The sequence below is a fragment of the Pipistrellus hanaki genome (assembly GCF_964339955.1).
Source record: "Pipistrellus hanaki genome assembly, chromosome: 16".
Classification (NCBI taxonomy): domain Eukaryota; kingdom Metazoa; phylum Chordata; class Mammalia; order Chiroptera; family Vespertilionidae; genus Pipistrellus; species Pipistrellus hanaki.
In genome coordinates this window covers 6,485,783-6,704,691 of record NC_140518.1, presented here as the reverse complement: position 1 = coordinate 6,704,691, position 218,909 = coordinate 6,485,783, and the positions used below count along the sequence as shown (strand labels likewise).

Sequence of the window (218,909 nt, the reverse complement as noted above, 5' to 3'; positions counted from 1 at the left end):
AACAACAAGGGGCTGAGGACCAAACTTTGGAAAACTCCCCAGCCAGAGAGCAGGCTGAAGTGGAGAACTGGTGAGAGACCATGAAGAGAGCTGGTTCACAGCATGACAGAAGGTTAAGGAGGAGAGAGAGCATCAAAGTGGAGTTGAAGGTCAAAACTCTTAGTGCAGCCAAGGGGCCCGGTAAGATCAGAACCATGGAGAGGGTCTTGAGTAAATTGACCAGGAAGTTGCCAGGACTTTTCCAGAGTCACCCAGGTATACACCACACCTGTGCTCTTCAGAATAACACCGCATGGAACTTTGGTAAACTGAGACTTTAAACACCCTGAGCTGAGATGTTCATGGTTTAGAGAAGTCCTGCCACAGTCAGTTTGTACACCTGATTATAAAGCTTGTGAGCTTTGCTCTTACCCATACAGACTTTCTTACCATAATTAGTGTGCTTTAAGCAGCTTCAAGTTGTCGGTCTTGTTTGGATCTGACGGTTTATAATAGTTGGTGATGTAGGAACAATTAGCCAAGAAACAGAAGCGCTTGGAACTGTCCATGCCTGTAACTTCTGTTTTGTTGCCAGGCATAAGGGGAGATGTACTTAATATCCTAAAGAGAGGTGATGAGGAAGGAACTCAGTTGTGTGCCTGGGCGTACTGCCCAGGGAGAGGAGGGGCTCCTCACCATCGTCCTAGCAGGGGACACAGCAGAACTCAAAGGTGCTCAGAGCAGAGCCCAAGCCCCTCAGCTACTGCTGCAGATCAGCAACCAGTCTGCTTTGCTCTTCCTTTCCTTCTCCACCTGTAAGGTAGAGCTCAAATGCCAAAATTATCATGAGAGAGGGAAAATCTTGGAACAAGTGTGATGCTAAGTCTCTCATTGTACAAATGAGGAAACTGAGGCATGGGATGGAGGAATGGCTGGCTTAGGGTCTTATCACTTGAATCCACATCTGCTAACCTCTTGAATTCCCAGTCCTCATCACCATGCTTCAGAAGTGTTCAATAATTTCACAACCAATATGATCTGCTATTACCTAGGTCCTAGGGAGAGAAATTAAAGGCAGTGAGGGGGGGATGGAGAAAATCTTGTTGTCCATAGATATGCTTAGTTGAAGAAGAATGAAGGGTGAATGGGGAGATGATAGAATTCAGCAATATTGAAGTACCTTATGGCCTGATTTTAATTTTAATTTTTACATTGATGATACAATTATATCCCATCAGATACAGAATTATATCACACCATTTGGAGAAACTTAGAATCACAACTGTTCAAATGATGACCCTACTCAAGAGCAATACACTTACCCAAAATAAGGTGGACAAATAATTATAATAAAATTAAAATGATTGTAACAATTGAGAGATAAAACAGAACCTCACTACAATGATAACACTGCATAATTTTGAATGGTAGGATTATAAATGCTTTTTTTTTTTTTCTTTTCTACTCTTTTTTTTTTTTTTTTTTTTTGGTCACCTCCAATTTTTTTTAAAACACATATATTACTTCTGTACAAGAAAAACACATACAATTGACATTAAAAATTCCAAAAGGAAATTCTTACAGGTCTTCTAAAGCAATAAAGAATTGTAAAGGGATCCAGGTGAGGCTCCTATTCCAACATAATCATTAAGTTGCCCTTGAGCTTGTTATTCTGGAAATAAAGTCTTTGTCACGATTGGCATTCACACTCTTGTGGTAACTGCTGAGTTTGCCAGTTTCAAAAGGGAGCTATTAGGAAGTGATGAAGGGAAACTAAGCTTCTTATGGGATCAAAGGACCTGTTGCTCATGAATTGGCTGATGTGTAGGTCAGAGCTGCAGGTGAATAGAATGCCAACAGGACCCAACGTTGGAGAAATGTTCTCTCAATGGATTGTCAGCCCACAGCCCAAGACAACTGGGTATTTCACGATTACTTCACCGGCTGACATGCTTAGAATGGATTTCCCACACAGGTGATGATAAAATGTATTTTCTGAAAATAGTGTCTGTCATATGAAGTCTAGAATTTTAGAATGTTGGCACTGCCAAGGAGGACCTATGCAGCCATCTCATCCAACTCTTTCATTTTTCAAATAGGAAGGCATTGACCCAGAGGGGGAAGAAGCTTGCTGAGACTCACGTGGAGAGTTTGTGGAAAAGTCTAAAATGGGGAAAGGTGCATTAGACTAGATCAAAAAGGGACAGGAGACAAGGTCTTTGATCTTTGTGAGTGTTGAAACTCAAACCATTGAAAAAAGTTACATCTCTCAAAAGACTGCACCCTTCATGAAAAGTTGAACTTTAAAAAAAATGTATGCTTATTGTTACAGGAAGATTTAACAAAGAAAAAAATTGAACTTGCTCTTATTTTTCTAAGTTTAAACTAGTATGCTATATTTTAAAAAGCCAGTCATAAAGTACCACATATTGTATGATTCCATTCATAGGCAATATCCAGAATGGGCAAATTTATAGAGACAATAGGGGTTGCCTAGGCTGGAGGGTGGGGGGCAATGGGAGTGACTACTAATTGGGTAAAAGATTTCTTTTTGGGGATGATTATATATTCTGAAATTGTGGTAAAAGTTAAATTATTCTATCAATATATTTAAAATCATTGAACTATATACTTCATATAGGTGAATTTTATGGTATATGAATTATATATTATGGTATGAGTTATATTTCAATAAGGCTATTTTTAAAATAATAATTCAGAAGGAGAAAACAGAATAGGACAGAAGCCATATTTAAAATTGATAGTGGTTGAGAATTTTACGCAGGTGTTGAAAAGCATGAATCAATTCTAGAAGCTCCTTGCTCCTAAGTAGGAAAACAAAACCAGCCCCAGCCTTAGACATAATGCAGTGAAGCTACACAGCACTAGAATCAAAAAGACAATCTTAGAAACAGTCCAAGAGAGAGAAAAACGGATTATCAGCAATAGAACCACCATTATATTGGCAATAGGCTTTTCAGCAATGACAACAAAACACAAAAGACAATGGTGTTTGGGAAGCACCTGTCCCTGATAAAGGCAGCTTCAGGCAACTATTGGTGGACAGTGGTCCCAGGGCTTACAGATAACTGATGAGAAGGATTGGACAGGGGTACTTGTACAAGGCATGGAGGTGGTTCCTGGGATTGAATTCGCCCTGAAGGAAGGGAGAGTGGAATGCACCCACCGGGTCTGGGACATTCTGGACACAGCATGGAGTGTCACTCAGTTGTCTTCCAGGGTCTCATGCTTTAATTCAGGACAAGGGAGATCCAACAACATCAACGACAATGGAGTAAACATCCAAAGAACTGGAATATGAACTGAAGACCAAGATTAAAGCAGACATCATCACAGCAGGGGGAGATAGTGTCGGCTTCATCTGAAGGAAAGAAGACATAGCTAGCAGTTTGGCCAATGACTGGGACAGTGTCATTGCACAGACCCCAACACCATAGCCATGGGAGCCACTAGCCTACGCCAACATCAATGGGCACCAGTAGGAGCAGGGCCCCACAAAGCTGTCAGTTTTCACACTGGCAAAGATTCGGTGTCCTAGTTTGATGCTAAAGTATTTTTTTATGGGGGAACAGTCCCAAAATCCAAATTTAATCTCAGTGATTAAAACATTCAAATGAGAAGTAAAACACTTGAAAAATCTATTGGGTATTACTCACATATAAGGTTTCCACTATTATGAGTTTTTTGCCCAAAGGAGTTTCAAGAGATGTTTCTGGTGCTAATAGCATCATCTTTCCCCAGGAGACAACTCTGAATGATGCATAAACTTTGTGTGCTTGTTTGAAATCAGTTTTATTCTCTCATAGTCACACCTCACATGTAACTGACATTCAGAGCGTGAGCTCTGGGTTCAGTCCCACGGTTGTTACTATGGCGAGCAGGAGAGAAAATCAGCCATGCAGTTCCTGGTACTTGGTTGCTGTTCCTCTTCTTGTAGGCACTTGGAAAGGAAACAGTGGGACTTTCTAGAAATGGTAACCGTTGTATTTTACTAAGTAAGATCCCATAATGAATGTGTTTATCATATTTAGATGAGACCTCTTGCTCTCGTGGCTCCACCAGTTTCCTGCTGGCCTGAGTGCATGCTGAGGCTCCTTGTGCTTAATGAATGTTAATTAATGATGACGAAGACCTTTTAGGAGAGGATTCAACTGCACAGTCCACCTAAGCTTTCAAGTGGGTTTATAAGAAGCACATAACATAGAGTGAACACTTGGAAAAGCATGAATACACATCATCTCTGCTTTGCAAGAGGAAAGTTTATTAGGAGATGTGCAAAGGGACTGGGGAAGTGCGAGAGAAGGTCAAAGCAACAGAGAGAACCACAAAACATCTCAGATGGCACCATCATGGCCCAGACCTGTCTGATTCTCAGGTCAGACAGTAACTACAGGAGAGCAGCCTTGAATGAAGAGGATCAGAGCCAGCCACACGCTGGGCATATGTTCTTCTTCTAGATCCCGATCGATGGTGATGCCTGCGGGGAATTCCTGTGGTGATGGTTGTCAGAGAAACAGGGCTGGTCCATCTGTGGTCTTCTGTCTTTGTGCGATCCTCCTGCTGGCACCAGGATGTCTAGCACCCAAAGTTTCCGCAGGGCCCACAGCGGGTTCGGGGGCCACAAGGAGCGCAGGGATTGGTGACGCAGGGCCCGATGGGCTTGTCACATGCGTTGGTCGTGGCGCAGGGGTTGCAGGGCAGGCTGGAACACAGAAGCACTAGCTTGTTAGCATGAGAGGGGTAATTTCTTCTTTTAAAAAAAGGAGGCAACTCAACCCAAGAAGACATGGGGACAAGAGGAATCCATTCTCTGACACCTTAAGAAGCCAAGCTTCTTCTGATTACCCCTTCTAAAAGTCAAACAGAGGTGGCAAAAAAGAGCCAAGCCTTGTGTTGTAATCCCAGCCTTCGCTCTGTAACCCTAGAGTCGTGGACAAGTCACTTCCTCCCTCTAAGCCTTTACCTCCCCCGTAAAACAGGATTAGTATGACCTACCATACAGAATTGTGAAAAGTCCACAAGACTATTCATAAAAATTCTATGTTAGGGGACAAATGCTGAACCCTGAGTTACTGAGTTATCCTCCCTTTTGATGTTCAAATGCTCATCTCAATATGGTTATATGATCCCCACTCTGCCTGCCTCAGATAGGATCCACAAAACAATGGACTTGAGTGCTTGGGTTAAATCCCACCCTGAAGGTACAAAGCTTTATTTACCCATCGGCATCCAAGTCAAGTCTCTCAAGTATCTTTAGGACCAGAAAATACCTTTAGCTCAGGTTACAGTAGCAAAAATACCATACATCTGGTCTCCAAAGACAGGTTGGCTTCTGAAACTTGACTTGCAAAATCCTTAATGTATCCCTTCAGTAGAACTGGGCGTGTGCTGCCTGTAGGTACTCACTTGCAGTCCTCACTCTCCAGAAGGTTCCTGTATGTGGCGATCTCACACTCCAGCCGGGCTTTGACATCCAGCAGCACCTGGTACTCCTGGTTCTGCCGCTCCAGGTCTCCCCTGATCTCAGCCAGCTGGGACTCCACGTTGGTGATCATGCACTGCACCTGGGACAGCTGGGAGCTGTAGCGGGCCTCTGTCTCCGTCAGCGTGTTCTCCAGGGAGTCCCTCTGTGCGGGGGAGAGGAAGACTGTCACAGAGCTGCTCCTTTAGCATGTCTCCCAGAGGCCTCCATAGACGTCACAAGCTTCCAGAGTTAAAGAAACTATGACCCAAAGGGCTGCCCTGGGAGACTGATTCCCGACCTCACTTTCTCACGAGCAGGTCTGAACAATACCCACCAGGTTGTGCTGGGCCTGCAGCTCGATCTCCAGGGCATTGACCGTGCGTCTCAGCTCAATGATCTCCGCCTGGCAGGTCTGCAGCTGCTCTGAGCTGGACACCACCTGCTTGTTCAGCTCCTGGGTCTGAAACAACAGAGGTAAGAGACAGGATCAGACCCTGCCTTAAGGGTCCCAAGGTCCTGGGTGGCCTCGTGACAAGATGCCCACCTGGTTGGTGTACCATTCCTCCACGTCCCTGCGGTTGGTCTCCACCAGGGCCTCATACTGACACCTGGTCTCATTGAGCACGCGGTTGAGGTCCACGGTGGGGGCAGCGTCCACCTCCACGTTGAGGCGGTCTCCAATCTGGCAACGCAGGGTGTTGACTTCCTGGTGGAGGAAGGAGAAGGAGTGAACCCCCAGAAAAAGTCTAAAATAAACTCTCTTTGAGGGAGTTTGGTGTGGTTGGAAGATGTTTGCACTGAAATTTAGGATTTATGGGTTGAATTTCAGTAGATGGAAAACCCAGCTAAATTATGTTTTGTGATTTGGTCCTCCTGTCTGAGCCTCTCCTCATATGTATCATGTGGTTACTTGGTTAAATGACTGCTAGTGTTTCTGCCCACTCCAAGATTCTATTATTTTCTTTCGATTTTCTCTTTTCTCAGTGATAAGCCTAGCATGATAACTGGTTTATAATTGTTGCTACTTAGATATGGAGAAATGAGCTTTACCAACTCCCATTTCATGTCTCCTACCATCCTACACTATCTGTTAAGGATTGTATCCTCATCATCACAACATCTAATGTTTGAGACGCGCATCTGATTTCCTAGTATTGCATTCAACCATCAGGTCAGAATCAACCATTATTTGAATCAACATTCATTTCTCCCACTTTCCTCATCCATCCATCGATCTATCCATCCATCCAACCAACCATCCAATCATCCATCCATCCACCCACCCAACCACCCATCTTGGTTTCTAACATCTAGGATGACACCTAATACAAAGAGTTTGCTATCTAGTTCCAGTCTTACTCATTCATTTGGCATCTTATTCCAGTCTCAGTCATTCATTTGGCATGTTATTCAGAAGATAACAGATCTTATCGAAAGTATTTTAAACATCTTTGACTGGACTATTCACTACAGGTCTGGCCCTAAGTAGAAACAGGTCAACTGACTGCACTCTTTCAGATTTAAAAACAAAAAAAAGAAAGGAGGCCTATGACTCATTCCCTAACAATCCCCCAAATATGTTTCGAGCAACCAGCAAAATGCTGTGTTAGCTCTAGGATGCTCAGCAAAGCCCCACCTTCTCCAGCTCAGGGGAGTTGTGGGTCTCACTATTGGGATGTTGGGCCTGGGTCTCCCTCACCTGCTCGTGGTTCTGCTTGAGGCAGAGAAGCTCCTCCTTCAGGGACTCCACCTGGGCCTCCAGGTCAGACTTGCACAGGGTCAGCTCGTCCAGGATCCTGCGCAGGCTGGTTATGTCCGACTCCACCAGCTGCCGTAAGCCCAGCTCCGTCTCGTACCTGCACACACAGCCAAAGGTCCAAGGAGGCCAAAGAGGAAGAATTCCTCCCAGGCTTTCCTTGGCTGACCTAGATTTTGCAATTTTTTTCAAAGTTTATGAAAGGAGAAAATACACCATGCTGACTAAAAGGACCTATTTCTTCCCTGAGACTCAGAGAGAAGGTCTAATCTAATAGTAACTGCATTTGTTCTAAGAGTCCATTCACAGGTTGGTGACAGCTACGTCCTGTCATCTTGCCTTTGTCAATGAGTCTAAACTTCGTAAGCCTGACATACAGACTGCTTCGCCCTCCTTTCCAACTACTCTGAGAAGCCATCTGGCATTGTGAATAGAAGTCAGTTAGATTCAACCTTGACACTGTGGCTGTGGATAAATTCCTTAATCTCTCTGAGCCTTGACTTCCTCATCTGTAAAAGGGGGACTACACTAGCCCTTCATCAGGTGGGCCTGAAGATGGAGAAAGGACATCGGTAAAATTACTTTGTCAACTGTAGGGTCCCGTCAAAATGCAAAGGATTTTATGATTGTGATGCTCAGACTTAGAAAAATTGATCGATTCTCTGACATGGATTTTGCCTCCTGCATTTTCATGGGCTGAGAGTGACTAACCTATACTAAGAAATCGGTGTGAAATTCACTTTTCAAACTTGGTCCAGACATGAAGTTGAAAGAGAGAAAGAATGGGTGGTTTCTTGAGCTCCTTCAAGCTAAACCTAAAATACAGAATCTTAGGTTCAATGTGAGGAGATCTGGACACATTGGACCTAACTAAGCCGGTGTAAGAATCCTCCCACGGCATCCAGACAGCTTCCGCTCACGTGCTCCCTGGACAGAGTCCGTCACTTTGCCCTTCAGCCTGCCCCGCACCAGACTCCTCTGGTCATTAGAGAATTCTCACTTGGTCCTGAAGTCGTCCGCGGCCAGCTTGGCGTTGTCGATCTGTACCACCAGCCGGGCGTTCTCCGCCTTGCTGCACAGGATCTGGAGCCAGAATTAATTATACCAAGTGAGTTACACTAAGCAAGAATGGCTTGTGTCTTCACATGAACAGCTATTTTAATCCAGCCACATAGATTCGAGTCTTCTTGGATGTACAGTGTGGGGATAAAAGCGGGATTGATCGAACTGATCATTTAAAAACTAAAACAGTGGAGGGGAAACGTGCCTGCAGTCAGGAATTCTCTTCTTGGTCTGCTGCTGGCTTCTTGTAGGCATTGAGCGGCCTGGGTACCAGGCCTCACAAAGTGGGACCAGTGCCCCAGTTTGCTTAGGATTAGGGGGTTCCTGAGATGCTAAAGCCAGGAAGATCCCAGGCAAACCGGGACAAGTTGGTTATCCTACTCCCAGACCCACGTATTTGCCCTGCTGACCTCTCTCCACTCTCCCCTCAAGTTACCCTGGCCAAGGCTTTTGCGCACAAAGATTCTCCCTCTACCTGGAGTGCCCGGGAATGCCCTCACCCACCTAGCAAGACCCCTTGCCTAACTCACATTCCCCTCCTTCCTCAGCTCTTACAGGGGTCACTTCCACCGTGGTGAGCTCTCACAGTACTTTGCCCTTAGCTAGTTACACTTCATACCGCCTTCACCATGGTCATTCATTTTCACATCTCTCTCTCCTGTTGGATCATCTTAGTACTTCACCCCTCACTCCAGCACTGAGCCTAGTACTAAGTACATGCTCTTCAGATTGCAAGCTCTTCTGGCATTCACTCTGTCAGAACTACAGAACTGTGGGCAGTAGATCCCCTCTGAAAATCAAGAGCTCATGCAATTGGCATAGCGCTCATCCTTCAAACTCTGCTCAGATGCTGTCTCTTCCAGGGAGCCCTCCCTGATTTGCACTATGTAGTAAGTCCCACTCTGAGCTGACTCTTTACTTATTCCCACTTCTGTTTCTGCACTTCTGGCTCTGAATTCTCATTTTCATGCATACCTGCATTAGAAGGTGGCACAGTGTCTGTGCCCTTCTGCTGTTTTTAGTCCATTGCTACAGTTTTGAAAGCTTTGACTATTTGAGAATTCACTAACAAAATTCCTATTTCTGAAAAATAATTTGGTTGCATGTTTTGTTTTGTTTTTAATGGTATAGGCTCTGAAAACAAGACCAGGATAATAGGATATCATAATAGAATTAAAGCATCTGATATTCTGGTTTTAGGTAGGAAACAGAATAAGTTTGCTATGACTGATTTCAGCCTAATGCCTTGCCCTCTCCCTAGTCTGTACATTTCCCTTGTGGGGCTTCCCACTCAGATGTTCTAAGACTGCTGGATGGGCTACACCTGCATTGATGAAGTCTGTGTCTTCATCATGCTCCACGTTAGTTTGCACACAGTGTTACATCCATTCAGAAGCGGGGATGTTGGATTTGGATAAATAGGTCACTATACCCCTCACCTTCTGCTGCAGCTCCTCGATGGTCCGGAAGTAGGACTGGTAGCTAGGGCACATCAGGGGCTCCTGGGGCTGGCAGCGCTCCTGGATGAGGCTCTCCAGCTCCGCGTTCTCCCGCTCCAGCTGCCGCACCTTCTCCAGGTAGCTGGCCAGGCGGTCATTCAGGAACTGCATGGTCTCCTTCTCGCTGCCATTGAAGGAGCCCTCGCAGAACCAGCCGCAGTTGCTCACATTGGCGGGGATGTTGCAGGCCCCGGGCAGGGGGGTGCTGTGGCAGCTGGGGGCCACGCAGGGCCGGGCGGGGCAGCTGGAGCGGCAGCTCAGGTTGGACAGGCAGCAGCTGTAAGGCATGGCGCTGGGAGGGAGCCGAGCTCTGAAGGTCAGTGTCAAAGCCGGATTCCTTTTCTCTGGTGTAAGCCCTGGTGCTCTCCTCGGCCTTTATAATCGTCACCTGTGGGTGTGGCAACCACGTACAGCATTGCCCCCCTTTACCCTGATTACCCACTTTTCCATTCATTTTTTAGCCGCCTCACACGAGTCCTTCACCTCATAAAATGTTTTACTCTGGCTTCTTGCTAAGTCAGGACTCCTCACCCATCTTGCTGGTTGGTTCAGTAAGAGCTTCAAAGTGACCAGCCTATTACCTTGTCCACAGGAGTGCTTATTCACAGGGTTTCGAGGTAGATTGACAGCTGTACCCTGTCCCTCTCCTCCTCCCCTCGAGTTGGGGGCCTATCTGTGCCTCTTTGTCCTACCCAAGGAGTGGCCTGCGCCTCATCCAGCTCCTGCTCCATAAGGACTCGGTGAGAAAAACCATCGGTGGAAGCCCATCTGGAAACCAGACTCCTGGGGTAGGGAGTCCTGGAAGCTGAGGCCAGAAAGGACTTAGGAGGCCATCCAGCTCAATGTCCCTTAGCCATGCCATCCAGGGCAGGGGGAGGCATGGCAGCCTCTTCCTAATGGGAGGGAGGGGAGAGAAGAGGTTACAGGACACCCCCAGGCTCCATTTCTGCTCTTCCTCAGTGTTCACAGAACATGAAGAAAACTAACATCTTGGGACCTACTGAAGATTGTACCATGTGCTTACACACAGTGTGACTATTATTAGAATGGCTCCTGCTTCCTGAGCACCCACTGCGCTAAGCACCTCAGATGCATCATCTGTTGCAGTCCTCCCCAAACCCTGCAGGGTTTGTAGATGAGGACAGCAAGCTCCTCCGTGGTGGAGCTAGTATTCAAACTCTGAACTCTCTGCATCCAAAGGTCGAGCTCTCTTCATCCCTAAGAGTCTCTCTTCCGATCTTCTCACTACTGAGATGCAACAGTACACAAAAGGATTGAATTCAATGGGACTCAACCACTCCTAGGCCATCCCCCCTCCCATGTTAGAATGGATCAGAAAATGAAAGCCTGGACTCTACCAAAGAAAAAAAGGATGTTTCATTCTAACAGAAGGAAGTCTGCTTGGCGGGGAAGTGTAATGCCCACCAAAAGCTAGGAAAAAGGAAGTCCTCGGTGGCTTTGATACCTGAGCCCAGGTCTCCAAAAGATGTGACTGTGAAAAGCCACCGCATTGTTACATGTTTAGTGGCATCTTATGACCATCAATATGTTTTGGCAAACAGATATTCTGCCCTCATGCTATTCCAGACGGATGTAGGAACTATGAAAATTTTATGTTTAATCGACCAGTGCTCAAAATATGAAAATGACTCCTTAAAATACTTTCTATTGGAAGCTCCTGCTGATTCCACCCCGACTGCCCATACTCAAATCACCCCTTCTTCAAGCTGGTCCTCACAGCCTGGGACATTTCTTTCGCTCATCCTTATTTAAAGGCAAATCTTCACCTTCTGAGGGTGTGTTTATTTTTGGAATCAGTCAGATATCATTTGGAACCAACTCTAGTGAGTGGGATAAATAACCAAACTAAAGAGCGTCTTAGATGGGTAAGAAACCTGTTGTCACTATAAAATAATAGGGTGTGTTTTCTTAGGTGATTCTAAAAGTCATTTCCAAGATGGAGTTTCAAATACACTTTTAGTCCATCTGGTGTGGCACAGTGGTTGAGCGTTGAACTATGAATCAGGAGGTCATGGCTCAATTCCCAGTCAGGGCACATGCCTCCTGCATGCCTGCTCAATCCCCATTGTGGGGCGTGCAGGAGGCAGTCAATCAATGGTTTTTTCTCATCATTGATGTTTCTTTCTGTTTTTTTTTTCTTTGAAATCAATAAAAATGTATATTTTAAAAAATACACGTTCATAAAAGACAGCACCTTTGGAGGAAAGGTGTGCTCTCCCAGAGTGTGTGCTCTGAAGGTGCTGGCATCTTCACCCATGTTCACGATCCACACCTCTCTGTCCCTCCTGCCTGAGTCTCTCTACCTTTCGCGAGAAGTGGAATGGATGTGTGGGTTTCAAGTAAGTGCCAGACTGACTGAAGTCCTATACTGGCTGAGATCAAATAACATAAACTGAGTAGCTGGATTCATAGGCTTTTCTCTGTCTTTCTCCCATTCTTCTATTCTCCAAGCTTCAGAAAAGGAAAATCTAGACAATGGTACATTTTAAAGAATAGGCATACGGTGTACATATGCCCATGGGAATCCCTATAACCATTACTATAGCTTCTATGTGAGTCAGAATGGAATAATCCAGAGGGGAGTATCCTTTTATATTCAATAGTGGAAGGCACAGTTTAGAAAACACGACTATTTCCACTTTTGAGTAGAAGTAACCATGATGGCTGCATAACTACATGGTTGTTAGGTAATGATGGTTGAGAGGACTTGGGTCTATGGAGAAAAGAGCCAGGTTTCAAGTAGTTTCAAGACAATTGCTCTTTATTTATTCCACTTACTGTGTATTGAGAATTCTTGCCTTTGCATAAGCAATGGCATTGCCTCTAGTCAATGACCTTTCAATAAACATGATGAGCAAATCAAATCCTAACAAACAGAAAGGTTTTACACCTGCCCATGTAATTGTGGCAGACGCTGTGGTAAGGCTTTTGGATTCCAGATGTGAGCAAATTGCAGTTGAGATTTAAGGATACTATTTATGATGGAAGCTGAGGCTATTTTCGTGGGAAAGATCACACGCAAACTCATCAGTGGTAGTTAACCATGGAGTGGAGTCAGGGAAGACCTTCTGCCAAGGCCATCCTCCCTGTGGCAGGACTTTAAAGTCATTAGGATCCTCTCCACCCCCCAAAACCATCTTCCCGTGTGGCCAGGTCCTGGCACTTGAAAGTCTCACCATGATAAATGGAGACTTGAGTTAGGGTGGTGAACACAAAACAGTATACAGACGATGCATTATAGAATTATACACATGAAACCTATATCATGTTATTAACCAATGTTACTCCAATAAATTCAGTAAAGAAACATATTGGACCACTTGTCAATTAATTGTATTTTAATGTGTACACATGGCAAGGAGAGGCGAAACAATAGTATCGATAGGCACACACCGAGCAGGGGGAATGACTTATGCCAAAGACAGATGAAAAGTCACCCACTGGGAATTAGAGAAGCACACACTGTCAGTACCAACACTCCTAGCCCATTATGTTGAGCCAGCCCCAGTGAGAGCTGCTCATGAGATCAGCATATAAGACTTCCATAGACTGCTTTATAAAAGGGACTGTTGCCAGGTTATCAACTTCCCAGCCTCACAACATTGAGGGGAGGAATTGTGATGGTAACCCAAGAATTAAGCCCATAGCTTTGGCTCTGAGAAGATGCTCAAACAGGGTTTCCAAGGAGAGACGTGCAGAAAATGTGCCAGGTCAGTAGCAAGATGCCCTGAGCAAAGAGAGGAAAAGACCTCAAGATGGGATTCTGGGATCATTCCGCAAACCCTCCCCAAGGCCACCTTTGCTTCTCTTATGCTCATTCTTGGAGTCACAATGGAAATGGAGTCCCAACGGCGGCCATAAGGGACAAACCACGTAAGAAAAATAATGCAAGGTTCCTCATTATGTTTTTAATTCTGCACAGTTTAGAACAGAGAAGTCAAAAAGAACATGAAGTAACCTAAAGCAATGGGACTTAATTGTCCTCGTCTCCTGGGAAAGCTGGACTCAGACAGAATGAGAACCTGTTATGGGACTGCTCTGCAGATCCAAGGGGCCAGCAGATGTGAAAAAGTTTTTAGTGGCCCACAGAGAATAGAGCAAAGTAAGCTTCGTGTTTAGTGTGAATGTGTTGCTTTGAACTTCTTCGATAAGGTCACTATCAAGTTGATGATTTGAGACAGATTGAAAGAGCCGCTGAAATACGGCTCCTTTTCCCAGCATCTCACACACCTTTACATCCCCCACTTATATTCCCATTGCTGTTTCCAGTGGATTTGTCTGAATTCTCATCTCTGACTTCGGCCCAACTGGCATGGCACAGTGGTTGGAGTTGACCTTTGAAGCAAGAGGTCACAGTTCAATTTCCGGTCAGGGCACATGCCTGGGTTGTGGCTCAATCCCCAATAAAAGGTATACAGAAGGTAGCCAATCAATGATTCTCTCTCATTATTGATGTTCCTATCTCTCTCTTCCTCTCTGAAATCAATAAAAATATGTATTAAAAACCAACAACTGTGAGTTCTTTTTACTTCTGTGTCACTTTAGCTGTTCTTCCACTTCTTTCTCCAACTACTTTTACCCAAATGCCATCTCTATCTTCAAGGACCAAGTTACCCAAGGCAGAACCTCATGCCAAGGCTTTAGAGAGCTTCAGGCCTGCTCTATCATTTCTATCAGTGGTCCCCAAGGTCCCTCCATACTCTAAAACCTTCCCCTTGACAATGTTAACAACTCCTGCAGCTCTAACTATAGTCAGGTAACTCCAATGTCTCTCCCAAGTGTAGTCTCTTTTTTTCCAGTTCTTTCCACTCGAGATCCACTGTTGTTTCATTTTCTAAGGCTCAAAAACTTCACACATGTTGACCCATCGTAGGTATCCAATCAGTATTATAGTTACCTTTCACCTCACTCCATTGTTCTACCTCCAATCAGCTTCCTTATCTGAAGCCGAGCCTCTGAAATCCACCCCACTCTTGCCCTGCTCACTCTCCCACCTCCACCCATCTCAGTCCTTGTTTTTTACCAGCCTCCTGATCTTCCTTCTTTCTCACCTAATCCCACCATCTTCTAGGACCCACCACAAACCAGCCTATACATAACTGCCTGATATATCATCTGCCAACCTCCATTGCAAGCAAATCTCACAGATAACCACTCAGTGCACTGCCAGATGTGATTTTACCTAACTACTTTGCAGTTGCATCTTCGACTGACAAATGTATCCTCTGTTCCAGGCTACAAATTGGTCTGTCAGGCTCTAGACACACCTCCTGCTTCATCTCCTTACCAGGCAAAGTTCATGCTTGGTAAAACTTTCCCTCTTCCCAGACCTACACACATTCATGTGTCCAAACATATCCCATCAAACTGTATTTCAGAATTATGCTAATGCCATGCAGTTGTAGTTGATTGAGGTTGGAAGTATATAAAGTTTTAATGTCCTTCTCATGAATCCTCACCAGTAATACTATTCCCTGTTTGTTCCACCGATAGTATTTCATGGTTTGCACTAGATTTTGATCAGATGAAAACAATGTAGTCAATGAGACAGGCAGACAAAATTTATATAAACAGATTTGGTTTTCAAATCCTGATTGAGTGCTACCTCCTTTTTAGAGCCTCTTCTTATCACTTCCTCAGACCTTGGAAATTCATCATTCTTTAGTTACAACTTTCTTGAGACATTGATTAGTGTGTGGCAGTTATCTCTTTGTCTTATCTACCCTGGACTCTAAATGTGCTGTGGGCCAGGATTGGGGTTCACTTATTTCTGTGTTCTCAGCACCCCTCATTGTACTGGCACACATACCAGATAAATGATTGTGATTGTGTTGGTGAGATAGCACTAAGTTAAATGGATAATCTATAAAGTGATGGATAGACTTGAGAGTTTAAATAACTCAGAAATGAGGCAACTGGGAGGTAAGGTAGAATCAATGTTTGTTGGAGGAGATTTAATGAACATTGGCCTTTTTTGGAATTATAGGAAATAAAAGATAAAGAGGTCACGGAAGAACATTATAATATGAGCAAAGACCTTGAGATAAAAAGTAAATTTGAAGAGAGGGAAACAGGCCTGCCTCCATTTAAAGGATCTTTTGATTAAAAAAATATTGGGCATAATAAGTGAGTACAAGATGAACCAGTTTGGCAAAGATAAGTTTTAGTTCCATTAAATGAGCTGTGATGGCCTAATACCAAGTGAAACTGTCCTACGGCAAGCAAAGCTGTAGCTGAGGTGAGAGTGAGATTTCGGCATCATCTGCATAGAGGTGCTAGCTCTTCCTGAATAGGGATGTGGAAAGAGAAAAACAAAGGATATGGTCATATCTTCTATTTGGGACAAAACGTGGAAGTTGGCTAATTGAGAGTCCGTGGATGGGTTGTTAGAGATAGAAGAAGAGGACCCAGAGTGTTCAGGAAATCATTGAAGGTACATTTTGGAGGAAGGACAGGTATGCATATAGGTCATACAGGTGCAGCCAAGATGTTGAGAGGATAAGGTAGCTGTTTTTGAGCAGTTTCTATAGAAGCTGGTCTTCACAGTGTAGGAGAAAGGGAAGCAGAGAATTTCACAGTGATGAAGGGGCAGTGGGAAAGAGCAGTGAAGTTGGAGACGAGTCTCAGAATTGTCCAGGGCCCTGCAGCCAAAGCAAGATGGGCATCAAGTGTTGAAGGCCAGGTTTGCTTCATGGTCTTCCCTTGGTGGGAGCCTCCCAGGGGACAGCCTTCCCTCACTGGAAGACGGTGGCTGGCTTCAGTCATTCAACTCACGCCAACATCCTAATGAAGGGGTATTTTTTATGGAGCAGCCATGAGATGTACTTTACAATGCATGAATATGAATGAGAAACACATTTACAATGCCAGAGAAATAAAGTTTATTGGGAAGTAAATGAAGTAGCCTCCTTGCATTCCAGAGAATGCCAAAGAAGCCAGGAAAGCAGGAAATGTAATATGTATGGGAAACGCCCTAAAATAATACCTGGAGCTCAGATTACAGGGAGTTGGACATCCTCAGATACAGAGACTCAACCTTCAATGGAAGGGAGTTTCCCAGACATTGGAACTTGATGATGTGTCCTTGCTTGTTGGATCTGGAAAGCATTTCCATGTCTAGAAATATCACAGTTGGCATGGCAAGGTGTCTAAAGGCACCTGAGCTCTAGCGAAGTAGTACCTAGGAACCTTTTCCAGGTTTGATGTAAATGGCTTCATTGTCATCTTCAAAGAGGATGTCAGTATTTAAGTAAATAGCAACCTTTTAACAGGGTCCACAGGAGTTTCCGCAAGCATTGGTGGTGGCGCACGGGTTGCAGGGGAGGCTGGGAGAAAACAGTTTTAGAATGCATTAGGGAGAGGATAGAGAAAAGACCAACGTAAATGAAACAACCTATGAATTTATAGTGGTGGAGTTAGTTGGAATCAAATGTGATTATTACCAAATCCTTTTCCCTTCCCCAGAATGACATGGGTAGAAGTGGAAACTTGTCCTTTTGAAAATATTACCTGTATTGTTAGCTCTCTGAGGCAGGGGATATATACACTTTACCTTTGACCTTACATATATGTTTAACTGTCACATGGTAGACACTTGATTAATGTTATTGGGTGAGTTGAAAATATGGCCGACATGTGAGTCTACAGTGTCATTAGTCCCACATATACTTCCCCAGAAATATTTTGCCTCATACTCACTTGCAGTCCTCACTCTCCAGAAGGTTCCGGTACGTGTTGATCTCACACTCCAGCCGGGTCTTGACATCCAGCAGCACCTGGTACTCCTGGTTCTGCCGCTCCAGGTCGCATCTGATCTCACCGAGCTGCTCCTCCACGTTGGTGATCATGCACTGCACCTGGGACAGCTGGGAGCTGTAGCGGGCCTCCGTCTCCGTCAGTGTGTTCTCCAGGGAGTCCCTCTGTGCGGGGGAGAGGAAGAATGTCACAGAGCTGCTCCTTTAGCATGTCCCTCCTTAAGGTTCCATAGAAGTCACAAGATTCCAGAGTTAAAGAAACTGTGACCCAAAGGCCTACCAGTGACTCTGCTTTCCCAACTTTCTCACCAGCAGGTCTGAACAATACCCACCAGGTTGTGCTGGGCCTGCAGCTCGATCTCCAGGGCATTGACCGTGCGTCTCAGCTCAATGATCTCCGCCTGGCAGGTCTGCAGCTGCTCTGAGCTGGACACCACCTGCTTGTTCAGCTCCTGGGTCTGAAACAACAAAGATAAGAGACAGGATCAGACCCTGCCTTAAGGGTCCCGAGGTCCTGGGTGGCCATGTGCCAAGATGCCCACCTGGTTGGTGTACCATTCCTCCACGTCCCTGCGGTTGGTCTCCACCAGGGCCTCGTACTGACACCGGGTCTCATTGAGCACGCGGTTGAGGTCCACGGTGGGGGCAGCATCCACCTCCACGTTGAGGCGGTCTCCAATCTGGCAACGCAGGGTGTTGACTTCCTGGTGGAGGAAGGGGAAGGTGTGAACCCACAGAAATAGATCTGCTATCTTCCTGCGATAGCCAAAAAGTTCACTGAAAAGAATATCCTGACTTTTCCAAAGACTGACACAGATATTATATAAAAATAAACCCAAATAAGGATCACATCTATTCCTTTCTGGGAAAACTGAAATAGACCTACATCTCCTATAAGACAAAGTCCCAACTCCTGGCCATGCGCAGATCCTTTGTCATTTCCTGTCACATCCCTTCAGGTACCACATGCCCAGCCATACCCATTCATGGGCCATTCTCAAATATACCTCCCTCTGCCACTTCGTGTCTTTGCTCAGCTCCCTCTCTCAGATTACAACACCCAAGTACTGAAGTTTTCCCACTCTCCATAACATGCCTCTGAGAAGAGTTACTTTCAAGCAGACTGGATTGTTCTCAGGGCTGCTCATACTAGTACATTTCATCTAGCACTTATTTCCCTCTGCTGGGATTATATGATGTTTTTACATTGTTGTCTCCCCAGACTAGAGACAAGACTGTGGAGCCTTTGAAGAGAGGGGCTATGTCTTATGTCTTTTTTTTCTTTTTTCTTTTTTCAATCTCTACCACCAAATTAGGGACCCAACAGTGGCCAACAGAGAACCTGGATTTCCTTCCTCGGCACCTTGTTGTACACTATGGACATAGCATCCTTATTCCCTGAACTGACCCTGAGTTCTTCAGAGAAGGTACCAACCAGGGGTCCTAATGGCAAGTGCCTCCTCATACCTGATGCTGAAGGGTTAACTCTGAAGCCTATTGTTGTTGGTTTTTTTCCCCCCTCTCACCTCCTCATGGTTCTTCTTGAGGCAGAGCAGCTCCTCCTTCAGGGACTCCACCTGGGCCTCCAGGTCGGCCTTGCACAGGGTAAGCTCATCCAGGATCCTGCGCAGGCTGTTTATGTCTGACTCCACCAGCTGCCGGGAGGAGCGCTCCATCTCGTACCTGCACACACAGGTTGGAGTGGGAGGAGGAGCCAGGAAGGAAGCCCATCTCCCTGCCCCATGTCCTGTTGGAATGGCATTGCCTCGCTGTCTTTGAACTGACCCAGTGTTCCATCCCTTCTTTTCCATGTGTCCCTTGAGCTCTGCATGGATAGTCTGAAGGGGACTGGACTCATCCTAACACCCAAAGGTGCCCATGGGGTCTCCTGGAATGGAGTCTCTCACTCTCCTCTCAATGTTGTTGGTTAATATACCACCAAACCAATCCATTCTCCAATAGTTAACTTCAATTTCTGAATTCTGGAGTTTAAGAAGGACCAATAGGGACTGAAGAGCAGATAGCATATGAATCTGGGCTCCAGCCATCAGAGGAGAAATATAAAGGGGGCAATGGCTTCCTCTCCGCCTCCAGGCAACATTAGGCCCACTGGGCCAGGAAGGAGCCCTAGGGACATTGGCGGTTATGTGGCTCAAAAGCTTCAACATACTTGGTTCTGAAGTCATCAGAGGCCAACTTGGCATTGTCGATCTGTATCACCAGCCTGGCGTTCTCAGACTTGGCACACAGAATCTGAAAACAAGGTTCCACTGTGAGGACCACATGAACTTGAGAACTTCTTATTGTTCAAAGACATCCAGCTGTGCTGTGCCCCCACATACCCCACCCCTCACCTTCTGCTGCAGCTCCTCGATGGTCCGGAAGTAGGACTGGTAGCTGGGGCACATCAGGGGCTCCTGCTGCTGGCACCGCTCCTGGATGCGGCACTCCAGCTCCGCGTTCTCCCGCTCCAGCTGCCGCACCTTCTCCAGGTAGCTGGCCAGGCGGTCATTCAGGAACTGCATGGTCTCCTTCTCACTGCCATTGAAGGAGCCCTCACAGAACCAGCCACAGTTGCCCACATTGGCAGGGATGTTGCAGGCCCCAGGTAGAGGGATGTCATGGCAGCTGGGGGCCACACAGGGCCGGGAGGGGCAGCTAGAGCCGCAGCTCAGGTTGGACAGACAACAGTTGTAAGGCATGGTACTGGGAGAGGTGATGGAACAGCAGACGAGCTGATGGAGGTGGATATGGGTGAGGTTTGAGTCTCTCCTTCCTCTATGGGCCTTTTATACCCTTTATTATGGCTGGGGGTTTGGCGTGTTGCATAGTTTTCTTTCCTAATGCTTCAGGTAATTTTTTCTCCAAAATATGCTTGTTAGATGCCTCCACAGAGTCTTCCTTCATCCCATAAAATTATTCCATTCATCTTGTGTCACACGGGCTTCTCCTGGGTACTGATGGTTGGTAAAAACAGAGTTTCATCAGGTGGCTTCAAAGGAGACAGAATCATTACAACTCCAAATGGTCCTCCCCATTACTCAGAGGGGAGGATAGCCAGGGACATGGGGTGGAGTTGTTTGGGACTCCTCACCCATGAGGACCTGCCACTGGAATTCCTTGAGAGAGAGTTTGGAGTAAACAGTCTACTGGTGGCCATCTTCTCCCAAGTGTACTCACATTTCAGTGTTCAGTACAACTTGTCTTTCAGCAAAAATTCATCCTGTATCAGCTGCAAGGATCCTGAGCCTTACTCTATGAGAATATTAGTTGGGGGCTTAGAGAATTTGTCAGTAATGAAGAGACTGAAAATAATTGAGTATTTATGGTTGGGCAACGAAACCAGTGGAATGGGCAGGCATAGTCCTAAAGCAGAGTTTAGCCTCTTGCCCTTTTTTGTAAATAAAGTTTTATCCGCACATAGTCATGTTCACTCATTTCGACATTATCTGTGGTGCTTTCATTCTACAGTGGCAGAGTTGAGTAGTTGCAACAGAGACCATATGGCCTGAAAAGCCTAAAATATTTACTATCAGTCCTTTTCAGAAAAAATCTACCAATCTTCATTTCAGCAGTGAGTTTCATGGCCTAGAATCAAAGAATTTTATAGCTAAAAGGATTTGAATTCATGGAAGAGAAAACGGAGGCACAGTGAGGAAGGAAGAAAATGAATCCCAATAGATCACTTTCTAGTCAGGTAGCCTATCGGACCCTTCACACACAGTGTTCCTGTCTCACTCAAAGAGTTTGGATTCTATTGCTGTCATCAATGTCAGAGGTGAAGAATCTGAGACACTGGGAAGAAATTTAACTTGTCCAATGACACATATAGGTAGGTTCAAGTCTGCCTGGGCCATCCTACCTCATTGTGAATTAGAAGAGCAGTTGCCAACCTTTCAGACCTCAAGGACCACCAGTGATCCGTGGACCATCAGTTGCCAACCACTGAACTGGAGATATGAGACAAGGACAAGGTCATGGAGTGTCCAAGCACAAGAACTGGAAGAAGACACAGAAATGAGATCACGAATTTTGATACCAGCTCCAAAGACAGACATATTGCTTTGCTCCTCAGTAGAATGGGGGTTAAAAAGTGACAAATAACCATAAGCTTGTGATGAGGCGTGACTCCTGGAAGTAATGAAATAGGCTTTTATAGAGGAAAATGCTGAGACTCCTGGGCAGTGCTCTCCCACCTGTAGATGCTGACAGCAGTCTCAGGCCTCAAAGGGCTCCAACAATGACTTTGGTCCCAGGTACGAGGATGAAAAAGGTGCTTTATCTCTATTCCATAATAACTATAAAATTTTCAGGGAAACAGAAAGGAAAAGAATCAGCAAAAATATTTAGCTTGTAAGCCTGGGGAAAAGTTAAACATCGGAGAGTGATATGGAGAGTGATATGCCCAGTGGGCTTAGAGTTCAGACCAAGAAAGCTCAGGAGCCAATAAACCAGATCACCAAAGAGCACTCACTGGACATTCCAACTGAGAGGGGACCTGGGGCCCTCATCAGAAGATGGTCCTGGGGCCATAGAGTATCAAATAGAGCTGAGTAGAAGATACACTCCTGGCTCTCGGAGTTGAGTGGGGATTTAGAAAAGAGAGTATTTGGAATAGTCCAACTCGGACAGACAGGAAGTTGAATCAAGGTTGTTCCAGGGGCTCAGGGCAGGTGGGATTGGGAGGTTTAATGAGTAGAGTTTCAGTTTGGGATGATGAAGTTCTGGAAATGGATAGTGGTGATGGCTGCACACAACAGTGTGAATGCATGTAATGGCCCTGAAACATACACTAAAAATGGTTAAAGTGGTACATTCTCTGTTATATATATTTTGTCATAATTTAAAAAACGTAATGAAGATGTGGGTGGGCCTGTGCTCCTTTCTGCAGGCTCCAGGGAAGAATCCATTTCCCTGCCTTTTTCAATACCTGGAGGCTACCTGCATTCCTTGGATTGGAGGCCCCTCTTCAAATCCTGCAGTGATGGGTCAAGTGCTTCTCCTGTCACATTGCTCTGACCTGTGTCCACAGTCACATCTCCCTCTGTCTCTCTTGTCCCTCCCTCTTCCACTTTTAAGAACCATTATGATTACATTGGGCCCACCAGCTAATCCAAAATAATCCCCCACTGTAAAGGCAGCTGGTTTGCAATTTTAATTCCATCTGAGACCTTAATTTTCCTCTGTGTGTAAATTAATATATTCCACGTTCCTAGAATTGGGACATGGACACCTTTGCAGGGGAAGAGAGCAGGTATTCTGCCTACCACATGAGCTTTTAGAATTACTTCAGCATTATTGTAAAATACTAATATATGTAAGCAGGATATGTAATCAATGAACAAGCAAAATTAGGCAGGACCTCTGAACCGAACTTGACCTTGGATTTGGAGGAAATCACAGACTTGGTGGTGAACCACATGAGAGAAGGAAGTTCAGGTCAGAGGCTTCTCACAAACCAAGTAGCCAAACATGCAAATCTGAATCCATCCCGAAATTCAAGCTTTGAAAATAAGGATTAAAAAAAAAGAAATGAAGGGGAAAGTTATAGTAGAAAGAATAAATAGTTGCTTTATTTAAAAATATTTTTTAATCCATTTTATTATTTTAGTACACAGACTGTGTTTCACTAATGTGGGGTCTGATACCAGCCTCAGGAAGCCTGGTGTGATGGGCAAATTAATGGGGAAAATTAGACCCTCTGTGGTCTCTGATCCCTTCCTCTGAGAAATGATGTGGAAAGGTGAATTGAGGGATCAATTCAATTCAATTCAATTCAATTTCATCTATTTTAGCAAATAGATGCTTATCACTTTCGTGGCTCTTCATTAGAATTAAAGAAAGATCCCCATTCTCGATGAATGCTACTATCCCCTTCAGTATCCCATGATCTGCTTGCCTCTCCAGCCTTTGGTCACAAGGCCAGGGACCATGGCTTATAACAGCACTCCCTGGGGATGAGTTTTAAGCCTTTTAACAAATTGTAAATAACTTGCAGCCTGGACTGTTTTTATGTGTCTCCCCTCCCTGCAGCCTAGGGTCTGCATGGGGCAGGTATTCATCAGGTACTGGTTGGACCACATTGAGAAAGGCAGGGATATCAAGTGAGGAGTTGAGGAGTCTAAGCCTCAGAGCCCAGAGGGGAAACAAGCAGCCGAAGCCCAGGCTGGTAATGACCCACCTACACTACACAGGGCATACACATCAGAGGGTCCCTTCACTAGGTGTTCCTGAGGCTGTGGGACCCCCCGTCACCCAGGTGATACAGTGCCGGGCCCTATAACTTCCTGCCTAGAGAAGATGAGCTTTCCAGAGCCTCTCTCTCTCTCTGGCCTCCAGCTCATGCCTTTGAGTACAGTCAGCTTTAGGAGATGTCCAGGTCAAGAGAAGAGGGTGGGGAGAATCTAGGAATGGTCAGGGAGAGAGAGGAGCCATAGCTCAGCAGCTGCCCTGCCCTCCCTCCTGCCACCCAGCCTCACCCATGGGTGCCAGGCCAGCCCTCTGCCCGCTGGGCATAAAACGGCTCTGTATGCAAGAGTCAGTCATTATATGGCCTGACTTTCAAGTGGCTTTTTATAGAGTTCTCCAGGGGTGGGTGTGGCGAAACGAATGAATACCAATGAGAAAGGCATCTGCTTTGCCAGGGAAGTCAAGTTTATTAGGAGGTTCCAAGGAAGGCTGCTGGTGCTTGGGAGGGTTCTCTGGACAAGCAACAAAGGAACAGATCCTGGTGAAGGCAAGGCTGGGCAGGGAATGAATTATCTAGAGTAGGTTGGGTGAGTCTCCAGCCACGCAAATTGTGTCTTCAGCCCATGTGTTGAATGAACCAGGGCCAGGCCAGGTCAAAGCTCCGGAGCCCTGGGCCTGCCTCCTGGCTGCTCTGGCAGCCCTTAGTGCACAAAGGGGCTGCAGGGTCCACAGCGGGGGCGGGGGATGCATGGCGTGCAGGGGGCAGGGGGAGCGCAGGGGGTGCAGGGATTGGAGACACAGGGCCCAATGGGCTTGCTGCAGGCGTTGGTTGTGGCGCAGGGGTTGCAGGGCAGCCTGGCGAAAAGAATGATGTGGAAAGGTGAATTGAGGGAGGCTTATAATATGTACCAGAGAGACCCCAAGAATGGAATGCCCATCTAGACTTGGCCTGACCAATAACAGAAAGGCTAGAGGCTCGGTGGCTACAAAGCTCAGGGTCAAATTTCACATGGTCTCCCTACCATATAACACCAAAATTCTAGACAGAAACTCTGCAACTCTGGCTTTGACTCCCAACACTATCTATTCCCAGTGGGTGACCTTGAGAAAGTCCCTGAACTTTCTCAGCCCAGTTTCTTCCCCTATAGACTGGGGTAAACACTGATCCAGCCTGCCAGCTCTTAACTGTATGTAAGGCCAGATGAGGTAGTGAGTGGAAATGTACCGTCTACAAAACACAGTATTATAAGACGTATGAAATATCATCAATATTATCACATTAGAATACAAAGACTTGGCTGTACAATTTCAGTTTGTACATTAAACAATTCTTTCCATTTTATGTTTTCAATGATGACCATATTGTGTTTTCTGAGTTCTGCTTCAGCCTGTCTGGTGTGAAGTCATAATTCCCTTTCCAAGGCATGCAATTTTTCCCTGGAATCCATGTGTGTGTGTGTGTGTGTGTGTGTGTGTGTGTGTGTGTGTGTGTTCGTTCATCAAACCCCCAGCCAGGTACTCACTTGCAATCCTCACTCTCCAGCAGGCCCTGGTACGTGTTGATCTCACACTCCAGCCGGGCCTTGACGTCCAGCAGCACCTGGTACTCCTGGTTCTGTCGCTCCAGGTCACCCCTGATCTCAGCCAGCTGAGACTCCACGTTGGTGATCATGCACTGTACCTGGGACAGCTGGGAGCTGTAGCGGGCCTCTGTCTCCGTCAGCGCGTTCTCCAGTGAGTCCCTCTGTGCGGGGGAGAGGAAGAATGTCACAGAGCTGCTCCTTTAGCATGTCCCTCCGTAGGGTTCCATGCACGTCATAAGCTTCCAGAGTTAAAGAGACTGTGACCAAAAGATCTACCAGTGACTCTGATTTCCCTACTTTCTCACCAGCAGGTCTGAACAGTACCCACCAGGTTGTGCTGGGCCTGCAGCTCGATCTCCAGGGCATTGACCGTGCGTCTCAGCTCAATGATCTCCGCCTGGCAGGTCTGCAGCTGCTCCGAGCTGGACACCACCTGCTTGTTCAGCTCCTGGGTCTGAAACAACAAAGGTAAGAGACAGGATCAGACCCTGCCTTAAGGGTCCCGAGGTCCTGGGTGGCCATGTGCCTAGATGCCCACCTGGTTGGTGTACCATTCCTCCACGTCCCTGCGGTTGGTCTCTACCATGGCCTCATACTGACACCGGGTCTCATTGAGCACGCGGTTGAGGTCCACGGTGGGGGCAGCATCCACCTCCACGTTGAGGCGGTCTCCAATCTGGCAACGCAGGGTGTTGACTTCCTGTGGATTCAGAAAAAGCAAGAGTGACTATCCTCAATGAAGAATAGACTCAAAGGAATGGCATTGTTTGTTGAAGCCTGTTAGTCTATTTCCTCAGGAAAGAAACAGTGGAGCACTCTATGATGGTTCAAGGCAAAGTGATCTGTGCTCTATATGGCCCAGCTCTCTCCTCACCATGACTGTGCCATCCCACCAGGATTGAAAGTACAAAATATGACCATAGGTGTGGACACATGGAGCAGACTGACACTTCTCAGAGGGGAGAGGAGTGGAGGGACTGGAAGAGATTAGCCACATAACATATATATATGTATGCATAGAACCATGGACACAGACAACATTGTGGAAAAGGTCAGGGGGGTCGTGCAGTTGGGTGTAGGGGAGCAAAGGGGGAGGAAATAGGGGACATCTATAATAGTGTCAACAATTTTTTAAAAAAATACATATTTTCAAGGTCCTGCTTGGATGCCACTGAAGGTCCACTTTCCCAGTTTGCATCAAATAATTCTTGCTATCAAGTAAGAGAATAATTTAATCCCAGGAGAAAGAAAAAGGAGCCCCAGATTATTCTCCACCAAGCCTTTGAAAGAGTAGGCTCTTTTGGCTCTTTGTGGTGAGAAATGACTTCGCATAGCATGAATACAACAATAGACCCTGGAACATCCCTGCCAACGTGGGCATTCTACGACACGGTAACCAATCACAAGCTGGTGGAAAGAGACAACTTTCTGGGACCATGTATAGGTTCCATCTCTTCATTTTTCCTGTCATTATGAAGTGTGGGTGTTTTAAAAGGAAATCACTAAAGCCACGTCAGCAAGAGACTAAATCAAGTTTTTTCATTTCTCATTTCTGGCCTCACCTCTTCATGGTTCCTCTTGAGGCAGAGCAGCTCCTCCTTCAGGGACTCCACCTGGGCCTCCAGGTCGGCCTTGCACAGGGTCAGCTCGTCCAGGATCCTGCGCAGCCCATTCATGTCCGACTCCACCAGCTGACGCAGGCCCAGCTCTGTCTCATACCTGCACAAGGATAAGATCAGAACAGTAAATGGCAGACCTCCAAGACTCCCAGGGATGATCTTTGATAACTCCATTCCTCTTGTCTTTCCACTTTCTGCAATGAGTGAAACCAGGAGATAGAGGGTTCTGGAGGCTTTCAAGACCCAATATGGATCCAAAAAGCAATAGACTGATTTGAGCCCTCATCTCTTTTGGTGATTACTTTGCCGTGCTCCCCTCAATCCCCGCAGAATCCTTTGTGACCAATGGATCAAACCGTTGTTCAACAAAGCTCAGGGAGTCCCTTTTCTTTTGGAGATTAAACAAAAGAAGTGAGACCCAGTGCACACTCTGAAAGAACTCACTTGGTCCTGAAGTCGTCTGCGGCCAGCTTGGCGTTGTCAATCTGCACCACCAGCCGGGCGTTCTCAGACTTGGTGCACAGGATCTGGAGAATGAGAGGGCGCTTAGTGAGAATGAGAGGGCGCTTAGTGAGGAGAAGCTAGAGTCAAGATGACTCAGAAGCAAGAACCACACTTCTCTACCACAGATTGAAAACCAAGGCCCCTCACCTTCTGCTGGAATTCCTCAATGGTCCGGAAGTAGGACTGGTAGCTGGGGCACATCAGGGGCTCCTGCTGCTGGCACCGCTCCTGGATGCGGCACTCCAGCTCCGCGTTCTCCCGCTCCAGCTGCCGCACCTTCTCCAGGTAGCTGGCCAGGCGGTCATTCAGGAACTGCATGGTCTCCTTCTCGCTGCCATTGAAGGAGCCCTCGCAGAACCAGCCGCAGTTGCCCACATTGGCAGGGATGTTCCAGGCCCCAGGCAGGGGGGTGCTGTGGCAGCTGGGGGCCACACAGGGCCTGGAGGAGCAGCTGGAGCGGCAGCTCAGGTTGGGCAGGTAGCAGGTGTAAGGCATGGTGCTGGGAGGGAGCAAGTCACCCAGCTGAAAACAGAGTCCCAGCTCCCCAAGGAGCTTGTAGGACTTCTTCTTCTAGGACCATTTATACCCTCTCTACAGAGGGTGTGGACATCTTCACCACATTTCAAATGCCCTTCCCTTCAGTCTGTTATTTGTCTTCCTCATAAGAGTCTCTTGTCCCATAAAATTCTTGTCTCATAAAATTCTTTACTTGAACTTCTTGCTAAGTCAGGACTTCTTCTTCTAGGACTATTTATGCCCTCTCTACAGAGGGTGTGGATATCTTGACCACTTTTCAAATGCCCTTCCCTTCAGTCTGTTATTTGTCTTCCTCATAAGAGTCTCTTGTCCCATAAAATTCTTTACTTGAGCTTCTTGCTAAGTCAGGACTCCTCTCAGTACACCCATGAAATCAGACTTTTGTGGTAGACCTTCAAAGAGGCCACACAGTCTAGCCCAAGTAACTGCCCTTGTTAATTGGGAGTTGGTCTATCCAGTGTCATTTCTTTTGTGTCATGTGATCCTGTAAACCCATAATCAGTCCCACCTCATAGCCCACCTGGCATCTGTAGGGAGGGACTGGGATTGAGTCAATGAAGAAATTGTATGAAGTGGCAGCAATGGGCACCCTTTCCATCTACTTTAAGAGTCGACTCCTTCAGCGCTGTAGAACCCCAAGCCTTGGAAACCAGGAGGTGGATAGGAATGGCTGAGAAGGTGGGCGGGTGTTTGTGTAATACCTCTTGTATATCCCTTAAAGGGATGGTAGAGAGATTTCAAAGGTAAAGGCTTTGATAATTAGTTGGGGATCAGGGGGGTTTCTGGAGGAAGAGATCATTTCAAAAAAGAGTTGAAAAAATTCAAGCTGAGAGATCCATACAAATGCATTTCAATTACCTGGGAGAAGTATCTGGAGACAGGTAAGAAAGGAACAAGAAGGTGACGGTGGACTTTTCCACAGGCGTTCATAGCATTGGGACAGAGTAAGCGGGTAGCTGGAAAAGTCTAGAGACAGCCTGGGGGGTGGCTTCCACAAGCATGAAAACCTTTGAGGCTGATCCTAAAGCATCATGTGGGTTGATTTCACATGCCATCAGGTTCCCATTTTGGCTTTAAGATAAAAAAATCATTCCAAAGTTTCCAGTGAAACTCCCTAACGTTTTGCCCAGTTTGCTAAGTGAAACTGATACGCCAGGGAGATGTACCGATTCTGTCCTGGGCTTCCCATCCTCAGCCTTTCTCGATTACACGTAACCTGGTTTAAGAACCAAAAGTTAAAAGGTACCAGGAACGGCTCTGTGGTCATGTCACTGAATCCAAGGACCTGTTCACAGGGAGAAAAAATGCTGAGATGCCGCATAAGCAGGGGAGGGGAGGTAGCAAAGCAAGCCTGGAGGACTTGGGGTTGATCTGAGGGATGAAGAAAGGCACCAGCAGGTCTGAAGGCAGGCATCAGGAGGTCTGAGGAAGAGGTGGCCAAAGTTCGGAGTATATATATCAGTTGCATAATTATAGGCATCACCGGGTACCCCTTGCATCTTGGGTAGTAGCACCCCAACCTCCACTGTGGCTTTGGCTGCCAGCCAGAGTGGCAGCTTTATTGACAACTTATTGGAGTCCTCCTCCCCATCAAGCTTTCATGCAGTATTCTTACGGCTGTCTGCTTGAATCTCAGATAAAAGGTCCTCCATCTACCTTCTCTAAGGTCATTATCGCCACTTCCTATAATGCCATTAAGATGCCCCACTGCACTACAAAGAAGCCCCAGGCTTCTAATAAAATCAAATTTTCTTTGTTTTCCTCAAAGGCAATTAAAGGAGAAGAAATAGATGGGTGCTGGGGCAAGCATCACCGAGACTCTCCAGAGCAAAGGCACAAGGTTGGGCCGTAGGAAGCTCCTGTCTCACTTCATCTGGGCTCGGGACAAATGGAAAGGCCTGTGAATCAGCCTCGTGAGCATTTGCTTGCAGAGAACAGCACGGAGCCTCCTGCTTCCCAACTTGTCAGCGTGCAAGGAGCTGTTTCCTCCATCCCGCCTTCCTCGCCACCCAGGGCGGGTTCCCCTGAGCACAGACTCAATGCCAGCAGCATCCTTCAAGCTCTTTGGCCTGACCTACTGACTGGCCAGTGTAGCGTTGAGGAGGCCTTAGTCAAAGGAGAATGTGCAGGTTGTAAATATGAAAAGATTGGAGGATTGGATTGACAAGTAATGGCACCGAGTTTGTGCACAACGCCGAGGCCAGAGAAATGGAGAGAGATGGAACAGGGAGAGGTGTGTTTAATGAGAGATGTAAGAACACGAAGAAGAGAGAAGGAAGAGACCTTGAAGGAATCCCCAGAATCACGTGGGGCCACGCATATCAGACAGAGATACCCCGTCCCTGAGAAGTAACCAAGGCAACCTGCATCGGTGGATGGAAGAGTGGCCCACCTGCTGAGTGTCCTGCGAGATGTAAGTGGCTATGACTCAGGAAAGATCTATAGACACGAGACCACAGCTTCTGAGGCCTCTGAAAGAAGCGGCAGTCTTCTAAGGCGTCCAGACCAGAGAATCACCTCCTTGATCCACACCGAGATGTGTCTGTGGCTGAGAAGGACACCATTGTCTGCATGCAGGCAGCACTAGTCAAAAGGGGGACAAAGCTACTATTCCTGAATGAGTAAGGAGTGTGCAGAGGAGCAAGGAGCAGTGGGAGTCAGACCTGCATGGGCTCCAGTTCACAGCTAATCAACAGCCACATAGAAGATGCGGGAAGGAACAGGTTACCCGTGTGACGTGGAGATTCCTTTTTCCCTGCAGAAGGGGAAATGGCACAAGAATTCTGGATGGAGCAACAGATGGGCTGGCTGGTGAGTAAACATAATGCTGCCATCCGTTGGAAATCTAGCCTCTTTCTTGCAGTATTTCCAAAATATCGATAGGCTTGGGGGAATGTGTTGCTCGGATTCATAGGGGAAGTGGGACTCCGGTGCTGGTGAGGCTCAGACTTCACGTGCTCTCTCATTTCCTAATTAAAATAGTGGCAGATTTTATTCATTCAGAGAGAAATTGAGCAGTCAATGGACTATCAGACCCACTTTCTTCATTTAGTTCAATTTTATTCCAAGTGCATTTATTGAGCAGCTCTGCAGTGCTGGGCGTGGGACCACAATGAGACAGAAGGCTCATAGTTCTGGTAGAGGTTTATCATTACATGAGCAATTCAGGCTACTATGGGCCCCAAAATATTTGAGAAATAACAAAACTGTAAGGAGGTGAGAAATTTTAAAGGTGTGAGATGGACATTTGGAGATAGGTCTGTGTTTATGTAATTCGAAGGTTGTATGTGCGACATTAAGGAAAGCAGGCATTTGTTGAATGTCTACATAGCACGCGGCTTAGTCCCTGGGCTGGGGATGGGAGGACAGGGAGACGGGAGGGAGGTGGCATGCCTCTGCCTTCCGAGAGCTCTCAGTCCTGTTGAGCAGACAGACAGGTTCACAACTAACTCTAATGTGAGGTAATATAATTGGGCCTTTCACCCCAACCCCCTCAAAAAATAGTTTCTTCCTTCCCATTTCTTCCCACACCTATTCCTGCCCCAAACCCTAGTCAGAGCTTTTCAACCCAGTTCATGGTTCTCAGCTCGGGGCTGAGGGCTGAGGGATGAGGACTGAGGCCATTTCAGATGATGCACCTGTATTCCGAAGGTGTATTGGTGACCCGCTATCTAGGTGGCGGCAGGTCGAATTCAAACAACTGATCTTGTTAGAATCCATATCTTTTTAAGAATCTTTGCTTCAACCAGACCTGGTAATTTGTGTTTGTTTTTTTAAGTATATTTTTATTGATTTCATAGAGGAAGGATGAAGGAGAGAGAGAGAAACATCATTGATGAGTGAGAATCATTGATTGGTGCCTCATGCATGCCCTACCCTGGGGATCGAGCCCACAACTTGGGCATGTACCCTGACCAGGAATGGAACCGTGACCTCCTGGTACATAGGTCGCTGCTCAACCACTGAAAAAATAATACATTATTTTGATATTTGGTTCTTGTTGTCTTTGATACCACAAATGGTTCAGCCCTGCAGCATCCCCCTAGGCACTGAGTTTCAAAGCAGGTGAAGGAGGCAGGTAAGGGGCAGAAGAAAGAAAAGTGCTAAACCAAAGAGTGAATGAGAAAATAGAAAGAGGAATTTGATCAATGGAGAGAAATGGAGGTGATACTTGCTAGTGAGCAGACACAGTTGTGCCACCCTTGGGACCAGAGCCCTCCTGCGGGTGCAGACGTGTGGCGGAGGGCCAGGGAGCCCAGCATGAATGGCTGGACACATGCGGAGGATGTCTTACAACCAGGGAGGGAGAAGGGAGAAGGGAGCCAGAGGAGATTTGGGTACAAAAACCAGGTCAAGGGGGATCCCTGCTGAGAGAGGCCAGGACCTGGCCACAGTCCAGGAGCTCAGTCTGAACGTGGCTGGGTGAGGAGGACAGCGCAGTAAGACTATCCTTGGGGAGAAGCCCAGGCCCTGCAGTACCTTTGCTGTGTAAATCCATCTCAGCCACCCCTCCCAGCACTGAGATGGGTCTGAATGTGAAGTGTTGTCCAGACGTGCTTCCAGGAAAGCCCTTAGAGTTCAGTGCAGAGAAGGCAATGGCCTGGGAATGAGGAGGTCTGGGCTTGAGTGAGACCAGCCTGGAGAACTTAGGGGGTCATTTCCCCTCCCTGACTCTGAACTTCTCCCACTGCAAATGCGCATGGTGATGCCTGTCGTGTCTCTCTCAGGGTTCGGCAAACTGAATAACACATATGAAAGTGCTTTGTAAATGGTAAAATGATGGACATATATATATGGGAATCTGTTTTTCTTCTCTTCCTCAATAGATAGAGTGGTTTTAGTAATGGCAGAGGGTTAAGGAAGGGATGACCTTCTTTGGTGATTTCCAGGCACTAAAATGGCCAAGGTCCTCAAGCTATCTTGAGATGCTATAGGAATTTCATTCCTTGTATCACCTTTTGTGACATAAAGCCTCAGAAATGGTTCCTCTGGCATAAACACTCTCTCATTTCCTTCAAGGAAAAGCATTGTGGGTAGTTAAGGTTCTGCTGAGACAATGAGACTTAGCCTCTGTCAAGCACAGAAGTTAAGAGCAGTTGCTGGAGACAGACTTCCTGAATCTAAATTCTGGCTTCACTACCTAGTAGCTGTGTGATTTGGGGTGTGTTACCTAACCTCTCTGAGCCTCAGTTCCTCATCTGCAAAATGGGGATAGCAAAAGCATTGGCTTCATAGGATTGTGGTAAGGGTTAAATGAGTTTATATATAAACTTATCTGTAATTGAGAGCTCAATGAATGTGATCTTTGAATACAATGTGAAGAAGATGATGATGATGATGATGATAATGAAGAAAATGAATATTGTGGTGGTGATGATGATAGGATGATGGTAATGATAGGCTGCTTGGTTTCCATGGAAGCTCTTCACACCTCCCCAAGTATAATTGACCCATCTACCCAGCAATTCTTCACAGGAACCCAAGCCATTTCACACACGCACACATACACAAACAATGTCTCATCAAAGCTAATCTTATAATTATAAATGACAGGTCATTGGATGTGAACTTAAGAAATACAGGTCAATCACCCTGGGGCCCCATTGACTCATTTCTTGTCACCAGAAGAATCCTTCAACCTCTAAATGACTCACCTTCTCTCCCTCTCCTTCAATGGGAAGAATAATGCTTGCCTACTCTGTCATGTGCACGAATAAGTGGGTTTGTTTTGTTAGGCAGCTTTGAACTAGTTGGATGAAAGGAGCTATTTAAGTACAAAGGAGGAGGTGAAGGTGTTTGATTCAGATGCTAAAATAAGACTAATCAAAATTGCTCTTCCTTATTGGGACCCACTCTTAGGTAGTGCCTCAGGGGTGTGTCACCTGTGTGCAAACACCTCTACCACGTGGGGAGGGGGGAAGCAGAGGCACTGTGGGGTGGGAGAGGAGGGTGTGACAGCCTCTGACCCTCCCAAAGCTTCCTAGGATCGGAGTCCTGACACCTCCTAAGCAAATCAGTCTACACAGACAGTGGCCGACAGATAAGAGTCTGGGCTTGAGAGCAGCTGAAGGCAGAGAGCCCCAGAGCTCTCTCCGCCTCTGGAGCTGGAGACTGTGGTCACTCCTGCACAGAATGGGCTGGATTCAACAGCCATCAGCTGGGCTTTGTAAATGTCTCAGCAAGTGACTTCGATTCAGAGGGATCACAGAGCAGAGAGGGCTTCACTTTAGCACTTAACAACACAAATAAGACCTCGAAAGCAGAGTCATAGAATCTGGGGACTAGAAGACCCTCTGCATTCATCTTGTCCAGCCCCATCAGATACCCGAGTCCCCGCCTCAGCATCCCCACCAGGTGGCTGCAAAGGCCTTGCATGAGCATCTCCTGTGATGGGGACTCCCTGCCTCCCACCTTTGGCAGGTGCAATGCTGCTTTCTGGAGATGTGCTGTTCTCCGCCTAAACATGGAGCCTCCGGTCCATGTGTCTTTTGCCTGCAAGTTTCAAGCCCAGCAGCTGCCGGAAGGACTGGCTAGTGGAGCCTGTTGAGGAGCGGGGAAGTTTGATGGATAGACTGATAGTCTGACAGGCCCAGCAGCCACCAGGGTTAATATGTCCAGAGTTTTGTAATGTGCAGGGGAAATGCTCTAGCTCAGCAATCTGAGGGATTCCTCCCCCCTGGGACTGGCCAGGAGAGCAAGGCCAGCCCCTTCCACAGAGTCTGGCCAGGCCGGGGCTCACTCCCCAAATAAAGCCCCTAACCCAGTGGTTCTCAAACATGAGAGTGCATAGAATCATCCGGAAGTCTGATTCAGAAAGTCTCGGGTGGGGCTGAAGAATGTAAATTTTCCACAAGTTTCCAGGTAGTGCTGGTGCTACCGGTTGGAGGACCACACTTAACTACCACCCTGGCCCTTCTCATGTTGGGTTGTTTTCCCCTTCAAAGCTCCCAGAGGATGGACTTCGGATCTAGTTCAAAGGGACTGCTGTCAAGCCTTGATTCAGCCACCAGCTGAGAATCATAACAGCTGCTCCCCGCTTGCGGGTTTCAGTAGCACCCTAGTCACAATGTCTGTAACACCCAGCATGAGCACGGGGCCTTGCTGGTCAGGAGCATAAGGTCCCGAAAGCTGACTTTATGCAGAGACCCGGCAGGACCTCTGGATGGAGCTTTTCCTCCGCACAAGAACCGCGATGCTTCAGCCAGATAGAGGGACAGGTTTTTTTTTTAGCGTCTGTATCTTAAAAGCTCTGTGAATCCGGGTCTGAATAGGCTTGGTCAGGTCCAGAGCCAGGCATCTCTCCTCTGTGCCATTTGCTGAGGTCCCAGTTCAACCCCAGTCGTCTGCCATCTCCCAGAGCCACAGGCTCTGCTTCTGCGGGAACGGTTGGTTCAAAGAGCTCCCAGCATCGCTCTCTGCGTGGGATGGAGACGCTGAGACCACCGGCTCTGGCCTCCTTATGCTGCAGAAGGTGACGTTTATTAGTAAAATAAAAACAAGGTTGCCTGCCACATCTTAGAGAGACCAGGAGGCAATGGAAGAGAGAAAAGGAAGCACAGGTCCAGGGCCCAGTGCTGGGCTGCAGGACTGGAATCCCCCCAAGGAGAAGCACCGCCTGCCTGGCTCCAGGCTCCAGGGCTGGCTGAGGCTCGATGGAGCTGGAGGATCATGTTCTGTTTTCTGGCTCCTCAAGCTGAGGAATATGTCAGCTCTGAGGCGATGAGCAGGGCCAACGGGAGGCCTGAAGAGGCCTGGAAGGGCAGGGAGGGCAGGGGGTGCAGGCTACAGAGGCTGGACAGGGGGTGCTGGAGGCCGGGGTTGTGCATGGGTTACAGGGAAGCCTGCAAAGAAAAAATCGCTGTTTGTAACATTGGCATCAGAAGTTCATGAAAGACAGAAGTATACCAGTTCTTTAGAACTGGAGGAGCAAACAAGGTTTTAGACCTTGGGTAACAAGTTTGCCTTCAAAGACTGCATCTGCAATGCCACCACTAGGGCATTGCCAATAAGAGGTCTCTGCTCTTACACGTGACATTGACACAGACATCAGAGGACCTACGTGCAGTCCTCGCTCTCCAGAAGGTTCCGGTACGTGGCGATCTCACACTCCAGCCGGGCCTTGACGTCCAGCAGCACCTGGTACTCCTGGTTCTGCCGCTCCAGGTCAGCCCGGATCTCGGCCAGCTGCTCCTCCACGGTGCTGATCAGGCACTGCATCTGGGCCAGCTCGGTGCCAAAGCGGGCCTCAGCCTCACACAGGGAGTTCTGCAGACAGTCCTTCTGTGATGCCAAAGAAAACAATAAGCAGGTTAGAAGCATGGATTCCTGCCCAGGTTAAAAAGCATGTCTGCAGACAGACAATGACACCCCCAAGAGGTCCAGCTCCTGTTAGCAGTCTCCAGCTGGAGGAATGGACTACGAGCTATGGCTCTTCATCAGAGACCTTAGGTTGGGTTTGCAGAACCTCCCTCATCTGGGTTAATGTTCATCCCCTCAGCATTCACATCATGAGAATGTTCAATACTAAGGAGATGAGACCAAGGTGCAGGCTGTGCCCTGGGCTCTATTTAAGGGGGGCATGTACTGAACCGGGAACTGCTCCTGGGTGTGGGAGCCAAGCCCAGTCTTCCATGCACGCACAGGAGCTCACCAGGTTGTGCTGAGCCTGAAGCTCCACCTCCAGGGCGTTCACTGTGTGTCTCAGCTCCAGGATCTCCGACTGGCAGCACTGCAGCTCCTCGGAGCAGGACGTGGCCTGCAGGCTGATGCCTTCAGACTGGAACACAGTGGGTCCAACAACACAGGTCAGCTCGCTGGCCCACAGGGAAGCTGGGCTCCCCCTGTTCCCTACCCCCTGCAGCACAGCACCGCCTCACCTGAGCTTCGAACCACTGTTCCACATCACGCCGGTTGGTCTCCACCATGGTCTCGTACTGGCACCGCATCTCCTCCAGCACCCTGCTCAGGTCCACGGTGGGCTCCGTGTCCAGCTCAATCCGGAGCCTGTCTCCCAACTGGCATGTCAGAATGTGGACTTCCTGTGAGCACAGGAGGAGGACGTCCTATTCACTGAGCCCCCACTGCCCTCCACCCAAAGCCTCAATGATCTCACACTGCCCATCATCCCAATGTTTCTTCACCCTCTGCCAATGAAGAGCATGCTCCCACCGAATACCAGAGCTTCTCTTCATAGCTTCTGAGGCTTAACCACAGGCAGGGCCTGCAGAGCTGCCATCCTGAGCCAGAGGAAGAACCTCATTTCTTCCTTCAACTGAGCCTGAATTCACTCCCTCTTCCTCCTCCCACCCCTCCCAGATGTCTACACGATCACACAGAGGACCCACCTGTTCATGATTCTTCTTGAGGCAGAGCAGCTCCTCCTTCAGGGACTCCACCTGGGCCTCCAGGTCACACTTGGCAAGTGTGAGATCGTCCAGCGCCCTGCGCAGGCCGCAAATGTCGTCTTCCACCAGCTGGTGGAGTGAGTGCTCCGTCTGGTACCTTTACCACGTCAGGTATAGGAGTTGGGGTTCAAGGGTAGAAGGGACTCCAGGACCCAACTTACAGACATAACATCACTGGCTTCTCTCTGCAGTCTCATTGTGAGTTGGCGTTTGCTGTGCTCATAGAAAACAATAGGATATTCCCCATTCATTCAACACTAAGCACCTAAGATGAACCAGCAAAGTGGGCGGTACTGAGGACACCGGGATGGACAGGTGGCTGATGGCCAGAGGGGAGGCAGCAGAGTAATGAGGTAATTACGATGCAGTGTGATCACTGCAGAACCCCCTCTTCCATTTTCCCTCTGAGATGGACCCCGGAATCTCTATCAGATTAAAAGCCAACAGTGAGAATGGAAGGAAGGAAATGTCTTTCTTCAGCTCTAGAGGAGTGAGGCTTCCATGTGCCCTGAAGAAAGATGATGAAAGGTAAGGCCCCTTCCTGCTCCCAGGAGGGACCTTCTCAGGAGGTATGAACCCTTTGACCTCCACATGCCTCCACGGCATCATGAATTACTAGAGCTCACAAAGTAGTCAGGCTGCAGTGTGGAACCATGTCCTCACCGGGGCAGCAAAGTTCATAGGAAATGGCCTCAGGGTAGGAAATCAGGGGCCAAGTTCCAGTTCTACCTCTCAGTAGCCACGTGACTTCTGGAAAGCACTTAGTCTCCGCATTCTCATGAAGGAGAGACCATCACTGCCCTGCATGCTTCACAAGGCTCTTCTTACAATGCAATCAAGTGGCCAGTGGTTCTAAACTCTAAAGGCTAAACGATTATGGGGGAGAGGGAATTGTTATTCCAAGATCTTGGGCTTCATTGCCCTTTGTTTTCTCTTGCTGGGACTGTTGGTTTGGTCCTGGTTGATTACATCTCTGATGCCAACTGCATCACAGGAGAGAAGCCAGGAGAGGCATCTGGCTCTGCTCCCTCCCATCTGACCCCAACTCACTTGGTCCTGAAGTCATCTGCAGCCATCTTGGCATTGTCGACTTGGATGACCAGCCTGTTGTTCTCAGATTTGATGCTCAGGATCTGAGGAAAGAAAGTTGGCTCAGTGATTTACTGTTCTCAGACCATCTGTGGCCTCAAGTCAAAAGAAGTGCTGTTGGCTGGGCTCAAACTACAACATCCCCTTGGACAAACACAAACTCCCAAACATGTAAGAGATGCTTGTGTAGTGCAGGGCCAGAGGTGGGGGTGCAAACTGAACACATAAAAAATATCATTTTATTTTGCCAGATGAGATGCTTAGCCAGATCTAAACAAAAACATCTGGAGTCTAGACCAGAGAACAATGGCTGGTTATGAAAGTTTTAAGATGGGATCCATTCCTAATAAGAAATCCTTTGCGCTAGTTGGTCAACCTCCCCAAAGGTCTTCTCTGAAACTAGCCAGATTTCTGTGGGGGGCCATTCTTACATTCTTTGTCTTCCTGTCTTCAGAACTAAGGTGTAGGCTCTTAAGCAGCATTGACTTGATCATCAGAGGGGACAGATGATGTGCATAAGAGGCGAGTGCCACTGAATGGATATACTCTGGCTTATGCGGGACATTGGAGCATACTCTTCTGACCCCTTTTACTGCACCAGAAATTAGTTGCAGTTTTTGCAACTCCAGTATAGGAATTGTAAGTACTGAACCTAAGTAAGCATAAACTCAGAATCCTGGGGAGTCAAATCCTATGTCTCATCCTTTACACGTCCCCATTTACCTCCACTCAAGAGTTTCTCTTCCCACATCTAAAAAACATTTTGGCTGTTGCTGCTTCCACTTCCAGTCTAGGCCCTGGGCAAGGGTCAGTAATCTTTGTAAAGAGCCAGATAGTAAATATTTTAGGCTTTGCAGACCATGAGTCTCAGTCATGACTACTCAACTCTGCCACTGTAGCACAAAGACAGCCAAAGACCATACCTCAATGAAATAGCACAGCTGTACCAATAAAACTTTATTTACAAAATCAGGCAGCAAGCCAGATTTGGCCCACGGACCATAGTTTGCCAACCCATGACCTGAAGAACCCTAAACCTCACCTTCTGCTGGAGCTCCTCAAGGGTCCGGAAGTAGCCCTGATAGTTGGGGCACATAGTGGTCTCATGGCATTTGCTCCACTCCCGGATCTTGGTCTCCAGCTCCGCGTTCTCCTGTTCCAGCTGCCGCACCTTCTGCAGGTAGTTGGCCAGGCGGTCGTTCAGGAACTGCATGGTTACCTTCTCATGGCCGTTCAGGGTGCCTTCACCATAGGCCCCACAGCTTCCGATGTTGGCAGGAATATGGTGGATCGCTGGCAAGGGGCAAACGTTGTGGCAGCTGTTGGGCAGGCAGAGGTTGGGTCGGCCCAGAGAGGTGGTCCCCACACGAACTCGATTGGCATGTGCCTGGCTGGCCAGGAGGCCCTGGCAGGCAGTTTTGGCCTCTGAAACCTGCCCCCTGAGGGGAGAACTCCAGTGGTCGGAAGTCATGGCGCTCAAAGGCTGGACTCCAGCTTAGTTCACAGTTGCATTTGCTGGAGCCTAAAACCTCCCTTCTCTAGATCTTATATAAGCCTGTAGTGGGAGTTGGTGCAAGAAAACTGGCATTTTGCTCATTAATATGTATATCGAATGTTATACGATCTCTCGGTTAGTCAGAGATTTTGTCTCCTATGAAGAGTTAATGAGTTCATAAAAGAGGCCTACCCCACACAGGATGCTGCTCATCCATGCAGAGCCCTCGCACACAGGGGGAAAGCTCTTCGTTGAGCCGCCCACACTCTGGACCTGTGGATTCTTTCCCCGCTGTCAGCTTGTGTCTGTGAGATAATTAAGGCCCCGGGACTCCTAAAATGTCCTCAAAACCTCTGTCTTTTTCTACCTTAGTATGTTGAAATCATGGCAAAATCTAAGATGCTAGTCCATCAGGTTGAGGAAAGAGAAAAATCACCATTTCCCCCAGCAGATATGTATGGAGTGCTGGGGGAACGGGCACTGCGTGGCCTGTTTGGAGGGAGCGGTGTTCGATTTTAATAAGAGAGAGAAGAAAGGTAATAGCCTTGATATTATAAAGGCAGTAGGAGGAGTGTTAAACATATTTTTAAATAAAAGAGCTGTGAAGATTTTAAGAAGAGAGCACCTGGAGAGATCAGAAAAAGACTTCACAGACTAGGGAGCGTCTAAAACGTGTTTTGAATGACGGCTTCCATGAGGGATTGGGGAAGAGAGTAGCTCTCACAGAGAACAGAATCAAACATTCTTGGGAAGTGAGAAAGAATCTAACTGTGTGGGCACTTATTATGAAGACATACATGCACCTCCTGGAAAGTTGTGTTTAGTCCAGATTGTGAGAACCTCTGGGCCATCCCATGTATAGTCTTCAGGTAAAGGCCAATCAAAGAAAAGATCTGCCCCTGGTAGCTGACTTTCCTCAACTCTGAGGGAAAATAGCCAAAATCCTTGTGAAGGAAAGTAACAGAAAGGAGAAGGAAGTTTGTGAGACAGAGCAATGAAAGAAGAACCCAAATTCTAAGTTGATTTTGGTGTTTGAAAACTATATAACACACTTGAATAACCCAAAGGACATAGGCGAAATCAAATGAGAAACGAAAGTATTTTGAGCTGAATTAAAATGAAAATACAACGAATCAAACTGACTTTGGCAATTAAGACTTTCCATGTGCCAGTGTTAAGCCGATGAGCAGTTTTGGAAGTGGGGAAGACACTTGGGAATGAAACTGGGTGATTTGTGATTCCCAGGAAGTAAAATTATGTCCCAGATGGAGTCTGCCGTCTAATTAAGGCAGGCAGTGATTTCTACTTTAGGGTGTCTGTTCTCAGGCACCTCTCCATCCTTTCTGGGCATTTTCCCTCGTCAGACACTCTCACCCACTGACTCCCTCCTCACCTTATTTTAAAAGATACCCACTCAAGAACTTTGATGTTTCACCTTTGAAACTTCTTGCATTTCTTTGAAACGCACCTACCTTGATTGCCCATTACTTAGGAGAGTCTAGGACAAAATTTAAATTTCCTTAATCTTCAGACACATTCAGCGCATCAGAAGTTTGCGGCCAGTCGTTTAATAAGCCCTGGGAAAGGGCAGCCAGCCAGCTTCAAGACTATGCTAAGGAAGACGCTACTTTGACCCTATTCTTAAGATGAATGAATGCACCTGCCCTGGGAGTGCCCTGGAGGCAGCAGTACATGTCATAGTTGGCTCAAAAACATCAAATATCCAGCCAAAAGGGATCTCAAAGTCCACTAGTCTTGGACCCTTTGGCATTGAATCCCTTCTGATAATCACCCCCTCTAACTAGTTGCCCAGACCACCATTTTCCAAGATGACTCATCCCTGGCCAACTTGGCCCCTGTGGCTCCCAGTAGGCCAGGCTTTGTACAAGACACTGGAATCAAGAGATAAATAACAGCTAGCTTTGCTTTAGAAGACTTTCCACATCAGGATTATTAGAAAGTTCTGTATGCAGAGGCAGATCTACCTCCCTGCTAGTTCTACCTATTGTTTCCATTTGTTCTTTTATTCATGCATTCAGCAAATATTTATTGAGTTCCTACCTGTGCAGGCAGGCACAGGCGTTGAGTGCAAGTGATACATTAGCAAGTAAGCCAGAGTTTGCTCTTTAGTTTGTTTCCTTTCTCATTCTACCCATGGGGTCCCAGAGAGGAATAATCCAGTCATTCTGCCCTATAGCAGACCTTCAGCTCTTTAAGACTGCTATGTGATTTCTCATTCTTGGGTCTTTATTTAGCATGGTTCTAAGTCCCCTTGCCTGCCAACCTGAGTATATCCCTCTGTATACATTACCCATAGTTCCTATCACTCTTAAGTGGAGGCATTAGAAGTGAATTTCTGATGAGTTTGGATTAAGAGGCTGCCAGTAGATGTGGGCAATATAAGCAAGGCAGGGTTTACCACCATCAGTGACATTGTCCCACTGACCCACTCCAATATTCATGAGCTCCTGCCCTAGCAATGCCCTCTCAAGGCACTAAGGGGCCCACAGAGGTGAATCAGAGAAACCCCGTTTCTCAAAAAAAACTGAGAGCAGTAGAGCTAGACCATGTAACTCAAAAGAAGGAGAGGCCACAGAGCCTTAGAGATGTAGAGTATCAAAGAGATGGTCTGGGGCTTGGAAGATGGACAGGAGGAGGCTCTTACCAGAGTCCAGGTAGCACATGATGGAAACCCACTCTAGCCACTAGCAGTGTCAATAGTAAGGGAGGGATGGAGGACAGAGATGTTTCAAAAGGACTCTCTAAAGCTGAGTGATTGGCTGTATATGTGGGGGTAGGGAGACACCAAAATGTTCTTGAGGTCACCCTGGGAGTATAATGTGATTAGAAGGGAAGCTGGGAAGTCAAGGCAAAGAGCTGGCTAAAGGGAGAGAATCTGGAATTAACTGTGGAGAGTGTGACATGTAGTGAAAGAGACTGGCCACCAGGGGGTCAGAGATAAGTCTCTGGAGCCTGGGCTGTTTGGACCTACTGAGAAGCCCCTCCTGAGCTGCTAAGGTTTCTAATGCTTGAAGGCAGTTAGGGAGGATGAGGCAGCCCAAAGCTCAAACCTGACCGCGAGCCCTGCTTCTCAATGGGAGAATGACCCTAGAGGGGAGTGGCATTTGGAATCTCTAAAACAGTGGCGGGGGAGATATTTTGGATGGAAGGAGTGTTGTCTGAAAGCAAGCAAAACCTGGACTCTAAATGAGCTGTCTTTTAGTCATAAAATGAGTTTGGTATTTATATTTTTGAAAGTAAAAAGAACATTAAATGAGGTGAGGTTTTGAAAAAATATATATTCATTAAATGAAAAGCCATAGATGAGGAAAAGGTCAGGAAACACTGAATTGATGAAAAAAGACAAAAATGATTTAACAAGATGTGCTTGAGAAAGTGATTGTAAGTGGTCATGAGAAGGGACGCATTGATTCTGTTCTTGGGAAGAGCAAAGGAATATGGGTAGAGGATGAGGCAGGACCTTGGGTCACACAGGGTGGACCACAGAAAACCTAGTATCTACATTTCAAATGCTCTGGTTCTGGAGAGCCCAGAATTCCACCTTGATTTTCTTGGCTTCCTGGTGTGGGTAGTGGGCGCAGAAGTGTGGACCCCTTCCCAAAGCTCCTTGATCCATGGCCAGCCACCACCTCCTTCCCACTGGACTTGAGAAAATGGCATTTGGAGTTGGAAAAAAGATGGTGGGTGGAAGCGCCTGAAGAGACCCCACTGGAAAGAAATATTCCCAACCAGCACATCAGAAGTGCAGGGCTGGTTGACTGAAGATTAGTGAGATTAGTGGTAGGTGGCTCCAAACTGGCTCTGGTCTCATGCCAAGGCAGCCAGAGTCTCAGGGGGAGGAAAATAATCAATCTGGCTGAAATTATTGTGACCAAAGCAAAAGCAGATACACATCCAGGGCCAATCAGTGAGGGGATCAAGATGCAACCAGGCCACAGAGGGGAAGATGACATGTAGACAGAGAATCACCCCTAGGAAGAGGAGTGCTTGGATTTGGTACCAGAGGGAGCCCCGAGCCCTCAGGCTGCAGTAATGACTGAGCAAGACCTTTGTCCAAGTGCCCAGGGCCAGCCATCCTCCCTAACCTGCAGTCCCTTCCAGGTCTGAGTAGCCTTTCCTGCAGGCCTAGTAGCCATGGGGGTCCCACAATTAGAGTACATTCAGGGTGTGACCTGACCAAGAGATGGGAGACCGACCGGATGTCCATGGTCCTAATACAGGAAGTGATTCTGACCACTGTTTAAAACATATGATTCTTGGGGGGTCACTTAATAGAAGGAAGCCCAAAAGAGCCCAATGGAATTCTTGTCCTCTGACAGCCCAAAGAATGCTTCTTAAAAAATTTTGTTAGGTCACTTGGCGTTGGAAATTGAACTCCAATAACAACTGTTGATGGTTTTCATGATTGTTATAAGTGGATGGGAGTATGGATAAATCTTTGGGAAACCAGCATGGGAAAATGTGGCTCCTGGTGCTGCTGACAGGTCTGCTACCACCACATTACCTCCTATTTCTATCAATGAAGAAAAGACTGTCCCTGCTGGTTCCCGGGAAGCCCCATAAACCAGTATTCATTGAGTACCTTCTCCTAGTATATGCTGGAAACATTTCCTGGATTATCCCTTCACAGTGGTGAGAGGGAGGTACATTATTCTAATTTTACAAATAGGTCTCAAGAGAGTGTAGTGACCTGGCCAACTTCACTCAGCTGGTGTTGCGGAGGTGGGATTGAAGCCCAGGTCTGCCAGAATCTGGAACATGTGCTCTAGCCACCATACTATGCTGACATAACATGTCCAGTGTAAGCCAAGGACCTTCATCTTGAGGCTCAGACCCAACTTTGCATTGGTCTTTGGACAAGGCTACATGGGTGAGCTGAGATCTGGGCACACTCGGTGGCTGCCAAAAATGAAATTAACTCCTCAGCATGGAAGGGGAACAGCCTCTCCACTGCTGCTACCCAAATGCTCTCCCACCAGGCCTGGCTGTGGACCACCTGGGCCTGTATCAGAGCCCCAGCTAGGAGGCCGGCAGGCATTCGGAGCACTTGTGGCAACCGCAGGCCCCACACCAGCACGTGAAAGGTGGCAGCAGAGGAGACAAGCATATCGGTGGCAGCGTCTCTAGAGAAAACCACGTCCCAGAAGTGGGCCAGGACCCAGACAACTGTCCCCAGGGCCCAAGCTGGGCCTCCGTGTCTGACAGCAGGAGGAAATGCCATGCCTCCATGAAGGGGCCAGTTCGAATGAGAGAAAAACTTGGCAACTTGGCCAGGGCAGTTCTCAACATGACCTCCCTTTGACTGAGTTGGAACTCGAATTTGTGTGATTTTGCTCTGGATCAAGATACCAAGAGGCTGAAGATGCCAAAAAGCACAGTAGGGACATGTTAGTTCTGAGCTGTTCTGAAGGAATTCAAACTTGGCAAGCAATGCTGCTTCCTTTCACCAATCTGTAGGGATCTACGGGCAAGGTAGAGACATGTCCAGTGTTAGCCAAGGACCTTCATCCCTGGGCTCAGATCCCAGTGGCGCAGAGAGGTCCTGGAAGCGACATGTCAGGGCCAGTGACCACGCAAGGGCTTGAGGGCCCAGGCTTTTCAGCACACCACATATACTGCCAAACCCAGGAAAGAGACCACAAGACCACATGATACAGGAAGGATGTTTATTGACCTTTTAATACAGGAACCCAATTACATTTTTAGAAGATTCTGAAGCACTGGAGTAGAATGAAAATCCCAGAAGAGAGAATGGGGGGAAAACAATAGTTCCAGTGGAAGAGAATGCAATGTTGTCAGCCTAAGGCACAAATAGGAAGCCACTACTTAGAAGTCGTCTGCTGCTCTTTGATTCGGTGAAAATGCCTCCAGTGGGTTTGGTATTTCTAGAGGAAGACTAAGCAAGGTGAGGGCGATCCTAGCCCCAGGACAGGTGGCTGTGACCTCCTGCGTTGGAATTCAGACCTTCTCAGTCGGTTCTCATGAAGATCCACAGGCTGGCGGGGGACAGCTTGGACGAAGGGTACAGGAGGCCGGTGTAGAGCAGGGATTGCAGGGAAGTCTGCAAGGAGAGAGAGAAGGGAGAGTTAGACATGGGAAATAAAAAGATATCTCAGTGCTGGAGACAGAAAAGATCAGACCATGTAGGGAGAGTTTGCCACACACAAATCACACAACCTAACAGAACCTCTTCCGTCAGACCCACGTCTATACTCAGCTGTATCTTTCCATATCCAGGTGACCCTGGGGCTCTGCTTAGGGACCTGGCTGCTGTTTGTGATCCATTCTATCAACAGCACAATGTGTACACACCAGCAATGATAAATGTCACTAAGCGAGGCAGATTCTTTAGGATGAGATCTCTTTCACCAGTATGTGAGTTATCTCAGCAGAATCTGACAGTCAGGTATGTGGCCTGGCCAGGAATTGCCTAGATGACACGTACTTGCAGTCCTCGCTCTCCAGAAGGTTCCGGTACGTGGCGATCTCACACTCCAGCCGGGCCTTGACATCCAGCAGCACCTGGTACTCCTGGTTCTGCCGCTCCAGGTCAGCCCGGATCTCGGCCAGCTGCTCCTCCACGGTGCTGATCAGGCACTGCATCTGGGCCAGCTCGGTGCCAAAGCGGGCCTCGGCCTCACACAGGGAGTTCTGCAGACAGTCTTTCTATAATGGAAACAATGGGGGGAAAGTCCCAGGGGATGAAAAATTCAGCAGTGAATTTGCTGAATTCACCAGGCAGGTGGCAAATTCCAAGAAGTCTCAGGGCATTTCTAGAGCTCTGAAGAAATTACCATCAATATGACCATGACTTTTTGCACGCGCACATGCGCGCGCGCGTGCACACACACACACACACACACACACACACACACACACCTAACTTGAACTGTGTCATGTTTCCCCTAATGCCTCCAATATATGACATGAAGGAGACACCCCACAAAACCTTGTGGAATGAGTGCCTGCACCTCCACACCTCATTCTGAAGGCAGTGGAGTTCACTTGTAACAGGAACCATTTTTTTTTCTGGGTCAAACTAGCCTTAAAAGCAAGCCTTCTCCACCCAGGAGAGAGCAACCCAGTTCAAGCTCAAACTCAGTGTACAGAACTGAGTAGGAAGACTTCTCAGATATGCTGTGACCAGGCCGTGACAGTGGCATTGGCAGTGCCGTGAGGGTGCAGAAGGACCCGTACCAGGTGGTGCTGGGCTTGGCGCTCCACCTCCAGGGCGTTCACCGTGCATCTCAGCTCCAGGATCTCCGACTGGCAGCACTGCAGCTCCTCAGAGCAGGACGAGGCCTGCAGGCTGATGCCCTCAGACTGAAGCACAGTGCACAGAGACATGATCAGCGCCTGCCCAGATGGCAGCCAGGCTTCCCCTACCCCCGGCTGCACAGTATCGCCTCACCTGAGCTTCGAACCACTGCTCCACATCACGCCGGTTGGTCTCCACCATGGTCTCGTACTGACACCGCATCTCCTCCAGCACCCTGCTCAGGTCCACTGTGGGCTCCGTGTCCAGCTCAATCCGGAGCCTGTCTCCCAGCTGGCACTTCAGAATGTTCACTTCCTGCAGGGCCAGAAGAACCAACAGAAGAACCCCAAGTGAGAAAAGGGCTTTGGACAGCGCAGACAGTACCTGAATTGCTCTTCTTGCCGGGTCCAATGGGAAGATCCCATCTGGAGACCTTCCTAAACTCATGAGGCAAGTCTTTAGAAAAGAAGCTTCCATCTGCCACATCCCACAGGGTCAGTTTGACTCAGACCCTGATCAGCCCATTATCTTGATGCCACTGAACCCAGGTTCCAATCCTTGAGCCACAGGGGGTAGGTTCTCCCTTTCCTGCCCACCACCCACCACCACCACCACCACCACCACCACCACCACCACCATGAGTCTGCAGCAACAGGGCCAGACCTTCTCGTGGTTGCTCTTGAGGGAGAGCTGCTCCTCCTTCAGGGACTCCTGCTGGGCCTCCAGGTCGGCCTTGGCCAGGCTCAGGTCATCCAGGAGCTTGTGCATCCCACACATGTCTGCCTCCACCAGCAGGCGCAGGGAGTGCTCACTCTCGTGCCTTCCATCACAGGAGATGCAAGGTCAATAAGATGTCAAGGAGACTCTCTCTCAGCTGACCCTGGTTCCCACCTTGGATCCCCATTTGCTCACCAAATGGGGTCTTAGACTCTGTAGCTACAGAGCCCATGGTCATTGACTAGATGGAAACTGAGTCTCAGAAAGAATAGTAGATGTCTAGGATTATATACTTTGATTAATAGTAAATAGTGGACTCAACCTAAGTATTCAAACTTCAAATGCAGTATTCATTCTGCCATAGGAAAAAATAATGGCTTAAATATAAGCCTTCTGGACCTACAGTTTGCTACTTCACCCACTGGATTAATTATTTCTCATTGTTTTTCTCATTCATTCCATTGCAACTCTTAATACAAGAAGCTACAATGACAATTATTTCCATTAATGGAGTGAATCTGTCTATGACCTATGCACTGAAAGTTTATTCTTAGAATGACTTGATTTTGCTTCAGGTTATAACACAAAACCCTCTTTTCTTCTAGATATGGGGAGAATATGACATAGAATCTAACCCATCTAGACCCTACCTCCTTTCTTATTTTAATGTTTTTTGTTCTTTCACCCCACATAATGACCATTTCTAGTAACAGGTTAAATTGTGGTTTGGAGAGGAAGGAAGAGGATATTTATTCATTGATTCATTCATTATTCTCATCAGCAACTATTTTGAACACCTACTGTGGACCAAGTACCCTGGTGGCCACTTAGAAATAAAACAGAAGAGTCACTCTTAGCCTGCATATGGCCTTACTTACTTGATCCTAAAGTCATCAGCAGCCAGTTTGGCATTGTCAATTTGGCTAACCAGCCTGGCATTCTCAGCTTTGCTGCACAGGATCTAAGAAAAAACAGAAAGACCATTCACACACTAACATCACACTTGGCTCCAGCCCTACGTGTGCTGTCTACACTCCTATTCAAGGAAACCCAAGAACCCTAATCCCTTTGAGCCTTCAGTGGTTTTGCCTGCCATGCCCTCTGCCTCCCTCAGACCCAGCACACCCCAGGCTACTCCAGACCCCACCTTCTGCTGGAGCTCCTCAATGGTCTGGAAGTAGCACTGGTAGTTGGGGCACATGGTGGTCTCATGGCATTTGCTCCACTCCCGGATCTTGGTCTCCAGATCCGCGTTCTCCTGCTCCAGCTGCCGCACCTTCTGCAGGTAGTTGGCCAGGCGGTCGTTCAGGAACTGCATGGTTACCTTCTCATGGCCATTCAGGGTGCCTTCACCATAGGCTCCACAGCTTCCGATGTTGGCAGGAATGTTGCGGGTTCCCGGCAAGGGGCAAGCATTGTGGCAGCTGTTGGGCAGGCAGAGGTTGGGTCGGCCCAGAGGGGTGGTCCCCACTCGAGCTCGGTTGACATGTGCCAGGCTGGCCAGGAGGCCCTGGCAGGCAACCTTTTCCTCTAAGCCAGGGTGGTACCCAATATCAATGGAGGAGGGGCAGACACTTCTTTCTCCAGGGTTCTGGGTGCTGCCCAGAGGCTGGCTTGAGGTCATGTAGAAGGAAGTCATGGTGAGGGCTGATGCTACAACAGGAGGTTCAGAGCAGCTGGAAAGTCCAAGACACGAGTCTGAGAACCCCCTTTCTTCCTGGGCCTTTTATACCTGTATCCCAGGTGGGTGTTGGCTCAGTGCTTTGACCTCACTGCCTTAATTCTTGACCTGTTGTTGTACCGCCATCCTGTTACTCAGCTGTTGAGTTTACCACCATGAGTTCCTCACCTCATTAAAGAAATGCTGATGATCTGAGGTGCCTCTTTGATATCAGATTGTCATTCATGGAAGATCAGAGTTTTATATTCCTCCTCAACTACCACCAACAGTTAATGCAGCCTCAGATGTCCTCACTCTGGGCTGGACGGTCTCCCTGTGGATGTGGCCACACTGAAGGATCAAATCTTTCAGTCAATGATTTGTGTAGCAAAAGAGACAGCAAATCTATAAGATCCAGTGTCTCTCCCACCTGTTGGACTCAACCGAGCTTTTCTTTCAAGAGAAATGCCACTTTATAAAACTAGCAAGTCTACTGATGTTTGAATATTGAGTGGTTCCCATTTCTTCTTTTTTCTTTTCTCTTTTAAATTGCATTCTCCCCTGGAGGAGCAACAAAGCATCAATGCACTACGAAACATTGCTGCTAATTCAGTTTTGGTTGACTAGTCCACATCAGCATTCATTCATTCGTTCATTCACTTGTTCAGCATGTTTCCTGAACACCCCCATAGCTCAGGTGATGTGCTGGGTCCAGGACACACAGTGGTCCCTGTTCTTCAGGAGAAAACAGTGTCACTAAAATCATGCGTTCTTAAACAAACTTGAATGAGAACCATACATCAGTGAGAATTAGTGAAAGACAGAAAATTCATCATCCTGACCACAGGTGTGTCTAGAGAGAAACTACTAACAAAAACAACAACAATCTTATTTAATCCAGAAAATGGAAATTGAGCTACAAAGCCCAAAGGATTTGGAGACAAAAGTTCCAGAACTAACATAGAGGATACAGCTAAGCTAGCTCTGCTACTGTATTCTTTCCTATTGAGTCCTTCCCACCTGTGAGGTGACTGTTTTTTAGCCTGGATGAGCAGATGAGGAAAATAGAATAATGTTCATTTTCTGATTCACAGAGCTGATAAACTGGCAAGGGCTAGATTCCATCTCATATCTGTAGAGCCGATTCTCTCTCCACTTTACCATAACTTCCAGGGGGAACAACCCGTACTGCTTCCCAGGAAAGTGTACAAGGCTTAGTTATTGGACAGGAAGTTGGAGTGAAAAAGAATGTTATTGAGGGTCCTTGTGTTCCGGCACAGAGATACTGAGGCAGGGAGGACAATAAAATGCACATAGAAAAAAATTATGCTTAAATATGAGAATCAGTAGCATATCTCGGATCCCAAAGAGTTTCTTCAGAGTTTCAACAGGGCTATTGCGACCAACTTCTGTGGGGCCAGTCATTCCCCCTCCAAAGTGGTCGAGGAAAAGTAGAGGGACCTAAAGACTAAGGAAGATCCAATGGGATAAGACCCTAAAAGAGTATAAAAAGAGCTAAGTTCAGGAACAAGGATCCTCATGGGTCCCAAATGGGAGGCAGTGGGTGTGAGGATGGGTGAGACCTAGGTTCTTAGATTTCTCTCAAGAAGAAATAAAATAAAGAGAACTGGAATTCTTCCCCAGAGGAAAACTTCTCTGGGTCAGCTGTGCCTCTCCCAGCTACCCTGAGGTCATTGATGAATAATTCTTTGCTGACGCAATCCTTAGAAGACCTCTCCCAGCCAGGTTGTCCTTCAGAGGCCTCCGAGCATAATCTGCATATGTTCATCTTCAAACACCTTTTTGTTTCTCTCTTCCGTCTCATCATGGCATCACTGTAATCCAGAGAATTGGGCCATTAAAATGGTTTCCTTTGATTTGCTAAATAGGCTCCATCTTTTGACCCTATCCCCAGGCAGGATTTGTCCCGTTGATGAACATCATGGTTCCTTCCATCTCAAAACACACTTCTAGGCATCAGAGCTGAAGTTTCTATCCCTGGATGATACCCCTCTCTAAAGCTGGATTTTGTGTCCATCTTCCCCCCCATGTGGGCTCTGTAAGGTCTGTGTTGCTTAGTGGCATTGATGCTGCTTGCTCCTCGATAAGTAGACAGCATGAGGCAGGTGTTTGAGATACACTCAGCTGTGTAGGTGAGGAGAATCCCACCCTGGACACTGTAGACTGCTCCTGTTCACTCTTCTGTGAAAACGGGTCCCTGAGAACAACATATGAACCAGGTAATACGAAGGGAGGTGCTGGCAATGAAGAGCCAAGAGAATGGTAGTCCTGCAGCCCTCCTTCATCCACAGGGGCCACCTCTGCCTTCTCTCTTCAGGGGTAAAGTCCTTTGAGCTGCCATCTATCTTCAGGGGGCGGTGAGCCACTGGGTACAGAATAGCATCATTCAATGCCATGGCAAATGTTGGGGCAATTCTGATGCATCTCTGAGTGAGAGCAAAAGCAGTGGAGTTGGAGCAGCCCACGGGGCTTGGGTCTAACCTGCAGCCACCTTATCTATTGCAGGGGGAGATTCTGAAGATACATAAGCAAACGCGTGCTGTCCACAGTCAGTACCCACTGTGTGTCCACCAGAAATAAATTTGCTTCTGGTAAAGATCAGAGTTTGAGGAAGGACTCCTGAGGGATCTCTGACTTCAAAAGTCCATCTTGAGAGGCTTTAAAACAGAGGAAAAATCACCATTTTCTTTTCTCTTCCATGGGATTTATTTTTTAATGGACAGGCCTGTGTTTTCATTGCAACTAGTGTCATAGTTCATGACTTTGTTTTCTTTATTGATTAAGGTATTATATATGTGTCCTTATACCCCTTATCTGTGTCTCCCCCCCCCCCAGCTCATGCCCTCACCCCCCCTAATGTCTGTGTCTATTGGTTATGCTTATATGCATGCATACAGGTCCTTTGGTTGATCTCTCCCCTTTGCCCGCACCCTTCCCTTCCTTCTCTCTGAGGTTTGATGGTCTGATCGATGCTTCTCTGTCTCTGGATGGGATTCTATACCTTGAGGATCTTTAATTTGATTTTAAGGGGTTTTTAACATTATTATTCTGCTTTGTTCTTGTCCCAGGTCTTCAGTTCATTAGAGACCAATCAATATGAAAATAATTCTCTTCACTTACCCTCCCCCCCCCTTCCCAGGTTCCTTTATCTGCATTCTAGTGCAGGACACTTGTTTTAATATCTCTCTGCTACTGGAACCCATTATACAGAATTTTAAGGCAGCAGAGCAGAGTGGTTAAGGCCAGGAACTCTGGAGCCAGCCTGCATGAGTTCAAATTCTGGTTCTTCCATGTACTAGCTGTAGGAACATGGCCTGGTGACTTGACCTCTCTATGCTGTGGTTTCTGCATGTGAAAAATGGAAGTGGCAGTAGCACCCAGGTCATCGATCTGTTTAGGTATTAAAGAAGTTGATATCCATAAATCATTTAAAATAATGTCTGGCAGGAAGCACTAAACAAGTGTTAGCTGTTGCTTTTTTTCAGATGGCCTTTAATCATGGTTTAGGTGTTCACTTCATTTATAATTCAAAAATGCTCATTAAATTACCATTTTGTACCTATTTAAATTAGCAAAGACCAAAAAGGGGGAAATAGGGGACATCTGTAATAGTGTCAACCATAAATTTTTAAAAAGGTTAATGTCACAATGTTGCCTCAGTGCTTTGACCTCACTGCCTTGATTCTCGACCTGTTGTACCGCCATCCTGTTATTCAGCTGTTGAGTTTACCACCAAGAGATCCTCAGCTCATTAAAAGGAATGCTGATAATCCGAGGAGCCCCTTGGCTCTGATATCAGGTTGTCTGTTGGTGAGAGGGCAGGGAAGCTTTTATTATTTTTCAAAGAACAAAAGTGCTCTTAGCCATTGGATGTGTATACCTTGACAGGGGGTGGTCTCCTTGTTGATTTGCCCACTCTAAGGCATGACTGTTACTGTGGGTCATTGGAGTCGCAGGAGAGACAAGCCCCTGTGACTGCAGTGGCACTCTCTGGGTTTACAATCAACCAGCCTTCCCTATACTGGTTCTTAGTAGATGTTATGGTATGGGTTACTAATAAGTTCTACATTTCTTTCTTTCTTCAGTTGTTTGCCTTTCCAACTCACTCAAGGGGCAAAAATCTTCAGTAAGTCTATTTATTCAGCATACACCTCCCAGCCCATCCTACATGCAGGGCACCATGCCACACACCTGATGTAAAGTCCGCCGGGAAACAACTACAACTCAGATAGCCATAGGTGTCTGAGAGGCTCGTCAGTATAAGAGTGACGCTGAAAACCATGTCAATATGAACCAAGAAAAGTGAGCTCAAGAAGCCAGAAACAAATAAAAAATGAGCATAATCTTTTTCATCCCAAATAAGAATTGGCCATGAAACTCAAAGGACATTGAATTATCAGAGTCATGATGGGTCTTCTTCCTGCCTTACTTGGGATTGACCAATGGTATTATTTAATCCTTCTTACCATCCTGTGAGATGTGTATTATTATTTTATTTTATTATTTTTTTTACATTTTTTATTAAATTATTATCTGTGTACATATTTTAACATTGCCCCCCCATACATACCCTCCCTTCCCAGAGTTTTGTGTCCATTGGTTGTACTTATATGCATGTATACAAGTCTTTCGGTTGATCTATTATCTCCCTACCCTCCCTGCTGTAATTTGACAGTCTGCTTGTTGCTTTACTGTCTCTATATCTATCTTTTGGTTCATCAGTTTATAATGTTCTTTATTATTCATAAATGAGGTCATGTGGTGTTTCTCTTTCATTGACTGGCTTATTTCACTCAGCATGATGTTCTCCAATTCCATCCAGGTTGCTGCAAATGATGAGAATTGTATTATTATTTTAATTTTATAAAAGAAAGAAATAGGCACTAAGGACCAGGGATGTGAAGTCTTTTTTCTAAGGTCAACTCCATTATGAAATGACAAAGCCTGATCTCAATATCAGTGTCTTTTCACTCCAGAGCCTATCCTTGTTCTCTTCAACTTGACCACCAGACCATCCCCCACACTCCCACCACCACCCCAACAGGACAACTGTGTCATTGCCAGAAACTAAAGGATTAAAAGGATTAAAAGGCCTACAAACTGGGTAAGAAGTTGAAGTTAAGAGATAAGACAAGAATCTGACATTCTATGTTATTCCTCTTTGTGTCCCAGAAAATACAGATATTGGGATATTAAAGCAATATGGCAGGGTTTCTCCAAGGACCATGCCAGAAGATGCCCAGGAGAAAGTTCTAGCACATCCTACTGACTCTTGGCACTGGTGAACCAAGATAGCTGACTGCTGAGGTCCAGAAAGTCTTCTCTCAAAATTTGTGGCAGGAGGTAGATAGAGCCCTAAGACTGAACAACACCTAATGTCGAGTAAGACCCGCCCACAAAGTGGTTATAACAAGATCTTTGGGGGTTGGGAGGAATTGAATATTTTCCAGTGCTTTGAGCATTGAGCAAAACTGAACAGACATCTCTGTATGGATGAGCTATATACAATATATGTGAAACATAGGCTATCGGAGTTCTATCAAGAAGAAATAAAGAATTTGAGAATTCTGTTCAATTAGGTTTTCAAGGAAAGGCCTAGGGTTACTTGGAGCTCATCAGTGAATAGCCCTTTACAGATACCATAATTAGAAGTCATTGCCAGACTAGGCCATCCCTTCCTTCAGAGGCTTCTGCATGCAATCTGCATAGGTTACATCTTCAAAAACCCCTTTACTGCTCTCCTCCACCTATCACATAGCAACAATCTTCTCTGTGAGCTGGAGAACTTGACTTTTAAAGTCATTTCTTTTGATTTGCTGAGCAGAATTCATCTTTTGACTTTATTCTCTGGCAGGATTTATTCATTGGCTAAAGTCCACGATTTCTTCCATCTTTACAACATCAATCACTTGTTGAAGCTTTATGTGTTTGGATGATGCTTCTTTCCATTTAAGCTCATTATGGTTCTGGCTTGGGCTTGTAGTGAGTATGCTGTTTTGCATAATGACACTGGTGTTGCATGTCCCTTAGTAAAATTGCTTGTTTCTGCTGATTTGCATTTTTCTGAAAGGAGGTGAATGCGGGGTGAGGACCCTTGCCCTCGTACCTAAAACTGCCTTCCTGCTGAAGCCGGTTTGGCTCAGTGGTAGAGCGTCGGTCTGCGGACTGAAAGGTCCCAGGTTCGATTCTGGGCAAGGGCATGTATGTTGGTTGCGGGCACATCCCCGGTAGGGGGTGTGCAAGAGGCAGCTGGTCGATGTTTCTCTCTCATCGACGTTTCTAGCTCTCTATCTCTCTCCCTTCCTCTCTGTAAAAAAAAATCAATAAAATATATTTTTAAAAAAATAAAAAATAAAAGAATAAAACTGCCTTCCTTCCTAACTCTGGGCCCTTGGTGAACATATATGAACCAGGTTCTGTGACAAGAAGTGGTGAGGCAGAGGGAGAAATGGAGGGGACTCTTTAGCCCTCCTTTATTCACTTGTATGCACAAAGTTCTTTGGGCTGATTCTGACTTTAGAAACACTGGTCTCCAGAGGCAGGACGTCTACTGCAAATAGAAGTAGGGAGCGGTGGTCTTGAGATGCTATTTTCAAACATGGTGTCTTACCTATGGTTGTATCTCAACCAGGAGGAGAGGAAGGTGTGGAGTTGTAGGCTGGCAGCTGAAAATTGTGCCTGACCCACAGCCTTCCTGCAGGACGATGCGTGGGAGCACCTAGGGGTTTGTGCCCTGTGTGGGAACGCCACCCATCACACAATGCAGTGGGTGCAAAGACTGAAGACAACTGCTGTGTGTAGAGCCTCCTGTTGCAATGTCTCCTAGGTGTTAGGAAATGGTGCCAAAGAAAATCAGAGGTCAAGAAAAACATAGACTCTTAAGAGGTTGAGCATATCATTTTATTATTCTAGTTATGCAACTCTTGAAGCTTTGATGAATGGAAAAGGCACATTTTCTTGCAAATTAGATGGGATTTACCATCTGAATCTTAGTCCAGCCCCAGGATCCATAAAGTTTATTCACTATGAGTGTTATTTTTCCACCTACCATGACATATTCTAGACACTAGGGGTGCATCTAGGAAAGACAAAGTTCCTGCCTTAGCACGGGTGAGACACTTGTGACAAAGCTCCACACTGGGCCTGGGTGGGTGGTGTCACCCTCACCCTGAGGTCTTTAGACTGGTCACCATCTTCCTTCCCATTACTCTGTTGATGGCCCAAGAGCAGATCATAGTTTAAGCTAGTCTTCCTTTGCAACTATCTAGAAAAAGCACTCTTGTATTTTTTCTTTCCTCTTATACTCATGATACTCTTATACTCATGATACTCCTGACACTAGATGTATGGGCTGTCCATACACAAAGCAATTCTCTGTGACACCATCTGAATGTCCCATAATTCTAGCATTATATGCCTGGAGCTAGTGTCAGATTCTACAAGGTAAGAGCTCAGTCCCACAAAACTGTCCAGGCTGGAGTAGCCATGAGCCACAGGCTCTGGGAAGATGGCTACTACAATAGATTGGCAGCTTCCTTGTAAGTGGGCCCCAGTGTGGCTGGAGCCTTGGCAGCCCCTGGGCACGGAGTTCCTGGGGCAGCTGCTTGCCACAGCCCGCCCGGAGCTAGGAGCCTTCACACAGACTTCCCAAAGCTTGAAGAGCAGCAGTTCTTGCTGCAGCTACAAGCCATGGTCCTAGAAAGCTGAGTCGCAGGGTTGTTGCCAGGGCCAAACACCCAAATATGAGAGTGCTTCCCTGCCCAGACCTTTCATATCCCCCCTGGGGTGCAGGTGCACCCTGCAAGTGTCCCCCAGGATGTCCTCATGTCCACTCCCATCGGAACAGCCATCAGTCCGCTATTCGGTCTCCATAAGTAGTTCCCCGCCTCATACAAGGGAAAGGTAACTGCCTTGGACTCCTTATCACTGCCCTCTGCTGCTAACAGGGATCTTTCATGTTACCTCTTTTAAGACACCCCATTAGGAAGTTCTGCTCACCTGGCGTCTCTCTGGAGTGGTGCTCTCGAAGAGGTAGAGTTCACTGAGCGTGGAGTCCTCTAGTCTCAGGGCAGGAGCCCCAGAGAGACTGGCACAGAATGGAAGGATGCCAAGGTGTTAGAACTAAACTTTGAGAGCTAATTCCGCTGGAGAGGGGAGAGGGGCTGTGAGTGCCTCTGGGCACAGAGCAAGCTCAGGACTGGGTCAGGACTGGGACCTGGGGGTTCCAACCCCCAGCACATCCTCTCTCCTCTGCATGGAACCTTGCCTATGAAAAGGCCAAGTGGTAAACATCTTAGGCTTTGCAGGCCAGACAGTCTCTTTGCTCTACAGCTGCTCAACTCCACCCTGTGGCCCCGAGCAAGCATATACAGTATGGAAGCAATGGGTGTGTCCGTTTGCCAGTAAAATATTATTTCCCAAGTCAGGCAGCAGCTGGACTGGACCTGCGAGCAGTGGTTTACTGACCATCACTCTACACAGCACAATGAACGAGGCTTAAAAGTTGGATCCTTCAGAGCACGGAGGGCCAGAGAGAGGGCAGCATTTAGGTGGACTCCAGTACTGGACTCTGGGTCTCAGATACCGGACCCTCCACTTTACTGAGGCATTTAGACCAAGACTGGGGGTCTATCCAGATGTTCAATGATTTTGCACCACAGAAAAGCTGTCTGTGTGTTGTTGCTGCTGCTGTTATTTCTGAAACTTGAGCTTCGAAAGGCTCAGAAAAGTGACTTAGCTGCCAGAGACATTGGGGAAACTCAGAAGACAGGGACATTTGTTGCAAAGCAGATCTTCCTCAACCAAGCTGGTATCGAGTGTTTATAATATATTGGCATTGTGCTAGGCATTTCAAATGCATTCATCCCAACGCCTCTGGGAAGAAGGTGAATTACCCCCATTTCTGAAGGGGAGAAGGAGACGGAGATACCTAGAGGTTGGGGGAATCTGTCCAAATCACAGCATGTTTGTAGTAGCATTAGGACGCCAGCCCAGGATCCCTGAGCCAGCGGCACTGATGGTTTCCGTTATGGCAAGATGCTCATCAGTGTGCTTTGCTACGGGAGAGGACTATGTAGAAGTAAACCTATCTCAACCAGTGGTTCAACAAGATAAGCCATCAAATGATCTTTCAAAGGAACTTGCTGTTTAGCAAAATTGAGATCATTGTATTCGAATGCTAAAATGTATGAAACCCCCAAAGAGAATATTTTATTGCTGATGATTTTTTTCAGTTATCTCCTAGCATATCCTTTTTTGTAAATCTGCTTTTATTGATTTCAGAGAGGAAGGAGAGAGAGAATCATTGATTGGTTACTTCCTGCCTGCCCCCTACTGGTGATAGAGCTTGTGACCCAGGCATGTGCCCTGATCAGGAATTGAACCATGACTTCCTGGTTCATTGTCGATGCTCAACCACTGAGCCACACGGGCCGGGCCTGGCATATCCTTTTTGGATCATGCTGTGAAAGTGTTCCTAGTATAGTAGGGGGGAGATGGATTCAGTGCATTTCAGTCCACACTTCACCCATCCCCCAGTCACTGTGTCCAACTCCTGGACCTTTCTCTCTGGGAGCCATCGCCCTCTGGCCAGGCTTCCTGGAGGCAGCTTTGCCTGCGGGTCTTCACTCCTGCCTCAGAAGGGGTCCTCTCACCCGGACAGTGAGGGGCAGGTCCGAGTCCCAGACTCTTTAATGGCCTCAGGGAGAGTTGCACCTTTGAAACCCAAGTTCTTTCTTTTTCATTCCCACCTGGAAAGGATCCTGCTACCTGTGGGAGTTTCTCTCAAACATCAAATACGCCAGAGGTTTTATTACTTTGCCATGGCTCTGCCTAAGTCTTCCTATAAACCAGAGTTAATTAAAGGCAAATGCTTTGATTATGAGGACACGGTTCCTTTGAGAATCCCCTATGTGGGCAGCACTGGGTCCAGGAGGTCCTAGTGCTGGTGGACATGTTTCCCAAAGTTTATGCCCCCAGCTCCCTCATCCATCAAATAAGAGAGATGGGCTAGGCAGGAGGATAGCTCAAGAGGTCTCTAACTTGGAAGTACCATCCAAACACTGGAGGTGGTGGCCATCTGTGCCCAGCAGGGGGCGGCACTCCTGGCCTTGGGCTGTGGAGCTTGGTTTCACATAAAAAGCTTTAACGGGCATTTGGGTGGTCAAACAGGTCTTGGCAAGTCAGAGGACACACAGGTGTGGGAACAAGGGCCAGGTTGGACTGGACAGTATGTGCTGGGGTGGGGGAGGAGCCTGCAGAAGTCTCCATGAAGTCTAGGTGCATGGACGCCTGGGTCACAACTCTGGGGTGATTGTTCCCATGGCAACTCTGGCCACAGCCTGAAGTCTGTGCTCTTACTGAGCCAGATGCTCAAAGGATGAGGGGATGCTGAGTTCGGAGGTTGCTAGTTGTTATTTAAAGGGGAACTATATTCCCAGGAGAGAGTTTCAGCATCTCAGAGAAAGTACCTCTGTCCTTAGGGGCATTAAAGAAGGGGAAAGGGGAAGAATTTATTAGCCTGAAAGAATAACAAACCTTGGTGCTTGGAGGAAGCATAACAAGCGTGGAGAGACCCACTGGCTGGCGTCAGAACACTTGGCTCCGGGCCCCATCTGTTAGCTGTGTGTCTGTGAGCACATCTTTCCATCAGCCTGGGCCTGTAGACTCCTCGTCTGTGAGTGAGAGGCTGGGCCAGGCCAACTGCAGGGCTGCTTTTGATTCTGATAGTCAGGGGAACAGTCCCTATCTGTACACACCAGTGTGGTGCCACCAGCCACGCAAAAGCCTTGAGCACTTGAAATGTGGCTAGTGTGACTGAAGAACCTAAATTTTCTTTCTTTAAATTTATCTTTATTTTGAAAGTATTTAAAATGTCCCATTCCCCCATTAATACCTTGCACCCGCACTCCCTCAGGCCTATTGCACCATTGTCTGTGCCCATGGGTTATGCATATCTACATACATAAAAGCCTAAGCATCCATTATTACCAGTCAACTGGTCACTATGATGCGCACTGATCATCAGGGGACAGACACTCAATGCAGGAGCTGTTCCCTGGTGGTCAGTGTACTCCCACAGCCAACCTCCTGCATTGGCCAACCTCCCATGATCCCTCCCCCTGGCTAGCCTTGATTGGCCCTAATTACTGGCCAGGCTGAGGGACCCCACTCATGCACAAATTCGTGCACCGGGCCTCTAGTGTGCATATAAGCTCTTGGTTAATCTCTTCCCATCCCCCTCTTCCCTGAGATTCATTAGTCTGTTCCATGCTCCCATGCCTCAGGATCTATTTTATTTAATTATAAATTAAACAGCCTGATGTAGGTAGTGGCTACCGTATTGGACAGAATGGGCCTAAGATTCTAGAGCCAAAGAGTTGGTTCTGTTTAGGCTGTCATGTTAATCAAGCTGAGCACATTCTGGACAAATTTTGCACAGGGACTGAAAGTAAGGACTGCCTGTTTGTGCTCAGTTATTAGAAGCCCCCTTCCGTGGCATTCAAGCTCACTGAAATCTCTCTCTCTCTCTCTCTCTCTCTCTCTCTCTCTCTCTCTCTCTCTCACACACACACACACACACACACACACACACACACACACGACCGGGAACCACAGCGGGCTGAGCAGTGTGTTTGTGTGTCTCCAGTCATCATGGCCCCGTCTGCCAGGCATGTGGAATCATGTCCTAACAGCCTCGGGCAGTGTCAGGAGCCACTCCATCTCTCATAATTTCTTGGCAGGTCCAGAGGGCAGATCCTTAATAGAAACATCATCTCAGCTCATTAAGAAGAGCTACATATTTGGAGGGTGAGGTGCAAAAAGGTGTTCGAGATTCCTGCTTCCAGCTTTCTCCTCTTGATCTGCCATTGCCAAGTTGGGCCCTTCCCTGACTCCCTCCAGTCAACCCCTTACTATCCCATTTCCCACTGTCATTGCCTTAGGCGAGACCCCTTCAGCTTCTGGCACACTATTCCGCAGCTCTCTCCCTGCCTCTCAGCTGTCCTCTCAGCTGTGAAACTTGCTACAATACCCCCCACGCCAATCATGTCATCCCTAGGCTCAAGGCCTGCAACCCTCCCACTGCCTTTAGGATGGAGTCCAGGCTCTTTGTGGGGTAACCAAGGCCCCCCACAGTCTGACCTTCCTACCATTTCAGCTTTATTTCCACTAGTTTGTCACAGGAACCTGCTGCTCTCACCGGGAGGGCCACTTACACGCTTTTACCACCTCTCCCCCACCGCTGACATAACTTCTGCTTTCCTACAGACCCCACACCTATACCTCTCTTTTGCTCCATAGACATCCTATTCCACCTTCCAGGTCAATCTCAGATGCCACCAGCTACATCAAGCGTGTCAAACTCAAAGGCTAACGCGGGCCAAATAAACAAGGCATGTGGCCTGCAGGCTGCGAGTTTGACATGCTTGAGCTACGCTTGAGCTACTTGAAGCCTTCTCTGCTCTCCCCAAGCCAGGACTTTCTCCCGGTCTTTGTCGTGTGTATTCTCTGGAATTTGGCAGTGAGGCAGAGTGGTTAAAATAATGCTGCAGTGGAAGCAGCTAGAACTGGGTCCAAATCTTTGTCCTTGCACGTAGCTTTGGGCAACTGACTAAACCATTCTCTGCACCTCAGTTTCTCATCTCTAAGAGGGGTGGTCATGAAAACTGCATACGTTAATTTATGTAATGTGCACAATACAATATAAGGTGTATCAGAAGTGCTTAGTAAGTGGCAGAAATTGTTATTATTATGTTATTACTAGGCCCTTATTGAGGCATGAGTGAGGCATTACATATACTGGTTCTAGCTCCTTCTCTAATTATTGTAGAAGTGCCCGGATGATGGGGATCTCTTGCACTTTTGGTATCCCCTGGCCCCCAGCAGTCGTTTGCAAATAGTGAGGACTACTTGAGAATATGAATTGGTTGAGCATCTCTGGAGCCTGAAGGACTGTGTTTGGGTCCTGGGCCCGTCACTTACTATATTGTGTGATCTTGAGCAAGATTCTTAACCTCTCTGGGCCTCAGTTTCCTCATTTGTAAAGTGGAGGAAAATAACGATGCCTTTTTCATAGATTGCTGCAAGGATTTAATGGGGTGTTAACAAGGTGTCTGGGGGGTGAGAGCACTACCCCCTGGGTTAACCAGCCCCTGAAGTAGAACCTTCACCTCCCAAGCAATCAGTCAGGATATTATGAATGTATGACCACATTGTACCAGCTGGCATGAGGTTTGGGGTGGGATCATCACAAGAATATTCTCATTTAGAGTATTTTGGCATAAGTTTCCGGCATAATTATCTCCCTCCCCTTTTCATGTTTTTATTACTTGGCTCTGAACCAGTAGCCTGGTTTTAACTGGTTTCTTGCCTGTGGGCCTTTCTGGAAGCCTCTGTGGAAGCAGAGGGGCATCCAACAAATACAGAATGTGTCCACGTTCCTCTTGATGCCCAATGAGCAGCAGTACCGGCTGCTGGACACAGCATCGTAAATGACCAATAAAGAAAGACGTTTGCAGGGCCACTGAGTGCGGCTTTATTTGCCAGTTGACTAAGGACACAGGCTCTTGAGGCAGCAGAGAACTAGAGAACATCAGCAGATTCACCTATGGAGAAGCTGTTCCTAAGCGATGGGGGCCAGGGCGCCCCCTGCAGTATCAGAGCTCCTTGCGGGCAGATGGCCCACCTGGCACTGCTCAGTCTTCCTTGCTGGCTTCGCTCTCTTGGTGGCCGCTGAACCCAGGTCAGGCTTGACCTGCAGAGGCACCAGCTTCCCAGCTCCGGTCCCTCCAGGATCCATCCACCAGCACCGAGGGGCTTCAGAAGCGGCCCGGGGGGCAGGGCACACAAGGCACACAGACAGTATGGGGCACACAGACCGTGTGGGGCACACAGACAGTGCGGGGCACACTGGGCGAGGGCGCACAGGGGGGACACGAGGGAGTGGAGCATGGGTTACAGGGCAACCTGGGGGAGAAAGGCACATGAAGGGGTTAAAAGAGCCGGAGTGGGCAGCAGGTTTTGCCACCAATGCCTCCCAAATCACCCACTGCTCACCTTCTCACTTCCCTGGTCCCACCCTTCATTGGCTTCAGCTATGTGACCCCGTGGGCCTCCTAACTGGTTTCCCGGCCCCACTCTTGCCCCTTCTAACTACTGTCAACTTGGTGGCCAGAGTGATCCTCCATAAACACAAATCTAATCTCTCCCTCCTTAGGACCCTCAGAGGCTCTCATGTGAACTCAGGACAAAGAGCAACTTCCTTCAGTTTAATTGTCACCTCCTCCTTGAAGTCTCACCCTCTCCCCTGGATCTCTCCGCGTCAAATCCCCCTACGGTACCATGAACCTCCTTCTAGAGCAATGTGTGATTATTGTAGTATGATCTCTCTCCCACCTGCATACCTGGCCTAGAGCAGATTCTTAATAATTGATTAAGTGAATTAATCAATATAGAAGAAACGCACGGCAAAGGGGAAAAGAGAGAATAGTCTCAGAGACTGACAGGTGTTGGCTCAGAACCAGAAAGGACATGCTGGATGTTGGATGGACACTGAGTAGCCCAGAGACCAGACAGGCAGCCCCAGACCACATCCAGCTGGAAACGCTGGCACTGTGCTGTCTTTTAATTTGTTGAAATATTTAAAATTAAGAGAATTTCACATTTAGAGAAACCCAGACTCCCGGCTTCCCTTGTACAGTCAGATGATCCAGCAATGCTGCCACTCTCCTGTGATAGAAATGGCGCCGAGGGGTGGTGCCACCCACACTGGACAAGGCCTAGCTCCCTAGTGGTCCACAGTCCTATATGAGCCACGCCACTCAGGTCCGCTAACAGCCTGGTCCTAGGAAAACATTTGACTTTGCGGCTCTTGCCTTGGAGGCTAGATGATGGAAAAGCAAGGGTGAATGTAGAATCAGAAATTACCTGGAACAGTAATCAGCCCCCAGGGGTCCACAGCGTAGCGGTGTCCTGAACACAGACCACCACCCAGCCCCATGATTCTGCCTGCACTGCGGCTGGGGGCGGATGCCACACTGACCTGATTCACACCCCCTCCCCCCACCCTGTTGCTTATTCCTCTGGCCTAGACCATAGCCAGGGCCTCCTGAACAGCGTCCCTGCCCCGTCTCTCCCCCCTCTACTCAGCCCTTCCTCTGCCTGCCATCCGTGGCCTCTTCCTGAGGAGCAGCTGTGAGCACTCACTGACTTGGTCAAGAAATGTTTACTGAGCAACTACTATGTGCCAGGTGCAGGGGGTAAAAATATTTTATATTGTCTCTCAGGTCCAGGTATTTATTTATCCTCTAATGAGGGAGATCCGCGGTTAAGTAAATTCTATCATTTCGTCCTTGAAAGATAGAAAGAAAGAAAGAAAGAAAGAAAGAAAGAAAGAAAGAAAGAAAGAAAGAAAGAAAGAAAGAAAGCCTCCCGTTGCCTATAAAATAAAACCCTCCTTCTCCAGCATGGTCTATATGGCTCTCTATGAACGGTCCCCAACTGACCTTTCCTGTCTGCCTCCCACCCCAGATCATCACATGAAGCTACTTACTGCCCTCCCAGTGCTGAAACCATCCCCCTCCACCCAGAATCATCTCCAGTTGCCTCTCTTCCTGGCTCTCTAAACAGATGGGAACAACTTGAGAGCAGATGCCTTATCATCATCCATCTGGGTCTTTCCCTGGTGCCTGGCACACGCTGGGCCCTTGGAAGGTGTTTGTTGTCTTGGGACGGAGCAGGATCCTCAAGGGGCCAGGATTAGGGAGGGCGGCAGGAACGCCTGCCTGACTTTCTTCAGATCCTATCAGCTTCCTAATCCCTTCTTAATGACACCAGGGTTCTCCCTGACGAGAAGACCCAGTTGCTTCCTATGGCTTCCCCAGCCCTCCCATGCGCCTCCCGGGGCAGCCCCAGCCGGGCCCACGTACTTGCAGTCCTCGCTCTCCAGCAGGCCCCGGTACGTGTTGATCTCACCCTCCAGCCGGGCCCGGACGTCCAGCAGCACCTGGTACTCCTGGTTCTGCCGCTCCAGGTCGCAGCGGATCTCGGCCAGCTGGGCTTCCACGTTGGTGATGAGACACTGTATCTGGGCCAGCTGCGAGCTGTAGCGGGCCTCCGTCTCCGTCAGCATGTTCTCCAGGGAGTCCCTCTGAGCAAAGGAGAAGATTACATAATTATGAGGAACAGATCTATTTGCCATGGCCCGACTCAGGAAGAGCCAAGCCTCTCTTTGGGGTTGAGAATGACCCCTCTCAACCTAAGTCACTGTGGAAACTAAAGCCCAGAACAGGAAAGGGACTTGTTCAAGGTTAAGCAGCTGGTAAGTGAGAGACCAGGGTTTGAACACAGGTCCGTGTGACCCTAAATCCCTATTCCTTCTCCAGCCTTAGTTTGCCTTCTGGCTTTGGGGCTCAGGTCCACCGGGCTCCTTTCCTAAGGCCGTGGTTGGCAAACTGCGGCTCGAGAGCCACATGTGGCTTTTTGGCCCCTTGAGTGTGGCTCTTCCACAAAATGACACAGCCTGGGCGAGTCTATTTTGAAGTAGTGTTAGAAGAAGTTTAAGTTTAAAAAATGTGGCTCTTCAAAGAAATTTCAATTGTTGTCCTGTTGGTGTTCGGCTCTGTGGACGAATGAGTTTGCCGACCACTGTCCTAAGGCATCAACTGGGAATAGTGCTCTTTTACCCTGGCTGCATGTTAGAGTCAGCCAGGCCCAGGAACTCTGATTTCATTCTTCTGGGGAGGAACCTGGGACTTTGGTTCTTTAAACCTTCATAGGTAGGGTGGGAAAGCACGGGTTTGGAAGGGCAGGCTGAACAGAGAACAACATTCTTGAGGAGCCATTTTGACCACAGCCATCTCACTCCTGTCAGATCTGGGACACCCGTTTTATCTCTGAGCTGGGTCCTGGGAGAAACCTCCCTCCAAGGAAGGTCAGCTGGGCAAGCAGCCCTGGTAGCTGAATATGGGCCTCCTCCTCCTCCTCCTTCCAGGATGCTCCGTGCCACCCACACTCGGTGCCACCTGGGAGCCAGAGCTGCGGGAGAGGTGCCCCCTCCCCGCAGGGGCACTCACCAGGCTGTGCTGGGCCTGCAGCTCGATCTCCAGGGTGTTGACTGTTCGTCTCAGATCAATGATGTCCGACTGGTACGTCTGAAGCTGCTCAGAGCTGGTGGCCACCTGCTGGTTAAGCTCCTCCATCTGCAGGGGGGGAGACAGAAGAGGTTGGCAGAGCCTTCGTGGGGGACACTGGGGCAGCCGCCCACTGGCGAGAGGCCCACCTGCGTGTTGAACCATTCCTCCACGTCCCTGCGGTTGGTCTCCACCACCGTCTCATACTGACACCGCATCTCCTCCAGCATCCTGGTCAGGTCCACAGGGGGCGCAGCGTCCACCTCGATGTTAAGGCGGTCCCCAAGCTGGCACCGGAGGGTGCCAACTTCCTGAAAAGGAGCAAGAGCCCCAGGCAAGTGTGAAGATGTGGGATTCGGGGCTCACCTCCCAGGCGATATGGAAAGACAGAACAAGAGGTGCTAAAGATCTCTACATTGGAGGGCCCCCGGAGGACTGCCATCTGCTCTGGAGTATCCTGAGGGTCTCTGGCTCCAACCGGATGCCCTCGTGATGGGGGAAGCACTCCAGCTAACCACCTCCTTTCACACATGAGCATCAGGGTTCATTCCATGCCTTTAAGCTAAGATGGGAGCTCGTGGGCCTGCATCCCCGGCCACCCTTCCCGCGTGTCCATCTGGAGAGCGGGGCAGCAAAAGCCTGGCCTCACTTGGTTCAAGGCCAAGTCAGAGCAGGCGCCCCCGCCAAGGAGAGAAAGTTGTCAGGAGTGCATAGCACCTCATTAGCGGCTTCTCGGTTCAGGTCCCGGTTCCCTGATTAGGTGGGGTGAGTCAGGTGCCTTAGGGCACTTGGCAAGGCATGGTGACAAGCTGTTGCTTTACACTTAAGCCTAAGGAACCCGGCCAGGATTCAGAGACACTTGTTCTTTCCAGTGCCAAGTCAAGAGGTTGAGAGTCAACACAGGGAAGGAGGGAAAAGCACCAGAGCTCAGTGGGCGTTCAGCACGCAGGCGCCCTGGGGGGAAGAGGGGGGAGGTGTTAGGGGATTCCCACCAGGACCTGCAGGAGAGGAGCAAGAGCCACAAAAGGCTGACCTGAGGCTCATGGATTAAGTCTATTCAATGCAAACAGAAGAGAGGAAGGAAGAGGAGGATGGGGACAGAAGGAAGGAAACCACTGCGGTTCAATCCCCCTGAGAAGACATGGGGGCACCCAGCAGTCCAGCCTCGCAGACACGGGCAGGTGAGGGTTCCAGAACACAACCCCCATGGTTCCAGTGCACCCCCCACCCCCACTGGAACTTGGCTTTCGAGAGAAAAACAAATGCAGTGGAAAGGCACCTGGCAGTCACGCAAGCCCAGGGAATGCAGAGAAGATAGTCCTTCTGAGCACCGACCAAGGGACAGGTGTTTCAAGCCCCAGATATCACTGAATTCTCAAACAACCCTGTCTGGTCATGTTGCTCCCAGGTATAGATAAGGAGGCTCAGAAAGGTTAAACATCGGGCAAAGTCACAGAAACAATACGGGGCAGGCCTGGGACTTCCAACTCACATTGTTCCGACCCAAAGCCCCACGTACTTCCCACGTTCTGCGTCTGCCTGACTTCTGGGCTCACCTCCTCGTGGTTCTTCTTGAGGCAGAGCAGCTCCTCCTTCAGGGACTCCACCTGGGCCTCCAGGTTGGCCTTGCACAGGGTCAGCTCGTCCAGGATCCTGCGCAGCCCGTTGGTGTCAGCCTCCACCAGCTGCCGCAGGGCCAGCTCCGTCTCATACCTGCACAAGGACAGGGTTGGCAGTGAGGGGTGGGTACAGAAATCAGGGGAATCTTTCAACGGCTGGCACTTTTCCAGCTCTCTGTGAAGGTAATGGAAAGCTGCCCCCACGCATGTGCAGGGGGGAGAGGGCGCCCATCCCCAGGGCCAAACTCACTTGGTCCTGAAGTCGTCGGCAGCCAGCTTGGCATTGTCGATGTGCACCACCATCCTGGCATTGTCTGCCTTGGTGCACAGAACCTGCAGGCCAAAGCCCACAGAGGGGGTCAGTCCAGGGTAAGAACCCAGCGAGGAGAGGACGGTAGCTGAGGGGCTCAGCAGCCTAGCAGTCATCCCTACAGAAGCCCCTCCTCCCGGGAGCTCTGGGGGGTACTCAGTGAACTGCTCGTCCATAGAGACATGAGATTTATTCCTTAAGCCCCTGGGTCTGCATAAATCCAAACACCCCATTTTGGATACAATGAGCAATACGGAAGGAAAGGCTCTCATTAAGTCTGAGGTCATTCATGTGACAGAAGGGTCCTTCATCAGCACTAACATTTACCGATCCACCCACCCCCACCCCGTTCCAGGGGCTGTGCTAAGCACTTGACCTGCATCCACTCAGGAAATCTTCTTGGCAGCTCCATTAGGTAGGACCATTCTACAGATGGGGAAACCGAGGCCCAGGGAAGGGAAGGGACCTCCTAAAGTCGTGCAATGAAGACTGCATCCCAGGCCCCTTTCCACGTTAAGGGCTCTGGCTGAGTGCTCCAATTATGAGACAATCCCATGCCCTGGGGAAGTCTCTTCTCCCTGAACATAGCTGGTAAATGACGAGATTCAAATCTAGAATGCCCGCTGTCCCGGTTTCCTCCCCAGGGAGACTGTTTGCCGCTTGCCCTCACCTTCTGCTGGAGTTCCTCAATGGTCCTGAAATACGACTGGTAGTCAGGACACATGGTGGGCACTTGCGACTGGCAGGCCTCCTGGATCTTGCTCTCCAGGCTGGCGTTCTCCTGCTCCAGCTGCCGCACCTTCTCCAGGTAGTTGGCCAGCCGGTCGTTGAGGAACTGCATGGTCTCCTTCTCGCTGCCGTTGAAGGTCCCTTCACAGAACCAGCTGCAGGTCCCCATGGTGCTGGAGATGCCAGCGGGTGGCCGGCTGCCGCTGGGTCGGCAGGAGCTGGATAGGTAGGTCTTGGAGAGGCAGCTGGCCGGCCGGTGGGTGGTGGGCATGCATACGGAAGGCACACAAGGCATGGGCTGGCAGACATAGCCCATGCACAGCTCGGGCCGGCAGCTCATGCTGCTGGAGCAGACAGAGGCCTGGGGGCAGCTCTTGGTGGAGATGGGTGGGCAGTTGGGTGCCGTGTTGGGGAGGCCCCTTCTCTCAGCTGCAGCTACCTGGATCGTCTACATCTACAGACCCCCTCTGGGGCCTTTTATCCCCTTGGAGTGAGGGGGCTCGCCCTAGAAAGAGGTGTTGATGTGTACACTCGGCCTCCTAGGAAGCTGCTAATTAATTTGTAATTTGGTTTCCAATAAGCAGTTCCTTTCCTCATAAAAGAGGCCAAGCTTGTCATTTGGCTAAAGCAGGCCTCCTGTCATTGATCACCAGGGGAGAGTTTCCGGACACATCTTCAAAGGATCGACTCTGTGCTGGGCCCTCATTACCAGGGCGGAGTCGCCAGGAGACCACGGCGGCCTGGCCCTGTGCCACCCACGGCCTGGCCCCCCGCACCCCTGCCTGCTCCAGCCCTGAGAAAGGCCCCTTCTGTGGGCCGGCGGGCGCTCCTAGTAATGAGAGCATTCCCTGTGGCTGAGGCCTGGCCCCTGAAGGAGGAAGTGTGTGGGTGACAGAAGCTGCATCGATACTGGCAGCGGTAGAAATCCAGGGAGGTGGGGAAGAGAACCTCTGAGGCTTCAGAGCACCGATCATCTTCAAAGAAATAATATCTGGGGCAAGAGAACAAACTCAAGTCAAAAAGCCTTAAGAGCCAGGGACAGCCTTTCAGCTGGACACTGCTGAGAAAGATGAGGGAACACCGCTCTCGGAGAAAACCTTCAATGTCATGGACATCTCCGTGAGGCGGATGCTCAGTCTTGGTCATCTCTGGATCCACCCTTTCATTGCTCACTGCCCCACGCACAGAGTTGTCCAGTTCGATTCTCGTTTGCTGAGACGGAGGTGTTCAGCTGGCACCAGCTCTGCTCTCACTTTCTGCAATGGTGGGCAGGGAGGGCTCGTCAGGGCCTCCGAGTCGGGGGCAGGGGGCATCAGCTCCCTTGAGAAGTGACACTTGGCAGCCCTGGGATGAGCTACACCAGGAGATGGGGAGCAGGTATCTCCAATCCTAGGAGCCTGGGACATTCCTTAAGAATGCAACAGGGGAGACCCGTGGTTTCAGTCCTTGCGTGTAATACCCGCCAGCTCGAACACGTCACGTGTAATGTGTGCATGTGATATAGCCACGTCTTATTTCTTCATCTTCTCAACGTAACATTGGAGTATAAGCACTTGCCTTGTTTTTCACAAATTTCTAGAAGTATTGGTGAAGAAGCAGGGGAGAGAAAACCCCACCTAGCTCTATTCCCAGAATTCATTGCCTAAGAAAAGTCAAGATAGAGATTATTACCTTCTAATTTGCTGTGTGATCTTGGGAAAGTCACTTTACCTCTCTGGGCCTCTGTTTCCTCATGCAAATAGAAAAGGTTAGGTTAGCCCAGCCACGTGGCTCAGTGGTTGAGCGTCAACCTATGAACCAGAAGGTCACAGTTCAATTCCAGGTCGGGGCACTCGATTCCCAGTGTGGGGTGTGCAGGAGGCAGCCTAACAATGATTCTCTCTCATCATTGATGTTCTTATCTCTCTCTCCCTCTCCCCCTTCCTCTCTGAGGTCAATAATTTTTTTTTTAAGTACACCATGGGTATCAGACAGCACTAAGGTTGGCATCAGAGGCATCCTGAGCCCCTCAACTCCCAGGGGCCTTGCCAGCAGGGCTCCCACTGGCTGCTCACTGGAATCACGTGCAGAGCTTTCATAAACCCCAACACCAGGCCTGTTCCAGGATTTCAGGATTTCAGACCTGGCATCCATGTGTTTTAAAAGCATCAGCCTTGGCCAAGGCTGAGGACCTCTGGCCAAGTGGAAACAGCTTTACAATGGAAAATCACAAGCTAATAAAGTAGACAGTAATGCTTTCTGCACAGGGCCACACAGGATCTGGTGCGCTCCATCTTGGAGGGAGTTAGGGTAGGTTTGGAAGAGGCTTGTACCACAAAGAATGAAGTAAGAGTGTGGGTTGTGCGAAACAGTCAACCCAAGCTGTGCGGTCGAGGGAGGGTGCATGTACCGCTTCCTGACTGTGGATTCTCCCACTAACTTTGCTCCGAGTGGCTAATAAGTCATCTCCCTACTTACCCACTTTGGCTGGCCTGGTTTGCCCTGGGCATTGCTGCTTGGAAGGAAAACTCAGAAGTGAAACCATGGGCAGGAAAAAGGTGGGTGCCCACATTCAGAGCAACCCAGGCATCCAGCTAGAATAGAGTCCACAATAATTACTAGCCAGTTTTCAAATGCTAGCATTAGGGACCTTCCTGCATAGTCAATGTCATATTCTCTTTTATTGATGATGTAACTGAGACCTACACCTGCGAAAGCTCCCACAGGCAGTAAGTGGGGCCGGGATTTGAACTCAAGTTAGTCTGGCTTGTGTTTGGAGCCCACATTCATCATTCTTGCCAGGGGTCTTATCCAGCATCTAGAAGGGTTCAGGAATCTGGAGAAGGGCTGTGGTAAATTAATAAAGAATTCAGAGGCAAAGCATAATTTTGGAAGGCATTTTGGGGAGTCAGAGGAGACTTAGCTAAAGAAACCAAGTCCTCCCTGTTTCAGGACCCCTTGCTCTTTATTAACACAAATTGTTCTAAGGCAAGGTAGATATACACATCAAAGGTCAATACAGAGGCATTGTTGGATTGGGGGAACTGCCTATGGCTGTTCAGGTGTTTGGCCAGCAGGAGGCAGTAACATGTAGATTGAAATGCCCTCAGCTGTCTGGCAGCAAGCTTCCTTTTCAGGTTTAGGAAAATGCACTCAGCCATTCCAGATGATTCAGCCCTGCTGACATGCTAGAATTAGCTTCCGGCAATTCTAACACCATGGCCCTCTGTCACTGGCCTCCTCCTACTGATGAATTAGGAAGGAAAAGAGACAGAGAGTGGGATCCTTCCTGTCCCATCCCAAGGCCTCCCTCCGATGTCCTGTCAATCCTGTCTTTGGCACCTAACACACCACCTGACCCAGGAAGGTGCTCAGAAAGGGTTTGTTGAATGAACTAAATGATCCTGAGACCTTCGTCCTGTTTGGATGGCTAAGCCATTCCAAGAAGCCCAGAGCTGAGGGGGTGCAGAATGTCAGGAGTGAGGGGGCTGGAGAACTGAAGCCCCAGACCCACCTTTCCAGGAGATTGGAAAGGGGAGGATTCTAAAATCGAATCAGGGTGAACTATGCTCCGCATCCTTAAAGAGGTGTGTGTGGTGCGGAGGGGTCCTCAGCGTTACCTTAGTCAGCATTTTCCCCAATCTGTTTTCTACCTTGAGTGTTGCTCTAACTCTCTTACCATCACTGAAGCTCTTCAGCATGTGCTCTTGGCACCTTATAAAGAGCACATGGCCATCTGGGGCCCAGCCCCCTTCCTTTCCATCTCAGAAAGCTTGCCTTCATCATTCTCCACTTCCCATTGGCATTGATGGAACTTGGAGCCTGCCTGGTCTGTTGGGAGAGGACATTCTGGGCCCAACTGAGAGCTTTTGGGTCAAAATGCTGGGAGCTCCTACTTTCCTGTTGAAATGCTTTGGTACCCATGGTTGGCCTTATCAGATGTCAAGGGCACACAAGATGGTGATGAGCTTCTTAAAGGGCTAGAATCTCTGAATTATGGGTGGGAGTCACGGTGGCTGTCTCACTCTCGGATCTCGTGCTTTGGATGGAGGGTGGGTTTTCAGGGGGCTTGTTGGAGTGGGGCGGGGGGCTGTGTAAAAAGGCTGCAGTGGAAGAGGGGGTTGATTGAAGCACGCTCCTGGAAGTACCCTGGTGTGGTACTTCATATGGCTGCTCTTAGGAGGACCACAGACATGAGCTAATGAAGTGGCCTGAGATGCTTTCCATTGCACTGGCCGCAGTTTTATTCTCCTCCTCTGAGCTCCCAGGGTGATCGTGTATACTGAATAGTAGGGAGGAGGGTCTGGTGACATCTGCCACCGCTCTGGACTCTTGGAGAAAGGTCTTCATCAGGAAAGCTGAACAATAAGCCCCACTGTAGACCTCTACCCACCCCAAAAAGGAGCACAGGGACCCTGTCATCCCCAGCATCATGGCCAAGCATGCCCATTCATCTGCCCAAGAGTCACCCCTCTTCACACAGCAGAGACACAAACCAACAAATTGGACTGGTGCTACTTAGGCATCGGGAGCCAGAGCAAATGCACTTTATTGTTCTGAATCCCTCTGTTGCATTTCAGATCCCACTGGAACAGCACCCAGAAGGAAATGCTGACCCAAGAGGCAGCCTGAGCACAGAGACCCTGGCACCCATTGAAATGACGAGGAGTTGAGGCCTTTGAGAGCGGCCAGCCTTCGTGGCAGGCTCTGAGAAACTTCATGGCATATATTTGTGGTGAGGCCCTGTGCTCTGCATGAGAAGGGATTAGGGCTCTAGGGTTAGGGTTAACTAGAGGCCAACTAGTCCTAGAGACAGTGGCCTTGGCTTTCTGGGCCTAGGCACCCTCAGAACCGGCCTCCTGGGCAGGGCACACAAATGGGGCGGGGGCTGCAGGTCGTGCGGGCTGTGCCAGGACCACAGGAGGCCACGGGGAGACAGGGGAGGCATGACTTGGAGGGTGAGGGTTCCGGAGCACACGGGTTACAGGGCAGCCTAGGAGAAAGAAGAAGACCAGATTAGTATGATTTTTCCAATTGCTGTTTTCCATTACCCAGAGTAACCTAAAAATCACCTAGACCTGCCCCATTATTTTTTCCAAAAGGAGAACAGAGGCAAGGGAAGAAAAGAGATTCGCCCGGGTCATGTGATGAATTTGTAACAAGACCAGAAGGAAACCCGGGGCTCCTGGCTGGGCTCTTCCCAGGCACCGTGCTGTCTCCCCAGAACTGTGCGGACTGCGTTCAGAAGATGAGAGCGCAGTGGTACTCACTTGCAGTCCTCGCTCTCCAGCAGGCCCCGGTACGTGCTGATCTCACCCTCCAGCCGGGCCCGGACGTCCAGCAGCACCTGGTACTCCTGGTTCTGCCGCTCCAGGTCTCCCCTGATCTCGGCCAGCTGGGCCTCCACGTTGGTGATCATGCACTGCATCTGGGCCAGCTGCGAGCTGTAGCGGGCCTCCGTCTCCGCCAGGGTGGATTCCAAAGCATCTCTCTGTGAGGACAAGGGTTGTGTAGGGAGGAGGAAGGTTAGAGGTCAGAGGAGGAGCAAAGAAGATGCACCCAATCCATCTGGGTCTCACGGAGGCCTCGGAATCCCAGAACCGAAGCCCAGAGAATCACTTGGAGCCTGGATGAACCATAACCAGACGTCTCTCTTGAGATGAGCCAGTTAGCCCCTCTAGACAACTTGGTCTAAAATGACCTAAAAATGATATCTCTGGCCCTCGTTGGTTTGGCTCAGTGGATAGTCAGCCTGTGGACCAAAGGTTCCTTGATTTGATTCCAGTCAAGGGCACGGACCTCGGTTGCATGCTCCACCCCGGCCCGAGCCCTCGTCAGGGCTCATGCAGGAGGCAACCAATTGATGTGTTTCTCTCACATCGCGATGTTTCTCTCTGTCGTTCCCTCTCTCCCACTCTCCCTAAAAATCAATGGGGAAATATCCTCATGTGAGGATTAACAAGAAAAACAAACAAATAAAAAAAATAATATCTCTGAGTAACAGATAATTACTCAGAAAGAATCTGCTTCCACAAATACAGGAGCTACTGCCTGGACATGTCGGTTGCCACAGCCTCCTCTTGAACCACTGGGGCATTTGTGAATGGGGGCTGGGCTCTCGTTCCCTCTTCTCTGCACAGAAAATCTCTGATGCTTAAGAACTTGACCATGAGCCTGTGTGGTCAGAGCATGGAAATCAGGGGGCTCACGGGCAGCTAGGCTTGGTCCCCAGCAGCCTCAGGACCTCACCATGCTCTGCTGGGCCTGCAGCTCGATCTCCAGGGAGTTGACCGTGCGCCTCAGCTCGATGATCTCCGCCTGGCAGGTCTGAAGCTGCTCCGAGCTGGACACCACCTGCTGGTTCAGCTCCTCGGTCTGAAACATACACACCCGGGACCTGGTCAGGATCGCTGGGGACACAGCTCCTGAGGTCCTCAGAAGATCATGAGCTGAGAAGGACCTTCCAGATTACCCAGCCCAAACTATTCATTTCAGAGGACGTGGTTGCTCAGACCACGGCCACCTGCCCAAGGTGCATGTGGAGATCAAAGCAGAGCTGGGACTCAAACTCGGAGCTCTTGATGGGGAGCCCCCAGGTCACTCCTGTGTGACCCACGGTGTGTCTCTGTGGCTGACTGCTTCCAGGACATACCTGGGTGTTGAACCAGTCTTCAGCATCCCGGCGGTTATTCTCCACCAGGGTCTCGTACTGGCACCTCATCTCATCCAGAACACGATTCAGGTCCACAGGCGGGGCAGCGTCCACCTCAACATTGAGCCGGTCACCAAGCTGGCAGCGCAGTGAGTTTACTTCCTGTGGCATAGACCAAGGTCAGCACTAACTTTCCCACTGGCTGCCCCATCACCCTCCCCATCACTGCATCTGCTCCCCTGTGCTCAGCTACTTCCCATGCTCACCTGCTCCCCATGCTCACCTACTCCCTTCATTCATCTACTCGCCATGCTCACCTGCTCCCCATGCTCACCTACTCCCCTATGCTCACCTGCTCCCCCATGCTCACATTCTCCCCATGCTCACCTACTCCCCCATGCTTACCTCCTGCCCTTGCTCACCTGCTCCCCATGCTCACCTACTCCCCCATGTTCACCTCCTCCCCTTGCTCACTACTCCCCATGCTCACCAGATCCCCATGCTCATCTTCTCCCCATGCTCCCCTGCTCCCCTGCTCACCTCCCCATACTTACCTCCTCATGGTTCTTCTTGAGGCAGAGCAGCTCCTCCTTCAGGGACTCCACCTGGGCCTCCAGGTCGGCCTTGCACAGGGTCAGATCGTCCAGGATCCTGCGCAGCCCGTTCATGTCCGACTCCACCAGCTGCCTCATGGACACCTCCATCTCGTACCTGGCAGGCACGTAACAGGGCACCTGAAGCTGCATTTCTGTTTTATGTCCAAGTCACATTTCACCCCAGACTGGCCAGGTGCTGTGTGCCCACCTTAACGCCTCAGTGACTTAGTGCAGCCAAAACCCTGGGTTTGGGCATCACCAGTGTCCAGTATCACCCACCCCCCTCAACCAGGGGGCAAGCAAGACTCTCACTTGGTCCTGAAGTCGTCCGCGGCCAGCTTGGCATTGTCGATCTGCACAACCAACCGGGCGTTCTCCGCCTTGGTGCACAGGCTCTGGGGGCGGGGGAGAAGGAAGAGTTACTTCAGTAAGAGAAAGGACATTCTGCTGGCCGGAGCACCCCAAAGCTGGCATGAGCTGCCGTTGGAGAAAGGGCAGCTCCCATCCCTGGACTCCTGGCAGCTGAGGCTCCATGAAGGCTTATGGGCCTGCTGCATGGATCAGGGCAGGAAACCGCGAGGGCCCCTTCCGATGCAGTCATCTGTGACCTGTCACCCGGAATAGAGGGGCGGCATAGAGATGCTGCAGGAAAGACCCGCATGGTGGCTTCCTCTTCTCTCTCTATCGCCCAGGCTACAGGGACCCTTCTCAGAAGCCAGCTGATGTTCAGGGGATGTGAGCTGGGCCAGAAGGAAACTTCTGACAGGCCTTTTCTTTCCTGAATCAGTTATAGGAAACCTGCCCTGTACCAACACATCAAATTCAATCCCCTTACTTTAAAGGAGGAGGAGAAAGAGGAGAAGGAGGGGGAGGAGGAGGAGAGTTGAGTTATGGTGTTAAAAGTCATACAACCAATTAGTCCATAGAGTCATGTTCAGACTCTGGCTCCACTAACTGCCAGCAGGACCACTTAGAATAAGTCACTTAACCAGCCTGAGCCTCAGTGTTCTCATCTGTTAAATGGGCTGGTGATAGATTCCAGGGAGGAGCAAGTGAGGCCACCGTGTGGACATGCTCTGTGACCTCTGAAGTGCCCCAGGGGCACTGGGCCGCCACCACAGATGTCCTGGCTTCCAGTCCAGTGCTGGTGGCACCAGCCTCCTGAGCCGCCGACGCCGCTCTAAGCCCCTCACCTTCTTCTGCAGCTCCTCGATGGTCCGGAAGTGGGACTGGTAGTCGGGGCACAGGTAGGGCACCTGCTGCTCGCACCACTCGCGGATGCGGCCCTCCAGGCTGGCGTTCTCCCGCTCCAGCTGCCGCACCTTCTCCAGGTAGCTGGCCAGGCGGTCATTGAGGAACTGCATGGTCTCCTTCTCGCTGCCCGTGAGGACGCCCTCCCCGAACCAGCCCCCGCCCACGCTGTAGCTGGCGGCGAAGCCCCCTGACGGGAGGCAGAGCGCCGGGAGGCAGCTGGCCACCCTGCAGCTGCCCCGGCCCGGCCCGGCGGAGCAGGCGGAGAAGCTCCGGGCCCCGCGGGACAGGCTCGGGAGCTTGCAGGAGCTGCTGGAGTACACGGCCGACACGCGGGGCGGGCCCTTGAGAGACCCCGAGGAGAAGCCGGGCTTGAGGCATTTGGAAGCCATGGCCTCCGCACCAGGATGCGAGTGACGGAGCTTCAAGGCTGGACTCCCCCGATGCAGAGACGCAGCAGCTCCTCGCCCCGGGTTTATATCTCGGCCCCCGTGGGCGTTGGTCTTTACAAAGTGTCTTCTCCTCGTAAAGTCAATACCACTTTCTACCAGAACCCCTCATTAACTGCTCTTTAGCTTCTTGTGAACATGGCTCGGCCTCGTAAAAAAGGAGCCCCGTTGGACGGGCGGCTACGTTGAGACTCATCCCCACCGCCCCGCGCTGCTGGCAAGACCCGGTCTCCCTCAGTTCTTCAAAGGGGCCTGTCATCAGAGCCCAGACCTCAGCCTCCTGGGTAAGAGGTGTGGGAGTCCAGCTACGGCCTTGACTTTCTCCGGCTTTGTCTTCTTTTATGGGCCAGGGGAGTCCGGGAGGCCTCTGGGCGTTGGAAAGGCAAGTCTGGTCGTTGCAAGAAGGCCTGGCCTCAAGCCCAAGCAAGACACAGAAAACTCTAGAACAGCTCAGGAAGTAGGACTACGGGAGCCAACAATGGCTGTTTCCCCGGGATGGTTCTGGTTTTAGTGCTGAAAGTCTCTGATCCTCAGGAACCTCTCCATCCTGGGCAAAAGGGTTCAGGTGGTCACCCCGGACACAGCAGAGCCTGGATGACCACATCCCCACTCCCTCCGTGCCAGGAAGTCCGTTCTGGCTGTGCAGCCTCTGCTCCAGCCAAGATGACTACCAGTTGGCTAACTGGGCACCTGCCCCACGTAAAGAGGGTGCCAGCCAGACCCTGGTTGGAAAATGGAGAAGCCTTCTCTTCTGGTTGTGGGCCAGGCGGAGTGGCCCTGCCTCCCAGGCCTCCTCCGAAGGCTCAGAGAGCCTGGCCTTCGGCATTGATCTCTGCTACAGGAGTGGTGGGCGGATGCCCAGGAAGCTGGACAGGGGTGGGTTATCTGCCCAGAAAATCCAGTCTGCCGGGCAAGTGGGGCCTGGAAGAGGGCCTGGGAGCTGAGCAAGAGGGCAGGTGTTGCTGAGGAGGGGCCTCGTCAGGGAGGCCAATGGGACTTGCCTTCTGTTCTGCCCTGTGGTCTGGGTCCTGCTTACTCTTCTCGGGGTCCCATCAGGAGAACGGCCATGGGCTGAGCACCAGCAGCCTTCCCGGCAGGGCACTCGGTGCTTTCCTAGGTTGGTTATCACCGAATCCTCATGGTGCCCTGTAAGCCGAGCTTGTTACCCCCTCTCCAAGCTGAGAAAACCAGGACCCAGGGGCGATGGAAGCTTGCCAATGGCACCCACTCCTGACAGGCAGAACCCAGATGCCAACCCGAGTCTGGCCTGGCTGTCTCCACCACACCACCAGCCTCCACCGCAGCTCCGAAATCCGGTCCTGGATCGCCTCCTGTGGCCGGGCTCTGGAGAAAGGAAAGGACAGAATGGGGTGGACTCCACAAGAGGATGGCCCACAGCCCCTGGTGTCCCAGGAGATGCAGCTCAGCATCGTGGCTCCCTGTGAACTCTGGGGGTTCGAATCCCAACCCTGCCACATGCCAACTCTTTCCTCTCTCTATTTCCTCCTCTGTAGGCCGGGAGGAAGATAGACCTGCTTCCTAGAGCTGCTCTGAGGATAACCTAAGTGTGAAGCTTCTGGAACAGCACCTGCTCATGGTTCATGCTCAGCAAAGGAAGCTGCTGACTGCTGGTCTCCACGCTAGTGGAGTCTTGTTGAAGTCACCCCTCAATAGCACAGCTGTCACTAGGGAGTGCGGACGGTTTCTGAGCACACAGGCAATCATCCCACGGGCCAGGTGCAAGTGTTCTGGGCCCTCAGAGCTTCCATGAGTCACCACACCCTTCCCACACCCGGGGGCCTGGTGTGACCAGCACCCACCCAGCGCTATCCCAGCACCTCCATTGGCTGCCTCAGCCTCTTCCTCCCTGGAAATCCATGCCCCGGTGCAAGGACACACCTGAGCTGAGAACCTGGCTGCACCTGCTTGCGTGTTTGTGCTTCCCACCCAGGTGAGGACAGGGCTCCACCCAAGCCGTGCTAAGCCGCAGCCTCCTGGAGCCACCCAGGAGCCCGGAGAAGCTCCAGCAGTGGAGGCCAGCAAGCCACATGCTGTTTATACAGCCCTGAGGCTCCCATGGGTTCCCAGGCAGGGCTCCACACCTGTGCTCCCTGGAAGGGGTTTCTCTCTCCCACATGGTCCTTGTAATAATAAGCTAGTGGTACCAGCCATCGTTCACTGAGCACTGAGCACTGAGCACCTGCCGGGCTCTGGGCTGAGCTCTCTCCAGGCGTTCTCTCATTCACTCCTCACAACAACCCCATGAGATTGGCATCACCAATATCCCCATTTAATAGATGAATAAACTGAGGCTGGGATGTTTCAGGAGCCTGCCTCCTGCTCCAGCCCTGCTGTACTCTACCAGCTCAGAACACTCCTGGCAGTGACTAGTGGTTGACCTGTTGGCCCTCCATTCGATGGTATCCTCAAATTGTGTTGTGTTTCAGCCCTATCTTCCCAGGGAGAATGTACATTCTTGGGGACAAGGAATGACCTGGTACTTCTTTTGAAACCTCTACAGTGTCAAGCACAGTGCTGGGCTTCTAGATGTCTCAACATACATGAATGAATGAATGAATCAGTCAATCAAAGAATCAATAAATTAATGCTTTGCCCATGGTGAATTGTGCTAAGCAAGGAAGTAAAAAAAAAAAAAAAAAAAAAAGGATTTTGAGAGGAAGGGAGCCTAGAAAAGGAGGGAATGAAGAAAGGAGGAGAGAAAAGTGAGTAGAGAACTGAGAAAGATACACAGTACTTCCAACGTCAGTCTTACATCCTTACGCTTACAGATGAGGAAACTGAGACTTAGTGATAAAAGATTAGGCATCTCTGTGGAGGTGGGCAGCACCTGCTCAGACGAACCAGCCCCTCTGGCAGAGAACAGTGTTCTCTGGGCCAAAAGCCATTCTGCCCAAAGGGAGACAGGCCCGTGAGCCAATTCACTGCCGCGCCCGTGTCCAGTCCACAGTGTTGAGCTCTGGTGTGCACACTGCTTAGTGATTTAAACTGGAACTCAGTTGGAGGTGTATGTGAGGGTGAGAGTAAGAAGGGGTTCCTTAATCAACACAGACTCTAAACAATTTAATGAAACGCTAGACAAGGCTACCTAAATAAAGCACCCATGACCCCCAGGGCTGTCTGGGTGCATGGCAGGAGGCTGTGAATTCCCTCTGCAGACTGTAGAGAGTGCATAAAAAGGGAACGAGGCCGGAGACAAAGCAGGCATGAGGGCCTCAGACTTCTCCCAGGCCAGGCGCCTCAGTCGGAGGGAAGCAGGTCCTGGCATGGTTAGGCTCCATGCTCAGATGGGCACGGCTCAGCCAGCAGCATCCAGGGCGCTTTGAACGCGGCCCCATTGTGAAGTTTCCACCACACACACACACACACACACACAAACACACACACACACGGGCTCTGTAGGCAGTGTTGTGGACATGAGTTCACCTCCCACCTTCATACCCCAAGGCACTCCAAATCCCCTCCCAGGGTCGGCTGGCCCAGCCTGGCAGTCGGGAATTTGCCTCTCTCTGGCTGGTCCTGGAACCCCCTCTCCTAAACTGTCCCTGTGCCAGGTCTGAGGGTGGGTGAGCAGGGAAAAGGGTGCCAGGCCAGGGAGAAGCTAAAGGGAAGGGAGAGAGAACCCCCAGGTAACCCCCAGATCCCGGCAGGACTGCTGAGGAGGACGGGCCCAGGAGCCTTTGCCTCCTCTGTGGCCTCCCTGGGTGGGTACCCACAGGCAGGGCCGACAAGCCTGTGGGTTGTGGCCAGTGCCCATCCTGATTGGGCCAGCGTCTGGGCTCGGGGACCAGGGCCTGAGGTATCCCCGTTACTCAATATTTTTATTTTTATTATTTATTTTTTTCAAAATATATTTTATTGATTTTTTTTATTTTTTTTTACAGAGAGGAAGGGAGAGGGATAGAAAGTTAGAAACATTGATGAGAGAGAAACATCGATCAGCTGCCTCCTGCACACCCCCCACTGGGATGTGCCCGAAACCAAGGTATATGCCCTTGACGGGAATCGAACCCAGGACCCTTCAGCCCGCTGGCTGACGCTCTATCCACTGAGCCAGACCGATTTCTGCTACTCAATATTTTTATTCACCCAGTCACTTCCTATCACCCAGCACCAGCGAAGACAGATCGGACACCAGAACCCACACCTTCGGTGCAACCCCTGACCAAACACCCCCAGAACTAACCACGTGAGAGCAGACAGAGCCGAATTTGCTATGCCAAGAGAACACACTTTATTGGGTACATTTCCAGGGAAACCTAGTGTTGCATGAATGAAAGCAGTGAAACAAAGAAGCACAAGAAGTATTTCGGTAGAAAAAAAAACCCTGCTAGCGGGGAGCCCCTCTAGGGAGGGGGCGTTGTGGAGAGCCGGGAGCCGCAGGGGTGGCCTCCCCGCTGTGGGCCAGGGCTTGCCCTCGGGGCTGGGCAGCTGGGCACGGTGGGCAGGCCTGCTGGTGCTCCTGGGGGGAAAGACTCTCCCGTCTCAGATCTCCTCGGCGCTGGGGCGGATCTAGGTGCACTGGGGAGTCGGGGCGCAGGACATGCCTGAGACGTAGGGAGCTCTGCCAGCAGGCTTGCATTCTGTGGCACACGGGTGGGCGGGCAGCCTGGAGAGATGGAATCGTATCAGGCCAGGCATTGGGACTTGGCACCGACGTCATGTTAACCAGATTTAGGGGATCAAGTGAAACACGTGGGTGACACCAGTGAACGGCCTCAGGCTGTGCCGGGGGCTACAGGGATGAAGACTAGGAACTTCCAGCCAAAACAGTGCTTGGATGGCTTGTCCCACCCCCCACCTCAAACCCCCCAACTCCCCCCTCCATGCCCCGTGAATGACCCAAGTGGGGGGCCGAGAAGAATCTCTCTTAAGAGGCTTCGGCTCTGACCCCTTCATCTGTGCTCTAGCCACTCCCTGGGCTGATGCTGCCAGCCAGGCCCTGGGGGTGGATCTAGATGCACCCTCCCTGGCCCCTCCCCACCACCCAGGCCTGACTCCCCAGGACCCTGGCCACTCACTTGCAGTCCTCGCCCTCCAGCAGGCAGCGGTAGGTGGCGATCTCCGACTCCAGCCGGGCCTTGACGTCCAGCAGCACCTGGTACTCCTGGTTCTGCCGCTCCAGGTCGCAGCGGATCTCGGCCAGCTGGGCCTCCACGTTGCCGATCAGGCACTGCATCTGGGCCAGCTGCGAGCTGTAGCGGGCCTCCGTCTCCTCCAGCGTGCATTCCAGGGAGTTCCTCTGCAGCGGGAAAAAGGAGAGCTGTCAACGGGAGGGGATCCCACCCAGACACCCACGGCCCCGGGACTCCGCATGGCACTGTGATCACGCCCATGGCCGTCTAAGCACCGAGGCTGGCGGGCCGGGGAGCCTGCCTGCCACGAGGGGCCGACAAGCCACCCCGCAGGGGCCACTCACCATGCTGTGCTGGGCCTGCAGCTCGATCTCCAGGGCGTTGACTGTGCGCCTCAGCTCGATGATCTCCGTCTGGCAGCACTGCAGCTGCTCGGAGCTGGACACCACCTGCTGGTTCAGCTCCTCGGTCTGGGGAACGAGAGGCCCAGCGTAGTCAGACCAAAGGAAGTTACTGTGAAGGGTAACCCCGGCCCAGGAGCAGGCGACCCTGGGCTGCCCCGAGCCCCACCTGCGTGTTGAACCAGGCCTCCACGTCTCTGCGGTTGTTCTCCACCAGGGCCTCATACTGGCATCTCATGTCATCCAGGATCTTGTTGAGATCCACCGGGGGCGCAGCGTCCACCTCCACATTCAGCCGGTCCCCGAGTTGGCAGCGGAGTGCGTTGACTTCCTGCAGGGAGCCGGCAAGATGCCAAAAGGTGATGAAAAGGATGCTGGGTGCAGGGGGTGGGGTTCAGCTGAGCTGCATTCCAACCTTCCTCCCTGGTGGCCAGCTGTGTGACATGAAACAGGATACTGAACCTCTCTGAGCCCCCGTCTCTTCCTGGGCTTGGAGCGACCTCCTCAGAGGGCTTGGGAGAGTAAGGGGAGATGGTGCAAGCACCAGGCAAATAGGCCTGTTAGCAGGCATTGCCGTCCAAATGGAGCTTCCATGTTATGGGCAGGAGTGTGGGATCTAGGTGACCTTGGGCAAGAGACTTAACCTCTTTGGGCCTCAGTGTTCTCATCTGTAGAATGGAGCTTATAATAGCATATCCCTCCTGGGATTACGGTAAGGATGAAATGAAGTGCAAAGTTCCTGGCACTCAGTAAGCCAGGAGCCAATGCCAGCTGGAGTTCCAGTGGCGGTTGCCCCAATTGTTATGCCCAAGACCCCCTGCCGCCGGGCGGAAAACATGGGGAGGTCTCATGGCACCAGCCTCACCTCCTCGTGGTTCTTCTTGAGGCAGAGCAGCTCCTCCTTCAGGGACTCCAGCTGGGCCTCCAGGTCGGCCTTGCAAAGGGTCAGCTCGTCCAGGATCCTGCGCAGCCCGTTCATGTCCGACTCCACCAGCTGCCGCAGGCCCAGCTCCGTCTCGTACCTGCACACACAGAGCCCTGTCAGGTCTGCGGCCCAGGAGCCAGGCCCAGGGAGGGCCCTGCCTGCTATCTGGCAGCACAGGGCTCCTTGCCCCTGACCCGGAAGGGATCCGGAGCCCATGCTGTGTTTTCCTCGCACAGTCTCCTTCGGCCTCACCCCTGCCTCCCCGGCTCCCCCAGGCAGGGGAGCAGCACAGAACCCTCCTGGCCAGGCCCGCTCACTTGGTGCGGAAGTCGTCAGCAGCCAGCTTGGCGTTGTCAATTTGCAGGAGCAGCCTGGTGTTCTCGGCCTTGGTCATGAGGATCTGGGGAGCAAGGAGCACCCCGTGAGCTGGAGAAGGCCAGCAGGGTGGGTAGCTCGACTTACAGAGGCCAGGCCTCTAAGTACCACCAGCACCTTCAGCATCTCCAGCCCTGAGCTCTGAGAGAGCCCAGATCTGAAGGGAGGTCAGTCCCAGGAGGGACGTCAGTCCTGGCATCGGCGGCCCCCAGAGAGGCACAGTGGGGCACACCAGGGGGCGTGGAGAGAGCCAGGCCGAGCTGGAGTCGGGCTCTGCACCCAGTGCTGGCAGGCTGTGTGATCTTGGGCAAGGTGAAAATGGGCACTCTACCCGCTCAACTTCAACTTCCTCCTCTATTCAATGGGCCCAGGCAAGCCCATCTCTCCCCGAGGAGGAACCAGTAAGCCACAGAGAGGAGCGTGCCAGGCACAGAGCCCGCGCCCAGGAGGGGGTTGGTGTGTGATGTTGCCCTTCCTATCGCTGAGACAGCGAGACTGGAGGGAGGAACGGCTGGCCACGGGTTACAAGCAACAGAGAGATCTGGGCCCTCCGGGAAACCCAAGGAGAAAAGCTTGCCTTGATGGGAGAGTTCCCTAAGGGCTCCAGTTCCACCCGTGGCCCCGTGGTATGAGGCAGACCCCCTCCAGGGCCCGGGCTGCGGGGCGGGAGAGGGGCCAGGCCCCCGTCACCTTCTGCTGCAGCTCCTCGATGATCTTGAAGTAGGACTGGTAGTCGGGGCAGATGTACGGGATCTGGCACTCGCACCACTCCCGGATCTTGGTCTCCAGCTCCGTGTTCTCCCGCTCCAGCTGCCGCACCTTCTCCAGGTAGCTGGCCAGGCGGTCATTCAGGAACTGCATGGTCTCCTTCTCGCTGCCGTTGAAGGCGCCCTCGCAGAGCCAGACCCCGCTCCCAGCAAAGCCAGAGGGGAAGCACCCGGAGGACAGGCAGGAGCTCGGCAAGCAGCTCCCCAGGCCCGAGAGGCCCAGCCGGCAGGAGGAGGCCGAGCCCGCAGCACCGGCGAGGCCGGAGACCCTGCAGGAGCCCATGGAGCGGACGGGGGGCACCCGAGAGAGCCCGGCCCCTGGGCCGCAGAGGACCTTAATGGACCCAGAGGAGCAGATCGGGGAGCAGGTGGCCATGATGCTAGCAGAGGCAGGTGCAGCTGAGCAAGGAAGCTGGGGTTCTGGGTTCCCCCGGCCTCTCCGGGGCGGTTATATACCCTCTTTGTGGGGTGTTGGCGTGTTACTCTTGGGAAAGCCTAGTCCTTTTCCAGAAAGCTGATCGCATTAGAACGTGACTTTTTGCTGCCCGTCCAGAATTCCCTGCCTTGTAAAAAAAAATTGTTCAGTTGGGTTGGCTAAGTGAGGACTCTCAGCTGTTGTGACTTCGGAGCAGAACATGAATTTTATTGCCTCTTCAAAGACTGTGCACCAGGTCCCATAAACCGGGAGTGGCCTCGCGGATGGCATTTGGTCGCTGCCCTGTCTGCGTGCCTTCCCCTGAGGAGCCCAGCCTGTCCATCTGTCGCCATCACTCCTTGCCCCTGACCTAGGCCTGGGCCACCGGGATGGTGGAAAAGGAGCAAAAAAAAAACACTAAAATTCACAAAACATCTGTTATATGTCTGCCTAGAGTCATTTCACTTCCACCTCACCACAATCCTGGGAAGTGGCCGAAATTGTCTCCATTTTGCCAATGTGGAAACTGAGGCTCAGAATGGTGAGAAAATAAATAAATAAAAACCCGCTCAGGGTAAACAGGCTCTGAGGAAAGAGCCTGGATCTGACACCAGGGCTCTCAGACCCCAACTCCCATGTCCTTGTGGCCCACACAACCAAGGTCAGGTGCCACCATCGGAATTTAGGGATGGGAGGCCCGGGTTCAAATCCTGGCTCTGCTGATAGTCTGCTGAACACATCACTCCCTCTCTGGCCTCCTCAGTGCCTTCATCGTGGCAGGAGTGATCACTGGCCTCAATCAAAAGTCAGAAGGGAACGTGTTTTGAAAACGATCAGGTGCCATGGAGATGTTGGTTAAGCCATGAGCACTGTCTTTGGTGGTTGTTGATGGCTGTGGCCAGCAAAGGATCATGGGAGTGAGCCTGCAAACGGGGGCTGCTTTGGAGGGTAGTTTCCTTTGTGGCCTCCGAGGAGGGTAGACCCAAGACCCCAAGGTGGCCGGCGCTGAGCCCCAGTCCCTGAGCTGGGTCCAGAGATGGCCGATGCAGACTCTCCGGACCGGGAAGGGATAAGAGGAGCAAAGAGCCGCCGGGTAGGTAAGCGAGCATGGGGAGAGGCTGAAGGTTAGGGAGCGAAGGGAAACGCGGCCCCTGCCCCCCCACGCGGGCTTTCCCACGCAGGCCTGCTGTGCCAGGCTGGCGTTTATGGGAGCGTTTATGTGCTTCTGGGGCTGTAATTTACCCTCCTCTTAAACGCTTTACAAGCTTCTCTCTGGAATTACTCAGGAGGCTTGGCTGCGGCGCACAGCACCTCACCCAGAGCAGTGGGCATCCAGTCGAGGTGCCCCATTTTGCACCTGGGGGGCTCCTTCCGGGACTGAGAGCGGGCAGCCAGCCTCCAGAGCCCCGCTGCCTCAGCCATGGTTCCTCCCAGCTGGCCACCTCCTTGGCTCTGCCCCGGGGCCTAGGGCGGGGCGCCTCGGGCTTTCTCAGCCTCAGCCTCAGCGCTGTTGGCATCTCAGACTCTGTAGTTCTCGGTCATGGGGGCGTCCTGGGCACTGTAAAATGTCAGCAGCATCCCTGGCACCCACGGACATGGCGCAGGAGCAGTGCCCTCCGTTGCTGTGACAACTGAACTAGACATGGCCAATGTCCCTGTGGAGGCACAACCGCCTTTGGCTGAGACCCACTGGACTGTCAGGACCGGACTGGGCTCTGTGCAGGCCTTCCATAAGCACCCCCTTTGTTTCCTCGGACTGGGGCAGAGTCCGGTGGGCTCTGGAGCCTCTCAGGCAAGTCCTCAATGCATCCATGCCTCTATGTCCCGAATTTGTGACACGGGCTCGTCCCCCGGGCACCCTTTCCCAAGCCCCCGGAGCTGCTCTTCTCTGCTGGGGCCTCTGGCTGAAGCGGATGCTCTCATTTTTTGTGAAATCCAGACCTGAGGCTGATTCTAGGTCTCTCTCAGGACAGCTGAGTAAGGGGGGTCCTCCGCCCTGGCCGTCCCCTGCTCCGCCGTGCTGCAGGAGGGCTGTGGTGGGCCAGCGCCCCGCAGGGTCTCCTGGGCTGAGCAGAGCACGCACCCCTCCTGAGCAGGTGACCAGCTGCCAGAGAAGGTCTCTCAGCCGCCCTCAGTTTCTGCCTTTCTCCAGGTTGCGGACTTCAAGGCCAATCTCAGAGGCAAGTGTGGAGGGAGCCTCGTGGGAAGAATTCCTGTTTCCTGCGCCCAGAAGCCCGGACCCTCATGGGATGGCGGAGGCCCACGTGGAGCAGAGGCTGCACCTGCATCGGAGGAGAGAGCCCGGACTCACGGGGCCGCTCACCCCAGGACCGCACACTCTCCCTCGCCTGGCCAGCCAGCCCTGGGGAACTCCCACCTGCCCACTGTTCAGTAAGCCAGGGCTGCCTGTGCATCGGGCTTTATATCCAAACCCGGTCCTGGGCTCAGCAAGAGCTCAGGCCCAGCTACGTGCCAGGCTGAGCCTCCGCTTTCCCAAGAGGTGAATCTCTCTCCATCACAGAGCCACGGGGTTGGTAAATAGGACCTCATTTCACAGGTTTAAGAGATCAAAACTGTTCTTAGAGCCCATGCCGTCTGAGCCCCAAATACTGTTTCCAGTATACAAACCGCTCTCCCGGTTCCATGGGACACTGACTCTGAGGCCTGACCCAGCTGTGCCAGGAAATAGCTGCTCCGAGAGGTGGTGGCTGGGCTATGTCCAGGGCTAAAGGGTCCCCATCAGCCACAGCTCTCTGGCCTCTGACCTTTACTCTAGAAGCTTCCAAAAGCTGCCACTCCCACCCCCAACCTCCATCCCACTCTGCCTTGCAGGAGCAGTGCTGGTTTTAGGGCTACCGAGCTGACAGGTTCTCTGCCCACATGGCTGCCGATTCAGGGGCAGGGGAGAGAGGAGATGGTGCTGCAGGAACAGAAAACGGCCTGGCTTTTCAAGTTCGAAGTCAGCCACAGAGCTTGTGGCTCCTTCTTTGGTAAAAGGAGGTCTCCATCCATAAGTGAGTTTACATCCGGAAGCCGAGGCTTTTTGTGGGCAAAGAGCCGAGAGATCAAGCCTGAGTCTCCTTCTGCCCAGCCCTCCAGTGCGATGGCAGCAGGCACAGCCCACCACAGCGTGCCCCGGAGGAAATGGGCTCTCTGAGCAGGGCCCCCCTTTCCCTGCTGCTCTGGGCTGTGGTCAGAGCGTGACAGCCACCACCACACCACAGCCCCATGGGCATCAGAGGGACGGTGGGCCATGGAGCTGCCAAGTCCCCCGCAGCTGGGCACCGAGGGGACCAGATCATTCAAAGCCCATGGCTGCCTCTCAGTGTCCTGCTGCCTTGGGTTCCAGCCTCCTGGTTGTCTGTTCCACCTTTGATGCCCACACACACACAGATCCTACAGAATTTCCCACCATAACAGGCAGCTAAGGAATGCTGGTCCCATGTCTTAACCCCTTTATTTTTAATTTTTTTTTAATGGGAGAGAGAGAGAGAGAGAGAGAGAGAGAGAGAGAGAGAGAGAGAGAGAGAGAGAGAGAGATGTTGACTAGTTGTTCCACTCATTCATGCATTCATTGGTTGATTCTTGTATGTGCCCTGATCCGGGATAGAACCCACAACTTAGGTGTATCCAGAGGATGCGCCAACCAACCAAGCTACCCGGTCAGGGCCAATGTCTTTACCTCTTTAGACCCTACCCAGCAGTCACCCAGAAATGGAGAGACCCACACCGATCTCATTACACACACACACACACACACACACACACACACACACCTGCTTCTTCCTTGTAACCAAGAATGTGCTCAAGTGATGAAGCACCCGCGACTCCAGCCCCTCCCAGGAAAGCAGGGTGACTCTCTGTTCTGTGCCAAATAAGCACATCGAAAGCTCGGGCCGAAGCTACTGCCAGCTGATGGCAGGTCTAGTGCGGGCATGCAGTGGCAGGTACACAGAGCTGCAGGGAGCATATGGAGGATAAATCTCCAATGAAGACATTTTAAACCACTCATTTAGCAATTTATAGAGAGAACTGGAGACAGGTCTCAACTCAGTTATGACTCGAACACAGAGCTGTTCACAGACCAGCCAAAGATAGGGTCTTGGGATTTCTCAAATGCGCATGCAGGCCATGTCTGGGACATACTTGTATTAGAAAACATCTGTCTGTCATTCCGACTTAACTGGGCGCCTGCACTTTATCGGGCAGGCCTCGGTAAGGAAGCATCCCCGGCTGAGCGCCTGGGCCAAACAGGACACAGCTGTTCCTTCCCTCCTCCCCGGGGGCCTGTCTGGGCTTGGGGACAGGTGTGTCTGACTTCCTTTGGAAAATCGTATCTTTCTGTTCTCTGTACCCTATTCGGAGTGGCTGCGTTTTTCCCTCACAGGCCCAGCGAGCACGACTCAGACGTCGGCGCTGTCCTCACCATCGTCCTGGCCACGGAGTGACAGTCCGCCCCATGGCAGCTGCCTGGAGCAGGGTGACTCAGGCCTTCCTCGGCAAGATCTGGCAAGTCCCTCTCTGCTCCGTTTCCCACTCCCCCAGCCTGTGCCCCGAACCTCTGCCCGCCCTGCTGTCGCCAGGCCTCACCACGCTCGGGATGGGGCAGGCACCCACTGGATGAGCAAGGAGGGCTTCCCGCCCTCCCCTACAGAGCCCGGAGCCCGGCGCCTGCTGACGGGTTGTCCAGGGCCCTGAGCAGGGGTTTCTCCCGTGGCCTTAGGGTCAGCGGGGCTCCCTGGCACCCAGCTGCCCACAAGCGGCTCTGTGCATGGTCCTGAGTCCCCCCCTGGGTCTTGGGGTCTCAAAACTCCCCCCTTTGCCCGGCCAGGATTGCCCTGGAACTCTCATCTCCCCCAAATACAAAGGTAATCTCCCCGCACCCCACACCCAGAATATGCTTTTGGCAATTGCCTGGGATTTCGGGGTTCTGCTCTTGCCATGGAGGAGGCCCAGAGAGCCACCGGACCCCAGTCTTAAGCCATACCTCCCAGTTTTCTCACGCCAGGCTCGGCCTCCTCACCCGCGGGCCAGCTCTTCCTGCGCGGCTCGGCTGGCTGGCAGCTCCCTCTGGAAGTCCAGGGCCTCCTGCTCAGATCCACTTCATCCCCTCTACCCCCACCCAGCTTTTATGGACAAGCCCAGCGCTGCCCCTGCTCTCCCCGGTGTGCTTAGGGAACCTGTGGTCTGTGGGAGACCCACAGGCAGGCCCCCCCTGGGGAGAGAGCTGGTACCTCGGCCTCCCGCGTCCCCTGGATGCAGGTGCCACTTAACCAAACCACAAAGCCGGTTTCCCCGTTTGGTTGGGTTCCACCAGCTGCGTTTACAGGGGCTGGTGCGCAGTGGGTCTCGGGGTGTCTGCCAGCCGGACTGCGGGCTCTGGGTTGTAATTAACCACAGTTTATACTGCGGAGTCTACTTTCAACCCTGTCTGAGAGCCTGGGATGAAAGAAGCCACGGGGTTATTACGGCTGTCTATAAAAATGGGCCAGAAGAGTGAATGCCAGCTCTCGGCCAACTCCCCACATCTCCACCCACCCCGAGGGCAGCACCCACCCAGCCATCACCCACCCACCTTGTTCCCCCCAAACTCTGGAGCCCCCCAGGGAGCTGCTCCGAGGGAAGCAATGCACACAGCCTGCCCGCTCCCGGCGCCGAAAGCTCAGGAAAAACGTTCACCGGGGGTCACACCCCCAGGAGCCCCTGAGACGCACGGACCCAGGCAGGGAGGGCAGAGGCCCCGCAGGGAGGCTGGCGCAGTGCCATGGACCACAGCCCTCCTGGGATGTTCCTTTCCTCTCTTCCCCTGGCTCCCCTCGGGTGTGTGTGAGTGCGGACACTCATGTTGTATGCTCCTGCAAGGGATTCCAAACTAGAGGGGAAGGGATAATGTGCCCAGCACTCTGTACAGGGCTCCTTTCTTTATTTCACCTTGTCTTTACAACAACCCATGAGTTGGCACCATTGTGCCCATTGCACAGATCTTAAGGCTGAGATTCCCCTTGCCAGGAAGACCTAGGCACCCTGACCTCCCGCCCTAGGTCTTCTGTGGACCCTCAAGGCTGTCACCCAAAGCAGAGGGATAACAGGCACCCAGGGGGTCCCCGGGGCTGCTGCTCTGTCCTCAGCCATGCCCTGCTCACCCCCATGCCCAGCTGCCCAACAGGAGGCCATGCTGGGACCAGGCCAGGGGAGGACCAGGTCTAGAGCCCTGTCTCTCACTCTGTGTCCCAGCAGGTGGCCTCAGAGGCACTGGCCTGCTTTCTGGAGTGAGCCTGCCCCCTGCAGGACCCAGGCAGGACATACAACCCCAAGGGGAGGGCAGTGCAAAGGTGCCCTGGCCTCATGCATCTGGGAGGAGCCTTGGGGAGAGGGAAGTGGCTTTTGCTGAGGAGGATGACAGAGCAGCCAGGAGTCACCTGTGTGAGGCACCTGCCCCTCGGAGGCGCTCCGCTCTGGAGCTCCAGGGCACTGGGAAGGAGGCCACGAGGATGCTCTGTGGTGGATGTCTTTGTCCCCTGAGCACTGGCCTTAGGGGGAGCCTCGTTTCTCCCCGTAGCTCTCCAGCGCTGAACGCTTGGTGCTGACAAAGGACCGGCCACGGTCTTGGAAAGCATGTTGGGACATGGACCCCAGCTCTTAGGCTGGGCAGGCCACTGAACCAGTCTGGGCCTCAGCCTTCAGATCTGTACAATGGGCACAATGGTGCCTACTCACGGATCATTATAGAGATGAAATGAAGAATGAAAGGAGCCCTGCACAGAGTGCGTGCTGGGCACATTATCCCTTCCCCCTGTGTTATAGCCCCCTCTAGTCTGGGATCTCTCGCATGAACATACAACATTAGTGTTCTCACCGGCAAACAGTCATAGACAAGAGGAAAAAGAGAAGCGCGCACACTCCGGGGTCCAGGAGACCAGTCCCGGTGGAAGGAGTGGGCTGAGCGAGAGAAGGCTGTGAGTCCGAGCTGGAACACCCAGAGAGGCGGGAAGGGAGGGGAGGGGGCGGGGGCAGGGGGAAGCGGGGAAGAAAGGCAGCACACGGGGTGCTCACTGAGGCCTGTGGCTGCTTCACGGAGTGGTTGGGAACAGCGGGACCGTGGGGCATGCTGAGGGGCACCAGGCCGGGAGGCCCATCGTGTCTGCAGGGAGCAGGGAGGCAGCAGGCTGGGGCTGGGGCAATGGTGCTGGGCCTCCTTCTCCCCAGAGCAGCCCTGCAGTGGCCGCTCGCAGCCCGCCCAGCACCCTCCATACCTCTCCTCTCCCCATTAACTGGCTCAACAAGACCCCCCCATTGCTGCCTTATTACTGGGCACCCTATAGGGTGCTGAGCTGCCTCACGTGCCCCTGCATGTCTCCAGTTCGTCCATGTCCATGCTTGCAGGGCGCCATCACCCGTGAGCCCCCAGTGCCCCTGTGTGTGTCCTTGTTGCACCGGGTGCTGAGGGCACGCCCACTGGGAGCTCCCTGGGCCGAGCTTGTCGGAGTGACCTGCTCACCCATGGCCCCAAATCAGGTTCTCAGCAGGTGCCACCCACAAAAACCAGGCCAGAATCAAAAATACGTTTGCAAAAAGGCAGGAAACTTTATTGAATTCTTTTGAGCAGAGAAGCGGAGAAATCAGAGCAGCGAGGTCAGGAGGAGAAGGAAGCCGACCCAGAGGGAAGAGCAAGGAGTGCCTGCCCAGGGAGAAGGGGGCCCGGGCCTGGGAGCGGGGTGACTGAGCTCCCGGGGGGGTCCCTCCCTCTCTCCTGCAGGACCCTTCCGCTCTCTCCCCCTCTGGGTGCTGAAGACAGAGGGAGGGGATGCCGGGCAGGTTTAAGGCCGACGGGTGGTGGTGGCCTCAGACGGGCGGCGAGGGCCCGAACCGGTAGGGCTGGTGGTTCCAGAGCTGCCGATCCTGGTGGTTCCTGGGAAACCAGGAGGCAAGAGAGGCTCAGGCTGGAGAAGACTCACCCTGGGCCAGAGCAGGGCCCCAGGAGACCCCAGTATCCCCCCCCCCCGCCATTGGTCAGTGAGGGGTTCGTTAACGGGACTCTGTGACTCTTCCCCAAAGCCAGCTTTCCCCAAGACAGCCAGTGGCTCCAGGGGACAGAGCCATCTATGATGAAAGGGAAGCAGGTGAGCAGATGCCCAGGCTCCCCGCAACCCCACCCCTTCCCCTGGAGAAGCCCAGCGCTACCCCGGCCCGGAGCATGTCCTTACCTCCGGAGGAGGGGAAGCCCGTCATCCTGGAAGAGAGGAGAGGCAGTGTGAGCACCGAGGCAAAGCACCCTCCTCACAACCACTCAGACCATCGTTCGGAGCCCTGAGTGGGGCTGTGTCACCCAACTGTGCCCTCCACCCAGGGGCGGCAGCAGCAGGTGCCTGCCAGGTCTGTCTGTCTGTCTGTCTGTGGAGACCTCAGGAGAAGGTACCATTGGCCCCCAAATGCAGGGCATTTGCCAGAAGCTTCGTCCTCCCTCTGGTCCACTCAGCCGCACCCCCACTCCGCTCTGAGCCCACAGGATGGCCTGGGCTCTGCAAATGGTCCGAAGGCGGCTACATCGCCTTTGCAAGCGCTTTGTTTTGCCGACCCCAATCCAAGCTCGTATTTTTTCCAATAGGAGGTGTTCCCTCCACTGTCCCTAGTCCTGCTGGTCCCATCCGGAGGCCTGGATTAGAATGTCACAGTCATGGGCTCCGGACCCTGATTCCAGAGGACGGGGGAGCTCCGGTCCTGGGTCTCCGTCCAGTGGCTTAGGCTCAGTCAGGCCCCCTCCTGCCTGAGACCCGAGGCCCTGACCCCTAAGACACTGCCTGCTTTCCCAAGAGAGAGGCCGGCGGGGACCTACTTGGCGTCCTGGCCCTCCAGCAGGCTGCGGTAGGTGGCGATCTCCTGCTCCAGCCTCGACTTGATGTCCATGAGCTGCCTGTACTCCAGGTTCTGGCGCTCGGTGTCAGAGCGCACCTCGCTCAGCTGTGCCTCCATGCTGCTGATCAGGTCCTGGATCTGGACCAGCTGCGTGGCGTAGCGGCACTCGGTCTCGGCCACCGTGCTCTCCAGCCCGGCTTTCTGGTGAGGCAAGAGAGAGGTGGTGAGGGGAGCCCGGCCCGGGGGAGGCCCGGAGGCGGTGGCCGCTGGGCAGGCAGGGGGCTGCAGGCAGGGGGCCGCAGGCGTGTACCATGCTGAGCTGGGACTGCAGCTCGATCTCCAGGCTCTGCAGCGTCCGCCGGAGCTCCGTGATCTCCGTCTTGCTGGTCTGGATCATCTCTGTGTTGGAAGACACCTCCTTGTTCAGCTCCGCGCTCTGAAAGGCAAATGGGGGAGGTGACGGAGAAGCCCGGGTGGCAGGCTCAGCACCCCCAGGCCCCTCAGGGGAACAGGGCCGGGCACCTTGCTGTGGAACCATTCCTCGGCATCCCGGCGGTTCTTCTCGGCCATGGCCTCGTACTGCTCCCGCATCTCGGCCAGCACACGGGTCAGGTCAATGCTCGGGGTGGCGTCCATCTCCACGTTGACCTGGCCTACCATCTGGTTGCTGAACTCCTTCATCTCCTGTGGGGATGGGAGAGGAAGAGGTTATGAGGCTCCTCCTGTTTCCTCTCCTTGGTTCTGGATGCTACTGGAATGTTCTGGAAACCCACAGTGGAGCATAGAGTCTGGCCACGGCATTGGGCTCCCCTTTCTCACGGGAGGTGGTGCACCCTGGCAGGCCCATGCCCCCTCTCACCTCCTCGTGGTTCTTCTTCATGTAGGCCAGCTCCTCGTTCAGGCTCTCAATCTGCATCTCCAGGTCGGTCTTGGCCAAGGTCAGCTCGTCCAGCACACGGCGCAGGCCGTTGATGTCGGCCTCCACGCTCTGGCGCAGGGTCAGCTCATTCTCATACCTGAAGGATTTTTTATTTTAATTAAAAAAAACAACAACACATGGGTGGTATTGGACATCCCCCCTGGACTCTGCTGCTTCTCTAAGACATTGCTCCTGGGAAGCTCCAATGTCATGGTTCGGATGAGCGTTTGTCTACAAGAGACTGCGAGGCACGGGGAAGGGAACAACAAACTCACTTGAGCCTGAAGTCGTCGGCAGCCAGCCGGGAGTTGTCGATCTCCAGGATGACCCGGTTGTTGTCGATGGTGGCCGCCAGGATCTGCAAAACACAGAAGGTCACCGAGGGAGGTCCCAGGAGCTGGGGTAGGAGGGCTGAGAGAGCAGGGGAGCTGGACCTGGGCTGCTTCTCTGTAAAGTGAGGGGCTGGCCCAATCCCTTCAGTTCATTCGCATTCTACATCCTGCATTCCGGTCAGGATGGGGAAGATAGTGGAATTTCGGAAATCGGTGCAGGGAGGGGAACGAGCCCTCTGAGAAGAGAACATCTTTGGACGGCCAGGTCTCTGAGGCCTCAGACTAGCGACCTCTCTAGGTCACTGAGAACCTCTCCCTTAGCTCTGGAGACAGCCCACCTGCGCCAGAGCTGGTCTGCCGCTGAGCAGAGGGGAAACCCAACCAATAGATGCATGCACTTGGATTCCTTGGCTGAGCTTTTTCTATCCTGAAGCCCTGGAAACCCACCCCCCAGAGCCGGGACTCAGCCCAACAAGCTGTCCCAACAAGTTGGCGTCACCCAGGATGGATAGGCTTGGAGGGAAGCTCGACTTGGCCCTGCCTGAGCCTCTGCCTCCATCTCCCCCACCCCGTCACGGCCAATTGCGTCTCACCCTTGAAAGGGGCCCCTACAAAGGAAACCAGTATTTCCAGCCCCGTGAGCGAACTTGTCTCCGTTTCTCTATTGACTTTAGTCATTCTTCGTGGCTTTTAAACCTGTCATGGTGTCCCAATAACTCAGTGGGTCAGGACCCTGGAGGCTGAGTCACTAATAACATAACTGTTTGGAAAGCAATAAAAACGTGGACACGAGAACGAACAACAATAACATGGAGAGTGGGAGAAAGTGCACTCGGGCATGAGATAAGCCCATCACGAGTGGAGACACTTGGTAGTAAAAGACTAGAATTTTCCCCGGCGGGAAGGGTGTGAGAATTCCACCCGCCCTGCATCTGCTGGTCCCCCAGGGTGCTGCGTGTCCTGGCCTCTTCAGCTCTGCCCTGCACACAGGGACCCTCCTCAGCACTCAGGGGCTCACCTTCTCCCGCAGCTCCTCGATGGTCTTGTAGTAGTGGCTGTAGTCACGCTCCGGGCTGGTCGGGCTCTGCTTCTGGTGCCAGTCCCGGATCTTGACCTCCAGGTCGGCATTGGCCTCCTCCAGAGCGCGCACCTTGTCCAGGTAGGAGGCCAGGCGGTCGTTGAGGTTCTGCATGGTGATCTTCTCGTTGCCGGAGAGGAGGCCGCCATCGCCACCACCAAAGTCACCACCAAAGCCACCGCCGAAACCACCACCGAAACCCCCACCACAGTTACCGCCAAAGCCACCGCCGAAGCCACCGCCGAAGCCAGATCCAAAACCACTACCGGCCCCTCCACCGAAGCCACAGCTCATGCCGCCGCCATAGCCTCCGGAGGACCCCCCGGTGACGAATCGGCTGGAGCAGGAAGACATGCCGCGGCCGCCCCCCAGCTGGCACGCGCCTCCGTAGCTGGCAGAGGAGTTCTGCAGGCGAAGGCTCATGGTGAGAGAAGATGGAGAGCAGGTGCGGGCAGGAGCTTGACTTGACCTGGGATGAGGATGTGGCTCTTCCCCCAGTGGGTGCCTTTTATACGCCCTCCGCAGAGGTTGGACAATGGCCCCATCGCCTCTCCTCCCATCCCCACCCTCTGATGGGTGCCAGCTGGGCGTCTCTGTTTCCCACAAGCCCAGCTGCCTCTGCTTTCCAGGGTGGGTTGTGCCTGGAGGGAAGGGGGAAGGTGCTGGCTTTTTTTTTTTTTTTTTTTTTTTTAAACCCTTGACAAAAGGGATGATTCAGAGGGAACGGTGTTTTGCTTAGGACTGCCCTTTGACAGCTGAATTCTGTTTCACCCCTCCACTTAAGGAACTCACTCCCAGAGGCCTCGGCCCCACCCAGTATTGGAATGGGGACCCAGCTGCAAAGGCTGCTCGGGTGCCTCTGGGAAGGGAGAGGTGGCTGCAGGGTGGCCCGGTGCTTTGCGAGGTCACTGCAGCCCTGGGCCTCCCTTCTTTCTGTTCCTAAAACCTCTGACCAGAAAGCTCTGCCTCTTTCTTAGCATGTCACCTGCCCCCATGCCCCCAGCAGAGCTGAGGGCAAACTTGGCTTGGTCCTGTAGGGTCAACCACCTTGAAAGTGTTCCATCTGAGAAGAAGGTGACTCTGAGACCCTCAGATAAAGTCACAGCGGCACAGAACCTTAGGGAACACCCAGCACAGCTGGGGAAACGGAGGCACGGGAAGAGGAAGCGGCCCTGTACGTTACCATAGGTCATACTCTCAGATCCCTTAGCCCATGCAGGCGCTGGGCTGAGAACTTGGCACTAGCGACTATGAACTTGAAGCCTGCAGCAGCGGATGAAGTGGGTCCTGCTATTATACCCATTTTACACGTGAGGGAACTGAGCCTAAAAGGCAGAGTCAGGACTGAGACCCACGTCTGGTGCTGTCTGACGCTAAGGCTCATTACTTAGGTATAATTTTCATAAAATAAAATGTACAAATCATGTGTCCTGCTTAATGCGTTTTAAATGTATTTTTATTGATTTCAGAGCGGAAGGGAGAGGGAGAGAGCGGAAAAAAACATCAGTCATAAGGGAGAATCATTGATCAGCTGATCCGGGGTTCAGAAGCCCTGGATCAGCCCGGCCTGGGTGTTTCATGACTCCATTATACCAGCTGCCCTAGCTGCCCAGACAGAAGGCCGGCCTTGCAGTGCCTGAGCGGGGCCGTGTCCAGCCCCCCAACCACGTGACACCTGTCTCAGATGGTGAGTGCGTGGCCAAGAGGCCACATTGGAGGATGTGACCCAGGACCTGGGGCCAGGCTCTCTCTGACAAGTGGCTGAAACTCAGCTGTGCTTAGTAAACCTGCCAGAGGGGCCCTCACCACCCAGGCGGGAAGGAAAGGGCCTTGAGGTGACCACCCAGAGCCCGGATAGAGGGAGAAGGTTCCGGGTCTGAGAATGGAGGGCCCGGGACTCAGGCTCGCAGCCCCACTCACCAAGGGGCCAGGGTTCTGGCCGCACCGGCCAGGGGTCTGCATGGGACCTGGCCAGGGCCAGGTAGGGTGGCCCAGATGTGGAAGATCCTGGCTGATTCAGCAAGACCAGGAGCAAGGGCTGTGAGTCAGGGCTCGCTCGCCTTTGTTTGCTGCAGGTGGGGAAGCGGCCTGCGCTCTACCCAGCGGGTGTCAGCACCAGGGAGAGAGCCAGGGAGTGCTGCAGGTGCCCAAAGCCCTGGTGAACCCCGAGATGCGCCGACCCCTGACCTGGCCCGGCCCTTCTGCCCCAAACTGATGGCTCAGCTCTCCCTCTGGTAGGGTTTGATTCAGCCCAAACCAGGAGCTCTGGCTCACTCAATAGAGGATCAGAACTGACAAAAAGGTGATTAATGGAACCTGCCAGGCCCGAGTGATGACCTCCCCGGGGCTGCTGAGCAGGTTCTGGAGGAACAATACCTCAGATCCCGCAAAGCCCAGCAGCACACACATGCCCCCCTGCCTGACCAGGCCCCCGCCCTCCACACCCCTCCCCTCCCCAGTGGGACTTGACACAGGAATGCGGACCTCTGACCCACAGGGAGCAGCTGAGCCCCCTGGGGGAAGCCGGGCGGAGGTCCCGGTTCTAACAGCACGGGACGAAGTGCGGGCTGAGGCACTGCTCGCTGGTTTTGCTTCCTGGTGAAACCACACCACGTTCAGCCGCCTGCCCAGGACTCTTCTAGGGAAGGAGAGAGAAAGCTGGTATATGAGCACCCCCTGCACATAAGGCTGCACTGAACCCGCTGAGTCCATACAACGACCAAAGAGGCTGCTTATGGGCCCATTTTATAGATGAGGCCGCTGAGGTCCAGGGAGACCAAGCCACTTGGCCAAGGTCACCATGAAGTCAAGATTTAAACTTGGCCTCTGGCTCTCTCCACCTCACCTGATGTCGTAGAGACTTCTGTGAACCCCGTGAATGATCTCTGGGTATTCCATTCTATATGTGTTTAAAGATAATAAAATAACACTAGTTAACATTTCTTGAATGCTGTGTTAAATTCTACATGCATGACTGCAAAACAACTTGACTATGGGATGTGGGGCAGCCAGGGAGAGGTCAATGGCGGGGAGGAGACTTATGTAATACTTTAAATAATAAAGCATTTAAATTTTTTAAAAAATAAATATATAAATGTAACACAGACCAAAAAAAAAAGCAACTTGCCTGTTTTTATTATCATACCCTTTTTTCAGATGAGGAAACAGGCCTGTGGAGGTTAAATGCATTGTCCAAACTCAATTGTGTCAGAGTCAAGATTTAAACCTCTGGTTGCAGGGCCTGTGTGCCCTTAAACCACTGCCTGGGAAGCCCCTTTCAGGCCAGTGTTAGTGCCATCCTATCCAAACAGGGGTGTCCTCTGTTGACCTCTCCATTCTCAGGTCCTCATCCCCTCAGGCCCAGCTGGCGGGCAGTCCTGCTCCCCACAGTGGCAAAGCCGGTGCAGCTACTGCCTGAGGGGTCAGCCTGTCTAACGCTGTCTGCTGGTGTGGGGGGAGAAGGTTGGAAAACGGGGGTGGTATCCAGTGGGGTCACCCCAGCTCTAAATCTCATGGGAAAGTTGCCAGCTTCTTTTTTCTTTTTCTTTATTTTTTTTTATTGTATAGCTTTTTATTTTATTTTATTTTAATATTTTAATTGATTTTTAGAGAGAGGGGAAGGGAGATAGTTGGACAGAAACATGGATGAGAGAGAAACTTTGATGAGAGAGAAACATCATCGATTGGCTGCTTCCTGCACACCCCCCACGGGGGATTGAGCCTGTGACTTGGGCAGGTGCCCTGCCGGAAATGGAGCTGATGGCCTTCTGGTTCCTGGGTCGATGTTCTACTGCTGATCCTCACTGGCTGGGCAACTACCACCAGCTTCTCATTTCCTCTGTGCCGCCAGCTGCCCACGGAGGGCCAGGTGAGCTCCAGGCGGGCACACGCCCAAGCTACTATCAAACACCGGACCCGGCTCTGAGTGGAGCTCAGACCCGGCTCCACTCAGAGCCGGGTCTGAGCCAGGAAAGCAAAGGAGAAGCCAGGGCATGCGTTAGGTCAGGATCTTCTTAGCGCCCCCTCTGAGGACACAGCCGGCCCAGAGCAGACATGGCCCCGCTGTCCCAGGTCCCACAGTCCGCTTCCCCTGAGTCCCAGCTCACAGAGACCTCACAAACCATCGAGTCCAGCCAGACTCCTCAATTTAAAGATGGGGACCCAGAGGCCCAGAGAGGGACAAGGACCAGCGAAGTCCTCAGGGGGACAGTGGCAGGCACATCACACACCTGCTCTAGGTAGCCCACCCCGAGCAAAGACCACACCCAGGCCCTAATCCCACATCCCTGTGCCTGCAGCTCACATTGGCTGGAGGCCAAGTCCGACCTCAGCCCAAGGGCAGGCAGGAGGCGGGCCCTCTCGACAGAGACTATTTAAGGGCTGGGCCTGCCAGGAGCTACCCCTGGGCGTGGGCAGCTCACTCCAGGGTCAGGCAGGGGCCAGGGCTTGGCAAGTCCCAGGGCCTCCCCAACAGCCCTTCTGGAGCCCTAGCAGAACAGGACCCGGTGCTACAGGGAAAGAGAGAGAGACAGCCTCCCTCCCCCTCCAGCAGCTCGGGGGCCAGGCCCCACCTGCCTCCCTGCAGCTTGTAAGAGGTCATTACTCTTACAGAGTAAAGGCTGAGAACTCCTTGGCTGACTGCTTAGGGCCCAAGACGTCTCCACAGGGGCCGGAGGCGGCGAGGCAGGAGCAGCCAGGCCCCTGGGTCTGAGAGTCTCAGACCAGGAAGGCACTTGGCTGTCCCAGGAGGCCGGGGACCTGGCCCCCCGTGCCATGGGCCTCCGCATAAGCCTAACCACAGCATGAGAGACTGAGCTTAGAGGCGGGGGCCATCTTTCTGGCCACAGCGGCCGTAGGAGGCTCGACCCGGCCACCCAGAGGTTAAGAAGTGGGTTTCCGATGGGCACATCCCGGTAAGAAAGGTGTGTCCTCCGTCTGCCACCCTTGTGTCGCCAGGGTCTGGAATCAGAGGCAATTCCAGACTCGGTTTCCCTATCTCCCAGCCCGAGACTTTGCTCCGGTTCCTAACTTCCCTGGGCCTCGGGTTCCGCTCCTGGAAGCAGACGCTGCGGGCGGACCCCGCTTTTGCAAAGCTGCTGGGAGAGGAGATGCCATCCGTGGAGCGCCTGGCCCGGCGTAGGCGCTTCACAAACTGTGTCTCCTTCCTCCAGCCCCAGGGGAAGGGTGTCCTCAGGAGGCACGTTCTAGATTACATCTCCCCCAGAGAGCACAGCAGCCAGCTCTCTCCACCCAGAGTTGCCGGGCAAGGGCTTTGTTGCAGCGAGACCCAGGGGCCCCCTCTCAGAGGGCGTGGCTCTCCCCCAAAATGATTTGATTCTCAGGATTACAGAGTTGAACCCCTCCCCCCCCCCCCACACACACACACACACACATACACACACACACATCTCCTCTTCCCAGCGGGCTAAGAAACCAGTTCTCCCTCTCCCCACTGACCCAGCCCAGCCACGGCACCCAGAGGTCTCCACTTCCTCATTCCCTGCCCTCTCTCCAGGGCCGAGAGCCCCGGAGGCACCAGCCCCAGACCACAGGCCATAAATCAGGTGTGCGTGCTTGCCTCGGCTCTCATGGGCCGGGAGTGGAGATGCTGGGGTCAGGGGAGCAGAGGGGGCAGTGGGGGCTGGTGTTGCTTTGGAGGTAAGCTTGGGGAAGTCAGGGAGGCCCTCCTGGAGCTGGTGTTTTGGTTTTTCCTCTCTGGGCACTTGAAGTGTTGTGTGCGGAGGAGTTGGCTCTCAGGGGCAGAGCTGGGAACGGCTCTGCCACCTGGAGGTCAGGTGCTCCTGGCAGGGAAGGAGGGAGGTTCAAATAGCACCTGTGGTGGAGGCGGGTCCTGGCAGTGCACAGGGAAGGGCTGGGGCCTGAGGCCCAGAGGAAGCCCTGGTCTTGGAGTCACACAAACTCGGGGCTCAGCCCCAACCCTGCTGCTTGCTTTAAATTCAACCGTGAGGCCCCTGGGCAGGTCCTGCCTCTCCCCCACTCCGTCATCTCCACGTCTCCCCGTCTCTAAGACGAGAGGAGTCAACCCTGACCGCCCTCCGTTGCCTTCCAGGAGCCCCGTGGGTGGGTGTGCCCAGCACAGTGCCAACCGCACAGCAGGGACCCCATACACTCCGTGCACCAGTCACGCGGTAAGTAATTAGCCGACGGTTTTACATAAATCACGTTTATTCCTTTCGTAGGGGACAAAAATAAAAAATAAAAATAGTGTATATAAAAACACTAGCTAGTTGCGATGCCAAGTTCTGTGCTAAGTTCCCAAAACCGCATGGGTGAAGCACCTCCTCACCCATCCACGCCCATGTCCTGCTCCCACGCTCCCCCAACGGAGGCGATCAGCACAGCACATCACCCGGCCGGCGTGGGTGTGTCCCGGGCCCTGGGCACCCCAAAGAATGAATTATCCCCTGGCACTCACAAGGTTGAATTATTTGGACGACCTCACAAAGTGCAACCCAACTGGATCACCCTTGGGAACCAGCTGGATCCAGTAGGGATCCACCTACTAGATCCAGATGTGGTTGCCCAGTTCAAGCAAAGGTATCCAGACGGTATCATCTCTAAACCTAAAAATCTATAGAAGCACTTCCTCACAGAACTAAGCATCCATAGCTGTGGCTCTGCGGGCTGCATCTGAAGAGTAATGTTTGTACAAAAACTCCTTTTCTTATTTAAATAAAAGTTTGTATTGCAGTAAAAAAAAAAAAAAAAGAATGAAATTACCACCAAGATCCTGGGCTTCGCCAGAGGCCCCACCAGGAAAAACTGGACACACTACCAAGAGGCACTTAGAAAAGGAAAAGCGGATTTTATTGTGTGGACAGACACCACCCCGTGGGGATGGCCTTTTACACAAATGAGGTGGGGGAGCTGGAGGTTGGGGGGGAGCTGGGGGTTGGGGGGAGCTGGAGGTTGGGGGGGAGCTGGGGGTTGGGGGGAGCTGGGGGTTGGGGGGGAGCTGGGGGTTGGGGGGAGCTGGGGGTTGGGGGGGAGCTGGGGGTTGGGGGGTAGCTGGGGGTTTGGGGGTAGCTGGGGGTTGGGGGGGAGCTGGGGGTTGGGGGGAGCTGGAGGTTGGGGGTGAGCTGGGGGTTGGGGGGGGAGCTGGAGGTTTTGGGGGGAGCTGGAGGTTGGGGGGAGCTGGGTGTTGGGGGGAGCTGGGGGTTGCAGGGGAGCTGGGGGTTGGGGGAGCTGGAGGTTGGGGGGGGAGCTGGGGGTTGGGGGGAGCTGGAGGTTGGGGGGGAGCTGGGGGTTGGGGGGGAGCTGGAGGTTGGGGGGGGAGCTGGGGGTTGGGGGGAGCTGGAGGTTGGGGGGGGGAGCTGGGGGTTGGGGGGAGCTGGAGGTTGGGGGGAGCTGGGGGTTGCAGGGGAGCTGGGGGTTGGGGGAGCTGGAGGTTGGGGGGGGAGCTGGGGGTTGGGGGGAGCTGGAGGTTGGGGGGGAGCTGGGGGTTGGGGGGGAGCTGGAGGTTGGGGGGAGCTGGGGGTTGGGGGGGAGCTGGAGGTTGGGGGGGCGGTGTAGAGCCAGCAAAGCTCCCCGCTAGGAGACCAGGACCCTCTTGCTCTGGCACCTCAGAAGGCAGAAGCCAGGGCTCCTCCCGCCCGCTGGCCGTCCTCCGTCAGCTGGGAGGAGGCCTGGGAGGCCCTTGCTCCTGCCCTGGGCGCTCAGACCTCCCTCTTGCGGGAAGAAACCACCTTCCCGTCCACGGACTCCTCCACGTTGATGAGGAGTTTGCTGCTGCCACCGCCGCCGCCGCCCAGAGAGGCTAGAAAGAAGGGGCACGCATTAGAGTGGGGGCCTCCCTGTCCCCCTCCACTCCCGGGAGGCCGGGACCTCGGCTGAGTTCCGGGAGAACGGGGCAGCGCCCTGAGAGCGGCCACGGCCCCTCCTCCGGCTGGTGCTGAACGGCTCGTCCCAGGGAAGGGCCGGGCAGCGGGCACGGATGCCGGGTTTTAACTGCACGTGACCAGGGAGCCATCCTGGGCCTCTCAGCCTAAGGGACGTGGGGCCTGGGGGAGCGAGGTGCTCGACAGAGCCTGCTCAGCCTGGGAGGTTCTCCTTAAACCTTCAACCCCAGCGCTACCGGGACTGCTAGAGGGTCCCCCCCAGGGAAGAGGTATCAACTGGAACAGGCGTGTCTCCACCCCACTGGAATGCTTGGCCTCTTTCTCCTTCCTCCCATCCCAACGGGAATGGGGGCTTAGCCACGCCCCTCCCCACTCAGGAAGAGCGAAGCCTTCTTACCTTCCCTGGTGCCAACGCCAGCCATCCTGAAAGAGGAGGAAGCAGATGTAAGCGAAGGCTCAGGGGTCCTCCCCGGCCCCCTTCATCCACCCCCCCCCCCCCCCACATCTGACTCCTCTGGAGGCCGAGAGCTGGTCCCGACATGCCACCCCCGTGCAGACAGATGCTGGTCTGCAATAGCACCCCGTCTGCTTCATGCATGGATGGAAGCCAGCAGCTGCTGTGGACAGAAGACTCACGGGTCCAGGGAAGGGACAAGGCCTGCCCAGGGTCACAGCCAAAGAGCAGCGTGCAGAAGCCAGAGCCCTGCCTCTCGCCCCATCCTCGCTCACTGTAGTGCTGTCAACTCCCAGGATGGCATTCTGCCCCTTCTTCCTCCTCCCTCCCTCCCTTCCTCCCTCCCTCTGCGCCCCGCCCTGCCTGGCATCCTGGCCCTCCAGCAGGTTCCGGTAGGTGGTGATCTCCTGCTCCAGCCGCGTCTTGATGTCCATCAGGAGCTTGTACTCCTGGTTCTGAGCCTCCATCTCACTGCGGAGCTCGCCCAGCTGGGCCTCCAGGCTGCTGACCAGCCCCTGGATCTGCTGCAGCTGCGTGGCGTAGCGGCACTCTGTCTCCGCCAGCGAGGTCTCCAGCCCGGCTTTCTAGGGGGGCAGCAGACCAACAGGTGCCATGTCGGGCCAGAAGGAAGCGCCAGGGGCACAGGGAGGAGTGCTGAGGGAACACAGGGACCCTCCTCTGTGGGGGTTGGGAACACCAAGGCTTTATCCGCCAGGAAGGGTAGAAAAGACTAGGATTGGAGGGGAGGGGGGGGGGGGAGAGGAGGGAGTTACCATGCTGAGCTGGGACTGCAGCTCGATCTCCAGCCCCTGCATGGTGCGTCTCAGGTCTGTGATCTCCGACTTGCTGGTCTGGATCATCTCCGTGCTGGAGGCCACCTCCTTGTTCAGCTCCTCGGTCTACGGGTCACACACAGGGAAGTGAGCCCCTTGGACGTCCTGGGAGACGTGGGGAGCTGGGGCAGGCCGGGCGGGCTGGGCACCTTGCTGAAGAACCAGGCTTCGGCGTCCCGGCGGTTCTTCTCAGCCATGGCCTCGTACTGCTCCCGCATCTCGGCCAGCACGCGGGTCAGGTCCACGCCCGGGGCCGCGTCCATCTCCACGTTGACCTGGCCGGCCACCTGGCTGCCGAACTCCTTCATCTCCTGTAGGGCGGCGACAGAGGGGAGGAGAGCAGAGAGTCTGGAGCCCCACGTCCAATCCTGCTGGGTCCCTAACTCACCGCCTGACCATGGCTCTCCCGGTACCCACCCAACCTGCTTGCCACGGCACAGGAGGAGGTCTGATGGCCCGGGCCCTCAGCTCTGAGGGTCTCTCTTACTCTCTAGTGCCCTCAAGGGGGGACCTCAACACAGCAGGGCCCTTGCATGAGCCCATGAAGCAGATCCGGACAGCAGTTCCCACTGGCCACCCGGTCTGGCTATGAATGAGCAAGGAAAGGGGTCTGGGTCCCCAGAGAACGTTGCCCCTTCTCCTCCTCCATGGGAACCTCTGTTTTGGAGTTTATGGGGTGCATTTCTGAACCACTAAGCCCTTCAGACAACTCTGAGGAGGCACCAGCACCCCCTCTCTGGTCTCCCCGCCCTCACCTCCTCGTGGTTCTTCCTCAGGTAGGCCAGCTCCTCATTCAGGCTCTCGATCTGCATCTCCAGGTCAGCCTTGGCCAGGGTCAGCTCGTCCAGCACGCGGCGCAGGCCGTTGATGTCGGCCTCCACGCTCTGGCGCAGGGCCAGCTCGTTCTCGTACCTGGGAAGAGAGAGGGAGCCCACGCTAAGGAAGGGCGAGGGGTCCGGGCTGGGCTGCTTGAGTTGGGAAGGAGGGAGGCCAAGAAAAGGGGGGCGGGGAGGAATGCAAAAAGGGGCAGGGGGCCAGGAACACACTTGAGTCTGAAGTCGTCGGCAGCTAGCCTGGCGTTGTCGATCTCCAGGATGACCCGGGAGTTGTCGATGGTGGCCGCCAGGATCTGCAGGAGACAGCCGGTTGGTGCCAAGAGGATCCCGCTCTTCCCTGCTGCTCTTCCCTGCTGCTCTCCCCATCCTGTGCCCCAGGTAACCGTCCCCCCTTTTCCCCCTACCTCAGGGGATGATCTCTGCTCTGCCACCACCAACAGAAACCTGTCAAGCCCCTGGGGCCGAGTCCACCCTTATCCCGGGTGCCCACTACTTGATCTGCCCCTGTCTCGGGGGCATGGGAGACCAAGGAACAAGGGTTGCCTGGCACCCGCTGTGGGAATAGCCTGGCCGGGAGGAGAGGGTGGGGAGTAGGGCTCTGACAATAGCCTTCTCAGGGATCGTTTTCCCGCCTCTCCTTGGACAGCTCGGAGTCGCTGGCCCCTGCACACCTGGACCCAGCCAAGGACCTGCAGGGCCTCCCGGCCAGTAGGAGGCACAGCTGAGGAGGGCATCTCACAGCTGAGAAAACCGCCCCGGTGAGCAGCAGGGTGAGTGAGTGAGTGGGCAGCAGAGAGTCCCAGGGCTCCTAAGTCCCGATAGTGCTGTTGGCACCAACGCTATCCTCGGAGGGCGTGGCCGGAAGCCCTGCACTCAGCTTCCTGCCGCTGCATCCATCATCCTCGGGGAAGAGGCAGGACACCTGCTCTCCAGGGCGTGTGGTTCAGGAACAGCAGATTGCCTTCTGTCACTGCTCCCACCCTGGCCCCCAGTGGTCCTGACCAGATCCCAGGACCAGCCAGCACTGCCCAGGGGAGCAGATGGGGGCCTGCGTCCATGCTTGAGAGCATTCCCTGGGCCCCAAGTTTGCCAAGGTCACCCCCTGGCAGGCATGGCCCGGGCAGGAGAGGATTTCCTCCTGCAGATAGCAGAGGTGTGGGCAGGGCCCAGCCATCAGCCCCCTCCCCCTGACCCTCAGGACCCACCTTGTCCCGCAGCTCCTCCATGGCCTTGAAGTAGTGGCTGTAGTCGCGCTCCGGGCTGGCCGGGCTCTGCCTCTGGTACCAGTCCCGGATCTTGACCTCCAGGTCGGCGTTGGCCTCCTCCAGGGCGCGCACCTTGTCCAGGTAGGAGGCCAGGCGGTCGTTGAGGTTCTGCATGGTGATCTTCTCGTTGCCGGAGAAGAGGCCGCCATCGCCACCACCAAAGTCACCACCAAAGCCACCGCCGAAACCCCCGCCATAGCCACCCCCGAAGCCACCGCCGGCCCCTCCACCGAAGCCAGAGCTCATGCCGCCCCCGTAGCCCCCTCCCGACCCCGAGGAGACGAACCTCGCAGACGAAGCCGAGATGTTTCGGCTCCCGCCGCCCGCATAGAGACTCCCCCCGCCAAAGCCACCGCCCCCACCCCGGAGGGCACCCCCCCGGGAAGAGCCACCCCCAAAGGCGGAGGAGGAAGTCTGCAGGAACGTGGTGCTCATGGCCAGGCAACTGACTGCCCGTGAGAGCGGCAAGCGCAGGAGATGCTGGCGGGGGGTACAGGCTGCCCTGAGACCAGAGAGCCGCTCCTGTCACCCCCGGACCTGGGCTCCTTATATGCACCCCTCGGAGGGTGTTGTGGGTTTACGGCTCCTCCCCCGAAGGAGAGCCAAGTCCTCCTGCATTCCTGACAAACACAGCTGCCCGCACACCTCCATGTGGCTGGTGTGGAGTTGTTCTTTCATTCTTTTTTTTTTTTTTTTTTTTTTTTTTTTTAATGCAACAAAAGAAATGATTCAGAAGGAACGGTGTTGTTGCTCCGGGCCATGGTTTTAACACTTGGAGTTCAGGTTCCTTTCTGCTCTCCAGGTTGAGCGCATGGAGTAGCAGGGAGCAACGTGGAATCGCACACAGAACAGCTCAGGCCAGCTCTGCCCTCCGCTGGGCTTCTCGGCTGCCCCCAGCCCAGGCCCCTCGCCCCTCGGTGGCCAGCTACCTGCTCTCAGTGCCCGTAGTCCCTGCTCCTGACGCCTCCCGCCACCTGTCCAGCTCCCAGGCCCCAGGTGAGTGCCTGCAGGGCTGCGGGAGAGCCGTGGCCCCCGGGGGTCAGGGGGCAGAGGTGCAGGGAGGGATGCGGGGCCCCTGGGGACCGGGACTGGCTGAGGACAGGGGGTGGAGTTGGTCTTGAGTCAAGTTGCAGTTGAGGTGATCAGCAAGGACAGCATCCATCCCTACCCTGATGGTACAGAAGGACCCTCCTGCACCCTCCCCGAGCCCCAGCCCAGGCACTGGCGCCCTCTCAAACGCCAGCGGGCGCAGGGCTGACAGGGGGCTGATTGATGCTCCCGCCCCCTGCCAGCCGCACATGTCCCCGGAACGCTGCTCACTCCCAGGACACGTTGGGGCAGACCTCGGCAGATAAGACCGGGGCGCGTTTCAGGAAGCCCCCACCTTTGGGGAGAGGCATGTCCCTCCCTGCACAGCGAGCGGCGCCAGGTGAACGCCACGGCCTCCGTGCGCCCCGCCACGCCGCACAGGGGAGGGGGGCCGTGCCCCGAGGCTCTGCGTGCCGGGGCTGTGCGGGGGGGGGGGGGGGGCCTACAGGGGGGCCTGGCAGGCAGCCTGAGACCCTGCGGCAGAGGCACCGCCTCCCCGAGCAGGATGCTGAGGCCAGAGAGGGGCCCCTCTGCTCTGCCTCCAGCGGGGGCCTGGCTTTCCCTGGATACCTGAGTGCTGAGGGCAGTGCCACTTGGAGGCGTGGCTTTGGCCCCGGGACAGAGAAAGAACGGGGCTGGGGCAGTAAGCAAGCCTGAACTGGAATGGGGGGGGGGGGGAGTAGCAGGGAGGGGGGCTGCCAGGGCTGCACACAGGGGGCAGGGGGGCAAGGTTCAAATCCTGCCTCTGTCAGTGACAGCGGGTAAAATCGTTAAGTCCCAGTGTCCTTGTGGCAAAGGGGCCCCTTCAGTTCCCAGTTTTGGGGAAGCCCTGAGACCCAGGAGGCCCCACCGGTCCCCTCCTAGCACCCCATTTTCTGAGGGGCCACAGTGGGGGGAAGGTCCATCGCCGGGAGGGAGTTTGTCCCCGGCATCAGATCCTGCCCCGTGAGCCGCTTCGCTCTCCCACATCCCCCCAGCGCCTGTGGGCAATGCAGGCCTTTCACTGCTGCCATCGTCACAGTCACCCCTGCCTGCCACCGCACACTTCACGGTTAGCACGCGCCTTCGCATCTATCACCTCCCTGCCCCAACCCCTCCCCTGACCCAACCCCTCCCCTGACCCAACACCTCCCCCTGACCCATCACCTCCCCTGTCCCATCACCTCCCCTGTCCCATCACCTCCCCTGACCCATCACCTCCCCTGTCCCATCACCTCCCCTGACCCAACCCCTCCCCTGACCCAACCCCTCCCCTGACCCATCACCTCCTCTCACCCAACACCTCCCCCTGACCCAACACCTCCCCTCACCCATCACCTCCCCTGTCCCATCACCTCCCCTCACCCAACACCTCCCCTCACCCATCACCTCCCCTCACCCACCCCCTCCCCTCACCCATCACCTCCCCTCACCCATCCCCTCCCCTCACCCATCACCTCCCCTGTCCCATCACCTCCCCTGTCCCATCACCTCCCTGTCCCAACCCCTCCCCTAACCCATCACCTTCCCTGACCCAACACCCCCCCTGACCCAACCCCTCCCCTAACCCATCACCTCCCCTGACCCAACACCCCCCCTGACCCAACCCCTCCCCTAACCCATCACCTCCCCTCACCCATCACCTCCCCTCACCCATCACCTCCCCTCACCCAGCACCTCCCCTCACCCATCCCCTCCCCTCACCCATCCCCTCCCCTGACCCATCCCCTCCCCTCACCCATCCCCTCCCCTGACCCATCACCCCCCTGACCCATCACCTCCCCTGACCCATCACCCCCCTGACCCATCACCTCCCCTGACCCATCACCTCCCCTGACCCATCACCTCCCCTGTCCCATCACCCCCCCTAACCCATCACCCCCCCCCCCCCGACCCATCACCTCCCCTAATCCTCAGCTCACAGAAGATGATCCTTGTCCTGTTTCAGAAGGAATTAAATAGAAGCTCAGAGAGGGAAGGTGATTTGGGCAAGGCGGCACAGCTAGTGAGGGACGTGCCAGGACTCAAATGGCCCTCTGACACTCTGAGGACAGAAAGGAGGGTCGGTCCTCCCACTGACCCCAGATCCCTGCCTCTGAGTTGGGATGGTGGGAGGGGACCGCAGCCTCACAGTGAGCGGGCCTCCGAGCGCAGGGCCCAGACAGTACGGTATTGTCTCGTGGGTGGAGGAACATTGCCTTTCTCCAAAAGAAAAATAATCCAAGTCAGACCTGCCATCACTCATTAGGGCCTCTGCAGACATTACGGCCCCAGCAATTAACACGGGAACAATTACACGCCATCACCCCGGGGGAGGGAGGGCTGGACCTTAGCCAGCCCCCCTTCTGCACCCCACTCCCCTTCAGCAGCCCCTCAGGCAGCCTTCCCTCCACTCTCAGGCACGTGCAAATCCCAGGTTCAGTCCCAATGGCTCCTGTGAGCGCTGTTTGGCACAGTCCAGGGTGTAGCCTGCCCAGGAGGCTGTGCCAGTTTCAGAACTTTGTCCACCGCAGACAGGCTGTCCCTAGAGCTGGACTGCTCCTTTGGGTGTGATCAAACCTCTCTGATGTCTGGCCAGTGTGGCTCAGTGGTTGCACATGGGCCTGAAAACAGGAGATCACTGTTCAATTCCCGGTTGGGGCACATGCCCAAGGTTGTGGGCTCGATCCCCAGTGTGCGATGTGCAGAAGGCAGCTAATCAATGATTCTCTCTCATCATTGATGTTTCTATCTCTCCATCTTCCTTCCTCTCTGAAATCAATATATATATTGACCTCTGATTCAAAATTGGGCCTCTTTCCCACTTCTATGAGGTACTTACAAAGTAATGAAGGCAGAAAGTGGAGTTGTGGCTGGCAGGGTGGGGAGGAGGCGGGAATGGGGCGTTATTGTTTAATAGGTACAGAGTTTCCGTTTTACAAGAGTCAGGAGGGAAGAGTTATGAGGATGGATGGCAGCGATGGTGACACAACAATTGGAATGTATTTAATACCACTGAACGGTACAGTTAAAAATGGTTAAGATGGTAAGATGTATGTTACTTATTTTACCGCAATAAAAAGAACAATAAAAAAGCTAGGCCGTGACACAGACACAGCTACAGGGCCACAGTCAGCATTTGGTGGCCACTACCCACCCCTCCCAAGGGTAGGTGCTAGGGACAGAACACATGACCTGGGGCCCAGGGACCTTCCTTTGAATTCTTCCTTTCTCATCTATCAGGTGTGTGTCCGTGGGTCATCGCACCTCCTCTCTCCGAGCCTCAGTCTGCCAACCCGGAAAACAGGACTGACTCCTGCCCCGTCTGACTCCCAGGGACGGAGCCATATGCTTGACAGGAAGTGCTTTGCGAACTGCAGTTGCCAGGTGACCAGCAGAGATGGACAGGCCTTGCCCCCAAACCCCCTCCCCCTTTCTCTCTCTCCCTGTCTCCCATTTCCCTACGGCAGCCACTTGTGTCAACCCCTAGTCTCAGCTCTCAGGCCAGGCCGAGGCACAAGTGTCCCCGCCCTTGCCCTCTCTGCGCCACTCACACACACAAAGGACTGCTTCATTCCCAGCACCCAGACCTGTGACCCAGTCACCCACCCCACCTGTGTGGCCCCAGGCCCCGCCCTCAGCCACATACCAGGGGCCTCTGGGGCAGGGGGAGGGTTTCAGCTGTGACAACAGAGGCTTTCATGACAAGTGCCTCTGGGAAGTCCCAGCCTGAGGGTGCAGCCAGGTCTCAGGGCTGCAGTTACAAAGCCTTCTGACGAGAAGGGAGAGGGGGGCTGTGGGTGCTGCAGGCACAGTGAGGGGGGCTGCAGAAAGGGCTCCGGGCTCAGGGCTCAGCAGGGAAGAGCGGGGCTCTGGAGTCACCAGCCGTGTGTTCTGCTAATAAACCTCCCAAACCCACAGGACAACGGCGGGAAGAGCGCCCCCTTCAGGACTGGCGTAGGAATGGCAGTCTCCTCAGCCTCCCCAGCACAGTGCTGGGCTCCCAGCAACAAGCATTCCATTTACCCGCAGACTTGGAAGACAGTAAGATGCAGGTTACTTTGGGGGGAGGAGGGCGGGCAGTATGGAGGGGGGTATTCCTCGATCGCCCTCTCCCTCACGGGGCAGCCAGCTGTCAGAGCCCTGGGCCCGGAACAGATCCACTCAGCCTGACCCCCCCGACCGGGGCCAAGTGGGGCTTATTTACCTTTAATTGGCCTCGGTTCTTGGCAACCGAGCTATAAACCACAGGGGCAGGACCGTACCACCCAAGGGCAGAGTTGTACCAGGAAGTCGGGGCTTGCGTTCCGGCTGGCCCGGCCCCAGGCAAGCCGGGTTAGGGGGTCTGTGTAGGAGGTCTGGGTCACAGCTGGGTCCCGTTCCAGGCTCTGGGCCCAGGTATGGGGTGGTGGGCGAGAGGGGCTTCTGTGGGGCCGCCCAGGATCGGCTGAATGTGTTGGTGCCTGCACACAGCCTTGCTGAGAGGGATGCCTGCCCCCTTGCTCGGGCTCTCGCCCCAAAGCCCCAGCTTCTCCCCGTCAGGTGGGAAAAGTGTCAGCAGGAACGGCCCCAGGGGATCCTTGTCCCAGGCTTCACCGGGAGCCAGACAGAAACGTCCCGAGGGCCTGGCACGGCGCTGTGGGTCCTAGGAGACGGAGCGTTAAGAATCGGGACACCCAGATCCCAGTCTGGCTCCACCAGTAACACTGCTGTGCGGCCTTGGACGGGGTGCTTTACCTCTGAGCCCGTGTCCTGCTCTGTCGATGCACCTCATACCACCTTTTGGGGTTGTTTGGGTGAAATGGGCCGTGCTAGGTGTTCGGTAAACATTAATCTCACACACAAACACCCACCCTTGGGGGAATATAGTTGAGGGAAAACTAATATGGAAGCAAAAAAAAAAAAAAAAAAAAAAAAAAAATCCCACTTCTGCCCTGTGTTAGAGCAGTTACCTATACAACAAACCATCTCGCCTCTCCGAGCCTCAGTTTACCCTTCTGTGAAATGGGAGCAGTGCTTAAGAAACAGGTTAATGAAGACCAACTGCCCACAAGAATTACACTAACAGCCCCTAACCAATTTGGCTCAGTGGATAGCGCGTCGGCCTGCAGACTGAAGGGTCCCAGGTTCAATTCCGGTCAGGTGCATGTACCCTGGTTTGCGGGCACATCCCCAGGTGGAGGTGTGCAGGAGGCAGCTGATGGTTGTTTCTCATCGAGGTTTCTAACTCTCTCTCCCCCTCCCTTCCTCTCCTCCTCCTCGCTTTCTCTCTGTAAAAAAGCAATAAAACATTTTTTTTTTAAAGAATTACCCCAACAGAGTTTGTGAGTGAGCACCCTCCCTTCCCTTCCCTGGAAGGGTGGACTCTGGTCCAAATAAAACCTAATTATGGGCCCAGCCCTGGCCCCTTTCCAGGGGCCAAAGAAACAAGCCCGATGCCCTTCCTCCTGGGGCCATAACATTTTATTGAAGAGCCGGGGGTAAGGATCCCGCCTCCCGTCCTCCCCTCCTATCCTCCCCTCCTATCCTCCCCTTCCATCCTCCCCTCCCATCCCCAGCGCATGCATCCCTCAGCGGGGAGCAGGGAGCCCAGGCGGCTGCGGGCTCAGGCGGTCTTGGTGGTGAGCAGGCTGTTGTAGTGGGCGTCCTGGCCCTCCAGCAGGCTGCGGTAGGTGGCGATCTCTTGCTCCAGCCGCGTCTTGAGGTCCATGAGCTGCCGGTACTCCAGGTTCTGGCGCTCCGTGTCGGCGCGCACGTCGCTCAGCTGGGCCTCGATGCTGCTGATCAGCGCCTGGATCTGGGCCAGCTGGGCCCCGTAGCGGGCCTCCGTGTCCGCCAATGTGCCTTCCAGGGCGGCTTTCTGAGGGCAGGGAGAGACAAGGTGACTCCACGGGGCCTGGGCCCCTGCCCAGGCTGCCCTGGGCCCCTGCCCAGTGTGCATCCCACAGAGGAGAGGGCACGTACCATGCTGAGCTGAGACTGCAGCTCGATCTCCAGGCCCTGGAGGGTCCGGCGCAGGTCGGTCACCTCCGTCTTGCTGACCTGCAGCTGCTCCGTGTGGACAGCGACCTCCCGGTTCAGCTCTTCCGTCTGCAATGAGAGGGGGCGGAGGGCGTCAGCATGGAGGCAGGCCTTCGCCTCGGGCATCAAGCCCTCTCTCCATGCCACCCCTCTCCCTCTCCCCCTCCCCACTAAGGGCTCCTGCTTCCCCCTTCATACCCGGGTGGTGAACCAGGTTTCCGCATCCTTCCGGTTCTTCTCTGCCATGATTTCGTATTGGCTTCGCATGTCACTCAGGATCTTGGCTAGGTCAACGCCAGGAGCGGAATCCACCTCCACGCTGACCTGGCCGCCCACCTGGCCCCTCAGAGCACTGATCTCCTGGAAACGCAGAGCAGAGAGGGGCATGTCAGGGCCCAGAGCCTGCTGGGCCTGGGCCTGGGCCTGGGCCAGGTCATTCCCCAACCCCGCGGGCCGAAGGGGCTGGTTTCGGGGTGCAGACCTAGGAGCTGGCACCGGGGGAGAGAGCCGGTTGCCACCATCCCCTGCTGGCACCCCGGAAGCCGTGCTCCACGCCCAGGGCCACACTGAGAGTGCGGCCGGGGTGGCCGTGGCCAGAACATACGGGAAACAGGTGTCCTCGGCCCTGGGGAGCTCACCTCCTCGTGGTTCTTCTTCAGGTAGGCCAGCTCCTCCTTCAGGCCCTCGATCTGCATCTCCAGGTCGGCCCGGGCCAGGGTCAGCTCGTCCAGCACCCGGCGCAGGCCGTTGATGTCCGCCTCCACGCTCTGGCGCAGGGCCAGCTCCGTCTCGTACCTTTCAGAGGAAGTGCTTACGGTCAGAGCGGCCTATCCTCTGGGCCTCTGAAGACCTCCCCACCTCCCCAGGGTCCGGGGCCCGTGAGGGGTGTTTCTTCAATCGGTGCCCCCACTGCTCTGAGCCCCCAAAGGGCCTGGGATTGCCGCCCCCCCTCGGGTTTCTGCAGCCCAGAAGGGCAGAGATGCTCACTTGGTTCGGAAGTCATCCGCGGCCAGACGGGCGTTGTCGATCTGCAGGACGACCTTGGAGTTCTCGATGGTGGCACCAAGAATCTGGAAGGCAGAAGGTCGGCAGGTCAGCACGCTGGCACTGCCCACCACTTGCTCTCCAGAGGAAGGGGAGCAGAGCCAACGATGTGCCCCTGCCACTTGGAGACGTGCCCCTCGTCTGCCCGCAGGCCTGCTCTCTGGGAGGCCTTGGCACCAGCCCCACCCAGGAGGCTGAGCCGGGGGAGGCGATGAGCAGGGGAGGACAGGCAGGACGGCCTGGGGAGAGTGGCTCTGAGACCTGTGGCCGGGGAAACGTCACATGGTGCCAAGGAAGACAGCCTCTAGGACAGGGGTCCTCAAACTTTTTAAAGTGGGGGCCAGATCACGGTCCCTCAGAGAGCTGGAGGGCCGGACTATATGAACTACTAATTCCTACTGTAACACCTTGGCTGCGCTCACTGCCCAAAAAACCTGGCGGGCAGGATCAGACTCCCCTGGGGGCTGCATGTGGCCCTCGGGCCGTAGTTTGAAGACCCCTGCCTAGGATATGCACACCGGATGCAGGGAAGTGGGGGGTGGGGGTTACCCCTGTCTGTACCCCTCATCATGGCATTCTGCCGCAAGGAAGGGACGTCTGTTGAGCATCTATTAGGAGCTGGGCACCTTACACCTCTTTCGTGTCAGGTCGGGGGGACCTAGTGCACGGGGGTGGCAAGTGAAGTTCAGGATTCCTTGTCACCCCCAATCTCAGGTCCCACGACCAGAGGGGCATGGCCACCCCATTGAGCTACGTGCATCCAGGTCAGGACGCTGCGTTAGTCATTGTGCTCTGCGGTGATCTGCATCGTTTTTAAATGAAACAGAACAGGATGAGCCTATCAGAAGTGGCTGCTCGCAGTAGGGGAAGGATGGCTTCGAGAAACTTCTCTCCCCGTTGTGCATGTGTATGAGAGAGTGTGAGGACACATCTTAAATGCATTTCCTAGCCCTAGCTGGTTTGGCTCAGTGCATAGAGCATCGGGCCCAGGTTCAATTCAGGTCCAGGGTTTGATTCCAGTCAAGGGCGTGTACCTTGGCTGAAGCTTGATCACCAATCAATGTATCTCTCTCACATCAATGTTTCTCTCTGTGTCTTTCCCCCTTCCTTCCACTCTCTCTCTCTAAAAAAAAAATAAATAAATAAAATAAAATAAAAAAAAAAATCAATACGCCAGGACTGGTTTGGCTCAGTGGATAGAGCATCAGCCTGCGGACGGAAAGGTCCCGAGTTCGATTCCAATCAAGGGCATGTACCTTGGTTGCGGGCACATCCCCAGTGGGGGGTGTGCAAGAGGCAGCTGATCAATGATTCTCTCTCATTGATGTTTCTAATTCTCTATCCCTCTCTCTTCCTCCCTGTGAAAAATAAAATCAATAAAATATATTTATCAATAGAAGATATAATCAATAGAAAAAAATAAATGGGAAAATACCCTCCGGTAAGGGTTAACAAACAACAAAAATGTATTTCCTATCTTGGGTCACAATTTAAAAAGTGCCCTGTGTATCCCTAGCTCTTCCTCCGTGTCTGTGGCCTGATCTATGTCCCAGCACCCAGCGCCATGCCCATGGTGGGCATTGGGCAGTGCTGTGGGGAGACCAGAATGGGGCCCCGGCTTCTCATACATGTGCCCAGGACTGAGCTCCAAGCTCCTGGGGCGGAGCCCAAGCCCCACCCGGCAGGCTCCCAGGGCCCCTGTAAGAGCCCAGGACACAGAGAACTGCTGCCATGGGTCCTGGGACAGAAGTCTCCACGCAAAGGACCCCAAGGCCTCTGCCTCTGCCCCTCCTTTCCCCGCCAGGGGCCCCGCTGGCCTCTCCCACTTCTGGAGCTTCTCTCAGGTCCCAGGCCCGGGGGAGGGGCCTGAGCGGGATGGAAACCAGACCGGGCCCTGCCCTCCAGAGACAAGGAGAGCAGAGGCCCCATGAGGGGGGCAGGGGAGGATAGAGGGGCAGGGGGTGCGAGGAACAGCTCCAGGCAGGGCTGGCCCGGGGTGGGACCAGATCCCTCCCAGGCCAAACTCCACTTTCCTGCTGCTGCTAGGGCAAAGGGGGCTCCTGCTCTGGACCCCAGGGCTGCCCACAGCGGGTCCTATGTCCCCCCACTTCCTCCAGACTCCTTTCCCTGGCCTCCCCACCCCCACCCGCCTCACCTGCAACATGCCCCACCCACTTACACCCCCCTCCCCCAGTTCCGAAGCCTGGTCCCTCCCTCTCTCTGGCCTCCACTTCCTGCCACATTGGCTGGCACCCCTCACCTGCCCCCTTCTCTCCCGCCCACCCTGCGGCCCTCCAGGTCCTAACGGGCTCACTCCCTCCCCACCCCGCCCAGAGGCGGCCGGCGCCCACGGGGCTGGGCTGCGCGCAGGCAGGTGCACTCCCCACACTCCCTCCCCGCGGGGCGCCCACCTTGTCCCGCAGCTCCTCGATGGCCTTGAAGTAGTGGCTGTAGTCGCGGGCCGGCCCGGGGCCCTGCTTCAGGTACCAGTCCCGGATCTTGGCCTCCAGGTCGCCGTTGGCCGCCTCTAGGGCGCGCACCTTGTCCAGGTAGGAGGCCAGGCGGTCGTTGAGGTTCTGCATGGTCACCTTCTCGTTGCCCATGAGAAGCCCGTCGGACCCGGAGGCGGCTGCCAGGTAGCCGGCCCCGTAGCCCCCAGAGGAGGAGGACGAGGACACGAAGCGGGCGGAGGACACGGACACGCCGCGGCCCCCGGAGCCGCCGTGGATGCTGGGCGCGCGGTAGGCGCCCCCGACCCCGAAGCGCATCAGGCCGCTGCCCATGCCCAGGCCCAGGCCCCCGAAGGACGAGGCGGCAGAGGACTGGCGGTAGCTGTAGGAAGTCATAGCGACAGAGAGAGAGGACTGGCAGCGAGCGACCTGGTCAGACGAGCTGTGGTCTGAGGGAGGAGTGGCCAGGCTCTCACCTGGAGCTTTTTATGCCCCAGAGCGGGGAGGGGGAGGAGGGGTCTGGCTGTGGGATATCTGAGGCCCAGGAATGTCCTGGCTCCGGGCTGCACACACGGGCATGCTCCCCATTGGCCAGCTCCTGGTGGCTCTGCCTCCAGCTGTCTCCTCCCAGGGGCCAGAGGCTCCAGCCCTGAGGGAGCCGCCCCGCCCAGCCCTCAGGGCCCCCAGACCGCCCCCCCCCTCCCGTCTGCACCCCTGTGGCAATGTGCTTAGACACCCCTTTCCGATTCACGCTCGGACCCTCCTTCATCAGATCGCCCCAGGAATGAGGTCCCCTGGAATGAATACACGCTCCGCTCCCCGCTCCCTCCCCCAGGATCGCTCACTCAGTCCCCCTCCAGAATGCGGAACTGAGCCCCTTCCTGGTGATCAGAATGGACCCCCAGGTGCATGAACCACATTCCTGCAAAATGACAGCCTCTCTGAGCCCACCTCTGGGGACCACCCACACCTTGACCCCCCCTCCTCAGCCCCTCAGAGGAGAGCGCTCACAGGGGCACGCTTGCCTGCCTGCCTGCCTGCTCCGGAGACAAAGCTGCCCCACCCTCTGTCCATACACAGCCAGGAAGTGACAATGGGCCCTGGGGACAGCTGCTGGGAGCAGCTCTGCAGCTGGCCGGTGAAGGGCACCTTCACCCCTGGGGCTGGCCCCTCGCTCCAAGACTCTCACCAGCCCACCCCACCCCCACCAGGACAACCCCCTACCCGCCAACCCCCAGGAATGATCCCTGATGGGAATCTGAGCCTGAGGGAGGGAAGTAGCTTGCCCGTGAGATACTAGGCAACTGCCACCCAGAAGAGAAAAAATGGGATGGAGTCCCTCTCCCCTGTGAGCGTCTGCAGATGGGTCAGAGGCTGAATCCTTGCACCCAACTACCTCATCCTCGTGGGTGGGTGGGTGGGTGGGTGGATGGGTAGTGGATGCCCACACAGTGACATTTTGCCAATAGAGGAAGGCTGCCCTCCTCTCCACTCCCAGCCCTGACCCAGCTCCACATCCAGCCCCGTCATTCCATCTCCTCTGCCATCACTATGGAGGGCCAGGCCCCCCTGCCAGCCACTGCTGGGCACTGCCAGCACCTCAGCCACTTCCTGTCCCCAGGGACCTCACCCTCCACAGAACTGTCCCCATGGTTCCTTCTGTCCTTCGGTCAGAGCAGTGACCCAGGTTCAGGACAGAGGAGGCCCTGTGACCTACTGACAGAGCATTAGGGAGTTGGGCCAGTCACGCCCGGTCGCTAGGCCTCAGTTTCCCCCATGAAATATCAGCCTTCCTCTCTGCATGTTATCATCTCGGTCACCTGAGGCTAAACGAAGATTTGTCCCCAGACACTGAGACCAGTGCCTAGTAAACTGTCTTCTGTCCACCCACGTATCCAGGAACGGGGACAGGAAATCCCCCACACACACCTATTCACCCCACCCCACCCCTGCCCCGGGAGCAGCCCTAGACACTAGGAAGACCAGCCTCGGGCAGTTTGAACTAGTGCAGCAGGCCTGCAAGTGGGTAGGTCCCCAATGGGGAAAAGGCGAACACAGTCATGAAAGCAGGGAGTGGCTGGACTTCACAAAGGTTGTAGCCAGTAGCCACCACCGGTCAGAGGTGAGTCACTCTCTTTATTTGGCCTTGAGGAAGAGGCCTGCCCCCGTGGGGGAAGCCGAGATGGGCCAGATAGTTGCTATGGACACTAAGCCCCAATCAGACTGTCTGTTTTTCTGGCCTGACAGGGGCGTCTGGAAAGGAACTTTGTATTAGGAAACATACAGAACCAATGGTTCTCCCAAAGATGAAGGGATTGTGAGCTCCCTAAACTTCAGAGAAGCTTAGAGTCCCGGCTCCCTACCAAAGACCAGAATCATCAGAAGAGCTGACTGCCTTTTATAGAAGCTTTTCAAATCCCATTGGGTCCTCACTACAGCCCAGTGGAAAGGTATCCTTGTCCCCATTTTACAGATGAGGAAACAGAGGCTTCGAGGGGGCAGCGACTTGCCAGAGGTCCACAGCCCCCAAAGCCAGGAGTGTCAGCTTGGGCTTCCAGCCTCTGCAGGTGGGTGTGGCCACTGCAAGGTGGGAGGGGGAGAATTTGGGATATTTAATCCCCTAACAAAGGAGTTCACACTCTTGCTCTCTTGGTCCCCCTGAATTTACCCACACACAACGGACAACGGGCTGCAACTAGCGATGCTGACCTGGTCCCGGCTGCAGCAAGGAATGGAAACGCTGGGCACTGGCTTTGCCTCTAGCTCTCCTGAGCGCACAGTTGTACTTCTACAACTGGACTGCGGGAATGGGACTTTGCAAACCAGGGAGGGAATTCTACGCAAATGAGAGAGAGCGAGGGGGCGGGGGGCGGGGAAGGAGGGAGGGAGGGAGAGAGAGAGAGAGATCACTCGTTCTCCAGTGCGAATCCCAGACAACTCTCTGTTTTGAGATATCGTAAGAACGCCACACCCAGGACTCCATGGGGAAAAGAACAGCCCCACGTTCCCCGGTAACAACGCTGCCATCTTCCCGAGCCTTTTCTCAATCCATTGAGATTTTGCTTCCCAGAGGTTGTTGTCAGTTTAGCTCAGATAAACTCATAAAAAAATTCTTACAGGTTTGGCCCTAGCCAGTTTTGCTCAGTGGACAAAGTGTTGGCCTCCGTCCCGGGTTCAATTCCAGTCAAGGGCCCATACCTTGGTTGCAGGCTCCTCCCCAGCCTGGGCCCTGGTTGGGGTTCATGCAGGAGGCAATCAATCAATGTGTTTCTCTCACATGGATGTTTCTGTCTTTCTTTCTCTCTTCCACTCTCTCTAAAAATCAGTGGGAAAATGTCCTCTGGTGAGGATTAACAATCAAACAAACAAAATTCTTACGGGTTTGGATGGTTCTTATGTTGACAGAGCAAATGGGGGAGCTCTCACTTTTGCCCAGGAGCACTGAGAGATGTTTTATAGAGGGCAGGACACATGAGTAAGAGATTGAAAGATAAAGAAGTGGGGGGAGGGCGGGGGGGGGGGGGGGGATGGAGGTGGACAAAGAGAACCCGGGCCTGGAGGAGTGAGTGGATTGCTGATACCAGTTTGGGGGAGCATCCAGTGACTCAGTTTGGGGGCAGGTGGGAAGGGAAGGGGCCAAGGAAGAGGTGGAGGCAGGGGGTAGGGGGTTGGGGGCTGTACTTCAGCCAAGGAGTTGTTGGACTAGATGCTGAAGACAGTGGAAAGTCACGTCAATCATTTGCATCTCAGAAGCTGCCAGGGTTCCCAGTGGAGAGTGGGCTGGTGGTGGGGAGGGGGGCATGGCCAGGGGCGGGGAGGCCAGGTAAGGGTCTGCTGAAATGGGCCCTGCTAGAGGGAGGGGCCTGAACTCCTCCCAGCAATGCGGATGGAGAGTTGAGGATGGAGACCAGAGATGCTGGCCACGCTGTGGGCAGCTCGGGGCCTTGCTCAGGCCAGGTGGGTGATATCAGGACGACCCAGGGCCAGCACCCCCGGTCTGTGGCCGCTCCTCTCCGTCACTGGGTCAGGTTGGCCCATGGCGTTTCCCTTGGAGTCCCCAGAGGAGGAAAAACCAGCCTGACGGGAACCTGGCCAGTCATGGGTGCAGGGAGGTCGCCCTGAGTCCTAGGGTGGCCCCTTGTCCAGGCCAGTGGGAAGGGAGAGGGTCAGCTACCCCCCAAGTGTCACATTCCACACCGGGAAGACCAGGACTGCCCACCCCTCCGGGACTGAGTGTTTACTGGATCAGGCTCAGGGGGAGGGGCCTGGCGGGCCACTTGGTGGGGGAGGGAGAGCTTCTCTGCCTCTGCCCAGACCCTGGGCTATTTGGGCCGCATTTGGAGCCCTGTGCCAAGCCTCCGCTCATGCCACCTGGGCTTGGGGAGGGCCAGATGCGGGACAGAGAGAAAGGAAAGGGCCCTGATTTCTGGGTTCTCTGCTCCCTTTTCAGCCAGCTAACTGCCCTCCCACCAGGACCCCGAAGGGAAGCAGCCCCCCTCAGGGACACAGACTCTAGGACTTGGCGCTTTTTCAGTTTTACAACTCATCTCTCTGATCCGTGAATCCCCAGTGAGTGTACAGAGCACTTCCTGACCTCCTCTAGCGAGGTTCCTATCCGGGACCTGACATTGTCTTCCTCGGATCAGGTGTGGCTCTGGAGCTCCAGCTCTCTCAGCAGGGTCCCTGAACACCTACTATGCACCAAAGGCTGGCGCATGGCCATGAGGTGACATTCCTGCTCTCCTTCCTCACCTGTCTCCTCCCTCTATAGATGCCAGGAACTCCAGACAACAGTCTTTGGGCACCACCTCCTCCCGGAGGTCCACTCAGGCTGGGTCCATTTCACCCCAACATACACTCAGACCCTGGGTCACCCCATCACATGCCACAGCTCTGTCTCCCCAGCTAGACTTGGAGCTTCAGCACTACATGGCTGATGCCGAGTAACAAATGTTTACTGATTATTCGCCGGAAAAGAGGAAGGAACGGGAGACGCCCTTTTTATCATTCAACCAATAAAGATGAATTGCTCTCTAAGTACCAGCACTTTCTATTATCAAACAGGAAGAGTTCGTCCACCCAGCACTAACAGAACCAAACACTAAATACTGAGAATTGCAGCCTAGAAGTAGTATTATGAATGGTACCAGCCAGGAGAACAGGAAGCTAATGCTCAGAACCCCAAACTCACCCTGCTGGCATGGCCCAGCTGTTGAGTATCGACCCATGAACCAGGAGGTCGCGGTTCGATTTCCCAGTCAGGGCACGTGCCCAGGTTGCGGGCTCCATCCCCAGTAGGGGGTGTGCAGGAGGCAGCCGATCCATGATTCTCTAATCATTGATGTTTCTCTCTCTCCCTCTCCCTTCTTCTCTCTGAAGTAAATAACAATATGTTTTAAAATAAATACATAAAAATCTTTTGTTCTCCAGATATAAGGGAGATTGCTTTTCCTTAGAGCATGTAGGTAACTTATACCGCTGTAAGCAGTATTGAGGCAGTTTTCTTTTTCTCCCTCCTGAATGTGGGAATGAATAGTATTGTTTTCCTGGCACTGTGTTTGTTTACATAAATTCAATAAGGATCTGTTCTTTTTATAACAGGACACAACTGGTAACTAGTTTCATGAACCAAGAGTTGGCCTGGAATGCCATGCTTGACAGAGATGGCGTAGACTCAGATGTGACCAGAGGCTGTAAGAAGATTAAGATTAACGTGGGAAGCCAATAAAAGCCTCTTGGAAAAACAGCCTGCTACCTTGCTTGCATAGTTCACAGCAGTCTTTCCAGGTGAGTAGCAAAGGTTGTTTTCCTGAGAGATGGCAGAGAAAGGACCTCAAAACATTTGGGGGGACATTGCACCTGGTAATTTATCCAGATCTATAGGGGTCCGCAGGCAAAGATTGGTGGCCACCACGTGGCTTGGCTTCTTAGCCTTGAGAGACTCAAGTTCAATCTGGTGATCCTGTTTGAGATTCCAGAAAAGCAGGTTTTAAAAGCCTATATGATCAATTGTGGGGTGGTGGTTGTTGTTGGTTTTTTTTTTTTCTCTTGTTGTGTTTATGCAAATCATCAGGCCAAATTTATTGAAACTAGACCAATGCAATACATTAGTCTGAATGTGTCTATCTTTGATAAAAATTGAGGCTGATTTTCAGGGACAGAAATTGTGTTTCAATAGAAACTATAATTCACAGTTGTGGGTGATAGATTCTAGGTCAGTCAACTGTCGCTAACGTTTTATTTTTTCGCCTGTACACTGGATCCTGAATTTTTCTAGTTTTCTTAAATCTAGCTACAACCCTCTGGACGAATTTTTTTCCCCCCCTCCCAGTCTTTGACTTGGAACTAGTGAGAGTTAAAACCGGGTTTTTTTTCTGAGAAGACATGACGTCAACTTTAGAGAAATCACCACCGCAGCTCATGCTTCAAGCATCCCAGTGACTAACTCTGCGCAGCCGCGCAGAATCTACCTGCGAACCCATGAGATCCTTAGCAACGTCCCAATTGCTGGCAGGACGAGCTGTCACACTGTCGCTGCTGCCTTCCTTCCAGAAAAAGAAGCTCTGAGTACGGGGTTTAGAGAGCTTCTCTGGCTGACAGTCGGACAGGCTCAGAAACCGGGTTTCAGATGATGGATCTATGTGTGTTTCTTTCTTTTGTTTATTTAGACACCCCCCCTATCCAATACCTCCCTGCTCGCTGACACAAAGCAGACCTCACTTCGGAGACCAGCCCCACCACCGCCTCCTGAATCCACACTCCAAATTGAACTGAACTGAATTACTGAATTATTGGATTGATGAAATATGGAGCCACCTGCCAATTTAGCTCCTGAAAGGTGAAACGCGTGTAAAATTTCAAAGGCGGAACTGAGGGACCGAAAGTGCTGCCACCCTGAAGAGGTATTTTGGGGATATTTGATGTTAAGCTGTTTATTAAGAAACAAAAGACGGACCCTCCGGCTTTCCTGCCTGAGATCCAGACATAGGTGGAAGGAAAAGTATTATTTTTTATTTTATTTTTTAGCCCCCACAGTAGCCCAAGAATCATTCTACCTCAGGGCTCTGGAGCTGAAATGTACCTTAGGCCAAGATGTTTTCTTTAGCTTGCCAGAGGTCCTGACCTTGTGACCATTAATCAGATCCCAGCTCCTGTCTTCTTCTGCCTCCAAGGTTGCCGATCAGAGAGAGAGAGAGAGAGAGAGAGAGAGAGAGAGACAGAGAGAGACAGAGAGAGACAGAGAGAGAGCTTTCTAGAACTATGATTTTAAAGCTAAATTGAATCAAAGTCAGAAGGACCCTTGGTTTCACGTCTAGAACAAAGTGGTCAAAACATCCTGCTCTCTGGAGCCTTCATCTGAGGTGGGGGAGACGTGATGCAGTGCTGGCAGCTAGACTTTAAGAATAGAAGGGATGCCAAAACCGGTTTGGCTCAATGGATAGAGCGTCGGCTTGGGGACTGAAGGGTCCCAGGTTTGATTCCGGTCAAGGGCATGTACCTTGGTTGCGGGCATATCCCCTGTAGGGGGTGTGCAAGAGGCAGCTGATCGATGACTCTCTCTCATCAATGTTTCTAACTCTCTATCTCTCTCCCTTCCTCTCTGTACAAAATCAATAAAATATATTAAAAAAAAAAAAAAAAAGAATAGAAGAAAGCCCAATATTGTGGGGAGCGGGAGCGAACAGTAAACCTGCTTCATTGGGAAGCTGCAGCCTCACACACTCCCAGGGCCTTGGCCTCCTCCGCCCTGTCCCCTCATTCGCCAGGATTACCAGCGGAAGGAAAAACGCAGGGAAAGACCTCCACTAGCTGCATGCCCTGTAGAGGCCTAGTCAGCCCAGGCAGAGGTCCCTCCACTTTGGGGCATTCGCAGCAGGAACTAAAAGTGACAAGGGGCACAGCCTAGCCGGAGGAAAGGATCGATTGGATAAAGCACACAGACCCCTGGAAGAATTAGGGAATTGATTGGTCAAAGGGAGGACCCAACAGAAGCCCAGGAAAGCCTGGCCGGTGTGGTTCAGTGGTTGAAGGACGACCTATGAACCAGGAAGTCACGGTTCGACCAGATTAGAATTGGTCAGGGCCCATGCCCGAGTTGCAGGCTCGATCCCCAGGGTGGGGCATGCAGGAGGCAGCCAATCAGTGGTTCTCTCTCATCATGGATGTTCTTCTTTCTCTCCCTTCCTCTCTGAAATCAATACAAATATATATTTTTTAAAAGAAGATGCCCAGGAAGAGTTGGGAGATTGGGAAATTGATTGGTTAGTTGGCAAGGGCGCCTGGTTCTTCCCACTTTCTCTCTCCCCTCAAAGCTTTGTGAGTTGGGGGCCAGGCAGCTGCTGGAGGCCCAGGCGGCTAGCAGGAGCCTGAGCACAGCCACAGCGCCAACTAGAGCACAGCCGGGCACAGACTGTGCCGGCCGGATGGGGACAGGCACGGACTACAATGATGCCACAGATGGCGGGACACTGGCCCTCCTCTGGGCCCGGTGAAGATGCAGAAGGACGGACAGATGAGAAATGGGCCACCTAGGGGCAGCCTCCTAGTTCTGCCCCTACACATCCCACCGCCACACTCCAACCTCCCTCCCATGCGTGGTCCCCGGAAATGCTGTTTCTACCGGCACTGATTCTGGGAATGAGGGGTGCGTGGGGAGGAGCAAAGTAGGGGGTGGGGAGGCGGTCAGCTGGGAGAGGCCAATGGTGGGGGCCCCTGAGGAGGAGGTGCATGGACAGAGACCTGAACGAGTCAGGAACTTCCAGATCCTGGGGGAACCGTGGAGGCACACTCCCTGGGGACTGGTCTGGGACATGTTTGGCTTATCTGCTCTGCCCCCGGAAGGACAGTGGAGTTTCCAAAAAAGCTGCTTCTTCCCAGGAAAGGCGGCCGGAGGAGTGGGCTGGGGAGGGGACATTCTTGAAATTCACGGAAAGGCACCTGCCACTCTGGTGACAGTCTCGGCACCCTGGCTGCCTCTGGCCTGCCCGAGCTAAACATTCTTAGGCAGAAACTGCAAAGAATCTCATAACCGGGTGGGCTGCCAGGAGCTGGCAACCCCAGGAACGCCCAGGTCTGGGGTCAGGTGGGGGAGATGCCCTTTGCTCAGAGAAAGAGCCACGAGGCCCACCCTCTGCCAGGGCGAGGCATAAAGGGGCCTTTGGATCAATGACAGTGGATTGGGAGACACCACCGCCACCCCCCACACCCTAAGCGCTCCCCCTCCTCCTCCCCCCCACACCGAGCACTGTGGGAGGACAAACCCTCCCTGGGCCTCTCACTGCCTTCCAGGCAGGACTTGTGGAATGCCAGCCCCCGCCTCTCCCTGAGAGCAGCCCCCACAGTGGAATGTGCAGGATTGGGGTACTTCCTCCCAGCGCCTTGTCTGGGATCTGGGCTGGGCCTGCGGAACTAGAACATCCACCAGAGACATCAGTAAGCGCTCTAGGGCCTCAGCCACTAGGGCCTCGCACACAGAAACCAAACAAACACTCAGACAGGGAGCTCTGTGTCTGGGGCTAAGCTCAGCGGGGAGGGTGCAGGCAGCCACACGGCCCTCCCTGCCAGGCCCTTTGCCTGTTCTTAGCCTCATCCTCACCAGCATTTACTGGAAGTCTGCCAGATGAACTGACAAAACTCTTACCTCCTACCCTTCTAGCCCACAGGGTTCAGGCCTGCCTGCACAGCTCTCAGCAGAGGTCGGCTGCTGACCACCCACACTCACACACCCACTCACCCACTCACACACTCACACTTATATACCCACCCACTCACACACCCATTCACCCATTCACACACTCACACACCCACCCACATACCCACACACTCACACACCCATTCACCCACTCACACACTCACACACCCACACACACACTTACATACCCACTCACACACTTACCTACCCACACACTCACACATTTACATACCCACAAACTCACACACACACACACACACACACACACACGCTCATATACTCTCCACACTCACCCTGTCCCTCACACATATTCACATACACTCACATAAATCCACACTCACACATACTCATACAACTCTCACTTATTCCCACTCACATGCTCACACATACACTATACACATGCTCACATACACTCCACACTGAGACAGCCACACTCACACAGGCTCAAACACACTCACATGCTCACACGCACAGCTCTGCCCTCGCTGGCTTCTGTAAGGTTTTACTGAGGCCGGGCTCTCCCTCCTTTAGAACTCAGTAACGGTGCGTTAGCCCACGTCTGGAGCTTGTAGATCAGAGTGCTGCAATAGGAGCAGGGGCTCCGCCTGCCTGAGATCACGCAGCTGGGCAGGCGCCATGGAGCCCGGCTCTCTGCCCCCTGGGGAGGATCTGAGCTCAGAGGAGAGAAAGAGGTAAACACGGCAGGCGCCTGGCAAGAGCAGGTGGCAGGCCAGGGTCAGGGGAGGGATCCAACCAGAGCTGCGGGAGCTCAGGGAAGGAGACCACCCTGAGGGAGGCCTGGGGTGAGCAGGGAGGGCCTCCTGGAGGAGGAGGACTTTGAACAGAGCCCAGGATGAGCAGCTACAACGGAGTGAGGACAAGGAGGTGGCAGGTGGGTGGAAAGTTCCAGTCACAACGGATCCTGAGTGTGTTCAAGCGTGTAGCACCCGCTAACTTGTTTAAATCATCAGCTCCCTGTGCTGTAGATAGCGTTGTAGACAGCAATATCCCTATGTTACTGACCAGGAAACTGAGCGGAACTTACGTAAGCCTAAAGTCCAGTAAGGGGCAGAGTGGGGATTTCACCCCGGGAGGCCTGGCCCCACGCCTCAGGCCTAACCCCTAAGCCAAAGGAGAAGCTGGGCAGTAGTGGCTGCAGAGCTGACTGCACTCAGACAAGGAAGGGCCTTTGCAGGTCAGCTCGCTGGATTTGAGTTTTTCTTTCTGAGTCAGAAGGTGACACATGCAAAGTGTCAGATGAGTCAGAGAGCCAGGAGCAGGGTGCCCTGGAGCTGTTGTCCCAGCTGGGTGTCCCAGCTTCATTCCTTCCCTCTGCCCTCCCCCATACTCCTTTTATCACTTTATCACTTCCACACCAAACAATGGTGGCACCTCCCTCAGAGCTGGTCTCCCGGGCTCTGCCTGCTTTGATGGAGTCGCTGCTCACAAGCCTCCGGGACAGCCTCGCCTGGGAAGTTTGTTTAAAACACCGAGTACTGGGGTCCTCGCCAGGGCCACCGAATCAAACCCCTGTGGGTGAGACAATATATTTGTGTGTCTGATTCTGGGGCTCACCCAAGTTTGAGAACCAGCGGCCCAAGAATGAGATTGTGAAGCGTGAAGGTGTGGGCCAGACACAAAGATAAATCAGCCATGCCCCGCCGGTGTGGTTCAGTGGTTAAGCATTAATCTATGAACCAGGAGGTCACAGTTTGATTCCCCGTCAGGGCATGTGGCCAAGTTACCAGCTCAATCCCCAGTAAGGGGCATGCAGGAGGCAGTAGGTCAATGCTTCTCTCTTATCACTGATGTTTCTACCTCTCCGTATCTCTTCTTTTTTAGCCAGAACTGGTTTGGCTCAGTGGATAGCCTGCGGACTAAAGGGTCCTGGGTTCAATTCTGGTCAAGGGCAAGTACCTCAGTTGCGGGCACATCTCCTGTGGGGGGTATGCAGGAGGCAGCTGATCGATATTTCTCTCTCATTGATGTTTCTAACTATCTATCCCTCTCCCTTCCTCTCTGTAAAAAATCAATTAAATATATATATATATATATTACTTTTGGTGTTTTGTTTGTTTTTTTAAGATAAATCCACCATGAGAAGCCTAGCCATAGGCAACTTACGGCTAGCATGGAAAGGCTGTGCTGGCGTTACCAAAACTTGGGGTGTGAAGTAAGAGACCCAATTCCAGGCCTGGTGTGCTGCTTTCTCTCTCACTCTGCCCAGCTGCTAAATGAAAAAAAAAAAAAAAAAAAATACTAGAAGGGTGTGAGATTCTTCTTTTTGCCCGCTAACCAGCTAGCCTGCAGAAGCCCCGAGAGGCCTAGGTCAGAGCCAGAAGACTTCCTTACTCGCAACACAGCAAGCAGTTGGCGCTTCGTGTTTGCACTGATTCCTCTTGTCCCGCACCCCAAGTACGGCAGGGACAACGCAAAGTTGGACCCCGCTGGGGGCTACGTCATGCAATGCTGAGAAACGCCAAGCTCTGGAAAACCAAATCTTTTCCACTGGGCCTGCAAGCAAACCCGTCTGATGGGTCTTTGCTCCAGGAGGAAAAATCCTTGTTATTATACAGAACAGGAGGGATAGACCGGCCTCTGCTCCTTGGGAGAGGCCTGTCTCTCTCCTCCAAGACAACTCACCACGCAAACACCCTTGGAAAGATAGATCAGAACAAAAGCTGCCCGTGTCGCTGGCTGCAAAAAGGGCAGACATGCCAGAGGTCCAGTGGAGAATTATCACCAACACAAAAGAGAGTATCTTTAAAAGAGATGATGTAAAGCTTTCCGTCAGATCACCTGGATGAAAATTCCAGAGAATAGGAGGGATCATTACAAAGGAGATAAGATAAGTAGGCAAGTGATAAGCAGGAAGCCTTTCCTAACATATGAGAACAGCAGAAGGGGAAAATATTGGCAACCTAGATCATGGGCCGAAGGTTAATGCCCTTAAGCATATGGAGTTCCTAGAAATAACTAAGAGACCAACAACCCAGGAAGAAGAGCAAGAATATGAACCATCAGCCCTGGCTGGTGTGGCTCCCTGTTCAGAGCACTGGCCTGCGTACTCCAGTGTCTCTGGGTCTATTCCCAGACAAAGGCACGTACCTGGGTTGCAGATTTGATCCCCGGCCCCACCCGGTCAGGCATATGTGGGAGGCAACAAAATCCATGTGTCTCTCTCACATCTCCCCCTTTCTCTCCCCCTCCCCTTCCCTATCCCCTGTCTTAAAAAAATCAATGGAAAAAATATCCTCGGGTGAGGATTAATAGCAAACACACAGAAAGAATAAAGCACAGAGTTTTCAAAAAGAGATATACAAATTGCATTTGGGCATAGGAAAATGTTCAGCCTCACTCCCAATGGGAGAAATGCAAATTTAGACTATTATGCAATCTCGCTTCGTTCATGTCTGATTGGTACAGATGGAAAGGGATGATAACTTATTGTTTGTTGGAATCATGGGGAACTGGACAACCCACACATTCTTGGTAGCAGTAAAATCAGCACACACTCTGTGAACAGTGATTTCCAACATCTATCAAAATTTTAAATCTGATTTTTGACTTATCAACTTCTCTCACAGGTATTTCTCTTTTAGGTAGACTTTTGCACACGTACAACATGACATGATATCCTAGGATGTTTATTGCAGCTTTATTTATAATAGCAAAATACTAGAAACAGCCAAATCTCCATTACATGACACTCTGCAGCAGAATACAGTGTCACCATCCTAAAAGAATGAGACAGCGCTCTATGGGATGGCTCAGTTCATTGGAATGTCGTCTCATGCACCGAAAGGTTTTGGGTTTAATTCCCCGTCAGGACACATACTTAGGTTTTGGGTTCAATCCCTGGTCAGGGCACATGTGGGAAGCAACCCAATTGATGTTTTTCCTCTCACATCCATGTTTCTCTCTCTAAAAATAAATGGCAACATATCCTCGGTGAAGATTTTTAAAAAAATTTTCAAAATATTTTATTAAATGAAAGAAGATTGCAAAGCAATGCATATAGATGGCTACCCTTAGAGTGTGCGCTCCAGGGAAGAGCGTAGACACACTTATGTTTGCACATGCAGAGGCTCTCTTTAGAAAGCTACACTAGAAAGTGGTAGCATAGGATGCTTCCTGCAAGGGGAGCTGGGAGATTGGGTTCAAAGGATGTAGGAAGACTAGCATTTTGTTATCTGTTCTTTAAATTTTGTACTGTTTTAGCCAAAAACTATATAAAGTCTTCCAAAACTGTATGTAAATATATATGGTCTTCCAAAAACTAAATATAACATACATCTATATATATAAAAGCTTAAGCAACAGAATGACCAAATGACTGGTCACTATGACATGCACAGACCACCAGAGGAGCAGATGCTCAACACAGCCAACCTCCTGTAGCCCCTCCCCCCAGCTGGCCCCAATGGCCCTGATGAGGCCTGCCAGCCTACCTCCCTTGGCTTCTCCCCGTGGCCAGCCAACCTCCCACAGTCCCTTCCTCAGGCCAGCCAACTTCCCGTGGCCCCAATCAGCCAGTTCGCAGGCCAGGCTTGAGAGGATCCCATGGGTGCACAAATTCGTGCACTTGGCCTCTAGTGTGTTAAATAAACAAACAACGAACTTGGGCATTCTGATCTGCCAAGAAATTTGAATGGGCTGAGACCCCCAAGTTTGAGCCCAGCAGGCCTCAAGCCAGCAGCAGCCCCTCTGGATCTCCGTGGCTGCAGGTGAGCTTTCTATGCAATGCTCAGCTTTGCCCTGAGCCACACCCAGGAAGCCTCATTCACGCCCTCATGTGCTCTGAGCCAGGCCCAGTGCCAGGTGCAGAATTCAGAGATGAAAGAGACCCAGGCCGGCCCCTGGCCAGCTCCTTGTCTAGTGGGCAGGGTAGCGGTAGGGCAGGGAAAGAGCCCTTGCAAATCACTACAAAACGGATGTTCAGCTGTACCGGTGGTAGCCGCAGTGACGCGTTAGGAGTTACCAGTGACGGTGTTTGGGCCTTTGAGGCAGTGACAAGCCAGGCCTTTGAAACCCGAGCCGCACCTTGGTTTGAGAGCCCAATTATTTAACCTCCCAGAGCTCCAGTTTCCTCCCCTATAAAACATGGCCTGGCTTTAAGTCATGATCCACTATTGATTTTACTAGGAAAGCCTTGTCACCCGAGGCCAGTTCTGTAACTCTCAGCGCCTCGGTTTCCTCACATCTCTGAAATGGGGCTAATAACACCACTTCAGCGTTCGATAAATAACCATTGTCTGTGAATAACACTGCCTGGCATGGGGTCACGTGGGGGGGAGGGGCAGGGCTAAATGGAGAACACCACCGAGGGGATGATGTCAAGGGTCAGACTGGCCATGACCATGCCTGAATAAAGCAGTGGCGGGAACACTCAGCAGGGGTGCTAACCTGGCCCTCAGCTGGGCTTGCTGGACCTCAGGGGGCAGTATCCGGCCCCTCCACTCAGAGGCCAGCTGCATTGACTTGAAAACGAAGCAGGCACTGGCCTTTCAGCTTTTCCAGGCCTGTTCCCCCAAACCACATCTTCCCGCAACCACACACCCGGTGCGCAGGTGCTGCTCATGTCCTCTCACCCGTGCCTCTGCCCAGCTGTCCCCTGCACCTGCAGGCTCCTTTCCTGGGCCTTCACACGTCTACACCCTGCCCCACCTCCAGCGCCCCCTGCGGTAGGCAGACAGCGGCCCTCCAGAGACGGACCCATCCTAACCCCCCAACCTGTGACTATGCAGCTTACGTGGCAGGAAGGGACTTTGCACGTGGAGAGATGGTCCTGGGCTATCTGAGTGGGTCCAGGTAGCCACCAGGGTCCGTATAAGAGGGAGGCAGGACGGTCCAAGTCCGAGAGAGGAGATGTGACCGGGGACATGGAAGTTGGAGGGATGCACTTTGAAGGAAGGGGCCGCAAGCCAAGGGATGCAGGCGGCCTCTGGAAGCTGGGAGAGGCGAGGAGACAGGTGCTTCCCTAGAGCCTCCAGAAGTTAACACTGTCCGGCTGATACCTTGACTGCAGCCATTGAGACCCATTTCTGTTGTAAGCCACTAACTCTGTGGTGACAGCAGCCACAGAGAGCCAATACACCACTTTTCCTTAGAGCCTCTACGATCCCTGGCACTCTCCCCACCCCAGCTCCTTCCCTCCTCCGAGCCCACCTGGTGCTTTCTCGGAATCTCTCCAGGCTGTCCTCTCCCCACCCGGTGAGAGTTGGTTGGATCTTACCTCCTCTGCTAGATGATGAATATCTTTGCAGGCAGGGTCTGCTACTCATTTGTGTGTCCCCCGTGGCCCTAAGAATTCTCCCAAGTCCACTGGATCCATTCCTGCCCCTCTCTCTCTGCTGGGAAGGCTGGTCTCTGGCCAATGGGCGTCAGCTGCAGGAGATGGATGGGAAGAGAGACTGAAGAACTATTCCGCCCACAGGCCAGCTGTGGCCACTGGTCCTGTGGGGCAGCCCTCTGCAGCTCCCATCACACTGCTCCCTCCTCCCATGTCCCTCCAGGCACAGGTCCACCCTTGCTCCTCCCCAGGCACATCCAGACTTCTGTCACACTTCCAAAAGCCTTCTCTAAAACTCAGTCCGTTTGCCCTGAGAGCCCAGCACATCCTGTGGGCAGCCTGGCCCATGCAAGTGTGGCTAACGGCGGGGGGGGGGGGGGGGGGCCTGCAATGGGCCTAGTACCCATGTGGATACTGCCTCCATCTGTCTGTCTGTCTGTCTGTCTTAGATGGTGACCTCACAGGGGCTGAGAGAGGTCCACAGGGCCTTCTCCTCCACACCCAGCTGTACAGGCGGGAAGAAAGGACTTAACAAGGGGAAGAAGCCGAAATCGGTTTGGCTCAGTGGGTAGAGCATCGGCCTGCAGGATTGAAAGGTCCCGGGTTTGATTCCTGTCAAGGGCACGTACCTTGGTTGCCGGCACATCCCCAGTGGAGGGTGTGCAGGAGGCAGCTGATCGATATTTCTCTCTCATCAATGTTTCTAACTCTCTATCCCTCTCAATTCCTCTCTGTAAAAGTCAATAAAATATATTTTTTAAAAGGGTGGGGGGGGGGGTGAAGAAGAGACAGGGGGGTAGGAGAAGGGGCAGCGAGGATGGGGGGTAGCCTGATGCCTCTTCTGAACCTCCCTGCCCACGTTGAGAGGTCCCAGGCCACATTTCTCCTTCGGCCCCACCCCAGCTCCTGGGGCCGCTGGCCCCACGCCAGGCCCTCCCCTCTTCCCCAGCGCTGCCTCCCTGCCTGTTAGCCTGGTGCCTGGTGCCTGGTGCCTCCAGGCCCAGCCACCCCCACACTCCTTCCCTTTCTCCACATTATCTGAGCTGGTGAGTGACTCACCCCACAGCCCTCACACCCTGCCCCGCCACTGACCCCATCAGACCCAGCTCCGCTCAGTTCTGGCTCTGCGCTGGCTCCCACAGCCCGAGCGCTGCCCACCCGCCCGCCCCACACTCCGCACCCCCACAGTCCGGGCAGCTCCTCCTCCCCACCCCAGGGGAGCAGGGCAGGGCTCTGGTGTTCCCACATTTACACCAGCTGCTCTAGCGCAGGCGCTGGGGCACAAATCCGTTCTCTCCGTTTCTTACAACCACCTTCAGGGAGGATGGCCGCCACCCATGCTGCAGAGGAGGAGACTGAGGCCCAGAGAGGCCCAGTGTCCGGCTGCAGGCCCTGTGGGCAGGTAGCAGTGGAGCTGGCCCCGACGCCCCCCTGCCCTCCACTAGCTCACAGCGCAGGGGCATGCCCCTTGTGTGAGGGCTCGGGCTGTAGAATCGGAAGCCCGGGATCCAGCCTGGGCTCTGTCCTCGCAGCTGGCTGGCCTTGGAGAATCCCTCAGCCCCTAGGAAACCCTCTCCCAGATTGGTGAAAGGGGCAGTGATCCCGCAGTCCCCCTTCCCGGGCCATTCGGAGGCTCTGAGAGGAGGGTTTGCCAGGTGGATAGAGGCCAGCACCTGGGCCACGGGAAGAGGTGGTGGTGTCCACTTGGGAGCCGGCCACCGCTTCCTTCCCAGCAGGCTGCCGGCCACGCCCTGCCTTTGCGAGCTGAGCTCCGCCTGCAGCAACCTTTCTCCTCAGCAAGCCCAGCTAGCCCTGCCTGTGCAGGAGCCACCCAGAGCCTCGCCAGCTTGGTGCCACAGCGCCCCCTGGAGGCCACGCGGGACTAGCCGCCCTGCCACCAGGTGGACTCCCTGCTACCTCCCCTGCCTGTTGCTGCACCCCTGACTCTGCTCGATTCTGACCAGAGAGGAGGGTCGGGGAATGGGGGCGGGGGGGGGGCTAAAGGGGGAGGAGGGGAAGGGCCTGTTTAGGCAAAGGCATGCCTGCCATCCAGGCTACTTTCTTTTTAAGGACTTTTTATTGATTTTTAGAAGGAGAGGAAGGAAGGGAGAGGGAGAGAGAGAGAAACATCCATCGGCCACCTCCTGCTCACCTCCTCCTGGACATCCAACCTGTAACCCGGCCATGTGCCCTGGCCAGGAATTGAATCGGCAACGTTTCAGTGCGCTGGACGATGCCCAGTCCACTGAGCTACACCGGCCCGGCTCCCTGGCCCTTCGGCAGACAGCAAACCTGCATTGAGCTGAGAGTGGTTTAAGGGCCCAGAAGGATTAGATATCCAAAGACCTGGATCCTAGCTGTGTGGCCTGTGCATGTCCCTCTCTGGCAGCAAGGAGTGAAGGAGGCTTCTCTCCAAGGAAAGGTTCCGCCCCTCCCAGCTGGAAGTTGTAGTTTATCTGCCAGTTTCCTCCTGTGCATGTGTAAAATGGACACCAGGGGCCGCTGCTGCCACGGCTGTGGAGGAAGCTGGAGCTGATGCAAACTGCCCACACCTTCCAGGTTGACCTCCCTGCCCCATCCCGTGTCAGCTCAGCCTCCCTCTTCCTTGACATGCTGGAATCACTCCATAACCCACACGACTGAATACTTCCCGGAATAGACCAGTCCCCTCCATTCAGTCCATTGGAAGAAGACTTTAGTGGGACCCCTGGGATCCTGATATGAAAAACTGCATAGTCTCAGAGGATATATCAAGGGAAACCGAGAAACATCCCTAAATTCCTCGCAAGGGGTTGAGGCAAGATGCCAGAGGGAAATCCCACCAGCCACGGAACCCCATGCACATGGGCTCAAATCCAGGAGGGCAGGGAGCCCCTCACTACCAGTCTGTCCTTAGGTCAGACACTAAGCTCTCTAACTTCAGTTTCCTCCCAGGTCCGCCAGATGGGAGGGTACACTTTGGGGAGAGGGGTCAGTGTTTGGGCTGAGGACCGCTGCCCTGCACAAACAGCAAATGTGGGCAAGAGGCTCAGAGCAGCCTCCCAGAAAGGCCACCAGGGGCCGCCCAGCCTGGGCACTCTTTCCCTTCCACCATTCCAAACTTCTTCCGGTGTCTTGGTAGTGCCAGGCTGGCTCTTACCTCCATGCCTCTGCGCTCGCCACCACCCATTCCACCACGGCCTCCATACCTCCACTCGTTCCCCCTTCCACCTGCGGTTCCTAATCCTGAACCTGATCCTCATCCACGTCCAGATTGGGATCCCCACTGAGCTCCTTAACCTGAGCTCGCCTACCACTGCCCTCAGCTGTGGCTCCAGGTGGTTTCTGCTCACATGTGTGTCCCTGGTGGGTGGTGAGGTCCGAGTTTGGCTCATTTACTTCCACCTTTCCCACTGGATTTGGTCACAGCAGTTTTGGGTTTTTTTGTTGTTGTTGTTTTGTTTTTTTGTGTTGTTTTTTTTTTTGTTTTTTTTTTTTGGAGAGGGGCTATTTTTATATTTACTAACACCCGGGGGACATGCATTGGAAACTTCAGAGGCCCAAAGAATACCAGAAGGGGATCCTGTTAGGAACTCTAATGAAGAGGATGCTTTGGCAAACCTCCTCTCCCGCCACACACACACACACACACACACACACACGGTTTTTGCTCCTCATACGTGACTATTGGCTGTGGGGTTTGAATTTTCTATTTGTTTTCTTTGTATTTATTCCAGACATCCATCAGGGCAGACTGAAGCTCCTTTGGGAAGTCTCAGAATGTTCTAGTCATGTCGAAGGGAGTGGAGGGAAGGGATGTGGTTGGTCCATCTTTGGCCCTGAGAGAAAGGAGGGCTGTCTGGCCCTGTGGCTGAGGACATGGTGACACCAGGGATGGATGTGAGACCCCAGGGATTCCCGTGGCTCAGAAAGTCTATGGCACCATCTATACAAGTGTTCTCATTCCTGCATATCCCTCCATTTGTCCCACACACCGGGGCCCTCTAGCAAGAACACAGAGGCTCAGAGACAAGAAATAACTGGGAAATGGACATACTCTTCTGAGTCTTCTCGCTTCCTGAGAAGAGGATTTCCAAAGCTTGCCTGCTCTTGGGATACGTTCACCTCTGCCCTCAGCCGGTGCTCTGTGATTACTTCAGTGGGCATGCAGCGGTCAGGGTGGGCTTGAGAGTCAGACCCCTCCAGACCTTTTGTCAGCTGAGCTCTGGCATCTGTCTGGGCCTCAGTTTCCCATCTGTGAAGTTGAGTGGTTGTGGGATTCCAAGTAGATGGCTTATGTAAAGACCCTCCATAGTGTGAGCACAGAGGAGGTCCTGATGTAATAATGACGAGGGTGGGGTGAAGTGGAGCATGATGATGACAAGGAGAACTATAATTGCTATCAATGGAGAGAAGAGGGGACCCATTCTCAGCTAGGGGGCAGGAAACCTCACCAGTGACCATATGATGCACACACACGGGGAGCCGTTGAAGCAGTGACACAACCTGGCCCTTGTGGTTATTTGGAGAAAACAGGTGCAGGGGGTTTGAAGGGTGACACTCCCCAACACCAATGCAACCTCCCACCAGACTGGAGACCACATGTCTTCTTGCCAGACTCGTCCTCTCCCAGGAGAGGGTTATCTGGAACGAAGATGGCGGGCAGTTCTTCCAAGAGAGCCCTGTTCCCCACCACAGGTGAGAGTGGAGGGGGTACGGGCTTATCTGCAGCCCTCCCATCTTCTCATTTCACTGAGCAAATCCTTCATGACATGCTCTCCACCAACCCTCACCAGCCCCTCCTCATACTCTGCACTGTAATGTGTTCCAGGACCTTCATCAGCGCCACATTCAGTGTCACCTCCAGGCCTTTACAGATACAGTTCCCTGTGCCCAGAACACTCACCATCCCCAGCACACACACACACACACACACACACACACACCCTCCCTCCATCAACTATCACCTGCATAAAGCCAACCCATCATCAGATCTTGTCCCAGCACTTCCTCTGTGGAATGTTCCATGAACCCCAAGCCTGGGTGACACACTCCTGCTGTGTGCCCCCAAACCCTTGGAGTGGAAGTCAGCACCCTGTGCTGTGGTTGCTGTCACGGGTGGTCTCCACTAAGAGACCCTTGACGACAGAGCCTGTGTCTACCTGGGTCGCTGTTGTAACCCCAGCAGCTAGCTGTGTTCGTTGGGGGCCTGCAGGCACAGAGCAGGCCTCCCGGAGTACGCGGTGAATGTAGGTGTCGGAGGCTTGGCAAGGTGGACAAGGGCTGCACTTGGGACTCCTGATGAGTGGGGAGCTCAGAGGAGCTAACCTTCCTCTCCGTCCCCACCCCACCTGTGGACCTCAAATAGGTGTGACTCTTTCTCATGGGTTTTGTGTTTCCTTGATTCACTTCCCTTCCCTGAGGTTTCACTCTGTCTTGGAGAAATTTTCTGCTGACAATGCCCAGCGCGTCCTAGCCATGCTGAGAGGAACAGATGAATGGATTGCGGCTTGCTGGGTGTGGCCTGAGTTAAGGTGAAAATGGCATGTCCCTAAGAGTCAGGGCGCTGGGGGTGGCCAAGATGTATTGAGAGATTTCTGGACAAGGTTCCCGGAAGCCAGGAAGATCGGAGCCATCTAGGGACGTCTGAGTGTCAGAACCAGATCGTGTTGGAGCAGAGAGACCTTAGTGGCCACCCTGTCCAACACCCTCATTCCTACCTTAGTTAGTCAGCGACACATTCCCAACAAGCTCAGACCAAGTGACTTCACAGGGGACACAGAGGCCAGAGAGCCCAGCTCACTCTTAGTTGATTGCAAGGTTGTTTCTTGCTCTTCAGAAGCCCATCTCTGACCTTGGAAAGAGCTAAAATTGGTAGAGGTCAGACAGAAGGTGCTAGGAGGCCAAGACTTGGAGCCAGGCCAACTTTGGGCCAGTTACTCTCCTTCTCTCTCACACACACATCTGTAAATTAATGCAACAGCATCTACTTCTCATAGTTGTGAGAAATAAATAAGATGACGTATGGAATCCATCAGGAGGCCAATCAGCTTTCCCATTCCTCCTTCCCACCTACACCGTCTCTTCCAATCACCGACTGCACTCGCCACACCATTTAGCAATTACCAGTCTGCTTAACTGCCTCCAGCACTAGATTGAGTGCCCCGGGGAGAAAGAGACCTCGTCTGTTTTGTTTACAATTTTATTTATTTTTATTTTTATTTTCCAATATATTTTTATTGATTTCAGGGAAGAAGGAAGGAGCGAGAAAGACAGAAACATCAATGATGAGGGAGAATCACTGATCAGCTGCCTCCTGCACGCCCCACACTGGGAATGGAGCCCACAACCTGGGCATGTGCCCTGACCAGGAATCAAACTGTGACCTCCTGGTTCATAGGTCAATGCTCAACCACTGAGCCACACTGGCCAGACTTATTTATTTTCAACCCCTGACAGATAAAAGGAACTAAATACTATTGTAGTTGAATGGATGAACAGATAAAATTAATGATCCGAAGAAGGGCTTAAAAGAGATGGAAACCCCAGGTAGATATGTTGGTAACCAGGCGGTGTTGAGACGCTCACCCTTGCCTTACCTCTCCTCACGGCATCTTTGATGTCACACTGCACTGTACCTCCTGGGTCTTACTTGTTGCTGGTGGTGGTTTGTTTCCTTGAACTTTGCTGTCAGTAGCATGAGAATCCCCTCGGGTAGTCCAAGTAGTTCCAAGTTTAGTGAGAGGAGCAGAGCAAGGAACGGACTTTGTTCATGTTTGGGCCTGAGACAGGGAGAGAGCGGCAGGGCCCCGGGGCCAAGAGGGCCAGCAGCAGCTGTGACATGTAGGAGAGACTGCATGGAGCGGGAACGCGGGGAGATCAAAGTGTGAGATTTATGAGTGTCAGAATAATAGATGTTGGAGCCAAAAGGATGTTCAGAGACAGTCCCGCTGTCACTCTCAGTCCTCCACACTCGGCTCATTTACTCTTTCTCCCTTTGGCAGACACAGACCCCGGCTTCTAGGGTGGGAATCCAAGGCCCCAGGAAAGGAGCCACACATGTGAAGTAATTTTTTCTCGCTTCTTAGTATATCATTGCTTCCCACAAAAGGCATTTCTGATGAGCCTCTGTTGATAGGATTTGCTCATCTCTGTATTCAGTGGGGACTTACTACTCACCGGGGCCAGAGAGGGCAGGAAGAACAGCAGCTTTGGAGCCAGGCCAACCTGAAGTTGAGTCTTTGCTTGGTCACAGCTGAGCTGTGTCACCTCAGACAAGCTACTTACCCTCTCTGAGCTAGAGTTTCTTCATCTATAAAATGGGCATAACCCCTCCTTCATTGGATCAGACTTCCAAGATTGAAATCCTGCTTCTGCCCCTTAGAAGCCATGTGATCTTTTAGGCAAGTCATTTTTTTAAAGAATAGTTTAATATTAATAATTTTTAGGGGCGGGGAGAGAGAGAGAGAGAGAGAGAGAGAGAGAGAGAGAGAGAGAGAGAGAGAGAGAGAGAGGTGAGAACATAACATCAATAGGCTGCCTCTTGCAGGTCCCCTACTGAGATCAAGGCCACAGCCCAGGCACGTGCCCTGACAGGGAATCAAACTGGCAACCTTTCCGTGCATGGGACAATGCCCAACCAACTGAGCCACACTGGCCAGGCCTGGCAAGCCATTTAATCCCACTAATCAAGTTTCCTCTTGCAGGAAATTAAAAAGAAACAGCATCAGGAGGTAGCTGTGAGGACTATATAAGGTAACACATGTATAAAGTGCTTAACACAGTGCCTGAAGTCCTCAGAAAGGGACTGTCCCCTCCTCCTGAGGACAATTGTCCTAATTCTTGGGCACCCAGGCCTTTGGAAGGGAATTTTCCGTCTGATGGCTGTGCCTCCCCAATCTACCAGCCAGAAATGAGCCTCCCAGCTGCCCCTGCAGCCGGAGCACAGGCGCGTGGCCGGGCTCGCCCAGCCATTATCAGACAACCATTGTGCATTGCCCAAGCCTGCAAGCTGGCAGCTAACGTCCCGAAGGAGGTGCCCCACGGGATCCATTCTGGCAGGAGTGGCCCCAGAGTCACCCGGCTTCTAGAAGCAGCAATGCCAGGGGCTGAGCAGTGGCATCCGGTGGCAAGTGCCGCCAAGTCTGTGCCCGCAGAGGGTGGCAGGAGTGGAGCTTCCTCCGGCTGCACAGCCTTCAAGCCTCGTTCCCTGGGAGTTCTTCCTGGAACTTCTATGACTTACCCAACATCCCTTGACAAGCTGGCTTCAGAGGGTGGGCTCTGGTCTTTGCAGGCTAAAACCCCGATTGATACAGGATTTCGTAAAAGAAGGGATTACAGGCGAGAAGAGACCTAAGAAGTCTCTGCTTGGGTGTCTGTCTTCGTCTTGTAGGGGTGTCATAACAAAATACCGCAGACTGGGTGACTAAAACAACATAAATGTCTTGCCTCATGATTCTGGAGGCTAGAACTCCAAAATCGATGTGTCGGCAGGTTTGGTTTCTTCTGAGGCCTCTCTCCTTAGCTTGCAGATGGCCACCTTCTTGCTGTGTCTTCCCATGGTCTTTCTCTGGTGTCTCTATGTGTCTAATTTCCTCTTCTTATACGGACACCAATCAGATTGGATTAGGGCATTTTGATTTAATCGCCTCTTTAAAAGCCCTTTCTAAAAAAAAAAAAAAAAAAAAAAAAAAAAAAAAAAAAAAAAGAAGAAGAAGAAGAAGAAAAGAAATAAAGAAAGAAAAGGAACATTCTGAGATACTATGAGTTAAGGCCTCCACATATGGATTTCAGGGGACATGACTCAGGCCATAGCTGCGCCTTAAAGACATTGTAAATTCCGCATGTCCAAAACGGATTCATCTTTCACCCCAACAGCCTCTACTCACAGCCTCGCCATCTTATTGGGTAACAACTTTTCTCACCCAGTTGCTCAGACAAAAGACACGGAGTGCCTGCCAGCATAGGTCAGTAGTTGAGCATCAACCTATGAACCAGGAGATCATGATTTGATTCCCCGTCAGGACACATGCCCAGGTTGCAGGCTCAGTCCACAGGGTAGGATGTGCATGCAGGAGGCAGCTGATCAATGATTCTCTCTCATCACTGATGTTTCTATATCTCTCTCCCTCACCCTTCCTCTAAAAAAAAAAGACACGGAGACATCTTGACTCCTTGCTTTTCACACGGACAAGAATCCTGATAGTGCCACCGTTAAGTTATGTCCGGGATCAACCACCTCAGACCCTCCCCACTTTGAGTGCCATCATCTGCTGCCTGGATTACTTCCCTCCAGACTTGTCTCACTGCTTCTACCCTTGCTCCCTCGGCCTCTAACCAACAGTAGACAGACAGATCCTTTTAACATGTAACTTAGATGGTGCTGCTTCTCTGCGTGAAATCCTGTGTGTTAGTTACATCCGCCAAGGCTAGCTGCTGTAGGCACCTCAAAAACCTCACTGGCTTCATGGGATAAACGCTTGCACTGGCTCCAGAGGAACCGGTGTGGTGGCTCCTGGTTGTGCAGGTGTCCTGAATCCTCCCCTCCAGGCCGTGAACTTGGCACCCAGCTCCTCTGGCCTTTGCCTTCCTGGGGCCCTGAGCTTACCATTGTGCTTTCAGTGGTTCCCATTTCGCTGAGCGTAAAAGCCAAACTCCTTAGAGGGACCACAAAGCCCAGTGTGATGCAGCCACCCCTTGCCTCTCTGGCCTCTCCTCCCACTACTCATTCCCTCATTCACTCACTCTGCTCCAGCAACACTGGCCTCCTCACTTGTCTTTGGATCTATCATCTATGTTCCCACCTTCGGGCTTTACTCACTCAAGCCTTGTGCCTGAGTCATCGCCCATCACATACCTGCCTCCCTCACTCTGGCAAGTCATTGCTGAAATTTCACCTTCTCGATGACTTATTTCACCTATTAATGTTGCCATTCTCCCCCCTCCCCCCCCCCAGCCCCATCACAGAACTCCAATCCCCCTCACCCTTCCCTTCTTCTCTTTGCACTTACCACCTTCAAATATATTATGATAATTTATTTACTCAGTACATTTCTTGACTCCCACCCCCACCCCTCCCACCAAGAATGTAATCTCCATATAGGAAAGAATCTTTGTCTCTTCTGTTCATTAAATAGTGTTTGGCACAGAAGGAACTTAATACATAGTTACCCTATAAAAATAGTTGAATGAATGACATGAGCATCAGAATGGCTTTCTGGCCTAGATGGGCCTGAAATGAAGGTAGTAAAACTATAGCTACTAATAAGATAGGAGATTCCGGAAGCCCATGGCACAGCACACAGTGATAAAATGGGGATTGAATAGGTGTTTTTTGTTGTTGTTGTTTTGTTTTGTTTTGTTTGGGTTTTTTACTAGTTTCTTTTAACTGTAGTGGAGAGTTTAAAGAAAGAGTAGTATAATCAATAGGTAGGCAGAACAACAGCAAGATCCTGATTCAGTCGGAATTCAGTTTTAAGTAACAGAAAAAAATCTCCCTTTCTTAACAGAAGGGAATTTGAGACAGACCATTAGGTGCTTATAAAATTACTAGAGGCCTGGTGCACGAAAGTCATGCACAGGTAGAGTCCCTAGCCTGGCCAGTGATCAGGGTCAATCTGTGGGGTGACCAGCAGGGCAATCAGAAGGTCACGACCCACAGGTTGAGAACCGCTAGCAAGGTGGCCTAAGACCATCGGAAAACACAAGACATTTACATTACAATTCATAACAGTAGCAAAATTACAGTTATGAAGTAGCAACAAAAATAATTTTATAGTTGGGGGTCACCACAACATGAGGAGCTGTATTAAAGGGTTGTGGCATTAGGAAGGTTGAGAACCACTACTCCAGACAGTGATGGCAGTCATTCGGAGGAGGAAAAGCTAACCCACCACACCAAAGTCTAAGAAATCTTACGTTACTATATTCTCCTAAACCAGATCTTCCTTGGGGGTGGAAACTTTAATCTGGCACCACCTCCGTGGCAGAGTGATGTCCAGAAATGGTTATTCAATGCAGAGCATCCTCAACTCATCCTCAACTATGACAACTGACGTTTTGCTCTCTGTCCAGGCCCATGAGGCCTCCCATGTGTGGACTACTCCCCAGATGCCATACACTTGAACCTGATGCCCAGCTGGGAAAGCTGGTCCCCATGGTCCACGCAGCCCCTCCTCCAGGGTCTTATCATTTCCAGGTTCACAAAACCATCCCTTGCCCTCCTCCTTGACTATCCCTCCATACATCCAAAACTCCAGTCATGCACTCTGGAGCTGCCCACCCTCACCCAGAGAGCACCCAGATCAACCCTTCTTGGTGCTAAAAGTCAGGTGAAAGGATATCCAGGAGTTAAAGGACACAAAGCAGACCTCTCTTCCCTGGAGTGAAAATGGGGTCACCAATCTCACTTCATTCCTTTTCCTAATAACATGTCCTCTTGGGTTACCATTTAGAGAGCGCCGACTACGTGCCAACCACAATGCTAAAATCGTCACCTGCATGAGGTCATCTCATCCTTCATCAGCCTTATATACTGAGGGTTTTATTCCCCATTTTTTCAAAAGAGGACTTTGCCCAAACTCCTCTAGGCTAGTCAGTATAGGAGCCAGGACTCCAACCCAGGATGTCTGATTCCAACACTCGGGCTTTTAGCCACTTTGCCCTCAAAGACTACATCTTTCTTTCCTTTTTCAAACTTAATCCTCACCCGAGGATATTTTTCCATTAATATTTAGAAAAATTGGTCAGAAGGTAAGGTGGGAGGAGAGAAAAAGAGGGGGGGGGGAATTAATATCAATGTGAGAGAGATACATCGATTAGTTGCCTCCCATATAATCCCTGACTGGGGATAGAATTTGCAATGCAGGGAGAACTTGGAATGGAACCTGTGACCCTTCAGTGAATGGGCCAGTGTTCTAACCACTGAGACCCATGGGCCAGGGCTACCTACGTATTTCTTTAGCCCCAGTCCCACCCTTGGCTCTCCCTAGAAGTCTCCCTCATGCAACTCTTTCCTAGCTCGGGGCAGTGAGCCCTACCCACCTCTGGAATCTCCACTATGCATTCAGGTCTTCCCCTTCCCCGACCTTCTCCAGTCTCCCCCAAAGAGGAGAAGACACTGCCACCAGGGATGCCTCCATAACCCTGGCTCTTAATGTGTGTTTACTCCTTAGATTCCCATAGCAACACCAAGAAGCAGAGTGCATGCTGCCTGGACAAGTTGGGAAACTGAGGCTCTCCAAGATCACAGCGCTCATGCAGAACAGAGCCAGGGTTAGAGACCAGTGAGTCTGTTCCCAAGGCATCTAAAAAGGGCCTTACCATGGACAGAGAGTCACCAAGCACAAGAGACAGCTGACCTGGCACTGCTCACCCAGCGATGCCCTGAGCTTGCACTGTGCCAGGCACTGTGTTAGTTGCCTCACAGGCCTTCTTCCCGAAAATCCTCACCACAAGCCCACATGGAAGGCACTGCCATTATGCTCACTTTTCATACGTAGAAACTGATGCTTGATGATGATAACCAACTTGTTCTATGTCAACTAAGAGCAGTCAGAATTCAGGCCCAGCTCTGGAGGCAAGTTCTCAGGGAGGCATATGGTTCTTATTAAATTCACAGACTTTTATTGAAGAGCTTTAGGGACCCACGAATTTCATGAATTGTATGCAAATATGCTTATTTGGGGGAGCGTGGAAAGAGAAGATCTGTAGCTTCAATATAGTCTCAAAGAAATCCCTAATGGCAATCCCTAGCACAGTGCCTGACACACCAAAGACACTCAATAGTGTCTGGAGAATGAATGAACAGACGAGTGAACGAGTGACTCAACGAGTGCGTGTGCCTCCATGCCCTAGAGGACACCACACATGACCTGGTACACACTTGCATCTGTACCTTTGGAGATGGTGAAAGCCATGCCGGGACCTGAGCCCAACCCTCTCCCGGGCCCTTTCTCCCAGTCCCAGAGGCTACAGCCAGGTGCTAGGACGAGCTCCAGAGAGAAGCTTCCCCCGCTTTCTCCCACCTCCACTGCTGACAATGACCAGGCAGAGGCGGGAGTTGTGCAACTCAGATAACAAAGCTTTATTGAATGCCAGGAGCGGGCAAGGGTGAGGCAGGGCTCAGGTGTGAAGTGCCTGTGTGTGTGTGTCGGGGGGGGGGGGGGGGAGGGTATTGCAGGAGTGGGGATCCCTCAATGGGATCTGTGTCCACACAGCAGGGGGTGGGGGCGTGCTTCCTAGGCCTGAGCGATGCTGAGCAGCCTCAGTTCTTGGTGCGAAGGACCTGCTCGTGGGTGGACACCACCTTGCCATCGTGCACGTCCACCACCTTGGTGCGGATCTGGCGGCTGGAGGAGGACACTGGGGAACAGGGGAGAGAAGGCGTTAGCAGCGGTGACGAGGCAATGAAGCAATCAGAAGCGGGAAGGCCAAGGAGTTGAGAGGAATCAAATGAGCTGCCTCCCTACTGTCCTGTCTTCCTTCACCGCTCCCGAACTAGCACTGATACAACCAGCATATTTTATTTTTCAGATTAGGGCCTCCAAGGTTAGGAGTAGAGTCTGTGTCCTCAGACAGGAGCCTCCTAAGAACTCAGACGGGACTGGTTCAGTCCAGATGGACCCAAATAGGCACAGATTGGCCCAGGACAGACAGAGCCCTGTAGGGCCCTGTCCATGGTGCTGACCCCTAGGACCATGCTGTCTGCCATAGACTCTGGTTCACAAAAGTAAAATGTGGAAGCCCACCAGCTCTTAGCCCTAAGGAGGATTTAGAGAGTGGTTGATAAGGGATACTTGGTGAGAAAACTCTAGCTCAGCACCCCCTAGAAGCCCATATCCAGCCCCCTGGGCCTACTGGGAGAGCAGCGCTGGTTCTGAGGCTGGATGAGGAGGAAAGTCTTACCATCTCTGGACGAATGAGAGCCAGAGGAGAACTGGGAGGAGGAGAGGCTGTGAAGACAGAAAGGGGCAGGATCGTTAAACACACTGGGGGTGCAGTGAGTGAATCATGAAGGGAGGGACCATGAGGGAGGACTGGGCACTCACTGGGCGTCCTCGCCCTCCAGCAGGCGGCGGTAGGTGGCGATCTCCTGCTCCAGCCGCGTCTTCACGTCCAGCAGGATCTTGTACTCCTGGTTCTGCTGCTCCATCTCGCAGCGCAGCTGGGCCAGCTGCTCCTCCACGCTGCCGATCATCTCCTGGATCTGGGCCAGCTGCATGCAGTAGCGGCCTTTGGTCTCCTCTAAACTGTTCTCCAGGGATGCTTTCTATAAGGGAGGGAAAGAGGATCAAGGATCATGGAGTCGGTCCATCTCTTCCTCCTAGACCTTGGCCCGCCCCAGGCTGGCCGTGCCCCTACCATGCTGAGCTGGGACTGCAGCTCGATCTCCAGGTTCTGCACTGTGCGCCGGAGCTCAGAGATCTCGCTCTTGCTGCTCTGCACCAGCTCGCTGTTGGTGGCCACCTCGCGGTTCAGCTCCTCAGTCTGCAGAAAAGAGCACGTTATTCACCCTGGAAGTCCCCGGGAGGCCGGTATTCTGGGTCCCCTGCACCCGAACGGCACCCACCTTGCTGAAGAACCATTCCTCGGCCTCCTTGCGGTTCTTCTCCGCGATCTTCTCGTACTGGTCGCGCATCTCGTTCAGGATGCGGCTCAGGTCCACACCAGGGGCGGCGTCCATCTCCACGTTGACGTCTCCGCCCACCTGGCCTCGCATGGAGTTCATCTCCTGCACAACCGAAGAACAGTCTCCAATGGGAGCCTCATTCTGGCAGCTGACTGGGGTGTTCCCCAGCCAGAGGCGCTCATGGCCTGAACGTTGCCCTCCACCGACTCAGTTCTATCCCTTCCTTCCCCGTTAATCTTCTAAGCTGGCTTTTCCACTGAGCTCTCACCTCCTCGTGGTTCTTCCTCAGGTAGGCCAGCTCCTCCTTCAGGCTCTCGATCTGCATCTCCAGGTCGGCCCGGGCCAGGGTCAGCTCGTCCAGCACCCGGCGCAGGCCGTTGGTGTCGGCCTCCACACTCATGCGCAGGTTCAGCTCCGTCTCGTACCTGGGATGACCCGAGAGAGAGAAGGCGTGAGACAGCTATCCTGACCACACTGAAGGCTTTGCTCTCTTCCTCCTGCAGCCTCTTCCCATCGTTGGCGCCCTGCGGGGAGTGTAGGGTACCAATCTGGGAAATGGCACGGTTGACACAGTACCCATGGGTTGCTCAGATGCTCATTCCTGGGGTGGGGTGACAGGGAAGAGGGCAGCTTATCATGGTGCCAGGATTCAGGGGAGGGAGATACTTCTAGCTTCACTCAAGGATTGCACACAAGACCTCCAAATGTGACTGCCTCCTAAACTTCAGGGCCGCGTGGGGAAGTGGGGTGTGGCCTCTCCATAAAACTGACTCCCAAACCTGGCTTCGGGTCAGAATCACTCAGGGATCCTGTTAAAATAACTGAATCAGAGCGCCAAGGGTGGGGCCCTCAAGCCTTCTATTTTTATGAGCACCCTAACGGGTTTCCACATGGCCAGCCTGGCGCGCATCGGCTCTGTTCAGGCAACCCTGCTCCAAAAATGCCCCACCCTAGGGAAACGGGCCATTCCGGGCCACCCCTGCCCACTCACTTGGTGCGGAAGTCATCTGCGGCCAGGCGGGCGTTGTCAATCTGCAGGAGGACATTGGCATTGTCCACGGTGGCCGTGAGGATCTGCAAGGCAAAGGGCACAGGGCATTGGTCAAAAGGACATCCCCGGCCAGGCTCCACTGCAGCCAGCACCTGGCCTTCGCTTTCACGCACCACCTCCCACAAGCCTTCGCCACTGCAGCAGCCTGAAGGGTGACCGCTGGGAGGCCAGCTCTGACCCAGGGCTTTGCTGACGCATGGCCAGCAGCGGGGGTGGAAAGTTCCCTGGCCTTCGAGTCAAAAGCGCTTGAGTTCTGATCCTGGTTTTACCACCGACTTGTTGCAAAACCTGAACTGGTTCTCTTCCAGTTCCCTTCCTACAGGTGAGACCCAGTTCTCAGTCTGAGCTCTCTCTGCAACGCCAGCCCTGCCAGGCCCTGCGGGCACATGCATTCCTTTCCCAGCTCACAGAGCAAGGGCCACGGGAAAGCACAGAGAATCAGAAAAGAGGAAGCAGAAGACAAAGATCGGTTGAACCCCGCTTGGCTGGCGTTCCCTCCCTCGTTTTGTGGATTAGGGAAATATTAGGAAAATAATATCCTGGAGGGGAGGGAGGAGGGGGGAGCATGGAGTAGGGGCCCGGAGTCAGATGCCACAAGCCCCCCAGGCTCCTTCCTGCAAAGGGCAGGTAAGGTCAGCTGCCACTGATGGTCTCTGTGGGTTTCCCTGCTCTCCTGGCTGTGGGGTGGGGCTGGCGGATGCCAGGGCTCATGGGCGGCAGCCGCCACAGCCCAGACTAATGAGCTAATGAGCAGTTTGGGCGTCTGACTAGGTCCCGTTACAGCCTCGCTCCTCCCCTGCCCCAGAGAGCAGGTAGCTAGCTGTCTCCTGTGCTGACAGGTGGAGCACCGGCGTTTAGCCTCGGCTCTGCTGTGAATGTGCACTGTGCCCTTGGGCAGGTCAGAGCACCACCCAGACTACCGCTTCCTCCTTGGTCATATAAAGGGTAAGAATTCACCATCTTCCCACCGACCAGCTCTGTGGGGCATCCGGGGCCAGAGGGAGGCATCTGACCCAGGAACCTACAGGTGCCCATGGCCTGAGGCATCTATCGCTCTAGAGTGAGGGAGCTGGAATGGCACCCCCAGCTGCCTGGCCCGCCCACCTTGTTCCTGAGGTCCTCGATAGTCTTGAAGTAGGGGCTGTAGTCCTTGACCTCACTGGGCCGCTGCCTCTGGTACCAGTCCCGGATCTTGACCTCCAGGTCGGCGTTGGCCTCCTCCAGGGCGCGCACCTTGTCCAGGTAGGAGGCCAGGCGGTCGTTGAGGTTCTGCATGGTCACCTTCTCGCTACCCACCAGGAGTCCATCACCACCGCCCATACCAGCACCTATGCCAATACCATAGCCGCCACCATAGCCACTGCCAAGGCCACCACCAAATCCTCCTCCGAAGCCACCGCCCATGCCTCCACCAAAGCTGCTGCTGCTGAAGCCGCCTCCCAGCCCGTAGCCCCCACCGGAGGAGAAGCGGGAGGAGGACATGCCCCCGAAGGCGTTGGAGGCCCGGCAGGACCCGCCGGCCAGGACGGAGGACATGCGGCTGGAGCCGCCGCCAAAGCCACAGCTACCGCCACCCATCATGGAGCTGGAGGAGGAAAACTGGCGGCTGCAGGTGGTCATGGTGCCGAGGAGGGAGGTGAGTGAGCGAGTGAGCGAGTGAGTCGGCAGAGAAGAGAGAGGCGCTCAGGTACGTGGGAGAAGGAAGCAGGTGCTTTATAGCCCTGGGTAGGGGGCGGGCCTGGAACTCTCCATCCCCCTTGGCTTTCACCACCCACAGGCCAGGCCCCTCCCCGCCAGCTCCCTCCTCGCCTCTGCCTTGTCACGTCCATCATATTTTACTGGAAACTCATTGTTTGGGGTGCTTTGGGTTTCTTGTCCCGCCAGGCATGATTCACGCGAGAAGGTGTGGGCCTGCAGGCTACACTTTCCCATCAGGCCCTGGGAGCCGGGGCTCTCGGGAGCCTGCGTGCTGGGCTCCGTCCGGTGGCGGGAGCAGGGCCTCTGCACCATAAACCTGGTGACCTGTCCGATGCCCATGAACTATGCGAGACTCAGACACTCCTCTTCCAGGAAGCCCACCATGCAAAGCAACACTGGCCTCGAAGGACACCAGCACGGCAGGTCACACAGACCCAGAGGCGCCCTCAGCATGGCCATCTGAAGAAAGGAACGAGGAAGTCCTGGGCCCTCCCGGGTCTGACCTGCAGGGTTGTGCCAAGGAGCCTGTCGCATCCCTGAGCCAGGCCCAGACGGTCAGGTGGCTCAGGCTGCCACCCGGACACCCCCTTTATTTATTATTTACTTATTTATTTCTAAAACATATTTTATTTTAAAATATATTGATTTTTTACAGAGAGTAAGAGAGAGAGAGAGAGTTAGAAACATTGATGAGAGAGAAACTTCAATCAGCTGCCTCCTGCACACCCCCCACTGGGGACGTGCCCGAAACCAATGTACATGCCCCTGACCGGAATCGAACCCGGGGACCTCTCAAGTCCACAGGCCGGCCGTCACTCTATCCACTGAGCCAAACCGGTTTCGGCCTGACACCCACTTGAAAGGGAAACCCAGGCAGCTCTCCCCAGCCCTGAGCAAAGGCCGGGAGACCCTCCACAGGCCTGCGGTAGGGGGTGGGGAGGAGGCAAAGGAGAGGGGAGTCCAAAGCTCTAGCTGCTCAGTCCGGCCAGAGGCAGGGGCGTCTCAGGCACAGCCAGACACTTCAGGAAAGAGCACGCAGCCGATGAGTCCTGCCATTTGCTCCTTTACCACCCAGGATCTGACACTTCTTTGGGCCTCAGTTTGCTCATCTGTCAAATGGAAGCCAACACCATCCACCCCGCGTACTGCGAAGCCAGCTCCCAGAATCCAACGCGGCTGCGCATGTGAAAGGGTCTCGTTAGCCGAGTGTGGCGCGAAGCTGGAGAGCTGGGCTGTATCCCAGTCTGGGCTCCAAGGGGGGTGGTGCGCTCAGGCCCCTGGGACAGCCCTGGTGGGAGGGGCTGGCTCAGGTGCCCCTTTTAAAGCTCCCAAGGGTTTATGTTGGGGGGAAGGAGGGAGGGAGTGCAGGTCCTGGGAGTGGGCTGGGGTCCCTGGCTCCTGAGGCCCCATGGTTGCGGGACATTCCAGGGCTCCGTCTTGTTCTGCCCTAAGAGCATGCACAAGGGACCTCAGCTTTCCCACATCTCCCAGAGGACGCCAAAGGCACCCCTCGGGCTGCACCCGCCTTCCCACCAGCCCCTCAGCCCCACAGACCCCGGCGGGCATGTGGGGAGGAATGTGGTCGTGTCTGGGGCTGCCTGACACGGCCCATCTCCCCAGACAGGCCCCAACAGCCCCCGCTGGAGGCTCTTCTGAAGATCAACTGCTCCCGAAAGAGAAGAGAGAGCCTCCGGCTCCCCCAACCCTCCCTGCCATCAAAGCGGATGGAGGGAGCCGCCCCCTCCCGCCCCCTCACCCCCCACCCCTCGCCCCGCCACCTGGCTCGGGAGCTCAGGAGACAAAGCTGAGACAAACACTGGAGGCCTTGGGCTCCCTAAATCTGCAGGCAGAGCACTCACAAGGATGTGAGTAAACCAGGGCCCCACCCTGCCAGACACTCCTAATCTCCTTCCCCGGGAGGGGCGCGCCCCAGCCCAGCCCTGTAATTCCCCAGCCAGAGGCAGCGGCACTTTGGCGGAGAGACAGGCTTTTAGGAGGGAGAGATGGATGCTCTTAGGAGGCCCGTTGGCTGTGGGTTGGGGGTGGCGGGTGCTCACCAGAGAGCAATGCGGCATCCAGAGGGACCCTGGGAGCCGAAGGGGGTGCAGAGCCCACCGCCTGCCTCCCTCCACTGCAGGGACCCCCAGAGAGGCCCCCCCAGAGCGAGGGACACAGGAAGAGGCCTCCTGCAGTCATGGAACCCAAAACAGGCCTCCGAAGGGGGATACCAAAAGGGAAAGAGGGTAGGGACCCAGTGACACATAAATAACCCCATGCACCGTCTAAGGAGAGACCTTTGCCAGCTTCCCTCCCCCACAGACCCTGGGACCCTGCTGTGGAATGCAAGTCTGATCCCCCGGCCCTCCCCACCACCTTCTGGATTAGAACCCAGACTCACATCCTGAGGCCAAGCCCCCTCCCTGCAGACATGGACGGAGGCGCCAATGGCCCAGCCTCGGGCTTGGGACGTTTTGAGGAGAGGCAGCTCTCTGGGACAGCTGGGGTTCATGGAATGGGGCGGGAGGGAGGGGAGGGGGTGTCTGTGGGAGCCTGGAGTAGCCCCCAGTGCCGCACTACTGGGCAGGCTTTGTGTGGGTGCCTTTACCTGACCCTCCTCCTGCCGCCTGGGAAGGAGGGGTAATGCAGGAGCCTGGGGCGGTGCCTCTTGTGGTCGATGAGTCTCCCCGCACCAGCCTGTGGGGGGGACCCAGGCCAATCCAAACAGATGAAGGGCCTGCACTGTGTGCTGAGGGCCAGGCAGGGAGCCAGGGGGAGGGATCCTGAGGAGGAACAGCCTGGCCTGAGGAGGGAGCTAGCTACAGCCGGTGGCTTGGAGCCCAGGCTAAGGGAAGAGACTGCCCCTGCCCTGAGCGAGCCCTCCCCCCTTCCCCCTCCTGAGAGGGACCAGAGGATGCGCATCAGAATCACTCAGGACGGCGGTCTGCAAACTCATCAGTCCACAGGGCCAAGTATCAACAGCACAATGATGGACATGTCTTTGGAGGGCCACATTTTTTAGACGCAAGCTTCTTCTAATGCCACTTCTTCAACACAGACTCTCCCAGGCCGTGGTATTTTGTGGAAGAGCCACACTCAGGGGGCCAAAGGGCCGCGTGTGGCTCGTGAGCCGCAGTTTGCCGACCACTGACTTAAGACATGAAGAGACACAAGGAAAGCAATGCCTGCGTTCTGGAACTGCCGTAACAAAGGACCACTCGCCTGGTGGTTTAGAACGAGAGGAAGTCCTTCGCTCACAGGTCCGGGGGCCGGAAGTCCCACCTCGAGGTGTGGGCAGGCCGCTCCCCTGAAGGCGCTGGGGGCGATGCCTCCTCCTCTCTGGGTAGCTGGTGGCTCCTTGCCTCCCATGCTGTGCGGCAGCGCCCCTCCCATCTCTGCCTCCAGCTCCACGCGGCCTTCATCTCTGTCCCTCTGTGTTCTCCTCTGCGTCTGATAAGGACACACATAGGATTGAATGCCCACCCCAATCCAGTACGATCTCATCTCAGTTCTCACCACACTTACAGCGGCAAAGACCTGTGTTCAAATAAGATCAAGTTCTGAGCTTCCAGGCGGTCATGCATTTAAGGGGGAGACTATTTTACCCACTACCTCACCTATCAGACTGGCAGCTGTTCATGTTGCAGAGGCAGTGGTGAGAAAATCGGTAAAGAGACAGCTGTGCACCCTGGCCAGTTTGCCTCAGTGGATAGAGCATCAGTCTGGGCACATGTCTGGGTGGTGGGCTCACTCCCCAGTAGGGGGCATGCAGGAGATAGCCAATCCATGAGAAATTCCCTCTCATCATTGATGTTTCTCTCTCTCTCTCTCTCTCTCTCTCTCTCTCTCTCTCTCTCTCTCTCTCATTCCCTTTCTCTCTGAAACCAATAAAAAAAAAACATTTTTAAAGAGAGAGAGATGGTTATGCTAAGAGATGAGCAGGGCCAATCTGGGAGGTTTCTGGGAGCAGCTTTTTTTAAAAAAATTTAATATATTTTTTAATTGGTTTCAGAGAAAAACGAGAGGGAGAGAGAGAGAGATAGAAGCATCAATAATGAGAGAGAATTTCTCGTGGATTGGCTGCCTCCTGCATGATCCCCACTTGGGATGGAGCCCACAACCAGGGTCAGGCTAGGAGCAGCCTTTAGCCTCTCGTGTTCATCCCTCTCCCACCAAGCCCTCGCTGTGTGTAGCCAGGTCTCCTGCCCAGGGGGCTGTCACTCATAGAGACAGTATGTTGGGCCTCAGCCTCTGTCACCAGAAAGACAGGACCAGCACGGGGCAGGAGCAGGCTGGCAGGCGGACTGCAGGCTCAGGAGGCAAGCAGGAGCCTGGAGCACCTCCTCAAGACGCTGATCCCCTTTTCCCCAGAGAGCTCTGCCACCCCCTGCTTTCCCAGGCCGGCCAGCCCATTCGGGCCAAGAGAGAGCCTGGCTGACACAACCGATAGGCTGAGCCCAGTGTTTCAGCATCCCCTCGCCTTGTCCAAGCCTGCCAGCTGTGAGCGCTGACAGGACAGACCGACCACCCCGCCTTATAGATGCAAAAGGTTCAGAGGTCAAGGAAACCTCCCAAGTCCACAGCAAGGGAGCTGTCAGCCAGGACCCAATCCCCACTCTGCCTGTGGCAGGGCTCGCTTTCCAGTGCCAAGTCCCCTCCTTGTGAGGGGGTCCCCAAAACTCAGAGCCAACAAGGGCCTTCATGGTCATCTAGAGTCTAGACCTAGTCTCTGAGCTTTACAGATTAGGAGGCTGAGGCCCCGGTAGGGGAAGGGTCACATCCAAAGTCACAGAGCAGAGCCTGCCTGGAAAGAGCAAAATCTGTAACACATGCCGCCTAGAAATGTGAGCTGGGCAGGGCGGGAACAGGTGGGGTCAAAAGAGCCAGGTGTCCTTGTGAGAGCCTGTGCCCCGGAATCACACTCCGGTTGTTAAGAACTTGAACGGTCAGATGGCCAAGGGCAAGCAACAGGTGGGTCCACTCACCGTCTATCAGCTCCCTGTTCAGGCTCCAGCTCTCCAGCCACATACCCACAATGCCCACTGCAAGCCGAGCTCCCTCCCCAATGGCCCAGTCCATCGCTGACCCCCATGTCCCCACCCATCTCAGGCCTCTGCCTGCATTTCCACTTCTGTCCTTTCTTTCTGTCGAAATGCCCCCTGCTCTTTAAGGCTAGACCTCAGTTCAACACACAAATTTAAGATGATTTCTGGCCCAGCGGGCATGGCTCGGGGTGGAGCATCGAGCTAGGAACCAGGAGGTCAAGATTTGGTTCCTGGGCAGGGCACATGCCTGGGGTGTGAGCTCAACCCCCAGTAGGGGGCGTGCAGAAGGCAGCAGATCACTGATTCTCTCAATGATTCTCTCTCATGACTGATGTGTCTATCTCTCCTTCCCTCTCCCTTCCTCTCTGCAATCATTTTTTTTTTAACAAAAGATATGATTTCTGCAGACTGTGTGGCATAAAGTAGATGCTCAATGAAGGACAAAAGAAAGGGAGGATGAGGAGCGGGTAGAAAGAGAGGAAAGGGAAGTTGGTAAGGGAATATGATGAATGGATGATGATGGATGGATGGATGGATGGATGAATAACTAGAAAAATGGAGGATGGATGGTGGGTGGGTAGGCCCGTGGGCAGGTGGGTGAATGATGAATGGAACCCAGGGAAAGAGCGGGCATTCCACCCATCCCAGCGTGGACAAGCATCTCAGAGGAGCTTTTCACTGAACAGATGCTAAGCAAGCAAAGAAAGTGAGGACGGCCATCCCACTTGCCCAAAGACCCACTGGTCTGAGGGCAACCGCAGCCTGAAGTATCACTGACCCATCGCCGAGCCCAGCGCTGGAGCCTGCATCGGCCTGACGGAGCTGAGAGCAGAGGCCGGTGACCAAGGTCTGCTGAGGAGCTCAGACTTCTTCCTGACAACACTGAGGGGCACTGAGCGGGGCCCGCGCAGGGGAGGAACATTGCCAGGTGTGCTTTACAAAGGCCTCTTGGCATCCGGGGACACATTCTTTGACAGAGGGGCAGAAAAGCAAAAACTAGGAAGATGCTACCTGGCCATTGTCCAGGTAAGGGGTGGTGCTGGCTCAGACCTCTCCTCTCCTGGAAGTCCCACCCCACCCCTCAGATCACCTGGCTTTCCTCTTCGCCCTCCCGCTGCCTCCGTGGTCTGTGCCGCCCCCCAAAGCTTACTAAGGTGTTCTGGGGGCCACAGAACGCCTCTCTTCCAGTCGGTGCTGCTCAGCATGTTAATTTCCTGTAATTGCTCTAATCTGATGGAGGAGACACAGCCCTCGGAGATGATTATTCTGAAGTGGGAGGGCCGATGAGCCCAGAGCTTTCTCTGCTCCACGGGCCGGGCCCAGGGGAGCACGGAGCCGAAGAGCCACCAGGTGGGGTGGGTATCACGCGAAAGGCTTCTTGGAAAGGCTGCGTTTGACTCAGGTTTTCGGAGAAGGAAGAGCCCTGGGTGGGTGGAGTATTCCCAGGCAGGGGCGTGGCTGTGGGAACTCGGGGAAGTAGGCAGCTGGGAGGCAGAACGGCTGTGTCAGGATCCTGCACTGCAGGGGCCTTGGGTCCAAGGAGAAGGGAAGATGGGAGAGGGATCCTGGGGAGCTCCAGAGAGAGAAGGCGTGATGCTCACCATCAGAGGGTGGGGAGCAGATGCAGCGTCATGCAGGTCACCCCCCACCCCCCGCCCCCGCCTTCTCCCCAGGCTGACATGTGTGGGATCCAGGAAGCAACAGGGCCTCCCAAGTCAGTCAGGGGGCTCAGTCTGGGCTCTCCACCCCCAGCCATGTGACCTTGGCCCACTCAGAGGGCTCAGTCTGTCTCCCGTCCAATGGGATTCTGGGCAGGGGCCAGTAAATCATGGCTGTGGCCAGCACGGTGCTGGACAGAGTCAGTGTTTGAAAACATCTCCCTTCAATGAACCCCTAGGTGCTTGCCCCGGGGAGAGGGGGGCAGGGGGGAGCGCCATCGGAGAACAGGTATCGGAGTCATACAGAGACAAAGAACAAAGAGGATCCAGGAAAGTGCGGGGGCGTGGGAGAGACAAGAGGAGGAGGAGGCTGGAGCAGCTGCTGAGGCCAGCGGGGCCCGGTGATGAGCTGGCGAGTCAGAGGGCCTGGCCAGGGCGGAGCCCACGGGAACGGGCAGGCCCAGAGCCCTGCTGGGGCAGAGTCAGCAGGACAGTGAGGGTGTGAGGGACAAGGCACGGCAGCTGCCAGCAGGACCCCCGCGCTGAGCTGGGGCCAGCACTGCCTCCCCTGGTCTGGGTGGGGAGATGGAGAAGCCCAGCTCCGGGCCCAATGAGGTCCAGAGGCCAGAGGAAGCCTCGCCCCCACTCAGCATCACCAGGTCCTGGCTCTTCTCCTCCCAGCCCAGGCTGTGCAACCAGGCAACAGTGGTGTGCGCATGCGCGTGCGCGCACGCGCACACACACACACACACACACACACACACACACACACACAACTAGGCTTTGCTCTTCCTCCTTCTTCCATACGACTTGAACCATGTCTGTAGGACTCCCTGAACTCATCCTTTGGCCTCATGGCCAGAGAAGATCAGACCAAATTTTGAAAAGCCCTAGGAGCCTAACTGGCGTGCCTCAGTGTACCAGGAGGTCACTCCTGGTCAGGGCACTTGGTTGGGTTGTGGGCTTGATTCCATTCTCTGTCATCATTGATGTTTATCTCTCCCTTCAATATATATATATAAAAGAAAGAAAGAAAGAAAGAAAGAAAGAGAGAGAGAGAGAGAGAGAGAGAGAGAGAGAGAGAAAGGAAGAAAGAGAGAGAGAAAGAAAGAGAATAAGAGAGAAAGGGAGAAAGGGAGAAAGAAAGAAAGAAAGAAAGAAAGAAAGAAAGAAAGAAAGAAAGAAAGAAAGAAAGAAAGAAAAAGAAAGAAAGAAAGGAAGGAAGGAAGGAAGGAAGGAAGGAAGGAAGGAAGGAAGGAAGGAAGGAAGAAAGAAAGAAAGAAAGAAAGAAAGAAAGAAAGAAAGAAAGAAAGAAAGAAAGAAAAAGTCCCAAGCAAGATCTCTGTGTGAGCTGGTGTCACCAGTGGCTGGATTCATATGACTAACCCTGCAGACATATGTGGCTGCCACCCGACCCCCATGACCAAGGATAAAGGGGCTGATATCAGAAGAAGGTGGGGCACAGATCTGGCCCCAACAGCCACCCCAAAATGTGTCTACTGCAAAAGGGAGGTGGCGGTAACACGGGAAGTGGCTGCTAATACCTGACATCCAGCTCTGGGTTTCCTGGCAGCCAAGGCAAAAAGGGAAACAATGATGGAAGAGGAAACTCCCACTCACTAATAAAGAGTCTGAACTCTAGCATCTGAAGGACACTGAGAGCTCCCGTTTCCTGAGCTCTGCTCTGGCAGGCACTGTCCTAGGCACTGCCTCTGAGGCCTGATTTTGTCCCTTGGGCAAGGTGCTACCTTCTATGTTAGAGACATAAGGGCAGCAGCATTCCCCTGGGCCTCCCTCTCCCAGGGCTGACCCCCTCCCAGCTGCCACTGGATGTGTGGGTGTCCATAAAGCTGAGGCCCCTACCCCTGGCGGCGTCACAGCCCGCCTCCTGGACCCACCAAGCTCCAGCCACTTCTCCTGGGCACCCAATGGCCAGATTTCCAACGGTCAGCACCGGAGACACTTGCCCGAGGGCCTCTAGCCATTACAGCCCATGCTGCCTGTGCAGGAGGCAGGCTGGAATGCTAGGAAGTTAGCGCCAACCCTGCCTGAGAGGCACCCTGATCTGGGACTGATGGGATCAGGGGACAAAAGCCCCAGCTCCCTCATCTTTGAGGAAGAGTTCTGGGTGCATATTCTACCCTGTCTCCCGGGGTCCTACGGCAGGATGAAGCTACAGCTGTCCACAGTGTTCACGTGCTTGATAACACACCTGTCAGTAGCCCTTCCCTCCCTCCCCCTCTCACCTACCTGCTCCCTAATTGTGTTCCCGAGACACCACCCAAAACACTTCTTTTTTTTTTTTTTCAAAAACACTTTTTGCTCTTGGGTTTTTGTCTGAGAGTCTAATTCTGGAACCCACACTGAGGCACATGAGCTATTATTATTATTATTATTATTATTATTACTTCCATTTATTTTGGAAAGGGAGAGAGACATGGAAACAGCAATGATGAGAGAGAATCACTGATCAGCAGCCTCCTGTACGCCCCACACTGGGGATCGAGCCCACAACCCGGGCATGTGTCCTGACCAGGAATTGAACCATGACTTCCTGGTTCATAGGTCAATGCTCAACCACTGAGCCACACCAGCTGGGCAGACATGACACACTTTTAAGATTAAGCTGTGTTATTTTGAATATGTTTTTCTTAAAACCGGTGTCACAGGATCTCACTCATAGGTGGAAATCTAAGTAGCAAAATACGCTGATGATTAAAGTGGATCCAGAGACATGGAAGCATGAAACAGAGTGGGAAATCTCGAAGGGAAGGTGGGGGAGGAACCAAAGACCTGGTATGCGTGTATGCATGGCCCATGGGCACGGACCATAGAATGCTGACGGCCTGGGGTGGGGGCAGGGATGGGATACAAGGGGTTAATGGGGGGAGAAGGGGACATATGTGATACTTTAAAGAATTACTAAAAATAAATAAATGGAGCCCTCAAGACAGACAGGAAAAAAAAAATCAATGAATATTTTTTTCTTAAAACGTTGCAGTCTAGGCTTTCTTAAATCTAGACCAGTGGTTGGCAAACTTCAGCTTGCGAGCCACGTGCAACTCTTTGGCCCCTTGAGCGTGGCTTTTCCACAAAATATTATACCACGGCCTGGGAGAGTCTATTTTGAAGAAGTGGCGTTAGAAGAAATTTGTCAATCAGTCAAGCCCCGATTTGTAGCACTTACCACTTCCATGATGTAGACACCCCACTGCCTTTCTCCGAGAGGAGGAGGAAGAGGAGGGCAGGCATCAGCCAGGATGGGGCTGTCAGCGGGGGTGCTTGGGTTTTGTAGCACAGCCCACCCTGCACCCACCACAGGCACCTCTGGGAGAAGGAGAACGAACAGGGCCGTTCCCTGCCTCCATGCTGGAAGGCAGTGTCTCCTTTAAGACCAGGGCAGCCCCTGATTGGTCACTGTCTCCCCCACCCTGCTCCCACCCCAAACCCAGCACACCTGGCCCAGAGCAGCCTCGAAGTGGGCACAGCTGAGTTCCCTAGACTCCTGCGAGAACGCGCCTTCTCTGTGACCAGAGCAAGTCAAACCAGGCCAGGGATCTGACCCGCAGGGGTGTTCTGACACCTCACCTGCCAGTCCTGTGCCCTCGGGCAAGCCGCTCAACCTCCCCGAGCCTGAGATCCTCACCTGTGAAATGGGAGGGTGCGGTGTGGGGAGACAGGTGGGAGTCTCGGCAGAGAGCCAGCTCAGCTGCGCCAGGCCAGAAACACAGCTGCAAGAATCAAATGAGGTCGCCCAGGCCAGGCTGCTGTGAAGACTGTCCACGGGAGAGGGAAAGAGTGAGCACACACTTACTGGGTGCCTGCTGTATACATTTTACCTCCTTTAATGCTCACAGGAGCCTCTCAGGTAGATACTAGCAGCCAACATTTACAGACTGAAATGCAGAGAGATGAAGAGATGGGCCCAAAGCCGTGCTCAGAGTTCAACACCAGGGTGGCCTCTTGCCTCCCGATGCTATTTCGCACTCCTTCTGCAAGGGACTGTGATCCTGCTTTAGCTTTAGTTCTTCTGCATATCACTGTACAGTGCTGATGGGCGGTCACTGGAATGTTTTTCCGTTTTCAGTCCCGTATGAATAATGGCACTTACCGTGTTTCCCCAAAATAAGACATCCTCCGAAAATAAGACCTAGCGCATGGAAAGATAAGACATCCCCTGAAAATAAGACCTAGCACAACTTTGGGAGAAAAAATTAATATAAGACACTGTCTTACTTTTGGGGAAACAGGGTACGTCCCTTTATGCCAGTCTTTTATTTCTTTGAAATTATTCATGTAACCCCGAAGCCCCTATGCCTTTGAAACTCACCTTTGCTATGAACTCACAGGTCACAGGGCCAGAGAAGAACCTGGGAGAGGGAAAACCCAGGGGGACTGAACAATGGGTGGATATTTTTATTTTTTCCGTTTCCATTTATGTTATCACACTCTTCACGTGGCAGATAAAAACTGGAAGGACCAAAACATACATGTTTTATGGGAAACAATACCATGATCATGGGGAAGACAGATGCTGGGATCCCAGCAATGTGTGTGCAGGGAGCCACGTCCGAAATGGACTCCCCTAAATAGCCATCTATGCTTTAACCCTCCCTCAGTCTGCTCAAAGCCCTGTAGGAGTCCTGGACCAGTGGGGGAAGAGAGAGTACAAAGCTACATCAGCCCGTGGTGGGGACCTCACCCTCGATCTGGTAGGCCCGCCTGATAAAGAGCTGCAGGTGCTCGGAGCCTCAGCCCTCACAGACCGGACTCTGTCCCTCCACTGCTCTCTCTCCCACAAAAGCTCCTCAGTACTACCCCCAGAGGCACATGGAATCCAAAGAAGCCTGTTCTCAAGAAGTCTGCTTCTGAGAAGGCTTTGATAAGACCAGCAACAACAGCAGCTTCTACACCAAACCCCTGGTTTGACTCCACCAATGTGTATGGGTGTCCCTTCGGGGCTGGCTGCTGCCTATGGGCTGTGGGCTGTGCGGACAAGCAAAACAGAAGGCGTCATTCCTGTTTGTTTCAGGGTGTCATCAAAAGGCTTTACACAAGCAACCGACCCAGACCCACCTCAGCGGGAAGGCAAACAAGAAATCCCTTATCTCGGAGACAGGGAGGCATGCTATGCTTTTTATAGCTCCCAAGAACAATGGGCCCAAAGAAAGCAGAAGCTTACGAGCTTAGCTCTAATGCATTTACATCAGCAGATATACTTTATAGGCTATCATTAATTCTCACTCCGGCCATTGTTTCAAGCACTTTACGCAGTTATCTGAAACAATATTTCACAAACGTTGACATTAAGTCAAGCATAAGGAATCTGAGGGTGTGTTCGAAGTAGACAGGTTACAAGCAACATTCGAGAGCCACTCAACCTCCTCGCCTCAGCAGCCATGAGAAAATTGCAGCCTGGTTTGGGACTTAAATCTTGGTTTGAGGAATCCAGGCATCAAGGCATTTCTGGATAGACAAGCTGGTTCCCTTATTAAAGGGGAAACTCACATTTCTGTTTTGAGGTTGTACTTCTTCAAAGGGGTTTATGGTGTGTTTTTGTTGTTGTTGTTTGTTTATTTATTTGTTTAATATATTTTTCTTGATTTCAGAGAGGAAGGGAGGGAAAGGAGAGATAAAAACATCAATAATGAGAGAGAATCACTGATCAGCTTCCTCCTGCACACCCCCAGTGAAGATCAAACCTGCAACCTGGGCATGTGCCCTGACCAGGAACCAAATTTTGACCTCCTGGTTCACAGGTTGATGCTCAACCACTGAGCCATGCTGCCCGGGCCAAAAAGTTTATGATTTGTCTCTACAGGATACAGCAGAGAAAATGGAGGAACGGAAATCATCAAATAAATTATTCAAGAAAATCTCCCAGAACTGAAAAGCATGGGTTTCCACATTGAAAGATTCTGCCAAGTGCCCAATCCTACAGGTGAAGATGCAACATGTGACATTTCAGCCTACTGGAAAGAAAGGGAAAAACCCAAAAGTTCTGGGGAAAGGGATAGGAATAGGATCGTATGAAGAATCTATAATCAAAATAGCATTAGACTTAACAGCAACACTATTGAGATGCCAGGAAATAGTGTAACAATACCTTCCAAATACTGAGGGAAAATTATTTCCAGACTAGAATTCCATACCCTGCCCAACTATCAGTCAAGAGTGAGGGTAGTGAAGGTTGATTAACCATATTTTCAGACATAAAAGTGCTATGAATCCTTTCTCAGAAAATACTAGAAAATGCGCTTCACTAACATGAAGGGGAGAAAAGAAAAGGAATACATGGGATCCAGAAAACAAGGAATGCAACACAGAAAGAAGAGACCCCCAGATGACGGGGAAGAGATATTCCAGGGTGACAGCAGGCCTAGCGAGGAATCAGACAGACCAAACCAGGGGGACAGAGGGCTCCAGGAGGGTCATCTTTGAAAAGATGAAGTTGATGGAATAGGCAGTGTTCAACATATGAAGAGGAGATTCATACTTCCAACATTGAATGAGAGAATAAGTTAGTGATAGGTACATAGAAAACCTAAACAAATTGAAGAAGAGATATTTATTACAAAGAAATTTAATATAGTATAAAATATGATTTGACTGTGACTAGTATTTAAATAGTCATAATAATGGAAACATTAAACATTTATCTAGTGATTTTCAATCTATTGAAATGGATATATTGAGAAGATGGGGGGAAAAGGAAAGTGAGGAAGAAGTGGGATGGGACAATGTTGTATATGAGAGCTTAGTAAGTCCCCATCCTTCATAGCAATAAGTCAAGCATTAAACATTAAAACTTTTTTTAAAAAAATCAAGAAATAGTAGTATAAGCCTGTTGTCTAAAAATAAGGAGGGTTGAGCATCATCCTGTGCACCTAAAGGTTGCCGCTTCGATTCTCAGTCAGGGCACATACCTGGATTGTGGGTTTGATTCCTGGTTGGGTATTTATGGAAGGCAACCAGTTGATATCTCTCTCTCTCTCTCTCTCTCTCTCTCTCTCTCTCTCTCTCTCTTTCTCTCTCTCCACCCCTTCTCTCTAAGCATGTCCTCGAGTTAGAATTAAAAAGCAATCATAATAAAATAAAATAAATAAGAAGGCAAATGCCAAAAGTAGCAGCTAAGAAAGTGGGAGGTGGGAATGCAGGTATGTGTCACAAACTGGGATGGCTCTCCCTCGCCCTTTTTTTTTTTTTTGGGGGGGGGGGATGGCTCTTTCTCATAAAGGTTTTATTATGTCATACACACTTAATTTTGATTTGTTTTGATTAAAAATTTTAAAAGATGGAAGGCATCCATGGCAAGTGAGAGGTGTGGGGCAATGCCATTAGTCAGGTATGGCTGACTCACAAGCACAGGGCAGGGAAGGGCGGAGCGGAAGCAAAGTGGGTAGTGAAGGAAGGGCCAAGCATCGGAGGGGAAAAGGAACATCATGAGGGGTGAGGCAGAGGCATCCGGATCACATCCTTGTTCTTCATCTTGACCACATTCTTATAGGAAGGTCATTGGGCAGAAATGGGGGTGAGAGAGATGGACAGCAAGGGGCCCTGGTGAGCAGGCTGTGGCCAGTTCTAGGGAGAGAGGAGGCAGGTCTGAATGGGGCAGTGGTTTGGGGAACAAAGAGGAGGTATTTCTCAGGGAGCTCATTAGCACAAAATGTACAGGCTGAGGGGGGGGGGAGGAGTTGACAGGGGTTAGGAGGAGGAGCAGGTGGGGAGGAGAAAGGCTCTAACCATGGGCACCGACTAGCTCCAAGGCAGTCTCACCCTTCCACTGTCCAACAGAAAAATCATTGTGTGCTGTTATGCTCAGATTTCGTGATCCCCAAAGACCACCAGGGATCCGAGTCTGATGCAAAAGCAAAAGAGTCCTTTATTCAGGCTAGCCCGAGCTCACCCCCCACATACCAATGCAGCGGCAAGGTGGAGGAAGAGAGCGGGTTTCTCTAGAACAAATAATTTATAGGGGTGGTGAGGTCACTGCTTTGGCTGACTTCAATTGGTTGGGTGAGGGCTGGGGTCCAGTTACATAGTGACATAGTTATACAAAATAGAGGAGGTAGCACAAGATGGAGTCAGGAGTTAACCCTGTCCTGCTCTCTCGGTGCAGAGGTGAGGAGACAAGGGATCAAAGCTAAGAGCTCAAGCGTTGAGTCTGTGGGTTAAAATAGCGAAGGTGGCAGGGTGGCACAGAAGAAAGGCACACTGAGCTGGGCCCTCAGAAGCCGGGGCGATGATGATCTGTGGGATCGTCTTCCCTGGGGCCATCCTGCTACCTTAATTGCCTATTTTGTAATGTTCTGTATTGTGTTCGAATCCCTCAAAGGTCTTGGAAAAACCGTCATGGCATGCTCATGGCAGCCAGACAGACCTGGCCGGGAACCTCCGTGGTGTTCAGCATGACTTCATGCAAGTGGCTTAACTTCCCTGAATCCCAGGGTTGTGTCTGTGACCACACCCAGGTCACAGAGTTGCTAGGAGGTCTCAGGGAAGAACCTCTGTCAGATGCCTCCCAGGATGTCTGTTGGTGTGCGGGAGCTCCTTCCCACCCTGTCTCTCCCCTCCCCTCCCACCAGGGCATGGAGGTCTTCCGCAACGACCCTGCAAACTCCTCCGAGCTTCGCTCTTTCTCGTATCCCTCAGACTGAGGTCCCAGAAGGCTCCTGGGCGTCACCTTCAACTCCCTCCTCATCAGTTCAAGAACAGAGACCACACTTGTTTGCATCAACCAGAAAGTCAGCTTTATTTGCCCACCACCAGCAGAGGGGAAGGGGAGACAGCTGGGACTTGCGCTGGGAGAACAGGGGCTTGGCCCAGGCCTTCCGGAGGTGAGGCCGGCGGGTGGACAGGAAGTTCTGGGAGAGGCAGCTCAGTGCTTGAGGCTCTGGCCCTGGCTGAAGCTTGAGGAGCCCTGCTCCTTGAGGAGGGGGCGAGTCTGGCGGCCGGAGGAAGAGGAGGAGGACATGGCTGTGGGAGAGAAGAGATGAGGTGAGAAGGATTCTGGCAGCTCAGCTGGCCCCACACAGGGAAAAGGAGGAGGAAGGGGGGGACAGAGGCTCTGGAGTGCCTGGGACCCTCAGGAGTCTTACTTACCATCTCGGGAATAGGATTGGCTGGATGATGACGTGTGCTGAGAGGAGGAGAGACTGGCGGGGGGAGAAAAGACAGAGCAATTAGAGGTGCTGGGAGCAGCAGCATGGGGTGGGGGTGCTGAAGGGTCTATATGGAGTAGGACTGGGGGGGATGGGGTGCAGGGGCAGGCACTCACTGGGCGTCCTCGCCCTCCAGCAGGCGGCGGTAGGTGGCGATCTCCTGCTCCAGCCGCGTCTTCACGTCCAGCAGGATCTGGTACTCGTGGCTCTGCTGCTCCATCTCGCAGCGCAGCTGGGCCAGCTGCTCCTCCACGCTGCCGATCATGCCCTGGATCTGGGACAGCTGCATGCAGTAGCGGCCTTTGGTCTCCTCCAGGCTGCCCTCCAGGGATGCTTTCTGTTCGTGAGAGAAAAAGAAAGTCGTTGGTGGTGGTCACTGCCGTCCCTACAGGTTTCTGGGGGCATGTTTTCTGGGAGGCACATGGGCTATGGGGGTCAGGCAACATGGAGAAAAGTTATTCCCCCATTCTGGGCCTCCATTGCTCCATCTATAGAGTGGGTACAAGTTTGCCTTCAGCCCCACGCTTGGGGAAGGAGAGGAGGAACTATTGTGGCGGTGTTGAGGGGTTGGTGTCCATTCCTGGTGGCTTGGGGTTGGGGCCGAGCTTTCGTACCATGCTGAGCTGGGACTGCAGCTCGATCTCCAGGCTCTGCAGCGTCCTCCGGAGCTCGGTCACCTCGCTGCGGCTGCTCTGCACCAGCTCGCTGTTGGAGGCCACTTCTCTGTTCAGCTCGTCGGTCTGAGATGGGGAAGCAGAGCAGAAGGTGTGAGGCACTCCAGCGGCAGCCCCCCGGCTGGGAAGTCCGGCGGGAGGCCCGAGGGCCAAGCCCCACCTTGCTCAGGAACCAGGCCTCCGCGTCTCGGCGGTTCTTCTCCGCCATCTGCTCGTACTGGTCTCGCATCTCGTTCAGGATGCGGCTCAGGTCCACGCCTGGGGCAGCGTCCATCTCCACGTTGACGTCCCCGCCAGTCTGACCCCGCAGGGCAAGCATCTCCTAGGAAGGGATGGCGAGAGGGAGTTAACTCAGCATCTATCCCCCGGCTGACCCCACCTCCCACTAACCAATGCCAGCAGCCGCTGCCGCCGCCTCACCTCCTCATGGTTCTTCCTCAGGTAGGCCAGCTCCTCCTTCAGGCTCTCGATCTGCATCTCCAGGTCGGCCCGGGCCAGGGTCAGCTCGTCCAGCACCCGGCGCAGGCCATTGATGTCGGCCTCCACACTCTGGCGCAGGGCCAGCTCATGCTCGTACCTGGCAGGCAGAGGTCAGGGCATCAGGTTGCATCCATGAGGCCTCTGAGACCCAAGCCCTGCTGGTGCCCCTGGGCAGACACCCCTGCGGCTCGCCCCTGCCCTTGGCCCTCAGCCCTCAGCCCTGCCAAGCAGAAGGCTCACTTGGTCCTGAAGTCGTCAGCTGCCAGCCTGGCATTGTCGATCTGCAGGATGGGCTGGGCATTCTCGATGGTGGCCGTGATGATCTGCAGAGCGGGCGAAGGGCGAGAGGCAGCGTTAACCACCATCCCCGCTGCTCAGGGGCGAAGAGCACAGAGGGGAGAAGGAAGTCTCCCCACATTTGGGGGTTTCCTGGCTGGCAGGTCAGGCTCTCTGCTTCTCCAGCCAGCCTGGGGTGCCTTCCCACCCAGCTCAGGGTGCGGTGGGGTGGGGATGCACCCACCTCTCCCACCACCCCATCCCTGGCCCAAGTCTGAGAGAAGCTGAGCATGCAGGGAAATAAGAGAGCTGGGGTCCCAGGCCCAGCTCGATGCTGAAAAAGGACCCTCGGCCACTGCCCCCAGGCCAGCCTCAGTCTCCCTGTTTATAAAATGGAGATGCTAGCAAGTGGTTTCCTAAGGGCCACTGCTGCAGGATCTCTCTCAGTGCTCCACCCACCAGAGCCACCCCCCTGGCCCACCCACCTTGTTCCTGAGCTCCTCGATGGTCCTGAAGTAGTGGCTGTAGTCCTTGACCTCACTGGGCCGCTGCCTCTGGTACCAGTCCCGGATCTTGACCTCCAGGTCGGTGTTGGCCTCCTCCAGGGCGCGCACCTTGTCCAGGTAGGAGGCCAGGCGGTCGTTGAGGTTCTGCATGGTGATCTTCTCATTGCCGGAGAGGAGGCCGCCATCGCCACCACCGAAGCCACCGCCGAAGCCACCGCCAAAGCCACCACCAAGGCCACCACCAAGGCCACCGCCATAACCTCCACCGAAGCCACTACCCAGGCCTCCACCAAAGCTGCTGCTGCTGAAGCCGCCGCCATAGCCGCCTCCCAGCCCGCAGGCTCCCCCGGAGGAGAAGCGGGAGGAGGACATGCCCCCGAAGGCGCCGGAGGCCCGGCAGGACCCGCCGGCCAGGACGGAGGACATGCGGCTGGAGCCGCCACCAAGGCCACAGGAGCCCTTCATGGAGCTGGAGGAGAACTGGCGGCTGCAGGTGGTCATGGTGGAGGTGAGTGAGCGAGTGAGCGAGCGAGTCGGCAGAGAGAAGAGAGAGGTGCTCAGGAAGGCGGGAAGAAGGCGGGAGCCCGGCACCTTTATACTGTCCCTGGGAAGGCGGGGCCCTCCCAACTGCTGACTACGGGCTCCCCTCCGGGTTTCGTCACTCCGGGTCCCGTCCAACTCCCCGCGCTGGATTACTCAGCCCGGGGTCGCTGTGCTGCTCGCAGTTCCCACCCAGCTCTGGGGGTGTGGGGCCGAGAGAAAACACACACAAAAGCCGGGCGGTGGTGACTCAGGCTGGGCGGCAGCAATCGGCTCCTGTTCCCGGAGCCCCAGGGGACGGCAGGGCCTTGGCCCAGGTGGCTTTGTGTCGGCTGCGTCCCCGGGCGGTGAGTCAGCCCGTGAAAGACTCCCTGCCCCACGGTGACAGCCTCGGCCGCGCTGTCCCAGGGCCCTCTCGGGATCGGCCGTGGGGATCCCGCACGCCTGGCTGTTGGCAGGAGAGCTGGCTCCTGGCCTGGCTCTGCCTGGCTCACTGTGTGGCCTGGGACCCCTCACCTACCCTCTCTGGGCCTATACCCCCCAGCAAAGTGACCAGGCTGGACCAGGTGGTCTTGGAGTCCCTGCTAGTTCTACAGATGTGATCACTCTCTCTGTGTGCACCATGGAACCAGCCTGCTTACTAATCATGTATGAGTTGGATAGAGTGCCTGTGGAGTTGGCCAGCTGGCAGCTTCAACCCTGGCTCTGCCCCCTACAAGCTACATGGCACAGGCATCCTTTAGCCCCTCGGACCCCAGGGGTTTATGTCTGTAAAAGGGGAGGACACACCACCAGCCACAGAAAAATGTGCACGAAGGACCCCTCTGGCCCCTCCCCGATGGCCAGCTCTGACCCTCATTCACCAGCTCCTTCAGCCCCCACCCTTTTTTCCAGCACAGATTCCCCTCACCTACCTCCTCAAGCCCACCTCTTCCCGGCACCTCCCTCCCACACCCCTGCCCTCCTCTCTGTGCTCATGAGCAACCCACCTCGAATACATTGCTCCACGTAATCACTGGCACCCACTGTACTCTGTGATGGGGGGGAGGGGGTCCCCTGTCCTGTACCAGCGCCATGAGTGACCCCTGACCACACCACGGGCGTTGAGTGCTCACGCTGTGTCCAGGGCTCAGCTCCCAGCAGTTTTCTCTCAAGTGTCCACAGACTCCTGGCAGGGCCCTCTCCTTCAGTTGAGAGAGATGGGAAGGTGGCTCTCCCGTCACCTGCCACGCTCGGGAGTGGCATAGAGTGTCCTACCTGCGCCCGCCCCTGCCACAAGTTCACAGACAGGGAAGTGCGAAGGTAAGTAGGCTTCCCAAGACCCTAGTCAATGGGGAGCTGAGGTCAGAACCCCAGTCTGTCCGTTTGTCCAGCTGGAGCCCTTTCCACCACCCTGAGCCACCCTCTCTACGCATCCCCAACATACATCTTTGTCTTGAACTCATCCTGTGAAGTAGAGGGAACCCCAGAGAGGGGGCGATTCCCCTGAAGTCACCAGTCTGGGACCAGAATGGAGCTCGGGCCATCTCTGACACCGAACATGGCACAGTCCGGGCTGCCTGTCACCACCTGAGCCAATGGAGCAGCCACAGGGTATGAGTGTCTATCCCAGTACTGCCGGCAGCATGGGAGAGCAGCAGGCCATCACGAAAATCTGCTCTGCCCCCGCCACGTGCTTGTATTGGGAAGAAAAACAGAGGTCACCTGGGACAGTAGGAATGACACGCATGGGGAAGCGGGCATGGGATAATGGGGGCAGGCTCCCGGACAGGCAGGCTGGTGGTCGCAAAGGGAGGGCACCTCCGGGGCCAGATTGTTTAGGCAACAAGCTTGTTCAAGTTTCCGTGATGACAGGCAGTTCTGGAAAAGGAGAATGGCCGCCTTCCGAGGTTGACTCCCATGTCCCCGGGCACACAACTCTCAGCCAGGCCAGAATGTGCTTTCTCTAATCAGGGCAGAACGATCGCGAATAACAGAGCGTGATTAATGTGTCTTGCAGCTACAGCGAGGACCCGCTGTTCTGTTTCTGCACCATAACAGCCCCCCTTGCCCACAGCGTCTTAGAGGAGGGACCAAGGTGTGTCTGTGCTCATCTACCGGCCTGGAAGGAGCTCTGCCCACAGTGGGCATGACCTTGGCCCAAGGGCTGGAGGCAGGATCCGGAGGGTCTAGACCCAAAATCAGAGGCCTCCTTGGGGGGGCCTGAGGGGTGACCCACAGAGCTGGCCACGGTCCTTGCTCAGAAGTGCCTCTGTCGAGGCGAGGAGCAGGGAGGGCCTGCCTCAGCCTGAGCTCTGCTGGGTGATACCACCCTGAAACTCTCTGCCTCAGCACAGCCGGGCTTTGCCAGTGCTGCATGGCGCCCCGTCAGTCATCTGGCTGTGGGCACAGGGCCAGTGGTATTAGCAGAGCTGGTGCCCAGCACACGCCTTTAGGACTAAGCCTGGGAGATGCTCCCTCCCTCCCACACTCCGCACATGGGTAAAGGGGGCTTGGAATTTTTGGACAAAAAAAATCCTACCATCCCAGGTGTCAGGGCGGGCCTGGAGGTCAGGGCCGACTACAGCCTCATCACCCTCAGAACTGGACATGACCTTTGAGGTCACCAAAGGCCATCAAGCTCCCACCAAAGAGAGAAAGAGACTTTCCCCAGGTTACACAGGCCAAGGAGCAGGGACTCGAACCCGAACCCTGTTCTTTGAGCTTTGCCTCTCTGTCCCCCACACAGCTTCTGCCTCCTTTCTACTTGGATCACTGCCCCTCCCCCATCCCTGCAGGAGCAGGGAGGGGTGCACACAGGCCCAGCGCTAAAGGCCCAGGGAGCTGGCTGGGCCGAGAAGCTGCAGGAATAAAGTTGCTGACCAACCCATTGAACCACTCAGTCAACACCACAGACCAAGCACCCACCACACGCCTGGCATTGGGGGCGCAGGGGGTGAGATACAGTCACTGGCCTTGGACCTTATGACTTGACCCGGGGAGAACACTGAGGTGGGAATGCAGCACCGAGTGCCGGAAACCCAGAGACACTCTGTCCTCGGGATGCAGCTGGGTGAGTGCTACCAGCTCCCAGCCCCGCGGTAAAGGAGGGGCTGCCTCTGAGACCCTCCTGGGAAGGTGGCCGAACCAGCGGAGGCTCCAGCTGGGCCTCAGACCATCTGAGTTGGCAGAGGAGTGGGGAGCATTTCCTCCATTACACCTGCCCCAAGGTTGCCAAGCGCCGGAATCACCAGGCCAGGTGGGCACAGAGCACCTCCAGGAAGTGGGTTCGCCTCTTCCTGGGGCCGTCCCATCTCAGGTATGAGGTCATACCTGGGGCCGTCCCATCTCAGGTATGAGGTCATCTCATCCCAGAGTTTGCCAGGAAATATTATTGACCAATGCCATACCTCCACTTGCCAGATTCACAAATCTGACTGATTACCAGCATTCTATCCAGATCCCTGGGCCCTGTTCTGGCTCACTGCACAGCATCAGCCCACTGCATTAGCCTCAGCCCACTGCACAGCCTCAGCCCACTGCACAGCCTCAGCCCACTGCACAGCATCTACCCACTGCACAGCATCTGCCCACTGCACAGCATCAGCCCACTGCACAGCATCTGCCCACTGCACAGCATCTGCCCACTGCACAGCCTCAGCCCACTTCACAGCCTCAGCCCACTTCACAGCATCTGCCCACTGCACAGCCTCAGCCCACTGCACAGCATCTGTCCACTGCATCAGCCTCAGCCCACTGCACAGCCTCAGCCCACTGCATCAGCCTCAGCCCACTGCACAGCATCTGCCCACTGCATAGCATCAGTCCACTGCCTTGGCATGAGCACACTGCACAGCATCACCAGGACAAGGTAGGTCCTAGGACTGTTTTCTTTCTGATAACCAGCCAGGCCTGGGGGAAGGAGGCCCCAGGGAGGCTGAGGGGAGCGAGGAGGGGGCTGCAGGGCCTTCAGCTCCTGGTGGCAGCCACATCCATGGGCTCCAGGGAAGGATGAAGGGAGAAGAGGTTGGATGGGCCAGGACAGAGCAGTCTGGAGTCAGGCAAGCAAGGACCAGATATTGGACAAGACTTTGTGTCTCTCTGGGCCTCAGTTTCCTTCTCTGGGAAATGGGAAGATCAGCACTACTTTACAGGCATGTTAGAGGTGAAATAAATAAAGCACCTAGCACAGACTGGTGGCCATATTGCATTTATTCACAGATATTTATAAAGCACCTACTATGTGCATTGATGTGCAAAAACAACACTAAAAAACAAACACACACACACACAAAAACAAAACAAAACAAAAAAACAAGAAGAGAAACGCTGAGGGCATACCATTTGGAAGGACTGGGGGCAGAGCCAATCCCAGTAGAGTGTGCTCAGCTGTGAGGGGCTGCGGGGGGTGGGGCAGGCTCTCTGGGGGTGAACAAATGTCCCTGACTCAGGCGCTGGCCCCATGACTGGTCCCAGGATCTGGGTGAACCTGAACGCCAAGCTCCCCCATGTTTGATGCCCCCCGCCCAGGGCAGGGGCTGTTACGGCCCCTCACAATGGTCTACACAACCCTCAGGGAAGCCCATGGCTGGGTCAATGTCAGTTGCAGCCTGAGCCCTGTGCCTGGTGGGAGAACTGTCCTGGCTCTGGTCCCGCTGTCTCCTCAGCCACCCACAGCAGGTGGCACAGGAGGCCCACACTGCATTAGGCAAAGGGCATATTGTCAGCCCACCACTGTGCTGTGCTCACCCTCCTAGGCTAGGGTCCCTTGGGGTCCCCGCAGACCAGGGCCGGTGTCTCTAGCTTCCCCCAGGCCCCATGCAGACCCAGGCACAGAGCGGGCAGCACCATGGGCAGTGTATTGCCTGTGGTCACCCTCCCAGGGTGTGGAGGAGTCTCAGGGGCTGGTGACCCCTAGGGTCTGAGCCTGGGAATCAGGTGGGTGGGTGTCCATCCTAGCAGAGTGAGTGAGGCACACTGAGGGCAGTGACCGACCTGCTAATTGTTCGGTGCAAAACATGGGTGGGTACGGATGAACCGTGAGACTCTGTATAACGCCCACAGCTGGGTCTCCCAATCCAGCCATAGGCAATGGTGCCCGAAAAAGCCACCAAAGATTCTCATGCCACCCCCCAGAGGCCATAGTCCCCTGAACCTAGTCTGTGCCCCGTGACCCCCCCTGCCCAGGCCTGGGCTGAGCACTTCCGGAGGGAGTGGGCATCCCCTTGGGGCCCAGGACTGTCTCCCGTGAACCCCAACCCCAGCATGGCAGCCTCTGCCTCTCCTAACTCAGTTCTCAGCACATCGAGCTGCTCCCCTCTTATGGCCTCCGGAGCCGTGCACCCCCCACTTTGTGGGCAGGGTCTCCTTTCCCCAGCAGAGGGGCAACAATAAAAATAAAATAAAATAAAATAAAATAAAATAAAATAAAATAAAATAAAATAAAATAAAATAAAATAAAATAAAATAAAATAAAATAAAATAAAATAAAATAAAAAACAAGAAGAGAAGCGCTGGCCAGCCCCACACTCTGACTCCTCCGCAGCTGCTGCATCGTGGGAGGAGCCCGGTCTGTGGAGAGAGAACCGCTGCCTCCCAGCCTGAGGCTGGGCAGGAGGTGGGGCTCCGGGTTCCTCTTCCCAGCACAGCGTCTCCGCCTCCGGCAGCACCTGCTCCACCCCTGACATGCCGGGCTCCAGGCGAGGGCTGAGTCACGGCTCCTCAGAGCCTCCGTGTCCCCGTTCACACAGGAGGCGCCTCTTCTCTTCCCAGAGCCTCCTGCTTCCTAGGAAGGCTGTTCAAATAAATGAGATCACCCCCCGGAGCAGCCGTCCTCAGCCCAGGGCTGGTTCTGCTGGTTGTGGCCGGATGTGCGGCGGGGCCTGGGATATGATGCCACCTGCCCGTCCTGAATCCTTTCCTGCTGCTGCTCAGGCGGCTGAGAGGCGTCAGCCTCTGACAGAGCAACACCTGCAGGCCCAGCCCCTGGAGAGCCAGTGGCCTCTGCAGGCATGGGGTCCCCAGTATCAAGGCCAGAAGGGCCGTTAGCTGGGGCTCATCTCACTCCTCACTTCCTGTGGCTTCTGGGGTCCAGCGTGGGCCAGGGGCCTGCCCAGAGCCCCACCCCAGCTGCCCACTTCCTAGACAGCCGCTGTTGCCACTGCCCCACTGGCTCCTGCCCCCTCCCCGCCCAAGCCCCGCCCTCCTCTCCAGGCACCAGGATCCAGCAGGTGTTGAGACACCCAGGTCTGATGGGGCGGCAGCAGACAGTTCCAGCCCTGTCGGTGAATTGGGGTATGGGAAGGGCACCCCTCCTCTTATTCATCCCTTCCACCCACTCCCACTTCCCCAAGAAAACCAGGAAAGCAGGCTCGCCCCACCCCATGGTTTCCGGATTTACTGAAAGGCAGACTTCCTGGTGTCTGGCTCCTCCCAGCTGCTCCTCACCTGAAAGGGGCGGGGCCCAGAGGGTCCTGGGTGGGGCTGCGCGGGGCTGCCCGAGCCCCTCCCCAGGATGCATTTCCTACCACCCCAGCACCCCATCCCTAGCGGCAGCTGACCATTTAAACCCTGCTTAAGGGTCCCTCCTCTTGTGCATAATTGTCAACAAAGCCCTCATTCCTGGGAGACTCCACCTTTCTCTTAGGCAACGGGGGCCCCTAACCATCTCCCCTCCCTCAGTGCCTCTTCCAAGAGAACCCAGACTTGTGTCCTGGCCCACCCCCGGGACCTCGAGGAGCGATTGACTGGATACAACCATCCCCTGGACCTCTAGCTCCCACACCTGTAATCTGCTCCCCCATTTACAGGTGAGAGAATGAGGTTCAGCAAAAGGAAGCGACTGCCCGAGGCCACACACCCACTTAGAGGCCATGAGGAGGCCACCTAAGACCCCCATACACTGACTGCACCCGGGTCTGGCCCGGCCTGCGCCACCGGCCCTGGGTCCACCGCACACAAGCTCTGCCCAGACCTACTCCTTACCCGGGTCCGAGACTCTACGTTAGGGGTGTCGAACTCAATCAGAGAAGGGGCCAAAATCTAAAATCCAGCCTAAATCGCGGGCCGAATGGTTTACTGAACAGTCATAAACTGACAATGTCATAAACTGACAGCGGAGTGCAGTGATGACAGCGCGGTGCGGGCCACATTGCAAGGCCTGGCGGGCTGGATTTGGCCCACGGGCCTTGTGTTTGACACATGTGCTCTACGTCAACAACAGTGGCGTCCATCCCAGGAGCGTCCATCCTCAGACTCCTCCCCTGCCCCATCCCCGCCCCCGCTTCCGCTCACCCACCCCTCCCTGGGGCCAATCAGTGGCCACAATCAGGAGGCATTCCACATCTGAGTCAACAAGCTTTATTGGTCAGGCAGGGGGGTGGGGAAGGGACGGGAGCCACGGGGCTCAGGCTGGGGAGGTCGAGGCTGCAGGGCTGATGAGGGCCCTGGGGGCAGGGGACAGGGGAGCAGGGTCCTCAGCGGGTGGTCTGGTGGACCTGCTCGCGGGAGGAGATGACCTTGCCGTCCTGCACCTCTTCCACAATGGTGCGCACCTGGCGGGTGGTCACGGCTGCAGGAGATGGACAGTCAGAGGGGGGCGGGGGCCCAGAGAGTCTTTCCCCCACAGCCACGGCTCTGTCCATGCCTCTGCTGCTCCTCGGCATCACACACACACACACACACACACGTCCCGCTGCTGGTGCCCTGGCCCCCCAGGTGGGTGGGGTGATTCTGACCCACGTGTCCTTCTGAAAGACCGGGACCTCGCAGACGGGATGCCCACACAAGGGGTCTAACTCGATGTCTCTGCCGTCTCCGGGGCATGGCCTATGCTCCTGTCTCCCCCATCAGCCTGGGCTGGGCTCCCCAAGGCCAGCCCCTGGTCCCCATCGCCTCCATCAGGCTAGGATGTTACATCCCCATCAGACTAAGATCTGAGGACAAGGACCAAGCCCCGTTCCCCCGCCAGGCTAGAGCCAGAGTCGGGATGGCTTTCACTCGTCTGCAGGGACTCAGGGCAAAGGTCACGAGACCTGGTTCCTGCCTCCCCATCAGAGGACGGTCTCCAGAGTTAGGACCATGTTTCCCCCGTCAGACTAGGACTCCAGGATGAAGGACCATCTCCTAGCCCTTTGAGCCAGACGGTGTTTCCTTGTTTCCCCTGAGCATCAACCCTGAACCCTAATGGGTCCCTTCCCCCACCCTCACTGAGGATCAGCCATCATTTCCTGGAGCCCCGGGGGACCCTCCCCCAGCGAGGTGCAGACGGGTGCCTGCCCCGTGCCGCCCGCCCGCAGAGACCACGATCGGAGATTCTTACGTTCTTTGGGCTTGTACTGAGTCAGGCTGCAAAGGAAACAGAGAGGGGAGATCAGCTGTGGGTCTGAGATCTCCAGCCCCGCCCCCAGGCCCGCCCCCAGGCTCGCCCCCAGCCCTGGCCCCAGGCCCCCACTCACTGGGCGTCCTCGCCCTCCAGCAGGCGGCGGTAGGTGGTGATCTCCTGCTCCAGCCGCGTCTTCACGTCCAGCAGGATCTTGTAGTCCTGGTTCTGCTGCTCCATGTCGCAGCGCAGCTGGGCCAGCTGCTCCTCCACGCTGCCGATCAGCCCCTGGATCTGGGACAGCTGCACGCAGTAGCGGTTCTCCGTCTCCGCCAGGCTGCCCTCCAGGGATGCTTTCTGCGGGAAGGCGGGAAGGCGGGAGGCGCAGGGGGTCAGAGAGGGTGGTGGTGGGTGCCCCCTGCGGGGGGGGGGGGGGGGCCTGGGAGCCCGCCCCGGGCCTGGCCACGCCCCTACCATGCTGAGCTGGGACTGCAGCTCGATCTCCAGGGCCTGCACGGTGCGCCGGAGCTCGGAGATCTCGCTCTTGCTGCTCTGCACCAGCTCCGTGTTGGTGGCCACCTCGCGGTTCAGCTCCTCTGTCTGCGGACAGAACACAGGACGGTGCTGAGCGGGCCTGGGATCCCGTCTGCGAGTCAGACAACCACCACCACGCCCTGCACAGCCTCAGCCCAGGACCCATTCTGTGTCCAGACAGGTGCATGCTCACCCCCCGCTCCCTCCCCCCCCCACACACACATACACACACCCCATGACCCTGACCCTGTTCGCCTTGCTGACCTCCCCTGGGCCACTCAGCCCTCCTCCTCAACCTGACTGTGCGGGGAGTGTCTCTTCTCAGCTTCCCACTTCCCAAAGCCCCGAAACCTTGGGAGTATGTTAAGTTTTAACCTTAATCCCACAGGTGGAAGGTACAAGAGTAGGAAACTTGAGAACCCTAATGGGCTGAAGCCGATTTGGCTCAGTGGTAGAGCGTCCGTCTGTGGACTGAAAGGTCCCGGGTTCGATTCCGGTCGGGGGCATGTACATTGGTTGCGGGCACATCCCCGGTGGGGGGTGTGCAGGAGGCAGCTGGTCAATGTTTCTCTCTCATCGACGTTTCTAGCTCTCTATCTCTCTCCCTTCCTCTCTGTAAAAAAAATAAATAAAATATATTTTTTTTAAAAAAGAGAGAACCCTAATGGGTGCCTTCCCCTCTGGTTCCTGACTTCTTACAGGACAGGCGGAGGGTCCCGGGGCCTGTCTCCTCTGGCTGTGCTTCTGAGTGGGGCTCCCCGCACACCACCCCCACATCCCAGCTTTAGCCAAGCCCCCAGCCGTGGATGCCATGGGTGAGCCTGAACTCCTGGGGTGCACTTGGCTTACTGAGGAGAGGGTGTCCCCAGGATGCCAGGCCCTGGGCTTGCTGCGGGGGCTCGGCTCTTGCACTCCAGCCGCTGGGAGAGGCCGCTGGCCCCAGCAGCCCGTACCTTGCTGAAGAACCAGTCCTCGGCGTCCTTGCGGTTCTTCTCCGCCATCTTCTCGTACTGGTCGCGCATCTCGGACAGGATGCGGCTCAGGTCCACGCCCGGGGCCGCGTCCATCTCCACGTTGATCTCGCCACCCACCTGGCCTCGCAGGGAGCTCATCTCCTGTGGGGGACCGGGAATGTGACATCCTGCCCCGCTCTCTCACTCCAACCGTGCAGGATCTCCAGACCCCTCCCTCATTCTGCCTGCCCTCTGCCCCCTGACCCTCCCAACCACGTGTTCACCTGCTCTGTACGGGCTCTGCCTCCCCCGTCAGACTGCGGGCAGGTTCTGTGTCTCCCCCCCAAAGATAAAATCTCATTCTCAGGCCTGTCCCCCAGAACATCCCCTCTCATTTCCAAACTTCTGCATGGGACCCTGGTTCAAGGGTTTGGGCTAGGACAGGGGGACCTCTTCACTTAGACCCTGTCCTTGGGAGGGAGGTGAAAGCTGGGGAGGGCCGAAGAGGCCTCTGCGGGCCCCTGGGAGGTCCCTCCGATGCAGGGAAGAGGGAAGGAGGCTGGCCTGCTCGCTGGCTCTGGGCCACCGGGGGTCAGGGCCCCTCAGACAGGGCAGCCCTACCAGGTGGCCAGCCTGGAGTACCTGCCACTCCACCCGCCTCACCTCCTCGTGGTTCTTCCTCAGGTAGGCCAGCTCCTCCTTCAGGTTCTCGATCTGCATCTCCAGGTCGGCCCGGGCCAGGGTCAGCTCGTCCAGCACCCGGCGCAGGCCGTTGATGTCTGCCTCCACGCTCACCCGCAGGGCCTGCTCCGTCTCAAACCTGCAGAGGGAACCGGAGACCTCCGTCTGGACACTGGGACGGGCAGGGCCGGGTCCTGGCCAACACCCTGCTTCCGCCAGGGTGCCCTGAGGCTCATGAAGAATGAAGATGGCGAGGGGTTGGAGCAAGCTCCAGCCCTGGGGCCCTGGGAACAGGCAGGGCAAGGCCATACCCCACCTGGCTTCCTATTTCTCCCTCCCACCTCCGCTTGCTCTCTCTTATCCATCACCTCAGCCCGGGACCTTCAGAATTTGCTGCACCCCGGACTACGAGGTAGACGCCCCCATCCCCCCCACCCCCGGCTCCTGGCAGGTATCACAAGCAACTGAGGGGTCCCGGGGTGGGGAGGGGGGCCCCAGGGCCTCTCCGGCTCAGCGGTGAAGGCTCACTTGGTACGGAAGTCGTCAGCAGCCAGACGGGCGTTGTCGATCTGCAGCAGGATGCTGGCGTTGTCCACCGTGGCCGTGAGGATCTGGGGAGGTGGGAAGGAGAGTCGGGTCACGGGGTGCAGGGGGTTCAGCCCTGACCAGGGCTCTGAGCTGGGCCTTCCTGCCTGAGAGCCAGGAGGTGGCCGCCTGCTTCCGGAGGGCTCCCTCCCCGCCCAGCCTCTCTCCTCTCTTGTGCATAATTGTTAACAAAGCCCTCAGGCCAGCATGAGTTTAATGTGCTGAAACTTGTCTCCAGTCCCCTCAGGACCTACCTTCCCAGCACTGACTCCTAGAGCAGGCAGCCCGCCCACCCCCACCGGGAGCTCTCAGGCTGGGAATCAGGTGGTGGGAGCGGAGCCCCAGAACGTGGGTGGGAGGGGGGTAGGGGCAGGGGATGCCTCCTGGCAGAAGCTGTCCCAGAGGCCCAGAAAGCAGCGGGGATGTGGGCAACCCCCACACTTTACAGCTGGGGAGATGGCGCCCCCGAGAGTGTCCCCCAAAAGGGAGACTAAGAGTCCTCACTAAAGAGTGTTTTCCAACCAGAAGTCTCCACTCCTGCTAAACCTTGCCTGAGGGCTCCAGAGGGCAGCTCCCCACCCCGCTCCACCTCCAATCCCCCACCCCCCTGTTTGCTCAGGAGCAGCAGGAGGGATGGGAAAGCCAGAAAAATCCCCAAATAAGGCTCCCAGGAGGCCTCCTGAGGCCCCGCCCCCGTCCTCCTGTCTCCGCCTCCCAGCAGGTGCCACTGATGCTCACTCAGACCCCTGACCCCGCCATTGCCCCAAACCCCCTCAGGCTCCGAGGAGAGAGGTGCCCACACACCCCGCAGCCTCCCAAGCCCGCCCAGCCCCCCAGATGTGCCCATTCGCCTGGTCCTGTCACCCACGAGCTGGCAAGAAGCTCTGGGATGAGGACAAGGAGCCTCGAAGGAGCTCCCTGAGGCCTGCTTGCCGCCCCCCCCCCCCCCAAAAAAAACAACGAATAACGTGAGCCACAGAGCAGCCCCTGAGCTGGGCTCTCAGAGGCCACGCCGGAGCCGAGCCGTCCTGGGCCCCCTGAGGCCCTGTGACAGCGCCCGGGCCGGGTCCCAGGCTGGGCAGATGGGGGAGAAGCCACGGCCCCCCGCAGCCCCCTCCCCAGCGCCCCACCTTGCTCTTCAGGTCCTCGATGGTGTGGTAGTAATGGCTGTAGTCACGGGCGGGCCCCGGGGCCTGCTTCTGGTACCAGTCGCGGATCTTGATCTCCAGCTCCGTGTTGGCCTCCTCCAGGGCGCGCACCTTGTCCAGGTAGGAGGCCAGGCGGTCATTGAGGTTCTGCATGGTGGCCTTCTCGCCACCCGCCAGCAGCCCGTCGACACCCCCGAAGCTACTGCCATAGCTGCCGCCGCCAGAGCCAAAGCTGTAGCAGCTGGAGTAGCTGCCGCTCCCCAGGGCACTGCCCAGGGAGCTGCCCAGGCCTCCGGCCGAGCCCAGCCTGCAGGAGCCGGTGCCCAGGCCGCTAGACAGGCGGCAGGAGGTGCGGGACGAACCGCCCCCCAGGCCCGAGGAGGAGCCCTTGATGGAGCTGGAGGACGTGAACTGGCGGATGGTGGTGGTCATGGTGGCGGCAGCGGGTGGCAGACGGGAGCACAGAGCAGGAGCACAGAGCGAGAGAGAGGGCTGCTGAGGAGAAGCCTGAGGTGCCTTGGCGGCTGGGCCCGCCTGCTCCTTTATAACAGGCCGGGCAGTGGGCGGGGAGGGCGGGGAGGGGGAGTGGGCGATGACAATGGGCTTGCTCCTCTTTCCATTCCCCTGGGCTTTCATCACCCCTGGCGGGCGGCCAGCTCCCAGGTGCCCGTGGGCCCCCTCCCCTCCCACCCCCGGGTTTTGCCTCATTTCTCCGAAGCCCCATCGCTGTGCGTCTGCATGTGCGTGCGCCTGTCTCTGTGCTTAAGCCGTCACCTGTGATTCAGGCAGGCCCCGGAGCTATGCTTTCCCATGACCTAATATGGGAAAGAGGAGAGGCAGGACGTCACTGTCCCAGGCCCTCCCAGGCAGCTGCCTCACCACCCCGGCCCACCTGGGCCCTGGGCCCTGGGCCCGGTAGGGAAAAGGTTGGGGAACCCGGCAGCTCCCCCAACCCCCAGCCTGAGGTTCCTGACACACCACGCTGCACGCCCAGGGCTGTGGGCTGGGGAGGCAGCGAGCATGGAGCCCCCACCCTGCCTTGGCACCTGGACCTAAACCACCAGGCTCAGCACACAACGCAGTCACGCGGTCAGGGGTCAGCTGACCACCCCATGTTACAGCTAAGGAGACGAGGGTTTGAGAGGGATCGTGTCCCGCTGCTCCCCAACACCTGCAGAACTGGGCTGGCCGCGTTTCACCCCTCGTCCCACAGCTCCAGACCCCTCCCCAAGGAACCCCGGCACACTGCCCCCGCCCCCCTCTGCCCAGCCCTGACCCCAGGGGAGCGCTCTTAGGGGCTGCAAGTCCATCTGGCCAGTGATCTGACCTGCCCCAACCCCGGGACTCCCCGATGCGGGGGAGGAGGGCTGGAGTGGGCAGAGAGGAGCTGAGCTACCAGATGGGGCAATGGCCGCTGTGGGGAGGGCCTCACGGTCAAAGGGAACTAGGAGACCTGAAAGCCAGGCCCCCTCCCACCTCCCTAGCCCTCCCCTACCCCAAGGGGCCACAAGGTAGGATGAGGGCTTATCCCTTCACTCCTGTCCAAGGACACTGCCCAAGAAGAGGCCTTCCTGAGACCCTCCCAGCCGGTCCCCCCACCCACGGCCTTCCCTGACATGGGCCTTCGGGATGGACCCTGAGCCACCCCTCAGCGCTCCCCTGCCCTGCCCCCCACCCAGGCCCGGCCTGGGGCCCAGGCCCCAGGCCCCAGCAGACGAACTGGGCGGAATGTGGTCATGTCTCAGGCTGCCTGCCAATGGCTTCCACTCCCCAGGCAGGCCCGGGCAGCCCCCGCCGGCAGCCGACCGAGATTCCCCCACAGCCCGGTGGCTGCCAAGCCACCAAAGCAAACAAGACAGCCCCCCACGCTCCCTGACACCGCGGTCACCCCGCCCCACACACACCCCGAGCCGGGCAGAGCCGGTCTGGTCTCCTGGGCTGTGCCGCTGCCACCTCCTCTCGCCCACCCTCGGTCCACCCTCAGGAAGCCCCCTGCCCGGCCTCTCTCCCCCAGACCCAGGCGAAGGCGGAAGCTTCTAGAACAGGCGAAGCTCCCGGGGAAGCCAGGGGTCCTCCCAGGGGCCGGCACAGGCGATGGCCACCCCGGGGCTGATTCTTAGACACAGTCCCTGCTTGTGGGGCTGGCCCATCACTGAGCCCTAGGTCCTCCTCCTCCTTCTCTCTCATCCTCCCGGGAGCCCCGGCCGGGTGGAGGTGGGTAGGACTGGTTGGCAGGTGATAAGAACCACCACCCCCACCAAAAAAAAATTTTTTTTTTTAATATATGTTTATTGATTTCAGAGAGGATGGGAGAGGGAGAGATAGAAGCATCCATGATGAGAGAGAATCACTGACGGGTGCCTTCTGCAGGCCACACACTGGGGATCGAGGGGAATCAAACCACGACCTCCTGGTTCACAGGCCAACGTCCAACCACTGAGCCACGCCAGCCGGGCATCCACCACCCCAAAATGGAACGGACACTCCTCCGCCCCCAGTCCCTCAGCCCACACGGCCCCACACCAATGACCACACCGGACCCCAGGAGGCATTGAACTTCAGGCCAAGCTTTAATAGGGGTCCCGGGGGCCACCTCGGGCGGCCCCTCCGCGAGGGCGGCGGCGGGAAGCAGGTACAGAAAGGCAACAGCTCTGGGGCTGAGGCCCCGACGGGCGTGTGGGGCCCAGCAGTAGCGCACTGGGGGACTGGGGGCAGTGGCCGCCGCGCGACCCTCGAGGCTGGGCTGTTGCGAGGGGGAAGGGCTCAGTGGGTAGAGCGGTGGACCTGCTCCCGGGAGGTGACCACCTTGCCATCCTGGACCTCCTCCACGATGGTGCGCACCTGGCGGCTGGTCACCGTGGCTGAAGAGGGAGGAAGAGGGGGTGGGGCAGAGAACCTCAGGCCGGAGCCCCTCCCCCCGTCTCCCACACATAAGGGTCCTCCCACTCTCCGCCTCCCCTGGGCAGGATGGGGCTTACTCTTACCTTCCCGCATGGGCTGTGAGGCCGTGAACGAGGAGTACTGGTTGGCCAGGCTGCGGGGAGGGAGAGGGGACTGTCAGCTCAGGGGTGCTGGCTGGGAGCCCCATTTCCCTGAAGGAGAAGCAGCTGGGGAGCCCCAGAGTGAGGGAGAGAGGTCCCAGAAAATCAAAGAGGAATCCCAGCTGGGAGTGCACGGAAAAGAACGGCCACCGCAAGGTCAAAGGGCACAGGCCCAGTGGACAGGAGTATGGAAAGGGGCCCAGAGGCCCTTTGCAGCCAGCCCGGCTCAGTTTACAAGGAGAAGGGCCCAGCAAATGGACTCCAGTGAAGCAAGAGAGACTGCGGTTGGACTACAGGTGGACGCCACCATCTTCAGGACACAAAAACGCTGGAATACATGACTAAGCATGGAGGCTCCAGGACGGTCTCAGCCCCTTTACAGTAGGCCCGATCCACCTTCCCAACTCCAAACCAGATGGCCGCCCCGGTCCACACCCCATCCTGGGTAATGGCATCGCCCACCGCGAGCCATGGGAACCAGAAACCCAGGGTTACCCAGGCCTTGATGTGCTCACTCAGCTCTGATTGAATCCTGCTGTGAGCCAGGCTCGCCCCCACACCCCGGCCTTCCCCTGCCCCTGCCCCTGCCCCCACCCCTTCCACCCAGCAGGCGGCCTGACTCTCTGCTCCAGCCTCCTGGCAGGTCCCCGTGACCCCCGTGACCCCCTGGCCTCGAGGATGCAGCTGTCCGTCTGCAGCCAGAGGGAATGCTCTGAGACCGCTTGACCTCCTGGGCTTTGTCTTTCTGTGCCTGTTATGTCCTGTGGCTCTGTGCAAAACCCCTCCATGCCTACAAGACTGACTCAGCCTGCTTTAAGGCGGCCTTCCGTGCTCCTCAGACCCCAGCCAGCAGTCTCCGTGTCACCCCCTGCCAGCCTCCACACCTCCGCCTGGCTTCTGCTGGGGCTGCCCCGCTCCCGGGGGAAGCCTGGGCCTGGTGCCCCCACTCACTGGGCGTCCTCGCCCTCCAGCAGGCGGCGGTAGGTGGCGATCTCCTGCTCCAGCCGCGTCTTCACGTCCAGCAGGATCTGGTACTCGTGGTTCTGCCGCTCCATGTCGCAGCGCAGCTCACCCAGCTGCTGCTCGATGCTGCCGATGAGCCCCTGCAGCTGGGCCAGCTGCGCCCCGTAGCGCGCCTCGGTCTCCGCCAGGCTGCCCTCCAGCGACGCTTTCTGTGGGCCAGCATGCGGGTGGGCGGATAAGACGGAGCCGGGACCCTTCCCCACCCACAGGAGGAGCCCCCGTGGGGGTTGTGGGTGCAGTCAGTAACGAGGCGGGGTGGTCACTGGGCGGCACGGAAGCCCTACCATGCTGAGCTGGGACTGCAGCTCGATCTCCAGGTTCTGCACGGAGCGGCGGAGCTCGGAGATCTCCGTCCGGTGGCTCTGCAGGGCCTCCGTGTTGGTGGCCACCTCGCGGTTCAGCTCCTCCGTCTGCAAGCGGGAGGGCCGTGGGGGGCTTGAGGAGGCCCCGTGTGGAGGTGGGGCCGGGGACAGGGGCCACCCCCGAGCCCTGGCCTCCCGGACCTGCTCCGCCAGCGCCTCGCTGGCCTCTGGGGGCCCCAGACACACGTGCACACAGACCCCCTCGGTTCGGAATTCGCCCTGCGTTGCGGGCACCTTCATGGGCTGCTGCCCCTGAGCTGTGGGCACGGCTCAGACAGGCCTGGGTCTTGTCTTTCTTTCTTTTTTAAAAAATATATATTTTATTGATTTTTTTACAGAGAGGAAGGGAGAGAGATAGAGAGTTAGAAACACCGATGAGAGAGAATCAGTGATCAACTGCCTCCTGCACACCCCCTACTGGGGATGTGCCTGCAGCCAAGGTATATATGCCCTTGACTGGAATCGAACCTGGGACCCTTCAGTCCGCAGGCCGATGCTCTATCCACTGAGCCAAATCGGTTTCAGTGGGGTCTTGTCTTTCTGTGCCTGGTCCTGTCCTGGGGACCTGTCCCCTCTCCACGTGTTTCCTGAGGGTCTGAGTGTGCCTCCAAACACACACACACCTGCAGAGGCCTGTGTGGGAGGAGTCCTGGCTGTGGGGAGACCTGGTTCCCAGGCCGCAGTGGGGGGTGCTGTGAGCTCTGAGGCCTCTCTGGGGGCCTCCCCATCAGCATCCGAACTTGAGGGTTGGTCCAACTGCTTTCCGAAGGTCCTTCCAGATGGCACAGCCTGAGCCGCTACACGTGCTCCAGCCCACGCTCCGCGCACGGCACAGGCACGCACAGGTGTGTGCACACCTGCCCCCGCGGGCCACCCACCTTGGTGAAGAACCAGTCCTCTGCGTCCTTGCGGTTCTTCTCCGCGATCTTCTCGTACTGGTCGCGCATCTCGTTCAGGATGCGGCTCAGGTCCACGCCGGGGGCGGCGTCCATCTCCACGCTCACGTCCCCGCCCACCTGGCCGCGCAGGGCGTTCATCTCCTGGGCAGAGAGGAGAGCGGGCGCTCACCCAGGACCCCCCGGGGAGAGGGACCCTGCGGCCCGCCTTCTCCACCGGGGGAGACGGGTGCCGATGCCAGACGGACGGGCACACAGACAGGCCACCGGTTCCTTGCCCTGAAGGTGGAGGCAGCTGTCATGACTCCAAGGTGTGGGGCTGTGGGGACATCAGGCATCTCCCCCAACACACACTCTGGGTCCATCCCCAGTGTGTGCTGTGTGTCCATCCCCAGCTCTTTGTCCTGAGAGGGGACGCGCCGGGACAAGCTCCCCGCTTGTCGCCCACTGTCAACCACAAAGCAGCCCCAAGGACCAGGCCTCGTTAGGAACGCCCTCCCTATCACCAGCCCCAAAGCCCATCGGAGGCGCTTTCTGGGCTTCTGATGCTCGGGGCTCGGGCCCCCCTAGCTCAGGGCAGCCCAGAGGTCAGCTGAGAAGGAAGCCCACAGGCTCATGAGCGCCCCTCCCCCCGCAGGGTTTTGGGTTGAGTCTTGGGGTCCCCGGGATGCAGAGTTCCCTGAAAAAGGAGGGGGGGAGGTGGCAGAGGGGTGGAGTTGGACCCGGATGTGGACATGGGTCGGGCGGTTTGGAGGAAAGACGCCTGTGCAGCCTTGGATAAAGCCCTGAGCCTCTCTGAGCCCCCGTTTCGTCCCGATGGAGGGGAGATCGCACACCCTTCTCGCAGCGCTGGTGCTGGTGCCAGCGGAGACCTTGGCCGTGAATCACTGCCGTGTGCCGGGCAGATGACTATCACCCCTTTAATTAACTATTAATCAGCACGCGTGTTCTTAGAATGCAATCTCGTTAGATCGCTAACCGCCACCTCACAGCAGGCCGTGCCTTCGGGGACATGGGAAGTATCCTGGTGGGGACGGGGCCCTCCGGGCCTCCCCCAGGGCCCTCCCAGGGTCACCCGGGTCAGGGCCAGGGCCAGGCACCCACCCTGGATGGGCACTGGGTGCAGAGCAGGGCCCTGGCCCAGGCAGATGGGGAGGCCCCAGCCTTGCTCGTTCCCAGGAGAGTGTCTCCTGCTGTCACCCCCCAGCGGGCCTCACCTCCTCGTGGTTCTTCCTCAGGTAGGCCAGCTCCTCCTTCAGGTTCTCGATCTGCATCTCCAGGTCGGCCCGGGCCAGGGTCAGCTCGTCCAGCACCCGGCGCAGGCCGTTGGTGTCGCCCTCCACGCTCATGCGCAGGTTCAGCTCCATCTCGTACCTGGGAGGGGCGGAGGCGTGAGCCATGGGGGACCCCCGGGCCGCCCTCAGGGAACACGGAGGGCCCGGTGAGGCGCAGGGCTGGACCCACGGCCAGCAGCCCCGGAGGCCCGGACTCACTTGGTGCGGAAGTCGTCGGCGGCCAGGCGGGCGTTGTCGATCTGCAGCACCAGGCTGGCGTTGTCGATGGTGGCGGCCAGGATCTGGGGAGAGCGATGGTGGGCCCTGTGAGCAAGCACCCGGGGAGACCCTGCACCCCTCTCGCACACCCCTTTGGAGGGTGTGCCCGAGGGAAGGAGGGTCCCCGTGGTGTGGACTCCTCCTCTGAGGACCTGGCTGGGGGACTCACAGAGGGGTAGGGGCACTGTGCCCAGGTAACCATGATGCCAGGGGACCCACATCTACCCCTCAACAACCAGGGGGTCACTGCCCAAGCCACCTGGACCTGACTCCCTCTTTCTTTCTTTCTTTCTTTCTTTCTTTCTTTCTTTCTTTCTTTTCTTTTCTTTTCTTTCTTTCTTTTTTTTTTTTTTAATATATTTTATTGATTTTTTTACGGAGAAAGGGAGAGGAATAGAAAGTTAGAAACATGGATCAGCTGCCTCCTGCACACCCCCTACTGGGTATATGCCCACAACCAAGGTTCATGCCCTTGACCGGAAATGAACCTGGGACCCTTGAGTGCGCAAGCCGACGCTCTATCCACTGAGCCAAACCAGTTAGGGCCTGACTCCCTCTTTCACCTCTAGACTCAGTTGCCACCTCCTCCAGGAAGCCCGCAGCAGTTCCCCACCGGGGTCCCTCCTCCGGGGCATGTCTCCTTCCTGCCCCTCCCTCTCTCACGGCGCTTCTCCCGAGTGTGATTTTTCCATGGCTTCCTTTATTTCCTCCTCCCGTGGACTCTGGGCCACGTCTGTCTCCTTCCCTTTATTTATTTATTTTTTTTTAATATATTTTATTTATTTTTTTACAGAGAGGAAGGGAGAGGGATAGAGAGCTAGAAACGTCGATGAGAGAGAAACATCGACCAGCTGCCTCCTGCACACCCCCCCACCGGGGATGTGTCCGCAACCCAGGTACATGCCCTCGACCGGAATCGAACCTGGGACCTTTCAGTCCGCAGACGGACGCTCTACCACTGAGCCAAACCGGTTTCGGCTGTCTCCTTCCCTTTAGAATCCCCAGCTCTGGGCATGGCGCCTGGGCCAGAGCTGGCCCCGAGGAATCACTCCTTTAATGAGGTGATTAATTAATTAGCGAGGTTACCACTGATCCCGCCGCACGCACACCCAGGGCAACGTTTTCTTGTCCCACCGGGTCATCGGGACGTTTAAGTGAAAACAGGGAAGACTCGGGAAGGAGCAGAGGGCCCGTTATTATTGCTGCTGCTGTCGTCGTCGTCGTCGTCGTTGTTGTTGTTGTGAGAAATGCCCAAGAGAAACTCCAGCCAAGAGCCATGGAGCTGGTGGCAGAGCGAGGCCCGGGTGGAGGGTGCGATTTGGAATTCTGGGAAGGCTGAGGGCCGGAGTGCAGAGGGTGCAGAGAGGGAAGCTTCGGCGGTCGGCTCCTCCTGGCTCCGGCCCCAGGGTTCCAGGCTGAGCCAGGGGCCGCTCTGTGAGCCAGGCCTCCATGGGTCCGTCCCTCTCACCTCCCCGCTCAGGATGCTGCCCGGGCCTGGTGAGGGGCGCCGGGGCCATCGCCAACACCCCTGAGGGGCACGGTGACTCAGAGGGGCGGAGGCGGGGGGGCGGGGGGCACTGGGGTTGGTGTTGGGGAGCTGGCCGACCCCAAACGGACTGGGGAACACGCTAACTCACAGGGGCTCTCCCGGGCGCCCCGCCCCCCAGACCAAGCCCGGTATCTGATCTGGCTCTCCCCGTGGCCCTGCTGCCAGGGAGCGGCTGCAGGAATTTCCCGCCTGGCACCGGTCCCGGGCAGGAACCCGCAAAGCCCCCCGAGAGCCAGCGCCACGCCCGGTGCTCCACCAGGAATCGGCAAGCCTGACCACGGGCGCCAGCCGGGCCCCACCCGCTGCCCTCGGCCGGGCTCTCTGGCTCTCATGGGCCTCCCAGCTGCCTCTGGGGTGGCAACACTGTAGGCCCCTGCAAGGGCAGGCTCGTGCAGAAAACCCAGTGCCTCCCTCACAGAATGCCAAGGCCATGCTCTTAGAGGGAGGTGACCAGACGTCCCGCTTTTGGCGGACAGTCCTGATTTTTAACCATTTGTCCCGCGTCCCACGGCGTTTTTTAAAAAAGTCCTGATTTTTCTTTCCAAAAATCAGGACTTTTTAAAAACGCCGTGGGATGCAGGACAAATTGTTAAAAGTCGGGACTTTCCTGCCAAAAGCGGGACGTCTGGTCATCTTATCTTAGAGGGAGGGGTGGGGGGAGAGAGAGAGAGAGAGAGAGACCCATCAGACCAAGAGAAATCCCTTCCCTGAGGCTTCCAGTCTGAGAGGAAGGACACAGCTCCTTCCTTCAGGGACCCCCCCTCCCCCGATCTCCAAGAGAGACCCGGGCTCCGCCCTCAGGAACCCCCAGAGTGACCCGCCCGGAGGGGGTGAGGAGGACCCACCACACAGGCAGCCACGAGGACCTGCCACCCTCAGCGAAATCCGCACAACACGCAGGGCCTCGACTGAACCTCGACGTGCTGAAGGAGCCCCAAGATCTGGGGGGGTGGGGGGCGGGGAGGCAAGTGCCATCCACCCAGGAGGGCTGCCTGGAGGAGGTGAGGCAGGCGGAGCCAGAGGGGAATGGCTCTGATGCCTTCCCAGCTCGGTTCCGTCCCCCAGCAGCCAGCACCAAACTCTCCCCCGCCTCTGCCTCTGCCTGTGTCACCCTCTATACCTGAGATGCCATCTGCTGCCTTCAAGGTTCTGAAGCCCCCCCTGCTTGCTCCTCCATCACCACCCCAACACACGCCCTCCCCCTCCCCCCGAAAGAGAGAACTCCAAACAATCTCCCTGCACAGGGTGTCCTCCGGGCCTGAGACCAGGGAGTGGATGCCTGATGGAGACCCCAGGAACGTTCACTCAGGTGGGATGGGGTGAGACAGAAGCAGGTGCCAAGCAAGGGCAGAGGGCAGAGGGCAGGGGGCAGAGGGCAGAGGGCAGAGGGCAGGGGGCCGCCTGGCCCACGCACCTTGCTCTTGAGCTCCTCGATGGCCTTGAAGTAGTGGCTGTAGTCGCGGGTCGGCTCGGGGCCCTGCTTCTTGTACCAGTCCCGGATCTTGACCTCCAGGTCGGCGTTGGCCTCCTCCAGGGCGCGCACCTTCTCCAGGTAGGAGGCCAGGCGGTCGTTGAGGTTCTGCATGGTCTCCTTCTCGCCGCCCCCCAGCAGGGCGTCCGACACGCTGTGGCCGGAGCCGTAGCCCCCGCCCAGGCTGCAGGAGTAGCCCCCGCCGTAGCCGCCCCCCATGCCCGCCAGGAAGCGGGACGACGCGACCGACATGTTGCTGCTGGGGGCCCGGCAGGCGCCCCCCACGCGGACGGTGGACACCCGGGAGAAGCCCCCGGTGGGCATGCCCAGGCCCTTGAGGGAGCCGGAGGTGGAGAACTGGCGGAAGCTGGTGGTGGTGGCGGCCATGGTGTCAGGAGCAGAGATTCTGGTCTGGACGGAGACCCTGGGCAGCCCTTTATAGCTGGGCCCCGGGTCCTTGAAGTCAGAGCCAGAACCCCAGCCCCGCAATTTGCTGCTGTATCAGCCGCCCAGGGCCTGGGGCTCAGGCTGGCCGTGCTGAGGGCCCCCCCAGGCCCCGCTCCTGCCCTGGCCTGGCCCAGGCCGGCCTCTCAGGAGCCCATTGTTCAAGAACAAAGGAGGCCTTGGAGCCCCAGCCCCGGGCCAGGGTGATCCTCCATCCGCAGCAATTAGGCCTCTGAGCTCATCTGGGGGAGCCAGAGCCCAGCCCAGGAGCCGGAAAAGGCCCAGAACAAGGCTGCACAGGCCTGAGCCCCGGGCTGCCCTGGCCCCCCACCCTGCATTCCTGGTCCCCAGGAGATGCTGAGCCTGGGGGGGGGGGGGGGCACCCTCACCCAGGCCCAAGTGCCCTAAGGAGCCCCTCGGGCTGAGAGGGTGAATCCCCCTCTGACCCGGGAAGCCCCCAGGTCTCTTGGGGTCCTCTCCCAAGTCTGTGGCCCTGGCCGGGGAGCCCCTTGCCTGAGGGGAATAGACACACGGCAGACCTCGGGGAGCTTTGGGTCTTAGAGGGGTCAGGTAGTGAGCCTCAGCTTCCTCCTTGGTGAAATGGGGGTCATGCCTGCCTCCCCATCTCTGAAGGACTCTGGAGAGGAGGATCCCTGCCCCGCCCCAGCACCTGAAGAAAGCCCCTCCCGAGGGCCCCCCACTAGGAGGCAGGAGGGGGAGAAGCAGGGTCTGGGGGGCAGGGTGCCCCTCCGTGGGCTCTGCACCCCGCCCCGCCCTGCCAGGAGCAGCAGGATCCCACATCCTGGCGGCTGGCACCTGCCACCGCCTGCCGACAAGGCGATTACCAGCCTAATCTCGGCGGCGCTAATGATTTAGGCCCTGCCAGGGCGCTGGCGGCGCAGGCCCGTCTGCCTGGGGAGCTTCCCGGGAAGGGAGGCCAGGGCCGGCGGGACGGGACGGGCAGGGCGGGCGAGCCGGGGGGGCCCCGGGAAGCTCGTGGGTGGCCTGGGCGCTCCGCCACACACAGGGACAGGCAGGGAGGCAGCGTCTCCGTGCGGAGCGAGCTCCCCTGTGAGACTTTCTGCTGAGAGAGCGGGTGCCTCTCACCACGGGGTTTCCTGGCCTGGAGAGTGGGGACAGCGCGTGCCACCGGGGAGAGGCAGGGGCGAACCCCCATCTTGTCCTGCTTCCGCCCTGCCCAAGACGTCCGGGGCTCTGAGGGTGGCTGGGGGGTGGAGGGAAGGGGCTCCAAGCCAAGGTCAGGCCACGAGGGCTGTTCCCTGAGGTTAGACACCAAGGAGGACTTCCTGGCCCGGCCCGCGGGGCTCAGTGGCTGAGCTTCAGCCTGTGAACTGGGAGGGCACATGTCCAGGTTGTGGGCTCCGTGCCCAGTAGGGGGCGTGCAGGAGGCAGCCGATCAATAATTCTCTCTCGCCAAAACCGGTTTGACTCAGTGGATAGAGCGTCAGCCTGTGGACTGAAGGGTCCCGGGTTCGATTCCGGTCAAGGGCATGTACCTTGTTTGCAAGCATATCCCCAGTAGGGGTTATGCAGGAGGCAGCTGGTTGATGACTCTCTCTCATCGAAGTTTCTAACTCTCTATCCCTCTCTTCCTCTCTGTAAAAAATCAATAAAATATATTTAAAAATAATAATAATAATAATTCTCTCCCATCATCAATGTTTCTATCTCTCTCTCCCTCTTCCTTCCTTTCTGAAATATATATATATTTTTTTAATTTCTTATTTTTAAAGGAAGGACTCCTGGCACTCCAACACTGTCTTGGGGGAGGAGAGGGAACCCACAGAACCTGAGGTCACCTCGGTGCGCCAGCGGCAGGCCCTGCCCCCGCAGTGCCCTCACACAGACGGACATGCAGTGAAGTGAGGCCCGCCAGGCCCTGCCGGAGCCGCACTCCCAGAACCCCTCCCCCAGGCTGCCGGCTTCCTCCCCTCCCCAGGCAGGCCTCCTCCCTCACAGAAGGATGCCCACCTTCCAGCACTGAACCTGGGCAGAGCAGGGACCTGGGCAGGGGCCAGGCCGTGAGGCACCAACTGTCCTCAGTGCCTCTCCCTGGAGCCCGCCTCCGAAGCCCTTAGGCCTTGGCCTGGAAGCTCAGTTTAAAGGGGCAGAGAGCCTGGCCAGTGTGGCTCAATAGCAGAGTGTCGACCCATACGCCAAGAGGTCGCAGGTGCGATTCCCAGTCAGAGCACAGGCCCAGGTTGCCGGCTGGATCCCCAGTGTGGGAGCAGCCGATCAATGTTTCTCTCTCATCCATGTTTTCTCTCTCTCTCTCTCTCTCTCTCTCTCTCTCCCTCTCTCTCCCCCTTCCTTTCTCTCTAAAATCTTTTTTTATTTTTTATTTATTTATTTTTAATAAAGGGACAAAGAATCTGACAACCTTTCCCCTCCCTTCAAAACCACCAAGCCCTCAGCTCCCTCACCACCACTCGCCCCTCTCCAGCCCCCTCACCCTGGCGTCAGGCTGCGTTCCTAGGTCTGGGCCTCAGTCTCCCTGCACCAGTGACCCTCGGGCCCTCTGCCCGGCTCTGCGGAGCCCCCTCCAGCAGAAAGGCCCCAAGTGCTGACGGACAGGCCCTCTCAGCCCTCTCCCCAGGCGAAAGGGCAGAGTCAGACCCCAGGAAGGCCACTCCGGAGTGTGGGCCTCCCCTGGCAGGTCCAAGGGGGCCCGCCATGCCCCCTCGCAGCCCAGGGTCTGCCCTCACCGGCTCTGCCTGACGGCACTCCGGGGAGGAAACCCAGGCTCAGGGCGCTGGACCCGGGCATTAGCGGCAGAGCCAGGCCTGGACCCAGGGCCCACGCGGCTCCCACGCTCCCTGCGGGGAGGAAGGCCTGGCAGCAGCCGGCAGAGGGCCTCTCGGCCACGACGCCTCCTGCCCGGGCCTGCCCTCCACCCCGGCAGGGAGAGGCCCCTGGCAGGCCCCACAGGCGTCAGCATCTTGGCCCACTGAGAGGACGAGAGGAAAAGGAGGGCGAGATCCAGCCCCAGAGGCTGCTGGGAACCCAGCACAGGGGGGAGGGGAACAGGAAGGGGAGGCCCAGGGAATGGCTCCCAGCATCCCCAGGGACCTCACACCAGCCCGAGGCTGGACTAACTGGAGGTCATGAGTCTCCTCTCTGGGGCTGCTCACGGGGGGACTGGGGCAGGACCAGGTGCTGCGGGAGGGTCCCTGGGTCACCCCCCCTCCCCCGTGATGGCACAGGTCTAGGCCACCCGAGGGCCCCAGGACACAGCTGAGGTTCCATAAGGGCATATTGGTGTTGATGGGGCCCAAGCCATAGCTGCATAGCTGACCTTGGCTCCTACGGGACCCCCCGCATGAACTGTCACCCCCCCCACCCCCGTTAATGCCCACCCCACCCCCCAGCACAGCCCAGAGCAGCAGTTGTTAAGACCAGACGTCCTGCTTTTGGCGGGACAGTTCCGATTTTTAACCATTTGTTCTGCATCCCGCAGCGTTTTTAAAAAGTCCAAAAGATTTAAAAGAATCTTTAAAAAAAAAAAAAAAAAAATCAGGACTTTTTTAAAACTTCGCGGGATGCGGGACAAATGGTTAAAAATCGGGATTCGTCTGGTCACCTTACTGTAGGTGCTCAGTAAATCTTGGGGTCACGAGCCTGGGCCATGGACTGGGATGGAGACAGGGACCCCGGAAGGGAGCACGTGGTCCCATCAGTGGGAGGCCCCGGAGGCTGGGATGGGCTCCCAGTGGGGACCTAGTTGGGTTAATGAGAAGAGAACCCCAAATTCCTCAGGGATCTCAAACACCCTCCCTCCACGCCCAGGCCCCTGCCACGGGGGTGCCTGCCAGCTCTCTCCCTTGGCCCTGGGATGGGCCAGGCAGGGCCACCAGGAGCTCAGGGCCCCCCCACCCCTTACCTCACCCCTGAAGCACGCCCCACAGGGCCAGGCATGCCCCTCGGAAGTCACCCTCCCAGCCACGCCTGCCAGGCAGATCCTCTTCCTCCTCCATTCTGTCTCCTCAGCCTGCTCCTGAGGGCCCGCCCGCCCCGCCCGCCCCACCCCGTCCACCCACTAACGATTTGTGTGCGGCTCCCATTGGGGGCCCGCCCTCCGCCTCCCGGGGGGCTGTGGGAGACGGGGGCCTTTCCTGGGGCTCTGGGCGCCTCCTCCCAGGGAGGAGAGTGAGAAGCCAGGGTCCCCCAGGCGTCCGGTCACAGGTGCTCCCCCTGGAGACCAGCAGACGGAGCTCCGCCCTCTGACGGGTTTCCAGGAACCTTCTGTCTGGGGTGGCCCCAGGACACAGGACACGACACCTACAGACACCGCCCCCTTCCAAGCAGTTACGTCACTGCCCAAGGCCCCTCCCCAGAAAGGACCGGAGGCCCCAGTGCCCCCATGGGACCCAGGGCCAAGGAGGGCAAGGGAGGGAGGGCCAGACCGGTGTGGAGGGGAGGGAAGGGAGTCTGGGAGGGGACCCCATTCGGCCTCCCATGGGCTGGAATACCCCCGCCCCACAGAGCTGCCTTCCTCCCTGCCCTTCCCTCCTCTCCCCTTCCCTCCTGCTCTCCCCTCCCCCTTCCCCCTGCCTCAGCCTGAGGGAGGCTTGGGGGAGAGGAGAGGGAAGCTCAGTCAGGCCCCCTTCAGACCTGGGGCTCACCCCCTCCTCCCTGTGCCCTGAGGGCCTGGGCCGGCCAGGCTCCATTCGGACCCCAGCCTCCCAGGGCCCCATTCCTGGCGCCCTATGCCCTTCCATGCTGGATGCTCCTAGTCACCCACACTCGCTGGCGCCTGCTCCACAGGCTGGAAACTTCCTCCTGGCGCAGGCGTGGCCCAGGCTCCCAAGAGAGAGGCTTTGTCTCTCCTTTCAGTTGATTTTTGAATTGATTTTATTGATTTCAGAGATGATGGGAGAGGGAGAGAGAGAGAAACATCCATGGTGAGAGAATCATTGATACGCTGCCTCCTGCACGCCCTCTACTGGGGATCGAGCCGACAACTGGGGCTGGTGCCCTGACTGGGAATTGAACCGTGACCTCCTGGTTCCTAGCTGGTGCTAACCCACTGAGCCATGCAAGCTCTCCCCTCAGTTTAGACCCGTGGTCGGCAAACTGTGATCACACACACACTCCCCTACTGTGATCACATACACACTCCCCTGCTGTGACCACATACTCCCCTACTGTGATCACACACACTCTCCCCTGCTGTGACCACACACTACCCTACTGTGATCACACACACCCTCCCCTGCTGTGACCACACACACAGTCCCCTACTATGATCACACACATGCTCCCCTGCTGTGATCACACACACGCTCCCCTGTTGTGATCACACACACGCTCCCCTGCAGTGATCACACACGCTCCCAGACTGTGATCATACATGCTACCCTACTGTGATCACACAGGTTCCCCTACTGTGATCACACACAGTCCCCTACTGTGATCACACACACACGCTCCCCTACTATGATCACACACACACTACCCTACTGTGATCACACACACAGTCCCCTACTATGATCACACACATGCTCCCCTGCTGTGATCACACACACACACACACACACGCTCCCCTACTATGATCACACACACACTACCCTACTGTGATCACACACACAGTCCCCTACTATGATCACACACATGCTCCCCTGCTGTGATCACACACACGCTCCCCTGCTGTGATCACACACACGCTACCGTACTGTGATCACACATACGCTCCCCTACTGTGATCACACATACACTCTCCTAATATGATCACACATGCTCCCCTACTGTGATCACACATACACTCTCCTAATATGATCACACATGCTCCCCTACTGTGATCACATACACGCTCCCCTGATGCGATCACACATGCTCCTGAGCCCCTTCCAGCCCCGGTGCTGACCCCCCTCTTGTGTTAGAATCCCTGGAGGTGGGACTGCTCCCTTGACAGAAGGAAAATGCTTTCCAGCCAGAAGACAGCTGTGCGCTCAGCTCTGGCCCGCTGCCAGGGCTCACTCAGCGCTGTGCACACAGGAAGCGCCGCGCTGACGCTGGCTGAGTGGCTGCAACAGTTTCCGAGCCCAGGGTTGGATTTCCTTCGGCGCCCACTCATGGTGCCCATTGTGCCCGCGCTAGGAACGCGGCCTGAGTCAGCCAGGCCCCACCCACAGGGACCGAGGGTGGGAGCGAGGAGAGGGTGTTGTTGGAGCGGTGATGAAGGTATGTGTGTACACGCACTTGGGAGGCGCAGGAGGGAGCAGCTCACTCAGGCCAGACCTCTGAGGACAGTTTCCCAGGGAGGGACCACAGAGCTGGGTTTCAAAACCAGGGCAGGGCCTTTGCCGGGCAGAGAAGAGCAGGTGAGAGATCACCCCCGGGGCGGGGGCATGCCTGGGGTGCTGGGGAATTCCCAGGGGATGCAGGAGGAAGGCGAAGGAAAATGGATCTCGTCAGGAAACGCCTTTGCCCGGCTGTTGTTAGTTGAGCACCTACTATGTGCCAGGCACGGTCCCAGGCTCTGGATATGGAGCAGACGTGCTAGCGGGAGAGATGGGCTGTAATCACACCAGGGAATGACACATTCTCCAGGAAACAAAAAGGAGGATCTGAGTGCTTAGGGGCTTGGGGTCGGCGGGGAGGGGGAGAAGGGGGAGTGGGGCAGAAAGGAAGGCCTCTTTGAGGTGACGTTGAAGAGGGCAACTGATTTCAGGAAGGAGCCAGCACAGGGAAGGGCATTCCAGGCCCAGGCAAGTGCAAGGGCCCTGAGCTGGGACCGAGGCGCTCCTCTGAGAGCAGGAAGGACCAGTGAGGCTGGGGTGGGGGTGAGTGAGGTCAGAAAGGGGCCAGGATGACCCCGCGGAGCAATGAGTGAGCTTCTTCTCCCTGAGGTGGCTGAGCTGGGCCCAGAGGATGCCAGTGAGAGCCGGGCAAGGAGCACACCCTGTCTGAGCTGGGCCTGGCTGTCTCCCTGCAGGCTTCCCAGAGCTCTTAGCAAGCCAACATGCTCTGTGACCCTCCAGAGTAGGGATCGAGTGCTGTGCGTCTCCCAAACGTGCTCCCCCCGGAGCCACTCCCAGGAGGAGCGGCCGAAGCTAGGGTTCCTTGGAACCCACTTTGGGAATCTCTGGACCAATTCCCAGTGGGAGAAATGGCTAGTCCAAGGATTGGAAGGGGAAGTCACTGTGAAAAGATACTGAAGAGTCTGGACTTGTCCTGGTAGCGGTAGAGAGTCATTCAAGCTGGGCTCTTATTTTGTTTTACTTTACAGGCGTCTATTTATAAAGATTTTCGTTAGACAAAAGGGGTGGTATCAACAGTGGGATTACCGAGATAAAGAGTAAATCCACTGTTTACTTTGACAGCTATTTCCAAACTTCCTTTGGAATGATGTCTGGGGTTTGCTTTAGAATGCTCTCACCTCCCCCACAAACAAGAAGAAACAAGGATGGTGTGTGTGTGTGTGTGTGTGTGTGTGTGGGTAGGGTGGGAAAAGATCAACCAGAGAACTTGTCTGCATCTATGCATCACCCATGGATGCAGACAACAGTGTGGGGAAGGCCTGGGGCAGGGCGTGGGGCAGACTAGGAGGGGACAATGGGAGAGGGAAAGGGGACATAGGTAATACTTTCAACAGCAAATATTTCTTTAAAGTTACAGCTACTCGTGAGATATATAAATAGCCACCCTCTTGGAAAACAAAATCTTTTAAAAATAGTTTATGTACTGGCTTCCATATCTGTTCAATGCATCATTCAAAAGTGAAGACATTGGAAAGAAAAAAAAAGAATGGCGGTGTGTGCCTGGCCTGTGTGACTCAGTGGTTGAGCATCAACCTATGGTTGATTCCCAATCAAGGCACATGCCCCGGTTGTGGGCTTCATTCCAGTAGAGGGTGTGCAAGAGGCAGCCAATCAGTGATTATCATCATTGATGTTTCTGTCTCTCTTCCTCTCCCTTCCTCTCTGAAATCAATTATATATACATATATATATATAACATACACATACACATACACATATACATACAGTTTTTAAGTTTTCTTGAGAAGTTCTACAAATGTTCATGCAACATGCACGGGACTAACTTTTTCCTGCACACCCACCAACACTGGTTCTCATCAAGGTTTGAAGGCTTGTCTATTATTGTTTTCCAACTTTTGTCTTTTTGATCATTAAAAAAGACCTCCCAGCCCTGGCAGTGTTTCCCAAAGTGTGGTATGAGTACCCCCAAGGGTACGGGAAGAGTTTGGTGGGGGTACGCGTTGCACCGGAGTTTGGTGGGGATATGCACTGCACCGTGCTTAGCTGCGCCTAATTCTACGTTCTCATGAGTACGAGGGGTACTCAGCGTTACGAAAATTATAGAAGGGTACACATATGCCAAAAGTTTGGGAAACACTGGCTCAGTGGATAGAGTGTTGGCCTGTGGACTGAAGGGTCCCAGGTTCGATCGGGTCAAGGGCATATACCTTGGTTGCCGGCATATCCCCAGTAGAGGGGTGTGCAGAAGGCAGCTGATCGATGTTTCTCTCTCATCAATGTTTCTAACTCTCTATCCCTCTCCCTTCCTCTCTGTAAAAAATCAATAAAATATGTATTAAAAAAAAAAAACTCCTGGCTTTGGTTTCCATTCATTTAATTATGAACGAGCCTGACCATCCTTCACTCTGCTTTTTGGTTCCTTCTCCTTTTCTTCCTCGTGGACCTTCTCCTCTCCTTAGTTCTCCTGTGGGGGCTTTTCCTCCTGACTGCGTGCCCTGTGGGTAAGCGTGGGAAGGAGGCCTCTGGCTTGCAAATGCGTTTTTCCCAGTTGGCCATCGGTCTCCCATCGTTTGCAGTGTCTTTCCCCAAACAATGTAACCCAAGTCATATTTGCTAATGTTTCCTTTTGTGCATCGAGGCACTAGGGAGTTTTAGAGGGCTCCCTTCGGCGGTGAGGTGAGGGGTGGAGGGGGACCAGGATGCAGTGATGGCCTGGGAGAGAGATGGCGAGGCTGAGGCTGAGGGTGAGGGTGAGGCTGAGGCTGTGGGTGAGGTGACTTCATGGCCAGCAGGGAGCTGGGCCTGAGCCGAGGGGGCACTGAGATGACTCTGCATCTCAGGGCTGAGCCGGGGGGAGTGATGGATGCCACTGCCTGGGACTGGGAGCCAGAGGGGAAAGCACAATTCAGGAGAAAAAGACAAACAATCCACTGCTCTCCAAGCACTTAGCATCCTGCGCCGTCACGTCTGCTTACCTGTCACCCCCTCCAGACGTGTCCCCAAGACAGAGAGCAAATGGCGCTCCGCACCCAGAAACGAGTGGAAGGTGAATGGCACGCGGGGCCTCGGCCTGGGTGGAAATGCCAGGGGGTCTGAGGGGGCATTCACAGCGGGAGGGACTTTTCCTCCACAATTCCACCCTCTCCCTAGAGGAGCTGGGCCTGGCTGTGCCCACCGGCCGCCCCCCAGAAGCCTGGAATCCCTGTGGTAGAAAAACAAGGCTGTGTCTGGTCCAGATAATTCTAGAATCCACAGAATCCACGGCTCCCGGGGTGTGGCTGGCCCAGGAGTGCTCCACCTGGAGGTGAGCGAGGGAGGCAGGGAGGCAGGGAGGCAGGGAGGCAGGGAGGCAGGGAGGCAGAGAGCTCCCGAGGAGAAGGGCGGGCAGAGCCCTGGAGCTGGGGCCCTGGGGGACTTCACAGAGAGGCTGGCTGGCCCTGACACACCCTAGCGCCCAGCGACCACCCCCAGAGCAGGGCAGGTGGCCAGCCCCGTTGCTGGAGGTGGTTTTGAGGTCACTGCCTGGAGACAGAGGACGGAGACCCTGACCAGGTAGTGCCTGACCAGGGAGAAGGAGAAGGGAAGAAAGATGACGCTCTGGGGTCTCCCTCCCCCGCCACACACACCTCATAGGTCGTCTCCTCTCGCCCCCTAAGCTCAGTAGCTCCCAAGGGTGAAGCCAGAAGCCTTCCATCAGAGCCGCAGGCCTCTGTGCTTTCCAAGAACTCCCATGAAATCCCAGCGCGCCAGGACGCGGGCAGGTGCCTCAAATCTGTGCCGGGCGCGCCCTCTGCTGGCCGCCCCTGGTCGTGCACCTCTGCTCTGCAATCCTAGGAGGCATCCCCGGGGCCTGGAGACAAGACATCCTCCACCTGCATCGCACACCTGCCCCTTCTCCGGGGGGTCTGACGTCTCCTCGCCACCTGCAGCCACCACCACCCCCCTTTACTCCCGTGACCCCCACAGCCCCAGGGAGCAGGCTGGGCCGCTGTGTTCATTCCCCTGCCCCAGGCCAGCAGACACAGGATTCCTTTCTGGAGCTGGCCTGTGCATTGCATCCTGCCTCACCCCCCATTCTCCACCTAAAACACACACACACACACACGCAAACACACACACACACACACACACACACACACACACACCGTCCTGCCCCTCACCTTAGGTTATTCTGGTAAACCGCTCACCCCGAAGTCAGCCGCCTTACACTGCCTTCCCCACCCAAAAGTGAATGTCGCTGAGGAAGGGGGACCACCCTCTTCCTGATACCAACCCCGAGGGACAGGCCCACTCCAGTGGGGCTGCCCCACCCAGAGCATGGCACCCACTCGGTTCGCCGTGGATGGAAGGCGTCCATGTGACAACCTCTGTGCATGCCCGTGTGCATGTCGGGGTGTAGGTGTGCCCTGTGCGCCTCGCACGGTGGCGCGTCCGCCTGTGGGGGCCCAGCAGCTCCCCTGAGCGGGCTCCCAGCCCTGCCGCTGCGCACTGCAGGGAGCGGTGCAGGGAAAAGCCGTGTCCCCACCCCCAGAGGGCAGCACCGAGCCGCCGTGGCCCTGCCACCACTGGGGAAGAGTCCAGTGTCTCCCCATGCTGGCACCCACAGGCCTGGCGACAAGGGCTTCAGGGCCACAGAGAAAGCAAGGGGACGGCAGCCCCAAACCCAGGCTCGTGTGACGCTGCAGGGGAGGCAGCTGGGAAGGGCCTCCCGGGGTTTCTGAGATGAGGTGGGAGCTCATTGTAACTTAGCTCTGCCATCCTACACCCGTCACAGGCGTCGCTTTCAATCTACTCGGTGCTGCTTTTTGCCTAATAGAGAATTGCCTCAAGGACAGGAAAGACTGCTCACCCCTCTGAGCACGCTCACCCTCTGAGTAGCTCACCTGCAGCCAACGGAGCCCTGGGGAGGGTCCCCTGGGTTTGGCCATGGCCTTGGGGCAGGGGAAGGCCTTGGGGTCCAGTCGCCCCCCCTCCATGGTAAGCTGCACATGTACACACACTCGCACGCCCACGTTCACACTCACGGTTCTCACAGTCACATGGTCCATCAGAGACTCTCCCCCACTCCCGCATAATCACAGATGTACACCTACTCATCCATGTCACAGATTCACACACTTACATACACCTCCACAGATTCTCATACACACAGAGTCGGCTCACACACACCTTCACACAGACTCACACCCACTCACACTCACCAACCCCCACACACACTCACAGCCCACCTCCACTGGCCTCCCACCACACACACACACACACACACTCACAGCCACACGCACACACCACACAGACTCGCACGTGAATACACATTCCCACACTCACCCTTCCACTCACTCAGGGACACACCCATGCACACTCACACGGCCTCTCACTACACAGACCTCACACCCTCCTTCACACACTCCCTCAGAGCACCAGCCCGTGAACCCTGAGCCCTCCCGGGGGAGAGAAGGAGTTTGTACCTTCCCTGATCCCAAGAGGGGTTTCTGGAATCTTCCCAGGAGACCCCAACCCCAAGGCAGAGGGGCGTGTCTGCTCAGACCAGAGGAAGCAGAAGCAGGACCCGGGTCACGTGACAGCCCTTGGCTCGTCCCAGGCCTCGGAGGGATTCCCCAAACTCCCCCGCTGGGTCATTGCTGTGTTCTCTCACTCCCTGACCTGCATGGGGGCGGGGGGGACATGCCGGGGGACACCCACCGGACCCGGATCTTGGGGAGCTCTGTCCGGGAAGATGCCTGGGCCTCGCACAGCTGACCGAGCGGGGAGTATGTCTGGTTTGGAGCTCCCCAGCGGGTCCTGACCGCCCAGGAGTGAGGACAGGGGAGGGGGGTGAGCAGGGACCTGCACACACAGGGCCCAGGCGGGCACTGGCCTTCCAGGCAACGACTGGCACAGGCAAAGGCCGGCGGCACCAGGGCCGGGCACCCTTGAGGGAGAGTGAGACGCCACAGATGCGGGGGGCTGGCTGGGGAGAGAGAGGTGGGAGCTGGCCCCGGAAGGACATGCACCCTGACAGCGGCAGGACAAAGGACCCTGCAGAGGCTGACAGTGCGTCCTGTCCCCCTGGCCCCCATCCCAGGACACAGCGGCCCCAGCCCCACCGCTGGCCAGGCTGCCCTGTGCCTCCCCGGCCACAGAGGACCCCGGGAGTGACAGCTCGTCTGCGCCAAGGGCCAGGCCAGGCACACGGCACCGAGAGCCCGGGCACCCTCAGGGGAGCTGCCTGCTTCTCCCAAACAGCCCCCCAGCGAGGCGCACGGGGTGGGGCGCCCCGGGAGGGAGAGGGCCCGGGAGCTGGCAGGCAGAGCGGAGACAGCGGGAGGGCGCTGGTCCTGGCTCATTCCCGGCTGAGGAGAGGCGGGGCCGCTCCTGCCCACACATTCCAGCTGCTGCTGCGCCTTCCTGCCTGTTCACTCCTGTTCCCACCATTTCCCAGGCTGCCCTGCGCTGGCTCTCAGTGCCAACTCCCAGAATCCTTCAGGGCTCAGAAGCTAACAACAGGACCTGGTCTGAATGCCCAGAAGCCCACCTCCATTGGAACAATGGCCTCCCACAACACACACACACACACACGCACTCACACACACACATACACACACACACACACACACACTCACATACACTGAACCATTACCGGCCCAGCTCACTGGGACCACCGGGCTCTCAGTGCCAATTCCCAGAATCCTTCAGGGGTCAGAAGCCATTGACAGGGACCTGATCTGAATGCCCAGAAGCCCACCTCCACTGGAACACTGGCCTCCCACAATACACAGACACACAGACACACGCACACGCACACATACACACACTCACACATATGCACACACACACACACACACACTCACACACACACACACACACACACACACACTCACACACACACCCACACATACACACACTCTCACACACACATTGAACCATGATCGGCCCAGTTCACTGGGCTCTCAGGGGCCGAGGGCTCTCAGGGGCCGAGGGCGCTCAGGGGCCGAGGGCGCTCAGGGGCCGAGTCGCTTCCCTCCTCTGCACACAGAACCCCCAGGGCAGCCTGTGCACACCCACTTGTGCACATTCACACTCACAGTCCCTGAGCAGGAGAGGAGGAACGGCAGCCACAGTGGTGCTGGGAACAGGGTCACCCCAGAAGGGCACCCCTAGCTCAGCCAGGAAAGGCTGGGAGGGGGCGCTGAGTGGTCCCTGCCCCGGCCCGACACCTCCCGCCAGGCCAGGCCTGAGACGGCTGCTCGGTGCGGGCTGCCAGCCGGCCCCCTCCTCTGCCCCTCTCTGACCCGGGCTCCCGGGCGCTGGAGCTCAGCCCTGCCCCTCGCAGGGACGGGGTCCCATCTTGCTCAGCTCTCAGCCTCTCCTCCCACAGCCTGTGCCACCTCCAGACCTTCCCCGCAGGACGGGATTCCCACGCCCACCCGGGCCCCGGGCCCTGGGCCAGGGCCTGCTGTTCCCACCGCGGCCGGGACAGATTCCCGCAGCCCCAGCCGCCGGCCCGGGGCCCGCCTAGGACACAGTGTGACGAAGGGGCCCGCCCGGGCCCCACGGGCCAGGAGACCTCAAAACTGCTGAGGCGGCCACCGAGGAGGTGAACAGTGGGCCCGGCCCCCAGTTCCCAGACTGGAGGCTCCTCCCCGCCCCAGCCAGGAGCCTGGCCTGGCTGTAGAGGCGGATGGGGAAGGGGCAGGGCTGGCGTGGGCGGGGGGGGGGGGGGGGGGGGGCCGGTGGGGTCCCAGCACAGCCCGTCTCAGGCCCCAAAGCCATTCCTCAGCCTCACGGTCCCATGTGATCCACCCGGAGCCCAGGGGCCTTGGCAGGCGGGGACACGGAGGCCCACGGGGAGGAAGGAGCTGGGTAGGCTTTGCAAATGGTAAGGATTGACCTTGACCAACTGCACACACAATCCCTCCTACCCCTTGACCTCAATGCAGAGAGCCCCGTGGCCGGGGGTGGAGGAAGCAGGGCCCGGGGACAAGCGGTCAGCAGCTGCCCGCAGAGCAGTGCCCCCATGGGCCCACGGCCCCACCCCACACCTCTGTCCCAGGCCACGGGGCACCCAGAGCTCCGGGCTGGGGAGGACAGAGGCTAAGGCCACCCTGAGAGACTGGGACAACCAACAGGAGGTGCCCCCTGCTGCTCCCTGACCTCCCACCCCCACCCCCAAAACCCTCCCCGGCAGACCACCCTCCCCGCTCCCACCAGCCGGCGTTTGCTGAGTCACCAGCAAGACCCAGGCGCCCACCACAGCCTGTGTTTCGCTTCCCAAGTGTAGAGGCAAAGTGTGGTACGAGGCCAGGGGGGACGAGGAGGGCAGGAGCAGGGGTGCCCCACTGCCCAGGCCATTGTGGGTCGGTGGGGGGCTCCAGCAGGCGGCCCCCGCCCCCAGCCTGCACCCCACCTCACCCCACAAGGACTTGCAAGGCAAGCAGTTCCCACACCCGCCCCAGCGGCGGCTGCCAGACCAGTTCCTTACAAGGCCAGGCGCTGAGCTGGCTGGGCTGCCAGCCGGGCGGGGCCCCTACACCTGGCGGGGCCCAGCCCAGACGCACCCAGCGGTGAGGAATGTGGGCCCCGCCTGCGCCTGCCCGGGCCGGCCTGGGAACGCGGCCGCCCCAGCTCCCGCCCGCCTGACTCAGCCTGGGTGGGCCGGGAAGCTGCAGCCTCAGCAAGACCTGCCCGCCCGCCCACCGCCGCCCTCTGGGGACTGAAGCTGGGACAGGCTGGCCCAGGGGCCTCGAGACTTGGGGGGCAGCAGGGGTGCTGGGGAGCGTGACCCCCTGCTGCACGGCAGGTCTGCTCAGAGCGGGTCTCCCCGAATGTCAGGAGAGCTGGGTGCTCTGAGCACGGGGCCCGCCCCGGCCCGCAGCAGCTGAGCCCGCCAGCACAGGCCTCCTCTCTCTGGCCTGCGTGCCCTCTCTGTCAAAGGGGCCGCTGGCGTCCATCTCCCAGGGCAGGCTGAGTGGGGGCGGTGACTGCCTCACCGGGAGCACTGGGCAGGCAGTGGCCAGGCCTGGGAACGTGGGAGTGGGTCCGCGTGCTCCGGGAAGGCCGCCCCATGGCAGGGAGGAGAGGCGGAAAGACCCAGGGTCCCACCTCTCCCAGGGCCACAGAAGCACTGTCCCCCTGTGCTCCCCACAGAGCTGAGTGCTCCTGCTATGAGCTGAGTGCTCCCCACAGAGCTGAGTGCTCCCCACAGAGCCAAGGCCCCCCACTGAGCTTAGTGCTCCCCACAGAGCAGAGGGCTCCTCACTGAGCTGAGGGCTCCTCACTGAGCTGAGGGCTCCCCACAGAGCAGAGGGCTCCCCATAGAGCTGAGTGCTCCCCACAGAGCGGGAGGGCTCCCCACTGAGCAGAGTGCTCCCCACTGAGCAGAGTGCTCCCCACAGAGGGGAGTGCTCCCCACAGAGGGGAGGGCTCCCCACTGAGCAGAGGGCTCCCCACAGAGCAGAGGGCTCCCCACAGAGATGAGTGCTCCCCACTAAGCTGAGTGCTCTCCACAGAGTGGAGTGTTCTCTACAGAGCAGAATGCTCCCCCACTGAGCCGAGTGCTCCCCACAGAGCTGAGGGCTCCCCTGGGCTCTCTCCCCCAGCACAGATGAATGTCCCCAAACCCCAAGACAGAGGCTGTGTCTTGCCACTCAGATGAGGAGCTCTGAGAGCCGGGGAGCCGCCAGGCCCCAAGACCCCACCACCCTCCCTCAGCCTGGCGGCTCCCCGGGGACCAAGCCCCTACCCGCCTCTCTCTATTTCCCACAATCCTGAGCCCAGGGTCACGGACACCAAAGGCCGGTGAAGACCAGGAAAACCGTCCTCCTCCTCCTCCTCCTCCTCCTCCCAGGGCCACCTCGCTCCCTCCCCAGGCCCGGCCAGCCCCCTGCTCGCCCCCCCAGCCACCCCTCACACCCACCCCCATGCTGGAGCCGCCCCGCGGTGCCCCCACCCGACCCTGGGAGCCAGGAGTCCTGCTGCCCAGCCAGGACCGGGGTGCCCCCGCACCCACCCTCCTGGGCCCGGGCCTGGGGTGGCGGTCACTCAGGCCACGGTGGGGGGACAGCAGCCTGGCTAGGCCGAGCTTGGGAAGAGGGGCCCCTGCTGGCCCCGCCCGCCTCCCCCACTGCGGCCGGCTCCCCACGGCTGGCAGCAGCAGGCAGGCAGGGCGCCGCGGGCCCAGGCCGGGTGCGGCGCTGGCAGGACACGCCGTCTCTGTGTTGGGTGTTGTGCTCGGTTACCAAGGAGGAGGCCGGCTGGCTCCCCGCCCTGTGTGGGCCCCGGGCGGGTGTGTGGGCGCAGGGATCTGGGGCGAGGGCACCTGCTTCCCGCTCCCACGCCCTGCGGGCAGGGCGGCCGCCGGGCTTGCTGCTCCCAGGCCCATCCAGACTTGCCCTGTTCCCCGCCCGCCCGCCTGCTGCTGGCTCCGGGCACGCCAGGTGCAGGGATCTAGCCGGGGGCAGGGCGGACCCCCCGGCTGCTCAGATGGGGGGCCGGGGAGCTGGGGCCCCAACCGGACAGACATCCACTGCGATGTCCCAGCCCCCGGGGCCGGCTCTGCACCACAGCCTGGCTCAGACCAACCACGCGGGCCAGGGTCCAGGGAGACGGGCCACGTTCCCGTCCCTCTCCGGGCCTCAGTTTCCCCAGCTGGGCAGAGCCAGGAGCTGGCCTGGGAGGTCCCAGAGGGGCAGCCCCCGTTCTCTGTCCCCATCCTGAGCTGGGAGCCACTGGACCTGGGCTTCTCACACATCTCTGCCAGCCCCCTGCCAGGCCCGGGCCTGGCACCACGGGTGCCCATGAGCGGCTGACACAGGAACCCGGGGCTGCGGCCAGGGGTGCTGAGGGAGGGGAGGGGGGTCACCCAGCCCCTCCAGCAATGGCCAGGCCCCAAGACCCCGCCTGACCCCTGATGATCTCTTCCAGCTCCCTTCCCCTGTCCCTACCTCTCCACCCAGAGTCAGCCTCCATTCATGAGATCCCCTGTGCAGCACCTAATGTGTGCGTCTGGCTCCGTGCTGAAGGCAGAACCAAGGCCCTTGCAGGCGTCAGGGACACACAGTGGGCACAGGAGGCCACGGGCAGCACGGAGAGGGCCCCATGCTTGGGGGTGGGGGGGAGGAGATGGTGGAGAAACTGACTCTTGGGGGGAGGGGGTGGCAGGGGAAGACAGGGAGGGGACAGGCCGTGTCACAAAGGTCCCAGGAGCATGGGCATTTGGGAGGGGAGAGGCAAGGAGCTGGTCGCTCAGGGCCTTGAGGCAGGACAGACGTGGGGATGGGGTCACCGCAGCGGGAGGGGGAGGGAGGTCACAGCAGGGAGGGACCCCGCCCCCACCAGCAAACACGCTCTCTTGTTCCCAACAGAAGCCCCAGACCCCCGGGAACCAGGACCCAGGCCTCTGCTCCGGAAAAACACATGAGCTCATGCCGGTCCGGCCCAGACCTGCCCTCCGGAGCCTGACGCTAGCAGAACAAGAAGCAAGATCCCTCCTGCCCGCGCAAAGCTGCCGCCTGCGGACCGCGGGGCCCGGGCCGCTGGGGCGGGGGGTGGGCTGGGGCTGGCCTGGCCCGGAGGCCGTCCCCAGCCGCTGCCCCATTTCAGCTGGAAGCTGGGGTCCCGCACGGCCGGCCGGTCGCCTTGTCCCTGGGACACCGGCCGCTGCCTTCAGCTGGGGAGAGGCCCGTCTCTGAGATGTGGACCCTGACTCCAAAGCAGCTCCCCTGCCTCCCCCTCTGCTGGCCCAACAGCGTGAGGCAGGGAGAGGCTGCGGAGCTTGGGGTCCGAGGGGCAACGGAACCCCACGGCCCTGGACAGAAGGGGAAACTGAGCCCTGGCCGGGAGCTCAGCTGGTTAGAGCATCGTCCAATACACCAAGGGGGTGGGCTCCACCCCCAGCCAGGGCGCATGCGAGAAGCAACCAGTGAATTCATGGGTCAGTGGAGCAACAAGTCAATGTTCCTCTCCCTCTCTCTCTCCCTCTCTCTCTCCCTCTCTGTCTCTCTCTCCCTTCTTCTCCCCCTTCTTCCCCCCTTCTTTCTCTCTCTCTCTCTCTCTCTCTCTCTCTCTCTCTCTCTCTCTCTCTCTCTCTCTCTCATCAATACATTTTTTTAAATGGGGGAAAAGATAAATTGTCGGGTGAGGGTAGTGACGGGTAAAGGGGTCACATATGTGGTAGTTGAAGATGGGGCGGTGGACACACCATGCAACTCACAGCTCCTGTCACCCAGAAATGGACACCTGAAACCTATATCGTCTTATTAACCAGTTCCCGAAAATAAATTTAATTTCTGAAAACCAATAAACGGAGGCCCAGAGGGGAACAGCCTGCAGACAGCATCCGGGCGAGCCCAAGCCCAGGCCTGGCTCTGCCGTGCTCCCAGCACCCCCACCTCCCTCCCAGGGAAGCACCCACTCATCTGCCCCCTACCACCCCCGCAGTGCAGGCTCCTGCCCCTCTCTAGCTGTCCCCCCACCTCCAAGCAGGCCTTTGTGCCCCACACTCCTGGGTCCCAAGATCTCCCACACCCTCCCGCTGTGTGACCTCACAGCAGCCAAGATTACCCTCCCTCTCCACAGAGCGCGGAAATGGGGCCAGAGTGATCTGACAGGGCCCCGTCGGCGGCAGGGGGCTCTGGGCCTGAGGCCCCGTCACCCGGATGGCGTCAGGGGCCCTGGGGGAAGGAGGCTCGGGGTGGGGAGGTCCGGAGCAGCCGGGCACAGGGCCGAGTCCCCGAGAGCCAGGCTGCGGCCACCCGCCCCTGCGTCTGCGGAAACCCAGGTGGCCTCGGGGTCGAGGTGGATGCAAAGCCAAGAGGAGGTGCCCACCCAGGGAAGAGGCCAGGGTGCTGAGGCCCCAGGCACCCCTGTCCACAGCTCCCCACACCCACCCCGGCACCCCTGAGTCCCACCTCTCTCTCTCTCTCTCTCTCTGGCACCTTCTGCCGCCCCACCCCTTAGCCCACTTCTAGCCGTGGCACAGTGCCAGGCTCCAGGGGGTGGGGGCACAGGTGACAAGCAGACACACCCCCATCGAGGCTGTTCCGTGCCCTGGGCCTCCGGGCCGCCCCGGGGCGTGGAGGAGCCACGCGTGTTCTCAGCGCTGGGCCCGGTCAGCGCCAGGGGGCCGGGATGGCCAGGATGTGGGCCTGCCCGCGGTGGTAGCTCAGGGCCCCGTGGGAGAAGGCACTGGGAGCAGCCAGGGCCTGTCCAGCCTCGAAGGCAGGAGAGAAGCCTCCGGAGAGGGTGTCCGGGCCCTGGGGCAAGCCCACGGCTCTCTCCGAATTCAGGTCTGGTCTTTTTCAGCTTTTCACTTGTAAACAGAGAAATGCACAGGTCATCCCCATCCACTGGGCGGATCTCACAGCGAAGCCACCTGTGCCATCAGCACCCAGATCACAAAACGCTTTGGGCACCTCCCAGGACACCCCCCCACAAGGCACCCCTCCCAGAGACTGAACCCCCCTCCCTCACCCCCAAGTCTCCATTACTCCTGGCAACATGGACCCCTTGGGCACACTTTTGGGCTTTACAAAACTAGACTCATAGCATGGCTTCTTTTTTCTCCTTCTTAACTGGAAGAAGCAGGTGTGTGTGTGTGTGTGTGTGTGTGTGTGTGTGTGTGTGTTAATGTTTTAACGTACTAGGCCTCTGGGAAATTAATAAATAAGTGCAAGTGGGCCAGACTCCCTGAGTCAGCTTGGACTTGGCTACAGTGAGTGGATAGACCCCCTCTGCCCGCTGGCCTCCGCCCTCCCTCCTTCCCATCCTCCCCTTGACGCTGCAGCCTCCTCTTCCCTTCACCTGCTCTTCCGCTCTGATCCACTGGGGCTGCCGGTGGAGGCCCTGAGGTGGGCGCACGGGAGGACAGACAAACTCGCCGGGCTTGGGGACTCCTTGTCCTGGGCGTGGCCTGAGACTCTGCATTTCGGGCTGCCGTCCCGGGTCCGCCGTGTGAGCAGCCAGGAGGCGTGTGCACAGCGCCTCCCGGAGCTCAGAGGGCGCTGGGGAAAGGCAGGCAGGAGGGCGGTTAGGGGTGCGCCTGGGAGCCAGCAGGCCAGGAGGTCAAGGGTGATGACCTCTGACCAGTAAAGCCCTTCTGAGCAAAAGCAACGTGGATCCCCCCAGTGGACGACGCAGTAACACAAAGCAGGGAACTCTGACCTCACAGGAAGCCTCTACCCCCAACGCAGCCAGAATAGCCCGCATTGGTTTGCCACTGAGGGGATTCATTCAGGGAGCACAAATTTCCTACCAGGAGTGATAATCCTCACTTTTAAGCCTTAAATATGTTTGAAAACAAGTTAAAAGAGTGTGTTAACCCTACATTTTTTGTTACTTAAAACATATATATATATATATATATATATATATATATATATATATATATATATATGGAAGACCTTGCTGCCCTAGCTGGTTTGGCTCAGTGGATAGAGCATCAGCCTGAGGACTGAAGGGTCCTGGGTTCAATTCCGGGCACATGCCAGGGTTATGGGCTGGATCCCCAGTAAGGGGCATGCTGGAGACAGCCCATCGGTGATTCTCTCATCATTAATGTTTCTCTCATCATTGATGTGTCTCTCTCCCCTCTTCCTTCCTTCCTTATTGAAATTAATTTTTTTTTTTAATTTTAAAGACCGCACTGCCCTAACCGGTTTGGCTCAGTGGGTAGAGCGTTGGTCTGCGGACTGGAAAGTCCCAGGTTCGATTCCAGTCAAGGGCATGTACCTTGGTTGTGGGCACATCCCCAGTAGGGAGTGTGCAAGAGGCAGCTGATTGATGATTCTCTCTCATTGATGTTTCTAACTCTCTATCCCTCTCTTCCTCTCTGTAAAAAAAATCAATTAAAAATATTATTTTTTTAAAAAAAGACCGCACTGTATAAATGAGAAAGAATGAGGGTGTCTCACAGCCTTCCATCTCCGAAGTGGTTGGGACTCACCCTCACTCCTAGCCTGGCTGACCCGCCTCCTCAGTCCAGCTGGTAAACCTCACCCACCTCAAGGAGCATCTGCAGAGCAGCAGCGACCCCTGCCGGCGGCCGAGGACTGGCAGGCGCGTGCAGAACCCTGATTCTTAGCTCCTGCTGCCACCTGGTGGCCTTCTGCAGAAGCGCAACCGGAGTCCCAGAGAGAGAGAGAGAGAGAGAGAGAGAGAGAGAGAGAGAGAGAGAGAGAGCGCGAGAGCGCGCACAGGGCCCTATCGCCAGGTTTCAAAGGTCAGAAAACTGCGGCTCGCGAGCCACTACAGCTCTTTGGCCCCTTGAGTGTGGCTCTTCCACAAAATACCATGGCCTGGGCAAGTCTATTTTGAAGAAGTGGCTTTAGAAGAAGTTTAAGTTTAAAAAATGTGGCCCCGGTCAGGGTGCATGTGGGAGGCAACCAATCGATGTTTCTCTCTGTGTCTCTCTCTCCTTCTACTCTCTCTAAAGATAAATGGAAAATGGGAGACATCTGAAATACTGTCAGCAATAATATATGCATTTCTTTTTTTAAAAAAGAATGGGTGAGTTAGCCAGGCCAAGAGGGGCATGCAGATGCCAAGGCCTGGAGGTGGGGCGTGTGCCCAGCAAGTTGCCAAAGGAAGGACTGGGGGGCAGGAGCCCCCAGGGTACCAGGGAGGGGGCAGGACGAGGCTGGAGGGAGGGGCGCTGTGCCAGGCGGGGCCCCCAGCGCCGCTGAGTGCGCCAGGTTCACCCCGGAGCCACCGCGGGGCTGGGAGGAGGCTCCCCGACCGAGGCCTGGACGGCTCTTCCTCCATCTGGCATGAACTCAGCCCCCCGTCACCTCCCCGACCCACAGGCTCCTGTCCCCGAGGATCACAGGTGGGGTCACCGCGCTGCCCCATGGCAGCCTCTCACCCACCCCGTCCTCACTGGCTGCTCCCTGGCAGAGGCCGCCTAGGGGCAGAGGGGGGTGGTCTGGACCCGGCTCTGGGTGCGAATCCCGGCGCATCCCCTTAAGGGCCGTGTGGCCGAGGGCCCTCTCTCAGCCTCTCGGAATCACTTCTCTCCACTGTCACAGGCTAACGCTGCTTGCCTCGTTTGCGGGGCTGGGGGAGGAGTAAGGGGGGGACTGCTGAGAAGAACGGCTCTACCCTCTTCCTCCGTGCACTCCAGGCCCTGGCTGGCTCTGGCAGGGGGGTCATGGCTGTTGGCAGCAGCGGGGGCTCCTCCCAGCACAGTGCTCACGCTCGGTGGGTGTTCATGGCATTAGTTGAATGAATGAATGAATGAATGATTACTGTGGGGGTTACAGGCAAATCCGCACTGGCCACTAGGGACACAGGCCAACAATTGCAAGCACCCTCAGACCCTCAATGTAGCCAGCAGTACCCAATCCCCACCCCATCTGTTTCCTGGGAAACGTGCAGACACCCTCAGCTCAGTGAGAGAGGAAACCCTAGACGAGGCCCTGCGTGCTGCGGGCGCCCTCTGCTGGCCAGGCCCGGCACGGCCCCCGCACGCCCCAGCCTCCCTGAATCCAAAGGAGCCGGGAGGGGAGAAAGGCTCAGTCTGGGGGCTGGAGGAGCAATTCCACGCCTCCCCTACACAACCCCTCTGCCACGGGGACCCCAGGCGTCCCTGACCCTCCACAGACATCTTCCTCTAACCTCTCCCCTCTCGCCTGCCCCCCTGGCAAACACATTCAGGCACCCTTGAGTCCCTGCTCTCTCACGTTAGAACCGTCCAATGCAGGAGCAGGGAGGGAGGTGGCCGTAGGGCAGCTGGCTGGGCACCTGTCTGCCAGGTCCTGACACCCTCAGCCCGTTACCCCCTCCCGGAAGTGCAGCCCTCCCCGAGGGGCAGCCAGACTGTGGAGGGGACTCAAGGTCACGGGGCAGGGATTTCAGGAAACCTAGTGTGGGTGTTGTTTTAAAATGTATTTTTATTTATTTTATTATTATTATTTTAAAATATATTTTATTGGTTCTTTACAGAAAGCAAGGGAGGGGGAGAGAGAGCCAGAAACATCAATCAGCTGCCTCCTGCACACCCCCTACCGGGAATGTGGCCGCAACCAAGGTACATGCCCTTGATGGGAATCGAACCTGGGACCCTTCAGTCCGCAGGCAGACGCTCTATCCACTGAGCTAAACCGGTTTCAGCTTAATGTATTTTTATTGATTTCAAAAAGGGAGAGGAAAAGATAGAAACACCAATAATGAGAGAGAATCATGGACCAGCTGCCTCCTGCACGCCCCCTACTGGGGATTGAGCCCGCAACCCGGGCATGTGCCCTTGACCCAAATCAAACCCGGGACCCTTCAGTCCCCAGGCCAATGCTCTACCACTGAGCCACACCGGCCAGGGCCCTCCCTAGTGTTTTCCATCTGCCCGGATGGGGCTCCCCCCGCCTCCGTTAGGGCAGTGAGTGAGTCCTGAGATGAGGGCAGGGCCCTCTGTGGCCCGGAAACCTCCCCTCGACCCTCTTCGGGGCCACACGGGACCCCAGGAAGGTGGAGACGGGGTGCCTGGCAGGTCCTTGGTGCAGCCATCGTTCCCCTTCGGGAAAACTGCACGGGGACCCAGAGAGAGCGGGAAGACTAATATCCGCGGGCCTATGTCACGAGCTGGACTCTGTGACGGTCCTTTCCGGGCTCCCCTGGGATGCCAGCCCCGGCCCGCGGTGCAGAACCGGACCCGAACCCGCCCACGCCCCTGCCCAGCGCTCCTCCCACCCACCCGGGTCTCTTTGGAAAGGGGACCACGGAGGAGACCTCGCGAGGGGACAGCTCAGCAGGCACACGCACACCCTCAGGACAGGATGCCCGCTGACTCCAGAGAGAGGACCCTCCTCCGTCCTCCCCTTTGGTACCGGGTTTGGTGCCCGGGAGGGTGAGCGGAACGAGCATCACCTGCCAGGAAGCTCAGTCTATGCTGCCATCTTGTGGTCATTGCAGGAAGTGCGTCTATTCTGCATCTGCGTTGTACCGTGTTATAATTTCATTCCTTTTTTAAAAACATTTATATTTTGATTGATTTTAGAGAGGAAGGGACAAGGAGAGATAGAGATAGAAACATCGATGTTAATGGAGAATCATGGATCGGCGGCCTTCTGCATCCCCCTACTGGAGATCGAGCCTGTAACCAGGGCATGTGTCCTTGACCAGAATTGAACCTGGGACCCTTGGGTCCACAGGCCCACGCTCAATCCACTGAGCCAAACTAGCTAGGACAGAATTCCTTTTTAAGGCTGAATAATATTCCATTTCATGTGTATGGATCACATGGAAACTTTAGGATTAGTGGAGAGAGAGAGAGAGAGAGAGAGAGAGAGAGAGAGAGAGAGAGAGAGAGGGAGAGAGAGATGGCTGTACTGTTTCCCAACCCTATACGTTGTTTCCTAACTTTTACCTGGGACGGGGGGTGTGGGGGCTGAGAATCAGGCAGGTGAAGGTTCGTACAGGAGGCAGCAGAGCCCGGAGCCAAGCACCTGTGCCCCAGATATGTTCTGGCTCCCTGGTGACTGGGATTCTGACACCCACTCCAGAAGCACACCTGGAATCGGAAACCCGTGAGACGGAACTGAGCTGCAGGAGTCGTCCTCACAGATGGGGGTGGGCATGAGTTTGCCACAGAAGAAGGAATACGAGGCCCCAGGGAGCAGGAGTCAGAAGTTTGGGACCTTGTCATGGTACCGGCGTTGGGGTTCTTGGTTTCTCCAAGATAAGAATAGAGAGGGAACCCCAGAGGAATGTCCAGACAGATTTCATGAAGCTTGTGCTCAAGCACAAGGGAGACAGCACAGAGGAGAGGAAGGTCCTCAGAACAGCCGGGGGCTGGCTCTGCGTGGCTTCTTTTGTAAATGGGGACAACCCGGGCGGCGTGGCTCCGTGCGTGAGCATTGACCTACGAACCAGGAGGTCTCCGTTTAAGTCCCAATCGGGGCACATGCCTGGATCGCAGGTTCCATCCCCGGTGTGGGCGTGCAGGAGGCAGCCAATCGATGATTCTCTCTCATCATTGATGTTTCTCTCTCTCTCTCCTGCTCTCCCTTCCTCTCTGAAATCAATAAAACCATTTCCTTAAATGATGATATTCTAACTGTATCTTCCCTTCCTCATTTATAAAGTGAAATCTATACTAATAGAAGGGTGATATGCTAATTAGGCTGGGAGA

At 54.9% G+C, this 218,909-nt stretch overlaps 13 protein-coding genes across 15 annotated transcripts; all 13 read right to left on the bottom strand.

The window, feature by feature from the left end:
- Positions 1 to 4,575: 4,575 nt before the first annotated feature.
- On the bottom strand, positions 4,576 to 10,069 carry LOC311611488 (keratin, type I cuticular Ha3-II-like; the record flags this gene model as incomplete). The annotated part of the gene is made up of 7 exons (XM_084863732.1): positions 4,576 to 4,702; positions 5,407 to 5,627; positions 5,799 to 5,924; positions 6,009 to 6,170; positions 7,164 to 7,320; positions 8,221 to 8,303; positions 9,722 to 10,069. 7 exons carry the CDS (start codon positions 10,067 to 10,069, stop codon positions 4,576 to 4,578), a joined length of 1,224 nt encoding a protein of 407 aa, XP_084719858.1.
- Positions 10,070 to 17,066: 6,997 nt separating this feature from the next.
- On the bottom strand, positions 17,067 to 27,946 carry LOC311611490 (keratin, type I cuticular Ha3-I-like; the record flags this gene model as incomplete). The annotated part of the gene is made up of 8 exons (XM_084863734.1): positions 17,067 to 17,127; positions 17,501 to 17,721; positions 17,889 to 18,014; positions 18,099 to 18,260; positions 19,083 to 19,239; positions 19,727 to 19,809; positions 19,911 to 20,195; positions 27,884 to 27,946. The coding sequence occupies 8 exons, from the start codon at positions 27,944 to 27,946 to the stop codon at positions 17,067 to 17,069; spliced, it is 1,158 nt and encodes a 385-aa protein (XP_084719860.1).
- LOC311611501 (keratin, type I cuticular Ha1) lies at positions 25,265 to 27,853 on the bottom strand (the record flags this gene model as incomplete). Its single annotated transcript, XM_084863750.1, has 6 exons — positions 25,265 to 25,489; positions 25,657 to 25,782; positions 25,867 to 26,028; positions 26,891 to 27,047; positions 27,392 to 27,474; positions 27,599 to 27,853. Coding segments are annotated over 6 exons (1,008 nt in total), but the record flags the coding sequence as incomplete, so codon positions are not given.
- A 7,730-nt stretch (positions 27,947 to 35,676) lies between the features above and the next one.
- Positions 35,677 to 49,611, bottom strand: LOC311610801 (keratin, type I cuticular Ha7-like; the record flags this gene model as incomplete). The annotated part of the gene is made up of 15 exons (XM_084862319.1): positions 35,677 to 35,739; positions 35,775 to 35,829; positions 36,048 to 36,268; positions 36,639 to 36,764; positions 36,865 to 37,026; positions 37,333 to 37,489; positions 38,443 to 38,525; positions 39,524 to 39,920; positions 45,999 to 46,058; positions 46,443 to 46,663; positions 47,195 to 47,320; positions 47,409 to 47,570; positions 47,919 to 48,075; positions 48,851 to 48,933; positions 49,120 to 49,611. 15 exons carry the CDS (start codon positions 49,609 to 49,611, stop codon positions 35,677 to 35,679), a joined length of 2,565 nt encoding a protein of 854 aa, XP_084718445.1.
- Positions 49,612 to 63,470: 13,859 nt separating this feature from the next.
- Positions 63,471 to 70,753, bottom strand: KRT32 (keratin 32; the record flags this gene model as incomplete). Its single annotated transcript, XM_084862317.1, has 8 exons — positions 63,471 to 63,618; positions 65,580 to 65,800; positions 66,726 to 66,851; positions 66,932 to 67,093; positions 68,339 to 68,495; positions 68,652 to 68,734; positions 69,382 to 69,888; positions 70,694 to 70,753. 8 exons carry the CDS (start codon positions 70,751 to 70,753, stop codon positions 63,471 to 63,473), a joined length of 1,464 nt encoding a protein of 487 aa, XP_084718443.1.
- Positions 70,754 to 74,264: 3,511 nt separating this feature from the next.
- Positions 74,265 to 78,310, bottom strand: KRT35 (keratin 35; the record flags this gene model as incomplete). The annotated part of the gene is made up of 7 exons (XM_084863726.1): positions 74,265 to 74,412; positions 74,690 to 74,910; positions 75,669 to 75,794; positions 76,072 to 76,233; positions 76,626 to 76,782; positions 76,980 to 77,062; positions 77,861 to 78,310. 7 exons carry the CDS (start codon positions 78,308 to 78,310, stop codon positions 74,265 to 74,267), a joined length of 1,347 nt encoding a protein of 448 aa, XP_084719852.1.
- Positions 78,311 to 82,897: 4,587 nt separating this feature from the next.
- KRT36 (keratin 36) lies at positions 82,898 to 86,304 on the bottom strand (the record flags this gene model as incomplete). Its single annotated transcript, XM_084862316.1, has 7 exons — positions 82,898 to 82,994; positions 83,407 to 83,627; positions 83,805 to 83,930; positions 84,031 to 84,192; positions 84,727 to 84,883; positions 85,104 to 85,186; positions 85,852 to 86,304. The coding sequence occupies 7 exons, from the start codon at positions 86,302 to 86,304 to the stop codon at positions 82,898 to 82,900; spliced, it is 1,299 nt and encodes a 432-aa protein (XP_084718442.1).
- A 7,600-nt stretch (positions 86,305 to 93,904) lies between these two features.
- KRT13 (keratin 13) lies at positions 93,905 to 97,993 on the bottom strand. Its single transcript, XM_084863716.1, has 8 exons — positions 97,466 to 97,993; positions 96,391 to 96,473; positions 96,056 to 96,212; positions 95,719 to 95,880; positions 95,507 to 95,632; positions 95,177 to 95,397; positions 94,548 to 94,573; positions 93,905 to 94,252 (listed from the first exon to the last, which is right to left on the bottom strand). Exons 1-8 carry the CDS (start codon positions 97,946 to 97,948, stop codon positions 94,161 to 94,163), a joined length of 1,350 nt encoding a protein of 449 aa, XP_084719842.1. The 5' UTR covers positions 97,949 to 97,993; the 3' UTR covers positions 93,905 to 94,160.
- A 6,335-nt stretch (positions 97,994 to 104,328) lies between these two features.
- On the bottom strand, positions 104,329 to 109,289 carry LOC311611475 (keratin, type I cytoskeletal 15). 2 transcript variants are annotated; one of them, XM_084863714.1, is made up of 9 exons: positions 108,713 to 109,289; positions 107,718 to 107,800; positions 107,427 to 107,583; positions 106,821 to 106,982; positions 106,612 to 106,737; positions 106,202 to 106,422; positions 105,782 to 105,807; positions 104,983 to 105,302; positions 104,329 to 104,501 (listed from the first exon to the last, which is right to left on the bottom strand). In XM_084863714.1, exons 1-8 carry the CDS (start codon positions 109,205 to 109,207, stop codon positions 105,202 to 105,204), a joined length of 1,371 nt encoding a protein of 456 aa, XP_084719840.1. In that variant the 5' UTR covers positions 109,208 to 109,289; the 3' UTR covers positions 104,329 to 104,501; positions 104,983 to 105,201. The 2 variants fall into 2 exon arrangements, with proteins under 2 accessions (XP_084719840.1, XP_084719841.1); XM_084863715.1 differs by having other exon boundaries at positions 104,330 to 104,590; positions 104,929 to 105,302; positions 108,713 to 109,265.
- Positions 109,290 to 115,256: 5,967 nt separating this feature from the next.
- On the bottom strand, positions 115,257 to 135,279 carry KRT19 (keratin 19). 2 transcript variants are annotated; one of them, XM_084863729.1, is made up of 7 exons: positions 135,261 to 135,279; positions 119,296 to 119,424; positions 116,828 to 116,910; positions 116,479 to 116,635; positions 116,039 to 116,200; positions 115,784 to 115,909; positions 115,266 to 115,679 (listed from the first exon to the last, which is right to left on the bottom strand). In XM_084863729.1, the coding sequence occupies exons 4-7, from the start codon at positions 116,533 to 116,535 to the stop codon at positions 115,425 to 115,427; spliced, it is 600 nt and encodes a 199-aa protein (XP_084719855.1). In that variant the 5' UTR covers positions 116,536 to 116,635; positions 116,828 to 116,910; positions 119,296 to 119,424; positions 135,261 to 135,279; the 3' UTR covers positions 115,266 to 115,424. The 2 variants fall into 2 exon arrangements, with proteins under 2 accessions (XP_084719854.1, XP_084719855.1); XM_084863728.1 differs by lacking the exon at positions 135,261 to 135,279 and having other exon boundaries at positions 115,257 to 115,679; positions 119,296 to 119,908.
- A 13,079-nt stretch (positions 135,280 to 148,358) lies between these two features.
- On the bottom strand, positions 148,359 to 152,678 carry LOC311611472 (keratin, type I cytoskeletal 14). Its single transcript, XM_084863709.1, has 8 exons — positions 152,081 to 152,678; positions 150,917 to 150,999; positions 150,194 to 150,350; positions 149,866 to 150,027; positions 149,658 to 149,783; positions 149,345 to 149,565; positions 149,202 to 149,248; positions 148,359 to 148,658 (listed from the first exon to the last, which is right to left on the bottom strand). Exons 1-8 carry the CDS (start codon positions 152,594 to 152,596, stop codon positions 148,561 to 148,563), a joined length of 1,410 nt encoding a protein of 469 aa, XP_084719835.1. The 5' UTR covers positions 152,597 to 152,678; the 3' UTR covers positions 148,359 to 148,560.
- A 15,426-nt stretch (positions 152,679 to 168,104) lies between these two features.
- LOC311610797 (uncharacterized protein) lies at positions 168,105 to 193,657 on the bottom strand. Its single transcript, XM_084862315.1, has 16 exons — positions 193,050 to 193,657; positions 190,027 to 190,109; positions 189,751 to 189,907; positions 188,516 to 188,677; positions 187,560 to 187,685; positions 187,204 to 187,424; positions 186,196 to 186,245; positions 185,976 to 186,072; positions 170,451 to 171,075; positions 169,930 to 170,012; positions 169,630 to 169,786; positions 169,370 to 169,531; positions 169,150 to 169,275; positions 168,652 to 168,872; positions 168,477 to 168,529; positions 168,105 to 168,350 (listed from the first exon to the last, which is right to left on the bottom strand). Exons 1-16 carry the CDS (start codon positions 193,491 to 193,493, stop codon positions 168,253 to 168,255), a joined length of 2,865 nt encoding a protein of 954 aa, XP_084718441.1. The 5' UTR covers positions 193,494 to 193,657; the 3' UTR covers positions 168,105 to 168,252.
- KRT17 (keratin 17) lies at positions 178,341 to 183,723 on the bottom strand. Its single transcript, XM_084863723.1, has 8 exons — positions 183,194 to 183,723; positions 182,007 to 182,089; positions 181,461 to 181,617; positions 180,798 to 180,959; positions 179,785 to 179,910; positions 179,447 to 179,667; positions 179,311 to 179,336; positions 178,341 to 178,560 (listed from the first exon to the last, which is right to left on the bottom strand). Exons 1-8 carry the CDS (start codon positions 183,641 to 183,643, stop codon positions 178,466 to 178,468), a joined length of 1,320 nt encoding a protein of 439 aa, XP_084719849.1. The 5' UTR covers positions 183,644 to 183,723; the 3' UTR covers positions 178,341 to 178,465.
- Positions 193,658 to 218,909: the final 25,252 nt, after the last annotated feature.

Bases quoted from the DNA above. Each gene is read 5' to 3' on its own strand.
- LOC311611475 (XM_084863714.1), bottom strand. From the start codon at position 109,207: ATGAGCACCACGTTCCTGCAGACTTCCTCCTCCGCCTTTGGGGGTGGC. The intron at 106,738-106,820 runs GTGCCCAGCCCG...TGTGACCCGTAG, and splicing joins AAGCCTGGTTCTTCAGCAAG to ACCGAGGAGCTGAACAAGGA. The intron at 105,808-106,201 runs GCAGGGCGGGGC...CTCCTCTTTCAG, and splicing joins CTGGAGGGCCAGGATGCCAG to GATGGCTGGCGTTGGCACCA.
- LOC311610797 (XM_084862315.1), bottom strand. From the start codon at position 193,493: ATGGCCGCCACCACCACCAGCTTCCGCCAGTTCTCCACCTCCGGCTCC. The intron at 171,076-185,975 runs AGCCCTTCCCCC...CCGCCTTCCCAG, and splicing joins GTCCACCGCTCTACCCACTG to GGACAGTATAAAGGTGCCGG. The intron at 170,013-170,450 runs GTGGGTGGGCCA...CCCGCTCTGCAG, and splicing joins TCGAGGAGCTCAGGAACAAG to ATCATCACGGCCACCATCGA.
- LOC311611472 (XM_084863709.1), bottom strand. From the start codon at position 152,596: ATGACCACCTGCAGCCGCCAGTTTTCCTCCTCCAGCTCCATGATGGGT. The intron at 150,351-150,916 runs GTGAGTGGGCAG...GGGTCATCCCAG, and splicing joins GCAGATGACTTCCGCACCAA to GTACGAGACGGAGCTGAACC. The intron at 149,784-149,865 runs GTGGGTGCCGTT...TCTTTTCTGCAG, and splicing joins AGGAATGGTTCTTCAGCAAG to ACTGAGGAGCTGAACCGCGA.
- KRT17 (XM_084863723.1), bottom strand. From the start codon at position 183,643: ATGACCACCACCATCCGCCAGTTCACGTCCTCCAGCTCCATCAAGGGC. The intron at 182,090-183,193 runs GTGGGGCGCTGG...CCACCTCCCCAG, and splicing joins TCGAGGACCTGAAGAGCAAG to ATCCTCACGGCCACGGTGGA. The intron at 178,561-179,310 runs GTAAGAATCTCC...CATCTCCTGCAG, and splicing joins TCAGTACAAGCCCAAAGAAC to CCGTGACCACCCGCCAGGTG.
- KRT19 (XM_084863728.1), bottom strand. From the start codon at position 119,730: ATGACTTCCTACAGCTACCGCCAGTCCTCTGCCGCCTCGTCCTTCGGG. The intron at 116,636-116,827 runs GTGAGCATCTCT...TTCCTCTGAAAG, and splicing joins GCGGATGACTTCCGAACCAA to GTACGAGACGGAGCTGGCCC. The intron at 115,680-115,783 runs GTACGTGCCCTC...CCCTGCCCTCAG, and splicing joins TGCAGTCTCAGCTCAGCATG to AAAGCCGCCCTGGAAGGCAC.
- KRT13 (XM_084863716.1), bottom strand. From the start codon at position 97,948: ATGAGCCTTCGCCTGCAGAACTCCTCTGCCAGCTACGGAGGCGCGTGC. The intron at 96,213-96,390 runs GTGAGTTTGTTG...AAAATCCTTCAG, and splicing joins GCCGACGACTTCAGGCTCAA to GTATGAGAATGAGCTGACCC. The intron at 94,574-95,176 runs GTAGGTCCCCGC...CCTCTCTTCCAG, and splicing joins CTGGAGGGCCAGGACGCCAA to GATGACGGGCTTCCCCTCCT.